Source organism: Genypterus blacodes, unplaced genomic scaffold (genome assembly GCF_046128005.1).
Source record: "Genypterus blacodes isolate CSIRO-AG114 ecotype Tasmania unplaced genomic scaffold, CSIRO-AGI_Gbla_v1 ptg000026l_1, whole genome shotgun sequence".
Taxonomy (NCBI): Eukaryota; Metazoa; Chordata; class Actinopteri; order Ophidiiformes; family Ophidiidae; genus Genypterus; species Genypterus blacodes.
Genome location: NW_027466839.1, coordinates 1,615,532 through 1,818,653, shown reverse-complemented (window position 1 = coordinate 1,818,653; position 203,122 = coordinate 1,615,532). Strand labels below are relative to the sequence as shown.

General features: G+C 43.5%; 5 protein-coding genes across 8 annotated transcripts; 2 read left to right on the top strand and 3 right to left on the bottom strand.

The window, feature by feature from the left end:
- Positions 1-2,782: 2,782 nt before the first annotated feature.
- On the bottom strand, positions 2,783-9,093 carry anxa11b (annexin A11b). The gene is made up of 15 exons (XM_076143552.1): positions 8,996-9,093; positions 6,892-7,348; positions 6,718-6,776; positions 6,397-6,531; positions 6,207-6,294; positions 5,828-5,922; positions 5,609-5,722; positions 5,320-5,410; positions 4,994-5,073; positions 4,828-4,884; positions 4,635-4,728; positions 4,290-4,385; positions 3,691-3,749; positions 3,476-3,598; positions 2,783-3,344 (listed from the first exon to the last, which is right to left on the bottom strand). Exons 2-15 carry the CDS (start codon positions 7,337-7,339, stop codon positions 3,285-3,287), a joined length of 1,599 nt encoding a protein of 532 aa, XP_075999667.1. The 5' UTR covers positions 7,340-7,348; positions 8,996-9,093; the 3' UTR covers positions 2,783-3,284.
- A 1,520-nt stretch (positions 9,094-10,613) lies between these two features.
- Positions 10,614-26,987, top strand: LOC142993011 (zinc finger CCHC domain-containing protein 24-like). The gene is made up of 4 exons (XM_076143606.1): positions 10,614-11,121; positions 14,097-14,297; positions 26,162-26,326; positions 26,793-26,987. The coding sequence occupies exons 1-4, from the start codon at positions 10,897-10,899 to the stop codon at positions 26,904-26,906; spliced, it is 705 nt and encodes a 234-aa protein (XP_075999721.1). The 5' UTR covers positions 10,614-10,896; the 3' UTR covers positions 26,907-26,987.
- Positions 26,988-30,058: 3,071 nt separating this feature from the next.
- ppifb (peptidylprolyl isomerase Fb) lies at positions 30,059-32,648 on the bottom strand. Its single transcript, XM_076143651.1, has 6 exons — positions 32,416-32,648; positions 32,217-32,247; positions 31,605-31,693; positions 31,419-31,515; positions 30,960-31,035; positions 30,059-30,494 (listed from the first exon to the last, which is right to left on the bottom strand). Exons 1-6 carry the CDS (start codon positions 32,560-32,562, stop codon positions 30,359-30,361), a joined length of 576 nt encoding a protein of 191 aa, XP_075999766.1. The 5' UTR covers positions 32,563-32,648; the 3' UTR covers positions 30,059-30,358.
- Positions 32,649-34,501: 1,853 nt separating this feature from the next.
- Positions 34,502-147,451, bottom strand: LOC142993006 (zinc finger MIZ domain-containing protein 1-like). 4 transcript variants are annotated; one of them, XM_076143599.1, is made up of 23 exons: positions 147,366-147,451; positions 117,207-117,308; positions 74,324-74,443; positions 68,316-68,429; positions 65,035-65,140; positions 43,460-43,595; positions 42,977-43,091; positions 42,633-42,850; positions 42,232-42,433; positions 41,699-41,974; positions 41,427-41,609; positions 41,256-41,333; positions 40,960-41,155; positions 40,740-40,881; positions 40,399-40,639; positions 40,183-40,288; positions 39,915-40,075; positions 39,693-39,760; positions 39,543-39,611; positions 39,214-39,458; positions 38,911-39,074; positions 38,020-38,277; positions 34,502-37,545 (listed from the first exon to the last, which is right to left on the bottom strand). In XM_076143599.1, the coding sequence occupies exons 3-23, from the start codon at positions 74,390-74,392 to the stop codon at positions 37,438-37,440; spliced, it is 3,255 nt and encodes a 1,084-aa protein (XP_075999714.1). In that variant the 5' UTR covers positions 74,393-74,443; positions 117,207-117,308; positions 147,366-147,451; the 3' UTR covers positions 34,502-37,437. The 4 variants fall into 4 exon arrangements, with proteins under 4 accessions (XP_075999714.1, XP_075999716.1, XP_075999715.1 ...); XM_076143601.1 differs by having other exon boundaries at positions 40,429-40,639; XM_076143600.1 differs by having other exon boundaries at positions 40,987-41,155.
- Positions 147,452-181,160: 33,709 nt separating this feature from the next.
- On the top strand, positions 181,161-201,783 carry polr3a (polymerase (RNA) III (DNA directed) polypeptide A). The gene is made up of 31 exons (XM_076143561.1): positions 181,161-181,374; positions 182,583-182,718; positions 182,981-183,118; positions 183,379-183,550; positions 183,641-183,795; positions 183,895-184,134; positions 184,217-184,379; positions 184,526-184,662; positions 184,746-184,849; positions 184,948-185,089; positions 185,382-185,522; positions 185,619-185,688; positions 186,706-186,833; positions 186,911-187,049; positions 188,182-188,346; positions 189,013-189,185; positions 190,533-190,644; positions 192,275-192,393; positions 192,533-192,670; positions 193,059-193,229; positions 194,195-194,308; positions 195,818-195,904; positions 196,177-196,259; positions 196,633-196,803; positions 197,266-197,359; positions 198,707-198,799; positions 199,404-199,568; positions 199,722-199,886; positions 200,616-200,747; positions 200,826-200,958; positions 201,049-201,783. The coding sequence occupies exons 1-31, from the start codon at positions 181,331-181,333 to the stop codon at positions 201,195-201,197; spliced, it is 4,173 nt and encodes a 1,390-aa protein (XP_075999676.1). The 5' UTR covers positions 181,161-181,330; the 3' UTR covers positions 201,198-201,783.
- The last annotated feature ends 1,339 nt before the right edge of the window (positions 201,784-203,122 follow it).

Sequence of the window (203,122 nt, the reverse complement as noted above, 5' to 3'; positions counted from 1 at the left end):
GACATTTCAAGTATTAAGTTGAAGCTGAAGAACTTTTGAAACTGAAGTGTGAAAGAGCTTTGTAGATTTTTTTTGTCATTTTAGTACATTTTTCTTTGTTTTGTTATTTAAAATCTCGACCTTTACAGACCCATTTTTGAAATATCAGAGGGTGAGCTGATGTGCATTCAGTCTGACAGGATGCATACAGATGTCTGCCCCTACCTCTCATTACATGTCACTCATCTGATCCTTGGATTTGTTATTTGTTTATGTGCACTGATGAACTTTAAAGCGGGATTATTTTCCTGGCAAATGTCACTGAAGCTCACATGCCTCATTGGATGATTGGAGGAAATCATGATTGTGTATTTCAGTGACACGGCGGTGACATTACATACTGGTGTTTGGGTCAATTTAAGGTAAAATGTAATTTACTTACCCCGACATAATCTCTAATGGAGAATCATTGAATAGGATTTTTCATTTTAAAACTATGATAAAATACAAACCAATCTCAATGATAATGTCAGCAGAGATTATGATCTCAATTATGAATCAGAATACAGATGATTTGGCTGGGATTTGACAATCCTCAATCTGTGGAACAAGCCTTTCCTGAGTTTTGTATCAGTTTACAAATTCCTTACTTCCTTTGAGTATGTAGAAGTGTTATTCCAACAACAAATATAGCATGGAACATATATATAATATCAACAAGAACCTTGATTTGATATTTTGACAATATGTAACACTCCCGACCATATAAATATAATAAGTAGCGTATTTGCACTTCAAATGTTGTGTAAGAGGAGTAGAGAATCTCCGGGGATGTGAGAGAAGCGTGAGAGTCTGAAGGTAATCAAAGACCGACCTTCACTGTTCCTGTCACCCACCGGGACTGATGACGCATGAAGGACATTATCGATTGGCATGACTGCCACACACATGTTGCTGACATCTCAGACCATGTAACCCTGCGTGTGTGTGTGTTTGTGTGAGAGAGAGAGAGGTTGAGTGCCAGAAAGGCTGTTGAGTATTCTCCTGAAACATCCACATTAATAATTCAAGTCTTTTTATTCCTCTGGAGGTCACGATCAGGGACATGTTGTTTTTATCAGAGTAGAATGAAAGCAAGACACACCAGCCCCTAAAATTCCTTTTCACCTAAATATAGAAGGCTGCATGAGAGAAAATGCAGAAATATACCAGCATCAAATATTCATGTCCTTGTCCTCAAGATGGTGATGCTTTTCATTCCAAAGTGGAAAGTAGCTTGAGTACTTTCCTCAAGTACCATCTGAGATATTTGTCAGCCTAGTGAAGATTTCTATTTTCCAGGCATCCTTCATTCCCAAGGAAATATTTCTCCCGTTGACATTTATCTGACAGCTTAAGTTACAAGCGACCTCACCAATTCAGATGTTATATTCAACGCAATAAGCTATTTAATGTATTTTCATCTTGCTTGTTTCATTGTTTCTGGCCCTTCTTCCTCTTCTCCATCCACTCCTCTCCTGTCTTCTTCTGCGTTCACTACAATTCACCAACAGAATCTTATTCTCCTTCCTCATTTCTTCCTTTGGCCAACTTCCCACATCTTCCCTCATTTCTTGCTTGCTCATCTTTTCTCCCCATCTCACTTTCTGTCTTTCCTTCTTTTTTTGGTCCATCTTTGTTCACTGATCTGAAAATAGACCTCCCTCCTTCCTCCATGTTTAGTTTGGAGTTCATTGTACATAGGATATCTGCTTTTACACAATCTTATCACTTCAGAACAAGATCTGAATATTTCTTCCAACACTGTGTACAGATGCAAATGAAGGTGCAGAGGAATTGAAGCTCATTGTGCACCAGAGAACCACAATATGACTTCAGGCCTTCAACACAGCTCTATTTATAGCCTGGAGAAAAAGCTCTTTGTGCCGTATCACTCTGCTGCTCACTGCCAATGAACTGTAAAGCAAACCTGAACACACACACACACATCCCTAATGTAAGCCATTTTACATACACTTCTGAATAGAAGGTGCCACTGACTTGCTTGCTGGATTGTCTTTGAAATGCAAATCAGCTTCAGCTCAGTGAGAAGAATTCGCCGTCAGAGGTTCGTGCAAACAAGAATCACCTTTCAGAAAAGCAAATTAAAACAATGTATGTTTCTTCTTTTATTGAAATGAGTGGTTCCTTTATAGAAATTTCAAAAGGACACAGCAACTATGGCAAAGGCAATTGTTAGAAAATGATAAAGGCAGCCATTATAATTCAATCACTGAGCCGTTATCACCATTCATTAGTGCAGAAGAAGTTAATTCTAACCCAAAATCCAATAGATAAGTGTATTAATCATATAGCCAGAAATAAAGATTGGCACTTCACGTGAACAAAGAGACCTCTACTGGCAGTAAAGAGTAACACAAGCCAGTAAAGACACTCTAGGAAAGAATATGATGTTAACTGAATGCTTATTTCACACATCACATACATTTTGTCGGCCATAAGAAGCTCTATTCAGCATGCAAGTAACGGCTGTATTTACATCTTTGTAACTGTAGGGGTTGTTGTGCAGAGTCAGGGACATTGACCCATTATGACATCACAACTCATTGTGATGCCATAGGGGCCAGTCTACCTGACTTGGCACAGCACCCGTTACAGGCACAAAGACAGTACATATAGTTGTTTTCAGATGCTGAAAGGTACTGATGTGAAAAATCCCACGGTCCCCTCAAGGAGCCAAACAATGTTATGATTGCATTTCTATACAAATATAAATGTGGCTTGATTGCATTTTTCGGAAAAAACACTGAAACTCAGCAGCCGAGACAAGAGGCACCATATTGAAAATCTGTCTTCGAGCTTTGGCTTTTCAGCTTTCAATAGTTTCCAATGATGGAAAAGAAATGTTTTTGTACATAAAATGCAAACTGTGTAGAGCTGACAGGAGCAAGGTAAAGTGAAGACTGCATAGACCGGCAAGCAGAGGGTAGTCAGCTGACATGGGACACGTTAAAGATGGAGTAGATAACTTTTATGGAGGACATTGTGTCTATAAGGTCAATATTTCATGCCTCCATATTCTACCAAATCATGTAATGTTATCTACTGTGTCTTTATTAATTATATTCTATACTATTTGGCAAACATCTAGTAGCAAATAAAAATCAAACATACCTCCAAAAATAGTTTTGATAGTATTGTTATAAGAAAGCTTACATGTATTGCATGCATCACTGGTGAATATACTTTCATATATCTTATTCAATATGGGCACATTCATATTGATGCCTCCTCTTCCACTCTGTTCAGTCACTTCCCCCGCACAGCTTCAGCAGCATCTTTTTGTAATCCCCAGAGGTATCACCCTAAAATAACGCAGTCAGAGTATTATCATTAAGTTGTGAAATCACATAAATCATGAAAGGAATCTAAAAATAAATACATGATGAAGGGAAGAGGAAGATATTACTGTAGTGGCGTTGTTGGTGTGACTTACTGAGATGTCCGTGTACAGTGATTTCCCGTAGGCCTGCAGATACGCCTGTCTGATGTCCAGCATGTCCACCTCAGAGCGGGACACCATAATCCGGATCAAGGTTCTGTCCTTGGTCCCTGCTCCCTGTTAACACACACCAAGGGTCATCAAAGTGAACTAAGATTCTCTGACTGTATTATTTGCTCTTCACTTGTTTGAATAAATAATAACTATACCTTCATGGCCTTGTGGAGCCTTTCAGCAAAGTAGGCAGGGGTATTCCGGATGCATTTGACTAACAAAAAGAACCAAACATTCATGTCAGTCATACTAATCACAAAAGACAATTTAAAATGATTCAAATAGAAAAGTCTAACATCATATGCTTTTGCTTTTTGCGTACATAATTATCTGAAATTGAACTGGACAGCATGTGCGCTTTTCTTTTTAGGTGGATTTTGCCGTTCACTGTTGCTTTCAATTTAATGTGGAATTTCAAACCATATTAATGACAACATTCAATGATGACGCACTTTCTATTATGAAAGTGGAAAAAACAGTTCTGGATTAAATCAAACATTTGATGCTTTAGAAGTAAATGCACTCTTTTCTACGTGTTCTATTTCTACCTCTCTTCACTTCGAGATCTGCTCTTCACTTCATTTGCGAAGACATTTTTTAGAGATTTCTAGGAAAGCCTTTGCTGAACCTGACAAATGTCCTGAGGAATGACTTTAGTATATACTTATACGCCTCGATGCATTTTGTTTTTAAGGAAAGCCGTTTCAGCTCGGGTTGAGGGTTGGAAAATGAAAGCCTCAGACCCTGAACGTACCCACAGCCACCATGCCAGACTCCACGTTGCCAGACATTTCCCTGCAGATGCTCTTCTCGATGTCTCTGCCACACATCTGCTGGTACTCCTGGAACACTAATGCACACCAGAGTCAAAGATCAGACTGTTGTTACAGACTATCATTAGGAGGGAGAAACAACACAAACACATAACAAATGACGGAAATACAGGCATATTATGACTTCTACTTGTCGTCAGTTGTGAAACATGTATCTAAAAGGTGAAGTCAGTTGACCTAATGTATAACTCTCGGTAAGGAACTGAAAGAGAATAGGGAAGAGAAGTGAAAGTAATAAAGAAGGATGACGATGTTTAAGCACAAACCTGCTCTGAGGTGTGGTTTGCTGCGAGCGCACAGGATGGCGTTAAACTGAGACTCATCGGTTCCCACTTTATTTTCTCCGGCAGCATACAATTTCTATCGCACACACAAACACACACAGACGTTAGAACATTATTTCCCTGACACGCCATTTATTTCCCCGACTATAAAACAAAGCAAATGTCCCAGTTGTACCTGAGCGTCCTGTTTGGCCATAGAAACGTCAACAGTTTCTCTCTCGTCACGATTTCCCTGGAGCGAGAAAGACATTAAACGTTACACGGGCAGAATGGAGGGCACATCGCTCATTCAAGAGCTCAAATCTCAAACAAACTAAGTGTGAAAAGTGTTAAGCAGCTACCTGACACAGAGACACCAGGAGGCGGCGGAAATGGCCTGAGGTGTCGCTGCTGATGGCGTCCTCCAGGGATTTTCCGTACTCTGGAAGGAGGCGTGGCTTGTTAGGGAAAGGACTGAAGTTTTTTGCATATGTGCTCCGCAAATGTTTGTTCAACCGCTGGCACGTTTGCCCATTTATTGTGCCACCAAGGAATGAAACAAAACCCAGTTGCACCACCTGAGGTCTAAGCAATGTTTTCTGCCAGTAAAAACAGAGTAACTGATCTGTATTAGATTAATGAATTCAAATCAATAAATACAAAAAACAACTGGCCAATTAGAACTCACCAGATTTGTAAATGTGGCTGAATTCATGGATCTCTGCATTGGTGCGTGAGGAGAGGATCTCAATCAGACAAGCTTCATCAGTTCCCGCGCCCTGCCCAGAAAACACAAAAAAGATATTAACACGCGCGTCGGCTTTCTAAGGTACGAATGACACGTCGACCTTCATTGTCATCAGTTGTTGTCACATTGTTGTGGTGTCAGCGTTTGGCATTAGGTGATGACTCATACAATGTGGTTAGGACAAAAAAACACATATCCACTAAGCCGAGGATGAGCTGGAGCTTCTAACCTTTATGGACTCTCTGAGCTCGGATGCATTAAAGTGCGCAGAGCTCATCAGCATGGCAAGAACCAGATGCTCAAAGTTTCCAGTGAGCTCAGACTTGAGATCGTGGCTCAGATCCTGAGAGGGAAAAACAAATGCGAGGACATAGTCAGTCTAGATGCATTTTCCAAATGGACAGGCCACAGCTTCAGCCGTTTCAGCTTCATTTCTGTGCAAACGTACCTTTCCGTAAGTGGTTTTGTAAGCGGCGACCATCGGAACCCTCTGCTTGTTGCTACGACTTCCAAGGAGCTCGATGATGGCGCTTTCATCAGTGCCTGTTGAAGATGTTTATAACCATTAATACGTGATATGACAAAGGGGGCGGAGCTAATAAACTGCTCATCCAAGATCAGTAGAGGACATTTTGATTTGATTTTTACTTATTTTCACCACAGAAAGGACAAATTGTGTGTTTCCTGAAAAGAAGCCACAGTTCATAGTGAACAACAACATTGAGTGCTGAGTCATACTAAAGGGGAAAGTGTTAAAAAATTGGGAACTCTGAGATTTGCGAGTTGCTAATCCATTTTTAACTTTGTCAATATTCATGATTACTGACCAAATCCCTTCATGGCCTTTCGCAGAACTTCAACGTCCCTCAGTGGATCAGCACCTGGATAGTCTTTAATAGAGCCTCTGAATCCTTTCTGTTAGAAAAAAATAAACAAAACATAACGTAAGATAAAACAAGAAAATACACATTTGTAATTTGTAGAGTTTGACATTTCCGTATTGTAGCTGTTGCTTACTGAAATAGCAGGTGTGTGTGGGGTGGAGGGGGCTCCACCTCCATATCCAGGCCCTGAGGGGCTCGCTGCTGGGTAATTTGGCATGGGCTGGCCTGGTGCAGGGCCTCCTTGGTATCCCTGTGGACCCCCACCTGGCTGTAAACACAAAATATCTGTAAGCACACGGCGACAACGTTCAGAAATGTTACTGTAGAGGAATTCAGGCTAAAGTGGACGGGTTTTGAAGGGGAAGATAACGTGACTTGATCACACACATTAAGTCATTTATGTAAAGTCATTCTATATGTTGTCAGTGCAAAGGTGAAGAATAAGATAATGTACCGCTCCATATCCACCTCCACCTCCACCTCCACCTGGTGCTGCGCCCCAACCACCTCCTCCTGCAAACAAAATATTGACATAACACTCATTACAGCATATTTCATTCACAGGACAACTCAGATCTCCCTGTGGGCTTAAGGTTTAGCTTTAGACAAGTGCACCCTGCAGCCTCACCTGCTGGAGGCATGGATGGATATCCTCCTGCCCCGGGCTGCGGCTGGTAGCCTCCAGCTCCGGGCTGCTGTGGGTAACCTCCAGCTCCGGGTTGCGGTTGGTAGCCTCCAGCTCCGGGCTGCTGTGGGTAGCCGCCTCCTGCCTGCTGTGGGTAGCCTCCTCCTGCCTGCTGTGGGTAGCCTCCTCCTGGCTGCTGTGGGTAGCCTCCTCCTGGCTGCTGTGGGTAGCCTCCGCCTGCCTGCTGAGGGTAGCCCCCTGGTGCTGGAGGGAAACCACCCGCTGCGGGAGGGTAACCACCAGGTTGGGCTGGGTATCCGCCTGTCTGTGGGGGGTAGCCTCCAGGTCCAGGAGGGTAGCCTGCTTGGGGTGGATAGCCCCCTTGCTGCTGTGGGTAGCCACCTGGCTGCTGTGGGTATCCACCAGACGGAGGGTATCCAGGGTAACTCATCTTCAGAACCTAGAGGGGACAGGAAATAGTAAATTGGTATTGTCACGTGTAAGCACATTCATAATACAGAGTGAATGATAAGCTGATGAAGTCAAATTAATGTTAGTATTTGCCTGCTCAAGCTTTTCAAATATGCAGTGTTTTGCTTTTCATCCATGTGACACTGAGTCAATATCTTTGTGCAGACATATGAGAAGATGTCCAGTCAAGAATCTGAAATCTTTTGACGTAAATGTTTCAGGAAGAATTTCCTTTAGATGAGCACACATATGTACCAACTTCCACCTCTTCAATTCTCTTTCCTCTTCTTAACATTTATTCAAGAAGCGCTAACTTTGGACAAACACTGCAGAAGAGTTCCTTCCACGTTACAGCATGTAGACCGACGTGTTTGTGGTGAACACCAACCAACAGAGATATGAAGCACTAAAAGGAGCTTTCACTTTTACATTTTATTTCAAGTTTCCATCCCAGAAAATATAACGATGTTTGACCATATTCCCATTTCTGCATGAATGCGGTATTCCTATCTGTCTAGAGGCAAAAGCAGCTTGATTACACAAACATCCTGCTCATTGTTTGGAAGGAAACACTGGAGTAAACAATGTATTGCACAATTGAGAAATTACACATGAGACTACTGCAGATCTTTGTTTTGTGAGTGAGTGGGATGTGTCAGATTGAAATTGCGCAAATGTTTAGAGGAGGAGATGGCATAACATTAGGAAGGTTGTCATTCTTTCCCATCTGCCATGCTGAGACATTGTTTGTATAAAGGTAAGAGATTTACTTCAAGGGCGTTTGATCACTCTCCTTTGGATCCTGGAGACTGAGGGTGAGGCTTTCGAGAGTTGGCAAAGATAAATGGCTGTCCATTTACGGTATAAAGCTCTATTTCTGGCTTAGACCACGGTCCAATGTTGTTGATTTGTTTTGACAGCTGTCCCACGCTCTTTAATAGACCCAATTGACCAAATTGTGACAGTATTGTGCTTTTGGAAATCAACGGGCTTTCAAAATTTCGCGTTATTCCACTTTGACCCCCACAAAAAAGCACGTAAACGCACCACCGTATACTCTTCCATCGCCCTTAAACAGATGTTTAGGGCGTCACGGGGAGGGATGCAAATGTTTGGAACATCACAGGCCTGAGATATGCAAACACGATTTAACGGATTCATCCTTTGTCTTTTCTTAAAATGTTGCTAAAATAATGCGTAATGTGCGAGCGTAAATTGCAGCCTTTTACTGCGTGTTTTGCGGATTACGGACTCCGCTGTCATTACGTAAGCAAACGCACAGTTGTAGCTAGCGTAGCATTTAGCAGCCAGGATACACAGTGAGGGTAAAATACAATAAAGTACATTTAAGCGTTAAATAAGGTATAAATGAGCGGTGAGGACATTAAGAGGCACATATTTAGATGTTTTGTTGTGGTTTTGTCGTTAAACTCAGCCTGAACACCGCGCGAGCCCGTTTACTCAGGCGGGGCTAATCCTACTACGTTGACACGAAAAGAAGATTTAAGCCATTTTGTCTAGAAACGTGCAACTAATATCTAATATTTTATCGTCTAACGCGCAGAGGTACATTTTGCTGACTTATACAACGTAAAAACAACAAGCGAGGGTCTTTCAATACAGAAGAGTTGCTTACTTGTCCGTTAGACAGCGCAGATCCAGGAAGAGCAGGACGGGTGGAGGAGGGTGGGTCCTGCGCATTGTTTCCGCTTTGCGCTGTGACCTTTGCTCGGTGGTTCAGGCTGAGGCAGCGAGGCGATGCCGGTGATTCACCGGGGCCGTGATTTGTCACGGGACGGGTCGGAGAAACCTTTCTCCGGAGAAACTTAACGACTTAAATTAAAGGACAATGGCTCAATTTTATTCGCTATTGCTCGTTTAACAGTATTCCAGATACAGTAGTATCTGGAATACGCAACAGGTGGCCGGGGGTAAAGGAAATGTATGGCGAGCTGCTGCTTCTTGTGACCTCAAGCGCCCTCTGTATATATTCTCGATGATTCCATGTTCTAGAAATGAAATGAATTATAGAAACATTTTGAAACGTCTTAAACATTTTTCATAACGATTGTGGATCCTAATTATGATAATAATGTTCAATCAAGTACCTCACACTCGCTTTTAACGTAACTTTTAACCTTTTAAGGATTAAAACTACAGAAGTGTAACCCTCTAGATTTTAAAGTCACTTTTGCCATTTTACATCTCATTGAATTTGGCTTTTTATAACTCGAGGCTGTGCTATGAAACTCCATCACTAGAGGGCGGCATTGTCGCAATGTTATTGTACCAGTTTGCCCGTTTTACCTGTACCTTACCTACTGCAGCACTCACTCCCATTCAAATAGATGAGCAGCAAAACAATCGGTAGAATTTTATAGATCATTCCTAGCTCCAAAAAAGGTAAATAAAACTATATTGTCAGTTAGGATTTATTGGTGAACACAAAATAATGCCCTTTAATTACACAGACAGTTGTTAGTAATGTATCCTACAGACCTCCAATTTACATCTGAAATATGAAAGTAAAGAACTTAGTACGCCAAACACGCAATACTGAAGAGGAACACTAGATAGCAGCATTGTGCTGTGCTTAGCAAGAAGTGTCTCACACTGAATATTTTAGGTAGGCAATTTTGTTCAAACACTATAATTGTTTGATTCAAGGCACATTTATGAACATGTGCAAGGTTTGTTGTTAATCTTAACCACCATTAAACACTCACTTTTACGTAACATCGTTGCTTTTCTACTCTGTTAGATGGACGTGGAAGAGGCAGAGACGTCTGTCTGTACAGTTTTACAACTACATGTACCAGTAAATATGACACTATTATTATTTAATCTACTTTTTTTCCTAATGATTCAATATACCAGATATGGGCAATTTCGTCAATCACTCTTTTATTTATTTATATTTGTCGGAGGATCTTGAATAAAATGTCCTTGGCAAAGCAGGGACATAGTTTGATGATGCATTCAAAGTGTTTTACTGATACTTTTCTGACTCTTCTGTGAATAAACAGACCACTACAATTTTGCACAGCTATGGACACGAGACAAAACTTGGACCCGCTCCCCCAAAAAACTTTAAAAACAGCCCTGGCATAAAATCTATAATAGAAAACATAATACATTTGCAAGTAAATGTGATAAACGCCTTGAGGGAAGATACAGCAGCCGTAAAATGTAACGAGAGAGAATCTAACTCATATTGGACCTCCTATTCTCTGTGACGCAACCCAGAGTCTCGCACCGAGCGCACCACCGGGATCTGACTGGCATTGAGGCTCAGAGCACTGCATGCCTCACTGTGCTCCCCCTGCGCTGCTGCTTTCCTGGAGCCGGAGTCCTTCAGGGCTCCCCGAGTGAACACAAGGACCCCCCTCCTGGATCCACGTAGCCCCCCCCTCCAAAACGGTGGGAATGACTGACCGGAGTCGGGCGATCCAGCAAATCCTACGGCTCTGACGGTGCTGTTAACAACAACAAAAAGAGGCGCAGTCCTTCCACAAAAACAAAAACAAAACCCCAAACATGATGTCTGCCATAGACTCGGGTGCTGCTGTGTACCAGCCGGCTCAGCTGCTAAACTGGGTCTACATGTCTCTGCAGGACGCGCAGAACAGCAGTGCTTTTGACGCGTTCAGAGCCGAACCGGAGATCTCAGCTCCGGAGCTGAACGCCGGCAAACGCAGCGTTGATCTAAGCTCTGCACTCAACTCCAACTGCCTCAACAACTTCTTCCATCTGAGGACTGAGGTACATTTTGTTTTATGAATAACACTCTTGCAGGGATGTGTCTGAAAGTTTCAATTGATTATCCACCTGATGCACTGTTGTGTTGTTGATGTCTGGTATGTCTGAATGATGTCTCCTCAACAAGCCTTGACTCACATTTCTTTGGCCCCAGGTTATTTTTGTTGCCCATACAGTAAAACCTCACCTGCATACCTTCACTGGGTAGTATATGAATATGTGTTTTGTACCCTGGTATAGTGCCTGTGTGTGTTCAGACTGTGTGTTCTGGTGTCAGTGTGCAGCTGGAGGAGGTATGGCGGGTTGAGCAAAGGCCTCTCACAAGGATTTAAAAAAGCCTAATGTAAGAGTTCACCCAGACTGGCCTCTGCTCAGTCAGGGGGGGAGTATGCAGTGTTCACTCATTAGGGTTCCTGGTGCTGCTTAATTTAATACCATCGCATTCAGAGGGAGACACACATAAAATACATCATGCCTGGATTAGAAATACAGCATTAATAATGTGTGTTTTGGCTGAGTTCACTACGACAAATCACTTTTTTCCGCCTTGGAAAAATGAAAGCATTTAATCTACATGACTGCAAACACACACACACACACACACACACACACACACACACACACACACACACACACACACACACATACATACATACAGGGCAGATATGCAGCAGCTTCAAGTTTCAATACTTGCTTGCCATATCAGTAAAAAAGCAAAGGAACTTCCCTCAGCTCAGATGACCGAATGAGGAACATGAAATGTGTGTGTTGATGGAATAACAGTTTATCTGACAACAATTATAAATACAGATTTCAAACACCAACCACATTCGTTTAGATCAACTATACTAACTATTAACCTGGTATTGTGTTTGATAACGATTGCATTTTGATTTGAATTTAGAGATTTAAGACTTAGAGTCTAAGACTGGACTTGGGAGTTGACTGCCAAGACTTGAGACTATTTGCGATTTGCAAAACAAAGCCTTAATCCCATAAAACCCAACTAGACATCCAACATACAGGTAGAAAAGGTCTACAAGATGCTCAACAATAACATGGCTTCCTAAGCATACATAGTCCTACACCGTTGCTATGGTGTTACTAGGTGGTAACTAGGTAATCTTGAATCAAATTGTGTGTAATTGTAAAGCACCCACCTGAATCTGCAGCTGTACACAACTTGTAGTTTGTTTTTAGATGTTTAAGTTTATTTTACAGCCAGGTATTTACTGCTTCTTCAATGTTCTGATCCACTTTGTATGCAGCAGTAGAATGCGGTGGTTTCCCTTTAAAGAGCAGTGATAAGATAAGTATACATGATCTGCACCTCCACCAAACAGCAGCAGACAAACAAGCATCAGACAATAAAGGCCAAGGCTTGTTTTCTCTGGAGTCGGTTGAGACAGAAACAGCTAGACTGAGACAGAATAGTAGACAGACATTCTACAGGTGGTTGATAACTTTGTGTGTGCCTGCTGAGTATCCAAGCAGCACAACACTTAACCAGCGTGTAAACCATAACAAGTAAAAGATGATGTAATGACCGTGTGCCAGGGAGGTTAAAGTTTGGCGACAGAAGAAAGTTTATATGATTAAGTGCAAAGAATAGACTTTATTCCTGTTTTTGTATGATGTTGTGCAGAGTCAAACTGTGTGGGCAGTTAGGTCCAAACACCTGGGAGAGACATTAGAATGTTCTTTCTTGCAAGCAGGCATATGCAACTCCAATAACATGTCCAAATCCAGACTAAAAATGGACCATAAACACAGAGTAAAGAGCCAGTAAAGTCATAAATAACCGAATAAATGTAGAAAACTGCACAATGAACTCAGTGGCTGCAGGTTTTTATACTTTTGATGTCTCCCACTGTGATGAACATCACTGTGCATCCAACCACAATTCCCCTTTTCTGTGATGTGTGGAGAGTAAACAGGCTGCGTCTGCGGGGCTTCACACTCGCCCCGTGGTGCCATAGCACCCATCTCCTCCACGCACACAATGACGCCGATTGTGCCGCACCAATAGGAGCGGTTGGAATAATGCATAACAAAGGCATTTTGTTCTGTTAAGGAAACGGACACTATTAGCTCACAGAGTAAATGCAGCACATCTGCACGGATGAAATAATGCTGCTACTGTCCTCCGCTGTGGTAAATAAGAGAATCAATCAGTGTGATGGACTGACAACACTGATTAAAATGCTCTTTCATGATATTCTTGAGTCAGCAATTTATCATCCGCGCAAAGGACATTTAATCGTCTTTTACGACGATTAATTCATATTCTTCCCTGCCAAAACAAATACGACATCAAGCTCCATCTGTGCTATGTTATGAGACTTGTAACAACATAATCAGGCTTGATCTGTTTATTGTGTATCCAATGGGGACGACCGTTCCTGCCAGGAAGTTTAAAGAAAAATAAACTATCATAAACTTTAATAACATATCTCTTAGTAAACCTTCAAATTACAAGATTCCCTCGTCAGAATGTTTACGGTTAAAGATAGCGTCCTCTTTTTCATTGTGGATGTTTCTGTATTGTTATTTATAGAGGGGTTAACAGAGGTTTCACTTTGTCTTTGGTTCACAGGTCAAAGGTAAGTCTGAAGTCTTGGCACTCAACTTCCATGTTAGGATAATTTACAAGTCGTGTCATTAGGTGCTAAACAGTAAAGTCATAAAACGGTGATATACTCTTGACACCACATCAAAGTCAAGTCACAAGTGTTTTTGATTATGGAAAACTGAGCCTCAAGTCAGCTAATGTGTCATGCGAGTTCACATCCCTGCTAATGAACTACTTTAAAACACTAAAACTTGACATTTTAAAGTTTTATTGCTGTTATTATATCACATCTTTCTATTTTTTGTGGTGGTTTTGTCTTTGGCCCTTCATCTGATGCCACACAGTACTTGAACACTTCCCCGCATTACAGCATGTTCATCTTGTTATGATGTTTTTTGTCTGACAGGCCTTGAACAACAATCTCTACAAGAATTCATCACCGTACGGCTCCCTCAACAACATAGTGGACGGCCTCAGCTGTTTGACGGATCACTTCTCCGATCTCTCCCTGTCCTCGGAGACGCGCAAGCCCAGCAAAAGGCCGCCGCCCAATTATCTGTGCCACCTTTGCTTCAACAAAGGACACTACATCAAAGACTGCCCTCAGGTGAGCTCTATAGGTATGTGTGTGTGTGTGTGTGTACGTACAGTCAGGTGCAGACACACACAAGCACGCAAACGTCAACACGCAGCGGCCTAAACTGGAAAGCTGCATTCACGTTAGAGGGTGAAGCGTTCAAACCGTCGAATACAAGACACAAACATACAAACTTTCAAAATAAAATAATCAGATTTGTCATAAAAATATCGGATTTGCTGTCTGATAAAGATGCAAACACACCGGATTATGTGTGTGAAACAAGGTTTGAGGACATGTCATTGACACCGACTTAGTAAAAACTACCAATTCCAAGTCCTGCACGTATTTTATGCTCTTATTTTGACTGCAGGTTGGTAACGAGCAGCAGATGCCAGATTGGATCTCTGAGCTGCCTTAATGAAAGATGATAGGTTTTTTCGGAGCAGAATCTGCACCCCCCCCCCCCCCCCTCCCCGCAAACACCAGAGAAATATTTCCGCTGCTTTTTTGTGCAGCTGCGGTTTCCCCACTGATCATTGTAACAAGGAAATACCTGCCGTTTGTCCGCTGTAATGGAAGTGAATGAGTGATGGATGGGATGTCCTGGTTGGTTTATGTTGTGTTGAGCTGAGCTGAGCTGAGCTGGCCGGGTAAACATTCATTGGTGAGTTACTGAAGTAGTAAGTAGACAAATAAAGCGGTTAATTCGCTACAGTGAAAGGTTTAAAAGAGAGAGAGAGAGAGAGAGAGAGAGAGAGAGAGAGAGAGAGAGAGAGAGAAAGAGAGAGAGAGAGAGAGAGAGTCAATCAGCTCTACATTCTTCCAGTCTGCTGCTGTGAAAGTGTTGTCACTTTGAATTATTGGTTTTAATCCCAACTATCCTGATTCAGACGTGGTGCAATATGTCAACAAAGAGGCGAAACATTGATTAACTAATCCAAAATAAAACTATTAAGTGTGAAGAAATCACATATTACACATATTGTGATAAGCGATCCTGCTGACAAGATGATGGAAGACGTTATTTCTAAATTCTACTTGAGGATATTCGGGGAATATAAGGACACATTGTCTCAAACTTATGATCACCGCGTTAGAACCATTAAAGAGTGCAAATCCAGCTGGAGGCTTTCACCCTGATGGAGCGCTGACCTATGTAAGGATGTAAAGTGCGTCACACTAAGTGGACGCTGGGATTCAACTCTATCCCCCCTGAGACCTTGACCACTTTTAGGTTTCTGGTTATTTACCAAATTTGGCGAAGATGGGATGAGACTTGGGAGGAGGAGGAGGAGGAGTAAGCAAAGGGGCAAAATGGCAGAAAATCCAATCAAAGAAGAAGTTAATTGCCTACATGCAGCTGCTATTGGAGCCACATCTGCACTCAAACCCACTCACTTTAGGAATGATCATGGCTTCCAACATTCATTGAAATCTGTTGAAGATGATTTGAAATATCCTGATAAATAGCAAACATACAAGCAAACCAAACAGACTATAAACTTCCTCACGGTTGGTCATGTTGCCACTTTGATCTTTAAACAGTTTTAACCCTTTCTAAAAGAGCCAGATTTGTGATTTTTGTGCCAGAGGCTTCAATCTGAAATTAGATTCAGCCTCTCTGATGTTTCGGGGCCTGACAGCTGTCGCAGGGGAAAGGGAACGCCGTAACATCTACGACAACACCAGTATTGCTCCAACATGTATCTTTCAAAACGGAGAATAAAGAGGCATTGTGGCAAACGCGTAAGATAAATCAAACTATTTAGAGATGATTCCGGATGAAAGAAAGGGGTTTTGACTGGAAATACAGCACGTTATTAGCGGCGGTGAGTTTCACGTCAGCTGGTTTGTGTTGGAGCTGCAGTGGCGAGGAATCAAAGAATGCTATGGCTCAGTAAGATGAGAGAAGGAGCACACAGGAAGTGGGTGTGCGGGGTCTCGTTTTTTTTTTTTTGCTGTAACGGCCTTTCGCTGAGCAGAATGAGGCCCCGGGTCCCTGCCAAGTCTGACAGAAAGTCTGCCGCTTTGATAATGACGCTCCAAGGTTGCCTGTTAAGGATTAAAATCAATTTGCATCAATAGAGAGAGTTTGGTTACATAAGCGCATTAAGAATTCAGTTAAACATAAACATATTAGATATACAAAACCAGCTGTCAGTGTCTTTTAAAGTGGCTATATGCTGCTTTTTGGTATTCCCCCCCTCGAATTTATTGTGTAACAGTCAGAGGTTGTGTTAAACATCCACACTGTCCAAACTCGCACGCAGTAAGACAAAGCATTAGATCCAGAACTGCACTAAAAGCTTTGTTTGGATTGGATCCTTTACTTCTGTAACACGTTGACATCAACTTGTAATCTTGTTAGACACACCCTCCACCATTCAAGGAGAGAGAGTGTTTGGACACAGGTGCTGCTGTTTAGCTCAGACCCCAGCGTGCCAATCAGAAGAGAGCAGGAGTCAATCAGTCAATCGTCATCCAATCATCCATCAAATTGCAGCAACAACAACAACAACAACAACAACAGGCGACTCTTTTTCAACTTGGACCTCACATTGGCAAAACATTCTTCCAGTCTTAGTTCATAATCTCTATCTGTACGTTTTCACTCCTTTGGTGACAGCAGCATGTGATCGGAGCTGCAGTTTGCTCGGGGTCCGCTCGGGTAAGACGTATTGACAAGCCGACCCCGAGACCTGAGGCGACACACTGCAGTACCTGAACTGACCTGATTAGACGGAACTGAGTTTTGGGAAACTGATCCGACTCAGGTTTTGGTTGTGAGGAACCTAATCAAGCCGTGAAGACCTCTGTAAAGAAGAAGCAGAGGAGGGGATCAGAGTGTTTGTCGGTCATAAAATCATCAAAATAACCCCTAAAAAATTAGCAACACGATTGAAATCAAGATGCTATGTCTCCTTTTCTAGTAGTACAAAAACAAAACAAGTATCTCAAACTTACAGGTAGGATACTTGAGTAGAGGTACTCTGCATGCTGTGGCCTGTCAGTGGTAAACACGGTGTTGACAGCGGAGTGAAGACTTGGGTTTCATGCTTCACCAGGAGGTTAAGACGTCAAAGGATTACTCCCGGTTATTTACGATTCTTTTTTTAAGGCCACGCCCCTTCCAAATGTGCAAAATCTGGAAAGCATTTCTGCTTGCTGGCTCTCTCTCTCTCTCTCTCTCTCTCGCTCTGCTTCGGAGCGATGATGTCAGATTTTATCATGTGTTGCTAATATTTCAGACCCCCAAAGCAATGATTAAGGAGCCGTTGTCATGACAAAGGCCTGTTGAGTCGGCGTGGAGCTGTACGTTCTCCGAGCTGCAGACGGATGAACAAACTCCTTTTTGTTCTTGCTGGCTGGAATCTGCGGCATTTTTATGCACCCAGGACAGCTGAGATACGTTCACTATACATTTCTGACAGTATGCTGGTGGAGCACAAACAGGCTTTATGACACGACAAAACCAAACTTGTGTGACAAAAACCTGAGCTGACCGCACGAACTGAGTCCTTTTCATCATAAATCCGCTTTCAACTTCACCTTAATGACTTATCATGCTATTTACAACAGCTGAAAGTTGTTTTTAAAATTATTTACTCACGGCCAGACAAGATAAGAGCCCCATCTAGATGAATTTACCACATTTTATATTCAAAAAGATCATAAAATATCACTACTTCCTTTCTTTTCTCTGTATTCTTTCATCCTTTTCTTCCGTTTCCTGATCTGACAGTGAAACTAACGGCGATTTGTCTCCGTGTGTGTCTTTTCGGTTCTCCTAAAGTACCTTTCCACTGCCGTATTACGATTTTGACACAATGATTTGCTTTTCTTTCTCCCATCTCTCTCTCTCTGTTTATCCAGTCAGTCCACATGTTGTAATAAGCAAAGTTTTCAAGCGAAGCCCGTTCGCTGAACCCTTTAACCGGAGGTCACAATCATTTCATGACCCGTGCCAATTAAGTTGCCGAGCTGAGTTACTGTAAAGGGAATACACAAGCGGCCGCATGCTGACAGTAAACGGGGTGAATGGCGGGAAAGGCTTTGAGCTAAATAAGGAGCGCATTGTTTCTCCAGAGGTGCTGTGGAAGCAAAGGTCAGGAAGTCAGGCGTTATTGTTCACTCAGCTACAGTCATCCTCATTTCGGTGCATGTGTGTGTGTGTGTTTGTGTGTGCAGACGACTCAGCTGGCAGAGGATCAGCTATCACTCACAGACATGCTCATTTAGAGTGATATTCCACCCAATTTCTGTGTTTTGACTTGAAACACACTCACCACTTGTGTCTCTAAAGGTTTCTGTTCTCCTCATTCACTTTACACTGCACGCTTCGCTCCGTTTCAATCGATGGCGACCACAATAACAACACAGCCTCACAAAATTATACAAATAAAACGTCCAAACCACGCTGGACAAAAGTTTTACGTTTGTTTTTTTTGTCACTGTTTTGATGTAAACTGCCTGTCAAAGTGGAGTGGGCGTGGCTTATCGAAACACGCTGCATTTCATGAATGGATTAGTCTGCTTGTAAACAAAGGCGGCGGACACTGCAAACACTCCAAAAATCAATCAATCATCAACATCAATCTATCTGGTGATGGCGCTATGACAACAACAGTTACATTTTGTCTCTTCAATAATAAGATAAATGACATCATTGACAGATAAAGTCACAATTGGATAACTACTACTATTAAGAAAATAGGAGTTACTGGTCAATACTCTTTCATGTTTGATCTCTAAGCTTTAGAACTTTCTTCAGCTTTGATATTGTATTTGAAGACGATTACATCCTGTCATTAACCAGCGTCATCACTTCGCTGAACCGTGTTGCTGATACATTTTACAGCCGAGTGTGTGACTGGTGAATCTCAAAGGCACGCCAGTTGATTGAGAGGCCTTTGGTCCTTTTGTTTTTACTGCTGATAAACGTCTTATCTGTCCTCTGGTTTTGGTCTGTGTTGCTCTTGGAAGGAGCGTCTGCTGAGGGACGAGCAAGATAGAGGAAAGCCTGGAATGTGGACGTATAGACTCCCACTGATAAGCAGCGGCTGTCATATGCTCAAAAGCGAGATGACATATAGGGAAAGAATGCTGCCGTGCTTTGAGTTTCTGGGGGTTTTGTGTGCGGTTGCGTGTTTTTAGGAGTGCATCACATCCCTTTTCCGGGAGGATTTGGTGACCGTGCGCCACCATTTTTTTCCATTTTGAAAGGACGCATTGGGAGGAAGGAAATGGAGACGATTGCGAAATGACAAGTGAGTCTCCGTGTTACTCCAGCTGCATTTACATCACACCTTCACTCGGAGTGGAGAAGTAGAAAATTACAAAGAAAATAAGAGCTGGAAGAAATTTAGAGCCTATAGTTCTGCAACGTTTCGGTACATCTGCTGACTCTGCTTGCCAGTGTTTCAGTCTGTGTTTGCAACATTAAAGGGGCTGTGCGATTACAGATCCAGGGCTCTATTTTTTGCGGGGTGTTTGCTGAAACTCTACTGTGCGCATTGAGTGAAAACAGGCCACTGCAGTCAGCATTCCTTTATGGGACCCACCCAGAAAGCCCCGCACGGTTCTGATTGACCAGCTGTGTAGGCTAAGCACTTGCTCTCTAGCCTCGACTGACTGGATGTATTTCTATAGGGGTAAACCTCAAGTTTTGACACTTTGATACTGTGCAACACCAACTCCAGCACAATATACTACACTATAAACACAAGGGGGACATAAAAAGCAGTAAATCAGGCTTCTCTGCAGTTGATGTTGATCTGAGAAACACCTGTTTCAAATTCCCGTCGTTCGGAGGAAAAGCAGGGAATCATTACTTTAACAAACTTTTGACGTAAAAAGTCAAAAATGATGACATACGGGTTGTAAAACAAATGCAGGAGTGTCGACTTTAACGTAGACTATACTAAGTATTATCCTGGCACCATCTGGTATAGATCACATTATGATTTATGACTCCAAACTCAACATATAGGACTTCTTGTTCTTCCCTTGGACTTGACAGTGTTGACTTGTGAGTTGAGTCTTACCTGAGAATTGCGAAACGACTCAGCCGCATTCATTATCAACATTGATACTTCTATCCCATCTACAGTATATTCCTATACGTCTTAGAAAGGATCTTTTTCTATGAATGATTGGCACTGACAGTCAAATGAAGCTGTCTCGTTGTTACAGACGCTCTGGGAGTCTTTTGCTCAGTTTGTGGCTCCTGAGAATCACTTTGCCAGAACCGATTATCTCAAGCAGGAACTTTTCTTCCCCTCAACGCTCAAGAAGATTTTGGAAAACACTCTTGAATGTCGCTCAGCTAGGTTTTGGGATGAAGCAGGCCTATTTTGCTGTTTGGTGTTGTGTGTGCCAGCCCACCTGCCCCTGTCACTCACCCAGAGTGAAACACAACGCTGCTGTACAGCTGCACAAGTCTTCAACTTGAACTGAATCAAGCAGCATGTTTACACATTATTGAGTACAATTTTCATGCTTTTAGTACTGGATTTGTGGGAGACTTCCTTCTTGCCTTAACATTTCAAATCAATATTAACTGTTTGATGGCAGGACTTCTACTTACTTATGTTAAAGTTGAAAGTTTAGAGCAGCCAAGAGATCTAGTGATTTAGTTGATACCAGTTTTGATAACAATGGCACTGATGGCACAGCTGCTGGTGTGGAAGTAAGTGTGTGGAAGGTTCCCTGCTTCACGCTGTTAAAGGAATCATTTGATACCTCCATGTTTCCATATGTGGACCATTTGGCCTGGTATGTTCTGGAAAAGAGGAAATGCCATTGTGTAGAACAGGACATAGGTTTGCTTCCATTCGCTGTAAGCAGGGAGCGTCTCACATCTCACTTCCCCCCATCACGGCTCTGTAGTTTGTCTTCAAAGGTTGAAGACAAACTACACATTTTGGTTGTGCTCATTAGGGTAAACCGATCGACATCATTGTATTTCCGGGTTATTGTATTTGCCAAGTTTGTCAAACATTTGAAAGTGATTGGATCTCCTTGCAGTTGTTGATTTTCCTTGGACTGAAAAGATTTAGAGTTGCTTACTGTCAGTCAAGCTTGTCAACAATCGAGAACACTACAGTCCACAGTAATTAACATTACGCAACAGTTCAGTCAAAGAAAAGAAAGCAGCTCGACATTGTGGAGCTGTTGAGTCTGAAAAAGAAAGAAAATAAGAATTCGGAGTCGGTGTTTGATTAGACGTTGAAGCAGTGAATGTGTTTTAGAGTTACACTGACCTGTCAAAAGTGTTTTCACTGTGTTAACATGAACTGGGCTGTAAGTCACGCAACATTTACATTCTACTGCGGTTCCATTCTGTGGTTTGAAAGCTTTAACGTAGGACAGACCTAGAACTCCTAGAACTGCTCGTACTATACAACCCTATGAGTCCTACGTCCTAATTAGTGGCTTTGTTGCAATCCTGTGGGCGTCCTTGGTTGTGCTACGGAACACATTTATGAGTATTTCTTTAAGAGGACCGAGTCGGTGGTTGAGATGAAGTGTGATGAGCAGGAATGTGGAGTTCTGCATTGAATGTACAGTGGGAGCAGCTGTGCACGGACAGAATCAGGGCAGGACCGTGTACATGTACTTCCCGGGCTCATATAGAGTAACTGTGACTGTGTTAACTGTCAGCAGAAGGACACACAACTGTGTCTCAGTAAACCGTCTGTGCTCGTGCAAATAAAATCCATAACAGACACATGGCATAAAAGTGGAAGATTTAGTGAGAGGAATGATTTGAAAGAATGAAATGTCTTCCAGCTCCCCGTTATTTAAAAGTGTATAAATATAAGAAACACATTTGTAAAGTAAACACCGACTGTTTTGCATCATTAATATGACATTGCACCCAACAAGACAACCGTCCATTCTGTATATCTGCTTATCCTGATCTCCAGTTCACTATACAGGCATGTCTTTGTGGGAGGAAACTGGAGCCCGCATAGGAAACCCACTCAGACAAAGCCAGGGCACAGAGAAGCCCTGAGTGGATTCTAACTCACAACCTTCTTGCTGTGAGGCAGACAGTGGCGACAGTACTTTTTCCTCTTTTGGGCAGTTTAATCATGAGTTTTCGCAATTATTATTGACACAAACGTCATCTGCATACATCTGCCATCTATGATCTCCTTTGTCATGTCCGCTAGAAGCCTATAAAACATTAACAGGAGCTCATTGTTGGTTGTTTAAGAGACATCAGATGGACCATCTTGAAAACCGTTATCAATTAGATAGATCAGGACATTCTGTCAGGCAGGACACGCATGGGACAAAATGTCTTCAACTGCACGTCTGGGCTCTGGAGAAGTGTTATGAGACAGAAGCCATTTCTTGAAAGAGTAGAACATTAAAGACCAAACAAGGACCATGTGGTGGTGTGCCATGATCTGACCAGAGCTGAAGCTTTTGGCCGCGACTGTAAAAGACTTCTATGGCACGACGACAACACAGCTCGTCACAATATAGAGAACCACACACTATCCAGATCCTGGGCCTGGATCCTAAAGAGGGCCCTGCACTTTAGAGTTTGATGGAGCTTGGAGGAGGACTAAAGGATGTAGTCTTGGTGTGCAGAGTTGATCAAGATGTATGCAGAAAGAAATGAGGGCAGAAAAGGAGAAAGTGCTCAACAAAATAAGAACGGAGCTGCAAGTTTGTTAGCGCAGAGGGATTGACCACATGGTGTCCGGTAAGGTTTAGTGTTCCTGCCTTTTCAGGGATGAACGTCCCACGGGGGTGTGGAATTGGGGTAGAGGGTGAAAAAGAGAGAAAGGAGGGGCGATGGGGGATTTGGAGTAGCCTATTGTTTATCCTGATGGTTTCCAGATGATGGCAGAGGGAGGCAGCCAGCCGTTCCAGGCCTCTCTCACCAGGCAAAAGGAGGTTCCAAGCCAAAAAAACGATCTGGTGCAGCTACAGAATCTGCTCCGAGGCATCGATCCTGCATCTGATTTCACTGACGAACGCCTCACTTATGGGGTTCTGGATGAAGTGCGTAGTAATGCACTTAATAAATTCATTTAATGTGAATTCATCTTTCAATAAAACTCTTTTTGCACACATGCTTCCTAGCCACAAAAATAAGTCAAATACAAAGAATCTGCTTCGGGGGGAAAACATGGTGCCCACATTCATTTTGATTCTTTTGTGTATTACGAAATTACATTTTAATAGCAAATAACCAATCGCATCTTTGAGGCAGAGAGAGACCGAAAACCAGACGGGAGAGAATGTCCGGCACGCTCGCTGCTCTGTGCGTGCAAGCAGCCTGATGAGGAACCCGGGTACATTTCTGCTGTTATTCAGTGGTTGAAGTACTCAGTAAGTGCAAGTATGAGGGAAAATACTACATAAGACAAACGTGACTATTAAAATACACCTAAATCCGGAGTGTGTGTTGAGTGATTGCTCGTGTGTGTGCGTTGTTGTCGGTGTGTCACAGCCATGGAAAGTGTTGAGTGTGCTGTGACCCCGTGGGCTCTGTTTGTTTGGCTTCTTCTACAGACTGAAAGCTGTTTCCCCCTTCAGGAACATGATGCTCTCTCTGCTCAGTCCCTCACAAACAGACACACACACAAGACTTCTGACCCCTACACACAGCGCCTCACAGTGGTCAAATGATGCAAACACAGGGGTTAAAAAAAGGTTTTCTCCTTGTTGTGATGGAAGAAGTCTCTTGAGTACTTCTAGAGGAAGGACAAGAAACAGGAAGTGACCAAGTTGGAGAGAAAAAAAGAAGGAAAATATATGGAAAATATATTCTAAATAAGGATATAAAGAAAAAGGAAAAAGGATGGAGAATAAAGGAAATGACAGAAGGAAAAATAATATACGAGCTATAAAATGTACATGTTGTACCAAATGGAGCCTTTCAGAATGATGACGACGATGATTATTAATGCAGTAACATGCTGAAGGACCAGTAATGATAATAAACACAAGGCTCTCCATGTCATCTTTATCTGGAAACAATTTCTGGCTCCAATTTGGAAAACTTTGGAGTGAAATCATGAAAATGTCTAAAAATGGAAATACACGTTCTTTCAGCCAAAACCTGAACAAATCTCTGGCTTTTGTAAAATTCATGCCTGCAGGTCATTAGAAGGATTATAAATTGCTCTACGGTTAAAATCGTTTTTACCTCCTTCCTGTTCTAAAATGTCTGAAACGCATCGTGCACTCATGCTGAAACAGATTCAAGGTTTTTATGTCCGACTGCAATATTTAATGAGTTTGTGTCATGTTGAATTAACCTCTGAATAGTTAAGAGTTTAGTTTAAATGGAAAACAAGAGGAAAGCAAAGAAACAGGGAGAGAGAGGAAGGAAGAAAAAGGAGGAAAAGGAAGGAAATGAAGCAGGAAGGATGGAATGAAGAATGATGGAAAGACTACAAGAACAAAAGAAGAAAGTCCTAATCTGCAGTGTAACTCATATGCACATATATTTCTATATATGGCACATTTCCCTGGAAGGCAAACAGAGGAAATGTAAGAAAAATGGCCGCATAAATTGGAAATCCACCATCAGATCTGAGTAAATGTATTTAGTTACTTTCCCTTTCCCCAGGTTTGATCTGTTGGGAGGCTTTACAAAAACCACATTCTGAGTTTCTCTTGGATTGCGGCCCAGCCAATAAATGTAATAATCTGTGATAACTTTTACTGACTCATGTTGTGAAGGTGACATCTGTTCTCGGTGCAAAATGAAAACAACAGTTCCGACGGTGGGCTTGGATTCAACCATCTCGTAGGCGAGGTGCTTCTAATTCAAACCAGTCGTTTTTCGGGATGATTTCTTTATGACGGCTTTAGGATTTTGTCATGTTATACAAGTGCGGGGTTCATCTGGGTTCTATTTCCTCCCCATGTGTGTGTGCTGATTGGTGGGCCGGGGCCAGCTGGGAGGGATGACTGAGGGCCTGAGGTATTTGTCCTGTAGCGGAGAAGGGGGCCGCTCCCATTGGTCCCTCCGTGGGCCGGGGCCTCCTTTACGCTCCCTCGGGAACACAGCTGGAGGGAGGGAATTCATTTCGGATGCGAAAGCCGAGACCCTCTCTCTTCTCTCTTAAAAATAAATGATGCTTAACCGTTACAACGCTGCTTCAAATCTCATGGAATAAAGGATTTCAGTTTGAAACATTGTAGCTTTGGTGTGTCATTCTACCAGGGCTGATTGATAAGTTCTGAGCCTGCTCGGAAAGGTCAAAAGTCTTAAAGAGAATATGGGCTGCTCATAACAAGGCACCATAGCCCAAAATGTGCTCCTAAAATTGCTTGCAGGGTGTGATTGATAAGTTCTAAACCTATCAAACACAGTCTAGGTCTAGGTTATTCAATCTCCTTCCCAATCAACACACTTCTGCTCATGATATCCCATTTGAGCGGTCCACACATATTATCATTACATTGAAAGACAGCAGCAGTTTTCCCGCATCCTGGACGTTATAGGATCACACGAGGAGCTCAAATTAATGCATCCGCAAGCAAAAACAAAGCATCCGGCTCACAACTTATCAATCAACCTTCTATAAATGCTTCTACGCCAGCAGGCCGCCCGTCGCTTCCCCCTTCTAATCACGGCGGCCTTTGGATTGGCTGCGGTCCAAAGAAACCAAACGGGTCAGACTCCTCCAGTTAAAAGGTGGTGAGAGGCAAAAACCAACAATCACTTTGAGATTTTCCTCTTTTGAAGCATTTAATAGTATATTGGTTTATACAGCGGTGTCAAGATGGTTTGCAGCAATCTCAAAACGGTTCTCTACTGGACGTGAAACTACGGAAACTGTAGATGAGGGTATCTGGTGTTTACGTTTTCTTGTAATTCCCCTTTTTCTGATTTGCCTCTATATTGCTCTTCACAGGCTCGACCCAAAGGTGAAGGTTTGACTCCGTATCAGGGGAAGAAGAGATGTTTCGGCGAGTACAAATGCCCCAAATGCAAGCGGAAGTGGATGAGTGGGAACTCCTGGGCCAACATGGGACAAGAATGTATAAAGTGCCACATCAACGTTTACCCTCACAAGCAGGTAGGGAACATTACACAGACTGAATACTTGAATCCTCACAGGACTCAGTAACCGCATTCTGAGCCTGGAGCCCAAAAATAACCAGTTTAACTGTGGAATATACAGGAAATTTGATAATGGGAGCAGCAAAGAGTCGAGAACCAACAAGGCAACCCATAAAGCTGCACAAGCTGCTGGGTTTGTTGCTTAAAATGTCAAGAAGCTTCAAATCAGTGCCACAATACTGATGGGGGGGTCATGACTTCTAAGGATTCAGCTGAATTAGACTTAACGATTATGGAAATATGGATGCAATGGTCCGATTGCATCACATCTATCTCCTCTTTAGTCCATACAGCCTAAATACAATCTTTCACTAAAATCTCTTCCCAACTGCTATGTGTTTATTTCAATTCATAGTAATCAGTTGTGTTTGTTCAGCAGCTTTCATTGCGATTCATCCCGAAAAACATTCTGTTCCTTCTAGCGGCCTCTGGAGAAACCGGACGGCTTGGACGTGTCGGACCAGAGCAAAGAGCATCCGCAACACTTGTGTGAAAAATGCAAAGTCCTCGGCTATTACTGCCGCCGTGTGCAATAGCAGCAACACACAAGCTACGATCCCCCCTTCTCCTCTTCCTCCTCCTACTCCAAAGATTCACCATGAAGGCCAAGGCTCCATTTTGGTAACTAAAAACACACAATAATAAACGTCATTGTACTGTAATGAATCTAACCGTTTATCTTGGCGATGTTCCTCAGTATTAGAGATTCATCGCGGTGGAAGTTTTGTTCAATATTTCTCAGCGGAGACGAGTACTATTGCATTTACTGGGGTCTCTGTATTATTATGTTGATATTCATATGAAGTCTTAGCTATGAAACATGAATCTTACCAACTGTGAATTAAGGCTACATTTACACTACAGGCCTTCACGCCCACGTCTGATGTTTACCCTAAATGACCGTTGAGGCCTGAACCTACAAACAAGGGCATATCATCAGACTTTTGCTTCTATTTAGGTTAAGTTTGTACACTTATCAGCCCCCTTTAAAATGACTATAGCATCCTCAACTAACCTTATCCTGTGTCTTCCTCATTATAAAAGAAATCTCCATGTCTTTCCCTGCATTTCGTGACTACAAACCTTGTGTTGCTAAGGGCTACAATTAATAAATCACATTTATAAAAGGTCCATATCATTGATGTCCTCTGAAAATATCTGCTTTATTGACCTTTAACATATTGGATAGGGGCCACGCGGGGTTAAAAACTCCCAAACAAACGTGTATGTAAATGTAGCCTGGGAAGCTTTCGCTCTGTCCGTCTCCTCTCATGTTGGAACAAAGTTCTGTGTTTTGTTTTCTTTATCATATCGTGAGTGTTGCGACGAAGATTCTCTCTTTTTTTTGTATATTCCAGAAATAACTTAATGAGAAAAAAAAAAAAGAGTACAAGCTGTGTACTGTGATATTTTCTGTATAAAATATGCAATAAGTGTTTTACTAAGAAGGAGATATTAATGTGTATCTGTATTATTATCTGTACTGGAGGGTACATAACTTTTGAATATATTTTAAAGTCGTTCTCATTTTATTACGATTTCTGTGTGAAGGAAGAAGTTACAACTAACACCACACACACACACACACACACACACACACACACACACACACACACACACACACACACACACACACACACACACACACACACACACACACACACACACACACACACACACACACACACACGTGCCTATATTGTTTTCAAACACACTTCAGGTAGTTTGTTATTCCAAAGTCCCTATGTTATTTGACAAGAAGGGATACAATGTAACTGGCAGAAGTCACCCAGGTGTTTTTAATGAGTCATTAAAGTTGCCAAAGCATGATGTCATTAAGTGTTAGCATCGCAGTTGTATTTCAGTTAGGATGAAAAGGGAAATATGCGATGGAAACTTCTATAACTCTGTATTTCAATTTGAAAACGCTGTCCACGTGCCTTTAGTCTGAGTAACTCTTCATCTTTTACCGCCTTTCTATTAAAATGTATTAAAAATCTTTTATTCAGCGCTCTCCTGTTTTCTCAAGACATTCCGACCGCATAAGATCACAGTTTGCAATCCGTACACGCTGGTCTCCATAAGCACCCGGGCGTATGTGATGCACTATAGATTGAAAGCCCCGGATGAGCTGCCAGCTCATCACACAGCTGCAACGTTCTCCGCCTGATATCAAAATCTCTCCAGAACCTAAACCGGTCCAGATGTGACATATTTTACCCGCAACATAAAAAGAACTAATCTGCAAAATCAGTCCTTGGCTTCATCACCTTCTTGTAAATGAAAAGTGGCAGAGGCTTGTGTTGTGGGTGCAGCTACAAAATCTGGTTTTAGGTCAGCGAAGACTCCCGTCTGGTTCAACTTAAGACTGTACTTGAAGGTGCCCTGTGGTGCTTTGTGACCACTGGAAGCAGAGGTTGCAGAGCCAGCAGATTGTTTCCAGCGTTTCTACTGCCACACACACACACACATCTACACACGCAGGGAGCGGTTACAATACATTTCCATAAACTGCAGCAGAGGCTAAAGTGAGTCTGTTATGTGATGTATTGATGGGAAAAGAATGATCAGAGTAGATTCGCAAAATGATTCAGTTGGTCAGTTCACTGGACAGATTTCCTTTGATTCTTTTAATAGTCTTCAGTTCTTACACCTGCTTTTGATGTTTACAGGACATGCTTCTACTCAAAGTCCTCAACTTGATACACTCGATACCAAATGTGATGCCAGACTAATTTGCTTGTTTCATTCACACAAATTGTAGATGCTTTCAATCAATACCTTGATCAATATGGATTTAATAAGATTTTACTCTTTGCTTTGGAGACGTGTTTGGATTTCCTGGATCAAAAAGCTGAGGTCCATGTGACTTTGTGTCCAAGTCTACAAGCCCTGGTAGCAATATAGCCGATGTTTATTACCGATGTAACCACAGATGTAAACAACGCAGGTTTCAAAGACTTCAAAAACAGACAAATCAAGCGGTTTATGAGGTAAGAAATGCAATAACGATGTTTGTTAGACCTTCAGGACGTGCACGCAGCGAGTGTTTGGGTAGAAACGCTGGAACTAAACAGGTTTGTTTACAAGAAAGCCTCCTCCTCGGGGAATCTTTAAAATTGTGGTTTTTGGATGGAATGAGGAACGCTCTTAACACACTTAATTAAGGTTTTTTATGTCTTTGTTTTAATACCACGACATAAAACAAAAGAATGAGCCGGGCCCTGTTGAAAAAAAACGCTCTTTGAACATCTGGTGAGGTGAAGTTACGGCAAAGTGCAATCGGTTTGGGCTCCACCCCCTTTTAGGATTGAAATTGGCAGAAATTGAACGAGGACCCCCCACAGAGGAAAAAATGTATTACACTCCATCTGACCCTGGACCGACTTGGACAGAGTTCCCTAGAATAAATACTTAGCGGAATATGATCATTAGTCAGCTGAACCTGATGAGGAAAGCAGAAGGTGGAGGCAGGACAAATGACAACGGTGACCTCATTGCTCTGCTGGTGATAAAAACATTCAGTCCTCAATAAAAAAAATAAAATAAGAGAACACGCCTCTGCCTGAAACGCCTTCACGTCAGCCAATTGTTTCAGCGCAACCATTCCCTCCTGTGGATTCTGCAAAACAAGCTGACATCTTGTACACATTGCGCAGAAACAGCTGGTCAGAAAACAAAGCAAGGATTACAGTGAAAAGGACTTTTATTTTGATAGAAAGAACTCTTTTCAGACCAGTTGAAAAGTATGGCAATGAATTCAGAACAGAATCCCTGTGTCTGTGTTCAATTTATATTGTTATTTCACATTATTAAATAGATTCAAGTGTTTTCTAGCTACTAGTTACCCGTAGAAAGACAAACAATGCACCTTCTGGATCTACTCTGTTGTCAGTTTTGATGCATCACTGTCTGCATATTTCACATTGACACCACAGCAGGGGGCCGGGCGAGATATGTAACTTTGTTCGAGTGGCTCACTTGAAATCTACTTGAGCTCCCCGCAGTCGGTGATGGTGATCTTCTTGGAAGTCCGCCCCGACCGAGAGCCGAAGGTCTCCACTTTCCTCACCACGTCCAGCCCCGTCTTCACGCTGCCAAACACAACATGTCTGCCGTCCAGCCTGAATGAAAGGAAGAAGAGGAGGTTTGTTATCGCTGCGACCAGGACAGTGAAAGTCAACGCAACATCTCCGCCTACCAGGATTTCATTCTAAGTAGGTCGGAAAAACATGTTGGGATTCTTATAATACCCATTAATTGTAAAAACACATTAATGAAAGCTACACCCGCACATGTTCCCCAGCTTTAACAGAGCTGGAAGGCCAAGGGTGAAACAGCATGGGAGTCCTTGAACATATTTTAACTTCACTCTCCAAATTGATTATCATTTGTAACACTTGTAACTGATTCAATCAAGGGGAAGAAGACGCGATTACAGTTTACATACTTAGATGCTAGATGCAACTAAAACTTATAAAAGGACCTTTATATTTTATTGAATACCAAACACTAAATGGTCGAGATTTGTTCAACGGAACCGAATAAGGAGCATTGAGACTTATTATGCACATTTTGTCAGCGCATACCATTCTGTTTTAGAGGTACAAATGAAGAACTGAGATCCATTGGTGCCAGGTCCAGCGTTGGCCATAGACAGGATACCTACAGAACAAAAATGAATTCATTGTTTTGATCTTCGCAAACCACCAAATTACATATCTAAAAAAAATGTAAATGCAAATACAAAATTTAAATCTCATGGCAAAACACAAGTTATCATAGGTAGCAACTTCTCAAACCTGCAAGTTCATTATAAGCATGTGAAATAGCATAATGCTGCCACCTGGTGGTTAAAAATGAGTGTGACATGTAATATTACAACAAAAGGCCAGCAAACTTAAATCATTGACTATTCTCTAACATATGTTTAGGATTTGTATTGTTCTGCATCATTACATTCATCACACTGTGCAATAAATGTTACATCTCATCACGTGTCATAGATTGAATCGTTGTTAAATCTTGTGAGTGTTTCCGATAGTTACCAGGTCCAGTGTGCTTGAGTTTGAAGTTCTCATCAGGGAACTTCCATCCGTAGATCGACTTCCCTCCGGTTCCGTTGTGGTTTGTGAAATCTCCTCCCTGCAAAAACATAGAACACACTGCTGTCATCCCACTGCGACAGCATCTGGGCACAGGTGTGTGGATATTATAATAGCTGTGTCACATACCTGGCACATGAACTGAGGGATCACCCTGTGGAAAATTGATCCCTTGTAACCAAAGCCATTCTCTCCTGTGCACAACGCTCTGAAGTTTTCTACAAGAAAGATTTTGCATCAGATGTTTTCATACATGACATAGTAAAGTGTAACACAAGAGTACTGATGGATGTTAGGAGAGTTTCACAATCTTAGTCAGGAAAAAAAAAGTAGGTTTTCACTGATGTACATGGAGGAGTTGGCCTGATATAGAAGAGGGGGAAATATATCAACATTTGTGAGTAAAATGTGAGATATTTCGTGCTGACTGAATGAAAAGTGTTTAAGAATGTTGAGCTAATACTTCAGGATAACAAACCAACTTAACTTAAACTATGAAAAACAATATATGGCCACGTATATTCTTTCTGTAGTACACAGTATAGCTAGAACAGCTATTTCTCACTGCATATTTACTAACATACTGTATATCAATGTATTTACTCTTCTTATACTGTATATTTGGGATAAGCAATTCCGGGTTACATTTATCGGCTTTTATTTTGTAATTCAGTTATTTAGTAGCACAATTCCATTCAAATTCAAATAAAATTTCAGTGTAAAATTGTAAATATTAATTACCTGCAGTTTTCGGAACAACCTCTGCGTTGAGCTGCAAAAATGAAACGAAAATGCCTTGAGGCTCAAACGTGAACAAGCTGTTATACGAACCACAAAATTCAATGGCGGCCAGGAAACAACACAGCTGAGAAGAATAACGCACTTTTAAAACAATGGCGTATGAATTAAAAGTGGCGGTAATTGTGAAGGTGTCTCTTACCTCGAACACGACTCTTCCCAGCGGCTCGTTATCTGCAGAGATATCAAAGTACACCGACGGGTTCACAGCGGCGGTGGTGCTGCTGCACATTCGAGTGGCGGTAAACGCCAGCGAACATAATCTTATTCTGTTTGTTAAAAGAAACATTTTGAAGACTTCAGTGTTGAAATGACTTTACCACCTGAATGAAACAAGTGTGAAAGTCACGCAGACATAACGAGGAACCGGAAGTTTATCCGCGAAACCGGAAGTACAACGCCGATGATATGTAAATATTTAATATATCTTTGTTGTGTGTGTGTTTTTTTAATGATTTATTAATATGTTAAATGATAATGACAGTGAACAACACGTCTAATATAAATGCAATATATAAACGTTTTAGGTGAAGAATAATTGTTTTGCAGTCAGGATGATAATTGTTGTACCTTGCGTGTCGAGGCACATGTTATTGTTCAGTGGTGCATTTTTCACTGGCAGCCGTAATTATCCTGCAGTTCTCAACAAGCTTTCTGAGAGATAGATGAAGTGAAACTGAAGTAAATGACAGGCCGTGGGGTGTCCACTGAGAGCATAAGGACTTGAGGCGGGTAAAATACACAAAAAAAACCTAAAAAGATATGGTGAATTTTTCCATTTTGTGCGTTTGATTTTGAAGAAAGAAGAAGGGGAATGAGCTGCATTGCGCCCTAACTCCACAAAGAGACTGTTTTTGTTGCCTTTTTTTAAAGATATGCTAAGTATGAGTCACTGTCCTTGACCTCAGTCCTCCCCTTTGCTCCGCTTCATGCCCCCCTCTTTTCTAACTTCTGAGCACTGGAAGTTGAGGGTTGTGGCCCTTCAGAGACTCTTCAGCGTCAAAGCCAAAGGGCTTTTTTACTTCATCATATTCATTTCCATTGAGGTTTCAGTGACAGCTTTGATGATCTCTGTCATTTTCTTCTTCATTTTGTCTCATGTCATCATGGGGGTTTTGACGATCCACTACATCATCTTCGTCTTCCTCCTCAGAATCAGCAGAGTGCCATAACCTGAGTCAGCACTGGGCAGGCCCCAGTCATACCTCTGAATCAAGGTCATCTTAGACAACCTCCTCTTCATCAACTTTAGCCTCCTTGTGTGGCTTTATTAATATCATTGTTATATTGTTTATTTCATTTATTTTAAGTTACATGTTTACAAGTTTTTGATGTGACTTCTGTTTGGATTACTATATTTATCACGTTTCAACAAAGGACAAATCTAGTCCGAGTATCTAGGAACTAAAGCAATTATATGAAAGTAATACACACTCACATTATAATCATATATTCTGTATGAAATATATATATTTATTCTAAAGGCCTATTTATCAGGATGGTAAAGGTAGAGCACAAAAGACAAGACCACAGCAGCATACAGGTATCATCTGAATACATATTTATTAGATAAATATTAGGTTGTCACATCATCTAACTACATACAGATCTGCAAGACTAAAAATCACAATTAGTTCCTTTATTTTCTGACCAGTTTAGAATATGAAATGATTGTACATACAATGTACAAACAGAGACAATGGCCACATTGCAGGAATCACCTTAGATTGTACCATTTTCCAACCGCTCCTGATATCAAAAATTGTACAAACTATGGATTTGGTTACAATCTTCTGGACCCATCACCTCCTACCCAAGATGCCTTTCTGCCTCCAAGCAATTCCTAGGATTCTCTTTGTAACCTTTTTTTTCCTTTTTTCAGCACCTCAGTGTACGCGGGTGACAGACTAGAACACTCAGGCTAAATATCACATGTAAATCAGACTCTGTCCCACTTCCCCCTAAAACAAAGAGGTGAAAGTATTTTACAGAGGGGGAACAAAATGCTGAAAAATACCCACAGACGCTAACTAACCAGTTCAGTCCAGTTCAGCCACTTCCAGTAGAGGGGTTGCAAGCTTTTTATTATTCTGAGAAACAATGCACATTCCCAGGGAAAATGAATACATTTCTGTTCACATGTCTCTATATTCATTTACATATATACAGGCATTCTCGAGACGTTTGACCTCCTAGCCTCACCCTAAGGATCCTTTTTCCAGGCCGGGATAGATGAACGTGCCCTTCCTTGCTCTCTGTATTTTTTTTTTCAATTTTTTTTCTTTACAACCTCCCTCACAGAAATGGCCTTTTTATTGTGATTGTGCAACTACAGAATTTTTTGGGGGGGGATGCTGCCTAGTACACAAAAAAGCTTGCTCACATGTGAATAAGACCACAATATGAAATGACAGCGACGGGGGTTCATTCAGATCGTGACCAAAGAATAAAAAGTAGGTGAATGGCAGTGTGTTTGTTTTAAAATGGACTTGGGGGTTCCACTAGCAGAAAGCTATATGCCACTGTGTTGTACTGGAAGCAAATCACACGTCTTCAACATAACAAACTTTCAAAGTAATGGTACATAAACAAATAAACAAGGTGGTTCAATCAGCACATTGCTACTGTGGAAATCAATTGTATTTCTAGCCTTACAGTTTAATAAGAAAGAAAAAAAAAAAAAACCAGTACAAAATAATTTACCAAAAAGGGATAAAAATGTATATGGTCTCATGCTTTTTAAAAAAAGCCACATTTTCTATAACAAAAATATAAACAATATCATGAATTTCTTTAAAATATGGTTGTGATATATCTTTCAAATACCACTGTGTGTATTGACAATTAGCAACAATTATGATATTCACACAGCTCACTAATTACACTGAAAGCCAACTGATACCACGTCTTTAAAACCATTATTGTTCAGTATATTACTGAGGTTAAACATAAAAGTAAATTCATGGATAGACAACGTTGATCATTTTGAATCGATTACATCTGAATGAGGGGGCGGGGAGAAAAAAAATATTGCTTCAAGCTGAGCTGAAATCTGAATTATGACATCATCGGAAAATGATGCAGGGAAAGGGATCCTGGAGGAATTAGACAGAGAGAGAGAGAGAGAGAGAGAGAGAGAGAGAGAGAGAGACGTGCCTGTCTATAAATGATCTGAGTGCACTGAGGGGGAAAGTGACAGGAAGTCGTGATCAGGAAAGCAGGAAGTAGCTTATGAGACGTCTGGACTGGCTTTGTCGGCGGCGAGGACGCGAGACAAGCCCGTCTACTGCTGGTTACAAACAAAGTCAGCGGTGAGATGGGAGCTTTGGGGCGGCGGGGTTAGGTTTAGGGTTTAGGGTTTAGGCGGGACGACAAAGTATGAAAGGACAAACATTTTTCAAGATGATACAAAAATATTCACAATGATATTTACAATAGCATTTCTTAAAAAATAATACATTTGCATACTGAACAGCACTCTTCTCAACAAATCCAAAACAAACGTGGCAAAAGATCCAAACAAATACTGCTTTAAAAAACACCTCTGGAACAGTAGTGATGGATTAAACTGTATGTGTCCTCCCCTGTATCTTTGAAACCAGTATTACCACCCAAACACACACACACACACGCGCACACATACATTCACAGGCTCACGCAGGACCGAGCAAACACAATTCCATTCTCGCCCCTTCTCACTTTGGTGATGTCGAGCAGTTTCCCAAAGTTTGATGGATAATCTAATGATGCAGCAACGCAAAAACAAAACAAGAAGAAAATCAACACAAAAACGCAACATAGCCAGCGGATATATGACAAACATATCGCTGACGACGTCATCCCTTCAAATGTTAGTGTTAAACAAATCATCCTAAATCAAAAAATAAAATAAAAGGGTAACTGATTTAAAAAACCACACTATCTCTTTACCACTTGGAATATTACTAGACGAGGGCTTGGCACACATGCACTTTGTAGACGAGTTAAACAGTACATCAGGTAACAGGGAGAGCGATGCAAACGCTGCAGGAAAAGGCCGATGTGAGCGATGGTGGACTCATGCAGAGCGGACAGCGGCGGGAGGAAGGAAGGAAGTTCTAGCAGGGAAGCAACAAATGCAGCAGGATTGGTCGCAGAAGAACCCCCCAAACTTTGTACCTTTCCTTCCTGTCTCAACTCCTCCTCCTTCTCCACCGAATTGGGAAGAGGCTGTACAACACGGCGTACAAGTGTGTTGTTTGTTCTTTGTGTGCAAACGTGATTTGGGAGAGTCTCCTGAGATGGAGGCCGGAGAAAAATCCTCTCCATTTCAGCTGTCAACCCCGCCGGCGGCTTGAAAAAACACATGTATGTATCACAATAGTAGACAAAGTGGAAGCCAATCATTCCCAAAAATCTTTAAAATCTCTGCAGAACAGCAAAAAGTTATTTTTAAAAACACCTTGTTGAGGACAGACGGGACAGACAGACAGGACGTTGACCTAAGTGACTTTTTTTTCCTTTTATAATTGTTTCCTTTTTGCATCGCCGTAATCTCTTGTGCTTTCGAATGACGTGTGGGTGGACGAAACAGTGCGACTAACCGGACCAGGCAGGGAATGGAGCTGTGGAACACTGGGAAGCTGTGGCCTCTCAGATTGGAATAACGATAATGGACAGAAACGCACACTGGCCAGATAGCGCAGGTTTTTTTTTCAGTTAATTTTCTGTTTATACACCGAATTCCTTTTTCTTCTCAAAAGGAAACAAAAGATGAATAAAAAATGCTACAACAGCTTTGCTAATGTGCACACACACGCACACACACACACGCGCGCACACACACACACACACACACACCTGTGTGGCATAGAAAAATCAACTGAGTATAGCTGCACAGTTCAAAGGTTATCGCCACACGGGCAAAAGGGGGAGGGGCAAGGCTCGACCCCCGCCCCTCCCACCCCCCTCCGCGCCCTCACACACGCACACACACACACCGCCGCGTCTTTGAGTTTTCACCTCTTTCAGTCAATCTGCGCTGGCGAATGAAAACTGTACAAGAGGAAGAAGAGAAAGGGAGTGCATCTTTGTGTTCATCAAGTACTGAGCCACGGGGCGTTTTGCGTCTCGGGGAAAAACTGGCAGGCGTGTCAGAAAATGTTTATGCGCGTCTGATTCCGCCTCAGTTGTTTTCGAAGAGCGACAGGAGGTCGTCGTTGCTATTGCTAGGGAGGTCCGGGGGGTCCAGGTACGACAGCAGCTCGTCGGGGTTGGCGAGCTCGGGGAGAAGCTGTAACACATGAAACTCGAGTTAGACATTCATGTAAAGAGAGAGCAAGTCTGCACAAAGTTCTACATTTGTATCTTTTAATAACAGGAAATGAGGGCGACAGTGGCTCAGTGGGTAGTGCTTCCGCTTGGGAACAGGAGGGTCGCCGGTTCGAGCCCCTGCCGAGGAGCCCATGAGCAAGGCACCGAACCCTCAATTGCTCCCCCCTCTGCGAAGGGTGGTAATGTAATGTAAGTCGCTTTGGATAAAAGTGTCTGCCAAATGGTGGTAATGTAATGTAATGTAAAATGATCTAAAGTGTATGCGCTCCATCTGAATCCCACACAGCACCTAAATACATAAACTCCAGATCTTATAAATGATTCATTATTTACAAGGAAAACACAATTTGTAACTTTTTCTGTCATGTACTTAGTATGATGCAGACTCAATACTTAAGGCATGCTGAAGAAGCTAGTAAGTATCAGCACTCACATCTAAGGAAGGCTCAGGCATGTCTGAGCCCGCACTGTCCAGATTGTTGGAGGGGTTGAAGGACAGGTCGCCGTGGGGATGGTTGTTGGGCTGTTGCGGCGGCTGCTGCTGTTGCTGAGGAGGCGGACCCTGTCGCGAGGGCTGAGGGGGCCCGCTGTGGTGTAACTGAGGCCCCGATTGGTTCCCATGGTGGGGGGACGCGTGTAAGCTCTGCTGCAACGAGCTGTGTGACTGGTCATTGCCAGCAGAGTGAGGTATCTGCCAGGAGAGGAGGAAATAGTTACACCAATGACCAAATAACATTGACTGTGGTATGATTCATGTTAGTTAAATCTGCTTGTATTCTTTTCTTTATTTTTAACATTTTAATTGAATCTATTTTATTTCATTCATTCTTGTTTACCTTTTTTAATCCTATTTGAACTTTAATTGAATATAATTTAATTCTTTAAAATTATATTTATTATTTTATTGACTTTATTTTATTATTTTATTTTATTGACTTTATTTTACTCATTTATTAATATTTTATTTAGTGTATTATTAGTGACTATTTTTTAATTATTTAGTTTATTTAACTTTTTTATTTTTATTTTACTCACTTTATTTAACTAATTTATTTTATTTTATTCACTTTACTTGACTTGAGTTTTTATTCTTTAACTTTATTTTACTAATTTATTTTAATTTTATTTTACTATTTTATTTTTTATTTTATCTTAGGCTATTGCCTATTCTATCTATCTATTTATTTATTTGCAACATGATCCCACCTGGTATTTCTGCAGCCACAGAAATGTTAACCAGCCACATGTTTTGATTCTGATGTCAAGAGACCATCCTGGTTAAATACGGGTCAATAAAGTGAAGCGATGTGTTGGCGACACTCACTGAGTCAGGCATGTTGTGGGACAGTGGCTTGTCTTGGCTCATCAGGCTGTTGGGCATATCAGGTGGGTGAGACAGCTGGGGTCCGTGCATGAAGTCATTCATCGACGTAGCGCCGGGGTTCCCGTGAGGGAAGTCAAAGTTCCCATGACCCTGGTAACTGTTGCCTACCACACAAAACAACAACATTGAGGACATTTAGGAAATACACTGTTTTTATAATTAGTGTTGAGGTTTTGGCAGAGACTTATCATCAAAAACAAAGCTATCCACACTGCCGTTTGGAGCCGTAATGTAAGGATCTACCTTGGCTGCCGTAGTCGTTGCTGTTGCCCCCTTGCTGAGTGGGTAGCGACGGGTATGGCGAGGGGCCGGGGCCAAGCTGAGCTATCATCTCCATCACATTGGGCATGATCATCTGGCTGGGACTCATGGTCTTAAACCTCTTGGCTAGTGGTCCATCTGGATCCTCCTTAATGTGGATATCTGACTTTATTGCCACTGGCCGCCAGCTACACGTCGGGTCGATGGTCACCTCCTCAAATTCAGAGCTAGAAATACACAGACAAAGGTATTAATTGGTGGATAAATAGAGCGCTGAGTGTTATATTCCTTACATGAGGGTGTCATCTCACTTTTGGATGGCGTTCAGGATTCCCCACATGTACTGGTCCACTTCGAGTCCCTCTAACAACGCTGTTTTACTGAGGAGAGAGAGGAGACGTTGCTTAACAGAGGCAAAGAAAGGACGTTAAAGGACAACAACTTCTTTCAGCTGGACTTACTTGCATACAGGACATCGCCATGTTCCCCGCTCACAGTTCAGTTGTAAATATGATTCCAAATCAAAACACTGCAAGATCAAGAAAAGCAAAAACCATCACAGATCCATAATTAAACCAATAATTCAATACCCCTGGTTTAAATGGACATATTGGTGCAAGGTGACCACAGTCCAATGAGAAAAACAATTGTGGCTGAAGCCATCTGACTCGATTCCCACTTGCCTGCACGTGTTTGCAATCGTGGCCTCGCGCTGGCAGCTGTATTCGCCGGAAAGTGATGGGACATTTGAGGGAGACCTTGATGGCCGTCTGCTCCACGCCGTCCTCTCCGTTGAGCGCGGCGTTGCCCGACGACGCTGCTACGCTGCTGAAATTCCTCTTGACTTTAATGTGGAGAAAAGGGGAAAACGTCACAGGTGAGCAAAGACTGCAAGAATACGTTGGATTTCTAAGGTTTGCTTAAAGGGAAACTATTGAGTTGTTTGTGTACCTTTGGTGATGCAATGTTCTGCAGGAAGAAGTCTCTTTTTTAGTAAACCCTGCAGGACGGAGCGAACCGACGGCCGGTGGACCAGCTGCAGCACAAACAAGTGAGACTGCGGGAGGAAACATCAGAAGAAGCATTGTTTGAGCGTTTATAGGTGACGTTTCTTAATGTTTTTGATTTGAACTTCAAATATTCTTATTCCTTTAATCCTCCTCTTACTATTTGGGGACCCTGGAGGTGTGTACTCACACAGCAGCAAGCAGTGACTGTGATCTGGATGGTGTTCCTTCCTGGCTGGCACACGTGTTTCAGGTGCAGGGGTTTGTGGGACGTCTTGTTGTCGCCCCTCTCGATGGTGAGGGGCGTGGCGTTGACGCTGACCTGGACCGACGCCGGCCAGTTGGTGTTCATCTGCCGGTCTTCGTGGTGGTAGCACTTAAACTGGAGCTCTAGATCTGACCTGTAAACAAATAGTCAGGGAAAATGGGTTAAATCTCTCAAACGAAACTTCCAAGAAGAACAATGATACACACAGGTTAAAGCGCTGGTTCCTGTCTTACCTCCACATGAGTGTCTGGTGTACAGAGGGCCGTAAGTGGAAGACGTGGTTGCTGACAGCCAGGTTGTGCTCTAGTCTGAAGGGCTCCAGGACGACTCCGTCCCGCACTGGAAACGTCAGGCGCAGCTCCTCATTGTGATTGGCTACACAGGGGAGAGAAAAGAACGTAAACAACAACCCTTTCTTCCCTTAAGGTGAGGTTTTAATAGCGCTTTAGTCACCTGGAGAGACTTTGACGAGATGCTGACCTGGAGGAGGAGGGAGAGAGGTGATGTTTGGTTTGATGTCAGGGGGGAATGGTGGCTTGACGTCCTGGTTTGGCGACAGGTATGGAGGAATATTACTTCCAGGGGTCATTGGAGGAGTGGGGTTGCCTGGCACCGGGGAGTGAGGGTAGTTACCCACCTGTCTGGGCGGCTACATTGGAGACAAACGAGTCAATTGGCAGTTAGAAGTACGTTCAAAACTACAACCTACAGTGTGATAATACATCATCTGTATGTCAAAATGAACCTACCCCATTCATATTGCCCTGGCTGTACTGATATGCACTCCCAGAAAAGTTATTTGTTTGGCCATTGAAAGGTGGTTCTTGCTGTAATTCAGAAACACAAACGGAATGAGAAACCCTCGCTTGTGGCAATTTACAAAGCAATTACTCAACATAATAACAGATCCGTATCCCTACCTTATAGTACTGGCCCATGGCACCGCTGGGTGGGGGGTATTGGCCCTGGAGCTGCTGCCCTGGCATCCTCTGGCCCGGATAGTTGGGGGATGGCAGAGGCCTGGCAGCGTTGGGGTTGGGGTACTGCCCTTGCTGGCTGGGGAACTGGCTGTTTGGTCCGTACTGCTGCCCTCCATAGTTTGGCTGGAGTAAGAAAAATGTATGTATATGTATATTTATCTTGAAGTTGAAGGTGAAAGGTCAAGTGTAGCCGTTTCTTCCCGTGGACTCACCTCCCCTGGGTAGGGTCTTTTCATGCCCTGCATAGCCATGCCCTGAGGCCGGGGCCCTGCATAGCCTTGCTGTGGCATTCTTTGGCCGTGGGCCCCGAAAGGTCCCATGCCTTGACCCCTGGGCTGGTTCATTCCCATGGGGGGGCCGCTCATGTTGGAAGCGTTCATGCCAGTGCCCATGTTCCCAGGGAGGGACGGAGGGCCACGCGGTCCCGGCTGGTTCATGAACTGGCTGTTATATGCCTGGTTTGGTCCCATCTGGAAAGAGGAACTCATCTGGAAAACAAAACGATATGACTCACTAACATCTCAGGGTGGAGTGCTGCAAAATTGCTCTTTGCTCTTAAAAGACTCTCACACAGATCATAAAGAGATGACAGAGAGGTTTTAACCTTGAAGAAACTCTTGCATGTTTGCTTTTGTTCATACTGGACGTGTTATTGTGCGCTCTTGAACATCATCGTCTTAATTCGTCACTCTTAACAATGACACAGCCTTATTCAACAATAAGACCAAAGCAAATTCAGTCTTACAGGTCCATATTGGTTCATGTCCTTGTTCTGGGTTTCCTGCATGGCTGCTACAGTCGCCGTGGCAGTGGCGGTCGCCGTGGCAGCAGCGGCGGCGACTGCGGCTGCAGCGGCGGCAGCGGCAGGCTGGGTGAAGTCGGAAGGCGTGCGGGAGTGCTGAGGCATTCCCATTCCACCGGGCCCAGGGTTCGGCCCTCCAGGGTAGCTGAGACGAGAAGAAAGACAGCGACATCATTAATGGTAAGAAAAACTGTAAATACTTGTAAAGATCTGGTTGATTGAAGGACAGAACACAACAGGAAGAGGACAAACTGGTCCTGTCTGTCCGTCTCTAAAACCAGAGGGACCGCCCACAGTCTGTAACCACACACACACACACACATACACAACCACACACCACTTACTTGCCACCAAAGCCTCCTCCGCCCGGGTAGTTGGGGCGTCCGTACATGCCCTGCTGCATGTATCCTGGGTTGGAGTTTCCCTTGGTGGGGAACTGCTGCTGAGGGCCGGGGAACTGGGGGGAGTTCATGCCCGGATTGTTCCCAGACATACCCGAGGCCATGGGGTTGCTGTTGGGGTTCATGGGATTGTTGCTGTTGGCCATAGGATTCCCAAGCACCTGATGGAAAGAGGAAATGGTTTGTCATATGACCTCTTATCACAAGAAACACATTAGCTTGTTCAGCCTTGGTGGAGTTATGGTAACAACACAACACACACACACTGGACCAAGCCGGACACTCACCTGGCTCTGCGAGGTGTTGGTGACGCCCCAGACTGTGGTCACTACGGACAGCGAGCCCGGTGGCTGATTGGTGTTCTGTTGCCAGGGAACAGAGTCGTAGGGAAAAGACCCATCTCTGCGCGGAGAGGAACGGAGGAACATAAGGGGGGGGCGAAGCTAAACATCACGTCACTGCACATAGAGTTACTGCGGTACACGTGTAGTGAGTGTGTTTGCATTCGCAGAACGATAAGGAAAGAGAATGATTTTACTGTGAGGATTATGATGATGCCATGTTCTTCCTCTTACACTGCTGTAAATATTAACTAAATGGACTTTACTTTAGTACAAATCTGAAGCCATAGCACTTCAGTTGACTATTGCCATTCTGGGAAACTCTCTACCTTTACTTACTTCCTTCTGCGTGTCATTTCACCAACCATTCATTGTTAAGATTAGCTGTTTTTGTTGTTGTATTGTTGTCAAATGAAGGAGCAGACTGACCCGTGTGACAGGCCGGGCTTCATGGAGCTCATCGGAGGCTGCATGGGCACTTTACCCGGGGGCTCGTTCTGCCTGTTCTTCTGGTGACGTAGCAGGAGGAGGCGTCCCAGCTCCTCACACCAGGAGGACAGCAAAGCTACAGGAGGGAAGGCGGGGAGGTGGAGAGGAAGAGGAGGAGGAGGAGGAGGGGGAGGAGAGCAGAGAGGCAGAGTGTATTAGTGCCGCTGTCACACTCCTGTGAGAAATAACTGCAGAGATAACAGCCCTTCACTGCAAGCGTTGCAAAAAAAGGCGACACAAGACAGGAGGGGGGAAGACATAAACAAGTGAGAAACAAACTGAAAAGCAATGAGCTGACTGAGACATCCAGCAGAAAGTCAATGTGAGAAACAAAAGCAGTCGCAGAATATCTTAAGACTCATCACTTTCACTTTTCAGCCATTTCACCAAACCTTTTACAAGGAATTGACCCAAAAATTGGTTTGCGTGCAGCTACAATGCCCAGAAAAAGAGAAGAAGCTGCACATCTTCTACTAAAGTCAATAAAACGGTTCAATACGGTGTTTGCACTTCACGGGGAACATTTATAAATCTCATACTCACCCAGATGCTTGTGTTTCTAATCTAATTGTCACATTTCTAAAAGGATTTATTGACACAACTCTCCACAGAAAGACATCATTGAAGTATCAAGGTGTGTAACTTGATTACGAACAGAACTTCACACCAGTCACACAAACCTCCAACATCCAGAATCTCAGAGAAGTTCAAGATCATGAGTTCATCAATTACAAGTAAAATGTGGCCAATTATCAAAAGAAAGAGATTTTTTTACAAAGAATGTTCACAGTATTTTAAGAGTTTACCTCATATTGAAAGTTTAAACAACTAGTATATATATATATAATATTTTACTACTAGTATAAAGTAGTATAGTATTGTACTTTATTAGTATTCCTTTTATTAATATACTAATAATATGAGTCTTCTAATTAAATGCCTGCTAGCAGTGTGGCATAGCAGCTACATACCAGCATGTCATTGTTGCTCCTGGCCACTAGGGGTCAGTCTGGGCCTGCAGATGGACTCAGGCCCTTTTTTTCCCTGTGTCACCTCCTCTACCTACTGCATGCTTAGGAGTCTACCACAGAGTGTGTTTGATGGAATCATATGCTTTTCATCTGCACTGCATCTTTTTGCACCGTGCCAACCGCAAAACACACGCTTTCTCTCCCCCCTCTCTCTCACACACACACACACACACACACAAACACACACAATGACTCCTCCTGCAACGGCACAATGTGGATTCAATCAAAGGGTGTGTGTGTGTGTGTGTGTGTGTGTGTGTGTGTGTGTGTGTGTGTGAGGGGGGGCAGCCACCTCCTCTTATGATTCACAGCCACAACACAACACTGCTCCTCCTCCCGGGGGGGCTGAGTGAGGAGTGGGGTTGAAACACAGAGTGCTTCCGTGATTTCAGAGGAAAAAAGCCACGTCAATAAGACAGCGTCGCAGGGGCAGAGACGCTCGGACAGCGCAGTATTACTGACACGGCCGAGGGAGGGCGAGGAGGAGAGAGATGGGAGAGAGAGAGAGAGATAAAGGAGTGAGTCAGTGGGCGAGTGAGTGAGTGAGTGAGAGAGGAGACAGCAGGCTAATGGGGCTGATGCCAGGGAGGAACAAACAAAAGCTCCCGACGTCCGTCACACACACTGCAAACCCAGAGATATGACCGCACATGAGCGGACATGTATGATCGCTCACAGCTCAAGGGCGTAAACAAACGCAGACGCATCACGGAGATACGTACAGATAAGCACGACACGTGTATCCATCCGTCCATCCATCTGATCTCTACACCCACCTATCATGTGCACTGGCTGTGATGGACAGGTTGCTTGTGAGGGTTAACACACACAAAATTCACCCCCCTGCGGGCAATTTAGGGCTGCGTTCACACACACTGCCAGCTACACTCGTTCTTCTGTCTCAAAAATCAACGCGGAGATCAAAGGTCGTTCATCAACTTCCTCCAGCTGGTTGGATGGTGGGTGGAGGGTGGAGACGCTCCTCTTCAGCTGTGTGAAAGGTCACGAACGTGTGTGTAATTGTGTTAATGTGCCACTAAGCAGATGATTAGAGCCTTGTTTGGCCACCGCCACCTCTCACAAGGAGAACCCAATTCTCTTTATTCAGTGGGCGAGATGGAATTCATCTGTGTTTGATTAAAAACTACAATCATTGCCGTATGTTCGTAAAAATAGAGGAGATATTTGGCCTTAAAGAATTGGGAACTGCATTATCTGGACCCAAACCTACACACAGATACACACACACTTGTAGCCCACACAAAAAGACACACATCCTCACCCCATACACACACACACACACACACACACAACCACAGAGTCAAAATAAATAGCACACTAGATGTCCTCTGAGTGCGCCAGCTTTCCGAGCGCGAGGACAAAGGCGGGTTTTGGGTGTGAGCACTGGTACACAAACACACACCTTCCCCTCTCCCCTCGGCCCACTCCAGGCAGAGCATGGCGCCCTGAAAGGCACCTCTTGGCTTTCATTTGAACAGCGAGTGCGGCAGCCTCGCTCTGTGCAAAGACGAGAGGGCTGGAATACAAAAGACGTGTACAGATGGTGCCAGCAGTCTCCCTGCCTCCCTCCCACTCCTTTAAAAAGCAGCACGGGGCTCCGGCTCAGAGGCAGCTGGGTTTTTCCTCCTTCCTTTCCCTCCCTCCCTCCATCCCTCTCTGCCCCCCCCCCCCAGCCGCACGCCCGCTCATCCTCCCTCCCTCCCTCCCTCCCTTGCCTGCACTGCAAAAACAGGCCATTCAAAAAACGTCTCTGGATCTTGTTTTGAGATGATTCCAGTTTGAGGGTTTGATCTCATTAAGCAGCACGTGCTCCAGATTATTACGGGATTTTCACGATTAGATTTGATTTCGAAGCGATCTGAGACTTCCACCGATCTGAGGAAAACCTTACACAATTCCATCCTTCCTTCCAGAAGTCCTTAAATTGTCTGAATTCTGTAAAACAAGTATGAAAATCTGCCAGTACAGTGAGATGCCAACCTGTTTCCAATCCAAATCAACATGTTTGAAAGAGTTTCGACACCTGTGGATCAAAACTGCTACAAAAAAAGCAGCATCCAGCTTGTTGTGACCAGATTCCTACAAAAAATCCGAAGAAGAAATGTTCACTTTCCTCCACAGGCAGAGTTCTTAACTTGATGCTGGAACATTTTGTTCAGTATTTCAACAGTATGTTGTTTGTTTCTAGCAGGGGATTCATTGTTTTTGCAGTGTGTTCTTGGCCGAGCAGGTGCCAGGAGACAGAACTGACTGTGTGTGTGTGGGGACGGTTTGGGTCGACTGAACAGAGCTTCTGCTCCCCCAATTCTCAGGTGACCCTTCTCCGAAAAACATTCTGCTCACAAGTGGGCCGCGTGAGTTAACCTTCATACTTCACTACTCCGTTACAAATCCGGTCCCAGAAAGACTTTGTGATTTGTGAGATATGGCTCCAATAAATGATTTTGGCCAGCAGGCGGTGGAAGAACTGCAAACGCAAACAAGCTGACACAAAATCCAGAAGAATCCTATGAGCTGTAACCGCTTATGCTATCTATCTATCTATCTATCTATCTATCTATCTATCTATCTATTTATCTATCTCTGCCAGAAACAGACGCCAGAGCAGATTGGTATTTGTCATCTGTGACAGGCTGGCACTGGTCAGACTGGTCAGACTGGTCAAACTGCTTCCAGGTGCCAACATTGTGCTCCTGTGATGCAGATTGTTAGGTTTGTTTTGACAAAATCAAAGTCTTGCCAATGGGTTTCCCAGTGTGCCATGTCTATGTCTATGATAGAATGTCCTGCACTGTTTTAAAAGCACTCCCTTCCCTCTGCTCACACTCACACACACACACACACACCCTCTGATGGAGAGAGTTTTCAATTCAAGGGCCTGGCGACCAGCCAGCATGTTACAGCTCAATTAGGTCCCATTATTCTCTTCCAACAAGGGCTAACTTGCACTTCTCCCGTGTTGATAAACATGTCTCCACAATTTATCCCCTAACCGTGCCACCGTGAGACTGTGTGGCCACGGGGGTGGGAGGGGGGACGGAGGGGGTGAGTGAGTGTGTGGGATGTATCCTCGCTTCACACAGAGACTGAGATAAACAGCCGCGGGATAGAGAAATGACGGACCGCGTGGAAGAGAAGGAGAGAGAAGTGAGAGAAGCATCAGCGGCGCCGCACGCCACTTAGAGGGGAATTATGCTACCCCACCATTAGATAAAGGACTTATCACCCCACAAAATTACCACCTCCACCGAGCCCCCACCTGTTTAGAGAGGCCAGAGAGAGGCGCCCTGTCATTGAGTGGAAGGATAAACTTCAGGTTTCATATGACGGGGTTAAGGAGAGGCAAACCTTACAATCTCTCCGTCCTTCTCCTCCTCCTTCCACCCTTGCTGCCTTTCTTCCGTCGCGGCGTCTCGCAGGACGGCGTGGACGACGGACACAAAAGGATTACTGTTTCTCCTCCGCTCTCCTCCCACAGCCAAAAGCCCCTTCACTACACTCATCTGCTCCCCGATGAGATAAAGAGCCAAAAAAGCAGGGGATAATCGTCTCAGGTGTACGGCTCACATCCCGTCCAAATCGCTCCCAATTCTAACTGAAGTGAACCAAAATCGGCCGTTTGTAGTTCCAGAGCATTATTCCGCGCCGTTTACACCGGCTCCACTACAAAGAAGAAGGGATCCGTGGAAGCTCCCAGATGATTCAATCTCATCCAAGGAGGATAATTGTTATCATGGATCATCTGCACTTCATTATTAGACTTGTATCAGGAAGTTGTTCGAGTTGAAACACGAATAAACAAACACATATATCCCCGAATCTCAATTACAAGACAACTTAGACGCTTTAGCTTAGATTGCGCATCAAAGCAAAGTTGTTTCGTCTATAAATCAATTGTGTAGAATCCAGTGTGTGATTGATTTCACCTTTAATTCAAATCAAGGAACTTTCTGTTGTATATGAAGACAAACAGGCAAATTCTTTCATGCCAGTTTAAATCAGATATTGTCTTGTTGAACCTCGAATTTCCTGCTTTGTTGTTATTTACCCCACTGGCAGATGTTGCGCTTGATACTTCGAAAGTAACACAATGTTACGGGAGCGTTTCTTGTTTTGATTGAAGGTGTTTTGCCCGCGCCGCCATCCTTCTTAGTCTCCCTGGCGGCGATGGGTTTCTGTCTTCCATAAGGACGAGGAGGAGCAGGAGCCTATGCTGTTTGCCTTGTAGATACTCCCAGGGGCCCCCGTTGCCCCCGTGTCTGAGCTGTATTGATATTCCGGTGCTCAGCTGCATAGCCTGATGGTCAGCCACAGCGAAGGGGCAGTAAATGCATCTGCTAGGGGGGGGTGGGACGAGATGGGTGGTTCAGGAGCCGGGGACGGCCTGCTTCCAAGCTTCACTCTCTGTCATAAAGCCCCAGGGAGACATGACAAATGACACAGGCTGCATCCCTGACAGTTGTTCAATGCTCTTTCCAATGATAATGCTGCTGCTTCACTCTCCAAAACCTTTCAGCACACACACACCCAGCAGAGAGAGAGAGAAACTGGCTCTGATTAAATACCTTGATTCGGTCTCTCTGCTAAAAGGAAAACTGCCTCGGAATTAAAACAAAAACGCAAAACAAATGAACCGCGACCACAATGAGAAGTGACAAGAACAAGCCGTGGGAGAGGATAACCCTGCGTCTCCGCAAAATATGCCTATTATTGGAGCATAACCGTCTGATTTCCTTTAAAAAACGTGAAAACCTGCCAGTGCAGTGAGATTGGTTCAAGCTGTTTCTATGGAACTAGTACAAATCTAAATATACAGAGCAGCAAAATGCTACACAGGAGTCAGGAAAGTACCCGAGATTTGGTCTCAGAGTTGGAACTAATCTGACTCAGTATTAGTAAGTTTATATGCAAACTCTCCTACACACACTTTATTGCATCTGTGCTGCGATTAAGGCATAAAAAGTGGTTAAATTGTATACAGGGACGGAATTTATAACATTCTCACGTTCACAGATTATCCATGACTTGCTTGGTGTGAGTATAAGTGAAGTCTACCAGTCAAATTGATGTTTTTTGCAGCGTAAAACACCCATTTGGCCGTGAATGGAAGCGTTACCCTTGCTTTTCTCGGCTTGTTCTCGTTTTTCTCCTTCATCTTTTCTTCTTCTTCTTCTTCCTCCCTCCCCGTGCTGGCAGGGGACGCTGGGGAGGCAGCAGGTAAGGCAGATGCCAAGAGGCTCTTGTGTTCCCCGTCCCTGGCCCTCCTCTTCACCCCTCCTCCTCCTCCTCTGCTCTCTATCTAATAGACACCTGCTCCCTTGTCAACCCAGAGCCCCTGGACTCCCACCTGACATCATCCCACATGGCTCGTTTTCTCGATCTGACATACATATCCAGTCATAACACTCGCAAATCTGCCTCGGCTTCGTCGCTCATTTTCATACAAAGCGCAACACTGAAAACCTGTCTGAAATAATCACGACCCCCCGAATGGTTTGTTTGAAGACATGTAGCCAGAAGGGCTGAAAGGAGAACAAAGACCACGAGCAAACTAACAAGAGCAGCTCTAGTGGGCTGAGCGCTGTAGTTTTCTATTCACATTTTTTGTTCTGGGCTCAGACTCTCCTCCCGCCCTCGCCAGACTGGTCTGAATGGACGCAGGCCTCCTGCAGGCCAAAGTCAATTAAAATAAGAGAGCGGCTAAAGGAGTCTGAGTATCCGTGGTAACTGAATGCACCTAAGAAGCCGTGCAAACCAGTCAAGTCCGCTTTTTTGCCAAAGAATTCGTTTTTTTTTGTGTGTGCTTGCAGGCGTCCACAGAGTTGAAAACGTTGGGTTGTCTTGTTTTCTTATTTCTTGTTGCAAGTACACAACATTCATCACTACTTCGAGTAAACATAAAGAGGAAATGGAGACAAAATATAGATTCACAAGCACTTGAGCAAAAACTTGAGTTAAAAACTTGAACACAGCACAAAAGGTCCTTGCTCTTTGTAGTCTTTGTATTCGCTAAAACAGTAGGTGGCAGTAGAGAGAAAAACAACACAAAAAACAACAAGCAGGAGGAAATCAGTACCAATTGGTTCGTTCATCAACACAACCAGAATTATGGCAAGAGACAAGATTTCTCACCCCGCCAGGCAATTTGGCCACCAACTCTACAGTTAATGGATGATCTGCTGTTCCCAAATATGGAAGAGAGCTCTTTAAAGTCAACTTGAAATGTACTTTGGATCGACTTTTTAAAAACAATGCCCTACAACTTGCTGCATTTAGAATCCAGTTTCCACCGTGGGAAACTATGTGAAGACCTGAGCAACTGTTCCAGTAGGCCCAGTGCCAAACTATCCTGTCTGTGTGCGAGCGACCTGAACGCATCGTAAATCATCTCTCGGCTGCTCTAACGGCGTCGGCACGGAGTCGCGAGCGAGCCCGCCCGGCAGCCGTCAAACCTCTTCTCTTCTCCTCGCCTTCGCCCCCGGATGCCGCAAATTATCCGTCGATGCCAATCTGGTAATGAAACTGAAGCAACTCGGTCTACGTCGGCTTTGTGCGCACGTGTGTGTGTGTGTGTCCATCATAGGGTTTCTTCACTGGCAGAGAGGTTGGTATGACGGGTAACCGACCTGTCAAACCGTGACAGGCCCTGCATGTAGAGCCTGCGCCTTGTTCAGCCATGGGGGGATAATTAGGTGAAGCCGCCCGCGAGTGTAGCGGGACAGGCTGAACTCACAGGTGGCGCAACTCCAAACACATTTTTTACCTCTCGACACGCCGCGGAGGGAAAGTAACACTTTGGGCGTGAGGCGAGTGCGAACTGGCAGCCGTAAAAACGAAGTCAGTAAACCCACTTTATTAGCTCCCGTTACAAAGATTTCATTGTGGGAAGACGAGGTGCTGCACAGATCCTGACACATTTCAGAGGAGGGGAGGGGGGGGCGGTTCCTGTTTCAGGCAGCTGATGAAGCGGGGAAGGGTCTCGCGTGCAGTGGATACACGCGAATGTCATGGCTGCCATGTGTCATCATGATGTGACACAGTTTTCCCCTGACCTCCCCGGCAAACACACACAGACACACCACAGCTCGTACACAGTGGGAAGCAAAGATGTTTGATACTGGCTACACTACTGAGAACTCTATACATACACACTTTAATAATCTCTTCTCTTGATTAACAAATAATATCAATTTGATCTTCAGTTTCAAAGGTTGCATCTTTTGGTACTTTCGAATATTTCTCTCATGTTGCAAATGTAATATCTTTAATATGGTTTACACTTCAAAAGTGCTTTTTACTGAAATGTACTGATACTGATCTTTCTGATTTGACTCCCTAATCACCAACCTTTCACTAATTCTTGTCCAAAATGATTCCGTGTGCAAGTCAATCCTGCCTCGTCTGAAGCACTTAAGCGTTTATGTAATTGACTGAGCCATACAGTAACGTGCTTCTTAATCCGCGGGATAAATTCGGAGATCGCACTGACAGCAGGTATTTAGCAGCGTGGCATCATGGGAGATCGGCTACATGTTTTTGATTTAAAGCCTAAGCATTAACAGTTTATAAAACAGCCTCCGGTCTGCCTCTCGCCTCGGTTTGACGCTTCTCTTCTTTCCTTCCCTGGGACGTCGGGGATGCTGGAGTCTTGTCAATGAGTACATTGCCTCACGGGGAGCCCAGACTCGCTGGCTGGGTTTCGACGGTCCGTTTCAGAGCCGCCCCGGCTTTAAATACGGCCCTCCTGCCGGCCACATGGTCACAGTGTCGTGCCATGTCTGTCCGGCGAAGGCAGAGGAGGAGGGAGGGGGGAAAGGGGTGATGCTTGGACTCACGCCAAAAAGCTTTTACCGAGGCTATGAACATTACAGTATGTGACCATGTGGAGGGCAAGCAAGCAGCAGACGGGGAGAACGAGAAAACACTGCATTTAGAGAATCTGGGGTTTCTGTGTTTACACCTCCAGTTTGCTTAGATGACACTCTCCTGTTCCAATTAGCTCCCTGCCTCTGATATCATTACACGTTTGCCCCTCTTTAAATGATAAGAGCAATCAGATAATTAAGAATAATAAGTCATATTTGTGTCGTTTACTGTGATGATGATTGTTTGGGGCCTCGGCTGAATTTGATCAAAACCCAATTCCAGAGTCAAACTCACTTCAAAATGCCGCATTCAACATTTTTAGACAGAAATGACTCAAGAATGAACTAAAGACGATTTACCAGATAATCCCTGTTACAAACACTGTGGGAGTGTGTTTGCTGCTGTATCCTTTAGAAGAGAGAGAGAGGAGATGATGAAGATCTTTCTCAATAAACATTGAGGGAGGAGATTTCATACTTGGAATTAAACAAATCCTGGTATTTACATTTTTTGGAGAAAGATCCAAAAGAGAGCTGACGTGTAATCGATGTGTATTGTAGGTTTTTCTATCTTCCTACACGGCAAAACTCTTAATCAAATTAAGTCTGATGGTAGATAAAACATATACAGCAATCTTCAAGAGACAGATTAGACTGTAAATCTTCACTGAATGCTAATTGGAACCAAATGCATGTCGAGGTGATTTATGCAGATTTCAGATCAGTGTGGGTGTCGTTCCTCAGTCGTGACTGCACAGTGAGGCAACCTTTTTTCGAAGCAGGTCAGTGTTTTTAAAGCTAATCTCTCTTGGCATCTGCAGCACATCTCTTCATTACACACATTCCATGTCTCTGTAAAACACGGAGGTGGAAATCTGCAGCGTGAATTCATTCTGTTGCATTAAAAAAGTCCAAAAAGTCAACGCTCAAATCTGTTACTTTGTGTTCAAACTCCAAAACTTCCAAACAAACCGTATGGCTTGAGCCCAACTTCCTTAGGCCACAGAACCTAGGACTAGAAATCACAGGTTTTAGTTGGAATCCTAATTAGCTTCCGTCCGATGGAGTCTCATGCTATTATCTCAAGTCTCTGAACGTTGTTTCAAAGTGTCTTATCCTCGAGTGATGCGATCATATGGCAGGAGGAAATGGTTTCTTTTGCCGACGTGAGGAACAGAGTGAACCAAAAGCAGCCTGTTAGTTTGCGGGGTGTCGTGGTGCTGCCAGTGTTTGGCATCGTCTCCCTGTTTGGGTCGGTTCAGGCTGGCTGCATTTTGAATCGGGTCCAACTGTCCACGGGTCTCCTTTTTTGTGCAGGGTCTTTTTTGTAAAAAAACTAAAATAACTGTTAGTGTAAGTTTCCCACGGGTCTGTTTCAGCCCGGGTCCAAAACGTTGTAGCCATAAAGACCTTTAACGAACAACTGTAGTTCCTAAACTGTTACCTCTACTCTCTTGCTGCTCTCTAGCTTTCCCCAGGCCAAATCGGACTATTTTACTAAAACCTGAAAAATGAAAAGCGATGGTCTAACATAAACATAAAAGCCGTGAGCTTTTCTTTGCCTCCTGTAACCAGATGTACGAGACGAACAGATCTACAGAGCAGTGGCTTACATGAGGCAGACTGTTTCCCCGAGCAACAGGCTGCTATTAAAGAAGCCCCAGCCTTAAGCCTTCGTCTACAATGATACCAATTAGGCGTGGAGCAGATGCGCCCAGACTAGTGCCCACCTCAGGGTGCTGGGTAGGGCTGGCGGTGCCACGGCGCCATACGCCGGTGCCTGAGTCACCTGTGACCTTTTCACAGTGGGCATGGGGGTCAAAGCCTTCTCTTCAGAGGTACTGTGAAAACACACAGTGAAGGATCCTGGGTAAAGAAACTGGCACCCCTCTAGGCTCATTAGAGTCATCCATATGTGCAAACAGCCCGGGATCTGATTAACACTCCTCATGATTCATACTCAGCCACAATGGAAACAATCACACACACCAAGCCTTCTTCACTTTATTTTTTTTTCCCTGTTAACGTCTCCGCGTCATGACAAATTTCTCGTTCGCTGGTCTGAAGTTGCTCTATACCGACACTTCCACCCTCTCACGCTGCTGTCGTCGAATCCCGTGAACAGCTCCACTCTGATGTCGGCGCCAAAAGCACCATGTGTGTGATTATTTTTCATTTAATAGATGACTCATAAATTAAATCTAAATAACCCAGCTCACCCATAGAAGTCCTCTGATGTGTTATAGAGCCAGACTGGACCCCTCCCTCCCTCTCCCCCTTCCACATCTAATGTGAGTATGATGGTAACAATCTGTATTTACACCTGCCATCTAAACGCAATTAAACTTTCATTTTGAAAACTGGATTTTTTCACGTTCCTTTTTCATTTTGGGGTCTTTAGACTCTTTAACCTCCTGAGATCCAGGATAAGTGGGACCAAACAAGTATAAAAACACCAATGTCCAGATCTGAGGACAAAGGTAAGTATAGGGAAGGAAAAATGTAATGTCTTCATATAAGGACGCGGTGTCTCAGGAGGTTAATATTAAAAACCACATTGATTCAATTCTACTCTCCATTGCTGCAGCACCACTGTGCACACTGGGTAAAACTGGACAAAAACACACTAACCCACATTCAAATATGTAACATGATGATGTAAGAACCCCCCCCCATATTGATTCAATTGTACTCTCCATTGCTGCAGCACCACTGTGCACACTGTGGGTTTGTCTTAATGGATGCATTTCTATCGGCGGCATCCGTTTGGATACTCTGACACAAAAGCAGAATGTGTCCCCTTTAAAATGTTCTCAGCAGTGGTTACTCCTGCATACTGATAAGAGTTTGACTTTAATGGAGACACTGTGGGACAACTTCAAATGATAAAGTTACAGTTCAGCATCATCACCTGTGAGAAATGTCACTAACAACACACTAATGAATAGATTAAAGAGTACAGTAGAGCTCATTAGATGCCTGTTTGCCAATGCAGCCTGATTCAAAACCTCTCCCGTCTCCCAGCATGTTGGGAACTGTCCCACACACACTTAATACGACAGGGGGAAAAAAAACAAACATTGAATAATTGCCTGAAGGAGGATTTCACAGCTAAACAAAAGCAGAGAGAAAATAAGAGAACAACAATAGAAAAACACGACGACGTGTTAGACTGAGATCAAGAAGAGAGAGATTACACTCCAATCCCGACAAGGAAATCAATTAATTTCCGAAGAACATGTGCGGCACAGGTGTTTACTGGAACATTAACAATAACACAGCCCTTCAAATTTAACCCTTCCCTGCCAACTATTTAACCAGACAGCCGCAATTTAATCTAATCTGCTTTCATTTCATTTCTGATAATACACTTGTCAAAAGCATTCATTAGATCGCAGAAAATCCCGCTCTAATGGAATTTGTCGCTCGATAAAGCACAATAGCGCCGACGTGATTAGTAAATTAATCGATTAGAGGACTCAGACAATTAATGTGCGATTACTCTTTGCGTGCAGGTTCCACCTTTTCTACTGTACAGTGAGGATTTGCCTCTTTGCTCTATCTTACATCTTCATAAATACATAGTTTTGGGACTATTGGCGACTAAAGGCGACTATGGGCGACTTTGTGGATCTTAACAGAAACAGAAACACCAAATCAGTCAACACTCTCTGATTATCTGTCCTTACTGCGGGTAAAAGGCCAAAACAGGCTGTTCAGAGTGCGTTAAGGTGTATACATGATGGTCTACTACTACATGAATCACAGTATGATCAAAGTTTTATAGTGCATGTAAACATTCTGAGTGTCTCTTGATCGGGGTCCAGAGATCCCCGATGCGTGTGTGTGGAGCCCATCTACCACAGAGGGGAGCGGGTATGACAAACTGCCAAGAGTCTCGCAGGAAAAACCGGCGCCTCAAGTAGGTCAGTGCGACTCCCGGAGATAATCAAGGCCGTTTTGACCCCTTGTATGTGAGCTGTAAAGTGGGTCAAACGCAGCAGTCAGCTGTTGCAACTCCATCATGTCGGGGCTGCCGCGAGCCACTCGTCATACTGTCAAACTCCATTCCGTTACTTAACGGCGTGGCGGGGTGCCCGTCTGCACCCAACCGATGGAGGGAGAAAACACGGAAATGCAGCCCTTTCTGTGTTCCCCCTCGGGGGTAAAATAACATGAAGTTCCTCTCAGCAGCAGTTCTACCTTCTCTCTTGTCAGTGAATGCACCCCCTACAAACACACCGTTGTCTCCTCCTTTTTGACAGCTCACAGCTCCTATTCACAGCAGCAAACAGTCCTCTCTGTCTGAAATGCCACCCGCATTTCAACCAGTCTCACTCCAGCAACGTCCCTGCCTGCCTGCCTGCCTGTCTGTCTTATTTCTCACCCTTCATCGCACTGAAAAAAAGGGAACTCTTGTGTTTAGAAACACTTCTGAGCGAGAATCTCAGATAGCAGAACAAAGGCGAGACAGGGCAGCCTTAATCTGTGCACGACTGAAGCCAGCAGCTATTTTAAAGCTTTCTCCTCTCCGTATGCCTCCCACCCTCCTCTCCTCTCCTCTTCCTCTCTCTCGCATTCTTCCTCTCCCCCCTCCCCTCCCCTTTTCCACCGGTGTCTCAGGGGCGAGCGGCTTCTCCTCCGCTTCCCTCTCCTCTTCTCCCTGCGTGTCCAGTGACTGACTGCACAATGCGCATCAATTATTCATGGCCGCTCTCTCCGTTTCACAGGCAAAACCAATCACAGATGGAGTCATCGCTAATGGGCTCCTGCTGTACTTGCCACCGGCTTCTTTGCACTCAGGCAACAAATACCCCAGAGACAATGGGAGGGAAAACAGGGATAAGCTGTAAAAAAAGAGAAAAAAAAGAAAAGGGAAACTTCAAACAGCACTAAGAGCCAGGAGGAGGACACACGTTTGAGGAGGAAGAAAGAAAAAAGAAGAAAGGTAGGTATCGTCACGGCAGCGCAAAAATTCGGAACCGGGCTCCTGAAGCACGAAAGGGTTAAAGATAGAGGTGGGGGGGGGGGGGGGGGTGGGAGACAGGGGAGGTTGGGTGGGGGGGAGGAGGAGGTGGGAGGACAGGCAAAGAGGGGGGGAGAGAGAGAGAGAGGGAGAGAGTGAGAGAGAGAACCAAATGCTTATCTCCTCACCTCGGATGTATGCAGCTGTTATTGATGTATCTTCTTTTTCTGTCTAGTGATCCATTGCTCGCTCTCCCAATACACACATCACACAGAAGCAGCCACAGCCACTTCGCCAGAAGGGAGAGAGAGGGGAGGGGAGGGGAGGAGAGGGAAAGAAGGAGAGAGAGAAAAAAAAAAAAATGCAGGCAGCTCACATTTCAAACTTGCAAAGGGGGGTGGTGCCTAATGTGCTAGACAGCCTGGATCTTGGCCCCGGTCCAGAGCGGCGAGTAAAAAAAGAAGCCTCAATCAATTCATTTAAAGCAACATTTGTTACAAAGGGAGACGCACCACAAGTCGCCCTCGAAAATAATCCGGGCAGGTACATTTAGTGGCAATTTCACCCCGCAGAACCCTAACCCCACCCCGGTGCCTGTCGCTTGTCTTTGCATACTGTCGAGTTAATCCATCAAACTAGTCATTGTAATTAAGGGGGCATGGAGGAGGGGGAGGGGAGGGAGGAGGAGGAGGAGGAGGAGGAAGAGGAGGGGGGCATTTTGTGGCTTTCTGATGCGCAGAGGGCTGGAATCGGGGGTTGTCTGAGAAGGGAGGGGCCAATTAGACCACATTTGTCTCTCAGCAGCCGTAGTAAGCTTTAGATAAATAATTACACAACTACGGGAACGTGTAAACGGGCAGACGCGAGCACCTGAGGCGGCCCGCGTCTGCTCTGGAGTCCCTCTATTGTCATCTGCAAATAAACAAAACATAAAAAAAGGATCTCTGTGCGGCGGCAAGTCAATTCAGTTGTCAAATAAGCTGCGGCAAAGCATTTAATTGGAGCGATGAATACAACAGCCAATATGCAAACATACGACTTTAATGTTGGTTATGTTGGAGTCTGAAGCCATGTGGAGTGGCTGATGTGACACAATCAGTGATAGAAAAAGGATAGAGCAGGCTTCCGGAGCAGTTAAAGGCCTCTTATCTGGCCTGATCCTTTCCTCTCTTGGTATTTACGATCATCTGTGTGCGGGGCAGGTGACTCACAGCTCCACAGTGGAGGTTATCAAACTTCTCACAGGTGGCTAAAACACTTTAAAGGAGACGTATTGTGCTGTTTGCTATTTTACCCTCACGCTCGATAGAAAATCGCTACGGCAACTCAAGGCCCTGTAAGTCCCCAAACTACCCCGATAGCTTCCGTTTTGATCGTCCCCTTCGCATCTGTTCTGTCAAATGAAAAATGAAATCAGCATAGTCAGCGGATCCGATTAATTAAGTCCGTTTTTTAACTCTTTTGCTTTAATCACAGGAACCTGAGTGGAGTCGGAGTGTGTTGCCAGTTCAGACCTGACACAGCTAAACGGAGCAGCTTTTAATAAGGGGAGGGGAAGCTTAAAGAGACAGCACCTAAAAAACGGCTTGTTTTCAGTCAGTGTGCACAGCGGTGATGCATAATCTGAGCTCTTTATTACAAACAGGGGCCTTTGTTGATCCGCGCAAACACATCCAGTCTGATTTCAGTCTGCACTCGGTCACAGATGCTTGTTTGTGTCTTAGCTGCAGCCTCCATCCAACTGCTGCTGACAGTCAATCGTGGTCTCAGGCCACCAACAATGATTTTTAGACTTCCATATTATTTTCTATTTAGGAAAAGCCACAGCGAAACTATATGTTGAGCGAGGAGCGAGGCTGAGAGAAACATTTTTGGTGTGGAAAGCTCTGCGGGGAGAAATTACAGCCCTGCGAACGTGTGTGTGTGTGTGTGTGTGTATCTGACCTCTGTATTGTGTGTAGAAGCTGAGACCTTCCCATAACTCAGTGACATGTCTGTCTGTCTCTCTGCGGGTCTGAGGCACTGCGTTTACCGCCAAGCAAAATCACCACTTTCACATGGATTTAGAGGGAAATTTACATTAGATTTGCACTGGAGTGTACTACAGAATTATAGAAGCTTTACCGCAGCACACAGGGTTCACGATTCAACCCTACAATGTTCATACTAACTTTAGTTTTCCCTGCTAATTGGGAGAGAGTATTGCGCAATGTTACAGTTTTAAGTGTTTCCCCTAAACATGTGACTTAAATACTGCATATGTTGGAGCATGCGACTCCATTCGACACAGCATGACCCAAAAACTGCAAATTTCTTGCTTATATCTACAATAATCATGATTCTAATTAAATCTAGTCAATTTGTGAGCTAAATTCTAGAAACTAACTGTGAAAAAACAACAAAAACTCCAACAAATAAATGAGGAAAATTGTAGAAATGTACAGATTTTCCTGTCAATTCCAAAATATTCGAACAAACAACAAAAAGATTCAAGAAAAAGTTACAGAACTAGAACTCTAAATAAAATCTAGAGAGTAAAAGAAGGTCTGTTCGATGACATATCTCCAAAATATGTGAAAAAAAAGTTTCTAAAGCAACTTTGAGTGACTTTTTCCTCCAGGTGCAGGTTTTCGGTATGAAATCGATTTAAAGTAAGCAAAACAACTCCAGACTGCAGAAAGTCTAACTCCACCTGCAAACATTCACAACTCTCAGCTCAAAGTGGCTGTTTTTAGTTTCATGCTCGGGCTGGTTTGGAAAAAATAGACAAACCATAGTCACACCTTAAAAAAAACTCCCCCCAGTCAAAAAACAGCTAAACAAGACAAAACAGAGGCAGAAAAGGCTGCTGCCCCCACACTGAAACGCTTTGTGTCCATGGTGACACCTACAACAAAAAGCACACAGTGTTTGGATGGTAAGCAGCCAATCAAAACGGCATATTTTGGCACATCTTAACTGAAAAGGTCAAGAAATCTGAAAATGTTATTCTGCCTGATTCTGTCCAGACTCTCATTCGTTATTGGTGAAAAGTGAATACAAACTAAGCACACATGCAGATTCTTACACTTGTTCCAATAAATTAAGACTTTTAGGAGTCATTTATAGACAAAGATGACTTGAAAATAAGTGTGGTGAGTAACAGACAAACAGGAGGAACAGAGTGAGAGTTTGTAGCTCAACTAATTATGTCTTGAATAGTTTACTATGTGTTTGTTCCATGGGGGTGGGGGGATGAATGGCCGAGGGGAGCTGAAACACTCCGGCTCGTTCCCTTGTTCCGAGCTGGCGCCTTTCACTCTTTAGAGTTTAGAGGAATTCCAAGAGCTTGCTGAGGCGCAAGTGATCGGGAATGTGCCACTCTGACCCACGCGGCGACGGTGATGAAGCATTTTGTCCAAACACTTGTATTGCTGCAAAAACAGGGCAAAAGTTCATTTAACTCTTTCCAAGATGATTTAGATTTTTTACAGTTCACACTAATGAGAAACAGTGTGAACAGTGGTGTGGATAGTTGGCACATGAATATCATAAATCTTTTTGTAAGCATTTTCTAAATATTAGTTTTTGTAACTGGATACAAGATCGAACAAAGCAGATCTTTGCACTTGAATCAGGAGCTTTACCGCATCTGTACGTGGTCTGGCAGATCCATCCCATCTGTGTACATCAACATATGTTTTGACATTATGTGGATAAGGTGTCAGGATACAGATTGCATGTAAATCTGAGGTGTAAATGGGGCCAAAATGACACTTGAGTCCATTCTGATTGTCATGTGACGCTATAGAAGCTTCCTTCTTGCCCTGTTTGTAGATTTGTTTCTCCTTAATCCCTAAAATTGTCACTAGATTAGACAATATTTCGTTCCTCTCTCTGTTTTTTTTTTTGCAGTGTAGGAGACTGAACCACTGCACTCCCGCAGGAGGGGTGCTCTCTTCCCCGGCTAACGTCTGTTATGACACTGATGAAACCGCTCTAACAGGGTCTATAATGTAGCCCTGTGATGGAGTGGGACCCTGATGAGTTTATCCATACAGCGGCCAGTGATCTGCTTTGCTTTGATGGCACCCAGAGCTCCACGTGCACGTTCTCTGCCCTGTGGTAAGACGGTCCAAGTAATCACAGATTAATAGAGCGGGCTAATCTCATTCAGAAAGAGGTCACTACTGGCAGACAGACGCCTCCCCTACCCCCCGACTCTCCCCGTGCATTGAGGGGGCGAAGGAAAAAAAAAAGGGGTGAGAGGACTAAACCCTGCCGATCCTCCTGAGTGCATTCATTAAAATGATCAGCAGTGCAATTCAACAAATCACAGTGTGTGTGTGATGCAAAACATAATTAAGCATGATTCCACATAACAACTAGGATTATCGGCGCTTTAACTGCTCACTTCGCCGTACAGCGGAGTGGAAAGCAGCCGCGTGCGTTCACTCAAGTAAGTAAAGTTTGAGGTACATTTACTTTGAATGATTCCATTTGGTTTGACTTTCTATTTCTGATTACAGAGTTTGTGAGTGTAAAGAATAAAAAATCTTTAAAAAGGACTTTTTCTAGAGTTTGAGAGTCAAGTTAAGAGTGTAAAGATTTAGATTTAGATTATAGGATTACCTTTATTAAAGTAGGAAATAAAGGGATTGTGAGAGTTAAAGAAGTAGAAAATTGTAGAAGGCAGCTTTATCAAAAAGGTCGAGAAAAGTTGTCATGCCATGTTGTAAAGGGATTTTACAAGAAAAGTTAATGGTTGAACTTATTTCCATTAAGCTGTGTGTGTGTGAAACCGATCTCTCCTGATGCTGCGGGGCGATTTTGTCTTTAAAAGGTCAAACAGTGATTGTTTAGCTTTTTCTTTTACAAGGTCATCAACACGCTGACGCCATAAACTGTTGCGAGGCATTCGGCCGATGAATCACTTTGTCATACCTACAACCTGTTTTGGCTTTGAGGCCACCGTAAATATCGATTTCCTCCTCCTGCTGAAATCAGCTCTCCGCTCTCTCCTCAGCACATTTTTGCCCTCAGTATTCTCACATGTTTCAGAGGAATTCAGAAGACGAAACAGAACATTCACAGCCGGCTGCTGCACGTGTCAGAGCCGAGGCATCCCAGACGAAGAGTTAGGGCCTGATTTAAATTGAACACAGGATCTGATTGAACGTATTATTACTTCATCCTCTGGCCTGAGGTACAACTCTTCCACCCGACTTTGAGCACATGTTCTCAGAGCAGAGCAGTGGTTATGAAAACAAGATCTGTCTTCAAACGAACCCCCCTCTGTGAGGAAAGATAAGGACATGAGGTAAAACGCCGTCACCGTGACTCATAACGGGATAATGTGGATTAATAAATCACTAATGTACCTAAATAAAAGAAAACAATGAGGAAACTCCATGATGAAACACATGTTTGTGTCTGAGACACATCATTCATTCATTCAGTACCACAGTCTATGATGTCTACAGAGCAGAGATGTATGAAAACACTGTGATTCAGAGTTAAACCAACATCATGCAGGGGGACACAGTGTTCACTTCAAAACAAAATCACAGTGAGTGCCCCCCCATGACCCCCCCACCCCCCCTCCCCCCCAGACTGGACTAATCTGGCATTCCTGGCTCGATTGGAGTCTTCCACAGAATAAAAGGACACTGACTGGCCTGTCCCTGCTATTGGATGGTTGACCTGCTGCCGCCAATCCCGGCCCCCATCATGTGACTCGCTCCCTCTCTCCCGTCGCCGGGCAACGGCCCTGCTGGATGCCGTGGAGCCGGGGTCTTGTCCCTGGGGCCCCTGTGGGGGTGTCACTTAAGAGCCCGTCTCCCTAAACTGCCGGCAAGGACTTCACTACAGCGCCTCCTCCTCAGGCTGCTTTAAAGAAGTTAACGCTCCAAACGGGTAAAACTGTAAAAATCTCTGCATCATCCAAACGCAAAGCGAATTTGACTTTTTGCAGAGCGCTCACACATTCCCTCTCTCTCTCTCTCTCTCTCTCTCTCCCTCCCTCTCCCTCTCTCCCTTTAATATCCAGATTAAAACGGAGCTCTCAACCACACTGTTGAATACATTCATGCATATACATGTACATAATTGTCCATGAAATGCTCTTTGGGATGCTGCCTAGACTTGAATACTTGCTGCTTTTCCAAATGGCTACTGTTGCAGGAAATGATTCAGACATCAGAGTATCAATTGGGAATCTTATCTAAAGCCATAAAGTGGAGCCTGAGATTTAATTTAGCATTAAGCGGAATTAGATCATTTTGGTGGATGGAGTTAATTGCAAGCAGAGGGACGACTCCCCTCCTGTGGATGACACACGAGTGACATCATATGATTTGAAGCCTCGTAAAGCCGTATCAAACCGCAAACGTCATAAATCAGAGAGGCAAACCTGTTGGAAATTCAAACATTATGTGGGCCCTGGACTTTCATGTCACGTCAGACTGGAGAGAGATCGGTGCGGTGGACGAGTGGAGCACACGGGAGGAGTTGCGCAACACGTCTCTTTTCCTCGTAAGCAAAGACAGCTGGAAACCACAAATCAAAAACGGTTACGGACCGCAAAATATCCCCGTGTTCTTCATCGTTATCCCCTCAACTGATGACAGCCTATACATCTCCATTCCCAGCGTGCTTCAGTGCGCTTTTCACCCAGCTTGATAACAACATTTAGCAGTCAACATCTGCCTCCGTAATCAATTACCGCACGTAGACGATGATGTAGTATGAACGCGGCGAATCATCGTCGTTGAGATACAAGTTGCGGCTCTGCGCACTTTATCTAAAAATCATGGAGATGCAAAAGAGGAGGACAATGACGCTGCAGTTCTACTGCTCACACAAGAACCAGTGTTACCTGGAGACCTCATATTTGAAGAATTACCAAAAGCATTTGAATGGATGTACACAAATCTTAATTTTCCTCGAAATGACACATGAAGTTCATCAACGGACTCCACTCAAACATCACACTCCCTCGACTTCACGTTTAATCCTCATTCTTCATTCCTCATTGTATGTCATGCACATCACACATGTGTGTTTTTATCTCTCAGCGTTATGGTTTCAGCTTGGCGCTACGCGTTTTGCAGAGAGGAGCGCTTAGAACGGTGACAGGTAAGTGCGCAAAAACTCACATTCAAATATTCCACCACAGCCTCTGCAGCTACGGGGCCAGGGGAGGACGCACAAGAACACAGGAGAATTACCAAGACGCTGAGTCACACAGGAGTGGGATTATCATTTTTCGGAAATACTGTGGCATGAAATGTGTGTGTGTGTAAATGACTGACATGGCAAATACGAGGTCTCCGGGGAATATTATTCATGATTCAATTGGACATTTGACGGTAAAACTCAAACTGCTGTCAAATCAGGAAAAGTACTTTCCCCTCATAAAAGTTGACCTTAGGCTTTGTAGACTTGTTAAGAAATAAAGTTAAGAAATAAATCAAAATAGAAAGAAAATACTCTCAAACCTCTCAAACAGAGTCTGAATCTTCTCCAGTTCCAGTTATGGTAAGTGGGTGTGTGTGTGATCATGAAACGCAGCCAAGAAAGCAGGCAGGAACTTTTTTACGGTGGCCAGATGGCCTGAGATGGGCGGTTGAGGGAAAAACTGGGGTGTCTTACCTGCTGATTTTGGAGTGAACTTGTCCCTGTTGGCGGCGCACACAGCCAGGAGCCGGTAGCCGAGGTCCAAGTCGTAGCCCTGCTGTGCCGCTACACGACTGACCACCTGAACACAACAACAACAAGCAACAGGTTCACTCTCCCAGCGAGTTCACTCCTATTTACACAGTAAAAAGAACAAACATTACATGAGAATTCTGCTTAAACCGAAAATGTGTTGTCTTTCATGATACAATTTAGATTTCAACACCATATCTATCATATAATGTTGACTTGTGTGGGGTTCAAAACATTTCAAAAGAAGGATATGGCTGTGTTGGAGCTTTATGTGGAGCAGGCACTGATACAGTTGCACTCCTCTTACCCTCCAGCAGAGGGCAGTCAATCATGACTCTCCAAGCAACCAAAGACTTCACACACCATCTCAATGTCCTGCACTTGAAACTAGTGTACGTCTTCTTCACAGGCAGACAGCAGTTGACATGTCTCACCATTTTCAAGATGTTCTTGTGAATTTTTGAAGTATTTTGTTTTGTAGTTAAAAGTTAAAGTTAAAGTTTTTTTTAGTTTCTTGACCTACAATTTTCAAGGTTGTTTCTTAAATTAATTCTAAACAACTTTGTAAAATCATGCATAATATCTACAGTATTGCCTTTGTCACTACTAAAGAATGTTTTAAGAATAGAGCTTCTGACCTGCAAATGAAACTAACTTAACTTAACTGGAAGCTAAATCACACAAATCGCTCTGAAGGGTTAAACTCAATTCCCAGAGTGGAACTTCAGCAGGATGTGAAATAAAAGAGTGTGTGTTGTTTTGGGCGACATCAAAGATCCAGTTGTGCTCAAAGCACTCACAGGTTATCAGTTCCAGATGAGTTACAGGACAGCAGGATGAAGAGAAATGTGGCCTGAAGTTCAGTGATGCCCACTGAGAGGAAACATCAAGAAGAAACCTCCGCATGCCACAGGAGGCGCTGTAAATCACCCTTACATGGCACACGTTGCTTTGATTTACCACGGCTATTATCTGCCTAAAAGGGGGCCTGCTCTGATCCTTTTGACCTTAAGGACACATTACGACCCGAGTAGCTAACACGCCTCAAAAAGAGACAAGATTCCTCTCCCTTCGCCTGGCTTTTCATAGCCGTGATCCCGCTGTCACACTCAACACAAGTTCAAGACGAGCCCTGAGGTACTACAGCCGAACGCCGCTCCCCGCACTGTATCATTATCGTCTGTAAGTATAGTCCTGACACGGAGAAAAGAGTACGTATATCTGCTTCTTATTTATAGGAATCCCCCATTAAGGAGAAGATATATGAGCGTGGGCCGTCTAATTAGAATCTAAACTTATGAAGGCCCTTTTCCTCAGCGGTAATTCTAGTGTAAGGACGTCGCAACAAGCACTTCTAATTCCAGAGCTTTAATTGTACACGGTCAGTAGAATTGTGGTGGATTTTTTTTGTTTTTTTTTGTACCGTAAGGCAAACGTGTTCCTTTAAGTCACATTCATCGTTTTATTTGTTTGGTTGCATAGAAATCCAATCATCTGAGCAACGCTGCAAAAGAGTTACATTGGAGTCCGTTGTGAAGCTTCTGTAATGCATTTGGAGCAGATAAACACACTCGTAGACCTCTACTCTCTGCTGCTACAGCGCCGATGTACACACTGGGTGCAAACGGGTCGTGCGTGTTGTACTTGGTGGGTGTGTCAAACCAGGTTTCTACAGTGTGTGACGTGTTCCAACTCAAACCTGAGCTAGTTTAAGCAATCATTACGTATATTTGACCTTCTTATGTGATTTTTAAATCTGTTGTCTTTGAGAAAGTTAATCGACGACTGTAAAATCAATTTCTATGAACTTTTAATGACCAAATTTGAGGGATTCTTGCCCAATTTGAAGTTCCTTAACACGCAGGTAATAGCAGTTATTAGGTCCCATCAGGTTGGTGTGTATGGGTAATTTCCCAGTCGCATCACACACTCCTCTCTCTCTGTGCTTCCTCCCAGCGTGGCTCGGGCTGAGGTCTGAACCTATAAACTAAAAGGACAGTTCCCCCTGCGTGCTGTGGGGGAAAAAGCCTCCAGATTTTCGCGGCGGGAAACAAATTGAATTGGCGCAATGGAGGAAAAAGACACCTGCTGCTGCACATTAAAGCAATAATACAAACAATCAGTGCGAGCGGAGAGGGGGGGACGGAGCGGACGGTGTCACAGCGGTTTCGACTAGTGCGAAAGAATCTCCTTCGCCGCCGCCGCTCGGTAGGGTTACAAATTGTGCCCGAGAGCAGCTGCATGGATCTCGTATCCAGCGCTGGAGGGCGAATATGAAAATGAGCGTGTCAAGAGCGCAAGGATGGCCCACGGTGACAGTTGACTGACACACACACACACATATTCGCATATACAACTGGCTGAGATCTCCGTCAAAACACAGAAATAATTGAGAAGTTTATTTGTGCATTTCAACTGTAAAGGGATTGGATGTGTAATTGCACTTTAATGAGTGTTTTGCATTTTTCGGAGTCTTTCCTCTTCAGTTACATTTGTACTATGTGATAGTTTCGGTTCTCATTTACTTTGCAGATGTATTTCATTCCCTTCTTCTTCATTTGCTCCTTCTTCGCCTAAAATCTCCCAAAAATAGAGATACAAAGTTTTCCTCTGACGGCAAATTCAAACTTCAAACTATTGAACTAAGCCGTACTTAAACTTTGGATACTTGAGTACATTTTGTGCAGCAATGACTTGACTCATTTTTTTATTTCAGGTCCAAATGTTTGCTTTGTTTGCCGGAGACACCATGAAACTGTCAAATCTCTCTCTCTTTAAATGTCATGGGATACTAATTAGTCCATTAATCAAAAGCCCCTTTGTGTTTAAGTATGGGAATTAAGGGCTTTGGAGTCTGATTTTTGTTAGAAGTGCTGATTGCTTTGTGGTCTGAGGACGTTATTGTGTCTCACTGAACGTATTCCTTAAGCTGCTGCTGCTCAAACTGTAAGTGAAGTTGCGGAAAGGTGAGTACAATTCTACCCGTTGGTCGCACAGTGAGGGAATGTTGTTCTTGTGAATGTTTTTCCGGTGACCGCGGTGAAGATCAGGCACCGGAATACATCGGTACTCCAGCGTCCCAGAGGTAAGGGGGGAGTGTCAGAAAGAGCCGATGCAGCAATTGTTTTCCCAGCCCTTTTTCCTGTCCTTGAACCCCTCGAGTGTGAGGCGTGTGTGGAAAGGGGGGCGGGGAGGTGAGGAGGGAGAGTGAGCGGCGATCTTACCGTTAGGCATCCCATCAGGCTTTGCTCAAAGGGACGCTGGAAGGCTCGGGGGTCGCCGCACCAGTCCAGGAGCTCCGTTGCTGCCGTTTGGAAATTCGCTGGATTTTGTAAGTGCTGAAGGGAGAGGAAGGAACACAATTAGAGTCCTAATATCAAAACAACACAATAAACGCCTTCAACAATAGAAACTATACATCCATCTCGGTATGAAAGAATGAGAAAAGAAGCAGACGATGAAGAAAAGTTCATTGTTTCAGCCATCTGCATGTTTTTCATAGCAGTGTGAGTCACACCATTTGACACAGATGAATCCGAAGTGAAACAGAAGAAGCCGGAACAAGAACACGATTGTTACTTGTTTGGGGGCGCTAACGGGGAATAATCAACACTTTGGACGCATGATGGTCAAGACAGGACAAGAGACAACTGTGTCCACCGACTGAACCTGAGGGAGACGCACGCTCTAACCAGCAATAACGTGATGAATAATTAAAAGCACTTTGGTGTGAGGGGGGAACAAAGAAAACAGCGTCTTTACGACCGCGTTTCATGGCAATTTTTTGGCCGAGGCGGCACGGGGAGACTTTTTTGCTTATCACATCTGCAGGTTAGAAATAATAACGGATCGGGGCCGTGGAGGGATGTCCCCATTACGCTGAGACACAGTCGTGCTTCCGCTCCCGCTCTCCCAGGGTTTCTCTCGCACCGCCCGAGTCCGCCGAGTGTAATAAATCTCCCTGTGCGGACTTGCATGAATAGCTGAGGAAGCCTTTATTTTTCGCCGCTCGGCCATGAGCCGCGGCGGTGACTTTATCTGACAACAGGCTCCTTGACCTACAGGCACCCATTTATGGCGCTCATTCCTCTACTGGATCCTGCAGCCCCGCTCGCTAATCCCGCTGTCTCTCTCAGTGTGCGTCAGCCGGGCCGGGTGACAAAGGAGGAGGGAAGATGGACGACTCTGCGTTGCCAGATCGGACTCGGGGCCTTTGTCATGTGTTTTCTCTTCCCGAATCCTGCGATTCCTCAATTTGAATCACTTTGCGCGCAGGAAAAAGTGAGACAGCACCACCACTCTAGAGTGATCTGTTGCCTTTGGAGAGATTACACACACACACACACACGCGCCTTTGTAGTGCACTTGTAGAAACCAGAAACAAATGGACTCCCACTCAATGGCATCAAAGGTAAATAGAGAGGTTTGTCGGCTTTAAGTGAATGGCTGCTTCGTCTTAGCGCGTCTTTGTTGCTTTGATTTCACTGTCAGCAGCAAAAGGGGAGGGAGAAGAGGAAGTGACAGCCGCGCCGTGCTCGTTTCCTCTGCGCTCTTTAGGGGGCAGCAGAGGTCAGGATTTGATAAGGCAGCTTTCATATCAATTTACAAAGCCGGCGTCTGACAAGGGCCGGATGAAACCAGTCCTGTTTATTTTATGTGCTGCACAACACTTCCCCCCGCCCTCCGCACACACACACACACACACACACACACTCTCCAATGTGTAGTGAGTAGGGCCACGGATAGGGGTGTGTTTGTGAGCATGCAGATTCTACCGGTGGACGGCAGAAACACACATCCATGCGTCCACAGATGCTAAATTTAGATAAGTCTGGAAGCTACAACGCGAGCAATCAGTGCACCAAGGATGGAGGGTGGAGGAGGAGGAGGAGGGTAGGGGAGGGAGGGAGGGAGGGGAGAATATGTAGAGGGAGGGGGGGAGAAAAAAAATAGAAACACCACTTTGGCTTGAAGTGATTACTGTTCTTTGCACTCGGAACAATTGGTCCCACCAGTGTGGGCTGTCACACGGCGAGCTTGGCAGTGCCACGACACAGATGTTCCCCCCCCGGTTCTCCAGCCAAGACTCACCAATCAAACCTAAACTAGTGGCCAACAGATCCCCCCCGACCCCCACACACACACACACACCACCACCACCACCACCCGGCTCACCCATCCTCCATCCCCCCGGCCCCCTGGGTGAGAATGATCCTCCAACATTTACACTAAGCCGCACTCCTGTTTAAGCTGGGCCAAGTTTCGGCGCGGGTAAGGGGGGGACAAAGACAGACAGGAACAGAAGCGCCCTGAGACTACAGCCTTCCCACAGATTACAATCAGCCCTCTGTTGCGTCCCGTCTGGAAACGACTTCATCCGCAACATCTGTAGCGAAACTGGATGTGACAGCGCGCACGATCCGGCAAAGTGCCTCCTTCCTTTCAAAAATCGCAGCTTTGCCATTGCCAAATAAACGGAGAGACCTGAAAGTCTCACTTTTTTCCGAAACGAGCGAGGAGCAAAAAAAAGCCTGTTTCCAATAAGATATCGACTTGTTTCAGAAGTGTTCTCGAATCAGATGTCGTCTTACTGGATTGTAAGTGCGGGAATCCACCTTAACCTTTTGTTTCATGCTTGAAAAATGGAAAACCGCGAATCCAAACGATGATCCCTTCAGACACACTTCTTACTTTGAAGTTCTCAAGCTGAAAATACAAATATCCTTCGTTTTTTACTCGATTATATTGAACAAATTCTGCTTTACAGTGTAACACAGTAGGGGTTTGTGTTCCTCTTCGTCCTGTACCTGAGGAAGTTTAGCCAGCTCAGGTCTGAATTCGGGCTTGGTACCACTCAGTGTGCACATCAGTGCTGCAGTAAGGAAAAGCCGTGGAACACTGTGTTGTAAAGGATCAAGAAAATTCCTCCAGATTGCTTTTGCCACCTGGGGACAGCTTGTTTTTTTAGCAGCAGTTGGGCTTTTGCAGAGTATTAATGGAGACATTAAGTCATCTATACAGGATATCAGCTCGGCTTCTTCCATTTACTCGGAGCTGATGTTGAAATATTGATGTTTACGGTGTGAGGAAGTGCTCCTGCAGCGCGAGGAGAGTTCCTAGTTTCCTCCGTCGAGCGTCAAGTGGAGGACTCTGACAGCGGACCGGCTTCCCCACAGAGAGAGAGAGGGGAAAAATACTGTCTGTGAAATAGATAGCAGCAGTATCAAGGAGCCCATCTCCTCCTAAGTGTTCACAACGGTGCAATTCTAGGACACCAGAGGAAAAACAAACTGCCACTGAAAAACAATGTGCTGCTGCTGGAATCAGATAATCATTTTTCTGTATCACTTTCGAAACATTCCCTCTGTGTGTTTGGAGGTTAAACAAGTCGACAGGGTTTTGTTTTTGCCACTTCACCTTTTAACCCTCCCGGAGTCGAAAGTTATCTTTGGTATTTTTACTTTTCCTTGAATGAATTGGGTGATGGTGAAGATAACAACATTTCTGACAAACCTGTGAACCACAAACAAATCCTCAAAAAGAAGAAGAGAGAAATTCCCCTTCAAGAGCTCGTTTGTGAGTCAATCCAAGCAGAATCGAAGAATTTACTCTGAAATAAAGGATTGCCTTGAATGAGTTCTTAGAATTTGAAGAATACTTTGACATTTTTTTGCAATTATTGAGTATTTGACAACAACCGCGAATTATTAAAAATATTCTTCTTCAATTTTCCAAATTTTTTAGATTTATTTTCCAAATTTTATTTTTTGATAGAACAATTCTTGGACTTTCCCTATTTTTTTTCTTTTATGAATGAAAAATCAACATCGAATTCAAAGGAAAGTAAAACCGTTGAAATGTAAAGTTACTATTTCAAAACCACATTAACTAAATTGTACTTAATTCATCTACAAATCACCACTCTAATGATTTCTGATTCAACTTTGAACCCAGGATTCAATCAGGGGCCTGCATTCCAATTCCAATCCAATTCCAATTTCCTTCACTTTATCATCTCGTTGGGCCATAATTTATCACTTTCGGCGACAAAAATCAATTTGTTCCCCTGTCTGCGGCGCTGACTGGGTCCATTCACACGGATATGTCACATCGGCCGGAGAACAACAACAACAATAGAGGCGGGCTTCATTTATATTCCTGCTCCTCCACATCCATATTGCCTACAAGATGCCAAAATTTGAGCATGTGCACACTTTCAATTAAAGCAAACAGCTGGATTGGTTTACAATATTTCCTTAATTATTTTAATGGCGGGGATATTGGACAATGGGGAGCAGGGGGAGAAGATAGTGAGTTAATTGTTCTGATCTCCCCTGATGATCATCTTTGTGTGCGGGGAGGAGAATAGGAGGCCGGCTGAATGGGCTCACTGCTACTCTAATTGGCAGGACATAAATGGTATTTATTATGCAGGCTTTTCCAAACCCTGATTGTCTGCGGCACAAAGCTGCCTCTATTAGCAGGGTGCTGGCTCTCACTGGTTGGTTTGAAATGACCCGTCGCTTAACCATTTATTAGATGAACTGGAGGCCTCCTTGTATGCCATGGATCTCTCTAATTGGCATGTTTACCCATGTGCCGCTTCCCCCGATCCGCTCGCATCGGGACGTGTTTGTTTAAATTTTTGCCTTGCGGGGGTTAATACAGTTAACCCCCCCGACACCAGAACTGTTTACAGGCAGATACAAATCCCCTTCTTCCTGTTTCCCCTCAACGACCTTTGCGCAATAATCCATCAGCTGTTTGCCATGATAGCAATGTAATCACACAGAGAATTAATATGAAGGGAGCCTAATTCCAAAATTCAATTTCACCTCTTTTATAACTAATGATGGAGTGGATATTGAATATGTAATACCTGCTGTGAAGAGGGTAACAAGGCGAGAGCGAGGGAGTAGTCGGTGTGTGTGGCTTTCCTAAGGGGATGTGGGTTTCTGAAGTATGCTTAAGTGACCTTCAAAGTTTTCTTCTACTAATAACCTCAGTGTCTACAGAGCAATGTTAAAATAAAGAATGGGACAGCGGCGGGTTTAGCTTTAAGTTATGAATCGCGTCCGCCGCAGTCAACCCCTGATTTCTGAGGGTTTTGTGGCGTCATGCATCTATCCGACGGGCACTTTGGATGAAGCGTAATAAGGCCTTAGACTATAGAGAGAGACAGAAACAGTTGTCTTAACTCTCTGTGCTGCTGCTGCTGCTGCCGCCGCCCAGGGAACATCAGAGTCTCACTCTTCAGCTCGGGGCGTCCCTCTGTTTGCTTCCTAAACAAACTCCCAAGTCTCTCCCTCTCTCTCTCTCTCTTTCAGTGTCTCTGCCTAATAGCTGGCAACTCCCAGCCGAGGGTAAAAACAATTTGCCACGTCCGCATATGCGTTTAACTGCTAGACCCATACATTGTCCCAGAGGCTTTGAGTCTGATGTACTTTTTTTGTATTTTCAGGAAGCAGACAAGAGCGGAGGGCACAGAAACAAACTGTGATCAGAGATCAGAGACGGAGGCCCGGCAGCCTGAGGATACACACATACAGTCGGACTGTTTAATCCCGCTGCAGAATCGTCCGGCAGTAAACTGTGGTCAGAGGAGAAGAAGAAGAAAGGGGGGAAGGCGAGGAGGCAGATGATGAGGGTGGGAGAGGCGGCTCCGCTCTTTGACCCCTGATACTGATAATAAAACACAGCTGATTAGTCGCTTAAAGCGTCCATAGGAGTCCGGACAGGAAGACGACTCGGACATAAGCTCGTACGGACAAAAAGTACAAAAAGTTGTTCCTCAATGATCTGTTTCTAGCTCTTATCCTTTGATCAGATACTTGTTGACTTTTGAGGCCTAGATTAGTTAGTTATTGTTGACAAATGTGTGTATTTTTTTGTGAAATTCAAAGGGAGAAACAACTGATGAGAATTACAGAAGAAATTTATTAGACTTTTTAAAATTGTCTCTTCAGTTTTACTTCACTTCCTCTCGCTGGAAGAGATTCTAAACTGTCCCAACTGAACAGACGACTTCATTTACGGTACAGATGACTTTAATTTAGTCTTTGGATGCAACCGGAGAGAGAGAATCCAGCTAATACTCCGTCGAAATATAATTGGATAATGTTTCTTCCAAAGCCGTAACCGCGTGACAGACAATTGTCAATATCCAGAGAAACAGAGCAGCCATCTTCTTCTATCTTCCTTCTTAAACATGACAAGAAAACGGACGCCTCACCTGTTTGATACACAGCAGACGGTCATTGGTCTGCTGTATGTGTCTGTCCATCGACGGAATCGAGTTCATGTTGATTGTCCCTCTTTGGCCTCTACCTACCAGCCATTAAACTGGAGCGTCCTGGAAGAGAGACAGAAAGAGAGAAAGCGTTAAAACACAAGCTCTTCACTCAGGAAAGCTGCCAATCCCATCAACCGCCAGGATATTGCAGGTTAGTGTGTGTGTTTGTGTGTGTGTGTCTAGGTGAGCGTATACGCGTTTGGCCCTTTGTGTGCACGCTGTGAGCCGAGCGGGGGGAAGATATTGATTTGGCAGGTGACAAGCACCTCGGAGAGCCCAGAGGATGACATTCCTCTCCGCTTGGCCGTGACACCCTTAACAAGCCCTGGCGGTCGGTCGGCCTTGAAACGCAGGCGACACAACAGCGGCGTTTACACCTCTGAGAGAACGACGCCGGGGCCGACTTACAAGAGGTGGAGGGAGGAAAAAGCTGCTGGATGTCTTGAACCCATACACACACACACTTGCACACACGCACACACACACACACACACACAGGCATTAGTACTGGCCGGGGCGCACCCCTCCAGCGTGTCGAGCATTACCTCAGCGAGCTTGAGAGAGAGTGAGAGCAATCCTTCCATCCTGCCCTGTGAGAACATTGGCTTGGCATGTGCGCCTCTGTTTACATTACTCCGCCATTATGTAATCTTTGGTTAACAATTATCTGTACCCTGAGCCCAGACATGCTCTCTCCCCCCCTCCTCCTCCCCCCTCCACCAACCACCACTAGCTCCACACTTGTTCCTCTAACAAACCCCCCCCCCCCCGCCCCCTCACAGCTCTCTATTGATTTTGGAGCGGCGGCTTATGGAAAGCGTTTTCTGTCTTTCTCTCTTTCTCTTTTTTTCCAAGGGGGGAATCATTTTTCACGGAAAGGAAGGCAAACAAAATGACGGCGATGTGACACGCTACATAACGTTATCAGGAGTTAGAAGTATCGCGGCCTACATTAAAGGTTATCAATTTTACTAGCAGGGGGGAGAGGGAGAGGGGGGGGCTGATTTAATGTTGCGTTCAACGTCAAATAAATATCACACTCGCCGCGCCGGCTATAACTCACAGCGACCTGCAGCTTCAAGCACAGGGGCCGAGTGGATTAATAAGCACACGGTGGATAAATTGTGGAGGAAGGAGGGGGTGAGATGTGGACGGGGTTCTCTCCGTCTTCGTCCATCTCCTTCCCTTTTCCTCAACGCCAACACCACCGCCACTCCGCCCCCCCCTGCTTGCCCCGCTCGCCTCTCCTCTGTCTGCCGTTATCTCATCCCGTCTCAATCTCGCTCCCCTTTTCCCGTCTCTTCCCGCGGCGCATCATCTCTCACTCAAACGCTCGCTTCATCACTCTCAGACCCCCTTCCGCAAACACACGCACACGCACACATACACGGAGGAATACTCATCCCTCCTTCTTTCTCCATTACCATCACACAGTGAAGGATTTTCAGTGGCGGCATGATGAGGAGGAGGAGGAGAAGGGGAAAGGGAGGAGGGGGGAGGGAGACCGACGGGGAGAGAGCAGGCAGGCGTGCTGCACCATACTGATAATGCTCACTTAGGGGTCTCTAGCTGGATTTAAACGGCAGGGCCCGTAATCTACTCCACTAGACGGCTAAAGAGCTTTTATGCTACCTATTGGCGCTGCTCGTGCCGGCGCTCGAGAGGAGAGGAGAGGAGAGGAGAGGAGAGGAGAGGAGAGGGCACGCCACGATGCATTCCTCTCCATAAATTAGGAAGCTTGTAAAAGGAAGACACGACGAGGAGTGTTTCCTCGTCCATCTCGTTTTTTTGGAGAAGGGGGATTCAAACCCATGAGATGAACGCCATGTTTGACATTGATCCATTTACAGATATTGGACTAGATACTGTTTTCAGATATTATATAAATACAGATATTGGCCTTAGGAATCCAGTGTGAGGAGATGAATTCAAACGGAGAGATTAATTGTATCCTTTTCTGTTCGTTATCATCTCAAACATTCCTCACCAGTACATCCTGGAGTGCTTCAACCTCGCTCAGACACACCGGGCGGGCAAGGCGGCCTCATCCCCGCCTGCGCCGCCGAGGGGGCCCGTGCCCCTCCGCCGCCAGCAGGTGTCTCCCTGCACCTTCAAAGGGCCTGTCCAGCGGCACAAAGGAGAGGGAGGAGCGCCGTGTTGCTTTAAGCCTTTTACAAGCTCTACAAATCCTCAGCTGCTGCTTCCTAACAGGGCCCACTCAGCCCCGGCGCTGCCTGTCTGACCTTGTGGTTATTGATGAACGCGTCAAAACCTGCTTCTCTCAAGTCTCTCCTCTCTCTCTCCTCTCTCTCGCTCTCTCTCTGTCTTTTGTGTCGTCCTCTCTCGCCTCCCGACAGTGACTTCCAATGTAAAGAAGACCATGTGTGCGGCTTGAAACTTGAAGAAGAGAGAAAGGGGGAACGACCGCGCTCTGCGTTTAGGACTCGCGCACGCCGTCTTGTTTTCCTTCCCAAAGGCTACACGGGAGAGACGGCGGTGTCAGGGAGTAATTTAATTTTCAGATATTCACCGCCGTTCTAATTAAACACTCAGTCCTTTGTTATATCTTTAATGACTAACAAGAGCCAAATTAAAGATTAAAATCTGTTGCCGCCGAGATATGACAACAGATGCAATTATGGAGCCCTTCCCTATTTATTTGCTCGTTTTTTCTATCTCTCGCAGATGTTATCGTTTATTATTGTTCTCTGCGCCATTACCTTATGTGAACTTATTTGCCTTGATTCAGCTAGTTAACCCGGAAATCTTTGCTGTCGTGGGGTTTATATTTTTTGGGGGGGGGGGGGCACGTGATTTGCCCCCCCCCCCCCAGATTGTGCGGCAGGCGTTACACAACAAGTTAGAGAGCTGTGGATTCCAGCACAACAAAAGAGGCACTTGAGGGGCAGGGTGGAGGGAAGGGGAAGGCGGCGGAGGAGGGGCGGGCGAGGAGGGACCAGTTTTCCTTTCCTATTCGAGGGCGGGTGGCGGGTGGCGGGTAGCGGGGGAGGCGGTGAGCTAAAATATATGTATTGAGTGGGAGCTGTAATAAAACGAAACGGGTGAGGAGATGCAGGCTGGGAACAAATATGAAAGGCAGCGGAGTATGGCGGCGAAGGCGATGGAGCACCACCGGAGGATTGGATGAAATTATCTCTTTATAATCAGGGGGGCTTCTGCATGGCTGCCTCCTCCATTGCCCCGCTGACAGATGAGGCCTACCTCCTTCAAAATGGGCTTTTCACCGCGCTATCGGCCCACCTCTGGGGTAAAACAATGTTTTTCTTCCCCCCTTGTACCCACACCTTAAAAAGCCAGACGCTTCCACGCGGAAAAGCCCACAGAGGAGGACGGCGTGGTCTCACAGCGAGCGAGGGGGCGGGCGGAGGAGGGCCTGTGTGTGTTTGTCTCCTTAAATGATCTTCTTACATCCCTACAAAAACTACAGAGGATGTAATTTAATTGCAAGGCTGCGACCTTAAGTAGTGATGACGCGGCAGCAGACCGTTTGCTCTTTGAACTCTCACCAATACACACTTTTTAGACACAAACCTAAACATTACATCACCGGAACCCACACCTGCGTCCTCAAAAGCGACCTGTTAATGTAACGCAGACAAATCGTGCTCCCCTGCTCTGTGGGATAAGAGCATTCAGAAGGGGGGGAGAATGGCAGACGATGATTAGCTTTATCCCGCCATCGCGGCAGAACAAATGGATCACGAACCCTCGCCGCTTTACACAGACTCTCGGCAGAGCTGTCAAAGCGAGGGGAAGTGGTAAACAGATTTAATTTATTCATATAAATGGCTTGTGTACAAAAACAATCAGGCTCCTCCAGGGCTCAGCGTCGCTCCATTAAGGGAGACACATCGGCTTGCTTCTGGGCGAGGAATCCTCAAATAAAGAATCATTTCCCCCAGTGGCCTCAGGAGGGACTCAGCCAAGGTATCGGAGACATATAGAGGGAGACAGTAGGCTATGTTGGCCGCTATCCCGACCACACACACACACACCAGGCGCGTGTACAGACACACTGATATTCTCACCTTCCCTTGAGTGCTGGATCGGCATCATGATACCATAACAACACCCTCAGTCACTCCTAATGTGCTTTACAACAACACTACAGGCAGGGTGTTACACCTCGGCAGAGCTGTGTGAAACACACACAGCCACAGCCGCTGACCCCACTAGCACACACACACACACACCGCATTAATCGAAAGCCCAAAGTACTGCTGACACCATTAAAACAGAACACGGTGGCCTGAGCGGAGGGAAGCAGCTCTTGGTGGGGACACATGGCGGCGAGCCGCTCAAGGTGATTGTGTCCCAGCGTGTCGACTATTGTAGGTGAATTAGGCAATAAAGGACTAATCTGCGCCATCATTGACTAGGGCTCGGCTGTTTGCAGCACTTGCTTAAGGGCGATAAAGATGAGGAAGGAGGAGGAGGAGCGAGAGGAGGAGGAGGAGGAGGAAGAAGCATCTCTTCACCCCCAATGATTTTAATGAGCTTTGATTCCGAGATATGTCTTGTTTTCTTCCGACTCTCAGCCGAGGCCAATATGAAAGCTCCCCTTTAATTATCTCAGCCTGCGCGCGCCCGTGTGTGTGTGTGTGTGTGTGTGTGTGTGTGTGTGTGTGTGTGTGTGTGTGTGTGTGTGTTTCTGAGGGAGAGGGGGGGCTGGTTTAGTGTGAAGAGGGCAATTCTGGGACTCCAGGTGTCTGCCTGGTTCTCTGTGGCCAGAAAGGCAGCGGGGACAAAGCTGTGTTTGTTCGGCAGAGGAAAAGCGGAGAGGATGGAAATGTGTGTACTATTCCGCCGCGCTCCATTGTTGCCTTACAGAATGTGCCATAATCCCCGGCAGGCTCCATCCAGAGCTGGCACGGAGGATAATATGAGCTGCCTCCTGCCTGTCCCACCTCCCCAACCCCGCCCCCACCCCTACTCCATCACCTCCTCCACCCTGCCCCCATTTTCTGTTTCCATCATGACTCCCCCCCCTCCTTCTCCTCTGCCGCCGCTGCCACACACACGCTCAAGAACACACTCTCTCACACCTCCCCACATGGCTCCTTAACAGGCTTGGGAATGGATTTCTTTTATTTAATGTGGTTTGGTCTGCAGCTCCAGCAGCAAGCGGGAGCAAGGCGGGTGAGCAGTTGTGCCATTCACTCTCACACACACACACACACACACACCAACACACACACACACAAACACAGATGCACACTCAAGCCAAGAAACCCTGCTGTGTTGGTTGCTGTTCACTGATCTCTCCCTCTTCCCCTCTGTCTCTCTCCATCTCCCGTTCTCGCTCTAACTCACTCCACTCCCTCCTTGTGCCCCCATCTCTCTTTCTTTCCCTCCCTCCCTCTCTCATGCAGACCCACATTCCCTCCCTCCCTCCCTCTTTTTTTTCATGACAGCTCACATAAGCAAGCCTCCTGGATTCCTGCGGGAGCCCCACGTTCAGTACACAGAGATTGTTCAGCCATCAGGCACATCTGCAGCGTGATTAGAAAAGCAAAGGGAGCATGGTGGTGGTGGTGGTAGCCCCGCCCCCCGCTCCACTACCACCACCCCAACCATTCCACCAACCCCTCACAGCAGAAGAAGAAGAAGAAGGAGAAAACAGAGGGTCGGGATCACCGAGGGGCCTAAGCAATATCTCCTCTCTAACCAAGTGTAACGTTTCACCAAGTCTCAGAGGCCGATCGCCGGCTGCGATAAAGGACAAAGGCAGATGGGGGGATGGGGGGGGGGGGGGGGGGGGCTCTTGTCCATGACTGGCCCCCAACAGCAAAGCAGTATGGGAGGGGAGGGAGGCGGGGAGGGAGGAGACGATCCTAGTCCACTGTAGCAGGAACAGCCACGTGCTTGTGTAAGGTGCTGATGCAGGACATATTATGTTAATGAGCGTCGTCTCATGTTGCGACTACACAGAGAACGTGTCAGATTACACGCCACGACTGATTTTCCCTGCACAACTATGTAAATAATCCGACATTATCCGTCATCATTTTTAGTCTGGGTGTGTGTGTGTGTGTGTAAAAAATGGCAAATCCAAAATGTGAACAAAGTTGCTGATTCCCACTTTTGAAATTTGCTGCTTTTCTGTTTTCCTCCCTAATGCAAACACGGTAAGACAAAATAAAGGAAATCTCCTCCAGGGGACTCTTATTTTTGACATTTTTGAGTTTTATAGCTTGATTACTTGATTTTTGGCAATTAGGAAGCGGGAAAAACTACCAAAATAAAGTGACAAACACAAAGCCCTAACGTTCTATTCTGCTCCTCCAGATGACAAACTTACGCTGAGTTTGCGTCCACCTGATGAATCCCAACTCCAATATTCAGTGTCCTCATTTAGTCTGACATTACAGAACTTGCCAGTATTTGTCCTTGAAGGCAAAGTCGTAAACATGGAGGAATCAAAAGGATTGTGTCATCATGAGTCAACTCTTGAACAAGCTACTCTTCCGTTTGTGCCAATTTGGCATTAAGGTGTATACGTAATGATTCATTACCTTAATTACAGTGTGATTGAAATTCTATTGTGCATGTAAACACGTTTAGGGTCATGGTGGTATTGCTTGGATATAAATAGTTTGATGCCTGACCCCGTTCACAGAAGGGAAAACCTGCTTTCGCAATCCTCTGGAGCATCAAAGTGCTCCTCCTCCTCCTCCCTCCCTCCCTCCCTCCACCTCTACTCTCCTCTTTGCCCTCGACAACCTCCTCCAAACAGCAACACTTTTCATTTCCTCCCACCCCTACGCTAATGGCGGGGGAGGGGGTGGGTCTGGTCAATTCCCCCCGGGGCTCTGGAGGCAGCAGAGGAGCACAGATGAGCCACATGACTGCGTGTCGCTTCCCAGAGAGAACACAAGCGAAAAAACAGAAACTATGGGCGACTCGCTTTCGCTTTCACTCAAATGCGAAGAAAGTTTGGACATTTCGGGGCGATGGAAGTTTCTGTCGAGCAACCATCTGCACTCCATTATCACGTTCTTTTCGAAGGATTTGTCTTAGTAAGTTACTCAGCCTGTTCTCCGGCTGCTGATTGGTTTATCCGACACAATAATATCCCCGAGAATTCATGATGTTAAAAAACAACACGGCTTTGATTGTTTCAAGAATCGGACCGATCTGGCGAAAATTCCTTTAAATCACTTTGAGACCCAACAGTTTTTTTTTTTATTCGACTAAAATTGAAATTCCAATAAAAATCAGCCCCGTGTCAAGAGCGAGTTGTGTTGAAACAAATTGCTCCGTACCCGAAAAGCGTTTGTAAATAATCCTAGCGAGCTGCCAGATTTGGTTCTCTTAGAAAAGCGTGACTTCTAAGAGTCAATAACAAGGCGAAGTGACTTGAAAAGACACTTGTTTTTCGTTTTGGAGTGGGACTTGCACATGTGAGGTGAATCGGCGCTCTCTCTCCGCAGTGAAAGCCGCTCCTGCCCTCGGCCCCCCGCGGAAACACTTTGTCTTAAGAATTGCCTTTGATTGTGAGCGGAGAAGGGAAAGTCAAGCTGGCGTTTTATTTCTCCGCTCTTTGGTTGAGCGATACTGTTGCTGTGTAGGTGCGACACGGTTTCAGAAAAGTGTTTCTTCCCCCCTCTCCTTCACACACACACACACTTCTTTTTTCTCCCCCATGCTGTTCATTATGCATTCAGCTCATGTGTCCTCCTGTGAGTGGCTGTTCATTTTCCACATACCGCGCTTAATCCGGCCCCGGCTAAAAACTTTGAAATAGCGAGAGCCGTTCGACGCAGCCGCTACCCCAGGAGGAACCGTTATGAGGTCTGGGAGAGAGAGAGACTGATAGTGCTGTGGGGGGGTTTGGGGAGGGGGATGTGTGTGTGTGTGTGTGACAGCCGAGCTGCAAAGATACATGGGAAGGAATTCAAAGAAGGCTGAGGGCTGCGCCTGTTTGTGTGTTAGAGCCCTTACAAGTGTGTGTATATGGTGGTTGGGTAGTGGACAGTCGTGATAAGTTGAGGGCAGTTGTTGGTGTGCGTGCGTGTGTGTGTGTGTGTGTGTGTGTGTGTGTCAAATCCTCTACTTCAGCGAAAGATAAGACCAGATGAAAACCTTGTATCTCCAATTTGCGACAATCAGATTAGAAGAAGAAGAAGAAGAAGAAGAAGAAGAAGAAGAAGCTATCAGATCAAAGTGATGGGAAACAACGCACTAGAGTATCGCAGACTGGTACTTCAAAGTGTACTTGAGTAAATGTACTTAATTACTTCGCAGCGCCTGATGTGTGTTTGTTGTTTTTGTGTGGTTATTGGGTGTGTGTGTGTGTGTGTGGAGTGGGAAGGGTGGATAGTGCTTTGGTGGTTTAGCCTCAGACCTCCCTGTCGCCATTGTGCAATGACCTTTGACCCGCTGTGACTTTTCCCTGCAGTTTGAGTGACTTGGGGGGGAGTGAGAGAGTGAGAGCGAGGGAGAGAGCGAGGGAGAGAGCGAGACCGAGAGAGAGAGAGAGGGCTTTTAAATAGTGTATGAGCTCAACCTGCTGAGACAGAGATGGCCAGCAGCAACATGAGCTTTTTCCCCGTTTGACAGAGGAAGCCATAAACCTTAAGAGGACACATCATCAAACTGCCAGCTCTCATAACGACCTCCACAGCATCTCCATCTTCCTCCAACGGTTCAGAATCCCACCTACAAGATTTACACACAGATAATGTCTTCGCACCATCTTACATTGTTCTTATTTCCTGTTACGGGCGTATTAATTTGACACGTAACACATGAATCTACTTCTACTCTGCCTCGGGGGCAACACTGCTGTGCACACTGAGTACACACAGGGCCATTTTAAAGTACTGCTCTGATTGGACAATTGCATCAGGTCTGAGGATGGATGCTTGCACACACTCACTCATAGGCCTCCTCCGTGGGTGTGTGTTTATGTCTTACTCACATCTTTGCATTAATTGGAGGTGCGCATGTAAACAAAGTGCACGCTAAGCGAATCTGATACTGGCCCCGGACCGGCTCGTAAAGATGAATTTGATGTTTCCATAGTCACCGTGGCGGCAGATTGTTTGATAACCTTAGCGAGTGGACTGATCTCGTGTTAACAGCTTGCCCGGTATCCGCAGCCATTGGTCCCCTCCAGGGAAAACCCTCTCATTCCGCAAATGTGCTCAATTAAAAAGAGCAGAGTGCTTAGAGAGGGGCAGCGAGGGGCCGTTCCCCGTGCCCGTTTGATCTGGATTTCCTAATTGGTCAATGACAACGCATTACCAGACAGGCAGACGCTTGATCCGCAAGAGAGGAGGCTTTTGACTGTGGCGGCTCGGACTCTCTTCCTCTTCCCCCCCCCCCCCCCCCCCCCCGGCAACCATCCCCGCACGCCCCCCTCCGTGACCAGGCAGAGTGCGTCTGCGTCTGTGTCAGTGTCAGTGTGTGTCCGTGTGTGAGTGCAGTGTGGGTAAATGAGGCTGGGAGGTGGGGGTCTGGCTGATTTAGAGGTTAGGCGGCGCAGGCGGCTGTAAATCAGTGTCACAAATCTTCCTTATGGAGCCGCGGGGGGGGGGGGGGGGGGGGGGGGGGGGACACGGGCAGGCATGTGATGAATCCCGTGTAACAGGCCGAGAGGCACAGCGTCTCCTCTGCTCGGCCTTTGCCTCGGCGTCGGCGCGGAGCCGGGCAGCGCCGCTCTAATTTGCCGGGGATTGTGAGCTGCCATGTTTTGATTGCCTTTGTGTAAATGAATCAGGAAGGGCTCTCATCTCGCGTGCGGCTGTGAAGAATGCCGATGTGTCTGGGGAGAAAAAGGGAGATTCTCGGGGGGCGGGGGGGGGATGACCGAGCGGGAGTCCTCAATCAGACACCACAGACGTTTATTCAATGGCGTTTGCGGACGCCTTTCACTCTGACAGAACGCTTTTGTTTATTGTGGATTATTCCCTGCCTCCTACACTGGCACTCTTTTGGAAGCAGGGAGAAAGATGTAAAGCACATAGCATGCCAGCAGTGTCAGCGATGCGAATCACATGTTTGTGGAACAGTATGTCTCATTTTATATAATCGTTCAGCTCGCTAAAAATAGCTTCTAATGAATATTGTATGCTAGGACAGAAAAGGCGTTACGCAATTTAAGACTTACGCTGTCAAATGAAGCGATAACAACCACTTCATCACACACAAACACACACACACGCTCCCATACACACTTGTACACTTCATTGTGTGCGTGGGTTGTTTATTTATTCCATTATTTGTCATCACAAGGTGTTTAAATCTCATTGTAGCACCACTAATGTGACATATCACTCCATAAACACAGAGCCCAGAGCTAGGGAGGGTTCATTTCTCCATTGCAGCGTTTTGCAAAAAGAAACTGTTGTGATGCAGTGATTGAAGGCTCGGGAGCCAACGCAAGTCAACTGAAATGGATTTGAATGGAAGGTGTTGTTGTCTTTGGTTGCCTGAGTCCTTCTCTTGTTCAACTAAGAAGAAGAGAACCGAGGAGGAATCATTGAGACGTACACAAGTATTTTCATTTAAAAGCTTTTGAGTCTGAGGACGATGTCCAGATGACAGGATGATATATTTTGTGATTCTTGATTCTAAAAAAATTAAAAAAAATAAAAAATTCTATCTATGATGTAAGACCTTGTAGAAATAATGAAATCTCAAATAGAAAAATTACAAATTCTATTTTTTATTAAATTTCACACAAATAATGAAAATCGAATAAAAAGATTTTAATTCGAAATTTCAATTTTGAGAGACAATTATTTTCCACTTGATGAACATGCGATCCAGTTTTGATGAAGTCCTTAATTTGTTCTTTACAGTTTTTGTAAGAAATGTCTAAATGTTCACCAACATCAAAGTGACTCCATACTGACTGTGTTCAATGATAGATGTCTGAATCATCTTAGTTGATTTATGGGCGGATGCAGACGTTGGATGATGCATCAAAAGTGGGACTTGTTATTAGATGTACTGAATTTGATATTGTTATTATTTATAATGAAAGCTGGGACATCGTAGCTAGGCTATATATTCATAGGTGTGAACATCTCTAAGTGTTGGCAAGCAGCACCTCTTCACATCATCCATCAGGGAAGATGAGCTAGGTTGACAGGTGAACGTAAACAATGCTGCCTGCGGTAGCATCTCTAGTAGTCTGCAGGATGTACACACACACACACACACACACACACAAACACACAGCCAAATATGAAAACAAACACAGATCGACATTGAGGTAAGGTGTGAGAGGCAAACGGTACACATAGGTGGAGAAAGACTCTATGAAGGGAAGAGATGCACTCGATCAGAGAGACGGAGGAAATGAATGCTGCAAGAGGAGGAAAAAGGGGAGAAATTCCGTATCCTCCTGTTTCAGCCCCTGAAAACTGCTGAACCATCAGCAATTATAGGCTGGCTGGGTCATGAATCTCTCAGTGCAGTGGTCTGCTCCCTCTCTCTCTCTCCCTCTCCTGTGTGATACTGCAGAGGTGCGCAGCCGGTACACAGTCACCTGGCCAGCAACAACAAAAAACGCTTCTGTCGTCAGCGCTTTCCCATCGGCGGCGACTATTAAGCCTGTGTGCAAATCAAATCGACAGTTTGCATCTCCTTTTCCATGACTGCACAGTTTGCGCTGTCGGGAGCGAGCTGCTATGCAAAGCGCTTGTTTTTACAGACACAGGTGAGCGTGAGCCACGAGCGGACCGAAGGCTGGCGTGTTGATACAGTGCAGGCGACACAACACACGGGGAGGCCCGGGAGGGTGGGTGTTGGGGTGTTGGGTGTTGGGGGGGGCACATGCATGCAGCAGGATGCAACTGCTGAACATATAATTAGCTAATCCAGTAGAAAGCACAGATAGGCAGTCACTTAATTAAAATGATTAATTAAGGCCATAAAAACTTTTCTCTCAAAGCTGCTGTCTATAATTACAAGCAGAGGGCTCGGATATGTGTCTGTGTGAGTATGGAGCCCCGGTGCGTTTGCATGTCAGCGTCTGTGTGTGTGCCGTGTGTGTGATCGGTGTATCTCAGCGAGAGGCAGAAGGAAGTCCATTCCTCCGGCTCATTCAGTGTTAGGATCCTCGGCTAATGAGATTAGTCAATAATGGATTGAAAGCAAGTAGCCTCTCCTCCCTGATACAATGGCCAGAGAGGCAGAGCGCAGGCTGCCCTGTCAGCGACGCATCCTCCCGGGTCGATATCCACCCACACACACGTGCACACACACCTGCCGGTAACTCGCACTTAGACGCACATCCAAACAACAGGGGCCACCTTCTTAACATACTAATTGTGTTATAATATTGAGCCGCGCCTGTGTCAGACGGCGCTACGTGCTCCGATTGGCAGACGATTCCCCAGGATTTGAATTCAAATCGTGGCGTCTATCTAGTTTTGATGTACAGAGAAAAAAAATTGCGGACGCCACGCCGGGGCCCTCGAAAAGCCCTCCATCCCCTTTCATCAGTCGCATATGAATAAACACCTCGGAGGAAACGCAGAGAGAAAAGAGCCACGGGAGTCACGCTCTCGCCACCGCTGTAGTCTGTCTGAGCCCAGGGAAGGACAAACAAAGTCTTGAGAGTTGAGAACAAACTCTTCTCCAGGCAAACAAAGACATGAAACGGGCTTTAAGGCCGCTACGGCACAGACACAGACACACACAAAGACGCTCTTTTCAAAAAGTATGAAATGCCGTGTTCGTGTAGTGAAATAAGCCTCATACAACAAGAAGCAGCCAACCTCTTGTCTGGAGAACTTTATTGCATTTACAACACCAAGACCTCCGAACAACAACAACAACAACTGCAATAGGCTGTAGAGTCAAACCCAATGATCAAGTGCTCCTGATCAAACACTGACTGTTGGACCTCTTCAAAGTTGCCCTACGTCTACACACCTTTAACTCTGAAACATATTTCACAGTACTAATACATATACTGTCTTAATAACAACCATCGAGTTGTTAGGGAAGAATTTGTTACCTAGGGAGCTCCTTTTTTTTTGCCCCTCTTTCAGTAAACCTACACACATTCCCTTAACAGGCTTTTATTCTGAAACATCAGCAGGACGCATTAACTTCTGCTTTTTTTTGTGTGTGTAAAACAATGCAAAGTAGAATCACTGAATTAATTAGCAAGCAAAACATTATTTCTGAGTAGAAGAGAACGAGCGGAGCAGGGAGGGAGTGTGTTATGACGATTGTTGTTGCTGATGGAATTAACGCTGTGGAAATGGACATTACACTAAATTTACCGTGGCGGAGCATTACAGTGCAAAACATGAGTGTGTGTGTGTGTGTGTTGGAGGGGAAGGGGAGATTACAAATAACAGGCCTGTCTCTGCTAATGGCCTCTCTTAAATAAAAGCCTGATTCTCTCTATAGTCATGTTAAATTTACGAGCGTTCGATCCCGTTGGGCTCTCAAGTGTCCGCCGCATTGCGAGCCGGACGACGACGCGTCCGCCCGCCCGCCGCATTGACAGACTCCACCTCCGCCGCGTCTCTGTCACAACGCCAAGGCGCGTCAGCCAGGCAGGCAAGCCTCCTCGCCGGGGTCAGCGCAGCGCTATTGGAAGGTCAACCACCTGGTAATTTGTTTTACCACTGCCCCCATCACCGTCCAAACACGGGGCCTTGTATCAGGTAAACCAATTATTATCTGACATGAATCAGGGAGCAGGGAGGTCCCACACGACCACTTCCTCTATTATTAGCGTTGTGTCTCTTTCGCTGCAAAAAGGCACCTTGTCCCCGATTCCTAACGCGGCTCGGCTGCTACTTATCAACAGCCAAGTGACTCATTTACCAGCAACGTGTAATTCGGAGGTAATTTAACCCACATTTAGACATGAAAACGAATTAAGAGCTGCCATGTCTCTCATTTCTGTCGCTTTCTCTCCCTCAAAAGCATAAACACCAGTCAAAACGGAGAGCTTTACCCTGCTTAGTATTCAGCTGTAATTCTCCTGGGTGGACACCATGCTGTGTAGACAATCTGCATTTTGATTGGTGTATGCTGGAAGTTTCCTCATGGCTCTTAAAAGGCGACGCACTGGAAAACAACACAGGATGGCAATTGCAGGAAATATTTCTCAGAGCGTTTAGTGGACTGTGCTGCACAGGAACACGCGACTCTTGCGTGATTTATCTTGTTTCATTAACTGGAGCCGGCGCTGACAGAGGGATATGATCTGAAACTGATCATTTGTTGCGCCCGTGACTGTGTTTGGCCAACATGGAAATGCCAGCAATATACACTGTATAAGCCTCTCAGAGAGCCATTTGTACAATCTCACCATTAGGAGCCACTTTGTTCCTCCAGCCCCCTTTCCTCTCCTCTGGCCTCAAACCAGGCTTCAGCCTCCGATGGCTGTAACCATGGCAACTGCCTTCATTCACCACTTGCAAATAATGAAGACAATGTGTTTTCCATTTAGATGAGGGGGGATTTTTTTTTTTTGCACGAGAGAGATATGGAGAGTCCATCCTGACTGTTTCATTAAGGGGGCTTAATAACATGATTCCTTCTGCTGGATGCACTGTACAACCTGAAATCGCAGATTAAATTGGTCCAGTGGGACACAAGTCAGTATAAATGTTCACAATTCAATATTATGTTCAACAAGAAAACTTGGGGAAAGTTGTTTTTCTTGTTTTCGGCCTCCACAGACTCAGGAGTTATGGAGAGCAACATCAGAAAAAGCAGAAGAGCCTCAGGCGAGTTTAGTATCTTGATCACACATGAAAACAAAAAGTACACGGAAGCCAGGAAAAAAGGCGAAGTAGGACTGATGGTATTTAACTCGCTGCTGATAATAAATGACCTACAGCCATTTTGGTCGTTTGGGGGCCTTTTCTTAACATGAGCTGTTCTAAACTATCCACTTAATTTTCTGTAAAAACATATCGATATCATTAACCCTCTGAATCGCAAGTGCCCTATTATTTCTCTCAGCACTTCGGCGTTTGAAAGTCATTAAACACAAATGGAAGGAGAGATTCTTAACTTTCAAATCAATACTACACAATTAAAGTCTGCTATTCAAGTGAGAAGCTGCACTTTTATCTTTGGGTTTGTTTTTACGAATTTAAATGGGTCCAAAATTAAAAAAATGTAAACAACGCTTTGAAACATATAAAAGATGCAAAAAGAAAAAAATACATCAAAATATTTAAAAAATCATGTAATTATACATTTATTTAATTTGTATAATAATAATAATAATAATGATAATAATAATAACAATTTTTTTTATGATTAAAAAAACGGGACATATTGCTTTTCCTGGCGGTTAAAACTCAAAAGTAGAATGTATTTTTGGAAGTATTGGGCTTCAAAAAAGGAATAAAGCCCAATGTGTACAATCACACACAGTAGAAGGAATGGAAAGAGTTACAGAATCTCCTTTATACTGTTTACAGAGTAAACTCTGTGAGCCGCGCCAGCTTTCCAGGCCAAAAATTAATTCACAACTTTCACAAATCACTAGACAGGAAACATGGCGTTGTTCTCCACTTCCACTCTCTTTCTGCAGCCCAGTAAACATTCTTTTGATTTGTTGTGTTGTTCCCTCGCAAGGGAAACACACACACACAGAGCAGATAGTTACTCTAATTCCTCCATGACAAGAGTTTATCTTGTGAAATGGAATGTATTTCAGTGTGCGGCTTGTTGATTTGTGCAGTATCTGTGTTAACACAAAAGCCTGTTAAAAGTGATGACTGGTGCAACTGCTGTCAATAGAATTATGATTCCTGCTGTTGCTGTGTTGCGGAGCTTTGTGAACTTACAGTCTAGGGATTCTTATTCTACCACATCCAAGAGGGTTCTGTGACAACACAACAGTCACCTCGTATAAAAACACAACCAAGGGCACCGCAATACCACTTCAGAGGGGGGTTTGTAGCTACAACAAACAATGCGGTGTGCTCAGGTGCTCGTGTGTGCGGGGGCCACATGCACTGCCATTGATATACCAAAGATAAAGCAGTGTTTGTCTCCTGAATCCAACTCCAATCACACGCTCTCTGTGACGCACTCGCCACATGCTATCTCTGCCACACACACGGCCCGCACTGCTGATAAGACACACTCAAACCAGTCAAATCTAACAAGAGTTTCTCTTGAATAAACAAACTTACAGTGGAAAGTATGTTTGGAGATACTCCACGGATTGCAGCTGCTGACATGGCCGTTGGTCATGTATGCGTGGATTCAGGAAAAAATTGGAAGTTGAATAAAGTGGGAGTTGTTTTGCGTGGCCAGGGTACGAAACATAAACATGGAACTATCCTTATTGAATCATCAGTACAGTCAGTACACTTACATAGAATATGATAAAGTCACGTACATGCAGCAGCAGTATCATTGAAGTTTTAAACAGCATGTAAATGAACTGAATTACAGGGAAAGAAATGTGGTTCAATGAAGGTACAAGACTGTGAATATAATAACAAAAGGAAAGAAGACAACCACTCGTACGAAGAATTGCCAGCTAATAGGGATGTGTCCGTGGTAACTGTCCCTATGGCCGTTGCTGCTTTAAGTCCTTTATGTCAAGCTGAAGCTACAGAAGTACATTAGTTTACTTTGTGATTTGTCGTTAGTGAGCTCGTTAGTTGGATTTGTTGTGTACCCTTTGATTTGAAAATCAGAAATCACAAGAAAGTCCATGATGTCGAATTGTAATTCTTATAACCTAAACAATTTCCGTGTATTATGTTGCTAGCTGTCAATATCAAACATCTGAGACCCGTTTGAAGGCAGCGTCTGTTTTGTAATTCTTGGTGGCGTCTCCATAGTAACGGCCAATGAGGGGTCAAAGATATCATAACCACCTGATTCACGATTAGCATAACCTAACGCTATAGCTCACATAGTTAATTAGTTAAATGATCAAGGTCATACTTGGATTCTGGGCTTAGTGGTCAAACAAAACCTTCAAACGTAACACAAAAGTGTTTCAAGAACACCGGTGGCCACGCCCGCTTGATAGCTCTATTGCTGAAACACTGCAAAACACACAAAGTGCGCTTCAGCCTCTCGCCGCTCATTAGCCGCTGATTGCGCCTGGAGTTTTTATGGAAATCTGGCATGATTGGTCCACTTAAGCTCAATACGCCGCATGTATTTTTAATGACACAAGCCTTCTTGATCGAGGACTGCTGGCATTAGCGATGATGCATTACATCTCAACTGGGTATTCAAGAAATCCTTTAAGCAGGTGGTTTTATCTTTTGCAATGATCACAAGTAATGATACTGAATGAGCTTTTATCTGTTTTGTGGTGCCGGTGCATTAAATGAATCTCTCAAGAAGGCATTTGTGCCGATGATGGACACGACTGTGCTCACTTTTAAGTGCCGTCTCTATTCAAGCTCCCTGTAGAGTCGTGCATACGTCAGTCATTTGTCACCTTGTAGAGGCACTGAACACATCTTTACATGGTCATATCCAACACAGACGCTCAGCTAATGCATCTTATTGCTTCTCAATGTCACTGCTGCACACACACACACCCACACAGACGCGCTGCTGCTGCTGCACAAGCACGAACACAGTTAAAACACTTTAGAGAGTGAGACACAAGAGGACACTATGTAGCTAAAGGTTAAAGAAAACACAACAAAAATGAACACTGAGGAGAATTTTGATTAATGTTAGACCTCCACCGCACACACCCCAGTGCGGACTTACAAACACACACATTCCCCAAACCAGCGTCGCAGAGGGGGGAGGCAGAGAGATGGAGGCTGCAGAGAGCCTCTAAGAGACCACCAGGTGTGACCTATTCATTATTTACCAACAGTGGCAGTCGAGCAGTGTCTGCACGCTGTGCGCAGCCCTCACTTTGTAGGAGAGATGTGTCAGGATCAGATGAGATAGGGCACCTTTGTGGACGGACATCTTTGTTCACACCCTGCCTGTCTGTCGCCGTTTCTGTAGCACACAAACTGGAGTCTGCGTCTTACATTTGCCAGTCCAGAAATGGCAGAACAGTAGGTGTCAGGAAGAGAGCGGGGGTGATGCATGAGAGAAAGGTTGGAGAGTGAAAACGTTACTGGGCTTACAAACACTGACACAGTCCAGTTGAATCAGACTCTGGCTTGTTTCCCCCAGTGGGTAGATCTGAACACAGCAGTCACTCTCACACACTTTGGAGGAAGTGGCCTCGGTCTGATCACAAACAAACTCCGGAGTGGTTCGTTTGCGGTTGGACTGCGATCCAAACTAGTTCTTAACCAACTATGAGTAAATCTATTGATCGATACAGAATCAGAGAAACCAAACCACAGCTCTGATTCGATTGAATGCTGTAAAACACATGTGCGTGTTCAGATTCATGAAGGCTGTATTGTCATTGTATGTGTTCAATATGTGCTCCAGTCTCCCATGCATGAAGCGAGGATGTGGTTTTCAGGGACGCTGTTCTGTGTCAAATTTGGCATTCTGCTGCTATTGAGACATCACAAAAATGAGTGTCATGTGAGTTTTGATGGAATATTGGGATTTTTAGGGAATGGCAACAAAAGGTTTTACATCTCGTGGATTGATTCACAACAGAGCAAAAGAGGCTAAATGAAGAAAGACTTCAGAAATCGGGTGACTATAGGGAAAACAGACTGGAAACCACTTGTGCATGTACACATATTGATTGACAGATGTATTGATGACATCCTGCACAACTTGAGAGCAGAGCGCAAGCTCGACAAAGGTCACTGCCTGTCAGGACGGAGTGAATTACACCGGGCTGCTGGGGATATGAAATGTTGACAGATGGGACATAAGCCTGATGTCAATATGAAAAACCGCATCGGGGGGGGGGGGGGGTCGCCTCATATCAGCGATTCCTTTACGTAAAACCTCTGCACCACAACACTTAAGACGAGAGCCTTTAAGTGGAGCTATTTTAATATCAGACAGGCCACCTACTTATGACCGGCGCATAAAGGCCATAAGTAAAGTGTGATCTATTCCATTTTTGTTCTATTTTCTTTTTATCTCCTACGCTAGTGAAGATAAATTGCCTCTGCACGGACAGCTTGGCATAGGTTCACACATATCAAGGGTCATTACGGCGACTGACAATAGCCTTTTTTTGGGTTAAATGAATGTGCGTGGAAGAGTTCAGCCCGGTCTCGCCGTGGCGGGGAGGGGGGGGGAATGATGAGTTGCGGCGTGCGAAGGAGCCGCTTTCATTTTGTCTTGTAACACCCTAATGACTTTATTGTTTCATTCTTATCCAGCCTCCAGAAGCTATTACCATATAAACACCTGTGTTATCAAAGCACCGCAAACAATTTCCTGGTTAATTTAACAAAGATGTGATTGTTGATTCGGTATGAGGTGATGCGAGTTGCTCGTGTGTGTGCGCGTGTGCGTGTGTGTGTGTGTTGTGTGTGCATTTTGAGATATCTATTTTGTGTGTGTGTGTGTGTGTGCATTTTCTGATATCCATTTCCATGTGTGTGTGTCTGTGTGTGTGTCTGTGTTTGTATACGCAGCTTGAATCTGGCTATAACTGGCCACTTTTCAACTCCATTTGTAGAGGAAAATACGCCTGAGTTCCCTTAAATGGAGCCTATTTTTGCTGACTGCAGTGGGAGAGGTACTCATATCCACTTAAGTAAAAGTACTAATACTGAACTGGAAAATACAGAATTACGCATTTAAATCTTTGGCAAATTAACAAATAAAGGTGTGCTTAGATACTCGACGCACCAGTTCGGGTTGCAAAGACACTTTACTTTGGAAAGTACGGAAGAAAAGTTGAGATAAAGTCGAAAATCCATCCTAGAGAGAACAGTTGAGTTCATCAGATGCTGAAGCTTATAACTCAACATTAAATGAATAAATAGGAGTAAAAACGACATACAAACAAAGCAGCACACACTTGATAAGCAGGAATACCTCAGTGCTTGGATACTTTCCACCTCCGACAGACTGACTGTCTTGCATTACACTTCACAGCATCGCTATCAAACCATCTGAGACAAACAAAAAAGGGAACACTTGCATAACGTCAGCCTGATGTTACTCTGCAGCACAGCTCTCTCTCTCTCCCTCCCTCTCTCCCTCCCCCTCTCCGTCACAGGGAGCGGATTGTTCTGCTGAGGCTTGGCAGAGGCCGCGGATGGGAAGAGGCAGCAGCTAACACTTCCTGCCTCCCCGAATCGGAGAGTTAACCTTCACTGAGGGCACAATGGCGTCTCGTTAGCCAAAGCCGCCCCACGCACAGAGGCGGCCCCGTCACCGGCCGCCGTCCTGCTCACTGACCCTTTCTGTGTCCCTCTGTCGTCCTCTGTAACTTCACCTCCGATCGGGGCTGAACTGCTCCCAGACGTACACATGCAGAGAATCAAGAAGAAAACACAGACACACTAGATTTGAGTGTTTTGTCGCACTGTTGCGTGAAAACCTCATATCTCCAGACTTGTGGATTTCCATTTTGTGTCATTTGTTCATTTTTATGGTATTTTCAAAGCCGCTTCTGCTTTAAGTTCCTTTCCCTCGTGTTTACAGCGTTCTACAGTAAGAGTTTGTGTTGAGCGTCGTCAAACAAGTGTGTTAAAGCATTTGCAAAGTAATGTAAATGACAATAAGAGCGTGGAGCATGGCAATCTTCCTGCCTTTAGTTCAGGTGAAGGATTACATGTTCAGTGAATTCTAAAGGGTTTAAGATAACTTTGTGTTTTCAAACTGATTTTCCTAGAGTGACTGAAAAACTACACGATTTAGAGGTACAAGGTGTTTTTAGGCAACTTGAATCCTTAAATCTACAAAGGGGGGAGTGACAGGAATCAGATAAATGGGATGGAGTCATATTTTTATATAGAAATGAAGAAAACCAGAACCTTAGAGTTGCAGTTCAATACATCATTTGAGCACGTGTATGGAACAAGGTGACATAAAACAGGTTTCCCCCCACACACACACACACACACACACACATCACCACACAGAAGTACCATTAGAAAAACAAGCATGACATCACCCACCCACCACTGTGCAGCATAAAGAGTTGAATTCACGCTTGTGAATGCGACGGAGATAAGAAGCGAAATAATATGTGATCCGAGGAGATTACAGGGAACAAGAGGGAATCCGAGCTCAATAGAAAAGATGGAATATCATTGAAGTGAAGGCTTTCTCCCTTGTTTTCCTCTCCTTTTCATCGGGCGGAAAAACAAGCATGAACAAGGGTAGCCTAGGAGAAAATAAAGCATTGATTTTGCACACTACCCACTCTCCGGCAGAGGACTCGGATCAATAAGCTCAAGTAATACTCTGCACAAGTTTAATGCTTGAGCTGTACAGAGGCAGACAAGTGCTTTGTCTGGAAAATTATTCCGTTTTTATTGCGCCGGCTCCACTGTTTGATTTCCAAAAACAAGCAAACCGGCCCCATTACGTGCAACAGAGGACTGGGCGACTCTGTCTGGTTGTTTCTGGAGGGAGGAGACCGGATTAACGCCGTGGTCAAGGGTTGGTCGGAATCGATGGGAGGAAGTTACACGTGTTAGCCACTTTGCTAGGGCGACCCGGGAAGGAGAGCGAGGAGGAAGGAGAGGTCACGGCTGTCGGGGAGGGAGGGTCGCCTTGCCCACCCGACAGCCGACCCGGAGAGATGACCTCCATGCTGAAGTCGTGACATTTGACACCGAAGCCTGAGAAACAGATAGAGACTCTCTACACGATTCAATACAACAAGAGCTGGAGAGGAACTAGAGTTAGTAGTATATTTAGTTGTGTACTCAAAAAGTGTGTTCTTTATCAATTAAAAGTAATCATAATAAAGAAATACAGAGATAATAATAAGCACCATATCACACGATCTGCAGGCTTCCCAACACCTGAGCATGAGCGAGGGAACACAGACGACAAAACTTTGCACCGCTCCGCTAATGAGGTATCGACGGAGAGCGCGTGTGGAATCTGAGGAACCGAAAAACTGTTCCTCTTTAGCCTGCAAAACTTTCATTTCCTGGCTGCGCTCTCTTTTCCTTTTAAGGCGCCTCCCAAAGTCGGGAGAGAAAACTGCGCGCCACCTGTAAAATGTTAAAAAGCGTTGACCCAAAGATCTGAACACTCATTAAGATTTTTTTTTTTAAAGTGGAGAATTCTCTGAGATCCCCCCTTTGCTCAGATGTTTCCCTCTATGTCCACCAAATGGTATATCGACTTCAGGAAATTAGCCAGTTCCTGTTGGGGGAAGAGAAAGAGAGAGGAGGAGAAAGAGAGAGACGGGAAGAGAGAGAGAGCATAGAGGCCAGCGTGACTACAGCCCACTACTGACATGTTTTTCTCCATTACATGCTGAGGCTGAAATCAGACAGACTCAAAGCCCATCAGAGTATAACTGCTATAAGCTTTTACAGCTTTTACAGCAGTGAATTCCACTGCAAAAATCCATCTTGTTGCAGACCCGAGTTTATTCAGTTAACCCGGGTAAATATCCACCCTGTGGATTTACACCGGGAACAAATATGGGTTTTTACTCAGGATAGTTTTAGAGACAGGTGTAAACAAACAAAACTGTTGCTTTCTGAAGCATTTTAACAACCCAGAATGTATTAATCACATCCTAAGGTGGAAGAAGAAGGAGGATTATAGCGTTTGTTGCAGCTTGGGGGTGTGCTGCAATGATCACTGCTACGTCACATGCAGACAAAGTCGAAGAGTGTTGAATTTAATGGCAAGGAAATTTAAATCTTTGTTAAAAAGCACTTCGTCTTATTGTTTACACGGTCACGGAGTGTGCCACGTGTGAGCCAAACGCGGAACAGGGTGACTTGTACCTGGCAGCTTAAATGTTGCCTGAGAGACAAACGGGCAAGACAAATAAGACAGAGAACCTAAGCTCCTTGGCAGAGGTAGTAAACAGTTTTCTGCTTGGATCCAGTTTCCCTGGAATCGGGTGAACATCCAGGCGGAACAGTGAACAGGCATCACAATGCCTTTCAAGCAGATTCCTCCAGGTTACTTCTGTGTAAATAATACAACCATTAGGTCATTTAATATCCTCTGGATAAATTGCAGGGGACCTCTGGGACTGGCCTGCTGTCTACACATCAGGATCCAATCACAGGTCCCTCCAGGTACCGCAAAGACTGTGCCAGGCTTGGCGCAGCAGCAACATGACCCCAGGGAAATAGAAAAAGGCCAAATAATCAAAGACACTCTGCCACTTCTTGCCCTTATCGGCCCGCAGCATCTCTACAAACCTGGTTGTGGGCTGTGATAAGGTTAAGTCGGCTTTTCCTAGATTTAACCAAATGGGACACGAGCGAGATCGCGCTGCGGGTGACAATACAGGCCCGAGTGGCTGGATGAGTGACGGCGTGAGGACAGAGACCACCACCGCCGCCGCCATCAGACTGGCTTGGTATGCTTCCCAACTGTGACCCCTGGTGCAGTCTTGACCCAGACACAGAGGGTGAAACCTTAAACCTGGTGTTTCCATTCCACTCTTCACACACACAAACTGGCCCTGGAGCACAGTCGTCAAAATGCACTTTAAAGGAGCATTTAACACACACTGAAACATTATACTCAAAACAATTTATTTAATCAATTAGGAATTAAAAGAAACACAATCAATTTTGGTGGCAATATCACTAAATCAAAGTATAGTGATTTCATTTTACAAGTAGTCAAACAAATGCAAAAGATTTAGTTAATAAGAAAATATAAAGAGCTTGAAATTATGATTTTTATGCGTTATTATTATATTGCCTGTATATATTATGTATTTATTCTGTAAAAATGTCAATATTTTTCAGGTTCCAGCTTCTAAAATATCCTGTTTTGCTGCTTTTATATGTTTAATGACACTAACATCTGTTTAATATAAGGAATCCATTTGACAAACAAAATGAGATTTAATAAGATGATGAATAGATATGATATTGGGCTTTGGAAGATATATTTATCAACTCACAAGATGTTGTTTTATTCTAGGTAAATGTGAGAAAATGCAAGTTGTTTACAGACTTCAAAAACAACCTTAACAAAGGCAAATCCAGCACTGTGAGGGGGAAAAGGAGCCAACTATCCTGCAGAGTGACTGGAGTCTGCGCAGTGTCTAATGAAACTGTGTTGACTGGCAGGCGCGGAGGCAGACCTTTACATGCTGCAACTGAAATTAGGTTAGGAGAAGTCATTTGTCTTTTTGTGGGGAGAGAGAGCAAGGAGAGGGAGAGAAAATGGGGCTACAGAGGCCAGATTGGGCAGGAAGGCTGTAAAGGGGAAGGAGTTCACGCAGACTAACATCTGTGATATTTCTTCACTTCATACTCGCTCTCCCATCCCCCTCGCATAGGGTGTGCCAAATGCTAAGGTGGGGCTTACAAAAACAGCAAAGGGAGAGGGCATTTTTTTGCTGAGCACAAGTGTTGAGCATGTTGTCGCCATTGGCCATGTGCCACCATAACTTTTCTGGAGATAGAACTTTTCCATGAAAACAAATCAAACATTGATGTTACTTATACTGGGGTAAATAACGTCTTTCAGAAATCCCAGACCAGTAGTTCTTAAAATAGGTGATTAAAATTACGGTATGTTTATTTGTACACTCTAATCACAGACTCCAAGTTATAGGTTTGGTAAAACAATAAATAATTCTGTATTTCATGAGGAAAAGGGAAAATGTGCAGGTAAAATACAGAAAAGTTTTCATAGAGCAGTTGTCCTTTGATCTGCCATATAGCATCGGGCCTCCATACTTAAATAACAGACTCCAGTACAGATGAAATACAACTGAATCTGGACTCAGACTGAACCGAAATATGGACAAACCACCCATGGAAGTCCTGAGAAATGATTTAAAATTGCATAAAACAGCCCCACTACAAGGGAGACTCATACCACCCTGTTAGAAATGCCACAAAATCATGCTCAGCTGAATGGAATGGTTCATTTTTCTGACCCACTCCTACATTTAAGAGGAAAGGCTTGATTTACACAAAAATGAAACATGGAATTAAATTGAACTTTTTTACGACACGAAAAAATTCTTGTATAATAAAAATTCGCTTATTTAAAAGCCCGGAGTTTCCTGAAAAAATGTATTGTGTGTGATGCTGAATGACAAAATGAGCTCGGTATAATAAGATTTATGCAGGTTGAGTCCAAGCAGGAGTCACAATGGCAGAGAATGAAGGGTTGAGAAGGTAACAAAGGATTCAAAGGAACTGAAAGGATTTAGAGGTTCATTTTGTGACATAAGTTTGGAAGCTAATGCGTTGCTCTGTGGGTGCTAATGTCCAGCATGTGTAAATGCTGTTTAACTTGATGAGCCTGTTAGCATGCTAATGTACGGTTGCGATAAGGTATATTGTTCTTTGCTCTGTTCTTTGTTTTTAGTTATGATGGCTACAACTTTTGCGATATGTTAAATGGATGAAAAATAATATAAATAATAAAGAAAAAGCTAAAGCTAATTTGTGCCTCGTTTGTTGTCGTTTAAGACATTTTCTTGGCAGAAATGTCTTAAAGCCTTAAGTGAGAAATACATGCTTAATCCAATGAAAGGGAAACTTTAAGGTTGGAAAATGAAAAGTTGTTGAAGTGTGTGTTAAAAGTGTTATCGAGAGGCACAAGGTGGAGGATTGAGGTGTTTGCCAAACGGCTCATTAGTGAAGCTAACGAGCTAACAGGGAAACGCTCACTTTACTGGAAAGCTCCATTAGCTCAGCCATCTCCACCTACAAGCACAGGCGGCCTCGGCTTGCCTGGACACATACTAACTGCTTGTTGGGTTTGCCCCAGTTCACCTCAGATACATTACACACACACACACAAACACAAAGTAATCACAAGGCGTTACTGTACTCTTATCTAATCACTTCCTCCCAGGTGTTTCCAGCAGATGTGATATCAAAAGGTGGAGGTTTCGGTTTAACTTTGTGACAAAGTTTCACCAAAACACTTTTTTTGACCCTTTGAATGCCCTTATGAAATATAAAACCAATTCCTTTGAAGTAAAACTAGACTACTATCACTGGTTTTGGATGTACATATGCAGCCTAACTGATTGTTTTTCTGATTAAACGCCTCAAATTTGATTTAATTACAGAATGGTATGGTTTTATGCTGATTTGAAGACATAAAATCATCTCAAAATGTATTAGTTAATCACTTAATAACATTAGCATTATTTGACATAATAGCGATAGGTACAATATCACTATCAAATTCTTGCGCAACCTGCTGTTGCAATACCTTTGTATGGACTCAACACAACTCCTCCTGCAATTAAAGGCAAAAATGCAATAAGACATTTAACTGTCTGAATAAGTAGGTATGTAATTACATATAATAGGTGTGTTACTCTGACTGTACATACTTTGATTTGATTTCTATGACATTTGCCTTAATCGCAGTATAACTGAAGTATTAAATTGCATGTAAACACGACGAGTGTGTTGTTGGCTGAAGGGTCCCTCTTGTTCAGGGACACCCCTCACACTCACACACACACCCCTCCTCCAAGACCAGGCAGGGACAGATCTTCTCTGCTGGAAAACGCTGCTGCTGCCACCTTGTTCTCGTGTTTGGACGCATTGTTTGTCTGCTGGCTCAGATGGTGCCTCCTGTCTCCACGAGGAGACCACCCCTCTTTCTCCCCTCAGCCCTTCTGCCCCACCCCCACGATAGGGTCCTCCTCACACGGGGGGGTTGAATTTAATAAAGCCTCCCTCGGCCACATGCTAAAAAGGTATGCAAATGTGCAGGTCCTTCTGTTTTCTGATGTCTTTTCCCCCACCCAACTGACTGCTCTTCTCAAAGTCAAAGAATGGAGAAGGAGAGGGAGAAAGAGAGCGAGAGAGAGAGCGAGAGCGAGAGAGAGAGGGAATTTGGGTGTTTGTTTTTCAGAGGGATGGATTATTTTGTACGCACCGCTCGTGGGTATTTGATCTGAAAAGCTATTACGAAGATTACGATTTGAATTAATTACATTACAAGCTACAGGAACAGTGACAGAGGTACTTGAGGTGCTTCTTTGTGGAGAGAGGACACACATCCAATAATTCCTCGACAGCAGAAATATGAAATTAACAGTGGCACAATATCAGTCACCTCAAGGCTATCACTCATACATAAAAATAATTAAAATGAAACACCTCTAAGTATATGCGTTTTCAAACTAGGAAACCCTCTGAATGTTTTATTATGCGTCTGCATTGAAATTATTTATAATTAAATTCATAAAATACAGATATCAATAGACAATCACGCTAATTGGCTGACGGAGGGTGTTTTTGCTCAATATCAGGTGAATTGCAGCTTCTGAAACTGGCTGCAATTAGAAGAAAATGGCAACAAATTACAGGAAAACGGTAAAACAAATGTGTTGCTGAATCCAAAACACTTGCCTTTATACCTTAGAGGTCAAGAGATATAAATCTTATAAAGCGATGGTTTAATTCCTCGCCCATAGCCAAGTGATCTCACCACACATACACACAGAGTTGAAAACGTTAAATCCTAAGCAGAGGTTTTAAAAAGCAATACACCCAGACATCTATGCATTGTAAAAATCAATACAGTATTGACAGCGGAATCTTCTCTATGGTTCTCCAACAGTTCATCCTCCCCCTCCTCCTCCCAGACATCAGTGATCCCTGTCTAATACAAAGGGCCCGGCCCTTGCATCGCTACCATGATGACCCGTGTTCACGAGGAGGTGAAAGCTGATCATTTTGTTCTGATGTAGCGAGCCGTGACAGGCAGCAGTGCGGGAAGGAAGGAGGAGGGGAGGGGGAAAGGGAGGAGAGGAAGGCCACAGAGGACCCAGTGCCGGGCCAGACTGAGGGGACCAGCCTTTCCTGCTGCTTCCTTCCCGTGCTTTTGGCCAGCTGAGCAATCAGGTCACCTCTCTTTCCCGTGTCGCTTCTGGTCAATTGTTCTCCTCCCTCTCTTTCTCTCCCTCACTCTATCTCTCTCACTCTCTCCCTCCACCCCCCACCCCATGCCACAGCCTGCAGCTGTTGCGGCTGATGTCATTTTTGATAGGATTTTTTTTGTCTGTGCCTGCTTGTTGGTTGTTGCCTCTCTGCCTAAACAAATGCAAACATATCTCAGAGCTCACTTCAACAAGAGCTCGACACAAACAGGGCAACTCTTTGTGACGCTGCTCTCACACACACACCCGAGATGATATGCAAAACCCCCGTCTCAAATGTTTCTTACTGTTTCTTCCAGGTATCACTATGAAAGACGCTCACCTAACTCTGCTCCGGTGACAAAAGAAGAGCACGCCAGGGAACACAGGCACTTAAAAAATGAGAGATTTCCATTCACGCTCGCACACTCCCAGTGTTTATCCATGCGCCACACAAGCCAAGACAAAGGAAGGGAACAGGAAGTACACAAACATGACTTTTTGACCCCTCCAAGCACCATTCACTACCACCACCGCTGGTTCAAGCCAATTATGAGTGCATACTGTAAGCAGAGATCAAACCAGAGCTGGAGGAAATACACATCCTGTATTTAAGTTAAAGTAGTAATATAACACTCCAATACACACATAAAAGGCCTGCATTGAAGATTGTTAAAAAAGATAACACATTCCAATAAGTATCAAATAAAAAAGTAATAAGGAAATGGAAGTAATAAAATACTGAAGCAGAATTGTGCTCAACTTAAAGCAAACAGTCCCAAGTGAAATCTAAAAGATTTTAGGAAGAAGAAAAGAAGTGAACTGGGGAAAAGAAGAAAGGGGGTGGGAGGGGGACTCGTGTTCTCATGCTGGATGTAAAATATGAAACTGCAGCGTACTCATGAACATTTCCACAAGCCTTCACTCTCTCTACAGAAACCTACATCAATGTATGAGAAAGGGGGAGAAAAAAAGAGTTGCAGGCATTCTTATGGGCGAGTTCTCATCTTGGACCCAGAAAGATTTACACCGACTTGGCCGTGAAGCAAACTCCCTCTTCTGTGTTTTGCAGGAGCGGGCGGTTTTTTGCTCGAGACCTTATGTCAGAGGCAGATTAGATCACGTCTCGGCTTGTTCAAAGGCCGTGAATATTTACATTATTGGCTCAAATGGCATCTGAATGAGCACATCAGGCCCCCATCAAAGGAATTCGCCCGGACGACAGAACGGGGCATGCCTGCAAAGATTGAAGCACATTCTGCTGTCTTATAAAGAGATAAACAAGACATTCAAGAGGCACATTGCTTTCCAATCAGACGATGAAGGTGCGCTACCCAGAATAAGCTTACATGGATTTATGCCAATATCAGTCTAATTACAGTGTTTGCAGGATGTTTGGTGAGAATTGGATTTATTCCCTTATGAGTGCTCTGAGCATAATCAAAGTTGTAATGTAATATAATTACAGTTCGCAGGATTTGTCGCAGTTTGTGAAAGTATAAGGATTGTCAACCATAATGATAACAGTAGTAATAATAATCGAGCACAGTGTGACATGCAATGGATTAATAAAACCGCAGCTGTCACTCAGTTTTACAATACTGGAGCTATTCTCTGAACACTTTCTGGATATTACCACTTACATTTGTACTGGAAATGGATGAAAACTATTCCATGGTTCCAGGAGTAAAATTCACCTTTTCAGGGTAAATTATGACCAAGTAAAGACTTGAACAGACAAAGAGTTTCTGCAGCGGAAATGGTAATGAGCCCCCCCTCACTGAAACTGTGATCTAATGAATGCTGTGTGTGTAGCTCTGAGACAAACAAAGGTTTCCCTGACCTTGAAATCACTGCCACTTATAAAAAGCTGTTTTGGTATGAGACACACCGATTATAGCCCATTTCTAGGCCAGCTCATAATCAGTGTCCAAGTTCCAAATCAATGACCTACTTCCGAGCACACAGACATATATCCACGGCTCACGCGCTGCCAGGCAAACCGTGCTGTCTCTTTCACCAGATTAACACAAATAAAGAGTGGAATCAAATAAAGTTGACAGTTTGTTTTGATATGAAACTTATTTCAAGTGTGTAGCTGTTTAGAAATCCAAATTAGGACAGTGCGGGCGTGATGTCGTAACAGCATTCAGAGCTGCATGTGTTATTTTGACACTGGCTGGCAGCAGAGGGGAGCGCCGGGGTCACGAGCGTCAGTGGTTTACTAGTGAGAGTAGATCAGATCTGACCTGGATAAAGTGGAGAAACTGTCAGCGCTGACTTCCACAGGCTCCTGCGCCCGTGTGGAAATGTGAGCAGCGTCTAGGTTGGTGAGGTCAGGACTGCACAGAGTGAGGCTCCGGCATTCCAGTTCTTAATGCAGGGTGGGCTATTTAGAGAAACACACCCCCTCCGCCACACACACACACACACACACTCCCTACCTCCACTCTGTACACCCCCTCCAGCAGATCCACCACACAGCTCCATGTACCACGCAGTCATGCAGACAGATGGAGAGAGACCGGGCTCTTTTCAAAGCACACAGCTCTGTCCTTTCAAACAAGAAATACACATCCTTTTATTTTTTAATGAGAAGCTATCTGACCCATAGGTGAACTGATAAAGCCACACTGGTGACATCATATATACAATTTGAATAGAAATGTTATAGAAAAATAACAAATATCTTTTATTTTGTTAATTTTGTATATCAGTTAAGACATTTTGCATTTCATTTTGTATATAATCAGAGAACAGGGTCAGGGAATCAAATTGTATGTATGAATACAAATCACAAATATGCAACAAAAAAAAAGATAAATAAATAAATATCAAAAATAAAAATAAAAATAATAAAATAAAATATATAAAAAAAATATATAAAAAAAAATAAAAGTAAAAGTAAAAATAAAAATAAAAATAAAAGTCCACTATCTAAGACACACCCTCCCTTATCTGTGACAAAAAGCTTTTTTTCCCCATCTTCCTGTGTGAGTATTTAGGAAAAGGTACAAAAACAATTGCCTTTTCTGATAACTCACCCACACAAACAACACACATCATTTTAAAAGACCACATCAAGGTGAATCTAACCGTGCATATTCAGAACCACAGCCATGACCCACAGATTTGTGATGTCATGTACATGAACATCACTGACTTCAAGGACACAACAGAGAAGTCTTGGACTGCACATCAATCAGCTGTTCCCGCTGATGTGAATCCCTCAAGGGATGCAACAAGAAGGAAGGGGCTGCCTCCAGTGCGACAATAACATTACATGATGCATTTACTTTCATTCTTAGCCCACCGCAGCATGAAACGTAAACGTCAGTTACGGTAACTAGTCTGAATCAAGGTCACTTTCTGATAAACCCTGACAAATGAATCAGATAAAGGCACGTGGGAGTGAGCGGCCATTTAAGGCATCACACACACAGGCTGAACAATGTAGCCTTGAGACAAACGATAACATTTCTACAGAGATACACAACAAGGCTTGCACACATGAAACTGGTGGCATCATGACTGAATCCAGACATTGATTCAGAAACAAACTTTAACCCCTGAGAATTACAGTCAAACTCCCAAAACGATTCCATCCCTTATCAGGAAAATGTGTGAAAGAAATATGTGAAGGCTGCAATCGGAGTATAAAATCCCCATAATTGCAGGTATGTGGTATGTACTGAAGCCTGCTGAAGCCCGGGGGCTGTTACATTTTTTGATGCAATCCTCCATCTGTGTGTGTGTGTGTGGTGTTTGAACCTGCCATTCCTCCAGGGAGCATTGATCCAGCATAATGACTTTTGTGGAAAGAGCTCCATCCACAATGGACAGCCTGCCTTGTGCCATACTCGTTATCAGGTTTAGACACCATAGGACCGGAATATTAACATGCCGGGGAGGAGGGTAATCCTTCTCTCTCCCTATAAGGTACATCGGGTTCTGTCGCTGAATCAGGCCAGAAACCTATTATACCGAAATGATATATAAACAAATCAATTTTTCACATTCATGCATGATTTCACAAAACCATTCCTGGAGCTCAGAGAGCCGCTTGTGAAATTCTTTTTTTTTTTTTGCCAAGGAGGGCTGCTAATAAAGCGAAGAGAAAGTGATAAAAAGCAGTTTCTCTTTTTCTTTTTTTATCAATGAAAAGGCAGATGTGTTAGCCGTTCACTCAGGAGACTAAATGAATGACTTCCTGCGGTGTGTGTTGTGTAAGGGTTAAATGGGATCATCCTGCTGACCCCGGTTTCCCCCAGTTCAAGCGTAAACACGACACCTTTTGGACAACTCCAGCAGTGAATGATCAAGGTGAAAACAAAGGAAGCATCCGATACTCGCGTCACTCTTTAGACTATTTGGTCGAGCTTGCTCAAAAAAAAAAGCAGATTACTAGTCAATCTAGTGGTCTGATCGCATCTCACACCCACACACACAACAGATAATAGCCACTGTCCTGCTCGGAGCTTTGTGGTCTCGACGCTGTGTTTCTGCTGGAGGAAAAAAAAAAGCAGAACCAATGGGGATTACAATATTTGAGAAAATGGAACTCTTTTCAGTTGACCTACATCTCCCACAGAGACGCCAAATTATAATCCCATCATAAAAGCTCAGCCATTGAATTTTTAGATTCCGTATCAACACCATGAAATGGAGTTAAAATCCAACTAAGAGGGTGGAAAAGCAGTTGACTCGCAACAGATACTGACACACACACACACTTGTTCGTGTAGAGGTTGAAACAAGGGTTGATTTGATCGTTTATTTGAATGTATGCAAATTTGACAGATTCTGATCCAGCTGTTTGTGTTCACATCTAGCTGTAGCACACAAACATAGAAGAAGAAACTGTTGCGAGTCTGGAGACACATCAGATGCACTATAATGACCTCACTGTGCTTGCATTCAATGTGTGTGTGCAGGGCTGTGTAAAAGCGGAAACTGTGAATATTTTGTACGATTCCACTTCAGGCAGCAATTGGCCAGGTGTGAAGACGTGTGAAAGTGTGTGTGTGTGTGTGTGTGTGTGTGTGTGTGTGTGTGTGTGTGTGTTTTCTGATTTCTGTGGAGAGAAGTGAAAGTGAAATTGTGCGTCATTATTCCTGTTTATATCCCCATTCATAATCCTGTGGAGATTACAAAAACACACCAAAGACTCAGAATTCTTAATAAAAACCCCTCTGAGCTTGATTATGATTATAATGAGTATGAGCATGATTAAACGATTCAATTCTTGGCCTTCCTCTGGCAAAGACCTGCGCAACAGTAATAGTTATACGCACACACTCTAATATCATCAATTTGTCTTTAATGATGGCGGTGTAATGGCTAAGATCTGCGTTTTACTTATCTACATGCAGAAATGAGGATATTGTAAACAAAAGATGTCTTTGTAGGTATGGCGAGTAAAAAAAGGAGAAGTGCAGCATGGGAAGAAAAAGAGAGCGCCACTTCCTTCTGGTTTTTCAGGGAGTCTCACTCAGGCCTACTCGCAGGTTCAGAACATATTTACACACGGGAAGACAATCCACGGAAAACAGCAAATCCATTTCCAACTGTACGAGCAATGAAAAAAAATTGGAAACGTTACATGAATGGCAAACCTGGTGTTTTTTTTTCAAAGTGCAGTGGATGTGTGACAATGAAGGATCGAATGGACTTGATGACATGTTTAAATGGGATCTCCTGTCTGTGTCTGTGTGTCTGTGTGTGTGTGTGTGTGTGTGTGTGTGTGTGTGTGTGTGTGTGTGTGTGTGTGTGTGTGCGCGTGCCCGTGTGTGTGTGAGTGAGTGAGACAAAGGGAGAGTGTGTGTATGTGTATGTTTACGAACCCTCAGGAAATACCAGGACAGACACGCTGACTCTCCAGCGCTTGTGGCCCATGTGACTGGGAACACACAGGCCAGATTGTTTGCATGTTTGCTTGGGGGCCACGATAAGAACATTTGGCTAGAACGAAAATATCAAAGCGGCACTCACATGCGAAATCTGGCCGGCCACTGGAGGTGTGGCCGCTTATCTCTCTCTAAACTTTTTTTTTTTGGTTTTGAACCATCTGACCTTTCCTGTTTGCTCGCATGAGAACTCCTGCGCTTGTGGCTCCGTGGCGATCCACTGCAACGGGCTTCCACTGACTTCCTCCTCTCGTCGCATTAGCATAATGCAGCTGTCACTAAAGTCGCAACCTTGCTGTTGCTCAGCAGTATTTACAGCAAATGTACAATAGATGAAAGCGCCAAGAGCTGCAGCGCTAGACAATTTTCTCACAAACTCCTTCTCCTGCAGCCTCTCTGATCTATATCTATGTATACACTTTGTTACTCTGAGAAGTGAATGGCAAGTGTGTAAGTGACTATTCAGTGTCACACAAATGCATTCAATCTGAAGCCAGGTTCTGACTTTTAAAGTGTGTTTGCTTGAATATTTAATACATTTTAAACTCTATTCTAAGCTGTAATTGGATACCAAATGTAGTGGCAGCTTGTGGTCGGATCACAAAATCTTAGACCATTAAATGGGACATATTATTCAGATTTCCTTGTCCTTTCTTTCTCTATTTAGAAAACCTTTTCAATACTTTCTTGTGCAAAAAAAACCCCCTACGGGTCTACTTCTACTTCTAACCAATGAAGACGAAGCCTTCACGGCAGTTCAGGGCCGATGGGTTTGTCTTACTGGATGCAGGTTTGGACACTTTGACAATGTTCAACACCAACTCCTACGACCTTACACTATAAACACGACAATCCAGCCGAATGTCTTCAGTGTTACAATTGTCTACCATTTCTGTAACCCCTTTGCACTACTGCAGAAACATTTTCAACACATTGGAGTGCAGTCTGGCCTCGTAAAATGTCAGTGGAAACCGACGACACATCGTTATAAAGATTGGTCCATCCTAGAGCTGCGGAGCCTAAACAGCGGTGGCGGAGATCTAAATATTGTGCGGAAAGGCTGTAAACTTTGTTTTAAAAAGCCACTGCAAGGGGTTCATCTCTCCATTTCCTTGTGTAATAAGTATTTAAACAAGTCTCATCAAGATAAGGCTCCGGGTTTCAGAGTACATGTTACAGATGCACGAGAATTCCAGAAAAAACAAGCGAAAAGAAATCTCTCTCATTGTCTTTTCACCTGCCCACAGTTTCTCACAAAGACGTCATTACAGATGTTGTTAAAATGTGCCGTCCAGAAAAATGCCTGAGCTGCCAATCTGAATTATTAATTCCTCCTGTTTGTGCTGAAGGGACTTCTCTGATCAGGCTCCCAACCTTATGGCAACATGTACGCGTTATGATTAGCCAAAGTGAGGTCAGCGTCTTTAGAGACAGTTTAATATCCAACAGCAATTACTGGCTGCCGAGAGGCTGCCGCATGTGTTATTATGTGATAAAGGAGCCAGAGTGACCACAGGTAACGTTTTAATGTTGTGTTTCTGTCTCGGCAGCAGGTCAAAGTTACCTGAAGAGGTCAAAGATCGGGTGGGTAAGGAGAGAACGCACAGCACTTTCAATGAAGGGATGCAATCACAACTATATTATACATAAGAATCAAACACAGCTAAAACTCTGAAAGGTTTGTGTTTTCAACATTGTCCATTTCTGACAGATGAAGCTAAACTGAACCTACAGTCAGACAACAATCATCCAACATTTAGCTTCTTTTAGCAAGTAAATGTGTTTATTAAACATCAGTCTGCCAAACGGTGTTGGAAATACTTTCAAATAGTGAAAAAGAATAGAGCGCAAGTGGAATCAGACTTCTGAAATCTGGAGAAATCGGGCAAAACATCCAGAAACATCCACCGTAAACACACACAGAGGCAACAAAGAGCTCAAACAGAAACTTGCAGTAAAATGGCAGAGAAATGGAGAGTGAAAAAGCTCGGCGTCGCCTCCCTGTGAGTCAATCCATTGTGAGGCGCACAACACACAAGTTCAGTTCCCAGTGAATCAGAGCAGTCAGCTGCCATCCACCACCTCATGGTCAAGGCACAGGGCCAGTCTAGCACAGGACGGCAGACATGTGACCAGCTGGCTCGCACAATCGCCATTACTGTATCGGGGTCTCATCGGACAACACTAAGAACAGTTTGGCAGCGGCCGAAATTGAAAAATGCCGTATAAATCTCGACTGGATTGGTTTTTTTTGCTTAAAAGTTTGGTCAGTTTTGTGTCATTTTGCCTTAAAAGGCAGTAATCTGTCAAAGCAATTGCTCAGTGGAGCTTGTTTGGAAAGATCTGCCTACACAGGACTCACAGACAAGAATGTCTCTGCTACAAAATTGGATTGTGGAGGTTGAGGCTTGGTTTTGTTCCTGACTTGCATGTATGATACTCCAAAACCTGATTACTTAACACGGCAGACATCCATGATAAGACGAATTTCTGCGCGTTCCTTGAATTTGATCGACACGGATTACACAAAAATCTCTTGCAAACACTTGAATTTGCCTTAATCCTTATAGACATGTCAAAATCCGGCGATTGGAAAATTCAAAAAATTCCCGAAAGGGCCCGACAAGGCGGCAGGTGGTATAAGCCTGTAGATGACATGTGATTTATAGAGCAGCGTCTGAAGGGTGCAGTGACACCCACACTGCAGCGACTTTGTCTGAGGGTGTTACAGGCCCGACTGAGGACACTAAAATATCCTCCCCCCCCCCTCAATCCCACCCCGCCACTGACAGGGATATACGACACTACACGTGCAGCTGTCTAAATATTACTTCTCCCATCTCCTCACTCTTCATCTTTCCCCTGCCATCCCTCTACCTCTCCCTCTCTCTCTCTGGCCCCCCAACCCCCTCGCATTTTCTGTCCTTCTATGAGCACATGCACGTTTTTGTCTCGCAGCCCACGAGCAGGGTCAGTTTAGGAGGGACAACTGTTCAACCGGCGCAACTGGGGATGTCCACATTTGGTGCAATCATGGTTATGTCAACAGTGCAAAGCGGCGCTGGCGGCTGAGCGATGGGAATAATTCAATTTCTGCTGTCAAACTCAATGACACGTCCGTAGAGCAGAAGGCAAAAAGGATTTCACCCATTTTTAAACATGCATTTGGAAGTTAACACTATAGGATACATTACGGCCTTGAGTTTGAAATATCCTACCTTCATTTCTGAGAATGACGATGGGAGACCGAGCCAGGCGGAGGCACGAGGCACAAACCAATTTCAAAACACTCTCGCAATAACGAATAACAAGTAACATAGCTGCCGCTGTCGATCCAAAACCGTAGCTCAAATGCATTTACACAATCCTACTGACACACAATACGTTTAAAAGAACATTACAACTTTGATCAAGGATTCAAACACTGTTATTAGATTGAAATTGGCCAAAAAATGAACGCGTTTCTTCCAAGAAAGAATCCTAGATTATGCGATTGCCAATTGATTTCCTCATGCATGTCGGCCTTATAATCAGATAAGGTACGTCTCGCATTTCCTCACCTAGCAGACTCTCCTCACACTCCGATTATGCAACTCATCACGTATATATTCAGCGACCAGCAGAAGCCTATTAATTCCACCCGTGACTCACTGATGCCTTTTATGGAAATGCTCCACGGGAGACTGGCTCGGGGTTTTGCATCTTTGACTTTTCAGTAAATTAAGCGCAATTGCGTCTCATTGTCGGTACAAGTGATTAAGTCGGGAAGCTTTTGTGTCCGAATGTGTCTCGTAAGCCTTGGGAATTCCTTCCCGATGTATGGCCGCCTGTAACGCCTGTGCTACTAAATATATTTCACAGTGAACCACAGATCAGATTTTTCCAATTGTAAATAAGTTTCTCCGCAAGGCACTGTGGCAGAATCTATTTTGCGAGTACGACTCCACCGTTAAATCACGATATGCAATTAGGCTTTTAATGCAATTTATACAAAAAGCCAGACTAAAGCTAATCTCATAAAAGGACTAACAGAGCCATTAAAAGTCCTCTCCTCCTTACTTCATTACTGGCTCAGCTTGCTCTCCTTGTGTTAAGAGTCTCCAGGTGCATGAATGTTTCATGACCACCCTGCTGCCTGCCTCCTCGCTCTCTCGGCTCGGCTCAGACGCAGCCTCCCTCTCCTCCCCGAGGAAGCTCACACTCCGCTGTCAATTGCACTCACTTACACTCCGCTATCGTCATCATCAACCATTAGTAGAGAGAGAGAGATAGAGAGAAGGAGCGGGGGGGGAGGGGGGCACAGGACAAGACAGCTGTTTTGCCTTGACGATTCAATCATTTCCTTTAGCGGGACTAGCATCGGCGCCATCGTCCTCATCATCTTCTTTGATCCCAAAAATTACCAAGCAACTCTGAAATTGATGACTATCAGTGACGTCTGACACCAATTCTTTGGATTTTCAAAGACGGCTGAGTGCAAATCACTGTGTGGGGCTTCATGCTATAGACGCTGATCAGCACAACGGGGCGCTGCTACCATATTGTACCTGCCAGCTTTTAATGGACAGAGAAAAGACACAAATCCTTGAAGGAACGTTGCGTCATTTGGTAATTTCTCTTGTGACTTCAGAGCCAAACCCTGACTGGGTTCCACCTCCCACCTTCTACGGGTCGGCAGGTGTACTTCAATGACATTAAGCTGCATCTGAACCTACATTTATCTCACGAGTGTAAACACAAGCTCCAAACTGGGGCCACTTGACCTGCAGTCAGATCATCCCGCGGCTAATTCAAGACCCCTGGAGCACTACCAGCCGCTATCATCATTTCATTTGCTCTATAGCGGCGGCGCGCAAATAGAACGTGTAGTAGAGACGGGCGTGTAATGGCAGCGCGAGAGGGGCTGTCAAGGTTGTTGGGTCTTGGTTATTTTCTCCGGCGAGCAAATGTACCCAGCTAATGAGACTGCAGAAGCTACTTTCAGTGACAAAGAGAAATGCGGTAATATGGCAGAAAGGCTTGTTAATGCGGTCATATTTCAAGCTGTGCAAAGAAACAGCGTGTGGGTAGAGGAGTGCACGGGCCTACAGCAGCTCAATGCCAAGTGTTCTTAAAACATATTACACCAAACCATTAATTAATTTGTTGGCTTGTGAAGCGTGGCACGGTCGGGGCTATTCATCACGGGCAGGAAATTGACATGTTCTCCGTGGATAGCGTGTCAAAGGGATATCAGCTTTCGTTCGCGGAAAGGAAAGGAGGCAAGTTCATTTGCTGGATATTCGACAATTTTCTTTGTTGTGACGCCATTGTTCAAGCAGGTACAAAGATGCAAAAGGCTATTAAAGGGTTCATCTCTGAGCAACTACGACTTAATGGCTTCCTCCAACTCCAGACCGTCAGACGCATCCGTGGAAGACATCTGTCCTGACTAAACACACGCACACACACTTTGCACAGCTGCAGTCACTCTGTCAATCAAACGTGTTCTGGCATGTCACCGGGGGCAGCAGGGGGGGCCGGTTGTTGCTTTTGTCTCTGAGGTTGCACACCAGCACCAGTTTAGGCCGCGTGTGTGACGGCAGGGGAAAGTGAGGATGACGCCGCCTCTATTTTTAGATCAGTACACTGAGTTCTGCCTCTGTGTTTTGCAGCACTGTTCCTAGGACAGGCTGTCGGGTCATCATCCTCAGCGGCGGCGGCGGCGGCAGCGGCAGCAGAGCGTGCCGGGATAGCGCCGAATGTGCTCTCTGACCCCCGGCCCTCCAGCTCCTACATCAGTGGGAGAGACGTACAAGATTCCTAGCCGGCATTTAGGGAGGCTATCCGGGGGCGGGGGGGAATAGAGGCACTCTCTTGACGGATGCCATGTTCATCCACCTCTCCGCGGTGACTAATGGGCTAATAATTCAGCTGTCACCCCGGCACGTTATCTCACACTTTTTCCCTGGGAAGGATACCACCCTGGAACATCTCCACCAGAGTCCTGACCTGAAAAGATATGCCTGAGATTTCCAAAGTTGTTTTTTCAACCAAAGGTATAGTGAGATAGAAGTTAGGACAGAGAGAGGGAGAGCAAATTCCACACGAGTCAACGAATCAACAAGAAATCAGATTAACGTTATCACAAGGATTATGGAAAACATGATGAATCCCTGAGTCAACCGCCTCCACCAATTGTTCAATTCATTCAAATTCCTGCTTGCGTACGTGTGTTCACTCTTTGTGTAGCCGATGTGTAGTAGTACTGTACTGCAAAGCCAAATTGTCTGATTCCTCTGCAGTGAGAGAATCATAGTAATCCATATGTGTATACGTATATGTATTTTCCCGCCATCAAACCTGGTTAGACACACCCATTAGGGAAGAGGTCAGCAAATCGGTGCCAGGAAGTAAACAGCTTCTGGCCAAATAAGGTATCTAACGTTGATCTCTTTAAACCAGGGAGCTAGAGATGACTTGATCAGATTTGATTTAAGGTTTCACTTTTGTTTAGAGTCTTAGTTATACATCCAAATGCTGAGAATGGAGCAGACAGGAATAACATTGACCTGGCCTCACACTTTACAACAGAGCAGGCATTTCGTGCGGTGGCCTACAATTGTCTCATTTGCACAGTAGTAGGCATGGAAATCTGTACAAATGTTTCCTTTAAAGCACCTGCAATAGGAAACACCTATGTCCACTCACTATAATACCAGTGTGAGCTTATCAGTTTAACAGCTTGTCATTCAGAGCCCTGGGTGGTCAGGATGAATGACAAACTCTCGGTGCTTTGCCATGTGCTTGTATAATAAAGTACTTCCACTTGACTCAACACCAGCCGGCTGAACAAGAGACGTGTGTTTGTGTCTGAACACGTAAGCCGCCGCCAAACCTTTAACTTGATTACAATACATTTTCTCTGCATTTTAACCTTCAAACTGCTGCTTTACATTCATCGGAGACATCGACAAAATAGGAGTTCTCGACATCAAACGAGCTGCTAATCCTTCTAATAGGCGTTAATGTTTTCAAACCTGAAGTGAAGTGTCAGGCTTTTGCTCTCTTTGTTTGGCTGTGGACATATGTGTGTGTGTGTGTGTGTGTGTGTGTGTGTGTGTGTGTGTGTGTTTGGGGCTCCTACAGGCCGGGGCCCTCTATCCTTCCTGTTCAGTTACCAGAGGCCTCACACTTATCAGTTCCAGATCTCGCAAGAACAGAGAGAAACAGAGACCACTGACAGGAAGGGGATTTTTCTCCCCCCCCCCTTTCCTTTAAGCGAGGTTAACAGAATGTCTGCACCCCTCACATTTCACAGAGGAAAGCAATTATTCATTAGGGCTTTTGCTTTGGCGCAGCAGAGACAAAGACCAACCTGGTCTCACAGACGATGTCAGTAGGTTCCACGCTGATAAGACCCACTGAGTGTCAGAACTGCTACACATTTCATTCCTGGTAGGGTGTTTGTGGTCATTTGCCTCCTGGATCACACTCTTGTCTCTTTCTGTTTTCTGTGAGTGCAACCCTTCCATCACAACCCCTCACACACACACACAACAGAGGAGGAAAGTCTGTCACTGAGTCAGAGCAAATGGGAGCCGCCTGTGAAGCCCTACGCCACTCATGTCACATTCCCGTTCGTGTCACATCGTCACGGTTCACTCGCTCTCGCTGCCTACCTCGCACTGACAACTCCGCAATAATCACTTTGGTTTATCCCACTCGGCTGTGCGGTGGGCAGATGTTTGCCGGGACGCCGTGTTTCTAAGCATTCACACTACTCTAATCAAGATTAACCACTCTCTGAGTGTGTGTGAGCGTGTGTACGGACGCGTGCGTGTGTATATGCTGGATGTCCCAATTCCTAAACCATGAAGCCCTAGCTACATTGTATAATACTGTGGATGAACCAATTACACCCCTCCCCCCAACATAATATCCCTTTTAGTGGAACATCACATTAGTGTGATACACTTATCGCAGGGCTCATCTTCATTATTTTTCAATTTCTTTTTTTTTTTAATCAGGGAATTTCTGGCATTCATGCTTAAGAATCAGGTATGGTAGGAAATTAATAAGAGTAAAATAGAAATTCCAAGTCTAAACAGGTTATAAAAGTAATAATCCACTGATCAAAGATGGTGTAAACAGGTATGGTGATGGTGTGTGTACTCAGGTGAGGACAGTAGTGACCTCATGTTTATGTGATGTCACAGGAAGCCGGGGTAGCTGTTTGTTCGACCTGGATCTCAGCGTAAAGCACAAACAGATGCGACAATCTCAGCAGTTTGTTATTCGTAGCCTGCGGGAGCTGATGATGGAATCAACGGCGCTGCGCAGGGTGAGGCAGCGGCGGCGGCCACACACACAAATCGCTGCCGTCACATGTTTATCAAAGACACTCGATAAGAAATTGGTGGGGACCGAAGCATTTCCCAGCAAACAATGCTACAGTCTATAAATCACTCAACTTGACAGAGGAGCCTGATATTCTAGCTCAGCCACAAATATCTATTTCTACTGACAACTTCCATCCAATTCCATCTGTAACGTTTTTAAAGCGAGACATGGCTTCTTCTCTGGAATCAATTTATCAACAGGGACATCCGAAGGTCCCACTATGATGATGCACGTTTACAATAAACTCAGAGATCAGCGTGTTAGGTACGCTCTAATGCAATCTAAAACAATAACTCCTAGCTTTGTGTGAGTCGCTACGTTCAGCTTTTCTCGACATAAGAGTTGGAAAATAAATCATGTCACATAATATGACCGATGTTTTTAATGAGCGATATGAAACGGTGCTGTCACATTTGACTTTTCATCACTAGAACCTTAATAAGTAACAGTTACAGTTACAATAACAGTACTATTGGCGGATATTTACCGTTAATATGCGCTAGTACCTAGCTAGCTACGGATAGCTAACCGATAAATGGTATTTAAGGCCGTCGTTGTCAGTGGAGATGTTCCGCACCCCTGCATTAGCGTGTACAGGCCTATATGAAGGGAAATGGATGGGGACGCTTCCTACCTGTGTTGACTTCAGTCCTTGATGCTTCACCAGGAAGGGCCCCCCCACCCATTCACACACCAGGAAGATAGAAACACTCCAACACCTCACGTCTCCGGGCACCTGAAACCAGAGAATAAAACACACCATTAACCATCAAGCTCCAGAACATGACGTTGCGTCCATATTTTCCTGACTCGGGAAAGAAGATTCCTTTGGAGCTTTGAGCGTTTTTTCCGTTTTGTGCCTTGCTTTAACGCGATACATCTCTTCCCTGCATGGATGCGGCTCCTTCATGCTCTCATGCGCACAGGGGACAAATCAAAAGAGGGCCTGATACTTCACATGACCGCCACGGCGTCATAAACATCCAGCACAGGGTAAGTTCACTGCCGCGGTGCGTGGCGTTCTGCTCGTGAATTTACTCGAGATTGACAGATAAGCCTATTAAGAGAGACCTTTCCGTAGTTTAGAACAACGCCCGACGACACGTTTAATGCATAAGAGACATGAAGCAGACCCTTGAAAAATGAAAACATTGGATATATTTTGAATTACAATGTTGTGTCTTTAGGATCAAAACCAGCTTCATTCCAACATTTTTAGGATTTTCCAAAATTGTGGATGTGAGGTCTTCTTCAGATAGCTGAGTGAGGGGCCTAGGTGGAGGTCAGATCTTGAATAGTCGATAAACATCTTGAAGAAAGAACACAAACACGGGGTCTTGTAACTGTCGAGAGTCCTGCACTTTTGTTCCAAGATCACCGCATCCATTTTCACAGCCGACTGAGTCAAAAGGAAAAAGCGGGCATCAAACTAGTTTGTTTTACACTCCATAATAGCTGATCTGTGGAATATCAAAGCGCCGAAAGGGACAGAAAACATACGCATAAAAATGTCTGGAGGGTATTTTGAGTTGCTTGCAGTTGTGTGTCTGTGTGTGTTAACTTGATGGAGGAAATATTCATGGCCTTTCGGGAACAAGTAAGTTAAGCTACTTCTTTTTAGTTTTAGTGAAGTCACAGTGAAACAGGTTTAAGTAGTAGCTGGTAGTGTTTCTGTGCTTTCAAGTCGTTTGATGAAAGAAATGGGGGAGGAGGAAGCAGGAAGTAGAAAAAAAGGAAAGAAGGACAGAAAGGAGGAGGATGAATAGAAAGAAGAAAGAAGGACTAAATGATCGGGGAAGAGGAGAGAAAGGAGGGAAACAAAGTCAGGGGGGAAATAAAGGACATTTTATGGTCATATATCATGTTTTTTTTTATAACATTTGACTCCTATTCTGCCATGTATCTACAGCTGTCAAATAGCAGTAGGTGAACACTACAGCGTTTGAGTAAATGTACTTTGTTACTTTCCACTTCTGATGTGTTCCTTAATGCATTTCTGCCACCGGTCCTGTACTTTGCCGTCCTCCCTGTGTCTTGTTAGGAGAATCATTTTCATCTCTGACACACAGTGAGAGCACCAGAACTCCTCTGGCTTCTCCTCGTCTCATGTTTTGGTTGACAGCACCGGGCTAATGCTCCAAATATAAAAACCATCTCACCACGAGGTATCGTTTCACAATTCGGCGGGAGAAGGCAGCCCCTGGTGACTGGCAGCTTTTTTCTAAAAATCGGCCTTTTTTATCATTGGAAGATTTTTCAGGCTGCATTTCTCCCCCGTTTGGATGTGGAAAGAGAAAGTGGAGGAGCGCTGGGGGGCTCAATGGGTCGGGGAGAGGAGGAGGAGGAGGGGTTTGACGCCGGGTGCCTCCTTTTTAAAGCCAGATTCTCCCCAGATACCTCTGTGCTATTCATCAACAGCTTTTCCAGGGCTGTGAAAAATCAATGCGCTCTGCACTGCAAACAGTTCATAATGACGGGGGATGGAGGGAAAAAAAGCTCAACTGCAACAGAATTGATTTGTTTAAGTACAATAACACGACTCTGCAGCACGGCGAGGAGGAGGAGGAGGAGGCTCGGCTCCCAGACAAAGACTGACTGGCAGTATGAAACCACAAGCAGTAATTGATAAACTGCTGGCAAACTGCAAATCTGGAACACAGAGGCCTGTTATCTAATTAGAGTTTTTTCTTCTGATGGACAAATATGAATTACCGCCCGACTGATATAAAACAAGCCCCGAGTCTGAAATGACTACAGATCTGTTCACAGTGGCAAATTAAACAACAGCTTGCAAAATAAATCAAATAAAGCATCAGCGACACCAAATACAGGAGACCCACTCACATTTCCTTGTTCCTTTTTTCATTAACAGTCAATTTTGAGACCTACGTGTGCACACTGAGTGAAAACAGGCTATTTTGAAGGTACTGTGTCTTTAAAGATTGCTGAGCTGCGTCGGCGGTGATGGGAAGACAACTCGGCCTTGGTGGAGGTTTGTACTGAGTGATTCTACTCGTCTACGATATAAATCAAGTCGATTCAGGGATTTTCTTTAAATCAAGGCTAATTCTCTTCATTTTAGATCAGCTGTGTGTTTCATCCTATTTCTATAAAGTTGCTCTCCTTTTCGGAATTGTAAGAGACACTCTGCCACGTTCCGTCATTGTTTCATGACTTTAAAGCCTTTAAAAATAAAGAAGGCTGACACTGAGATTTGGGCTGTGTGCATCTCAAAACCATTTGAAAGTACATACAAAGAAGATTTGATGTTCTTTAAAGCCCACACACAAGATAACTCCTGAGAGAGAAAAAGCATTCCACAAGGTGAGATCTTTAAACCTCCTGATAAAGCAAAAGGAGAGCCTGGGGTAAATTGTGTCAGGATAGGCAGACACAATAAAACATTCCTCCCTGCCCATTTTAAGTCCGCCACAGAGGTGCATTTATCATTGTTATTATTCCTTCAGAGAGGGCCGCCCAGGTTTAATTGGGTCCTCATGGAATCAAAATCCCCACAGTGGCTGCAGCCACCCGAGCTGGATCGGCCTTTTTCCTCTCTAGTCAGCATCGGAGGGAGTTTGCTAGGAACGCGCAACAGCCGTGACGCCTGCTCGACCTATGGTAAATGTGATGACTAAGGGTGGGGTTGGTTGGTGGTTGGGTGGGTGCCACCCGCCGAGCCTGGACAATAGCAGCTTGAGGTCCACCTGGGGAGAAAGCTCACCTGACTCCCATTTAACACTGTGAGGAAAGCCACAGGCTGTCCACCCACCCAGCCTGTTCCACAGTGGGCCGCATTTGCATTTTAACTGGAACATACAGTAGCTTTTGTAGATGTGGATGTGCACATGAGCATAAAGCACATGGATCAAGGAATAGAAGTTTCACAGTGACGTTATTATTAAACGTTGATTTCCGCGAGAATTAAACGTTCCAAATTAGGCTAAAAAGGTGCTGAAAAGATCCGACGTGACAAGTTATTAATGTTGTTGGTGTTTGAAAGGTTTGTTTAGATAGACAGATTCAGATTTCTCCTAATTATTACATTGATAAATGATAACATTTGTGTTTTATTTAGTTCAAACGCTCAGAGCAACAGATACCTGCAAAGCTACTTAACCTTAAATAGGAAGTGAATATTCTGTAATGCAACGTAATGAAATCAATATCACTTGTAACTGTCGGGTGATGAACCTGCTTTTGCGAAAATTCTCTAACAATCTCCTTAAAATTGCCCAAATTTAACTTTTCAACCACCTTTTGCCTGACAAGTAGCGATGAGAGAAAGGTTGAAAAGCAGCCAATTCAGGAGACAAAATGTGAGAAGAGGAGTGATTATAATTACAGCTCTAAAACTTTCACCTCCCATTCACCTCCCTCAGCGGCGCTCCACTTCTACCTTGGCACAGAAAAATCACGACGGCTCCTTTATGGCGCTTCCTGTTTTTGATATGCTCAAGACATGCAGGATCAACTGCGACATGCATCTCTGCTTTTCAAAAGACACTCAGCCCTCAAAGGGAAGACACTTCAAGTCAAAGCAGGAAAAGCTGGAACGACACATGTTGGAATGGCAATCTGCGGTTTGTGATGATATCCAGGAGAGTACCGGGTTTTTATTTTGAAGAAAGATGAAAACGGGACGATGTGTAAACACGCGGCGACTCTGGTAACCATTTCACCTCCTCAATCATTCTAATTACCTAATGTGTATACAAGTTAGTTTGCTTTTCTTTCTGTTTTGACTCTGTGCATGCACCAGAGATGTCACTCACGGCCGTGCTGAGGGAAAAACATGTTTTCGGGGGGCTGTATCATGTAACAATCAAATGAATAAAATAAATATATTCATCTAAGTAAGTAACAAAATAATCTCTTTCCTTGAAGCTCTCACTCATCCTACTGATCAACAAACAAATCACATGAAGTCAGGTTGTCTGTGGAAGTCAGATTACCATAAACCATGCAAACACATTTATCAAACTATCATCTTAACATCTTGTGTTATTGTTTGTTTGTAGATATGAGGGCGTACATGTCTTTGACAAGCAGCTCTGGAACTTCCCTTCTTTTCACAGCAAGGAACCTGATCTTACTACCAAACCTATTCATCCCTTATCCATTTTTTTGGCTCCTAACCCCAGAACTACTGACTGGAGATAACAAGACTGAAAATTGCTGATTTGTTTGACGAGCATCTACAAACCGTATCAGACGGACAACTCACATTTGTTTGTTTGCAAAACATTTGCAATTTTCTCTCCTAGACGCCTTCATCTCTGCTCTAACGACGTTAATGGAACCGCAAAACAAAACAAGGAAAACAATCTTCTCGATCGCCTCTGTTGCTTCTGTTGTTGAAATTTGGGTGCTTGTGGAGATGATGTGGCTTTAGACATCATTAACTCTAATATCTATAACCTGCAGGTTACGTGAAGCACAGAGGGAATGTGAGCAAATAACCTGCGAGTCCATACAGCAGATAGTTCAGGGCAGTGTTTTCAACCTTTTTTGAGCCAAGGCACAATTTTTATATTGAAAAAATCCTGAGTCACACCACCGACCAAAAGTGTTACAGAATGACACATTTACAATGACAATTATTCAATAGTCTGTCAATGTATTTATACTCAGTCAGTTACAGTGGCTTTGCAGGCAGTTAGCATTAATGTGTCTGCCACAGTGTGTGGCTTTTTGGATTTGGCTACGAGTTCAACTACTAAGTAGCTAGCTTAGAGAGCTATCGAAGACACCGTTGTAGTTTTTCTCATAAGAGTTGCCTGTTCCTCCGCGTTTTGTTTGGAGATGGCGTTTAAGCTAGTTTGGGACCATGACACTGTTGTTGCTGTTTCACCGCACACCAAGCATGACGGAGTCGGTGCACAGTAAATCCAAAAGAAAGATATAATTCGCTGTATATGCTTGAGCTCACCGTTTTTGCTTTCTTTTGACCACCACTCATGTTACTCCCTTCATCTGGGTTAGCATTTTGTCCAGGGCCCAGTTGGGAGTTTTCATTTTTCCTTTTGAAATATTTGTCCATCGCCGTATGTCTTGTTACAGACACCTCTCGCGCACATTACTTATTCTATTGTCTTAAACTTAACAAGGTCATTATTTCGCTACTGCCACCTACTGGGCAGGTCAGTCAGTACACATGGAAGAGGATTGAATTATTCCGCCAGTCACTACATTGCAGGCACAGACGAACAACCATGGCACATTATTTGCAGTAAGTAAATAATGTATTTTTTGGACTTTGGATAATTTCCCAAGGCACACCTGACGATCTCTCACTAGCAATATTAATAATACCAATAATAATTACAACAACTATAACATAATAATTTTCTATCATATATGTTGACAACCAACAATATTATTTATTTAAGATATTAACATTAAATTAACAATTTAAATTAGTGTTTATTTTGACTTTGTATTTATTATTACGACATGTTATTCATTACTGTTATCATTGTTTATTCAAATACTATGAATCAGTCTGACAGTTTGCAGCAGTTAGGTAATGTAAACATAGGTAAATGTATACACACTCGACTGAATGAAAGGCGACATCAGGTAGCACAGGAGTGACTGAACACTTTCCAAACCCACACGCCTGCAGTCTCTGAGGACATCCACATGGAGTGTTTACATTACAGCCACATGTGGTTGGGAGGCAATTCCATTAACATGAAGTGTATCATTTTAGTGAATGGGAGCTTATTCCACACATATGCACATGTGGTGATTACAGGTTTAGAGATAATGACTTTGAGTGTGATACATTTAGAGAATATGAGACACCAGATCAGTTAGCTTTCCAATCTTCACTCTCCGCTCATTACCAGCACCTAGTTAACCACCACGGCTGTAATTATGGAGCCTCACACACATATGTGCACACACACTGGCAAACACACACTCTCCAAAGCACAAGCTGGCACTTACATACATGTTGTGAGTCGATACAAACCAGATCAGCATCATAGAAACTACCAATTACACGTCTTATTTATGCAAAAGCTCATTTACGTCATGCTGTGCTTATCGTCCCAATGTGTTATCAAACACTTTGCCCTCTAGCATGAATTGTTTACATTCTGGATCACATTTCATCACAAGAAACCTGAAAATGTGAATTAAATGAAGCAAAAAAGGCTATACTCTTTCAATTGAGAATAACTCCGCATACCTATAATTTTCAAGATCAAAAGAGTGAGCAACGCTCATGAGACTCTTACATGAATTGATGGCTTCAATATAATTTCTACTCCCTCCTCTATACGGTATATCTTGTTTCAAAAGCGACAGCAACCTGAGAGGGCGCCCGTATTTTACTTCCTTTGTTTCCATTCTTTCCCTATCAGAGCGAGAAGGTGGTAGCAGCTCCCGAGAGAGAGAGAGAGAGAGAGAGAGAGAGAGAGAGAGAGAGAGAGAGAGAGAGAGAGAGAGAGAGAGAGAGAGAGAGAGAGGGTGGAGATGCAAAGGCGCACTATGCTGACCACTGACATAAAAATGACACCCCCACTCCGGCCATCTCAGTCCTGCTAGGCCTTGCAACGCAAACTGTGGCTAATGTCTCCAGAGCTTCCTCTTTGGTCACCTGGATAGTCTCACCATCATTGCTGTTGGTCCAGGAGAGGGGTTTATTGGAGGGGAAATAATTCATAATGTAATGGAGACAAGAAAAAGGGGGGGGGGGGGAGAGAGAGATAGCGAGAGAGAGAGAGAGAAAGTGATCCTCAGCCAATTGCAGCCCAGAGGTGGGTGTAATGAGGCCTGATCTGTCACAAGGAAGAACTACAGACCTGTATTTGCATTTTCAACCCTTTTTACTTCATCGCCCTCCCATATCTTTTCCTCCTCCCTCTCATAATAATAGAAAGGAAAGGCAATGAGAGGGACATATGCATAGAGAAGTCGAGGGAGGGGAGGAGGGGTGTACATGGCTAATGGGAGGGGGGTGGTGGTGGTGGTGACTAAAAGCTGAGGCAAACACAATCTGCCAGCTTATTCAGAACCATCACACGGAGACTTGCCCTTATCTGCTCGGCACAATTTCTACACGCAGACCTTTACACTTGCCTATGGCATTTCACACACACACCGTACATGCAGCAGTCATTACAGCCTGACCTGGACTGGGTTTTTGACACTGAAGTATTACAATTTTATAGTAATATAGGTATTATCCAAATAATTACATATATCTTTGAATATATTAGAATTTTATTATTTAAATATTTATTTCATTAATTTTTATATAATTTTTTTGCAATATAGTTACTTGCATTTTTATTTTTATTTCATTAAATTGATCTATTACATTTTATATTAAATTATTCTTTTATTTATTACACTATACTTAATCAATTGCAATTTTTATTTTTTTTCAAAATTTCAATCCAGCAAATTCATTCATTCATTCAACAGGTTTACCTACGAATTCCACAAGTATACAGTATGTACATTTTAGAAAGTAATCTTTTATAAACTGATATCTACCAATATATCAGTCAGACTGTACCATTCATTAATGGGAGGGTCTCAGATATTGACCTTGAAAGTACTGCCACCATACAAATTCATCTTTTTTTATAAATAACACATTCAGTGAAGTACTTATGGGGGAACCACTGGCTCAGATTTTCATTGGATGCGACTGTTGCTACAGCTAAGCAGATACGACAGCTTAAGATGAGTCGCGTTCACTTGCCGAGGACTCTCGAGGCAAACGCAGGAGGAAAAAGGAGAGGAGAAAGAAAAACAGCGACATCAATAATGAAGCGAAGGAGACGGGGGAAGAAAACAAAGCCGTTCATAACAAATGAGAAAACAGGCAGAGCGTCTCATTGCAAGAGCGCTAACGACAATCAATTAGCAATTGCTCATGATCTTGGGTGCGTCGGAGTATAAGGTGTCTTAATGAGTCCCATTTCCATTAGCTGCTCGACTCGAGAGGCATAAGGAGGAGGCTGCTCCCACCAGCTCCTCCATCTCAATGCCTAATGACTGCGAGAGTGGATTACTCCATCAATTCCTCGCTTCTCTTTGTTTATCCCCTGCGTAAATAATGGTCAACCATTACAATGCATTAAGCGGGCCACTCTACGGAGAGCCAACGAGAGGAGGGGGGTGGTGGAGGAGGCAAGAGCAAGAGAGCAGGGGAGAGAAGGAGAGGAGCACAACTGCTCCGGCAGGCATCCTCCAGTGATCTCCGAGAAATTGGCTAATACCGGCCGTGTGGTGGCGGAGAGAAGGACCGAGAGGGGACGCTCCGTCTGATGCACTCCAAACATCCACTGGATTCAAGTTCAAGCAAACAAGTCTCACCCAGAAGCGCGTAAAAGTCTAATTTCGGAGACTTTCTGCTTTTGCCAATTAGTGCCGTAACTTTCACGAGAAGATTAATCGCACAAATGTCCTTCTGCGGGTCTAAATGGCTTTTTTCTCCCTGAGTGTGATGCACAGACACGGGAATACTAAGAGTCTGCAGGTTATTTGTGTGATTTCCTTTGAATGAGTGCATCAGCCCTGAATGGAAGGAGAGCTCATTGAGTTTTATGTAATTAGTGATGCCGAGCACACTTTGTTTGTGTCATATGAGAGAATAAACCTTTGTTGATGCAGTTTCGCACTGGACGGAACAGATCAATATTTCACCATCGCTCCCTCCTCTTTTCCTATATTTCTCTCTCTCTCTGTAGCTCTCCAGTTTCCCTGGCGTGTCGCACAGACCGGACTGGATAAAAATTAAACGCATCAGCAGAAAAACACACAAGTGGAAATGATCTCGCCCGCTCCGGCCCCCGCTCGGGTCATGAATCCAGCTAAATGTGCTTATCGCAGACTGCTGCTATTAGTCTTAATAGCGGCGGTGACAAGGCGCCTTGAGAGGAGCTAGGGCCCTGCGTCGCCCCGGCCTCGGTCGCAGACAGGTGATTCACATCAGTGGACAACTTGGCGTGTCATAACAGCCAAACGCTGACTGAGAAACATCCAGCGGCATGTCGAAACAAAAGACTTTTGAACCCAGCAGACCGTTACATCCGTCACTGCTTGGATGGAGACGAATTAAGTACTCAGTTAAATGCAGACGTCCAAATTGTAACTTTATATTGTACAGATGGGACGAAATATAATTAACGTTATGATATATTGCAATACTAAACCAATGTTGATTGCCTGCTTTATTGCAGAGATTTGACTTATGAACTTTTTTGGTTTGTAGCAATTCAACCTTTAGCCAATGTGTCAAAAAGTACGCTTGTGCACACTGTTGATTGGCTACTTCACGACAATCAATTTGTGAGTGATCTGGGGGCCAAGAGCTCACCCCCAGTCAGGGTCGGATCATTATATTACTTAAGAAGGAGAATGAAACAACGGCGATTGTAACGCAACGCCTCCGTGAGTTTCCTCTGAAAACAAACAGCTATTATCACTACGGCTGCACTGATGACATCACATCACCAAACATTCCCTTTACAGCTTCTCCTGTGTGCAGTTCTTGCTTTCTATCTGAATACATTAGGGTTTCTGGATAAAATAAACAATCTGAAGGTATCATGTTGGGCTCTGAGAACTTCTGGGCATTATCTTATCGATTCCTTTCTTCAAAAGCACTCAACAGATAATGAAAGCAGACAATAGTCGCGCCGATAATCTCCAATGATGGGGCTTTAACATTACAATGTCTATAGGGAAACACACAGAGAACTAATAGGAGCATTGTCAGTACAATAAGCATTGGAAAATCCATAAAGAATGTAATATATTGCACTATTTTCGTAGCATCAAAACACTTCTTCAGCTCTGTAGGTTTGAAATGCAAACGTCATCGTTTATTGTGCTCAGTGTTCGAGCGCTTCAGGACTGCAGTGGAAGGTAGTGGAGTACCACTGAAAGTCTTATAGAGAAAATGGATTTTCCCTCCAAATTAAAGGTTACTTATTGTCGGCCTCCACGGAGCCGTGCCGCGCAGCCATTGAGCCAGATGCAGTAGAAGGGATGGAGCGGCACCGTGAAAGTGTTAAGTTAGGTGCCTCGCAGAGTAAAAGCACATGAAAGAAGTACATACAATCGACCCCGCACAAAAGAAGCACCAAATCAGCCTGCATCAACACCAACATCTTCACCCCCACATCACTGAAACCTACTGAACCCACCACAGAGCAAACGCCCCCCTTCAGTCCCCGGTCCTCATTGCCTCTTAAACGTGAAGCGAGACAAACAATGTTTGGAAAACAAATGTCAGGAGTTCCTTTCAGTGAGAGTGCTTTCCCACGAGCCAAAGCGAAACCTCCGCCACTCTCCTCCTCCACAAAACGACAGAGTTTGTGACTGGGACCATGTCGACATGTTGCTCCGTTTAGACAGGGGGAGGGCAGAATTACTTTGATCCACTTTGAGGAATGTCTTCATCCGCGGCTCAGAGCCGGTAAGAGGAGCTTGTAGATCCAGCTCGGGCTAATTTGCCACAATGCCTCTCCAATCCCACATTCGGATGAAAGCGTCGGGCTAATTGCACCGATGTTTGCGGCCTTCGTCATCCCCGTAAATCCCAAACCGCGGAGAGAAGGAAGAGAAGGGGGCGAGCTCAGAGCCCCAGAAGGAGAAGAATTTGCGGCTAAGTCTTATCATCGCCGTCACCAGCTGACAGATGACACGAGACTGACGTTCCATTTTGCCAACCTGACAAAGTGCGGAGATATTGGACAGAGCAGGCTGGAGCTGCAGATCTGTGTGTAGAACAATGGATGTCTGAGCTGATTTCAAACAATGGCAGGATGACACAGAGCCTGACAGACACCACACTGCAGACAGGCTTCACGGCACAACAATGCTGCCAAAAAATCTCCTCCTCGTCTTCCTTTTTCCTCTTCCACCATCTTTTATGTGTTTTGGCACCTCTGCCACTTATGACTCAAGGGTGAACAGTTGAACAGTGAGAACCCTTCTGAGCACGCCCTCGACGAGTGAAACAAGCCAGTGGCAATAAATTAAGAGGAGAATAAAATACCTACACGTCAACTGTAATTAGAGCCCGACCAATGAGCATCAACAGTGTAGCGTAGTTTCCATTGACCTACATGTAGAGCAATTTGACGTTTGCAAATTGAAAAATGGCAAAGGAAACATGAAGTCATTTGCAAAATTGTAACAGAAAGAGTCTTTGCGAATGAGTGGTTATGGAGGACAGGTGGCATGATGGCTGTTTACAGAATGAGCAGACCGAAGGGAAGAGATTTCCTTCGACTTAATCGGAGGAATAGAGGTTGCAGCAACACGTCAACACAAAGCTTTTGTCGTCTCTGGTTCTCAAAAACACAGGCAGGTATGAGGCTGTAATGATGATTATTAATACCAAGAAAGCTGCTAGATTGTGCTGCCTGTTGACCTCTGTTTGTTGGTGTTAAAAAATGTTCCTATGTTGGAAATGAAGGAATAGAAACACAGTTATGGTGTCAATATGTCGAAGAGTTAAGGGTTATTGAGCATTCTTGTTGGCAGGAATTGTACTGTATCTTTTGTTTGAAGTTTAGTCTACTTCCTCTATTATTTTGATTGTTGACGTTTCGATTTCGCAAAATTTAAGTGGCAAATCTGCATGTCTGAGATTGGTGAACAACTTTAACACTTAATGTCTTCTTAAAATGGTTCTTATTTTCTTTTTGTCCATTGACTGATCCGTTAAGTGACGGCTCATCTCAGCCCTGTTTACAACTCTAATAACAGTGTTTGCCAAAAACATTTTATGTCACATATTTACAGAAAAGAACATGACAACATGACAAGATACATCTATTTATCTGGGGGTTTTTTTGTACAAAATTTCAATCAATACCAATTGTTCCGTTTACAGGCACATTACACGACACTGCAATTAAGACAAAAATCTGAGTAAGACGTTTTACGCTTATTTACTTACTTAATTCATGCCAATATCTGTGTTTATGGTGTTTACATGACACCTTAAAAAATGATTTATCGCCTTAATCAAAGTTTTAATGTGCATGTAAACATACTGCCTATCAGCCTCAGAGATCCAGTATCAAGGCAAACAGTAATCAAAGTGAACTACTGAGTGATGTAGACAGTGTGCAGTAGTTATGGTGAAATATCGTGTTGTTATTGGATGTTAGTGGTATATACCAACCACATGGGGGAATTAATTGCGCATAAATCACTAATTATCTGCCAGGGATGCTAAATTTAGGAGGCGATGAAATCTCTTGTCTTCCATATGCCACTGAAACACTGAAAGTGCATTTCATTATTGATGTCCTCAGAGCAGCTTTGCTTCTGCTATCAATCATTCATCTGCTTTCCACTAAAATGCCGCCATCCTCTCGTGTCAAAACAGACCTGGGTGTGGAAGGAGCAAAACTTTCTCTTTTTCATCTCCAGAGCAAAGGTCGAGCTAAAAACACATCGCAACACCGAGCAAATAGGTCACTCTGGGCTTATAAATCCAGAAATAATAACGCTGATGCTATTTTGATGGAGACACAAACAGGTGCGTTTAGCCCGGTGCCTCTGTCTTATCGCCCTCCTTCCATTCCAACAGGATCCCGTTTCACTCGACGACGGCGGCAGGGATTAGGTGGACAGCGAGCATAATCAAAGTTTGTGGTCTCTCTCTCTCTCTCTCTCTCTCTCTCTGGAGTGAAATTGAAAGCGTATCGTGCGGAGTTCCTCGGCGGCGATCTCCAATTACCTCCTGCGTGTGAGTGCTCACTGCGCTGGAACTTTTCCATTTCATCCACTACACTCCCTTCCAAAGCCAACCAGCAGCACAACACAGCAGACCGTGTCATCCGCGCACCACAGGGGGGGCCTTCCCAACTCCGGCAAATTCCTGGTTTTGTCTGGGAAACGATTCGTGCCTATACAAACCACAGGTGCAGCGAGCAGCCAGGGTGGGAGGGGGGGGAGGTGGGACTCAGCTCCAGCTTGGCAGTGTTTATCACAATTACTTGGAAGATCAACTTTCACCCAATCGCATTGAGACGTAAAAACACAGAGGCCCGGAAAAAACCTTTATTTTCTCCGACCTCAGGAGGAAATGTTCCAGAGCGCTGCGAAGCCACTGATGCAATCCTTCTCCAATCCTCTCAATACATTTCGGAAACAGGAACGAGGGATTATTTGACGCAACTTCCATTGAAGAAGCCGATTCACCCGACCAATCAATACTAATCAACAGCTAGATGACGGGGGAAGAAATTCCCTCTGTTTCAGCACTCTCTCCCTCTGCTCTCACACATCTCGTTGCGACACTCCTGCAAATTATTAATCTAGAGCTTTAACCGTGTTGACAGTGTCAAACAGAGGCGGAACAAGTATTCACACCTGTTAAGTAAAAAACTGCAATACAGCCATGGAGAAAGTACTCCAGCAGTACTTCAACGTGTCACTCAGAGCAAATGCGGAGGCAGGTACATGTGCTTGGCAAAATGAAGGTTCCCGCCGTTGAATTATTCATTCATTAACATGTCGGGTGTATTTTAAGTTCAACGTTCCTTCTCAGATAGCTTCATTTCATATTTAAGAGGCCTTAAGAGTAAAAGCAAAAAGGAGAGGAGAAGAGAATTTTGGTCCTTCCTGCCTCTGTTTTGTCTACTAATCCCTTAAGGTTGCCCTTACCCCTGGGGGTTACCATAGAAACATACTTTTAATTATTAGAATGTGTACTTTATGAGATGAATGTGTGATTTGTATGTAAAATCTTGGTTTCAAGAGGAGTCATTTCCTGGAAACAAGAGTAGGTAAAGGAAGTAGAAATACCGTAAAGCGTACTCAGGTACTCATGTACTTAGTTACTTTCCTCTTCTGGTCTCTTTCAGCTAAGAGTTGGGATCAACGGGTACTTTGTGACACAGGAAACATCTATTTAATAAGACCGCCGCTGCAATCCACGCAGTTTGACCCCCATGCCACAGTTCGCCTGGTGTTGCTAAACAACAGCCCACCCCGGTCTAGACGCGGCCAAGCAACGAAGGAGCGGGGGATGGCGGTCGGGTGGGGGTCGGCGGCGGTGGGGGGTTATGGCTGAGGTCTACCGAAAGCTTCCCCCGTAATGCACAAGGAATTCGGTGTCGTTTCTTCGCAGGGGTAGAGGAGACGCTTGAGCGAGAGTGAGAGCGAGCGAGATGCCGGCAGAGGGTCAGAGCGAGTCCCAGAGGTGTCAGGAGGAGTAAATGGGCATGACTGCAGAACATGGGGTTATACCCACTCTCCTCCTTCCCTCCCGCCCTCCTGTTTCTCGTTGCAGGGTGCCTTCGCCGACTTGTCTCACAGCCTCAGAGCAGTGGAGGAGTGAAGTAAGACAAGGCTGCGGATTCCCACAAGTCTTTCTTTGCACCGTGCAGTTGCATTGTGGGGTTATTTTTTAAGAGCTCGGTACAATAACCTCAAGCAACAGCATTAATACAATTTTGAAAGCCTTTGACGACCTTGCAGATGCTGGTCAAACACTCGCTCCCTAGCCTCAGACTTCAACAGCTGAGTCCGATCACTATCATTGATTTTTTTAGGTGCATATCTAGTTTTGACACTGATGACAGAATATGTCCCCTTAAAAAAAAAAAGAGACTTACAACTGAATTTCAAGCTCTATCACCAGAATTTGAAATGGAAGACAGGATGATTATACTCGGGGAAGCAGTTAGGGAGCTGGTGTCTTAAATGGCAGAACTCATTTGTTTGTTTTCTCTGGCTGAACCGCACTCGGGTGCCATATTCATTCGCTTACCTGGTGCATTAACTACACAAGGCGCTCCTTTCAAATAATGCAAATTAATATGGCACCGGAGTGCAGTTAAAGATCGGTGATGAAGACTCTAACAAAGGTGAGTTGTGCGTCCTTCAAAACATTTTTTGGGGGTTTTAGGATGATCTAAATTGTGTTGTTTTGGTTGGTCACTCCCAGTGGTGTGTGTTCTCACAACAGGGTAGGAGTTGATGGGAAAAACCTGGAGGAACTCTTGCACTTGGACGAAGCAGTGTGTGTGGAATTCCCAACTATCACTTTAAGTCTGATGTCTAAACACAGAGAAGCAACAATTTTTGGTGCAAAATCCGACACGCATGTGCTTTCTCCACTCTGATTCAGACCCCGAAATGAATAGAACTTTTATTTCTGGATCCCTGGGCAGGACAGCTTGTCACGGACCACATGAATCATAGAGGGAACGAAATGTCAGCTCCTTGGGAGAGAACAAACAAGGAGCTCTTCTCTGACCTGACACAAATAGGGAAAATAAACTTGTTTGATGGTAGCAAACTGCTGGGCTGCTGGTTCCCTGCATGGCTGGCTGAAGGCTGACACCAGCATCACAGCCCATGAATATTCAGCGACCAAGTAAATGAGGCAGATAGCTCTTGACATGTTCAACATCCACCTTTGGCACCTTCCCTCCACAAAGCCAACAAGGTGAAGCAGCAGAACAAATATGCTAGTTGTTAGTGGGCGGTTGATGAATCAAGCGCTTCTGAACAAAGCGTTTCAGTGGGCGAGCGACTTTCGACACACGGCCTGATTCGGATTCCTCAGTGGGATGCGAGCTGCTAAGCTGCTGTTTTGGAGTCTGGCATTAAAATCAAATATGTAGCATTATGCCGTGCAATATGCTGACATTTACATTCTTAGAAAAACATGTTTCCTCAGCTATAATCTGGCTGCTGGTATCAAAATGTTTGCTCTCCAAATATTTACCAACCCAGGGAGTCACATCTAAGCCCAACATACGCGTCTGGAGACAGGTTTTTTTTCTCCAAGTGTTGCATCCCAAAGGAGATGTATCGAAAGAGCTACAGACTAACTTACAAGTGAGTAAACACTCAGTGTGCACAACGCTTCCTTACACCTACCCCTACAACAGCCCTGACGATGATGAAACATCTACCATGAACAAACTAAGCCATGTACAAAACAGAAATCACTGCGGGAGGGATGAGGGAGGGATGAGGGAGGGATGAGGGAGGGAATGGCGTGCGGCTTTTGCATATCAGGGATTTTCCACAAAAGGTGAGGCGGCAGCGAACGCATCACGGTGATACGCAAATCGATGTAAATATCCAGTCAGATGTTCGTCGCTGCTCACGTACACGCGGCCTTGCACAGGTAAATGCCATTTAACATCTGGACACTGTTGTTTTTGTGAGGAAGGAGTTAATGGGGTGCATCGGGAGCTCCTATGTACACACGCGCATGTACGTAAACACACACACACACATTCAAACACACGAGCTGTTCATAGGAAAGCAGTTTAATGAAATGGATTAATTTAGAACATCTGATCAGTGGTTCTATGCACAGAAACTGTCTGATTCCTCTAAAAGCAGCATTTATATTATTAGTTTTATGATCAATAAATCCATTCATCTATCAATTTACCCCATGCAGTCACAGCTAGAGACAATTAGGAAATTACATCCATATTGTGATCAGTATTTCTATCCATTCTTCTATGCAAAGAAGGGCAGATAGTCCAGAATATCTGATTGGTTACACTCATAATTTCCAATAAAGGTGAATAAAGGTACTATAAAGATAAGAATCATGTGTTCAGAGTTCATTATCTGTCCATATCTGAACAGTGCATCTGTACTTGGTTCCGTCCCTGCAGGTACTGCGGCAGAGAGCAAACAATAACCAGGTTACTTAAGGCCATGTAAACACACCGATGTTCCCAATCTGAATGTCAATAATGCGCGAGCACAAAGGGGCCACGGGCAGCGCCGGGGATCGGGCCCAGCTGCGGCTCCAAGACTGCTAAGGGGGCCCAGTTTCCTGCAGATTGGCCCCTCACCTCCCTCCCCCCCAAATGAATCCAAGGGGGTTTACAAACCACTACCACCAAACAAACACACACACACAGCAATTAGCCAGCACCTACACACCCTGTCCACCCTCTCTCCTCTGCCTCCTGATAAGCTGGTTCGCCGGGCTTGCCAGCGCCGCTGATGGCTGCGTTTGCACAACTACTCCATTGTTGCCGTGAAAAGTGGACATCTGCACTTTGGACCTTTCAGTGGGGGGAAGCCTTTTATTGTGTTTCCCTTAAGGGCATCAACTGTGGTTTATCTGCAACCTGCAACACACTTTAAACACTGCATTAAGGATATTTGAGGACAGAAAGCGTAAACAGTAGCCACTGTGTATCCTGTCCGGCTATTAAGTACAGAGCGTTCGCCTGCTGCACATGTGGAAAGCACACTCTAGAACAGTTAAGGTGCTTTTCAGCTCAGCTACTTTTATTGATAGTGACTAGAAGAGTTACTAAAAACAAACCAACTATACTGTAATCGGTAGGATAACTAGTAACTACAGCTGCAGACAGCTTCATTTGTCTTGAAAATGACTTGTTTAGAGAAGCCCTGAATGTTACATCCCTCTATTTGTATGCTGATCAGATCTATCCAAATGAAGCGTCTGAAATTTCCCTAATGTTCCATGCAGTAAAATCACATCTCAGCCTTGTTTACGTTGCTGAATATACCTGCAGACATTTCTCACTTAATCTTTTATAACCTGCTGTATACAACCCGATTTTTAAGCAAGTCGGAGCTTCTTGGGAGTATGAATCATTTGTGTCATTACTTTGGCTGTTGATAGGAAAACGTTTTGCATAATAAAACGGGCCAGACAACAAGTGGGGGGAAATTAATGAGGAATATTTTTCAAAGATACACTTTGTGATGCATGCGCTGCTCTGTTTGCTGATGACACCATTCTCTCAGGGATGATTGTCCACCATCAATTTTCAGAACGTCATTGTTTGCCTGATGAATATCTGTTTTCATTAATCTCGCCCCGTTTTTTATTGTCATGTTAATTTGCTCTCTACCAGACTCCTTGTACTTTTAAAGTTTTTCCAAGAACAATGACGATTAAAGCTGCCAGGCGAGGATCAGACTGGTGTAAGGTACTTAGTTGAACTCCCAAAGCTTCTTCTTTTTTTTCTCCTTTTTTTTTAATATATTTAGCTCCTGTCAGTTAAAATCAAAAACTTTTTCTCACTTTCTCTAAAGCTTGGTGCGAGGGGAAACTGCTTCACGGGTGAAAGCCCTTGCACATGAATATTTAATGGTTGCATTTTAACCAGAGTCATAAAATCCAAGAGGATGTGCCTGAAAAGAGAGCGGGTGAGGAGTGTGCAAAGTAGGCTGTATTGTTTCTTTATAGTCGGGAGCTGGAAGCCTGAAAGTCATATAATTCCTTTCTGGCAATACAGTGAATCAAATATCTGGATTGTGTCAGGCTAATTTACTGCCCAGGCCACATTAGCTACGTGTTCCTGCCTGTTTTTGCAGGGTAAGCAGCGTGTTTTACAGCAGAATAAAGAAATCTCCGACGCAGAGGGGCCAAATTGAAAATGTTTCATTCTGACACTTTCTTTGGTCCACTCAGCAAAAACGGTTCTGATGCACTTAGTCTGTTTGGCCAATTGACCAGACTGGGTGAGGAAACGTATACAATTTCCATAAATCCTGCCCACGAATGAGGACATCTGTGGCTATTTAAACTGTAACCTCTCCTTCCTACACCATTTGTAATATATTGCTCCAGCCTTGTTATGCATTTTTAAAATTCCTCTCAGCACCAGAGTCAGACATCTGGCTGCTTGTTAAAGTGATATTACAAATGTGTAACAATAACTTCCTATAATAATGTATCATAACACCATACATTATCATCTCTTTCAGGCCCCACTCCTCACAGCTCAACTCTGTTCTGATTGGCTGCTGCCTCTCTATGTGTGTTTGGTAAATACATCAACATGTTACAGAAGTATAACAGCCCATCAATCAGTTCAGGACCGATGGGTTTTGTCTAAGTGGATGTAGTTCTATAGAAATTAACTTCAAGATAATGCTCAACACAAACGCTTCCTATAATACACCAATAACACGAGGGGGAATATGTCCTGCTGGGCAATACAATTAATTCTAAAAAATATAATTATTTCCCTGAAAATAGAGGAAAGCTCCACACCAGTGCGACGAGCATGAGAAGTTCATTTATTTTGAGCTAATCTCTTTAATGATTCGGCAGTAACGATTCACGCCACTCACTAATGAAAGAGGGATTGAACTAATGATTAACACAGTTATGAATAATATTGTGTCAGCTGAGCACCGCTACAAGCACGAAAACAGTAAATCACTATTTGGATGTGGACGTGGAGTGTACGGGGAAAGCATGCGGAACCGATTACTCCTCGACTTTGTTTCATCAGTCAGCAGAAGCCTTCCTCTCCTGCTTTTTAGCCGGCTGATTGAAATGAGCGTGAATCAAACGAATCGTTCCCGTTACTGAGGTCAGACTTTGCATCGCCGATCGCGTTTCTTCGCGTTTGTTTCGCCAGACAAATGAGAAAACAAAAAAAAAAGTTGAGGAATCGCCTGTGAGACTTTCTTCCACTCTTGGAAGGCCGCCCACTCTTCTTGTCTTGAAAGGGATTTCTTCAAAGCGCACGCTGCTGACATTACCCATTCCTCTCCCAATTAATACTGATTAGAAACATCCATGGAACAGGGGTCTCTGCTCCCAATCGTCACATGGAACCTCGTACAGCGATCACAAGGACAAAAACAAATCTGTCTCCTTTTGAGCTCATAACCGGCATTTAATCCGCTGTAATGGTTTACAATATGACAAGTCAGGGCAAAATTTACTGTGACAGATTGAATGCAACCTAACATAAATATAATTACAGCTCACATGATCGTCTCCACCTCCCTCCCCCTTCCGAGGAAGTGTCTGCCTGCTGCCGCACAAAAGAAGCCTCCAGTAAACGCGCCTCTTTCTATTTGCTCCTCCGGATCAGCCCGTGCCAAGAAACCAGGGCCGGGTTAAAACCATCATCAATTTGTCAGTAATTTGAAGTGGCGAGGCCTTATTAGCAGGTATGTTACCTAAATTAGGGGGTTTACTCGCCAATAATTGTGGTGCGCCAGAAGCTCGCTGCTCTGTTTGACCTTAAACGCAGGAGGTCAACAAAAGCCACGGAGCAAAATGGTATGTGGTAATTCTTCAAGTAATGAGTGTAATAATGGGAGTAGATGTTGAGGAAGAGATGGCTGAGAGGGAGGCGGTGATGCCTTTAGGATCGAGCTGGACGCAGGTGAAGCTAGTATGGAAAAGTGATGTAATGATGTCCAGAATTTGGGTTGGAGATCAAAAATCGATACTTCTTGTACTGACCGACGCATCTTCAACATCCGCCCAGTTTCAAATGCCAAATGTTTCAATTCAATTTATCAATTTAGACGAATGCTACTTTTGTCATACGGATTTTCAGAATCTAAGCTGAAGCAAAAGTGTTAGGGAACCATAGAAACGAACACTTGCTACAACTACTGACTTCTCTGTTGACACTATCACATTCCATTATTCGTGCACAACATGGCCAAAAGTGACGAATGTCCTTCACGAGACGTAACTACAAAGTCATTGAGACCACTGTGGCTGATTACTTCTGTCGATTAACGGATCGAAGAAACTGTTTCGGCGCAATACGGATTCGTAAGGAAGGAGTGTTATCTTGGTGCCGTAAGCCCATTGAGAAGTGGTGAGTCATAAGGGTAACGCTCCAGGAGGAACCCACAGTGCCCGGCCACGCCACCCCACCCCCCCAACCGGCCAGCCAAGATTAGGTTTCACATTCCTACCTCACAAATAAAGAGAGAGAGACAGAGAGAGAGAGAGAGAGGGAGATGGAATGAGACACAGACTCTCTTTTGTTGAGACATTTCTGACCTCAAACTATTTCATCTCGCTGACGATGTTTACAACGCGAGTCAAGAACAACGGTATCTCCTCTCTTGTTCTTCGTCCAAGCTGTGGAGGATCCGCCCACCTCCTCTTTCTCCTCCTCCCCACTCCCAACCCCCCCCATCTCCCATGCCATTGTCACGTACATGAGGAGGAATGAAAGCGGGCGTGGAGCATGTACAGTACATCCATGGCTGGTGTGCTCTGCTCTTCAGAACAGGCGACACGAAAAGATGCTGGGCCCTCGGGTGCTGCTGCCCACTGAGCCATCACACACTCTCTCACTCTCCCTCTGCCTCTCTCTCTCTGTCTCTCTCTGTCTCTCTCTCTCTCTCTCTGTCCATGCCAAGCACATCACGGCACAGCCTCACACCACAGTGCCTGTGACTCAAACATGCCCTCCTTTTAGAGCAGATGGTCAAAAATAGCGTAGGCCATCAACATTTTTGTAAGCTGTGGGACCCGTCGGGCCACACACCATTTGCCAAGAAGGAGTAGAGGTGCAATGTGTGTGTGCCTGTTTGTGTGTGTGTGTATGTGTGTGGCATAAAGGAGTAAAAATAATCTGGTCAGTTTCAGCCGTTCACTGTTTGATACCGACAAAGTGAAAACGCAGTGTTGTCAGAAAAGAGCTTACGCAATCTGCACCTATAAATAAGAGTGTGAACAGCGTGTGTGTCCACATATGTGTCCAACTGTGTGTTTACAACCAACCAACACTGCACAATTAATCGGTGTTTATCCACCGCAATGATCTCTGTATTTACTTTTAGGGCTGCAACAGACGTCTTTACTGTTGACTTATTCAAACACTGGATTCATTGTTTAGACTGCAAAATGCCAAAAACAAAGATAAAGATAACCATTGGCTGCTTGTTTTGACTGATCACCAATATTTTGTATTCGAAGAAAGAGAATTAAAAGGATATAAAAGAAAGAATCCCGATTTAGGAAAGGCTGGAATCAGGACACGTTTGGAATTATTACTCAGTCAATAACTACATTTGAATTTATTCTCAAAATACGAAGGTGTTGCTTGAGGGGGACTAACTATGTGTTGTTTCTGCAGCAGTGCCCGTTTGAAGCTGGCACGAGCACAGGACAGCCAGTCAGCCACCGGATGGGTACATTAGGAAATGGACAGGACGTGTTTACGGAGGAGTTATTTAAAGTCACTAGTGGGACCGTCCCAGCTGAGAGGGACGGAGACGCACGTGGCTACGAGCCATCTTTTGGGCTTTGCCAATTTACACAAACACACGCTCATATCCTGAAAGCCCAGGTCATTTACTTCACCGAGCGCTTTGCTTTATTTATTCCAGCCACTGTCTCAGAGTGCCGAGGTCTTCATTCACGGCCCCACAGCTGTCGCATCAAGTGTGTCAGCATCGGGTCGGGTGATGCATGCGTCGCACCTGAGCCTAGAGAGGTCCAACCCGAGCGCGCGCACACAATGACCGCGTTAGAGCGAGGCTGCGGTGTGAGTTGACACATGGGCGGGTGGGTGTGGCGGCTCAGATTCGTCGTTAGTCAAGCTGCATTGTTTGACCAGGGTGAGAAGAAAAAGGGAGATCCGGTCACAGAGGAGAGAGAGAGAGAGAGAGAGAGAGAAAAAAGGGAAAGAGAGAGAGGGAAAATCGCTGCGGAGGCTCGGAGCGGCTGGCAGAACGTGGCTGTGAACAGATGTCATGTCATGTCTGTAAAGCTGCACAGCCATCACCAACTGGGACTGTGAGGATGTGATGAGGAGCCCAAATCTCTCAGAACAAAACATCCACAACTAGGAGTTTATATAAGAGTTTATTTTGCTTGCTTAGAAGGGGACTCCATTGGTCATAGGCAGCACTATTTGGCATGTTAACAACTATTCAACCCTCCTAACCTTGAGTAGTAGCTTTAGTTTTCAACCTTGTAGTCACAAATCACCAAAGTCCTTCTTTGTAGACAAAAGGAAACCCCATTCAGTAACAGGTTTGTTCCATTTAAATCCAGTTATATTAGCAACAAAATCAAGCTAGCAATTCCAGTGAGACCAGCAGCTCAAAGAAAGCCAGTTGCGACATAAAGAAGGACAAGGGCACTTTTTATTATCTTTACTAATTTCCCTCTGAGCTCTATCAAACTACACCTGCTAAAGTGCCCCCCTGAATGTGGCACTGATGGCTGCCAGCTTCACGCTGAAATGAAGCTCCATCCACTTAAGGCCACGTCAGGCACCAGCCAGCCGCTGTGTGAAGGCGCAAAAAAAGGAAAGACAGGTAAAAAACGCTAAAACAATATTGAAATACACGCCTCCCGTGTGCCGGCATATGGCGACAGACGAGCGAGAGACAGCGTAACATGTTGGGGGATTTTGCCCGCTTATGTTTTACAGCTTGAACGCAAAGTAAAGCAAACCTGGATAAGAGAGAGAGAGAGGGAGAGAGAGAGAGAATGGGGGAAGGCCTGTGTATTAGTAAACCCCAGTTAATTTTCCCTGTCAGAGAACAATGAGATATGGACCCCCGCGGGCTCTGTTGAATGTAATTCCACCACTTGCACAGAATCACCTTCATTACTCATCAGAGGTGTGGATCTTCCTCTCCTTGGAAGAAGAAAAAAAAGAGAGAAGAGAGAAGGATGGAGCCTCTCTACAAGATGCGGCGGCGACGGCTGACGCTTCATCGCTGCGCCCCTGAGGATTCCAGCGCCTGGATTTTATTTTGGTAGCGATATTACGTCTCTTGAGACGTTTAGGTTTTTTTCGCCGTTTCGAGAGCGGCTGCTAGTTTCCGGGTTCTGTGCTGAAATATCAGATGTAAATATGTCTTGCCGCGCAACGTCGTCGCACGCAGCGGGCACGTTTGACAATCAAGACGTTCCTTCGGGGGGGGTTCCCAGGTCGCTCCGTGTTTAATTTATAGAAGCTGAGAGTTTGGAGGAGCTGGATGCTATTCATGATTCAAAGCCTTTCACTTACACTTACACCGCCGCTCTGCATTGTGACATGCACTGCCTGTGTTTTTCACGGCATGTCACATTTAACATGCATGAGCTTGTGACTGGAGTGGGACTGAGAAAGCTCCGATTCCAGGATCATACGCAGCCTGGTTTAGGGCTTTTACATTGGATCTCATCCCATCCATAAGCAAATGACAGCAAATGCAATTGCAGAAAATGTACAAAAGTATAAAAAATACTATGATGAAGGATGATGCTTTTTTGAGTGTTGAATTATAGAGAAATTGATGTTTAAGAAGCAATTTCAATCGAACGATGCTTCATAAGTAAAATATGAACCAACGGCGCAACTAGTAACTACGGCAACCTATATGTAAGGGAATAAAAAGTGCAGTATTAGTGGTGGAATCTACCAATAAACTCAATGGAACTACATCAGTCAAATACATGTTGTGAAGTGAAAAAAACACAATATTTCTATCTAAAATGTAGTTAAGTAAATACCTTAAAACTCTGTTTCAATTCTGTATTCGACTTTGTTCCCCATTTCGAATTCAAATTCAAATTCATACAAGCTTCTACATTGTCATCCCCGAGCAGCCCTGCCAGTCAGTCTGAGCACAAACAATTCAATAAAAAAAACAAAACCCTGAACATAATTAAGACTTTATGGAGAAGAACAATTTTCCTGGAAAAACGTGGAACGTGGAGTCAAGCAAGCCAGAATTTGGACCCTATTAATCATGAGGTGTGTGTTTTGTGTTACTGCTAACTTTCCCTCCAGCGCGGCTGCAGCTGTAAGAGCAGGCAGGCCCTATTGTTCAGACTAACAAGGGGCCACAGAGGTCACTTGCATTTTCACAAGAGCTTTTTTGCCAGAGGGGCTCAGGAAGCAGGCGGCACACACGGTCTGTTTGGTGTGGATCTACCCGAAAGCTTGTTCTATAAAGTCACGTCGTTCCCGCTCTATTATAAAGGGGGATAGATTAGATTAAGTGAGATTATGCAGAGAGGGGCTCCCTTAAAAAGAGCAAAAATAACACACTCAGTACTTAGCAGACGAGTCAACAGTGGGATTAAGCCAAAAGGACACGTTCAAATCCAATGCTAATATACACAATGGTCATCCTTCCACTGGCTCAACTCTGAAGTGTTCTCATGATGTTTATTTAAAGGGGACAAACTCTGCTTTCTGTCACGTTCGCTCACGTTTTTCCAGGGTAACGTCGCGGGGACTTAGCTTTGAACATTTTACGCCTACAGAAATGCAAACCCATAGATCCTGAGCTGCCCCCGAAAGATGATGTGACGCATAGGAATTGTTGTTTTCATTCAATGTCCAAAGTAGTGCTGCCACAAAGGAACTACGTGTAAGTGGATCGACGTGTAACTATCTCTACTATTTATCTTTAAAGTAACAAATCTAAAATACCCTGCCTCAGCACCGCAGCGCTTCAATAAGCAGATTTACGTGATCCTGGGCCAAAGAAACAGTTGTTAAAGCGTTAAACCGTTATCAGATGTTTCCTATCCTCAAATGCCGATATCGCTGTCAACCTCAAAACTTTCTTTAAATTACAACGCCCGGATTTGAAGGAAATCTGACTCCTGGCTAAAACCTGACAAATCTCAGAACAAAACTAAGGTGTAGTTTTCATCTGGGCTGACAAACTGTCACCCTCCTCCTCATCCTCCTGTCAAGCTGTTTTGCGTGTACGCTTTCAGCCTGCGCCAAAAAAAAAGCAACTCCAGTCCCCCGATGCACCCAAAAATATGCACAAAGTGGCTGCACACTCTAATATGATTAAATGATCTGTGGTCTGGCGTCACTCCCAGCACCTCTCCCATCCCCTCGCCTCGTCTCCGTATCTCCTTCCTGCACAAACGCACACGACAGATTCCCTTCCCCTGAGCCGTGTTTTCAAAATAGAAGCTTGGTATTAACAGTCAACAGTCAAGCTGACAGGTACGGTCTGACCATTCTCTCCATCGTTAAAAGCTCTCTATATATGCTCCCCGCACACACATGTCACTGCGGCTCCGTGTCACCGGGGGTGGAGCTTTATCCGACCTCACAAACACAAACACAAACACGAGGAATGCTGTGACCCCAAACACGTGTGAAGGGGAGGAGGGTGTTGTGATGAAGGCCAATCTGCTATCCTGTAAAAAATTAGTGGTAACTGCACACAAATGACGTCATGACATTATTTCCTCTGGCCAGGAAGCGTAAACAATCAACATTTCCCTCACAATCGGGAATATTGATCAGCGAAGAAGCCAGGAAAGAGTTTTGCATCATTCCTTCCGCCAGAGTTCACCACATTTGTTCTATAGGTGATACAACAATATCATAAACATAAATAGGCCATAACTGAGCGGTCATAGGTCAGCACAAAGCCCTAATGATGTATTCTCCAAAACATCCTTGTCTAGCACTCGATATGTCAACACGCACATTAAAATTTTGATTCTACTCTCATTAGGACACTAAACAGACCAAGATTATTAGATTGGGAATCGATTTACTCGAGCGTGTAAGCATCCATTGTTTTATAATCTGCGTAAGCCACCTCCGGATTCATTTCCTCACCTGGCGGACACTCACTTTTTACACTAATTGAGTAATGAGTCATGTTTATTACGGGAATGACGGGAATCCTATTAATAATTCTGCGCATGCATTTTCACCTTTATTGCAGCGTCGACAGGAATCAAAGTGCAAGCGTGCATGTAAACACTCTTGAGTCTGTAGCTTTTGATGCAGATTCACGCACTGATGCAGATTTGAAAGAGGAAACGTGATATATTTCTAATATAGTTCAGGCTTGGACGGGGGGGATCTCGCTCGTCCAAGTCCTTTCTAGTGAAAACGAGTTAGGTTACATGTGCGAGGTTGATATACCGCTCGAGATGAAAGCGCTTACAACTGCCCGGTGACACACTTTTCTTTACAGAGGGCATCGGGCATGCCCTGCAATCTTCTTACTCAGTGAAAATAGCCATACCGGCGGGGTGACTCATCCCGGGAGTTCATTCTGCCGAGCAAAGACAACACAAAAAGGACCTTGAGCGCAAACCTACACAAACCTCCCACAGGCTCTGACCAGGGGAGGAAGAGCGGTTGGTTTTCTCACTCGCTCGCCTTTTTCCCCCCTGTTAGACTACTTAAGAAGGCTTTCTATTCAAATTCTTCCAGGAGCTGTTCAGCACAAGTGGAATTCCCGAGTCAAATCAATAACATTATGGCATTATGTGCCATCTAACAGCCCTGTTTACCAGCCACTTATGCACACATTGTTGGTAAATGGAGGCTGAAAGTGTGAACCTTTGGGAGAGGGGTTTGTATATAATGCATAACAGAACACAGAGCAATATTTCACACAGCGGTAATTATCTGTGCACTCTTTCTATAAAACAGTACTGTTACGTTTCAGGAATATTTTTTAACCACAAAAGGAGCATCGGTGTGATGTAGCGGGCAGCTGTATGAGCCACAAATATGTTTGACTGGGCAAGTGTAGTTGATAACACAGGCACTTGGTCTCCACACACAGGCAAGGCCGGCAGTGCTGCTGGAGGTAATGAGGCCTCTTGTGTGTCCTCTCTGATCTGAGAGTTGAATAATTTCCCATGTGGCACAGCCATTTCCAGCTTCCGCCTATACTCTCACCTCGTCGGGGCGGGCGGAAAAGGCGAGAGCGAAACTCCCCACCCCTTAGCGCAGAAAACGTGTTGCCATTGTCAATCCACAGTGCCACATACACACACACATATACACAGAGAGAGAGAGAGTGAGAGAGAGACCTCTGGCTGGGTGCAATCCAGACAAAATAGCTTTAACTTGGAAGGTTTGTATCTTACCAAAAGTCTTTACTATTGCTAGCAAAGATTGTGCATGATATACTTTCCATGCACAAACAAGCAGATAAATGTCCTTTTCTAGCTTTCTTCTGCCTTCTAAATGTGCTGACGCCTTTCACTGGTCAGAAGGAAACGCAGAGTTAATAAATGGTCTACTTCAGCACCCAGACGCACGTGCTGGGTTGCAGATCTCAGTTTCAATGTGTCTTTTGTTTGACGGCTGGTGTTTCAACATCCTCAACTTGAATAGAAGAAGGTCAGCCTGGTGGGGTCTGCCCCATGGTTATTCAGGAGCTCAACCTGGGGCCCCATAGAGGTGGGGTGACTGGGGAAAGGGGATGGAACACATACACACACACACACAAAAAAAGAAGAAATCTGCTCCTAACTCTGGCACTATCCTGTACTCTAATCATTAAACTGATTGGGAAGTTTGAAGTTTCCCCCCACACAAACAGAGCTCAATCAGTGTTTAATCACACATGCTATTGAGTGCTTCTGATTCATGCAAATTGTAGTCGACCCATGCAGGGATTTGAGCAAATCAAAAGGACCAGATGTATAAAGATGGCAGCTTCCTAGTTCAGCATCTTTCTCCCCCCCCCGGTCTTGCAATGCCAAGCTTCTGGGCACCCTGAAAACCATCAGCTGGGCGATACATAGGTACATCTGAGGCTTTCTGAGTCCTATTCTATCAAAACGAATGAATAATCTGACTGGTTCTTTGAATTACTGAAAAAACAACAAACACTTTAGGAAATCTTTTGAAATAATGTCACTTGTCTGAAGAAAATACAACTATAAGGAGCTCCTAATAGCTCCTAACTCTCTGTTCATTTGTTTTGGAGTTTGTCAGTTCAGAAGGTTGCCTGGGATGATTATGAAAAACCAATGAGACCCTTGAGTCAGATGACAGAAATGTAAACACGGAGTGTTTGAAGTGACTGCTCAGTAAGTGGTGTCACCGCTGAGGTTTTAAATGACCCACAACAGCTGTGTCCAAACACTGCTCGTTCGCTATCCACACGACCAATTCAGTCAGTCAGGCAGGCAGGCAGTCAGTCGCTGCAAGCTAAAAGCAGACGGGAGCAGAATGAACTTTTTTTGGGGCAACATAACAAAAACAGGAAGACCTCTGCTGGTCAAATTCAAAAAAGAGAGACAGAGGGAGAGAGAGAGAGAGAGAGAGAGAGAGGAGGAGGAACATCTGCACGTGTTTGCATGATGCTCGAAGCTGAAACAAGAGAAAGAGAGTCTCTCTCACTGACAATGGTGAGGAAGCAGATCAGGGAGCTGTGTCTGGTTTACTTTTTTCCACTTGGCCCATGCTTTTGCTTCCTGGACAGATGTACAGCAGTGAAAAGGAACCCAGTTCTATATGAGAGGCCCTCAGTGTCAAATGGACCCAGACTCAGACACCAGGAATTTGGGGGTGGGGGGGTGTGTGTGTATGTGTGAGGGGAGGGGGGGTCAACTTGTTAAAGCCATATGAAGCAGTGATGATCTAGAACAGTGAGATGACTTCTGGGTTCTGGTATATAATAATCATTTAATATCCAAGTCACGAGAAGGGAAATAGAAATATGCTGCTATTAAGAAAGTTCAGGAATATTACAAATCTAATCAACACGCATAGGCTGAGATTGTGCATCCAATCTGCAATGCCTTCATCTGCAGCTTGCTCCTATTCTATCAACATCACAGCATGAATGGACACAGATCAGAAACCACCATATGTCTTTGTGCACATCAGCAGCAAAAATAGGTAAAGCAGGAACGTATTCCTAAACACACACACATACACACGCGTACACACACGCACACACACACACACGCATCGCGGCATGATTCATTCTGCAAGCAAAACGCACACAAGACATCCCACAATGTAGCCTCCCAAGCACCGACGCGTTTTTTTGTGGGAGATCAACGCGGCATCTGTTACCAACGAAATGCACAACCTGCTTAAGAGCCGGATAATCAGTCCCGGTGGCACCGAGACGCGTAAACGGTCAATTAAAATAAAAGAAGCGGAGGTTTGTTATTACAGTCTGTGCGTGCAGCCGTGCGTCTGTTTCAAGTGGTAACTCTATTGTTGAGAAACAATCTGAGTCAAAGTGGAAACAAAACCTTCCGTAGACAAGAGCTCCGTGAACGCCACACTGGAGGCAAAGCAACGGCAAGTTTGCAGCTACTCACCGGGTCTTTACGCACAGAAAGTCCTGGGTAAATGTTCGGCTCTTGTTTTTAAATATCTTCCCCCCACACGGCCACTGAGAATGGGGCTCAACGTCAGTGGGTGAGTAACTGAATCAACTAGGAGAGAGAGCGCAGTAAGTTGAAGTGTCAAATTACATTGGCTATTCTATTACCAGAGGGACCCATGCTCCCCGGCTGCCGACAAAACGTGTCGCGGATTCACACGGAGGCGCCATTGAGGAAGGCAGCGGGCGGAGGAGCCGGACTGTCGCTCCCGCAGCCATCTGCTCCACTGGATCCGCTCCTCCAGGAACACTGCATTGTTAAGGCGGAACGTGGATGTGTACACGTTTAGAAAGGAAACACTCGTCATTATTATTAAAGTAGCATCTAAACATTACGTTACCGTCTTAAGTAGGCTACGCTGAGGATATTATTTTAAAACAAATAATATTTATTATATCTGACAACTATTTTTTATCATAGTGGAGCCACAGAAACTGACATATCTATGCTATAATTATACCGTATCATAACATCGTAAAATTGCGACTTTTTGATAAATTAAAGAACATAACGCATATTTGTTAAAGAATTAACTTGTAAATGTTTCAAAGTCTATGGCTATCCTTATTCTTATTATTATATACATTTATTTGTAGTAGTAGTAAAATTCATATTACACTTAATGAAGGTCATTAATCACGCCGCCACGCGCGCTCACGCATGCACGTACACACATACGTACAGGCGTTGGAGTAGTGTGATCCGCTTGTGCCGAGGTGCCACCCTCCGCGTTTTGCAGGTCACCGGGCTCCGATGCAAGGCTCTGAATAACAAAGACATGTTTGAGAGCAGCAGCGGCATCAGCAGCAGCAGCAGCAGCAGGCTGGGCTCTGCTGACGTCACGGGGCTCTGGACTGAGCCAAGCAGCATCCAGAAGACTCCGGTCCAGTAGGCAAGCACCCCACTGACCCGCCGCTGCACCCCAACAGCACCCAGTGTCAGCGGTGACCTCAGGCAGGTCCCCCCTTAAAACACCAGCCTGCCTGCTCAAAGCTGTGACGTCATCATAGCCAGTGCGTGACTCTGTGGATGGTTTAGTGTTCATTAGTATCTTTGAGCCCTCTGGAGTGTTTTTTTTACAATTTTTATTTTTATTCATTATTTAATTGAATTGAAAAAACTGCGTTATAAATAATCTTATCAGACACTGTAAACATTTGGAGCGTAGGAATCCTTACATATCTGCCAAATCAGTGTTTATATTGTATATTTTGTGTATATGGATGCATGTTGTGCATATGTGAGTGAGGTGCATGTTGTGCGTCTTTGTGTACATTGGTGAATTAATTTGCACAGATTGTTTTTCAAGGAGTGGGAAATTTAGAATTTTGTACTACATCCTATGAATTAAACAAGGGGTTTGGGGGGTCGATAATAGATTTTTGATTATAGAGAGGGCTTTCATTACTACCTGACTTCTGCAAACAACAAACAAGTCAGACCTGTGTACTAGTAAAGGACTGGTATGCCTTTTTTTAAGCTGCGAATGAATGAAACGAAACAAACTCCACTCAAACGTAAAAAACAAAAACAAAATGACTATGGACTCCAGAGAGCAGAGAGGATCCTCACACTGCCGGTCTGATCCGAGTTCTCTGTGTCCCTCGTGCTTTCTGACCCAGCTGTTAGGGGGAGGGATGTGCTGGAACAATAGGCACCATTTGTCCTGCTCAAAGGTGACAGGAAGCATTGATTTCAGCCTGTCCCTGGCTTGTAACCCCTGCCATAACCGAATTGGCTAATGTAAATATTTCCTGGTTATAGGAATTGGAAAATTGTAAGTAATTGTAATCCAGAGTAATTGCACTGGGATGAAAGAATGATCTTTTGATTCCAGGATACCAAAGCCTCATCAATAGTATTGACTTGGTAACTGCTACGAAGCCCTGTTGTGTTCAATAGACGCTTTCAGGAAGGTTGAAGCATTACCAAATTACCTGTGAAACTCTCCGGAGAGGAAGAAAACAGCAAAAACAAAAATGATCACATTTAAATTGTCATGATAGCAGCAGAGTCTAATCAGAGCCACATGGTCAAATGATGTTTCAGTCATTTCAGAATGTGATTGAATCTATTTACTCCCTCCTGAAACAATCAAACGCAGGGCTGGCGTCTGAGAAGAAGTCATTGGGAGCTAAGTCTCATGCCATTCAGCTCGTTTTAAATGCAGCTATTTAGTGCCTTCACCACAAGAAATTCCTTAATTGTAGCCTGTTAACAGCTAGTTACTTACAATAGCTCTCATTCCACAAATTCTTTCAAACCATTTACGCATGTTGCCCGTGGCTGGGAGACTTGTTCTTGGGAAAAAAAGTTGTTTATTACCGATATTTTGGCTGAATTCCTTGTATAATTAAATATGACTTCCCCCATTTAGGGCATGTAGGGGAAAGAGGGAATAAGTGCGTTTTGCTCAGCTTAAATGAGTCAAAATACGGTGGATCATCCATCAGAATTAAGGGATGTGATGGTTTAGTGCTCAACATGAAACGGCACAATTTAATGAAATGTTTCCGTCTTCACTCTTGTGTACCTTTTGGATTTTCCTCCTTTGTGGAAGCGACTGACATTTTTCCAAGACACCAAGAGTTGTGATCACAGTGTTGTGACACCTTCGTTCTTCAGATGACGTGAAGTACGCCCTGCTCACCGCCACGAGGCGCGCTGATCCAAATATAGAGAGGAATCTTCCTTATCAACAGGGTCAAGGAGACAAAAAAAACAGCCTGTCAATGCTTCTTGGGTTCTAAATAAATGCTTATGAATATCAGACACTTCCACTGAAGCATAGAAGTCGGGGGAAATGGGCTGGGAAGTGATGGTTCACAACAGTGCAGCATCAGCAGGCTCAAGTGGAAACCAAGTGGGACATTAGAATTACCCAACATGCTTTGCTGCAGGGGGCATGCTGGTCCACTGGTTAGCAACCGTCGCCTCAGAGCAAAAAAGTTTCCAGATTTGATTTCCTTTTCCGTATGGATATCCTCCATCCTGCCTGTGCTCACTTTTGTTTCCTCTGGTTTCCTTCTACAGTCCATAACATTGGACTGGAAACTCTGAATAACCCATAGGTACGAATGTGAGCGTCCATGTTTAGTCTGTAATATACTACAAAACAAATCTTAAGTGTCTCCTGAAGACGAAAGACAAAATCAGAAGTGAGCATCAAGCACCTTGACCTGTTCCATCAAATGTGACTTGTATTCAGGGACATTATGTGGCTAATGATAACTGATGACAGGACTTGAACGTACACCTCGATCAACAAGCATCCCTCGTTATCTGGCTGCTGTCTGAATTGTGACAGCAATCAAGCAAATTAATCATCATCCTTCCTCCTTGCTTCTTGGACGAACTTCATCTATTTATAAAACAAGCCATGCCTAGTTTGATTAGGCTGTCACTGTCCGCATTACAGATGCAGGTAACCCATTTATGGCTAAGTCGCAACTCCCACCTAAAGAACTGTATGGATGCGATCGAGCAGAACGGAGATGATGAGGCGAGGTGATGTTTTAAAATCGAGAATGCGTCCCCGCTGTTTGCACTTGGCCATCAGATCGCATACATCTGTTGACAGAGATCGTCCAGCATTCCAATCACAACCCATTGTGTGAGCCACATTACATTAATATGCCATCTCAGTATCAGCTTAAAACAGCCACGTATGGAAAGTGTATTAAGTGTGTTAATAGAAGGTGTAAGTGGGTCATAGTAGCCAGTCGGTGTTGCCCATTGCTTTATTCATTCGAAGGATTTCTAGGCAACACCAGTGAGGCTCTGCTGTGGCTAGTATTGTCTGTTGCCGCAGCATCTAACACAGACCCGTCCCAGCAGTCCTGCTTCTGTTTCCACCGAAAGCTTTTAGCCAGATGGCTGCCATGAAGATGGATGGAGTGTACGGGATAACACCAGTTTTCACCAGCTCGTGCTTTCACATTAGGTTGAATGGTGTGTGGACAAAGTCAGCCGGAGTGAGAGTGGAGGCAGAAACAATGCTGCTACCAATATCAATTATATATAGGGAAAAAGTTTGAATTATTACTTTTTAACCCTTCATTGGCCACCCACATCATAAGCCTCTATGGCAAAAAAGACAAACAATGGCAATGATAATTCTCTACTGTTGATGTTTTTGTAGATTGATGGGGTGAAATAAACAAACCAGAAAATTGATCCATCCTCTGAAGTTCTCAATACTTGAAATAGAAAAATTTCAAATAAAATAATTTAAAAAGGGAAACAAAAGAGATAAAAAGCATTTGGGGCTTGAAAATATTCTACAAAAAGCAAACAGGAGGATATTTTTGTATAAAAAAGAAAAACAATTGAAAAATATAGAAAATACATTTTCTAGAGTTTAATTCTACATTGCAAAAAAATCTTCAATCACTTTTTTTCTTCAGTGACATAAAAGCCAAATTCAGTGAATAGTAAAATGATAAAGCCATCACATGGATCTATATGGTATGATAAGATTCCTGTCGTGATTTCTGCTGTTGGTTCTCATGCAGCCTGATGAAGGTCAGATAGAAATGTAGCTATGAGCTGTGAAATAAAGTCTTTTTTCGCCTCCCTGTCTTTGGCTGTGTGTAGACAAACCCTTTCACCCTTACAAAATATACCTCCAAAGTTGGACTTCGCCCCGCCAGCTCCTTACATAAAATGAGCACAATGCGATCTTTGAAAGTGCAGGCGGGGAGATGTCTGTGTTTTCATTTACAGTTCCCACCTGGTTTATGAATGAACAACCGCCAGGCTCCAGAGACCAGCCCACATCCTCCGCAACCAACCACTGGCTGTCTTCCAGTCAAAATGTTCACAGTGCTCACTTTACTACGCTGGGGATAGAGAGCTCATGCTGCACGGCAGTGTGTCCGAGACGCTGGGAACAAGAGAGAGAGAGAGAGAGAGAGAGAGAGAGAAAGATGGAGGGAGAAACATCATTCCCAAGGGTCCACTTACTACAATATTCAGGAGCTGTGTTGGCATATTTTGCCTGACTTCCTTTAGCTGAAACATGAAAATGTGAATTAAATTAAAGCTGTATAGATGGCAATTTTATTGCTTTCATTTTAGGAGAGCCCTAAGCTCCCCGAGCCACAGTATTATTGGGGTGTGTTGTATTATGGGATTGTGTGTGACCTGGTGACAGCATTTTAGACTGAGCAGTGGAAGCCGGTCAACAAATAGGATTGTAAAGGATGGAGGGAATCAGTGGGGCAATGAGGAGGAGGAGGACAGGCCTCTGCAAACAGAGGACAAGATGAAGACGAGAGGGAAATCCAATCGATTCTCATTAGAGCAGACAGAAAAAGACAGGGAGGCATATCAACACTTCCACGACACAGGTTGTGACGAAGCCTCCCGGCGATTTCCTCCCCTGGTTCCTCTCCTCCTTTTTCATCTTTTTACGGGCGAGGGTGAGCAATACCAGCAGAAAGCAGGCTGCCGGCACCCCATGCTGCCATGCTTTTGGGAGCGGCGGTCCAATCAATGTGTGCTCACAAAGGGGAAGAGCATTCAGAAAGCCAACTGTTCCCTTAGGCCATGAGACACAGAGAGGGAGAGAGAGAGAGGCAACGGGGTTGACAACACGTTTCCTTTGCTGCTGTATACCGTGAGGAACATTATGATCACTGCAACAGTGACATGCAGCAAATATCACAGTCTGCACCGCAGTGCACAAGCTACAAAGCACTCACAGACACCATACCTCCTCCAAGGCTGCACAAGTCCACCAATGACAGATAATCTTATTTCACATTTTCATCTGCATGGGCTTGGGTCCTGGTTCATGTTGACAACAAAGACATTAGATGTTCTTCTAAAGGTGTTAAAGAAGAGACAATAATAATGGATTCTCTCTCATCTTGGACATTAAACAGATTTATCTTAGAAAACCTATAAACGTTGTTTGACTCACCTTAAATAGAAGAATAACAATAAAAGAATAAAAGAAGAATCAGTTTGCTTGGACATCTTATAGTTCAGGCTATATTTCCCAAATCTGATTTCTATTTTATGTAAAGCACCATTTAGTGGTTTAATGTGCAATAAAAACTAATCAGCTTTTTATCGGTTTATGACCTAATTGTCCACTAAGTTTAGCTTTCAAGTGATCTGCTAAAAACATCCTGACAAATGGAGCCGAACCCCATAACATTCTTGAGTTGAGGTAATAATGCCTGCTCAAAGAACAGTAGAACTAATATTTAACATGAATCATCTCACATGCTTATCATTTTTGATTCATAGTCATTATATAGTAAGGGTGAAACATATGTGCAGGTTATGGATGTTTTGTCATTCACCAGGAATTATGTATAATTTGCTTCAAACATTACCTGCGTGGCAGCTTGAGCTCACAGCGGGTGGTCCACTTAATAAAACCACTTAGTGTAACAATTCCCACCTTGACATCCCTCAGTTGCTCTCACAGATAAGGTTAGTTACATTGCTGGGAAGACTTTTTTTTTGTTGTTTTTCCTTTTATGTATTACCTGACAGGAGGTTAACTAGCTATTTACAGCCCTATTATTCTCCAGTAACTGCAGGGCAAAGCGAAAAGCCAATTATAGGCAAAAGCATGACATACTATGTTTGTAGGGATCCAAAGCTTGTGATGTGCTTCAAATATTCATTTTCAGCATCAAAAAAGCGAGTTTAATTATTAGCCAGACATGATCGGGGCTTAATGAGATATCACAGTAAGATCGCTTTGCGGGTTTCAAGCAGGCCTAGTCGTCGTCAACTCGCTCATCAGCATCAGAGGTGGTCAAGTCCGACGCTGTGACATTTAGGTAAGATGCACTCCTTATCTTCCCACGATGGGTTCCAGCTCCTCCACGGGGAAATGTCACATGTGTTTTTAAGGTCACAGCCAATCTCTTCAGTTATTTTTCATCAAAGGAGCTGAGCTGATTGATTCCCTCTCACATTAATTTCGCTTCCTACAACACGTATCGCTACATCAACATGGCCGATCAGGATCTAGGACGCCGCATAGCTACAGTATCACGTAGCGCCATCCACGCTCGGATACATTTCCACTACTATATATCACAAGCCGGTGATATACGCAGCATTCTAGGATTTATTTCCATATGACATACTGCTGTTGCCACCTTTCCACACCGCCTGTCTCGTCTACATCCACCCCTTTACTTGGAGTTTTTCTTTTTTTTTTCTACTTTTCGCAAAATGACTTTCAGCAGCCTCCGTCGAGCAGGTGTAAAGTTGTTACATTCTAGCTGCGGGTTTTGCTTGTGAGGTGAGAGAGCAACATTGATAGCAGAGCAAGAGTTTTTTCCATTAAAGGGAGAAAAAAGCGAGCGACGTGCCCCCCTCGCTGAAAATGTCTCCTGGCTGCATTGCATTATGGAGTATTGAAGCTGCTGTCAGTGGAAAAATTGGCGTCTTTGCCTCTTCGACAGTGGTTTTCTCTCTCCGTGTGACTGCTGGAAGTCACAAGCAAGGAAGAAGCGACGGCACAATTTGATGTGGAGGGACTGACATCAAAATCGAGATGTTATTTCAAACCCTGAAATCGGTAACTTATTGTTTCTTTAATGGGAGATATTACACAGAAGAAAGGTGACAGAAAAATAAGGCATGTCCATGAGAAATCAATAGATAAACAAGTAGAGGTCAGAGCTTAATAATGATCTTATATACCATAATTATCTTGTGATATAAGGATCTACTGGTGTGTCTTCAAGAGTCAACCTATAATGTTTACATCAAAATTGTCATTGTCACCCATCTAGGCCCATTTGTGCCTAACTAGATTTCCCACTATGCTGTGTGCTCACTACTAAACAGCTGAACCATATGGTGGCGCTATATCAACAATTTACAGTTACATTTTGTCATTAGGTTTGGAATCAGACATGCATGTTGGTTTGTAACGGGAACACATATGATGGTAACCAAATACTTTGACCTTTTGCTGCCCCTCTCTACATTTCACTCTTCGTAGAATCAGTTATTTACGTGTCAAAGATGAGTGGAGGTGCAACAACTTGTTAAGCCCCACGGAGGGCAGCAGTAGTATCTGTTTGCACACACATACAGACACGCACTCACACACTTGTGACAACACCTACTTCTGCTGCTTTACAGCTTTCCTCATCCGCCAGTGTGTTTGACAGGGGTTGCCGGGCAACAGGGGCTGTACAAACACGGCACCTGACATGTGGAAAGAGGGAGCGACGAAGCTCTCAAGCACTTGTCTGCATAGCTGTATAGACTCCTCTTACAAACATGCACTTATCATGCAGAAAATAAAAGCACACTCCAAGGATACATTTGGAATAGCTGAATCGTCTGAAACATGAGCGTATTCCTGAATCACCTTTTTTATCATTTTTGGAAACATAATTTGTGCATATTGCGGATCTGACTGGAAAGTGGCACCTGTTCTTTAGCGTTTCAGGAAGGATGAGAAGACGATTAAGCGCCTCACATTTATAAATGCTTGTTTTGAATACATCTACTTTATTAGGTTTGCATGTGAATCGTGTTGGTTTAGGAAAGTAAAAAATAAACACAGGAAAGAAAAAGACGGATAATTACAGATGGAGTGTCAAGATTATGCTGTGTTTTGGTGAAAACCAGATATTTGCTATTTATGGCTTAAAAAGATACGATACGATACGATACGATACGATACGATACGATACGATACGATACAATACGTTATGTTACGTTACGGTACGATACCCTACGATACCATAGCATAGCATAGCATAGCATAGCATAGCATAGCATAGCATAGCATAGCATAACATAACATAACATAACATTACATAACCTAAAAGAGGCATCAGTAGAAAATAATTAGTAACTTTGCAACATAAACACATGCAATATTAACTCCTTTATCCACACCACTGCTGTGTGTTAATCACTGTGTTACCTCCACTGTTTTTATCAAACCCAACATTTCAGTGTCACTGTGGGCAATTCAAGGAGAGGCTTTCTCATTGATCTGTTTCCTACAAAGGGACAGAGTTCAGAAACAAGATGGATTTCATATTTCTATTATCTGATGTGACTCGTCCTCTTTAAGAGGATATGGATTTTCTGCCACTGATTGAAGGAGCTTTGGGTAGGGCAGAGGATCGCCAGTTTCCAAAAGGTTGCACGGAGTGGATTTTCTCTGTTAGGCAGGATCACAAGGTAAACGGGTTGAAAAGTATTTTCTAAACAGAAATATGTGTTTTTTGTGTTGCAGCGAATGTCTGGACCACAACACTGCATGGATGATTTGTTTTACACTGTTTTACACATCTACATCATTATAAGCCAAAGGAAAACTTCTTCAGATATGTTCAAAGACAAAGCCTATAGTACAAGCATCATAAATGGTAAAGTATGTATGAATAATGTTATCAGGACTGAATACATTCATTTTCAAAGTAAAAGCTAAAAGGACCTTTAAACTAATCTTTTTTTTAAACTTATGATAATATAATAATGACCCTTTATTGAATCACTATCACATATGGGTGGTATCATGATCGTATCTCTGTCTCGACCAGTCAGGTGTGAATGCACTGCTGGGACTCATTCATTAGCTTAATGCTGACTTGATATAACTGGGCATCTGCACCTAAAATTGAGGAAAGTGACAGCCGACACAAATACGTTCTTATTTATTTTAAAAACAGACGAGGAGCAGAGAGAAAGGGCTGGGCTTTAAATAGCACAACGGCCCGCCTACTGAGATCCAATCACAATGCAGGCAGCAAGCAGATAATGAGAGCACATGTTGATGCAAGACACAAATGCAAGTCCCATCATCAGATGTTTCCAAATCCAGATAATGTATCCACATAGTGAGATAGGAAAATTATAGGCAAATCACTCCAATGTAATTGAGAAAGATGTAGACTGATCGGTCGTCATAGTCTTACAGCACCACTAAGAAAGAGGGTGTTTAGCACTCAACACAAGATTAAAAAGGTCTTCAGAAGGTGTATTTTACTTCTTTGTCCATGTTTTCCATCTCTGTTGATCAGTCTATCCGGTCTCCCCAGTGTATTCTTCAGCCACAATGTGGACAGCAAGCAGTTTCAGCACCATTAGTGCGCTATACTGTCCACAAATCGTCTCCTAAATCCTTCCATCAGACTCCCTGCATTTGGCTGAGCGCAGATAAGGCCCCCCTCGCCAAAATGACCAGGGGGTCACAATTTAACCGCTTAAGTCAACAGAGCAGATAGACCACTGTGTCCATCAAAGTGTAACTTCAGGCTGTCTCCACAGCGTTGTCATTTCCCAGGCAGTGGGATGCTTTGAATTAATGTGGAAAACATGGAGTCAGAGATGCTGTGGAGTCTGTGAACTGTTGCTCGGCCTCTATTTCAAACCCACTGTCAACACTCATAAAGGATGAATTGATTTAGAGAGTAGAATTTCACATCTCTGTAGGACGACTGTAGTGATTATTCTGTTTGGATGGAATTGTAATAAAGGAGATGTCATGACTATTATCTGTTCAAAAGACAACAATAAGGATGTTTTAGTATATTTAAAGGTGATGAACTTGATCTTAACACTGCTTAAGAACAAAGGTTTTACAGGCAGAAGAGAATCTATTTTGGATGTTTGATATTTTTCTTCTTTTCTTCCTCTTCTTCTGCTTGATTTTATAAATGTGTTTTGAGATCAGGTGGGATTCATCAACAAGTGAGTCAGGTTATGATCAAAGTTAATGTTAAAGGGAACATCGGACAGGATCTTTTTTTTGTACATTAAACATTTCAAAAGTTTCTAAATGACAATAATAACATGGATTTATAATTAGTTTAGTAGACTTCGTATACTTACTGCTCAAGACTCATTCTCCAAAGTGAATAGTTCATGATTTACATTGTTTCTCTATCATTATCATTCCAGTGGATGTTGCAAATAAATGTCCCAAGTTCAGGAATGTATGAAAACACTCCAGCTTTGACGTCATACAGCCATGTCACAAAACATCCAAGTGTTACCAAAGAGAGTATTACATCAGCAGAAAGAAGAGATTGCAACGATTGTGCAGTAGTTGCACCATTCTTAAAGAATTAAATCATGTTTTGTGTGTGTGAGTGTGTGTGTGTGTGTGTGTGTGTGTGTGTGTGTGTGTGTGTGTTATCGCGGAGATCTTCTGTGTGCAGAATTGATTCGTAAATAGATACTTAACCGTTCCTTTCAAACTCAATGATATAAATCCCATTCACAGTCTTTTGTTTGCCCCGTGACTAAACAAACTAGAGCTATACTGTCGAATTAGCCTCCGCTGTGTGTGTGTGAGAGAGCATCTGTGTGTGTGTGTGTGTGTGTGTGTGTGTGTGTGTTTGTGTGTGGTATAATACACCCATTACTGTCATGTGAGAGTCAGAATTTGGCTGTAAGGGATAATTTCTGTCTGTCGTTTCCGGCATTGAGACATAAGGATTATTCTGTACAACTTCAATAAAGCGAATCTATGACAATTTATTAAAGTGACACAAGTAAGAATCATTATGTTGAATAACAACATGGAACAGCAGAAAGACAGTACAGCTTGTATGGTGTATCACAGGACAGTTGACACTATACAAGGACATCCTAAGGGCACTGCGACAACCACAGCACACGCACACACACATACACACGCACACACACGCACACGTGCTCTGAACCCTAAGACCTTGGAGAAGCTAAACTATTCTCATTTCAGCATTCTATCGGTGCCAGCTGACAGAGGTGCCTCTTGTTGTTCCATAATGATGATCAAGCGCTTCAATCCATGAGGCTTTTCCCTCTTTTCCTCTACCGGGAGCAACGTTTTCACCGTGATAAAAGGCTTTTTATGATCCTACTTTTCTCTTCCTATATGTATTGTTTGACATATGTTGTCCCCTATATTTCCCTGACCCCTCCTTGAACCCAACACATCCATTTAATGCAGTGGATAAACAGCGGCGAGCGGGTCTCAGCACTGGGACCTCTGGCACTCTACTCAGTGCTGAAAGAACACTTATCCCCACTCACCCACATCAAATTCATTTTCTGGCATTGATGCGGTGCACTACCATGGTCAGATCATTTCGAGTCAAGGTAAACTGCCAATAGTACACGCCATGAAACAAGATAAAACATGAAATATGTTGGCATGCAGCGAGCGCACACAATGAATGTGTGTCTCCTTTGCAATCTTATCCCAACTTCCTCTCATTCGCTCTCACTCTTGGTAACAGTCACTTGAGCATTAGTGGCGCCATAACCCCCCGAAAGGCAATTACCATGACAACAGCAGTCAGGATTTGCACCACAGTAATTAGTGTGGGTTTTTATTTTTTTTAAAGAGAGGGAATTATGCATCTTTGTCTGGGATTTGATATGACACACATCACAGTGTAGGGTGCAGCCCTGGGGATGAACCTGTGGGTAGCTCTGAGAGAGAGAGAGAGAGAGAGAGAGAGAGAGAGAGAGAGAGGGAGGAATATCTGAGCCTGCATACAAAGAGAAAAGCAGGCGGCCTGCTGTATCCTGTAGCTCAGTGTATTAAGATCTCCATTAATCACAGTGGAAGCAATGATTTGAGCAGCTTGCCTCTGTGGAGGTGAAGTCATGCTCATGTCCGTAGTAAAAAAAATAAAAGATAGTGGAAATGGGACTGTTCCTGGTCTCGGCGGTGCTACAAAAATCATAAAGCATCATCTGATGAAGAGACTCTCTCTTCAAGTCTGCAAACAGCGGCTACGGCGCTTGATTCCGTATAGTGGAAAAGAAGTGGGAGGCCATTTGTTTTCTTTCTTTCATTCTCGTTGAAATTCCCAGCGTGGCGCATCCTGAATCTCATTGCCCTGGATTTGCAGCTTGTAGGAGGGTGGGTGTGTGTGTGTGTGTGCGTTGCGTGTGTGTGTCTGTGTGTGCAGGCTCACCTCCAGCCTTGCTCCGCCGCCGTAATAGATGTGTTTGCTGCTAAGTGGCGGTTGTAATGGGATGCTTGTTTGCCTTGCTCGGTGCACTTTCATCCTTCAATGTAGTGCTAATGCCACGCAGCAATTTGTCTCGGGCCAGAACAGAAGAAAACAAAGACGCGGGGAGTCGTGCGGGCATTTTACACATTGTTTGCCCACCTGAATGTATGTTGTACACGTGCGTTGACTATTTGTAGTCATTTGGCACAAACGCAAGGTGAATAGGCAATGGCCCCTTTCTACCGATACCCAGCTCTCCTTGCCGAGGCTGCAGAGGTGCGGGTTGGTCGGGTTGAGAGAGGTCCCTCGTGGGCTGCAGTCCACCAGCACTGAACTGCCATACACGCTGCAGCGCTCCATAAATAGAGGAGAGACAGAGGGGAAGAGAGAGATGGGCAGAGGTGGAGGGAAGGGTAAAGATAGCAGCAGATCTCAAACCCACACACAATATTTAGACACTCACTGGCCTCCAGCGCTCTCACAAATACTCCAAACCTTCAGTTAAACCTGTATTCTGGGTATTAAAGTTGACTCAAAACTTCTGGTCGCAGCCCGGCTTTGAGTAATTCCTCACCTCAAAGTTGGTCTGGATCTGTGTAAATAGATAAGTCTCGCATTTTCTAATCACGTTCCTTGAAAAGTCACTGTTGTTGTTTCGTTGTGGACAGAAACACAAGTATCTAAGTATTTGATTGGCCTGGTGTGTCTCACCAAACAGAAGTCTTCGGCCTTGCGAGCTCCACATAGCACTCTCACCCTCAGGACCCCTACTAACAACCCCCTATACCTGCTCGACAAAACAGCACTAAATTCCCGTACTTGAGTAAATGTATTTACTTCCCTCCTCTGCTAGATAATCAGGGATAATACCATGGATAATATTCATAGCCATCCTCCGAAGTCTGCTCTCTCACAAGCATTATTTAATTCCAATTCATTACCCCTCAGTGGCTTGTATTACTGTCTTTATGCGTCGAGCCTCCGCAGAATGAACTGAGGTCAGCCTGTGGCATCATGAAATATTCAGGCTCTTTCATTTTGGTTTGGTGTGATGATGCTCCAGTGAAATCCTCTTTGTTGCTGTTGTTACAGCATCATTAAGGACTATTTGGGCTGGATGCTGATGTCTGATTCTGTTGTCACACTGCCGCAGTCATTGCAGCAGTGTGTTTATGCTGGAAATGCTCTATGTTGCCTTGAAGTGACATTTAACTTAATTAGACATAATCATCCGATGGCGCATTCTTGTGTGTTGCCGACATGACCTGGATAAGGGGATTTGTGAGGGGAAAATGCAGCGTTAGAGGAAATGTAACATTGCTTGTTCAAGGAAATGTGCGTTTTATTTCTCACAAATTCAGAGTAGATGTGTTCAGTGTATTCATGCATGAATATTATGCTCCTATAGCCAATCAAAGACATTTATTATAACACCATTTGGTTATTTTGCTATCATACTATTGTTTTTTACAATTTCAATATTTGTTTTCTATTTTTTTTATTTTTATTTGCCACCTACATTGCTACCAACAAATTGCTAAAACAAATCCTCATATTTCAAACTTGGACCCAGAAAGATTTGTCATTTTCTCATATTAATTAGTCTTATGTTAATCTTTTCAAATCAGTTCATTAGTTTCAGCATTATAAGCAACAACAGGTTCACTCCTGGCTGCCTCCTTCGGTCCATCTCCATATTTACAGGGATCTGTTGCATGGCGATGCCACAGCAGGCCTCCTTGCCCAGCACTCCACAGGGGCGCTGCCAGTCCATTTACATGAAGCAGACTCCATATCTGAGGTCCATTTGGCGCCACATGGAAATGGTGACTTATCTCCAAATGGTTGCTGGGGCCAGGGCTGGTGAGGCAAGGTCACAGCCCACTGCGGTAATTAATTCTGGCGGGGGTAGTGGGGTTGTGTGTGCACCAAGGCTGGGACGTGCCATCCCTCAGGGTTCACATGTGTGGTCAGTGAGTGAGCCTCCTCTGTGTTCAGATACTCCAAGACAACAGCACGAGACTCTGCCGCCCAGGGCTACAGCAGCAACATGATGCTGGAGCTGACCGACATGACGGGAACACAGGCTGCAGACGCATCAGCTCCAGTTTATGTATGTAGTATTGCAGTAGGTGGAAAAATAATCTTGCAAGCTGGTTTTTTGAACCTGTAGTCTGTTTCATTAGAGCCATATTAGGGCCCAGTTGGATGGAAATCAGCATAAATTGGCCTAAATTTGACCTAACATTGGAATTTTGGAGTCTAGGAAACTGAAAAAGGTTTTTACACACTTAACGGTTTACTGGAAAATCAATAACATAATGTGTAGATTAATTTAGAAAGACAACAGGCAGAAATGTTAACATAATTTTGTGATCATATTGGAGCAGCATAAATCCAAATCCAAATTCAGAAGAACATTCATGTTTCCAGTGATTTTTGGCTGTATTGTTTCACATGGCGCCCAGCACAATGGCAGATATGAATTTTGGGCGTTTGACCCTGGTAAGAATGAAAAATGTTGAGGTGCAGCTCAACTCTGTGGTTTTGTATGATAATATTACAAAGAAACGCTGAAGAGCCGGAGTTCATTTCCTTTCTAAGGCTGTGAATTCATCATGGTGGAGTAAGTACGGGATGAACTCCTGGATGTGTGCTCAAGGGCATGAACAGGATCCTGTGAGAGGAAAGTGTAATCTGCCAGCACTGACACCGAGCATTGACCCACGACCAAGGGCTGATGGGATACAATTTCAATCGACAGGCCCAGTCATTGGTAGGTACGGACCTGAAGCCGTTCAGGTCATATTTCTGTGGCCTTCATTAATTGGTATTTTGACTACAGTCCTCTCTCTTGTGGTAGACCACCCGTCCACCCACATGAAGTCCTTGAAGTGTGACATTGCAATTACACTCAGTTTGACACATGGGAGAAAATCCCAGTCTGCTAATAGAGATCTGGCCGGCTTCTTCCCCCTCTGCGCTGAAAGGAAAAAGGAATTTTCAATAACACAGCCATTTATAGCCTGCAGTGTAAAGCACGGAGCAAAAGGAAAACTACTTTTCACTATTGATGGTTGTATAAATGCTAATGGCTCCGCAATCAATACAGCATTACAGTGTGCCTGGTAAATAGAACTATGATCTGGACACACTGTATAAATGATTATATGATTGATGCGTTAAAACACTAAAGCAGCGCATTAAAGCTCCAGCATATACCCAGCACAGAGTAAAGGTCAGTGGAATGGAAAAGACCTAACAATTAGCCTAGGTCAATAATTCTGGTACAACATTGTATTTGTCTGTGGTAATGTCAAGCCTATTTTAACCAAAAGCACCACTCATTAATTGGCCAAGTATCTCATTTGCATTAGATCGGAGGGGGGGTGCGTCTGTAATGGAAACGCACTTCTCCTGTGATCAGCAGAGTGAACGCAGAGGAAGCCGAATGCAAAGGCTGTTGCCATTATTCATGATGATGCCGACATATACATGGGCTACTCTGATACTGAGCTGGCATGTTAATGTAGATATGTGTGTGAGGAATAAAAAGCAGGTGCACACATACAGTACAAGCTTATAAATACTTCTATTGTATTAAAGAATCACAATATATAAATGGTGCAGTTATTAAAGGAGTCATATCCTGCTATTTGGTATTTCCCCCTCATGTTTACAATGTAATATAGTAAGAGATAGAAATGTATCCAGGAACCTTTATGTCCTGAATGGATCTGGAAGCTTTGCTGCTGATTGGTCCATCAATACAATAAATCAATCAATCTATGCCTACACACTAACAAATACGGCATGTATGACCCTAGCTTGTCATTGAACTGTTGGCATTCAAAAAATTGTGTCCGTCCCCGCAGAATAGTTTGTTTTCCTATCAAATCGGCCTTAGATTTGAAACTGTCTGTTTTCATTCAGTGTGCATGGCAGAGATGTAGCAAGGGAGAATAGAATCGGCACATTAAAGCCATACAAAGGTTTCAAAATGAGACCCCTTAAAGCTAAACTGTGATTGGACTCTGATTGAAATTACAAATTATAAAATTTCAGTTGACAAGTTTGAGAGTTTAGCTACAAAACAACATGGTCAAGCAATATATCATTTCCTTTTTGGTTTTTAAGTGTCTGTAATCGACCAGTGAGCAGATATAAAACAGACTCTTTCCCCTCTCTGCGTGTGTGCATGTGCGTGTGTGTGTGTGTGTGTGTGTGTGTGTGTGTGCAGTCTCCATACAATTAGACATTGGCTGGGAGGCAGAACTTGAATTGCATGACTAATAAAATTTAATGAATGTAAAAGATAAAGTATTCTCTCTTATTCAAACTCGGAATAATTACATCTTGTCTAATTAAAGGTCACTACAGTTCACATACATGAGTGACTCATACAATATCCACGCTGTCCACTCACTAATTGACTTGTTACTCTCGTCATATTATGTCTCAGACAGCAACGCGGGATCACTTTGATGGGACGCATTTTTAAATTGCTTTTGGTCTGCAAAACGCTGGAGGTGAATAATTGGAAAAGTAGTTTACTGAAAGGTAAACTAGTGATGTCAAAACACTAGAGATAAACCAGAGTTGCGTGTCGATCACATAACGAGTCGAGGACAGGGTTCATATCCCAAGTCATGCTGAAAGTCATTGTCACTACTCTTCACCTTAACCAAGCAGTTCTAATTGTGTAATCATAACCACGTAATGTTACTAACGCTTCAGTTGGCAAACAACACTTTGTTTCTCCCAAAAGGCTAAGAGCAAACCTGCAGATACCACATGAAGTGCATTTTTGTTGACATAAAACAATCTGGGACTGGACAAACCATTCGTTGACTCAAACTCAGTACAGATTACCAATTTGGAACCTATTAGAGGTGCAGGTGGGCTTAAAAGCAACACACCAAAGTTCCCTCAATACGCTCTCATCCCACACAATCTTCTTTCCTTGTTCCTCAGGAAGAATGATTCCCTCTTGCATGTTGTGAGCGTCTCTTCTAAAGGAGGGGTATTGGGGGACCCCATTTTTCTCCACCTCCTTATCCCTTAAATCCAAGCTGGTTTCCATGAGAAACCAGGAGGAATGTGTTTCATTAACATTCTTCTGGGAATGCATATGCACTTCTTGTTCATCAAATCTAAAGCAGTCCGCCGCCTCCTAATAGAAAGCAGCCCATGACGCCTTTTAAGTGGGGCTCAAGTGTCCTCTAAGAAGCTGCATGTCCATATGAATGCCACAAATGACCACATGTTTCTGGGTGTTGATCCACAATGAGCTTCATGTGATCCTCCCACCTTAAAGAGAGGATGCAAATCATTTTGGCAAGATTATTGGACAGAACGCAAACATGCATCACGCTATTAGCCCTGGAGAGTGATTAACTAATGGTGTCCCTGACTGTAACTTGTGTCCGTGTCTTTGCTTGTTTTGATGTTTTGAGCCGCTGTTTCCACTCAGTGTGATTTCTAATTTCTTCTTCGATGTTTTAACCCTGCTCAGAGCCAAAGCTCAGCGAGAGGGGGGGGCCCATTCTGTGAAGAGCCCAGAGGTCACCGGGACATCTACACTGGCTGCGACCTCTGGGGTAATGGGTGCTGGGGGCTAGGGTATTCACACACACACACACACACATAAACGAGAGGGGAGGGCGTGCACCAGCCTCTCCTATACAGCTGTCTGTCACCTCACACACTTCACGTGTTCTGACTTGTGACATCTATGGACACATGGAAACCTCCATGACAGGAAGAGGGTGAAGCCATTACAGAAGGTTGAGTCCCTCTTATTCTTGTGATCCCGCCATTTATCCTCTTGTAACATCTCCAAAAATGTTACACTTCTCTAAAACTTGTCACTATCTCCACAAAAAGAAAAAATCACAGGCATAATTACCACAAATGATGGCTCTGTTCCATTTAGGCGTGTCAGAAAGCTATGCCAGTGAGCAAGCATGCACTTTATGGCCCTGGCACAACTAAATGGAATGCAGCCAGTATTAATGTTATTAATTAGGCTTGTACTTTTCCCCCTGTAATGACAGTTCAACATGTCTGCTGTGAGCCGGGTCACATTTCATGTTAACATGTGAGCATTTTTCCATGCGTTTAACAATTCTGTTTACCACTGAGCATCACACACACACACACACACGGCTATCGACGTCTAATATGGTTTTCAGGGGGAAGTGCAGTTCAAACACTCAGTCAATATTCATGGGAATACTGCGAGTCAATTGGCCGCTGACATAGTGACTTTGTCAAATGCTAAGGAGGCACTTGGTTGCAGGAAATACAAAGCGGAGCAAAACAAGCTCTGGTGGAGATCTGTGTGGTCTCTTTGTTGAGAGCCGCTCGCTGAGCTAAAGGGGGCTTTCTGAAGCCATGTTTTACTTCCTCTAAAATCAGACAGAAAGTCATTGATTTTCCCATGACATACCCAACCCCCCATACACACACCCCCTTCACAGTCAGACGGCTGGCGTGGTGAAAACACACTCAGACACAGCCACGCACACCATTAGACGTACAAACACACTTCTCAAACCCTGTGCCCTACCCCCCACCTTGGGCCAATGACCACCCCCTCTTTCCCTCTATCTGTCCCTGGCTGTCTCTCTCACTCCCCCCGTCTCATTTATGCCTTTGCGGAGCAGCTGCTGCCCAGAGAACTGAGGGAGCAGCATTCACATCTGAGCACATTAGTCACCAGATGTCACCTTTTGCTGCCAGCCCATCGAACATCCAGGCAGACAATGCCCCATGCATTCTGAACATCTGACTTACGACGTCGCCTACAAAGGGGGCTGGGTGGTGCTCTGGACTCCCAACAGCCCCAGCTGGTGGAGCTCAAAGCCATGTCTACAGTGACACCTACAGCCTGCATGCACACTTGAAGCGTGGTGGTGTTCATGTCAAACACCAGCAATTATAGAGGCACTCAAAATCCTTTACATTAATCAAAGTAGTAAACCCACAATTGGTTAAATTGTGTTTCAAAGCCCTGGGAATAATTTCAAAATGTATTGCGTCATCCAAAGGCTGAAATTCAAGGTTTTTACCTGGCACCAACATTTTCCAAACTAGTGCATTTAAGATCTTAAGGTCTGCACGGTAACTAAACACAATTACGTCCCAATTCTTAGCTTCTTTCTTGTTTTAACTTGGGATGCGTGTGTCTTAACTAAACTAAATTAAACTGTGCCTACACATGTGTGTTAAGGAGGAGGTTCAATAAAGACATTTTGCATTCTGCACTGCCGCCAAATGTGACGAACCGGAAAGGAGCGAGAAGAACCAATCGGTGCTGAGGAAAGTATAGGAAAGGACGTGAGGTAAAGGAAGTGAGGAACCTATAAAGTAAGTATAAAGAAGAGAGGGAATACTCCAGTAAAGTACCTCAAAACTACACTTATAAATTAAGGCCCCTTTTGAAATGTAATGCAATCTCTCTATCTGTCTGGATGCCGTCTGCACTACCAAAGGCCATCTGTCCTCTTTGTTGATGATCTTCTTTCATAATTCTCAAAACAATGAATAACTTTTGTTGTGCGGGACGTCAATGTCTAACATTTAAAGTGCAGGTACTCATTCATGTCAAAACGCAGCTCCTGCTCCAAAATAACTTTATTGATGTGAGCGAGTGGGAAGACGAATCGATCTTTTCAACTTTTGGCAACGATTTGATCTCGTGAGTTGCTTTTTACCCAGATGACGTATCTGGATATAGATGGAAAGGCGTAAATGGCGCTATTTGTACTTAGTTACCTTCAAACAACACCTTGAGAAATCCTCAGGAATAAGGAATGAGATCTGCCTCCAGCGAGGATGAAAAAAAACACACTCCGTTTTTAGCTTAAGGAAACATTTGATTCAGAAAAGCAGTGGGAATTCGAAAGTGTTTACCTGTTTTTCTGAATCTTAAATATGTCTGAAGTGCTCACTGATCATTAGATGAGTTCTGACAATCCTGATGTTTCCTCTGACAGCTGCAACAGATCTGCCGCCCTCACCTTCAGGGTATCAAATGTGAAACTGCAGCTTTGCACTACAGACAGGATGCATGTATTTGCCAAGTAGAAGGTCTCAGTCAGAGAAGTAAACAGTGTTAGAGCCCTCAGAATAGCAACTAAAAGCCCAGGGGCAAGAAATGTAGGAATGGCAGAATTCCATTAACTGGTACTTGTACTTTTCAAGCCTTAGGTTGATGCGAAAGTTTACTTCTACAAAAATATGCACGGCTTTAAGTCAGGTTCACTTGCACTTTTTAATAATTCATAGCAGTCTGAGCCAATGTCACGCTCATATTACTCCAGTCATGATACATTTTCTTTTTGGACTCACTAGTTCAACTCGTTTTTTGTTATATTGCTTTTCATTGATTTTGACTGTTGTTTGCCACACAAAAAGCTGCACTGCAAAAAGTAGTACAGGACAAGAAACTTAGACTTGTGAAAGAATCTTAAATCTTTTCTTTTCAGCCTGTAAAACACTTAAACACTGCATTGAGGCATCATTTTGTGTTTTGACTTAAGTGTTTCATCCAAAAGGAATCAAAAATGTAGAAGAATATGATTTTCTTATGTATTTTTCAATCTTCTAGAATTTTGGAGTCACCCTTCTTTTAGATGAAAAAAACAATCCCCTTGCTGTTTTTTAGATTTCAACACTTTTGAAATAAGAAGAAGAAGAAACAAGTAGAAAATAGTCATGCTTGGTAGAAATGGGAGGGTTAGGGTGATCAAAATCAGAAATAGATCTTTTGCATACAGGGTCATAAAAGATACAGTGTGCTATTCAATTCAAGAAAGGTTAAAAAGCAACAATGATTTTAGACTTCTGATGATTCAAATAGCATTTTACAGTGAAGATGTGTAAGTAAATCCTTTTCCATATCATGAAAATGTCAGCATAATGACGTCCAAATGGTGAATTCATAACAAAGCTGCATGTCTCTCTCTTAATACTCTGTGTACCTGCGGTGTGTGACGTAAACACACACACAGTTTTTAGAGAGTTTTTATATGCCTATAAGGGCATACTGTTGCAGTTTGGAGCTGAAATGACTCTATTCCTTCTTATGACTTCACACCAGGCCCATATATCTTCAGATCCACGGTCTGCATCAGACAAAATGTCACTTTAAGTGCTCCTTAACTCCCATTGTTTATGTTGTAAAGCCTTATCTGTAGCATGATGCTCCCTCTCCCCTCCTCCTTTCCATATATTAAACGATGGGTGGCACTTTCCCCTCACAGCGCTATCTGCTACGTCAAGTCACCTCCAGACACATTAGCATATTTATCATCAGCTTCACAGACTTCAAAGTCAGTGCTTGCTTCTCGGAGAGATGGGGAAGCGCCACCAGGAAGCTGGTGCTCATTGCAAAGCACTGGATGCTCCCCAGGGATCTAATATCCATTTAGGTGAGGGCGGCTATAAGCAGAATTCAATTCATTTATTTGCAGTGGTGATGATGTCTTTAGCTGTGACTTTAAATATTTGCTTAGTGCTAACCACAGCTTTCACCACAGTTGTGTGACATTAACACACAGCTCGTGCTTGAGGGAGAACTGAGGATCTTTCAGGCTTTTCTCACATGTGTAAAGGAGGATGACGTGACAATGATAACACACATCATTAATGTGAATTGGTCGTCACATCATAATCCAAATGATCACGTAAACATGCTCCTTTTTTGTTTTGACTTTTCAGTAAAACCCTGTGATCTGTTTGCCTTAGCTGCCTTGCAAGAAACTAGATAAACAGCACACTAAAGCTTTCAGTAAACAACCGCCGTCTCACCTGCACTTTGTCCACCCATGAAAGCAGCACCGGGTCAGACCGTGTTTGTGCTCTCTCCGAGTGCACACTTGATAGACAGCTTGTCCCAGCGTGTGGTGAAACAGCCAGTCAGGTTAAAAAGAGGTCAGCGAGTAATAGATTTCCCACTGCATTACTGTACACAGAAAACTACTTCTTCACAATGGAAGCAACTGTGTGTCTTTAATCACTCTCATGACACCGGGCTGTGTAGACGTTTCAGTTTTACCTCAGATTTAACTCATCACACTTTGAAGTTAGTGAAGTTAGTGTTTCCATTCCTTTAGAATGAGCACATTCTGTTCTGTTTAAGTATTTACATTCAAGCACCGACTTACATAACATTTTGAAATACTGGGATTTGGTTATTCCCATTTTGGGAGACTGTACACAACCACACAACTCAGGTAAACATTTGTTTATTTCTCCTGTATATATTGTATAGAATGTGTACATTTCTCATCTCATATCCTTTTTGTATCGTTATTTTATTCTGTGCATTGAAATGTCCCTTCAAAGGGGACATATTAAACATAAATCTTTGATAAACTCTTCCTTCCTGCAGCTGTGCACACTGAGTGAAAAACAGGGTTCTCTCTCTGTAAGGCCTGCATTAACTGCTGCATTGAGTACTGTATACTTGTACTTGGTGGGTTAGTCTAACTGATGTGCTGGCATGTACACTGACAAGAGGCACTTACATACATTAATGATTTACTTTAGGTTTATATAAGTACATTTGAAAGCCACTTGTTTTTGCTTTTGAATTTAAATGCAGGAATATAATTGTATCTGGAATATTTTGTTGTGTTTTCCATCATTGGTTTTATTTCAGTAAACCTGTGTCTACCAGCTTCTTCCTCTCTTGCACGGTCTCTTGATTTTGATACAGAAATGCTCTGTTAATAATGTGATTTGAATCATTAATCAACTACACTGTAGACAGCTATTATAATTGGAAAATTAGTTACAGTACAGCGTCTAACTGCTTTCTACAACACTAATGCCAGCCCTCTCTGTGTGTCATTTAAACCCAATGCTAATGAAGACTGGGCCCACAACATGCAGGAGGTGGAATATCAATTTAATCAGGCCCTCCCTGCAGGGGCTTTCACATAGAGATGACAGCCAAAGTGCATTAGCAATTCTACTGCTGTCACTTCTCATAGCTGCTTACCTTGCAAACAAACTGCTGTAATGGCACCTGCCTGCTGGGCAATTTAGGCACTGCAGAGGCAACAGAACATGAAATGGACTGAAGACCACTGACCTAAATAGCAAAAGGATGACAGCTCCAAACAAGGAATGTCTCTCTAATCATTCAAGCAGAAGATGTCTGTGTGTTGCAAATGGAGAATCTGAAAATCTGATTGTTTGGTGTGATTTTAACCCGCCTGGATTTTTTCTTTTCATTGAATTGGATTGAATTTATGCCTTGTTGTTCTGTGTATAAAGCTGCACTCTGAAAAATCCTTTATTAAACAGGGGTGCCACATCATGACTTGGAGTAATCTTGACATTTAAAGAATGTAAACAACAAAGGAGGCCTCAGAACCAACTAAATGTTTGTCGTTTACAAAAGGAGCATTAAGGACTTGATGAAAAATGGATCACATGGCAAGTGCCAAGGAATGATCGAGAGTCATAAGTATTTTGTGAATATAGTTTTCTTGGATTTTGCAGCTATTTTCCTATTTTATTTATTTTTGTTCTTGCATAACATTGGTATCTTTTTCCCAGATTTTCATTTGTGTGATTGTTTTTAATAATTTTTTTATTATCTTTTTATTATTTATATTTATTACGTATATGCGCTTCATTATTTAACCTATACTTATTGATTTTTATTTCTGGATATAATGATTATAATTATTATATATCTTGTTTTCTGCTATTAAGTACAAAATAGCTTGCTTTTGTAAATGTAACAATGACTTCATATTCCATTGTTGTAAAAATATTGGCAGAATATTAGCAGCGGTTACATTAAATGAAATGAAAGTTTCTAGTCCTTACAGATGATTTTCATTGATATTTACAGACAACAAGCACAAATAAGCACTTTAATAGACAAAATGAATAGATAAAAGGAAGAGTTCATTACCTGCACTCATACAATTGAATTGCTTTGACTTAATCCTCTCTTATTCCTCAAGGGGATGTGGAGGAGGGAGAGAGCATGATGGGATTGCTGGTGTGTGTGTGTGTGTGTGTGTGTGTGTGTGTGTGTGTGTGTGTGTGTGTGTGTGTCAAGGAAAATATGTCATTTCTCTCTGCTCAGTGTAGCTGCTTCACCTCTGTGCTACCCAGTGTGACAGCTCCAAGACCTGATTGGACGACGATGACTGATGAGCTAGCGCCACCTGTTGTTAGAACACAACATGTGCTGGTGGACATAAGTGGTTCTTTTGCACTGCTGAACTCTGAAGTGAAAACTAAATGCAGTATAATGCAATAACAACAACAATCATGCAATTGTCCTGGTACGTGATCAGCTTGTAAAGTTTAAGGATCCAGTTCGATCTCGAGTTTTAGCAGATCCATTCCATGGCCGCAGAGAAAAACAACACAACTAAACATATCTGGGCCCCGGGGCCAGACCGACGGGGCCCGATAGAGGCTGCCAAGAGTATAAATAAGTCAAGTGCTTGTGCGAAGTAGCATCAGATCTATAGTTCCTTTAGGTGCGAGGAGAGTACAGTATGGATCGCCATTGTGTAACTAAGGGACACTCGATGAACATGATTTGGAGGTTTGCTTACAGTGTGTGGATATCAGGTTATTAGTCCAATCTAATGCAATCCAATACAGTGTGAAGTTTATAAAGTTAGATGTGTTGTTGGTTCAATTCTAAGTCTATTTCTGAGGCCATAGTTAGTGGTGGCGGTGTTGTATTGGATGCAAGGATGAATATTGACGTGTGATCTTTTCTATGCGCTCCAACCGAAGGATTTGTAGTCGCACTAATTGCCAAGTTTGGACAAAAGCAAATCCATTCAGCAAGTATGAAGGACTCAAAAATCTATGTTAACATTTTCTAGAATTCCTTTGTTGAGATACTTAGGGACCCTTTTTGCAGATATGATGTAGATGTTTAATCTTCTTTTCAATATTTCCACACAGAAAAACAATTACAATCTTCTAGCACGTAGCATTTATTGCATATGTTTTGTATTAGATTGCAGTAGTTTGAACAGGTGTACCTAAGTAAGTGCATACTTGATGTAAGTGATCCTGAAAACGCTCAAGTGTTGCTGTTTTCAAAGATGCATCTGGAGGTACCAATCTCCATTTTACACGACACCACATGTGACGTGCTTCAAACTTTAATTGCCGCCAAACATCAAAGCCTGGTGGCACCTTTGGCACGTTGGCTCACGTACATGTAATGTTGCGTGTTGCTCTTCTTACATGGCTGCATGAAGCACAGACACGCCTGGGATTGTCAGGCGTTACGTAAAGCCGTAATGAGGAGCAGCCTGGCGTGATTAGTATTGTCTTGGGCTCATATTAAATCCTGATTGGATGACACAGAGCAAGAATAAACATTTCCCATGCAGTCAGTGCGGCTGCTCGTTTAACCGTGGCAGATAGCGAGGCAGAGGGCGTTTGCTTGAACACTGCTGCCGGTTTCATTTCTCCCTTAAGTACACGTACACGCATGAATATTTAAGGCGATGCAGGAGGATATGGACTTTGTAGTCGATGAGATTACCTGATGGTCTGTTTAACCAAGACCAGCTGCTTTTCAGTGGACTCCCTCTCATCTTTAACTACTACAGTGGCCCAATGAGGGTCCCCTCGGACGCAATTGATTCATAGTCATCTATCTCATAGCCAAGGGCTGGGTAATCATAGCCAGAGAATCCAATCTACCAGACCCTGCTCCACCAGGGAGACGAGCTGTAATGAAATAACCCTCCTCTCCTCCTTAATTGTCTTTTTGGCCAATAGCGCACTGATTTGGTCGCTTTTTTTTCCAGTGCACCGGTTAAATTAGGGTGAAAAATTATTTAATAAGCCGGCGCATTATCAACTCTCTGATGAAATGTGTTGCGCTTTAAAAACTTGACGCATCCTCTGACAAAAGGAAATGCTATTGTTCATTGTAAAGGGTCTTTTACAGAATTATCGAGAGAGCCTTTTTTGGCTTGATGCATATGCCAACGTTTCACAAATATTGCAGGTAGAAAAAGGATGCATGTAGCGCGATTTGTTAATGTTAAGTTGTAATATAGTATCGTTTCTATTGTAGTATTGATCCAGAGTAGCAAACATGTTAAGAAATAGGGCACTAAATACAGATAATAGAGATTTAACTTCCTTCTGGGTCTCCCACAGGAGATCACCTCAGGCATCCCTAAGGCCCGAAGTAGGATTGACGGGAATGCTACACTGTGTTGAAGGACGTGTCAGCCTGGTCTTTCATCCTTTCGTCCTACACATTTTGAAGTGTATTGGTGCTTTCAGCCTCCTCCTACAAGTGGGTAGGGACTAATGTTGTTTATCTACATGTGTATGTTCAGAAAAATCCCTACATAAGATAGATATCACCATCATGTTACCCCAAAGAAGCATTTGGGAAAGTTAGCTCCAGTCATATGAATGCATGACCTCAGGTAGGTCAAACTCTATTTCCATTGTTATTGCATTGCATTGATAAAGGCAGTTTACAGTGAGCGATGTGTAGTAGTAAACACACAAATACACACATTTATACACACCCTTTTCACGCAGCTCTGATCTCAGATTGTGCCGTATGCAAATGTTTTGCCATCAACTTGGCCCAGCGGAGAATGACAGGAGCATTTGATGCGGCAGGGTTTTTAGTGGAGTCCCTGCAGAAAGCTATTTTCACAGGATGTAATGTATGCATTTTTCAGACAGATTGCTGCAGGAGACGAAGCTCAGGAGGGGAGCAAACACGACTGGAATGATACACAAGCCCAAGTCTGCTGGATGAAACCAACCAGAAAGGGCTGGAAAAAACGACTAAGCAAAGGCTGAAACCAAAAGAATACGCTTGAAAAAGACACAGCACCTTTAAATAAAAAACACTAATTATTGATTAATCCAGGGATGATTGGCGGGACTAATTGATTGATCTATAGAATGTCACAAATTAGTTTCCGAGCTTTCACTTCCAATGTTGCATCCTAAACTGAGGAGATTCAGTTTACAATTATGTACTGGAGCTCATTCCACATTGAATTTAGAACCATTTATTCTCATTAGCAGGAATCATTGGAGTATTTCATGATATGTACCTTCCGTTACTCGGTTTGCGCAAATGAACATGCAATGCTTGTTAATTTATTACATACATTATTCAACCAATTATACAACAAGCTGTGAACCGCTATGATTTTGAGTTACTCCCAGAGTCCCTGACCTACCCAGGAATTTGCATAATATATTGTAAAAGAAGAAAAACACAATCACATTCTTTCATAGTTAGAAAGGCAAATTACATACTTATTATACACTGTTTATATTCAAATTTAGCTACCATTATAAGTGCTAGAAGATTGGTTACTGGGCTAATGAAATAAAGGCCAGCTCATATTGAATTTGCTCATATACTTCATGTTCATCTGGCGTATCAAGTATGATGTCCACTAGGAGGCAGTGTAACTCTGGTTGGCACTCGAATGCCTTAAAACCTTATTTTTGCTCCAAAAATGAGCATTTCACTTATGTAACAAAGATGAATGTAAGAAAGTAAAGTAAGTGTTGCTTCTTGTGAACACGCAGAGTCGTGCACAACCAGCATTTCAAACAAATATATGAGCGAGTGTAATGCAAACGCACACCTTGCCTTTAAAAACACTTTTAATCAGGCATTTTATCTTTGTTTTTCCTGAAAGGTCATGTTGACATACATTACATCACAGTTCATTTGTGACTGTTATGACAGGCTGCTGCGTTCACCTGCTTGCAAATCCAGTCTTGGTTTTGGCTTTATGCTGCCTGTCCCCTGGAGAGGCCCAGACTCTGCCCTGCCATCTGGTAGCTTCATCCAGGTGAACAAAACCTCATACCGCCAGATGACCCGAGGCGGCCTTGCGTTAACAAAAAGATGTCAAACAGCAGCATCTCTCCCTCCCCTCCCTGTGAGCGACAATCTCTCTACTTCTTAAGCATCGATTGCGCTTCAGAAAACAGGACACGTGCACGAGCGACAACAAGTGCTTTTAATCTTGGCCGAAAACGGCTCATTTACGAAAGAAAGAGGGAGGGAGACAGGAGGAGGAGGAGGAGGAGGAGGAGAAGCTTGGAGAGAGCTGTTGGTGGGGGTTTCAATGCTTCTGAGAGGTGCCTCATTTTCCTGCACCATCTGTTCGTGGTTCTATGAGCTGGAAGCCTCGTTTGTGTCAACCACCTCCCACTCGCTCCGAGCCACCACACACCGGCAGCAAGGACCACATCACCTGTTTCAAACAACTGCACAATGTGACCCGCCGCATCCGTTAACTACTAATCACACTGCGTTTGATGATGTTGTTAACCTGCAACCAGGAGAGGTTTCCTCCCCTCAGGCTCCTCACGAAAAAAGTTCCAACCAGCTCCACCAAAGCCTTTGGCTGCCGCTAATCTGGCTGTGCGTCAGATGGGAATGACAATGAACAGGTGATGTAGAGAGGAGCAGGGTGAGGAGGAGGAGGAGGAGGAAGATGAGAAGGAGGAGGCCGAAGAGGACCTCAAGGCTGGCGTCGGTCCTGCTTGCTCCCCCCAGAGGACAGAGAGGTAGAGAGAAGACAGAGGCACATGAACAAGGCCATGCTCCTCCATTTCAATCAGCCGCTGCTGTCTCACATGGCAGCAGAGCATCCGGAGGGGAGGTGCCGTCATGAATCCTAATTGCTCCCTTTTCACCACGTTGCAGGGTGTTTCTATGCAAATGTGTCCAGCGAGGTATCTAGTTTATGCAAGGCCAACTGTATGAAGTGAAATGTGAGCAGGAATCACAGTCAGACAAAAGCCTTGGTGGGGAGATGCCGGTATTCTAATTCATTTTTGGATAAATTATTCATTTTGCACATGACTCTCCGGAGTGCAGGACAGAGTGCCGTTTCACACACACACACACACACATCGCTAATGTTTGACATGTATGTATTCCGGCGCATCGACAGGCACTGCCCTTAAGTGAAGATATATGACTTTAATAAGAGTGACGAAGATGCAAAATAATGAGATGTCTGGGAGGAGAGAACAGGAGGGTCTGTGGAGAGACGAGGAGAGAGGAGAGCGAGTCTACAACAAATTCTGCCCGTTTCATACCTTTAGGACTATCCAGTGATGCATTTGCACATGCAGATACACATACGTACCTCTGACATGGGAATTCATACACGTGTAAACAAAACAGAAACACTGTGCAGGGATTATGAAAACACTGTATGTTTAATATTAAATCAACAATCCTACACTACCTATGTCCCCTCAGGTATCAACAATGATTATAATAGTAATGTTAAACCTGTCAAGGTCTTCCATTCAAATCATAGTGTTTTAGAAAAGCGAGTCACTAATAAATGCTTCTTTATTCACCAAAATCAATCAAATCTACACGTACAGGTAAAATAAATGGATTTTCAGTCGCACGCTCTGCCCGGTGACCCAAATGTTTCTCATTTGTGAAACATTACTGCTTTATAATGATTAATAAATATTTATTGCCGATGTTATAGATAGATAAAAGCGCTATAGAGTCCCAATATACGTACACAGCATTTGTTCAGATTCAGTTCTGCATACGCTACAATGTGAAAAATGTAAAAATGAATAAAAAACGTTATTTTTTTTTGTCATTTCCAAGATGTTAGACACATACAAAGGGTCTACCTACTGAGACATAAACACTAAGTTGTTCTTTGACACAAAAAACTGAAATTGCTCATATTAGCAAGCTAGTTAGCCGCTACATAGCATTAGTGCTAATTTGAATGAACAAAGTGTTGAGGACGAAGGACTGTAGAGACAAATACTGTGGTAACCAGACGTCCTTGTTGTTGAACAGTGACAGTGTCATTCTCAAAGTGGGATGAATTTTGGACTCATTAAGCTGTTGTTTGTAGTTTGAGGCCTCCAAAACCTTGGTTTGCCCAAACGATCAATAACTGATACCTGAACACATCTGCAAATTGGGGCAAAACACAACTGTTCATTTAATGAAGTGTGTTCGTGATTAACAGTGATCTGAGAACTCCAGCTGCTTTAGTAACCATCCACATGCACAGGTTGTAATCAATATGAGATGTGAGACGAATACAGCGGTGATGATGTCAGATGACGCATACAAACACACACACACACACACACACACACACAACACAGGCGCTCTGCTTACCAACCCGTCCATCACAAATGACCATAATCTACACAGAGCTCCAAATGGCTCTCTCGGGATGTTTTCCTCATTTCATTTTTCATCTCGTCCTCTCTCTCTTTATTCCCAGTAACTCAAATCCACTAAATCCAAATACGAGGAGACACAGAGCCCTGCTGTTTTGACAAGTTAAATGACTACAGGCGATGATGATGTGCTTCCCAGCCAGTCTGTAAGCAGCCCACGTCTCCCGCCGCTGCCTCACTGTGTATATATGTGTGTGTGTGTGTGTGTGTGTGTGTGTGTGTGTGTTTGTTACCCCCCCGCCCCCCGGAACTGCTGCAGCCTCTTTTTGAGGTGAAATTGAAATGGATTGTGTAGTTCAATATTTTATTGACATCAACTTCACAGAATGTTGCCACAGTGACACCAGGGATAATTATTTCACCACAGATTTCTTCCTTTCTGCATTTTACCCCCTTCACACACACACACACACACACACACACACACAAACACACACGCACACACACACACACAGAGTCTCACTCTCTCTCTCTCTCTCCCTCTCTTGTTTTCTCTCTCTCTTTCTGCCTTCCTCCTTCAAGCCCTTCCATTCCTGTAGAGAATTAGTTCTGCATAAATTACCCGGTGGAATATTGAATCAGTCTCCAGCCACCAAAGGCGAGTCTGTGCGGCTGATTACCGAGCAGCATGCGCACAACATGTACACACACATGCACACACACACAACATACACAAAGAGAGCAAGAGAGAGTCTGAACGAGAGAGCATGTGGATAAATGAGAAGAGAGAGGGGGGCCTCTAAGCAAGGAGTTGACACCATTGCAGAGAGGGGAGGATAGGAAGGGGGGGGGGGGGGAGTATGTGTGTGTGTGTGTGTGGGGTAGGGGAAGGGTTGGGGGTCAGCTAATCAGGATATGGAGAGCGAAAGCTATATTAGACATCCTAGCTCCACAACATCTCCTCATTACTTAGTGATTAGCAAGGGCCTGGTTTTAAAGGAAGGAGGGATCAATCAATTGTCACAGGTCAATGTCTCGCAGCCCCATTATGAACCCTTGGTGGCCCTGTAAATTGAGCACTGTAATTACTCATGTTAATTACACAAAGACGGCGGGCGTATTGATCTGCAAATACATTCTGAATAATGTAAATGGTATGATGGGTAAACAAGGAATCACTGTCAGGGATCAAGGGAGAAGGAATATATTTATCCTGACTCAGACCAGTGATGTGCTGAAAGTTTGACAAGAAAGGAATGTGCATACTTACAGAACAACTGGAAGAGAAAAGGAAGAAGGGAACAGAAGGAAATAAGAAAGAACAGGGAAAGGCAGGATGAAAAGGAAAGGGAAGAGGAAGCAAAGGGAAGAGGTAAGACAGGAGGGACGATAAGGAGGGGAGAAATAATGACAATTCCCAAATTTTCCTCTACAGGTGGAATGGACACCTGTGATAAATTACTTTTCCCTGAAAAGTGAGAATTGGAGATTCAACTAGAGCTAAGAGTGAATTTGATATAAATGAAACACAGCTAAAGGCAGGGACAGTGATGAAATCCTCAGAGAGAGACAAGCTTTCCCACATCCGTGTGTTCCATGATGGTTCAAGCTCTCCACAGGGACCAGCACTACTGTGTGTATGTGTGTGGGGGTTTGAAGATTACTTTAATGTGGTCTTTACACATATTTACACAATTTACACGCTACTAGATCTATATATTCATAGAGAGAAATATATAGGGGGACCAGTCCCAGTGTAGCCCACTTCAGATTCAGTGTAAAAAAAAAAGGAAAGAAAGAAAGAAGAAGAAATAATTTTCAGAGTAATATTTATCTCCAGGCTTTTAGAGAATTCCAAAATTATATGGGGTTTTTTGCCCTCAAAAAACTTGTTTTTGGAATAAAAAGTAAACACGAATTCGACACTCTTGAGTTTCAAGCACAAAGTCAATGAAATAAGACTTTTTATACATTGGATTATAAAAAAAATTGATAATTATTTGAAGTTTTTGATTTATTTAAAAGCCCAAACTCACAAATACTGTGCCGTTTTTAAATGGAAAATAAAAGGAAAAGAAAAATGATTTGCACTGTCGGTGAAAGAGTCATAAAGCAGCGTGAGCAGATCAACAGGAAAGCAATCAATAGCCATCAGTGGATCCAACATCATTAGGTCCGCCTACGCCTCCTCCAGCTCCACGTTTATACCTGCATATACATGGATTTGGTGACATCTAGAGGCCGAAAGTGAAAATGCAATATCATTACTGAGTTTAGCTTCTTCTTTGATCTGTAAAAACGATTATTTTTTTCATTGGAAAATAAAGGTAATAAGGTAATAGATAGAACCCTACCACTCTATATTCTCATAAACATACAATAGTATTGTTATTGCAGGCTTACTTACAGTCAAGCATGACTTAATTCCACTGAAACTACTAAGTATAACCACAAGATGGCAGCCTTGATTGATACATTGATTGATATTGAGCTTCGGTGACTCTACTTTGCAGTTGTTGTGCCCCCTGCTGCCTATAGGGGGCGGTGTAATACGGAGCTGAAAGAGTGACGCCATATTCGTCGTCGGTGTTCACGTGTTATCAACATATTGCATGTTGCTGTTAGCTGCTATCCCATAACATGGGGAAACTCTGACAGCGTGGTTGCTACACGTGACGTTTAACCAGCCAGAATGAAGACATAGCAACGTTATTTTGTAGTTTTATTACTTGTTAAGACGCAGCAGCCAAAATGGTGAAGGAGCAGTTCAGAGAGACAGATGTGGCTAAAAAGATGTGAGTATATCAGGTCATGGAAAGATGCTAGCTTTAGCTTACATAGCTACGTGTGTCCTGGCTGTATTAGTGGCCGTGTTAACTGGTGACCACCGCCTGCTTCGTGGTTGAAAGCTGTCTTGGAATGTGTACTCACCTCAAATAAAATAATAAAGCTCTTGTAATTAGCCAGTAGTACATTTAATGCATACATTAATGAATACATACAGTAGTTCATTTCATGCATGCCAATGTATGCATGAAATGTAATACTGTACTACCGGCTACTAAATGATAACCAAATATATGCGGGGATAAGTAATTGTTTATCTTAAACTACGTAGTAATACCAATCCTAAACTTTGTACATGCCAATGGGTGTAAGTTAAATCAAAGGTAATCTGTTACCAACCCTGTTGAATGTCCCGTTCTCAAGTTTAGACTGATTCGTCAATCAACCCGGTCACTAGTTACACCACTACACCCGTTTAGCTCAGTTTAGTTTGTTGATGATGCTCAACTGGGATAAATAATATTAACAGCAAAGTCATGCAATAAATGAGAGCCATAGGCAATAAACTGATAGAACCGAAACACATTTTACACCAATAAGTCATGGTGTTCGTTGTAATCATAGTTTTACCCTTAGCTTAATGTTAGCTAGATGTAAGCAGAGAATGGCGCATGCTAAATCAGAATTAAAAGTATATTTTCTTGCTTTGCTACGTAATTCACCGACCTCTAACGAAGCAAAGCAACCAATTTTTTAATTAGCCAACGTTTTTGAATATATTTTTATTTAAACAGTCTGTGTTTTCTCTTTCCTTAGCAGTGTTTTGCACTAGTAATAAAAAGAAAATACTGATCATCTATCTCTGTGATACTTTACTTTTCTACCTTTATTCACGAACGTAAGGGCACATTCACGGGTCAGAGGATTCCAACAATAAGATGAATATGCTGTTAATTAGTCTTACATATTCGGATTTGTGACTTTAACTTTGTCAAACGTTGACACATCCTACTTCTGTGTATGGTGCTGCTTCCTGATATCTTGAGGTGGAGAGAGTGGAATGTAAATAGCATGAAAGAGACAAAATCCAACTTGCATGCATCAATAGAGTAGACACATAAAATATAAATACAGAACACACAGATATATTAGCAGTTATTAGACTCAATCATCTTGAGGTGCTATCACTGTTGATGCTTTTTGTCCTTGTTTTCAGAAGCCACATCTGCTTTGGGATGAAGTCTGCTGAGCAGATGCGTCAGCAGGCCCACATCCAGGTGGTCAGTAAGAACCTCTACAGTCAGGACACCAAACACACTCCACTGCCCTATGGAGTGTTGGACCACCGTATGGTAAGACACACACACTCGTCCCAGCTCTAACCTCATGTGTAACTCCCCTACTATTTGATCTCTGCTCTCTGTTATCACATGCTTAATATTGTTTGCTTCCAGACAGAAGTTTTGCATGTGAAGTCGCTAAAAACATTTTAAATCTTCCATCGACTCTGGATGATGATTTCATAGTCATGATATAATTTACTGATTCATTTTTAAGGAGAAATTACAATATGACAGGCTTACATGTCTCTGCTCTACGTTTCTTTGTCTACAGGGCACCAGTGAGAAAGACAGACCGTGTCTTACCTGTGGAAAGAACCTGGCAGATTGTTTGGGACATTATGGATATTTGGATTTGGAGCTGCCATGTTTCCATGTTGGTTATTTTAAAGCTGTTATAGGAATTTTACAGGTACGTTCAACAGTGTGGATGCATTAACACATCTTGTAAAATTGGCATGGTGTTGTAGTAGTGTGTGTGTATATGTAATAATTCTGTATCAATCCTTCTGAATAATATCTATACAGAGTCCAGCAAGAAAAATGAATCACTCAGTTAGAGCCTATTTGAGTATAGAATGTAGAAAGGGTAGAATGAATTTAGCAATAGTTTGAATTTAATTAGCCGTACTTTTCTACTTCTAAGCAACTGTTGTCCATTTTCTTCTCTAGATGATATGTAAGACGTGTTCTAGCATAATGCTGACAAAAGAGGAGAAGCTGCAGTTCATGGATTTCCTGAAAAAGCCCAACCTGCCGTACCTGCAGAAACGAGGGTTAAAGAAGAAGATTTCAGACAAATGCCGCAAGAGGACTGTCTGCCTGAGCTGTGCAGCCTTCAACGGTAAAATAACACATTTGATATTTAACCCTTTGACATCTTTCTGATGTGATTATTGGAAACGCTCAGTCACCGGCCATTTCTACTCTGAAGGACCCGTGAAAAAGTGTGGATTGCTGAAAATTATCCATGAGAAGTATAAAACGACAAAGAAGGTGGTGGATCCTTTTGTGTCCGAGTTCATGCAGTCATTTGACACCGCCATAGAGCACAACAAAGTGGTCGAATCCTTGCTTGCCCGGGCACAGGTGAATATTGTACACGCTGAACATTTTGCATTGTTTCTAATTTAGGTTGTGCTCACATATTGACATTGTTTCTTCACCTGTGGTTCCCTGGGTCTCTAGGAAAACCTGAACCCTTTGGTGGTGCTGAACCTGCTCAAGAGGATCCCTCAAGAAGACATATCCCTGCTGCTCATGAACCCCGAGGCTGGGAAACCCGCTGACCTCATCATCACCCGGCTCCTCGTGCCTCCTCTCTGCATACGACCCTCGGTGGTCAGCGACCTCAAGTCGGGCACCAACGAGGACGACCTCACCATGAAGCTCACGGAGATCATCTTCCTCAATGATGTGATCAAAAAGGTTGGCGTCTGTTGACTGCAGTGGCTCTTCTTTCTGTGTAATGCAGTAACTGTTATTAATACTTCTTTTTGTAATCGTCCAGCATCGTATGACGGGCGCAAAGACCCAGATGATTATGGAGGACTGGGACTTTCTCCAGCTGCAGTGCGCCCTATACATCAACAGCGAGCTTTCTGGTATCCCCCTCAACATGGCACCGAAGAAATGGACCCGAGGCTTTGTGCAGAGACTCAAGGGCAAGCAAGGTAACGTCAAATGTGAAATTAAAAAAGACATGTTCAATAATGGGAATATTCTGACTTTGGCAATGTTACGTTTGGTCCATGTGTGTTCAGCTTCACACTGTGGTTGGAAGAGTAAACTAACTGATTTGTCTGCGGTCATAACTCAGGGCGGTTCAGAGGAAACCTCTCAGGGAAAAGAGTGGATTTCTCTGGCAGAACTGTCATTTCTCCTGACCCAAACCTGAGGATCGACGAGGTCGCCGTTCCTATACATGTGGCCAAAATCCTCACCTATCCAGAGAAGGTAAGGCCTGCACAGTCAACAACTAAATCACCACTTCTGTATCAGACCTAAATTAGTTTAAAGTTGGACTTCCATGATCCTAGGTGAACAAAGCCAACCTAGAGCTTTTGAGGAAGCTGGTTCGCAATGGTCCCGAGGTTCACCCCGGGGCCAACTTCATCCAGAATCGCCACACACAGATGAAAAGGTCAGACTGGCTACAGCGATTTCAGAGTTCTAAACCAAATAAAGTAGTTGCCTTATTTAAGCTTGTTCTCACTAAAATGAAGCATCTCTTTCTCCTAGGTTTTTAAAGTATGGAAACCGTGAGAAGATTGCCCAGGAGCTAAGGTTTGGTGACGTGGTGGAAAGGCACATGATAGACGGGGATATTGTCCTCTTCAATCGACAACCATCTCTGCACAAACTCAGTATCATGGCACACATTGTAAGTCTGGGGCCAGTCTTTGATATTTCTATTTGAATTTGAATTTAAAAAAGTGTTTTATTTGTGCAGTCCTTTCTATGTGAGCTGATAAATTCAATGAAAATGGTCACAAAGTCCTTGTATGTTTGGCCCTTTAGAGTTCAAGAGGGGAGTTTGGGTGGACTGCTGTTAACATCCTTATTGTGAACGCACTCTCATAGTTCCTGCTTGAAGATGTGTTTAATCTTGTTTTTTATTGTGTAGTGAGTCCTTGTCTTGATAATGGAAAGTGGTTTTCTTTTCAAACTCACAGGCCAAAGTCAAACCTCACCGAACGTTTCGTTTCAACGAGTGTGTGTGCACCCCATACAACGCTGACTTCGATGGTGACGAGATGAACCTCCACCTTCCTCAGACTGAAGAAGCCAAGGCTGAGGCTCTCGTCCTGATGGGGGTAAAACACACACGCGTACGCACATTGACAAGTGTTGGTGTTAGGAACTGTAGCAATGGACTGCAGTTTGACAGTGACTGACATCTTTTCTTCCAGACTAAAGCTAATCTTGTGACCCCGAGAAATGGCGAACCACTGATTGCTGCCATTCAGGACTTTCTGACAGGTCAGTTTTATGTGGTGTGACAGCCAATGTGTAAGCGTTCACAAAGTACCTCAATTATTTGACCCAGATACAAACAAAAAGGCTTTCACTGCCAAAACTAAAAATATTAAATTGGAAGCAGTTGTGATGAAGTTGTTGACATGGGTTTAAATGCTCTGAAGTGTAAATGTTACTTTTTCTCTAAAAACCTTTCATTGGATCTAGCCTGTTTCACACTGCCCCCATCTGCAGAGCTGTGTGTCTCACTTTTTTGGCTCGGTGTCCATGTCAACAGGTTACAGTGGAGCACAATAGTAATGTTCAGCGAGGCATTTATTTTTTATGTTGACCAGCTTGCCTGCTGAACATTGCAAAAGGATAGTTTGTGGGTAGTGTTGATAAATTTTGGAATGAAGTTCATAGACTGAATGAACATTTTTAAGGACATCCTCAGTACATGGCTGGCTATAGGATACACACATAGTCCAGGATGCCCATGCTCAGGTCTTCAACTTCCACTTGCACTGTTGAAAGAGAAGCCAACAACAACCAAATAAATCATATTGCGTGGTAATTTTAACAGTATTTGCAGCAATGGGTAGCTGCTCCGCTCTGTAGCTTGTTGCCCAATGTGAAATGAGCATTGAACTATTTTTAACACATTTTGGCTTGTGAAATTACGATTTCTTTGTCATGCTTGAAAACGGCAAAACAAGGTTTTTGAGGTTAGTTTGTAAACTGAGGAAAATAATTTAGCTTTTGCGGTTTTATGCTTTCTGGAATCATTATTTGTTCTTTTTGATAGATTCTAGCTTCTCTTCCTAATGAGAAACATTAATGAATCCTTTGACAAACACTTGAAATGATTGTCTTTCATTTCTAAACATTTATTTATTAGTAAAGCTCATATTTTCCTGTACATGCAGTGTATTGTTAAATAACTGAAATCATCCTTTCCAACCTGATGGTGGAGCACTTCAGCCATGTACAATGATCTACTGCTTATAATGGTATTTACCTTGTATCTCTGTCTCCTAGGAGGCTACCTCTTGACCCTGAAGGACACTTTCTTTGACAGATCAAAAGCCTGTCAAATAGTGGCGTCAATCCTGGTGGACAAAGATGAAAAAGTCAAGATTGCTCTCCCTCGTCCATCCATCATCAAGGTACTTCATTCTTGTAACACTGTGAAGTTGTTAGAGTGACTGTGCCACTAACATATTTGGGTGTGTGCTTTCATCAGCCCATGGCTCTGTGGACTGGAAAGCAGATCTTCAGCATGATTCTGAAGCCTAGTAAGGAATCTCCGGTCATGGCAAACCTCCGCACCAAGGGGAAGCAGTACTGCGGCAAAGGAGAAGATCTTTGCCACAACGACTCATGTGAGTTACTATTGCCATGGCTGTGTCTGCTCATCACACCACATGAAAAGAATGAATGAAGATGCTCTCAAACACATTTTATTTAACATACACTGTCGCCATTAAGTTGGAATTAAGTTGGATAATGTTTATTCCAACTTCATGGGCAACAATGTATATCTATATGCTATGTAATTATAGGCAAGACAAGGCCACTTTATTTGTATAGCACATACAGATCTTTTCAGATGCAATAAAAGGGGATTGAAAATAATGAATTAAAATGTTTTAACGTTGGCAAAGCTTTAGACCTTGCACTTTGAAACAAAGTGTTCAAACTCCACAAGCAGCTGAACAAGATGTAGCTGCCTAAGACCTTTTCTATGGAGGCATGAAAAGAGTTGTTACAAATAAAGTGAAGTGAGTGCTTAAGATACAGTTTAACATACTGTACACTGCTAATTTCCGTAAACCATTATATGAACATTCATTGGACTCAAGCAACTCTCCTCACTAACCCTCTCTAACGGCTCTGTGAAAGGAAAACTCTAGAGCAGGGGTGTCACACTGATTCTAGTTTGGGGCCAGATTCAGCCCAATTTAAACTCAAGTGGGCCGGATTAGTAAAAATCATAGCATAATAATCTATAAATGGACAACTCCAGGTTTTCCCTTTGTTTTAGAGCAAAGAGGTACAAGTTCATATTGCAAATGTGTACTTTGAGATAACTATCTTTTTACAAAACAAATTGTGAACAACCTGACATTTCAAGAGACAAGTGCAATTTCAATAATAAACAATAATAACAATGAGGTGTATATATAAAACAACTTGTCAAGATCTATAAATTATTTTAAACGAACATACATGTCCACATCTGTGTAGAAATGTAAACTGAACTGACTCACTATCCATGGATAACTCATTTGCTTACACTGACAACAATACAGCAGATAAATAATAATGTTCTTGCTATATGGAGAGAAATTAAAGAAGATGTATAAGAAATAAGAGAGGTAAAATGGCGGGATGCCTCTCTTCGCGGCTGGATTCGACCTGTGCTCTAGAGAATGATATTATGCTGTGTTTCTGTCACTTCTGTCACATTTCTATTCCGGGCTGTGATGATCTCATTGCTTGATGCATTCGCAGTTGTGGTGATCCACAACAGTGAACTCATGTGTGGCAGCATGGACAAGGGCACCCTTGGGTCCGGCTCGAAGAACAACATCTTCTACATCCTGCTGAGAGACTGGGGACAGCTGGAGGCGGCCAATGCCATGTCGCGCCTCGCAAGACTGGCCCCTGTGTATCTCTGTAGGTACTCTCCAATGCAGTAATGCCACATATCTTGTATCTCACTGAAAATTAAGAGTAATCTTGGCCATAATGTATAACAGGAAACAGGTGATGACATTTGTTTGTTCATTTTTGGAACATAGTAGATTAGCAGATTAACTTTTTGTGTCATGCAACCATGTACCCCAATTCACGAACATCTGCTACTGGTTTATTTTATTTCTGAAAGAGGCGTTCCATTTAGGCTTTTCCTCATTTGCACACTGGGAAAGCTGCACTCCCTGCAGATAATATAGGCTTCATTTGCAGTATAAGGCATGGCCCTGAAGATTATCTATAAAAGGAAAGCTTCATGAAGGTGCTTCAATATCTCAGCCCTTCTTATCATGCTGCTGTGTATTTGATGTGATTTTCCTCTTTTCTAAAGGCGTACCCTCACTGAATGGTATAGATGTTCTTTATACATTGAGGTCCTTATTTAATCATTTCCCACTGAGTTACCAAATCTCATATATAAGGGTATAAGGGATTAACGTCACACATATATGACAATTGGAACATCTCAAACCACAGTCCCGTAGTTGCAAACATTTTCTCCAGTCTTTTAATTACTCACTGTAGGTAGCAGGTGGTAACATTGTTTTTTATGCTGTGTGAGCTGACCTTAGACCTCCTAAATTGCAGCCAACCGTGGCTTTTCCATTGGCATTGGTGACGTGACGCCTGGTCAGGGTCTGCTGAAGGCCAAACAGGATCTTCTGGATGATGGGTACAAGAAGTGTGACGAGTACATCGAAGCTCTGACGTCGGGCAAGCTTCAGCAACAGCCGGGCTGCACAGCTGAGGAGACCTTGGAGGTAGGTGTCGCAGGTCATGGTTTGTCTTTTGGTGTATCAAGACAATAGAAATGTGTGATGATGGGTTGCCAGATTTTAAAAAACCCACTTGTGTTCCCTTAGAGGACATAGTTAAATTTTTTCTGATTTAAAAAAAGAAAGGTTATCTCTGCTACACGCCCCGCTCCTCAGCTTATCTTTGACAATCTCCAATTCAACAAGATTCGTCACCAGGCCAACAGTAAGGAAAAGACCCTGTTTTACAATGATGTGAGATACAGGAGCCAGCCAATTCCCCCAAAAAATTTTTCAAATCAACATCAGAATTGGTGCAACTGAGGTCACCAAATAAAAGATAGTCTTGATTTTCATTAGTGGACTCTATTTGGCATTTTAGATGGATTAAGGTGAAAGTGGGAGCTGGAAGATGAAGTACAAAATTCAATCGCCTCCTCCATGATCTGTTCACCTAAATAAACTTGTGTGTATATATTTATTTATTTTTTACTTTTATATAGTCAAATACCTAATGCAGGGGTGTCGAACTCAAATACTCAGTGGGCCAAAATAAAAAACTGGGACTCAGTCGCGGGCCAGACTCCATATCTCTTGAAAATAGGACTACAATTGTGTATGTTTTCCCTTCTCTCCGGTAATATAATGGTTCACTTTTTCAAATGGAAACATACTTAAGTTTAGCTTAAACATTAAGTCTGGAACAAGCACAGCTTAATATTATTAACACGTTAGAAACAGATTTTCAAATAAGAGTGGCATTGTTTCTTACTTTTATCTAAATAAATAAAACAAAATAATTATTATGCCTCCTTATCTGTAACCTTTCAAGTTCATTTTCAATGGTACCCTTTTTTTCACAGGACAACAAAACAACCAAAATAAAATAATCATTTCCTTGAATGAAAATTCAACTATTCAAGGTGAGGCAAGACAAAAGTACAAAAAGAAAGGCTCAGTTTGCTAAACTCTCTCTGCAACTACAAAAGTCGAAGAATTTGCCCTACAGCATATACACAATAAGGAGATGAGATGAATGACAAGAACTTAAATTAAGTGGTGAAATAATAGAATGTGATTAATTCTCTTGTTCCACATGTCATGGTATGAATGGTGATATAAAATAGTGATAATACGATAGAAAATCTACTGTTGAGAGTTCTAGAGTGGCACAGGGACAATGTTTTCTTTGTGTATTTATTTGATCACTGTAACACAGTGCATACGAGTGTGTATTAGTACACTTCAAAGAAGATTCAAGGCAGATTCTGAGTTTCAAACGTAACTTTTTGACATCCACATCTGTATGTTAACAACCAAAACATCTCTGATTTTCTTGTCGTTTGTCATCAGGCTCTTATCTTGAAGGAGCTGTCCGTCATAAGAGACCGTGCCGGCAGCGCCTGCCTGCGTGAGCTCGACAAAAGCAACAGCCCTCTTATCATGGCCCTTTGTGGCTCTAAAGGTAAGCCTGTGGGAGACCAAAAACATGTTATAGTTACATCTCAGCTTGGTGCCTTCAATTACAGCATGTCCTCTGAGAATGCAGAATGAATAGGCAGACCTATTGCCTGGAAACCCTGTTACTATGACAACAAACACCAAGCCAGGAAGGACATGGTGGCCCTTGTGGTTTCTCTGAGTCAATCATGTTATATGCACTTAATCATTTTCTTACTGCGTCAAAATAGTTTCATTTTGTGTTTTGTTTATGTGTTTAGTTATTGGTTTGTGTCTATCAAACTAATTAATTATTTGTTCTCAATTATATATAGTATAGCATTGGGCCATACAGATTGTTCTCCTAGAGCAGCCATTGCAAAGCTAATGAATGCTGTGGCCCAATTTGACAATACATAAATGACAAATAACACATCATTTAAATCCCATGACTTAAATATATTAGTTCTGATTACTAAAATGTACAGGTGCATCTCAATAAATTAGAATCTGGAAGTCTTCCCCATGATTGTGTCGCCTACAGGGGAGCAAGCCTATGTTCCCTCAGCCCTATGTTCCCTCAGCCCTATGTTCCCACAGCCCGATGTTCCCTCAACCCAATGGTCCCACAGCCCTATGTTCCCTCATTTCTAAGATTTCTTTCAAAATTAGGCCCTATGTTGCCTTAGCCCTATGTTCCCTCATTTCTAAGATTTTTTTCAAAATTAGGCCCTTTGTTCCCTCAGCCCTATGTACCCTAACTCTAACTCTAACCCTAACCCTAACCCTTAGAAATGAGGGAACATAGGGCCTAATTTTGAAAACAATCTTAGAAATGAGGGAACATAGGGCTGAGGGAACATAGGGCTGAGGGAACATAGGGCTGACCCCGCCTACAGAACCAGAATGAGAGACATTTTAAAGGCTCAGGAAACCTCAGCAGGTGATTTGACTTAACAAGCTGATTAGAGTTTGACACCGTGAGGCTACAATATTGAACCCTTTCACAGAGCTTGGGACTTTTATGAGCTGTAAGCCATAATCATCACAATTAAAACAAAGGCGTCAAATATTTCACTTTTTTGCGTAATGAATCTGTAATATATGAGTTTCACTTTTTTTAATTGACTACTGAAATAGATAAACATTTCCATGATATTCTAATTTATTGAGATGCACGTTTTATTTAATCATTGTAAATGACCTCTCATGGCCCACCTGCAGTGCCTTCACAGTACCACACTTTTGTTGAAACATTTTGCTGGAAGAAGTCATCAGTGCTTAGATAATTAGAAATTAGTATTCAGTATTTGCATTCTAGTCTGAAGCGACTGACCAACTGTCTTTTAAGAGGCAGACTGATTATTGTAATTTGCGTTTAACATTGTCAAAACTTTGTCTGTTTTGTGAATGTAACTTGAATTAACTTATCAAGTACAAAGACACACACCAAGTAAAAAGCTTGTGAGTACCTAACCAGCATCCATGTTGCTGTCAGCTCAGGCCTGATGAGGACACATTTTGCACCTAACATCATTTCAAGGTCAAATTAAAAGTGACTTGGTTCTCGTGTTATTTAATTAATTTTTGTTCTGTGTGTTTGTTTTGGATTCCTATATCACTGACACTCTATATCCACTGCTGTTTTCATACAGGATCCTTCATCAACATCTCTCAGATGATTGCTTGTGTGGGCCAGCAGGCCATAAGTGGCTCTCGAGTACCTGATGGTTTTGAGAATCGCTCCTTGCCTCACTTTGAAAAGCACTCAAAAGTAAGTATATCTCCTCAGATCAAATCAGAAGGACTCAGTGCATCCTCTTGCACTGCATTGTGTTTGCCACTAGTTAAAGAACAAACCAAAATAAAGGAACTGAACAAAATTGATGTCTTTAACTCCTGCTGCTCTACAGCTTCCTTCTGCTAAGGGCTTTGTGGCGGACAGCTTTTATTCTGGCCTAACACCCACAGAGTTCTTCTTCCACACCATGGCTGGCAGAGAGGGTCTGGTTGATACTGCTGTGAAAACTGCAGAGACAGGATATATGCAGGTAACACCTGAAGCCCTCCCTCCCCCACACTCTGATGTGTTTTATGCTGTATACCCTATGTGGTATTGTGTTGTGGCCAAATGAAAGGCTAGGTGTCAAATATACAGTATATCCAGAGAGACAGTCAAGGCTGCACAATTCTCAGATTTATTGTTCTCGATAATGGAAAAACAATTAGAAATGTAACATCTTCATCAAAGCACACATAGTGATAGGCAATCATTTGTGTGCAAGATTAACAAAGAAACTTCTACGAAATCCAAAGTGCTTGACAGTGTCGTATTTAAAATCTGAAGTGTTTGAAAAATGTAGGATTCGGATTTAAGGGGCACGTTCCAGATCCATGTATGCATACATGTTCTTTGTGCACATGCTTGTGTGTGGACAGAGGCGCCTGGTGAAGTCCCTGGAAGATTTGTGCTCGCAGTACGACCTGACTGTACGGAGCTCGACCGGCGACATAATCCAGTTCATCTATGGTGGTGACGGGCTGGACCCTGCTGCCATGGAGGGCAAGGATGAGCCGCTGGAGTTCAAGAGAGTCCTGGACAATATTCGGGTGAGTCGGAAAACAGGTGTGCCGAGACTGATACTTGAGCTGGTCACGTTATCCGTCACAGCTTCACCTGAGGAAATGCTCAGTGACCAACAGATAAGACTGGTTCTACTGGGTAGCTTCTAGGAGTAAATGTGTGTATGGATTGAGATTTCTGTAACGATACACCCACCAATTACAAGGCTAGTGAGTCAGTAGTTTGGCCAACATCCATCGTTTGCCGTTTGTGGATGTTGCCAGCTCAGATCTAAAGAAGGCGATCTGAATGGAGGAGGCTTTTCAGAAGGAAGTCTCAATGAAACCTGCCTAGAAATGGCTTGTTCTCACTCGGTGTGCACTGTGATTTTGCGGCAAGGGAGGTCAAGAGAGGACAAATAACAATCAGTAAATTATGTCTGTTCAGTCCATTTCTGTGTTTTAGAATAGACAGGAAAGATGTTATTATTAAAAAAGCATGACATTGAATGTGGAAATTGCTTTTCACTGCCATCCTTATGGGGCTCATGTTTAGAAATTGATTGGTCTATTGCCTTTTTTTTTCCTTGCCTCTTATGTCTGCAAGTCTCACACTTACTCCTTACTTTCTCAGTGAAGCAACGTCATTGTCTGATGGGTGTAGTCAGGTATAGATTGATTTTGTCTAGTCCCCAAGCATTTCTCTATTTCCTTGACCCTGATGGTGCCCATGTACCAATTGACACAAAGGAGGGCGAGGTGTCACATAAATTAACAACATAACACTTTGACGACAAACTTGCATTGAATTGGAGAGTGGACAGTGCAGGGAGAATGGCTTGATATGTGAAAAGGTTATTTGCTTTTAGAAATGAGTTTGGAATAGTTCTACAGAGATCATTGTTAAGCTTTCAGGACCCATGAACCTGTGAGCGACTGAGCTATTGGACAATGTTGACCTGAAGCGACACAAATCGGTAATCCTTTTTTTTTTTTTCACCTCGATCTCCAAGGCTGTCTACACATCTGCAGATGAGCCGGCTCTCAGTAAGAACGAGCTTGTCCTCACTGCAGACAACATCACGAAAAGACCTGACTTCTTGTGCTGCAGAGACAGTTTCCTGGAGGTACACACACCCTGCTGCAATGATTAACTATGAAAATTGTTTTAATTATTCAAAGATATAAGGTTCTTCATATTTTGATGTTTGATTTGATTTACAGTTTATTTCAGGTTATTTTGGTCGTATGGGAGTCAGTGTTGTGTTGTGCTTATCTGGATTCTGCCTGCATTGTGACCGGATCTCAGCAGGCGGTTTGTTTTGTTTGAACAAAACCAATTAATATCTTTTTTGCATTCCGGGTGCGGTTACCCATTTACAGCAAGTCTCAACTCTTATTAAACAGGGGTGCCATATCATGACTTGAAGTAATCTTGACATTTAAAGAACGTAAACAACAAAGGAGGCCTCAGATCCAGCTAAATGTTTGTCGTTTACAAAAGGAGCATTAAGGACTTGAGGAAAAATGGATCATATGACAAGTGCTAAGGAATGATCGAGAGTCAAAGTATTTTTTGAACATAGATTTTGCAGCAATTTTCCTACTTTATTTATGTTTGTTCTTGCAGAACATTGGTATCTTTTTTCCCAGATTGTCATTATCAACACTTTTCTAAAATACTAATTCATTTTTTATTTGTGTCATTATGTTTTTATTATTTATACTTATTACGTAAATGTGCTTCATTATTTAACCTATATTTATTTTTATTTCTGGATATAATGATTATAATTATTATATATCTTGTTTTCTGCTATTAGTACAAAATAGCTTGCTTTTGTAAATGTAACAATAACTTTATACTCGACTGTAGTAACCATATTGGCGGAATATTAGCAGCGGTTACATTAAATGAAATGAAAGTTTGTAGTCCTTAGAGATGATTTTCATTGATATTTATAGACAACCAGCACAAATAAGCACTTTAATAGACTAAATGAATAGATAAAAGGAAGAGTTCATTACCTGTGCTCATACAAATGCGTGCGTGCGTGCGTGCGTGCGTGCGTGCGTGCGTGCGTGCGTGCGTGCGTGCGTGCGTGCGTGCGTGCGTGCGTGCGTGCGTGCGTGCGTGCGTGGAATTCGCTTCTGCAGACAGGTTTTCTACCAAGGTCTTCAACTTAATGCAGATTTGCCCAAATGTGAGGACAAAGGCTGACATTAAACAGTTCTGCTGGCAGTAACACATATGAACCTCTCCCCCCCCCCTTTTGTGAAGGAGTTAACTGATACAGGCTCAGAGAAGTACCTGGAGGTACAGTGACCCAGCATGTTGGATTGTGGTCTAACCCAAAACGGAATGTGTGTGTGGGCAACGTGCTGATCAAATGAACAATGAGTTGCTTTGAAAATCTCAATAGGCTTGATTTCTTTGTGATTTGATTGCACCACTTAAACACTGTGGATGGCTAAGTGTGATTTTCATTGAGCGATTACTTTCTCCACATCATAACTGTGTTACTGTGTTGTTATATCTAATGACTGCATGACAGAAGTATGTGGCAAACACAAGCTTTCATGGGGCCTTTGGATTTGAAATCTGATATTATTGAATTCTCTTTGTTCATTTAAAGGAGATAAAGAAATTCATTAAGAGCATCTCCGAAAGAATCAAGAAGACCAGAGACAAGTATGGCATCAACGACAATGGCACCACTGAGGTAGCTACTGCAAACCATCATCATTCTTACAACCTGAGTTTTATAAATGTAGGGATACAATCATAGGATGACTTGGGGGTGAAGTAAGCAAATAGAAATTATTGCACAATAATTGGTTAGGAGCATGATTGTAACAATTATGAATGTTGGACCAAAGTGGAACTAAATTAAGACCCATGTTGTAAATCAACAACATGCTAAACCGTGTAATATGTTTACTTCTGTCTATGACAAAAAACAGTTTCATCATTGCTCCTCTTTCTACTTTGTAGCCAAAAGTTCTCTATCAGCTGGACCGCATTACTCCCACGCAGCTGGAGAAGTTCCTTGAAACCTGCAGAGACAAATACATGAGGTAACTGTATTGACCCACATGTTTGTATTGAGCATCTTCTTCTTCTTTTCCTTTCGGCTTCAGGGGTCGCCACAGCAAGTCATCCGTCTCCATCCACCCCTATCCTCTGCATCCGATTCTCTTACACCTACTAACCTCATATCCTCCTTCACTACATCCATATAACTCCTCTTTCGTCTTCCTCTAGGCCTCCTGCCTGGCAGTTCCGGCCTTAGCATCCTTTTCACAATATAATTCACTATCCCTCCTCTGTACATGTCCAAACCATCTCAGTCTGGCCTGTCTGACTTTATCTCCAAACTATATATTGAGCATAACGCAGCGAAATTCCCAAGGAAAGTCACTTATTGTAGCATTTTTTTGACCCATCTAGAGCCCAGATGGAGCCGGGCTCAGCAGTCGGAGCCCTGTGTGCCCAGAGCATCGGTGAGCCAGGTACGCAGATGACCTTAAAAACCTTCCACTTCGCCGGTGTTGCATCCATGAATATCACTTTGGGGGTTCCTCGCATCAAAGAGATCATCAATGCCTCAAAGAACATCAGGTAAGGACCTGTCATATTCTGTACTTCTTCAGGTTGTTCCCATCTTTGCTACCCAGAGGTGGGTAGCAGAAGCTCTTTCAACAATAAGAACGTGAAGAATGTTCTTTATGTAGACAAGACGATTAAAATTTTCTTTACATTTTTCTGTTTTTATTGTATCTAGGTGTCCTTTTCCTTTTATTTTATTGTAAAGCACTTTGGATTGCCTTGCTGCTGATATGTGCTAAATAAATAAAATTGCCTTGCCTTGCCTTGCCTTAAATGGAAATTCCTACTTCCAAATGAATTCAAAGAATTATGAATGGCTGAACGGAAGCGATGTTGCATTTATATCAGAGCATTGTGTGGCTTTGACAATGAAGTAGCACAGAGGGTTTCAGCTGGCCTTCAGAAACCATCTCTGACATCACATAGCGCTTTGCTCTATAAAAATCTAATCAGTCTTGTCGTGCTTCCTTTCAGCACACCTATCATCACCGCTCATTTGGATGTGGAGGACGACGCGGACTTTGCAAGGCTGGTGAAGGGAAGGATTGAGAAAACGCTTCTAGGAGAGGTAAACGCAGTGGCGGGCCGTGCATTTCACACCTAGGCCCTTTAGGCCCTTAGGCATTTATAACCAATAAATCCGCATTTCCAATTAAGTGTGTTAAACTACCAACTTTAAGATCGCTTGGATCGCCAGCGTCAGGGTTGGCAGTTGTCGTCTCACGATGTCTAGCTTTTCTTGAAATGTTCGTCTTGAAAATGGCGTCGTAATTATATCTGCGACCAAATCGATCTCTTCTCCTCCTTCAGCCATTGTGGGTTGAAAAAAAAACAGCTTGTAGAAATCTACACAAATTAGCTTGTTCAAGTTCAGTTTGCTAGCTCTGCATGGCTCTGCCTCTCAATAGTGCGTATCCAATCAAAAGACGTGCATGTGCTGACGTTACCGTACGCCTGCTAGCTGGCTCATACTAGCCAACTCGAAATCTGATTGGTTAACGCCACAGTTTCGTTTGCCTGAAATACGATTGGATAAAAGCTCTTACATAAAGCCCAGCCCCCTCCAAATCTCTCAAAGTTCTGATACTGGAAGCATAGCAACCAAGACGGAAGCTATGAAATGAAGAGAATAGACTACAGGGAATAATTTTATACATATTTGTGGGAAAAAAAATGTGTTTCTTCTCGTAGCTTTGTGGGGCCAGATCTAAGGCAGATCTACGCCAGCACCACTGCTTCTACGTAATTAGGGCTGTCAACATACCGTGAGCCATAGTGTACAGTACACTATGTCTGAGATGTGATCGCAATGCAAGCCAGACCATCCATGTATTAAGTTAAGTCTAGAATTTTATTTCTATCGCCCAGTATCACATACAATGTCTCAAATGGCTTTACAGGCCCACAACATCAGGAATTTCCCGCCCCCGCTCAAAGCTCTCTATAGAATGACGAGATAAAACTCCAGAGAAAACCTATGTATATGAAGAAAAAGAAAGAAACCTCTGGAGAGGCATTACCGAGGGGTTCCCCCTCCGCGCACGACCGGATTTTCAATCGGAACTTCAATTGTCTGGAATATATTCTGTGCACAGTTGCGCCTGGCATTTAAATCCGTATCTCTATACAGATCCCATTTTAATTACTTATTATTAGTTATTGGTAATTTATAGTCCTGCTTTAATCCAGTCTGTTCAACCTCACTCAGGAAATGGCCACAGCACCCCATCACAAATGATTCATCTTTGTTTGCTTCTATGTTCGCCACCTGCCAAATGGATTTGTTTGATTACTCGCACATGCTGTAACAGTGGTTCAGGACAGAGTAACCTTACCATTATACCCCAAAATAAAATGTTTTCATGTTCAGGTCTTGAGATACGATAAGATGTGCTGTCTTTTGTGTCCTCTACAGATTTCCGAGTACATAGAAGAGGTTTTTCTACCAGACGACTGTTTTATCCTCGTGAAATTGTCCCTGGAGAGAATTAGGCTGCTGCGACTGGAGGTACTACAGCATTTTCCAGTATATTGATGCTGTGTGTATATAGTAAGCCTGCCCCAAATCCTTTTTAATTGAGCTTCAGATCTTTGAGGGACAGAAGAGATGAGGTGGCCTGTGTTATGTGTGTGTACAGTTGTCACCTCATACGCTTTTTGTCATTATCAGTGTTTGTGAGTAATAACTGGACGGTAAGAAAACACATTTGGAAGCTGACTTGATTTCCTGGCTCATGATTGATGTTTTGCAGCTTTCATGCAGCACTGCAGTGACTTTGCTGCCCTCACTCTCCTTTGATAGCTCAAAGGCAGATTAGAAATTTAATACATTTCTTCATGGAGGTAATATATTTTCACAAATAAATGTTGTGACTTCATGATGTGACTTTTAATATTAAGATGGTGGGATTCTACAGCACAGAGAAGCCGTATCAGCCTTTGACTACGAAGACTACATTTCAGTTGGATACAATTTTAGTTCATTTTGGTGTTGGTAAATTCCATCCGTTCCATCCTTTACAGTTTAGTTTTTTCCATCAAAACTTCCACCTTTCACATCTCATCTGTCTCTCACATAAATAAAAATGTGAATGTTTCCCCGCCTTTTCCAGGTCAATGCAGAAACGGTTCGGTACTCCATTTGCATGTCCAAACTGCGAGTGAAGCCAGGTGACATTGCAGTGCACGGTGAGGCAGTGGTCTGCGTCTCGCCACGAGAAAACAACAAAAGCTCCATGTACTATGTGCTGCAATCCCTAAAAGAAGAGCTTCCAAAGGTATGAACTTATTTTAAAACTTTGTTCTAAAACAGTATTTTATGTTGCCCATGTCCACCACATAATACCCTGTATTCGACTTTTGAAGCACTTGGAAATGGCGTCTCAAAAAACCTTCCTTTGGATTGATGTGCCACTGTCTCTCCTTGGCAGGTGGTGGTTCAAGGTATACCTGAAGTTGCCCGAGCTGTCATTCACATTGACGAGCAGAGCGACAAAAAAAAGTACAAGCTCCTGGTGGAGGGGGACAATCTCAGAGCTGTCATGGCGACGCACGGGGTGAACGGAAGTAGGACCACATCAAATAATACATATGAGGTAAGGGTGAGGGGTGATTTAAGAGATTGACACAGTAATCAGGATTTTTTTATTGCACCTCTCTTGGACTCGACCAAGTATAAAAAGAGTCAAAAGCACACAAGACAGACTATACATACTGGATGTCACACTTGCATACACACACGGTTTGTAGATTATTCACGGGGACTGTGTGTGAAAGAAGTCCCTTGAGATCGTAGGTGAAGGACAATAGGCTGGAACAATCACAGAGGTGGTACGGAGTTGAAGAGTTTAGCGGTAGCGCCACTAAAAGCCTCGGTTGAGCTTTTTGTGTGGGGAACAGTGCGACCATAAACCAGTGGCTGAGGAACAACAGGATAGGAGTTGGCAGGGCAGCAAATTGTGCTTTTAATGGAGATGTGGCTGGTCAAGGTCAAGCTGGCAGAAGAAATATTTAGTTAGATTTTGAAGATCCATGGTATTTTGGAAGTGGCGTCCAGAGAATCACTAAAGAAAAGCTTTAAATCTCTGTCCGCCTTCTAGTGTTATAGCTATTTTGTTGTTCTTTAGTCAAATGAATGGAGGAAGCACCTACTTAAGTGTTCTCGTTTGTGTGGTGCTACCCCTTCTTATCTCGAGGTAAAATCAATTCTGCAAATGTTGACACTAAACCCTCTGCAATGTGAAGGCTTCTGTTTGTTCCAGTAAATGCATTCTTAGGGAGGCCAGGACTCTTGTGTAAATAAGTGCTCCTGTTGGCCTTGACAGGTAGAGAAGACCTTAGGTATTGAAGCTGCCCGATCCACCATCATCAATGAGATTCAGTACACCATGGTGAACCACGGAATGAGCATCGACCGGCGTCACGTCATGCTTTTAGCTGACCTCATGTCCTACAAGGTAAGGAAGAGTGCGTTTGTCTAACGTCTAAAGTCGTTTGTGTGAATTTGTACCTTGTTACCGGATTTTTGTCTACAGGGGGAGATTCTTGGAATCACCAGGTTCGGTTTGGCCAAAATGAAGGAGAGCGTCCTCATGCTGGCATCCTTTGAGAAAACTGCCGATCACCTCTTCGACGCTGCTTACTTTGGCCAAAAGGACTCCGTCTGCGGTAAACTAACGCCGCATGTTCTTAACGAAACACAACCTCTACTCATTCAGATGTTCCTCATATCTCAACCTTTCTTTTTTCCTCTTCCAGGTGTGTCCGAGTGCATCATTATGGGGATTCCAATGAATATCGGAACAGGACTTTTCAAACTACTGCACAAGGCAGACAGGAATCCATCTCCACTCAAACGGCCCCTTCTCTTTGACAACACAGACTTCCATATACCACTGATCACATAGAATCATGGGCAGAGATTCAAGTCTGGTGATCTTTCATTATTTGCTTTTTCAAGGCATCTTCAGCTTAGACACAGGTGGAATGTGCCTCAATTTCCTTTCCTTTGCGGGGGGCTAAAAGCAAGGAGTTTGTGTTGGTCTCACAGATGCTGAACATGTCAGAGAAATGAGGCCTGACACTTATGGCAATACAGCAACTTTGTTCACATCTTCTCTGGCATGCAAAATGATGTTTACTCTGTCATTTGGGCTAATATTAAGTTTGTGAGTGATTAGTTTTTGGCACACCCCCGGTCATATAAATGCGTGTTCAACAGAATGTAGAAATATTTACCTCATAATCTCTTGTGGCACTTCAGAGTTTGTACCACTTAAATGTGGTAAAAAGGTGTTTGTCAGCAAAGCATTTTCATTTGCTGAATAAGCAATGAAGTGCATTTAATTATTTCCGAACATTATTTGCTTCGTACAAGGTGTTTAAATGATAGAAGTCTATTCTATCTATATCATGGAAGTCTTTGCATTTTTACAATTCATCTTTTAGTGTAATAATGTATATAATGTAATAAAAATAAACATTATGTTGGTACTACGGTGTATCTTCATATGCAGACGCTGCGGCCTAACAAATATGAATACAGTTGAGTCATCAGTGTGTGTCATAGGTGTGTGAGCCTGTGCGAGCCTGTGCAATAGAGAGTACCCGAACACATACCTCAGCCAAGGCCCAACAGTCCTATGAGTGGTGGTTTGGCGTCCATACTGTTGTATTACTGCCATCTGCTGGACTGTGCCTTGCGCTGTGCCTTGCCCTTTCTGACCCTGTGCAGCCGTGGCATGTTGTGAATAAATGCAAAAAGCTTGAGGCGTCATTAACCCAGCATGTGATTGCATGTGTGAAAACTCAATCTCACCAGCGGTGCCTGAGAGGTTAACCCAGCATTGAGCCATGATCTCCGTGTGAAAGTGACTAATTAGAAACTTATCATTATTGTGTCCCACTCCTTTGCCTTGAAAATGTTTCATATAATTGTAGCAATATTTAAGGTGGCAGAGTGCTGGAGAAAAGCAACATTTATTGAGATGACCTAGAAAAGTCCAGTGTTCAAAAACATGTGCATTGAAAACCTTTTGGTTTATTTAAAATTCTAATATACAACTAGAATTATAATCCTGTTTACTGCATATTCCTGCTGCTGCTTGACAAAATATACAAAGATTCAGAAAAGCCACAAATACATTCAACATGTGACATTATACGCCTGATAACAATTCAGAGCAGGTACCTGGATTAACTATAAGCAAATCAATCTATACACCGGACTTCTATTTAAAATACATTATCAATAGATTGTCTTTAAAATCAATATGTACAGAACACAGTTAATGACAGCACATTTAGACATCTACTTTACAGTAATATTCCACTGAATTGACAACAACTGAACCAGGATTCCTGTGGGCTGTGAGGCCACATTCTGCCGGAAATGCTCAGAATCAGATCGGTTCCCTTCAGACATCGATCCATTTTAGAGCCTGAAGTCATATTTGTAATTTTATCTGTCTAAATTATAAAAGAAATTAATACATTTTAAAAATAGAAAAAAATCACTTCGACTCAAAATGGTGAATTCCTGTCTGAAAACATTTGGCATCTGATTTTGTGCTTGATAGTAAAATGGCAACCAAAAAAAAAGCCACCATCCATCATGTTGTTTGCTGCATATATAACATAACCAGGGCATATGAACATTAAATGTCATAAATGGAGTGGAGGAAAACTTTTTAAGATGAGCAAGGAAAAAGGTCCTTGCTCATCATAAGCTACTGATCTGGTTCAATAACAGGCTCTTCCATGTGTTGTTGAGCAAGACACTTCACCTCTAAAAGCTCCTGAACAAATGGACTGTACATGTTAAAGCACTTAA

Bases quoted from the DNA above. Each gene is read 5' to 3' on its own strand.
- anxa11b (XM_076143552.1), bottom strand. From the start codon at position 7,339: ATGAGTTACCCTGGATACCCTCCGTCTGGTGGATACCCACAGCAGCCA. The intron at 5,723-5,827 runs GTACGTTTGCAC...TTTCCCTCTCAG, and splicing joins ACAAAACCACTTACGGAAAG to GATCTGAGCCACGATCTCAA. The intron at 3,345-3,475 runs GTAAGTCACACC...GCGTTATTTTAG, and splicing joins CACTGTACACGGACATCTCA to GGTGATACCTCTGGGGATTA.
- LOC142993011 (XM_076143606.1), top strand. From the start codon at position 10,897: ATGATGTCTGCCATAGACTCGGGTGCTGCTGTGTACCAGCCGGCTCAG. The intron at 11,122-14,096 runs GTACATTTTGTT...TTTGTCTGACAG, and splicing joins TCTTCCATCTGAGGACTGAG to GCCTTGAACAACAATCTCTA. The intron at 14,298-26,161 runs GTGAGCTCTATA...TGCTCTTCACAG, and splicing joins ACATCAAAGACTGCCCTCAG to GCTCGACCCAAAGGTGAAGG.
- ppifb (XM_076143651.1), bottom strand. From the start codon at position 32,562: ATGTTTCTTTTAACAAACAGAATAAGATTATGTTCGCTGGCGTTTACC. The intron at 31,694-32,216 runs GTAATTAATATT...TCTTTCTTGTAG, and splicing joins GGTTGTTCCGAAAACTGCAG to AAAACTTCAGAGCGTTGTGC. The intron at 31,036-31,418 runs GTAACTATCGGA...TTTGTTCTGTAG, and splicing joins ACTCAAGCACACTGGACCTG to GTATCCTGTCTATGGCCAAC.
- LOC142993006 (XM_076143599.1), bottom strand. From the start codon at position 74,392: ATGAACTCGATTCCGTCGATGGACAGACACATACAGCAGACCAATGAC. The intron at 39,075-39,213 runs GTAGATCCTTAC...TTTGTGTGGTAG, and splicing joins CAACGACTACGGCAGCCAAG to GCAACAGTTACCAGGGTCAT. The intron at 38,278-38,910 runs GTGAGTGTCGCC...CTCTCCTGGCAG, and splicing joins CCCACAACATGCCTGACTCA to ATACCTCACTCTGCTGGCAA.
- polr3a (XM_076143561.1), top strand. From the start codon at position 181,331: ATGGTGAAGGAGCAGTTCAGAGAGACAGATGTGGCTAAAAAGAT. The intron at 190,645-192,274 runs GTAAGCCTGTGG...GTTTTCATACAG, and splicing joins GGCCCTTTGTGGCTCTAAAG to GATCCTTCATCAACATCTCT. The intron at 193,230-194,194 runs GTGAGTCGGAAA...TCGATCTCCAAG, and splicing joins GAGTCCTGGACAATATTCGG to GCTGTCTACACATCTGCAGA.